Below are 247,168 nucleotides of genomic sequence, written 5' to 3'. Positions count from 1 at the left end.
GTTGAATCACAAAACTGAAGCCAATACAGCTGCTAGCTCTCACCACACAACCCAGTGATGTGCAGTTCAAGGTCACAGAAATCTAAATGATCAGTTTTATTCAGTCTGTTGCCGCCATGTCTCAAGAATAAGTGCTGCTTGCTTGTTTTTGATGCAATGGGAAATATATGTTTGAGATGTAGCTGTCAACATGCAATATTCTAAGGTTGTAGCTATTTAGTTTCCTGCTTTCTTCCAATTTCCGTGCTATGACATCAACATATTTTTGGAAAAATAGCTATGGGCTACGATGTCTTCTAGGACAAAGAGCCGCTGAATTAAGTCCACCAGGTGATCAGTTCAATCTCTGTGTTTAAACTTGTGCTGGAGTAGTCAGTTGTTGGATAACAAACTAAAGACTCTTGGCTGTCCCTGTCCTAAAGTTGTCTCTTCCTGGCTTTGATGAGACAGTTTGTGCGTGAGCTGGACCGGGCTCATGTGACGGATTGAGATGGATTAATGAGCAGGATGCTGGACTATTTGTCACCACAACACTTGACATATCACCAGTTATTTGCTGCATTTCTCTCTCTTCATCATCATTAAACTTCAGTGCAAACTTATGGCATCACCAGTTGGGCATCTAATTTATCACCAAGCAGAGTCTGTGTGACGTACACAAATAACTGGCACACCAGGTGTGCTTCCAATGCATATTTGCCTGTTTAGTTTTATTCCTCATATCAGACATAGAGTTTGTCTATATAAGGAAGCACACAAACCCTAAATTGGTTTTTGGGTTTGTTTAGGGGGCCATTGTTTGTTCTTCACACCTGGCGGCTGTAACTGGCAGTCAGATCATTGTGCCCCAAATCTCTAAATCTCTGAACCAGAGAGATCAATGCACACCAGAGAGGACAAACAGAGCATGATAGCAATGAAAGAGAGATGAGAAGGACAGGGAGACAAGAAACAGATAGGCAGAGGGAGAAGGAGGTACACTGTGGAGAGGGAGTTAACTGTCATGACAGCTGAGCTTTACATCAGTGGCGCTGGTTTGTTTGCTTGTTTGTTGAAACTTATAGGTAGAGATTTCACGAGTATCAGTGGTGTTAGAGTATAACTGCCAAGTTTTCAAACCCTGAATCACCGCATGGGATGCAGACAGACTTTTAAGATATGAGTTGCATTTGCTGTGATGCGAGATTTTCAGATCTTGTTAAATGTATTGCGTGGTGCATATTAAAAAAGTTCCTGTCCATCTGCAAAGGTTTATTTCTTCAGGCATTGTGCAGCCAGTACCCCTGCATGCTGGCCATACCTGCTGCAACAGTCCTTAGAAACACGCTACAAATTTAGAAACGATGCAAATTAAAAAATACTCAAGAAAATATGAAATATAGTGGCAACACAATGCAAATGAAAAACCATGTGCAAAAAGTCAACACAAATTTATAAATGATTCAAGGTTGGAAACACATTAACCTAAATAAAGAAATACAGGGCTGTTATGCCTATGTTGAAAGAATACAGTCTCAGCACTTGAAGAATCTAACCTCCTGATACTGCAAAACATCCCTATCTCTACACACTGTACCTTTAAGTATTGAATATGCTAAAGAACTGTGCTAACAAGGAACCACTATCTTAGAAAGACTACACCAGGGATATTTACTTATCATACAAGCTACCTAATGTGACATTGGCACCTGAAGAGGTGTAGGATAGGATCCAGCTAATATAGGAACCGGCTTAGCGGCGGAATATAGGCGATAGCTTCTCAGCCTGGCAAACAGCTTCAATGTACACCACTGCCTGTCAAATCAGCCACGCCCCAAATTATGCAGAATTATACATGTGTTTTGAGTATATAGCCTTAATATAAACAAAACATAAAAACTAATGTCAGCCCGATATAGCTGTTGTGATCATAGACTGTAAAAAAAAATGGACATCATTTTGCTCGGCTCGAAGTGAGGCCGACGCAAAGAGCTGCTCCCCCTGGTGGCTGGCTGCAGTATAGGTCAAAAACTCAGTCTCCCCCATTTATTTGAATGGGGCTGCGGTCAAACTTAAAAAAATAAATACACGTCATATGAATGTTTCTTACATCCGTATGCTGCGGTGATATGTAATTATTATTTGACTGTTCTCTGTTCAAGGCCTCTTTTTTCTAAAATGTTTCTTTTTCGTTAGTTATAAGAGGTTAAAAAACAGGGTTTTACTTCCGTATTTACTTTGATTGACAGCTGCCGTAGAGAGAAACTCCTCGTGATGGTACGCTGTGGGTCAGAGTTTGTTACTGTGGAAACACACAAATTCCCTACTGCGCAGACTCTGGCTGCAGAAAATGTGCAAGATGTCTGCGTTCTGGAATGGTATATTTTGGCCTCAAAACCGTTCAATGGGAAAAGGCGGAGCGACGCAGTCTATTATATACAGTCTATGGTTGTGAAGTGAATACAGGAGGCAAAGACACCAAAACCTTTTTGTACCACGCAGGCAGCAAATATGTTTATTATAGCTGTAAAAGTGACATATCAATATGTGTTCTAATCAGGTTTTCTGGGCTTTTGGAGTCAGCCTCAAGTAGACACTCAAGGTCCTGCAGTTTTTTGTAATTCTGCATTGGCCTCATCCTCAACACTGGTGTTTACCACTTGGAGGTAGTGGAAGAATCATGAAGTTGAATAGATTCTCTTTACTCTTAGTCTTTTATTCATTTTAATCCTATTGAAAATAATGCTTCACCCAATTCAGCCACTGAGTAGAACCTCTGTTAGAGTTGATTTCAAGTCTGTGTCAGAGAATGGTGGCCACACATTGAGTCTGAAAAACATCTTAAAGAGGAGTTTTTATTTTGGATTTCCTTGAACACTTATGTTAATTGCTATTAAAAGAGAGCTTGAGCAGGTTTTGTGCAGCACAGCAGACCGTTCAATGATAGAGAGAAAGCTTTTGAAGACACAATAAGTGAGCGGATGTAAGGACGAGGCAAAAACAGGAAACTGCAACCTTAGTGGCAGTGTGTCCAGGCATCCGCTGCATCCAAACACACCTCAAAGGCTTTAATCACTTTGTTGTTCTCCCTGGTTACAAAGAAAAGGGGAGGCAGAACAAATGTGTTTCACGATTTTCCAGAAGTGCACAAGGGAAAACCACAAAACATGAGAGAGTTGAAAAAAAGAAAGACTTTTATGGATTTTTTCTTTCCAAGAGGAAAGTTTAACAGGTCAAAGAAACAAAACAACAACACAAACACACCAGCAAACGCAGAAGAAGCCTCATCTCTCGTTGAGTTTGAGTCTCTGATTGCTTCCCTTGTGTTGCTCCTGGCCGAGACTTATCAAAGAGCTCCTTTCATAAGTGCCAGGATCAAGCCACTGCTGTGACTGCTTGGCACCCACCGAGGTGGTTTGGAGATGGGGAGGGGGGAGGAGGAAGATGAGGGTGGAGGGGGGGCTACAAAACAAAGAAAGCAAGGCAGAGGAAGTTAAAATTGAAGATGGTGAATGAGGAGGGAGATGGTGCATTTGTGCATTTAAAGGAAAATGGGAAAGGAAAACGGCTGAGTTCAGAGAGGAATTGCCCAGGGCTTCTGCAAAGTGTCTGTGGAAGAGGAGTGTGTGAGTGTGTAAGTGTGTGTTTTTTTTGTCCATGACAGAGCAAGGCAAAAGAGGGCAATCTTTGAGTCTGGGGAGGACTGAGTTTTTAAATATATATATGTGTGTGTGTGTGTGTGTGTGTGTGTGTGTGTGTGTGTGTGTGTGTGTGTGTGTGTGTGTGTGTGTGTGTGTGAGTGCTGAGAAAATTAATATGTATTTGCTTTAAGCCTCCCCTGCCTCAACAATTTCTTGCTGACGTGTACTAAAATGCACAGAATATCCAGGTGATGCAGAAACAGTGAAGGACATGACTCCAGAGAAAACACACACACACACACACAAGCACAAAACACCCTGAGGCCGTGTTTTTTTCCTCACTAAAGCAGCCATGCTTCTATCAAGCCTGATGTCTGCCGTGTTTACTAAAGCACGTGACAGCTTTGCATTCTTACAAGACATGATAAGTCTGACTTTACAGGCAGAGCTCATCCACTTATCTGTGACTCATCCCAGAGATCCTTCATGTTTCAGGGGTTTGTGTTTGCTCGGGAGATCCTGATGCAAAAGTGACTAAAACATGCTGTCATCATTTTGCATATGATGTCACATGTGCAAAGAAATCAGGCTTATTGCATGCCTTTTTTTAGTGCAGTGGGCTTTATACAGTTGCATGTTGTATGCAAGATTATTTACTAGCTGATTACACAGACATGCTCAGAGTAGGAGACCGTGCAAACAATTTAGTGAAGATGTGCAGAAAAGTCACCCATGAACTGGACTTGATCTTTACTTTCTGTTTACACAAAGTCTTTTTTTTCCTTGACTGAGCAGCAAAGCCTCAGGAAAATTGTTTAACTCTTTGTCGTCCAATCTGCAGAATATAGAGAAGTGAGAAATCGCATGCATGCTGCAAAAAACACTTACATTAAGAATGTTTTGCAAAATGCATATGTGTTTTTGTGTGTATGTGCAATTCATGTGTGCTTCCCTACAGCCTGCCTTGCCTGCAGCGAACTGGTTGTGGCTTCACTCTGTCTTGACTCTTCTCCCTCCATGCTCCCAAACGATGGGCTGACCTTTCCACCTCGGCCAGGACTGCAGCGTCACTCACAGCGTGAACTGAAAACTCATCTCCTCGCTAAACACTTCACATCGCTCTCCGCTCAGCCTTCCTTCTCCACTCGCATCTGATTTGAATCCTGCTTGACAAAAAGGTCAGAATTCTATATCCTTGAGATACATCCCGGTATTTTTAGAATTTATCACCTTCCATGCATCATTGTATCATGATCTTTGTCACTTGGAGGGAAATTTCATTTCCATCACATAGTTTTAAATACTAGGATACTACAAGAGCACAAAACAAAACCTCACTTTTCCTCTTAACCAGTTAAACACTGTAGTAAATAAAGAGTAACAGAATGAGTGATGAATTGATTTTCATTCTAAAAACACCCTTCATATTGCTTCAAGGTCGTTAAATTCAAATCATATGATTACTCTTATCAGTGGGTTGTTATTATCTCTGACTTTAATTTTAAAAGTAAGCTGTTTCACTAGCATGTGTGGGAAACTTCAACATAAAAACAATTAGATTTAGAGCTGCTTCTATTCATATTTTGTGACTCCAAACTCATCTGATAACACTTGGACAATGTATGGATAAACAAGATGTTAAATAATGTCAATGAATGTGCACACAACTTAACTGAATTCAAATGGAAAACTGATTCAAACAAGTATTTCTTTATGTCAGCAGTGTTTTGCTTTTAAAAAATGAGGAATTTTGTGCGATTGTTCTCCTCCATGTCTCAGTCCCTGGGTGGTTTTCTTCATTCAGGCATGAAGACACAAGCCTGTCGAAACCCCAGCTGGAGTCTGTCGAAGGCCCTGTGTGGCCTGGTCCTGCTCCCAGCATGGCAGGTCTGCAGCAGAGAAACCATATAGGAATATTCTGTTACCTGGGGGAAGACGATCAAGCTTCTGCGGAATCGACAAATGTCCCAGAGGTGAGATGAAGGGAAGTAGAGTGTCAGGAGTGAGGTGTTAAATCTCCCGTGTTTTACACATAAAAGAAGATAGCTATATCTTGATGTGTACATGAAAAGATCACATTACTCCTATCCCTACCATTTAAATATGGAGCTTAAAGAGGTAGAGACAGTTTGTTAAAAAACTAAAACCTTCAGTTTTCTATAATGTTAAGTGGTTTGTGTCTTTAGTATGGATTTATATTCCATTCTGACATCTGTGGATTGTCAATTTCCCTCTTAAAGGTTCACTGGCTTTAGTAGTAACCTTTCAAAATGAGATACAGTTTGTTATTATGACTATTGGGGCCAGGTTTTCTGATTCGCTCATATTTACAGTCTGTGCTGAGCAACATTTGCAAGCTGCTAGCTAATCCAGCTAGGAATAGCTACACGTAGTTGGCATATATATTTTAACAGTCCAGAACGTCAGATCAGTCTTTGTTTATTTCTCTATAACAGTCACTTTTCCTGTAAAATGATCTTTTGTAGATGCTTTACATTTTTCAAGCTGACCCTCATCCTCCCTGCAAGCTGGAGCCAAACATTTAGCAATCGCTGTTAAATGTTTGTTATTAAGGCGTCTCAGTTGCAATCTACCTTTTGCGAAGCACAGGAGGTCTCTCTGCACTATCTGTGTGCTTGGCCAGCAGGTGGGGCTTTACACTCGACATACTCTGGTGGTAACTCAATTCACAACACCAGTAAATGCAAATACTTTGGTCTTGTTGAGAGAACCATCTCACAGAGCTTTGAAGGTGAAATTAGGACCCGCTTCTTTAGAAATTTCTGCATTCTTACCTGACTGTCTGTATGCTAGAAAGAGAATTCAATACTCAGCTCTTAAGAATCATGCAAATTTGTTATTTTATCTCATTTGTTAAAGTTTTAACATATTTAACTTGATTTCCCCCACAAGTTCAGATCCTCATGCTTGAAGTTTTATTTATTCTTTGCTTGGTGCTGCTGCATAGCTCTTGTCCTCCATTTACGTCCTTAACTAAATCCCAGTGAGACTGAAATTGTTGTAAATTATGCATAATGATGAATGTATTACCTTGTACTGTCATTAATATTAAAGACAATAACTTATAAGGTAATAATTGCATCCCTCTTCTGCTCAGCAGCAGCAAAATTGCAGTAAAAGTACAGTAAAGGTCATGCTCTATATAGAGGAAAAAGATGCATAATGAAATCCCCACATATTTCACCAGAGTCTATCGAGTCTGCGGGAGGAAATCAGGAGGTGTGTGTGCCTCTGCTCATTTTCTCAGCAGCAAAGAAACAGAGTACAGTGAAGCAAACATACACTCATTCTAACAACTAAGTAAAGTGAAAAATGAACTGGGTGTGAATCCACAACACAGTTCTGCCATGTGAAACCTTCCAGTGCAATGTCACATGAAGTTACCCTCACTCCCCAACCCCCTTGCCCCCACATCCTTCCTCTCCCCTCAAGCTGTCAGTCACCCACGAGCCACCCCCGACCTCCAACCTCCAACCCGAGCCAGCTACACACCGCACCCTCCCGCTGCATGTCACGACTCAACCATTCACACACCATTAAGTATTATGCAAGAAGTATGTATTTATGTATATGAGGTCTTCCAGAAGAGGAGCGTGGAGGGAATCTCCGATGAACTCTGAAGTTACTGTCCCTTAAGATCTAGTGTCAGACCACAAACCTCAGTTATATATCATACAGCCACCAGGGAGCAGAGAGTACAGTACAAAGCATCATTAATATGAAAATCATTAATATTGATCTGAGAGCAGGGAGAGCACATCGTGAAATAATGAGAAAGTCATGATTAGTAATGCCGTATCTTCACGTTCATTATGAATCTCTTAAAAATAAGATAACAAAGGGATATTTAGGTAAAGAGATGTATTCATTTGAGGTTTAGAGCTCTAGCAGCACCTTCTGGAGACTGTATATGCTGATGAGACAGATCATCTTTAGCTCTATAACAGCTGATCTTGACCTTGGTGTCACTTTTTGACTCAGACTTCTGCCTTATTTTGTCTCCAAGAGAAATCATTTGGCCTGGTTTTCAGAGATCTCTGGATGTGCCGACCACCTGAAAACAAACACCTGGATCTGAAAAGGAGACAGCAAAAGCTCCAAATTTCCCCCTGGAGACTGAGGGAGAGAGTCAGAGACGGAGACAGAGGGAGGAAGAGAAAGTGAGGTGGAGTGCAAAGGGGAGCGACCCAAAAAGCGTCGGTACCCTCCCTCCTCACACCGTACAGTATGGCAGTTAATTTAAATTCTGCAAGGAGACAACTCATAAATCACCTCCATTCTGACTAATGGCTTCTGCAACTGAGGGAAAACTCTCTCCTCTCTACCTGGAGACATTCTGCACTGCAAAAAAATATAGGCTAGGATTGTGTGTACAGAGTGTGTATTGTACTCTATATACCATGCATACGAGTGTTTCACTCAGACAGACAGTTTTTGAAGCAGTCAGCAGCATGACTTGCCCCTTCACGGCGGCAGAAATTCCCCTGTGTTGCTCCATAATTAGCTCTCATAACTGCAACACACTGACGTCAGAAGTGTGTGACACTAAACTAACCTTGGACTGGATTCTAAAAAAAAATCACCCTGGGTTAGCGCTAAAGCTCAGCTCACCCAGATTTGGGACTTTATGACTGAGACATAAAATATTGTATGAATGTATTTTCTTACATCTACAAAATCACACCAGGGCATTTACTAAGTTTGTTCTTGAAAATTATTACTATTTCATTTTATTATCTGTTATTTATTAGTGCAGTCTTTTTTTTTTGTGTGATTGTTTATTGGTTGTTTTACAGTGGCTTTGACATTGCAAAACATAGCATGGTTCAGCCATGTCATTGACCCCCCACTCCCTGCATCATATGGCAGTGTACATAGGGTAGTAATAAAAGAGGACAGGGTCATATACACCTGAAGAAAAGAGAAATAAGAAAATTACCCTAACAGATAGTAAAATAATAACAATAATAATTAAAAAGTGCAGTCTTTTTAACTGCAAATCATTTTTCAACATTCTTTTTCAAGAAAAGCAAAGTTGAGGATTTCTATGAGGTATAGCACTATGTATACTTACTCACTTTCGCACAGATTTGCATTTGAAGATGACACAACATCACAGATTTAACTTGTAGCTCCAAATAAGAAAACTGAAAGTCTACTTTCTCATCAGAACATATTCTTAGAAGTCACTATAAAGATGATCATTTTAAAGAACTTTGAGCAATGGTATACAGAGACTCAGAGTGAATTGGCATTATATTGCATGAAGCATCAGCTTATGTTATCAGTGATTTGTTCCTACATTCAAACTTTATCATCAGGGAATACATCAAGGAGTAGCGAGACATCAGTGGATCTAATTATGGTTAATGCACAAGGCAGGAAATTGGAGTGGCAGGATTTAGAAAATACAGAAATGGGTAAAACAAAATAAAATAGGAAGTGACAAACTATGAAATAAATGAAAATAAAAACATGAGCTGTGTCAGAGCCTAAAATGCCTGATTATGTGGAACCTATTTGATGAAGTTGCCCTGCAGTTTCTGGTCTTCTGAGGTTGTTTTTCTTTGCTTAACACATTATGTACAACTGTGAAAAATGTTCACATAAAAGCCATCTCTTGGATAGCTAATTTCATAATACACCTGACAATATTAATGTCAAAGAACAATATACAAGTCATTCATTTGATTTAGGCTGTTCCACTTGGATTTGGGTTGCTGGGCTTGTTGGAGGACAGTTCTGAACACAGCCTTTGATTGGCCAATAGATAAATCATAAGGCTGCAGAAATGGATGAGTGGAAAATAAACAGTTTGGAACATTGAGACATTTAGCATTAAATGAATCGTTACAGATTCACTGTATGAAGTCTCCATACACACTGCAGTTTGAGAGATGTAGGTAGCTCACGAAGGAGAAACTATCACATGGGGCTGCCATTAGATTGGGACAGCTGTCTTCTGCACGTCTTCAGCAATAGAGAGGAAGTCTGTGGCATGCAGCTTTCCAGAGATATTAAAGACATAGTAAACATACCCTCAGATGTTTGAACAGCTTTACATACCAGAGGGAATCAATAATTTCAACACCAAAGACATGAGTTTTGGTGACATTCATGTCAACATTCAAGAGGGAGATAGGGTAATGGGTTAAAATAGTGGAGGTGTTGGTTGCAGTTCACCACTTCCTGAAAGGACTGATCGTTTTCCAATTCAGAACAGTTTTGGTTTTTCTACAAGACAGATTTGTGTATTTTTCAAAGTTCTCTTTGGCCCAGTTTTAAGTAGTGTGGGGCCCAGCCAAGAAAGAGTGATGTCACATACCAGACAGTTGATCCCAGAATCTGCTGAGGAAAACCACATCCCATGGTCCTGATGAAACACACAAGCTGGTTGTTTTTATAATCATTGAAACTTGATCAAATTATACCTAAGGATACTTTTTAACTTAGTTTATTGCTGATTTAGCCATGAATTATTTTTTTTCAAAAACATGGCAATGTTAAGAAAGGCAAGAGTTTTACAAGTGAAACATTAATCAGCCTTCAGACTGTGACTGAGTCTCTCCCTGAGATAAAACGGAGACAACCTTCCACTTTGTCCATTTTGACAAACCTGCACCATTAAAATCACTGAATTTGATATGTCTTTCTCTTGTTTGCCATTGATTGGTCTGAAAGCTATCACTGGATCAAATGGATACTGAAGAATCCTGAAACACACGATTTTCTGGTCATTTCTGCAGCTTTGAGGATCGTCTTTATGTGCATTTTGTTCAAGAGTTCCAGGGTCTTTTAGCCCCCAGAACTAAAAGTTTCCTCTGCCCCCATTGTTAGGCGTTTTTCAACTGCAGGAACTTTACCCCGGAACTAGAGACTTTACCCCTGAACTACATGTGTTTCAACCAGAAGAACCAGGGTCTAAATTTAGTTCAGGGGTAGGTAATCTCCCCCTGAAAAGCCCCTGTTTCAGGGGTAGTACTTTTCAAAGCTCCTGGGACTTTCGGCTGAACGTAACAGTGTTTGTGGAGTTTACACAGTTGTTGAAACACAGAGGGAGTTCCTGGGAATGCATACTAGTTTAGTTATTTATTAAGATTTCAAAATATTATTTAATATAATCTTTTTTTCTCCATATGTCACTGGCCTGATTTGTACAATCTACCAGGGACTTAAGCCCGCGGTCAAAACGCAGACAACAATGGGGGCAGAGGAACCTTTTAGTTCCGGGGAAAGTAGTTCTGGGGGCTAAAAGACCCCGGAACTCTTGGTCGAAATGCACCTTTTTTTCTATTATCTCTCAGCAGTTTTGGGACAATTGTGCAACATACAATTGCAATCTTATTGTTATTGTAAGGTTTGAGTCAGGATTAATCTAAAGTTGTCTGTGTGATATGATTTGACTGAGTTATAACTTAGAGAAGTCCAGTTTTGTCACACGTTGCTCTTAATATCACATCTTTCCATTTGTGCCACCCCACCCCAGCTCTGAAACTTCTGAAGTAGACCAAACATTTATTTATTTGTGTGTGCTTGTGTGTGTTTATTTTGTGTATGTGTAGAAGCATGTGCTGCACACAGTGATGTCCTGCAGTGATGTCGGGGATCCTGATGCGGCTGCAGCAGCAGATAGGGTGGGTTAGGGACAGTTTGTGGCTCCTTGCTGAGGGCGTCTGACTGCTTCTCTGTGTTTTTAGTTGCTCCACAGTTTCCTGTCAGTGACGCCCTTCTCTCTGTGCAGAGAGACATATTTCCTCCAGGCCCTGTTTTCTTCTTCATTGCCCCCTCATGACCTGTCACTACTCATTTGAAAACATCGGTATGACTGATATGAAACATGGAGCAAAGTCTCTAAAATAAATGTGTCCTGTGATCTGTCTGTGTACCTCATGCAGACAAAGAGAAAGCAATCTTGACTTGTGGAGTTCTTTTATGTGTGCGCATTAGTTTGTGAGAGATGTGTGTGTCCTTCTTCACTTTCCTACAGTATTAATTATTCACTAAATACACAAACTTGGGGATTTGATTTATTTATGACCTTTTTCTAGCAAATACTTGTCATTCCAGCCTGATAAACAGCTTTCATCCATGTGTTGTTTGGTATGGAGTGATACCTTTCTAGTTGCAACAAACAGCTGTTGTTCTGTGACCAAGTGTGTTGAAAGGCAGATTTACAGTCCTTGTGAAAAACACAGCAAACACCACAAATAGACCCCCAAACACTCAGATATGGGGGGACCAGAGGAAGATCAATTAACGTGCTTCTCCCTCTGTAATCTGCTACTCTCTTTGGACATTTGGTCCACACACTCCTCATGAAATGGGACCATCGTTGTGCATTGACCTGGAGTAACCGGCTACGGCTAGCTTCGCCTCCTATTCCCTCCTAGTGACATGGATGACCTCGGCTAGTGATTGGGGCCTCTGATCCCCTCCCCTGTGGGTCATACATGTGTTTTAAACTCAGAGACACACTTCTCCTGCAATCTCTCTACCTCCCACCTCCCCAGCCCTGAAGTGTAAGGAAGGATGCTCGTACAGGAGCAGTTTTCCATCAGGATCTGACTAAGCTTTGGAGGAGGTGTGAAGCTGTGGGGCGTGACACATATCACCAGGCTGAGGGAGAGTTCCAGTCCTTTGGACCACAAGAGTCATGGCTTTACCCTCTCGCTTCCATGTCCAGCTGTGGAGCACAGATATGAGTCTCTGACTTTAAGACCCCGCCCACTTTCACCACCATCTGAACACCATTGCTGCCCCAGCATCACCAGCTCTCTCTAGTCGGGGTGATGTGGGACGCCCAAAGGAATGTAGCAGCTGCAGTGGCTCACAGTAACCATCCCTTGCACTTTTCACCCGTCCCACTGACCAATAATGACTGTGATCAATCACACGCGAGGGCACACTGCATGAAACTCACATGAGATAAGCACTGAGCTATGAACCCCCACCAGCCAAGCAGGTGTTGAGTTTTCCTCTGAAAAAAAAAAAGGAAGGGTCACTCAAACCGCACACAGAGAGAAGTCACTTGTTTTTCCCATGTGACTCTTGGAGTTTCTCATCACTAAGCATTTGTTACTTCAATTTTATCCCATCAGACATGAGATTCCTCTTGAGAGTTTTCCCTCTCCTCTTTGAAGCCCCGCTCCTGTAATCCAATCTCATTAGCCCCTATGAATGGAAGTCTCTCTGTGTGAATCCATTAAGAAGGCTTCCCTGTGGCTCCCTCTCTGTAATCTCTCTAACCCTGTGGGATTAATCACCCACGGAGAACTGAAATCGATCCATTTAATCACTAAAAGATGTGACAAAAATGCTGCAACTTGGGGATGTAGTGGAAAATTATTGTCCAATTGATATTCATTGGATAGAGAAGGGAGAGAAACAGAAAAAGGAAAAAAAGACTTACAGAAAACAGTACTCTGTGGCACCATAATGAGACAATCATTCCACTTGTGCTACGAATCTGCTCCGAGAAGAGAGGCTTTTTATTTGTGCAGGAAACTAGTAGTGTAGAAAGTAATACAAAATAACAAATCAATGATTAGGAGTGAAAAAGATCAGAGAATGAGTTTGACCAAGACAATCCTGTCATTTATTACTAGCACACAAAGCCTCTTATTGAGTCTCCAAATATAGTGCCTCTCAGTGTTTGTGTTTGTGTATCTGCATGTGTATATCTGCATGTTAGGCAGAGGTGTGTGTGTGAGAAATGGGGCCAGTGTGAGCTGAGGAGTGCTGTAACGTTTAAGGTTTGATGATGCCTCCATAAGCCAATAATGAGAAGGAATGAGGGTCGGCGGGCGACGTTAACCCACTAATAAAATCTGCCTCCCTTGAAAGGGTGTGAGAAAACCACAATTACCCCCCTGACATTTTTTTACTGCATGATTTATGAACTGAATATTGGATCTCCCTCTCTAGCCCTTACTCTGGCTGCCTAGTAATAAAGGGAAGTTAAGGGGCAGTATCGATTGGCTAAAAAGTAGTCTTTGATTCGCCACAGACCGGCGGATGAATGGAGAGGAGAGGAAAAGAGAAGAGGAGAGGAGAGATATTGATGAGTTTTTCTATCCCACGGCCCTCCACCATGCAGCCCCCTGGCCGTCTGGACACCCGCCACGTGTGAACAAGCTTTCAGCTCACATCATCTTCTCCACTTCCACCTATAATTGGCCATATGTGTCACCAGCACCCTGCTGCCACTGCTGGAAGGAAGGAAAGGGAGATCACAGCTTTGACAAGGTGATTGTTGGAGGAGTCCAGTTTTGACATGTCTGGTGAGCCTCATCTTGGCGAACACTTCTGAACTCATCGGCTCCCTTTAACCACTTCACTTAGAAGCAGGCTGCTGGGTTACGGCAGCCTGCCTGATTATAACGGCTTTATAACCACCCCGGCTGTAAAGTATTTAGTTTGAATATAGCTGAGGGTTTTAACTTTAAGCACTTGTCCTTCACATACAGTCATAATGAGATATTTATACCATCTCAAGAGGATACGTCTCATAGCTCTACTGCGGACAGAAAAAGTACAGTAGATCACGAGCAGGCCAACCACTGAATAAGCTGAATACATAATGCCCCAAAGCGGTCCGTGGCATGTGGCATTCAATGAGCATTCATTAACCTTTACTGCTGCAGTAAGTTACCTGCATTAAGTAGGGAAGTTAGCTTCTATGTTCAGACAGGTTATCAGGTAAATATCATCGGATGGAGTTCAAACAAACACAAAACATGTATTTTACATATATGAAATAATGTTTTTGTCCGTGAGATTGATTGTCAGTATAGTTGGCAGAGAACGGGTCAACCACCAGAGAGAGAGAGAGGGGAGGGAAAGGTCAGAGATTGAATAAGGGTTCGTCCCTCTTCCCTAATCTAAATGGCAAATGTCACAGCAGCCGGTGGCGCGGATTGCAGTAAAAAGGTGACTGTAAGGGGCGGGTAAAGTGAGCAGGGAGAGCAAGGGGGAGGGCGAGGAGGGGAAGAGAAGGTGAATAAGTGGGGAGGGTGGCAAATGTTGCTGAGAGGCTGCAGGGCAGAAGTTAAGTGGCGAGTAATGATAGTGATCATGCCAAGCTGAGTAGCAGAGCAACTCGAGCAGGGCAGCCAGGGGTTTGAAGGCGAAAGTGCATGTATGCTTGATTTGCATTTTCTTAGCAGGACGACAAAGTGCATATGAACAACTTTTAAGCTTTAGTGCAGATTATAAAAGATGACAGTGTTAAGAAGATTGATTTGCCATAATTAGGCTTTGTACTGAAGTCAGTTTAAGTGATTATTTCCAAAGAGTTGAAAGTAGACACACACTTTTCATTAGTTAATTTTTTGTTTTTATAAATGATAACTGATGGAAAGTCACTGCAGATTTTTGTATTCTTGAATTATTTTTTCACTTCCTCCTCGTAACACAATTCACATTCTAAATATGTGTTTCTAAAAAAAGTATGATTGTGCAAAATCCTATGTGAAAAGACTACTTTTTGTCTTCATACTGTACTGTACTTCCAGGAATGTCTGACTGTAATTTAAGAGAGAGATCACTTTAAAAGTAAAAGGTACAAACCTATAGTGGGGAGGGTTACAAGTTCTGACAGTAAAAGGCGGAAAACAGTGAGGTAGATGGGCTGATTTGACACTTTGACATTGTTTATTTGTGTCTTTGATGGCATATAATCACAGAGAGCACAGAAAGTCTTCTCAGGTAGAAGGTGTATGTTTTTTTCAAAGCATCAAACCCCCCCCATGTGCCACATGAGAAAGGCTTGTGCTATTAGGGATGCAGTGATACCGTGTTTGCTCTCAGGCATCCTCTCCCTTGCCGCTTCTAATCTGCTGATTATCTAATAACAGGCTGCTGCAACGCATCGTGACTACCACACAAGTTAACAATGTTAATGAGACATTTCGCCAAAGGACATTCAGATTGTATCTTCACCTTCTGACACAGGATGTCAGCGACACACTGTGTGATGAGCTGGTGTGTACAGTGTATAACTGTGGAGATGCTGGAATCCTGAAGGCTCATATATTTGAAGAACACATCATGTAGCTTTGAACTCCACTTATCTTTTTCCTTCTCCTCGTTGTGTTTGCAGTCAAATATTTGCTTTCTGAAATGCATTATAGATGATGTGAAAGACATATTCTTTCAGTGGCCTTTGTTCAGCCCCATGCAGCCAAAATACACAAAACACACTTGTGATTGTTTTACCCGTAAACAAATGGAACAATCACACCTCAAACTGTCCTTTGTAGATCCATCTTTAGATAATTCTCACTTTGAAGAAGACAGTTTGTTTCCTCCATTGCTCTTGTTTCAATTTGTCCTGTCCTCTGAGTTGAGAGGAAATGATGCCTCACTGAAGTAGGAAAGTGCTTTGCTCAAATCTCTGAGATTTATAGATGAAGATTAAAAGTTGTACTTCTGAAGAATTACGGCACATTTTTCATCCAGGGACTAAATTGGTGACGTATTTGTTCATTCATCAGATCATCCCTCTGCCAGCAGTGTAAGCCTTCTTCAGCCCCTTAATAAGCAGCGAGTAAGTAAATGTCTAAAAATGACTCACTGAACAGGGATCAGTATTTCTGTTTTTGTTTTGCCTTTGAGACCATTGAACCTTGTGAGTTAAAGCTTTATTGTTTCTTTTTCTGACATGAAGATGGATGATATTGGTGAGTTACGCTGTGTTTTTTTTCCCCTGAACAGGAAGTAATATTTTGTTTTTCAAAACTGGACTCTCTGTGTCTCTGTCAGCACCTGAGAGCGTCCAGCAGCATCAGAAGTGGAACCAGGTCGAGACGTTAGGGAAACTGAACGAGGGGGCTTCATCCCCTTCTGAAGGAATGGCAGAGGAGGGCACTGGCACTGTGTCTGGCCTCATGACTAAGTGAGACACACAGCACCTCTGGAGACAGACCACCATCTGGTGTCTGTCATTGGGTTAGCATGACACCATGACGAGCATCACAGAGGTTTTGCAATGTATGCCCACCTCTCTTTCTGCCTGTCTTAGTCTCAGGGAGACTGGCAACTGCGGCCACTCCTCCCTCCTCCACCGCTCTACCTCCCTCGCTGTTCTCACTCCTCATCTCTCTCTATATATCTCAGTCTGGTCTGAAGATAGGCGAGAATCTGCTGTGGGATTATGTACTGTGAGCTGCTAATAATGTTGAAGAGCCTCCTGGGCTCCCACTCCCGAAGCAGCGGTGCAATAAAGCCAGGAGCTGGGAAATACATGGCTATTTAATGGAAACCGAAGCTCCTGAGCTGCTGTGCTATATTTACAGGTAGCCTTTCTGCCTCGGCTTTTTGCATCCTGTGCTTGTCTGCCTCGCCTCGCCCGCCCGTCAGCCACCTTGGAGGAGACCTGGCATCTGCTGTTCCCTGTGACTCCCCTACAGCCTCCCACGCTACTGCCACAAACACAAGCTCTGTATGTACAGGCAATAACGTGGGAACTATTGCAGGCACGGTCATGATGCTGGCAAAAATAAAAAAAAAGTGACATTTGGTTATGCAATTGAAAAACAAAGAATATGATGATGCTATTGACAAAGGGGCAGAAGAGAATCCTCTCTTCATCACAGTTAGTTGTTTGTTGTACTTAGTGCTTGTGCCCAGTTTCCCAACTATTCAAATCTCACCATTTAGTTAGTACCATCTGTCTTACACCCAAGTCAAAATGGGTTTGACACAACAGGGCCACTGTTTTGTTGTCTTGTTCTATTTATTCCTCGATAATGAGAAATCAGCAGAGGGACTGGCATGGTGCTCATTGCCTCACATATACACCCATGATACTCTTCCTGAGCCATATGGCCTGTCTACAGGGGGCTACTTGACTCTTCTGACTCTCATGCACCAGAAGCACACTTCTTGATCTCTCTTCTTCAGAGGCTTGTCATGGATCCACACTGCCATGCATCCTGGTTTAAACAGAATAACTTTTCGGCAGTGTCTCCACTGGATACTCTGTCATCTCCCTGCAAGTGTTTTCACAGTAATTGACAGGTGGCTAGATTGTCAAAAAGCACCAGCAGCAGCAGCAGGAGCAACAAAACTGGAGAGAAAACAGCCTGGAATGGTGACGCTGCCCACAGGGACATGCTTCGGGATTTAAGCTGTCATAATTGTCCTTCCTCTTTGTGGGACACTTTGTCCATATGCGGTAATCCTGTCTTTAGCCTTGTGAATTCAGTGTGTCACGTCTCCAAAAGAGAAGACAGCACTGTGTGACTAATTACTCAGTGTTGGAGTGTTTGAAGGAGTGCAGATTGAGGATGGCATGCATGCAAGGTTTATTTCAGCGTCTCGGCATGAAGACTTTTAAATCTTGTGTCGGCCCGACTCTGCAGCAGCAGGCTCTGGCAAAGACAAGGCTTACATGTACTCCCTAGTGTCATAAACAATAATGCATGCTCTCTCCCACAGTGCAATACAGTGGTGTGAAAGTTTTGTACTTAAAGCAGTGCACACTCCACTGTACTGTAGTTAATATACATTTCATTTAATTAAAAATTCAATAACACAGTTAGCAGCACAGCAGCCGTGAAATTAGCCTCGTTCAGCGAGGCATCTCTGTCATTGATCTTGTACGTTAATCTTTTTTGTTCAATTCAGCCATAACACCTGAGGGTGACAGAGGTTAGAAATTGGGAACTGTCATCATTACACAAATCTTTTGTAATGCTTGCTGCATCAATCCCCTGCGTCCATTCTCTGGTCTCTATTGCCTTTAGCACAGCGGCCTGTTTTTCCTGTTTAGTGACTACTGCTAGCATTTCTATGTATCAGTCGATCCTTTCCTTTCTTCCCTTTTCTGTGTCACATCACAGCATAGCGAAAACAATCAATCCAGGGAATGATGATCTTGAAGTTGCATCACTCCACATATAACTTTATAGTTGATGGAATTGGCTTTTTTTTACAATTTTTCTACAAATTAACACAAAGACATTGGCGATTTTGTCAAGACAGATTTTATTAAGTCTTTAGATCAACTTTGTCACATGAAACATTATTTTTGTGAATAGTAAGCAGGTCAGAGCAGTTAGAAGTGGTCTATGATTGTGTCTGGGAGCTCTGGCCTCCAAATTTCTGATTTCAGATAGTCATTTCAACAAAGACACACAATGTAGAAGTCAAATCCAGACCGGCAGAATTAAATCATCACTGCATTAACAGAACATCCTCCTCCTTTTTCCATGCCCGTGGCTTCTATTCACAGACTTTTTCTTGTACCTGTGAATTCTGCAACACAACTTGTCGGTGAGATTACTTACAGTGTGAAATGGCTGATCTTCATGCTCATTCTTCCTTCTATGTGTTAAAGCCACATAGTGTCACTGACACCTGTGTCAGCAGCACGTCAACAGTTGATGTCAGCCTAAGTTTTAATCTGATCACCTGCTAATAACCGAGTCCACAGTCATCCAGAAATCTGACTTTCCTGAAATCTTAATGGGCAGTTGTTAAACTTCTATGCTGCTCACATCTGAACATTTAATATCAGTTTATATTTTGGTTACTTCTTTCAGCTCTTTTAATTAATGGATTTCTGATTTTGTGTGCATCCCTTCTCGACACACCTGTTCAATTATTTTGGTCACATTAAGTTATCTAATTGCACCAGCTCTGCCTCAGAAGTGTGCATCAGGGTGCTTTAATTCCTGTAACCCTGATTGTACCAGCCCTAACGTCATGTTTGGGATATGATAATCACTGAGAAAAATTCTCAAGGTTAACAGTAGACTGATGAAACACTTCAGTTTAGTCATAAAAAAACTGGCTGTGTTGACCATGAATACTTCTACTGACACTGTAAGGGTCATGTATTTCAGCAGTCGACACACTGCCAGCTTTACACATATCAGAGCCAGGTTTGGATTGCGGCTGTTACAATGAAACAGCTTTGTTTTTGTTTTTTTTGCAACCCTGAGCCAATAAATGACAGTTGGGAGGAAAATAAAGGATTATTGAAAGAGTTAAGAGATTTTAAAGAATCAAATGCTTGAAAATGAGTGGAAAACAAAGTAAATTCCCTTACTCCCAAGTAAGGTTTTATCATGCATAACCAAGAACCAAACCTTACAGGGTGTTTTTCAGGTATATCTGCATGTTTGTTATATTTGTATTAAAGGAACATTATTCCCCAACTTTACATGAACTGTGCATCCATTCACATAGTATGTAGTAAATTCGAGTTTAAATGCAACAGCATCATGTAAACATGGCTAGACCATTGTTGTTTTTAGCTCGTCAAACCTATATTTCATTCCCCACATCTGGAAGAGTTCAAATCTCAGTTGGTGGCCACTTCAGGAACACACACACTGAGTTTCCTGGCCCAGCAAGACCACTACCATCACAAACAAAAAGCCTGGACCTGTGGAGCACCCATGTGGAGAGAAGGTTGTGGACCGTGTTGAACCAGCCAACACAAACAGCATCATCCTCTCAATCCGAAACCACGCCTCGTACAGCTGACCCTGGTTCAAATTCTGGATGCTCCCTGGTTGCTTCGTGCCTGTCAGGGTACATTAATGTCATCCCAAAACTCTGTGTCCTTATATTGACCCTTATGAAATCATACAGAGATGTTTAAGTCTTATGAAATCTCTTCTAGCAAAGCTGGAGAGGATTTGTCTGCATCACTTCCATACTTATGAGCCATGTTTGATTTGTTATGTTTTTATATCAGATGTTCTGGGGGGAAGATTCTTGGATTACAAAGCTTCTCAGACACGTCTCAAGGCTCGGCGACCTCAAGTACAGCTCAGTATCCTCGGGTATGGAACAAGCCTTTAGATGTTAACATTGAGTCATTAAAGCTCTGAGCCACAGAGAAAGCTTGAACTTTTGTTCCTTTTATATAATTGACACATGGCTAAAGTGGTGTTAGAAATTTTGACAAACTTTTTCTTTATTTTTCTTCCTATTAAATCTACATTTCATATATTTCTTTAAATGCTATCCGCAATCTCTCTACATAAAAGTGATATTGCAGATTGTTCAAAGCACTGTGGTACCCATGGGCTTTTTATTTCTATGGAAAAGAAGCCACTCAGAGGTACGAATTATAGAACTGCAGCGCACTATGAAGGCTGGGGACAAACAATTGAGGCCATGCAAGCCCTTGAAGCTCTGGAGTCTGTGGGAAACATAAGCATGACAGAACCCTAGACCCAAAGAATTACTGCTACCACTTTGCAACTTGTATGAACGTTTCAGTTTTGTATCCTATTCATGGCATATTCATTCCCCATGCAGGAGGAGCCGGCTCTATGAGTGTGCCAGCATACAAGCAAAGATATGTGTGTTGGATTCAGCACTCAGCACATCTAAGCAGGTGCTAGAGAAACATCAGAGATGTCGTGGGAATGCTCAGCCCACATGCACTCCTGATATTCTCCACAGGTTTGTCTTTCTGGCAAAGCGCAGACTTGACCAGTTGCCAGTTTGTTTTTTATCAAAAGAGGTTAAACTTAGAGGTCAGTTGTATTTTTCTCTTTGTTTAACGCAAATATGGAGGAAAAGCCGCTCTTGCTCAGAGGTGCAGGTGTATAACAGAGTGTCAGTCTGACAGCTAAGAGATGAATATCCCCTTCAAACATAAACCATGCTGATGTGTGAGTGTTATACACCCAATCAGCCGCCCCTCCTTCTCTCTTCAGCCCTGTGAGACAGCCACTGCTGGGACTGAGTGGCATTTTAAACCGAAACTCACCATTCTTACCTGCACCTGCATTGTGTCTCCTGAGCACCTGCTTTTCCATTTAGCGCCTGACAATATCCAAGCTTTCTATTCATTTCCCGTCTTTCAGGCAGGAGGAAATGAATCACAGGGCTGTCAAGGAGAGGCACAGGAGCAATAACGGGAGTGTGAGAGAAAAACGAAACTTTGATATGTGAGGTTTACTCACTCTTTATTCCTCACGGACCCTTGGGGTATGTTATGGGACATCACACTGCTAGACTCTGGCTGCTAAAGCTAACAGACCTGCAGGTGTAATTTCATCTGCCCATCTTTTTCATCCCTGCCTCCGCCTGCCTCCCACTTTCTCTCTCGCTTTCTGTTTTTTAGCATCCTCTAGTTTTTTCTAACACACAGACTGTCTGACTGTTTGTCCTGTGTCATTTTCATTTAAATCACAAACATGAAGCTGCTGACACTGGGTGAAGGTATTGAAGAAAATACTATAAAATGCACATGATCCAAATAAGCAACATAGTTTAACAACTGCACACATAAACCACGCCGTGCAGTCAACAGATATATGAAATAGTAATCACGTGTACACACATGACCGTGTAATGTCCAATTTTAAACTGATAAGCCTTTTTTTTTCCTTTCCTCAGTTCTCATGACTAAGGAAAAATTTTAGTAAAATAAAAAGACAGAAAAATAGAGCTATTAGATGGATAGAAAATGTGGAATACTTGGATGAAATGTGTATCCTACAGAGCACACAAGTGTTTGTTCACTGCAAATCTTAACCTGTTGGTATTATCTCAAGCTGAGATAATGGAGGATCTCTTCTCAAACAATATGATTCTTTCTCTAGCGACCATTAATGGATCCACCAAATTCTCATGGTAATTCATCCAGTAGTAATCAAGATAACTCACTGTGTACCAAAGTGTTAGCCTGTCAGACTGATGGAGACAGCAGCATGGCCTTCCCAAGACTTTTCTGTCTTTTCTAACATCACATGAACAAAGAGATGGAAGAAGTTTAAATCAGCACGTCACTATTGTGATTAATTAGCTGCCGATCAAGGGTGAATATTGTAGGGACAGCCAGATTTCCCATGAGACCTGAATAGAAAAAATCTGAGTCAGAGCCAAGGTGTCTGAAGCTGATGGTGGAGGACAGTTCACTCGAAGTATCTCTGTTGTCAAACACAGGCCAGTCCCCTCCTTTGATAACAGCTAAGGTCAGAGAAGGACTTCACTTACATTAAATATGCTCATTAAGTAAATACAGGGGCCAATGTAACTGTAAAGAATGGAATTGTTATTACATTTTGCAGTGTCTTATCAGCTAATCATTTCATAAGGATGTATTCAGAGCGTCTGCTAGTCTTTTAGCAACTCATCATTATCTTCTTAAGAGCACATGAGATCCATTTATTATCAGGCTGTTGGTAGCAACTACACATTATTATGTAAAACATGCACCATTATCCTAAAAGTTAGACTTTCTATATCACTTTGCACACTAGCTCTACCAGCAACATATCTCAGTATAGTGTTATACTGACCCAGGTGAGTTCTGGGTAAGAATCTGCACCAATCAGCAAACCACAACTACAGTAGAGCTGATAAAACATGAGGTTAATAACTGTTAATAAAATATTGTAATTGTAATTTAACTGTGCAGTTGGACTTAAAGGTGACATATCATGCAAAATGGACTTTTTAATGGTTCTCTACCTGAAATATGTGTCCCTGGCATGTCTACAAACCCCCCGAGAATGAAAAAAATCCATTCTGCCCCTGTTCTGATTTCTCCACCTTTCTGTAAATGTGTGTGAAACGAGCCGTTTCAGACTTCCGTGTTTTTGTTACGTAACAACAATATCCGGTCTGTCACGGAGTCAGAGCTCAGAGCTTGTTCAGCCCATAGACTGTATAAAATAATACTGAATCCCCCCTCCGTTTTTCATTACCTGCACAAATGTGTGCTAACAAGGAGCTTAGGAGGGAGGCATGCTAGTTGTAGGCTGTCTTAATAAACACAAAGGTCGGTTTTACTCCCCACGTCTGCAGATTTGAAGATCTAGTGGATGATTTTTATTTATTATGGATAAGTGCTAGCACTAGTTAGCATAGCTACATGTCGTAGCTGTGTACCAAGACACACGTCAACATACTGATAAATAAAACAACAAGAAACACAGAATCTGTGACCAATCCTTCAGAAAAGGTCCCGCTGCCTTTCTGGCAGAGGTTGGTTTTACTCCCCACGTCTGCAGATTTGAAGATCTAGTGGAGGATTTTTATTTGTCATGGATAAGTGCTAGCGCTAATTAGCATAGCCACATAGCTACATGTTCGTAGCTGTAGCTGTGTACCAAGACACACGTCGACATACTGGCAAATAAAACAACAAGAAACACTAAATCTGTGACCAATCCTTCAGAAAGGTCCTGCTGCCTTTCTGGCAGAGGTCGGTTTTACTCCCCAGGCCTGCAGATTTGAAGATCTAGTGGATGATTTTTACTTATCATGGATAAGTGCTAGCGCTAGTTAGCATAGCCACATAGCTTCATGTTCGTAGCTGTGTACCAAGACACACGTCGACATACTGACAAATAAAACAACAAGAAACACTAAATCTGTGACCAATCCTTCAGAAAGGTCCTGCTACAGGCGCCTCTCCGTCAGGATCAGATTCTGGATCCGATTCAGAGGGTTGAAGAAACGTGATCTCTGAGCAGCCGTGTATATTCAGCCAACATGTAAACATTAGATCAACGTGCTGGACAGCCGAGGCCCATCCACTTCCTGAGGGGGCGTGGTCAGAGAGAAAACAGAGTGTTCTGAGGAGGACTGAAGAAGAGGGCTTTTCAGGCATGCCAAAATCTGATATCAAAGTGTTTTCTTGAGCACAAACTTTAAAGACATGTTTTGGGGACCTCTTAGACCAATATATTGATGAAAAAAGCGTGATATGTCACCTTTGAATCAAAGAACAGACACCAGTAGGACCAGGCAGATCAGCAGACAGATATGAACAAGTATTCTTAAGTTATGAAGTAAGTGCAAAGTTACTCAACAAATCTGCCAAACTAGGGTGTGAAACAATCTCTCAGCTACATCAAAGTCACAGAGAGAGGACCATGTGGCAATCTTGGCCAAGACAAATGAAAAAGGCAGCCATGATGCCACAGGTGCCCTAAATATCCCCTCACCAGTTTAGGGACTGGGCCAGGGGAGGAGTTGACCCATTTTGTAGCAGTGTGCTAAGGTCCCCCCTCATCTCCCCCTCTTTGCCTCTTGCTATAGGTCAACTGAAATTTAGGATAAGTCAGCATTTCCAGTGTGGTGACCGTCATCTTTTGGCTTCAAAACTCTGCTTCAGAGAACAATGGGTAACGTTACCGAGACCCGGTCTATGTCTCATGCACATGCATGAGACTAGTCTACCAGTAATCAATCTATTCTTATTGCATAAAACATATAGTCAGTGAGAAATTCCTTGCTATAGAACACATTCTATCAAATATTACACCGTTTACACATTTTTGTCACAGCTCCAGTTTCCTTCAGAGCAGGTCTTTGGGTTATTACTTTGCTGTGTACACCTTTGTGTCTCTCTTTGTATTATTGCTACAACAGAGGCATATTTATATTTTTTGTGGTAGCTTAAACTTAAAGAAAGCACATGTGCATGTTTTTTTCTTCTTAAAGGAGGCCGCACAGGATCCGGTTTCTAGAATTAAAACATCAGAAGAGTGAAGTGTCCTTCAGAAAAGATCTTTAGTCAATTTTCATCAAATTTTCTCAAATATCTGAACAACAACAACAATGACCTTCCAGTAAACATCGGAGCTGTATGATTTCTATCAGGAAGATAAACTTGTTTTTCTCAAGAACATTTCTATATATACCTATAGCATCCAGCGCGTCATGTCTACAGTACTGGGCAGAACATTTTTCTCGCTCTCCTGACAGCATGTCGGTGTGAGTTTTATTAAGGAGCCTGCTGCTTCACTTTCTTGAGCTCTCACCTCTGTGTGCAAACTGATATTTTAAGGTCTGCCATCTGCACAGGTGCCAAAACAACCCAGGAGTTCTTTTGGATGTCTGTGGATCAATCTAAGATTATTCCCCAGGTTCTCGTGGCTGAAAGGATGGCCTGTTGTGCACACCTACTCGCAAACACACACTATCATACACACACACTTAATGATTTTTCCAGAGTGAACAAAACAATTAAGTAAAGCCAGCAGCATCAAAGTCCTTCAGTTAAAGCTCAGGAGCCTGCAGGGAGGTGTAGTGGAACACAAAACAATCAAAGGAATCAAACGGTAAACGAGTAAAAAGGCAACGCATATTTATTTTCTCGCCTGAGGCGATTGTGTCGAGGTTACCTCTGAGGGATATCCTCATGTTCTCTGCTAACACCTTTGTTCTCCAGCGCAAGCACAAACTGTGAGACTAAAGACCGGTGAAACGTTTCAATATAAATTATCAGTAAAAGTGAAGTTGTGCTCAGTTCATCCATCCCACAGATGCACAGATATTTAAGAAAATAGAGTTTCAAGATTCCTTTTTCATGTACAGCGAAGTCTTCTACATATTTGCCTGTGTAAATGTGTATTTCAATGAGAACCTATGCAAAAAAAGGATGAAATTATTTGAAGGTAGATGTTTCTGCCGTTTGTGTTTGTATGTATAGGAATTGTGCAAGCAGACCTACAGCCTCTACTGCCATCAATAGCCAATCAATCCTCACTAAACTGTTTTTGTTCTCTTCCTGGAAACACCTATAGCTGGAATATCTTGCAGCATTACTCAAGGCTGATCTGAAGGTGCCTATAGGTAGAGAAACTACTGCAGAGCGGCACACAGCCTGTGTGCTGGACTATATTCAAACATCTGCCCTTATCATACCTGCGACATCTTTGTCCTGCGGGTCTTGAGGAGTAATTCACTCATGTAACATTAATTGCCATTACAGTCCAAGCCAGGTCACTGAAAATATTAGAATAACACGTATCCAGTTCAAACATCCAATTAATATGTATGAATATTGCACCACTCTGATTTTTCTGTCCCAGCCATCTGTCTCCTTGCTAACTGACTCTGGGGTCTCTCTGGCAATTACAGTCATTTGTTGTTGACTAAGAAGGTGATTACTCTATCAGGGAGATCAAGCATGCAGAAATAGTCTGTCAGTTTTGGAGGGTTAATTAACTTTCTATTTTTGTTTTAGTTCTTGTACTTCAAGTATCCATATTATTACAGCATTCTGGGTGCAATCTAAAGTTATGTTTAAGTTATCAAATGGCAGAAAAGGAAATTCTCACACTTAAAAAAATGTGTTTTTAGGTTTTGCCTTGAAGAAGAGTCATCAGTGAGGAAAAACTGGAGAAACTGAGGTGCTGAAAACACGGACTGGCAAAAGCAGTAAAACTGGAAAACCTGAACACACGGGAAAACAAAGGTAAGCAAAAAAAACTCAGAAACACTGTGAAAAGTGGCAGCTTAAACACTACAAGTGTGCAGAGCTCTACTGAACAAGAGAGTTATCTGGCAGAGTGTTGGAGAGAGGACTAGGTTTTTATAGTCAGGTTGATGAGCTGAGAGGAAACAGGTGTGCCTCTGCCACACACACCCTGCAAGAGAAGGAGAACAGAAAGGGGAGAAGAAGAGAGAGAACACAAACACCTACAAACAAAACCAAAACAGAGTCATCACATTTAGAAAGACACGGGAAAATAATGCACATCTAGGAACAGAGAAAAAAAACACGTACATTTACAGGATTTGTTACACTCCGTATGACCATGGGAGAAAAAAAATGCATGTATTGATTTTGTGCTATATTGATTGTGCTAACCCAAAGCTAGCCTGAATGCTGCTAGCTGCAGCAGAATCTAAGCTCATATTTACTCAAGTCTGCCTCACCAGAAGATTTAAACGATAATCATTGTGAAAAGTTTCGATTTCCAGTCCTGCATATTTTGGATAATTTATGACAAGAAATGTTAACAATAAAAAGAAAAAATGTCTTGTGCACCTTCTTGCTCACTAAAAAAAACTTTAAAAGATTACACACTCAGAGGTAGAGTGTACAAATCATCCTTCCAAAATAAAGGTAGAGACACCAATATGTCACTCCTGTAATGGCAGAAACACATTTTACTGCAGTACAATAAAGCCAGGTTAAAACTGCTCACCAGCCATGAGTGAAATATCCTGTTGAGCTCTAAGTTCAGAGAAAATCTGTTCATTCAATTTATGTGCTGCTTCTCTTATGTTACATAAGGTTGTTTGGACAACTAACAACCTGAGCTAAACTTCAGTCAATATCAAAACAAACAAAATCATCTCACATGACACAATCATTCGTGTTTCTAATTATGCAATAATAGCAACTGCACATGTGTTTGTTGAATGAGGTTTGCTTTTCGCCAGCACTTATTGGACCAATCTTTGCATTTGTCAAAACATGTTTTTGTTATTGTTGTTGTTTCTCTGCCCATATGGAAATGAACTTGTGTTGTCCTCAGGTAGGGGGGCAGTGTTATTGGATCTGGTTATTGCTGACTGGGAGCACTGGTGGATCAATGTTCTGGATCGGTTTAGTTGGTGCCTGATGGATGGCTTGCCACATGTGATTTGTCCTGTAACTCAATAGACTGAATCTTATCTCGTGCATGTAACTTGCATTCTTTGTGTATTGTGTGCGTATAGACTTGGGGTGATACTTATACCTCTGTTTAATTGTGGATCTAGAAGCTTCCCCGGGCCAACAGTGTGTCAGGTCAGGTGTCAAACTGAAAATATCATCTCACCATGTGTGCACAGCACGCACCCTGGACTGCCGCTGACCCCATTTTTAGAGGAGAATGAGTCCGGCGGATCTCAGTGTTTACAACATGTTTTGAGTGTTTGTGACATTTCAAGAAGCAGAGAACCAAAGAAGAACAAGCAGCAAGAGTCAGGCTGAGGAGTCAGTATTGATGTCACCTTTTAACTGAACACTTTTCTTTACAGGTCATTGGTTCAAATAAGCCTTTGACCTTAGAGCCTCCGTTAGTTTTTTGGATTGTTCAAATCCATACTGCTGGCTAGATGTGGCCATGTTTGAGTGTGTTTCACTGTTGCTGGCTGGCATTGTGAAGTTTCCAGTACCTTACTATAGCTGTTTCTATTTTCTAACTGATTGCTGTAACATCTTTGTTTTGACTCATCATTGAAAAAAATGCCAAAAATGTTTACAGCAATTTTGAAATGTATTCAGTGTTATTGAAGAGTTAGCATGCAATTGAATGTGTGAGCTCTGAGAATTTTGATTTTCAAGGTGTGACTCTCTTTTAAGTCAATCTTCTCTCTGTCACTTAAAGATGACTCCTAAATGTTTCAGCTGTACGACTCTGGGCATGTAATAATACTCTAAGGACTTCTAATACTGGTGATGATCTAGCTCATTAGACTGACCACAAGAAGCCATTACTGACCTGCAGCTAGAGATGGCCCAGGAGAACACAAGTTCACTTAAGATGGAAGAGGTTGATCTGTTATTGTAGAACACAGAGACTGAAAATGAAACCTCTGACTTGTGAGATTGAAACAGCCCCAAACAATCCACAATTTACACCTCTCACAAATCAACCGGTGAAAAAAGCCTCCATGTGGAGCAAGAGTGTGCGCCTCACTCTCTCTGTAACAAATGACCTTGACACATAGGGAGTGTAAGTACAGATAGACCAGCTCACTTAATCAAAGACACAAAAGGGAAAGGGTTAAGAGAAAGAAAATAACCACGGACACACAGAGAAAAAAGCCATCCATTGCTCTGTGCCCTTTTAAACTGTCACGTAATGATTTAGGGTAAGCCGGGGTGTTGCACACTCCCTCACAGCTAGGCCCCGTCACCTCAGGGAGATGCAAAAATAAGACAGCGGGGAAGCGGTGTGGGAACATAAGGGGAAAAATAAATCTATATCCATGCCTGGATGCATCTGTCCAGCCTGTCACTCTGAATTAATCGTCAGTCAAAAGCAAAATGTCACACCTTTCATCTGTTCACTTTTAATTGCTCTGGTGGAGCCAAATTTTATCAAAGTGAGGCTGCAGCAGGGACGAGGGCGAGGTTTACTGGGAGCAGGAGGGCCGGGTGAGGGGCCATGGCAGCCTGCAATAAGACAAGAAAGCAATAAAACTGATAAATGATGCCAAGACTCACAGATACTCACACCCCCCCACAACCACCACCACCTTCTCTCCTAACATCAGCCCAACACCTTCCATTCCTCCGTCTCCTCTCCAAAGGACTGGACAGCTCTTATTGAGCCCTCGTCTGTTTACAGATCAGTGCTTCCCATCGGGTTTCGGATCAATGGGATTATATTTCTTATAAAGCAGGAGGGGAGCAGGGGTGTGTGAGTGCAAGGCAGCAAGAGAGCTGTTGGAGGATGTGATGACGGAGTGACGATTTGGGAAAGGGGAGGAGTGGGGTTAGGTGGAGGGGGGAGGGCTGTTTAACAGAAGAAAAGCCAATGCCTACAGATGGGATGAAGGGTAGGGAGCTTATTGATCTCCTGTCCGTCTCCTCTTCAGAAGATCCGAAGCAAACAGAGGCCCTGGTGTTTATCGTGTAGTCAATGCGAGGATGAGGACGTTCTGTCGGGGGAATATGGAAATGAACGGCAAACTCTGCAATACAGCATGTTTGTATGACTCAGATATTGTCCCAAAATGTCTTTGAAAAATAAAGTGGCCGCAAAGGGTAAAAGTCAAGTTGATTTTCAGAAAACAAAGCAAGCTGTTAGAGGACAAAAAAAGCATTATGCATTCACATTTCTTAATTAGCAGGATTGTGGCAGAATAAGCCCACAATGAGGAGAACAGATTTGTTTTCATTGCAGACTTTTGACATGCTGTTGAGAAAAAAAATATGCATTTGTCCGTCCCAGTGGTATGTCTGCTTGTGTTTGAAATGATAATCTCTTTGTGTCGCTCAGGATGTTAATTTTTCTGTGTGAAACTTTTGTTTACATGCATTCATAGTGCAGTTTATGTACTAAAAGTGTGCTGCAAACAATTTAGAATCAAGAAAAACTGTCCTTGTACTATTTCAGGGGTCAGATTGAATCGGTTGCATGGCAAAACTGAGATGGAAAGGGCTTACTTGAACTATAAATGATGAATATGGTGAATATATTTGCATATTTTAAAGGATCAAATGCTGAAGCTTCAAAAGTTAAAGATTACACAAGTGGGATCCTAGAAAAATATATTGAATTCTCATTGAGATATGGGATGGAGAGAAACAGAGAGATTGAGAGAGAGTCCTTAATTACTGGAATCTCTCCAGTCTGAGCTCTCCAAACCAGTTTAGTCCTTGGCTGGGGTTTTATCTCATTTTGATGCGCTTTGTCTAAACCTTCGTCTGAGTTGTGTTTTCGCTTCTTTGTCCCTGAGAGGTGACACAAATGTATTCCTATTGCACACAGTGCTATTGATTTTTCTTAGGTGGGAGAATTAATCCACACTGAGCACAAATCATCTTTGAAGCAGGCGTTTATTCCCACTCTCACCTCTGGTGCAACACCCCGGATGCATTTTATCGTGTGGTAATTTGAGCGGCTGGATGCACTGGCATGCTCTGTCAACTTAAAGCCCCCATCTTCAGTCCTTGCCCTCTTAAAAAACACACACCAGACAACATAAACACACACACACTTGCACGCTTGCTTGCACAGACACTCACACAGATTAATGTCAAGGACTTTCCTATTTAGAATTCTAAAACATTATACATGCAGATTAAAAGCACATTTCTCTCTGTGCACCTTCTCTGCTGTGGGATGTTCTGCAGGCTTGTCCCTTTTATCCCCCCCTTCCCCCTACCCCACTTCCAAGTGGCACCAAATGTAATCCTCCTTAATGGATGTGTAATATTTACACTTATACCATAATCGCTTAAACATTCATTTACGGAGCCACATTTGGTTGTTCGTGGCCCTGACAGCCTATTCATCAAAAAGTAAATGTGCAGAACCTCGCGCCCCCTGCAGCAATCAATCAATATGCTCCTCTCACGGCTACCATCAGTGCAGATATGTCTCAGGCCAAAATTAATCACAGTGAAGTTTGCATAATCCCCCCTCATCTCCCCCACCCTGCCATTAACCCACGTTTGAGAACCTTTACCTTTCAAGACCACTTTGATGACTGAAGGGATTCATCAGGATCGCCCATTCTCTAGGCCGATGAAAAGGTAAGAGTTTATGCAGCAGTGATATGATGTTTAGAAAAGGGTATTTATATCTCATGATTGGATCTCCAGCTTTACTGATTGTCTGGAGTTTTGCATTTCCACTAAGAAACTGTGCATGGCTCTACAAATTAAAGTCCAGAGGAAAGCTGTCATGAATCAGAAAAATGATTAAAGCGCTTAAAGGAACCTCCAGTTTGTGACAACTTTGGCTCCCCCTGTGGACAAAGCAGCACAACACTTTGCTATTTTTTTTTCCTTTGCATGTGTGAGTAGTTCTTTTTAATAGAAAAAATCTCATCCTGCTTTTAAGCCATCAATTTTATCACCTATTGAGAATCTTATCAAAGAAAAATGTATGAAACAAGAATGTCAGCTTTGGTAGCATGCAGTGAATCACTTTATCTGACACCTACCACCAAGCAGCTGTCGCAGATATTACAAATAGCTTCATTTAAATACTCAGTCACTGTACTAATGGTCTTGTTTGCCTCTTTGGAACATAAAAAGACATCAGCATTTATGTTGTGTCGTGTTGTGTCATGTTGTCTTGTGTCGTGTCTAAGCCGCAACCTCCGGTCTCAAAATATGAAGCCCATGCGGAAGTGTTATAAACTGCAATTCATCAAACATCCACTGAGGCTGGCTGCAGAAACATCGGGGGCCACATAGACACCAATTTTATAAAAAAAGACGGTCTTTACAGCAATAATAAACATGTTTACAGCCTGGTTCAAAAAACAGCTTGGCTCTACGTAGCTAATTTCTCCATCGGCACAAACTGTACAGGGGTGAATTTTTTTCTAACGCGACAGTTCAGAAGATATTAAGATCACGAGTTTTGCCCATTCAAGGGCATGACTGACTTGACTGACAGGCGGGAACACATAGCTGTTGGCTAGGAGGCTCAAACCCCGCCTCTTTACATCACAATAAGTTTGGTTGAGTTCAGCATTACCAATATGGCTCCTGCCAATGATTGGCTTCAAAATAGCGTTCAGGAACAGATGGGTGACGTCCTGGCCAGCGTGGCGTGGCGTGGCGTGGCGTGGCGTGGCGTGGCGTGGCGTGGCGTGGCCTGGCCTGGCCTGGCCTGGCCTGGCCTGGCCTGGCTGGGCGTGGCGTGGCCTGGCTGGGCGTGGCGTGGCATTGCGTGGCTTTTTGTTTCACTTGTGAGCATTGGCCACATAAGCAGCTTAGAAAAAGTAGAAATTGAACATACTGACAACATGCCTTAAAACCATACCTTTACATTTATATTCAATATTCATATTTAGATATTTCTCCCAGAAAGCCTAGTACACTTGTTTTTATCATAAATTTCATCAGAAGACATGAAACATTTTTATAATGGCACAGTACATTAGAACAGTTTGACCTTTAAATAAAAATTCTATTGTAACACAGCAAGCTTACAACAAACAGACCACAGTGCCCTTTTTATTTCTTCCCATCAGGTCTTGTATTTTTTAAGTTTGCATGCTTTGGAAGATAACAACACATGGTTTGTGTTCCCTAAGGTAAGATTTAAATAAAATAGTTATTTACGCGGTTATGCAAATGTATCGAAAATATCTTTGAGTCAGGTAAAAGTGTTCTCTGTGTTAGAGTTTGTGTCTTTTTTACATAACAGGTTTTCTGTGTTTTTATATGGAGCAAATTGTCAGGCTACATAAACATACACATTTTAAATGTATTTAGGATAAACTACAGCAAGAATAAGAGTTGTCTGATATTGGATATAACAGTACAAATAAAAAGAAAAATGAATAAAAGAGATTAGGAACCAAAGAGAGATGTCACTGATCTCATTAAATCTGCTTAATGATTCAGCATGTCTGCTGACTTTAAGTTTTCATGTCTGTAAATCATCATTAGACTGGTTATGTTTTCACTTTTAGAATCCTATATTTAAAAAATTATTTGAACATTAATACTTTATGTCTAGACAATCAAATAACACATCTGCTTAAGCTTGTGCCAGAGGAGCGATTTACCATCACGGTTGTTTTCACACGTCCTAAGTGGACAATTCTACACAGCAGAGTTCTATTATGTTGATGTCACAATTTTGTAGTAAAAGAGGGATTCTGGAAAAAGGTCAAAACAAAATTAGACATCAAGCATTGGATCACAAGGCTTTACAATGTGTCTGATAATGGACATGAGAGCGGGGAGGCATCCACACACACACACACACACACACACACACACACAAAAGCACATGTTGGAGACTACGCTCACGTACAAAACATAAATTCTTGAATAGTTAATTTGATCAAGCTGTAATTAAATTAACTTATTTCCAGTGTTTTAATACAACGTGAAATTGTATTGTGTAAATCAGACTGCTTCGTACTCTTTGATAATGAGGGTTTCTTTAGATGTGTGTACAGCTACACATCTGTGGTATGCATTCAAATCTGTTCAAGTGCAAATACCTAATAGGCTAAATTATATAAAATACTAATGCTCTTATACTCACCTGTTTTCAATTGTGTATTATGTATTATCAGACTCTTCTAAATAGAATAAGTGGAGGAGGTTGCTCTCCTGTACTGGTTGATGTGCTTCCCTCCGCGTATATCAATCATGAAAATATTTGACAATTGTGCCTGATCTGAGGATAAATATCATAAACCAGAATAGAAAGCTTGTGACAGTCTCATATTTCAACACGTGTTGTTTCATGCCATCAAAATTGTTTTTGAATGATTTAATGACATTGTCATGGCAACAGCTGCTCCATTCTCCTCATTCCGCAGCTCTGCATCTGAATCTATCGAGTGATTCATTTTGTTGTTTACCAACACGAAACTGCATATTTAGACCTGCAATTCCACACCTGCCCACTGGGTGTCTCAAGTGTATCAAATAAGATATGACCTGCCTGTATACCTGAGCTGAGCACACTTGGATGCATAATTTGGTATCATCTCATTACAAATCATGACTTTAGAATCACTTCTGCATGTCATTGTGTTATCCGCTGGATAAGGGTAGTAAAACCTAAATTGGCAAATGTAAGCCTAAGGGTTGAACCATTCCTTTTATATAAACCATTTCATGATTGTTATGTAGCTGTACAACTTTTCAATAGGTTTCCTGGATTTAATGTCCTGTGTGGGTTCTATTAAACACCTTGATAGCAGACTTGTTTTATTTTCCCTCTTCAATTAGACTTTAATGTAAGTAATTTTGTGCAAATCCCCTGAAAAGATAACCAAAGCAGTGAATTGAAATTAGACCAAAGCTTGAGCCACTGTGACTTAATGGCAAGCCCAGATAGCTAGCACATTCACAGTAAGCTCAATACATCAGTTCACTAACTAACCCTTTAAGAAGTGGCTTAGAGACAAATCAACCAAGGTCTCACCCAACTTTGTCATGTTTATTTATTGAGTAACTTTTCCAAACCACTCCCTGTGGTAAGTTGTGCTCCATGAGAAAGTAGATACTGTACCAGTCCTTTCTGCAAAGTGTGCTAAACCTGATGACACACAGAGGTGTGTTGTACTGATCACATTCAGTGGCTTTAAAGCAAGCATAACGTTGTGATGACATAAAGGTTTGATGCATTACCTTCGTTATTGTACAAATGATCCTGCAGTAAATGTCTCACCTTTTTTTCAGTATTACAATATTAGGTTACTTTTCTTTTCACCACTCACAGCTGGACATACAATGTAGTAAACAAGCAATCCAATGAAAACAGAAGCTCAGAAGTATTTATTAAATATGATATATGTTGTGCTTTATCTCAGTTGTGGATTAATGATGGCTGCTGTAATCTGTCATGTTTCAGACAAAAATGATTTTTTAAGTCATTTCTGATGAACCTTTAAACTGACATTCATATGAAATCACAGAGAAACGTTAGCAAAGGTGCCTCTCAGATTAAAAAGCAGTGTAAGATACATGAGGTTGAAATACTGATAATGCAGCATTATAATAAAAAATGGTTTCATCCTCCGCATAGATTTATCTTTGTCATCACGCCACTTTCAATGCCTTGGCAACGTCTGAACAGGGTTACTGACATTCTGTCTTTTTGTCACCTGCTTATTTGCCTCTTACAAAGTGCTCTAAGGAACTGAAAAGATAACTCGACAGCGTGATTAAATCTAACAGATCTGCTCGGTTTTGTTAGGGGAAAATTTTGACAAATTCTGACAGAAATCAATTGATTTTAAATCCTTTAATTATAGCTCAAAACACTTCTCAATATCTGGCTTGTAATGGTTTTACTTTGAGGGCAGCAAAAAGGTTGCTTTGAACAAAAAATGATCAAAAACTGACTACTATTTTTATGACTACATTGATTTATTTCAACACTTTTCTGCTTTGATTAAATAGGTCTTGATAAATGGTAGTTCACTATTGTCTGAATTTGAATGTACATTTGAATGCAGCCTTGCCCTTTTAACTGTATGTAATGAAGAGCATGCTGAATGTGTAATGTTTGTACAAGATTTACTGCCATGGACACTGGCTAACCATCAGAAGGCAAACACTGACTGACAAAGTCTGTGTAGTGTAAATTTATTTTTGCAAGTGCATGTTTGGTGCCATCTGGTGACTTCAAGCAATGGAGTTGAAGGATTTAAATCAAGTTCCAGGCGCATGATGTATAGAAAAGAACAGCTGCCACAACATGAGTTGAATTGGGTTGGTGCAGGAATGAACACATCCCAAAACACACAAAGTTTGCAAAAAAATACTTAATTAGGAAGAGCCTCGGAGCCTATTATCTTATAGATAAATATAACACTGCAGTGGATCTTTCTGGTTACATCATTTTTTGTTTTTATAAGATGCTCGTACAAGGGAGAAAGAGCCTCTCCTCTTCCACTCCACACTCTCCACGGCAGCAGAGTCGGCAGTAAAATCATTTGTGATATGATAGTCAGACAGTTTGTTTGAAATGTAAGACCAATGCAGGGAGGTTCCCACAGGAATCTGTCGCTATCACCTGTAACAACAGCAACAAGCAATCAGTTGAGCAACGCCTGAGAGGCTGTCATTCTAAGCAAGCCAGCACATGAAATGTTCCAAAGGGTCTTTATGAGATACAATGTGCAGACAGTCAGATGAGTTCAATGAAAATTATGAAGCATATGATCTTATACCATTTAACAAAACTGTGTTGTGTGAAGTTACACCAGTGAAGTGTCATACCTTTGAAGTTTGTGAGCATTCATTATCTTGATGTGTTACTATTACCTGCTGTGCCTTATGTGAAGCAAATTTGCTGAGACTGAAATGTTGTCTAATTAATAAAACTCTCTCAGAATGATTCACCTTAGGCTACTCTGTTGTGAATACTTCATATTGTGACTGTGGGATATTAGTTGGCCTGGATACTTCTAAACTTCTGTGGCAGGATTTTCCATAAGGGATATTGTATTCTCCTTTCCTGGTGGACACGCCCGTGCTTGTGTTGGAACAAGCACTGCAGAGGTGGAATCACACAAAGGAGTCTCTCTTCACCTCTGCAGGAGCTGAGAAAACCGAACCTGGCGCTGCCGTGTAGCTCGACTCCTGTGTTTTACTCTAAAAGGTGAATACCATTACTCCAACTTTTCTCAGCATTATAACTTTAGTGTGATCATGTCTTTCTTATCCTGTGGAAAATGCTTTCTAAGGTTAATTTATTTTCTACACACTTATTCTGAAACTATTTGTTTACTGTATTACATCAGCTGAATGACTTTGCTGCGCTTAGTTTTCTATCTCATTCCTCTCGTAGCCAAGATGCCAGAAACAGCAGAGGCTGTGTCAGCCACTCTCTCCACCAACAGAAACTGCACCATTGAAATAACCAATGTCACCAGTGGCTACTGTCTCACTAACCCCAGGTAAGTCCATCTGTCAAGAGCAAATAAACATATATGTTTATACCGTACATGCTCTGATAATGGGATAGACATTGATACTTTGACAGAACTTTAAAGGAATTGTAGGACAAATTCATTTTTATACTTAAAAAATTGCATCTCAAAATGGAAGTCATTTCAGATTTTTTGTCTCAGAGGACTAAGTTGCTGCAGAGCATCCTGTGTGTGTACCTACGTTTGATATGATCCATGGAGACATATTAATTTCAGGCTTAATGCAATGCTTTGGAGTGCTTATAGATTGCTATGCATGATAACATCTCCAAATCAGCATCTTGGTACCATTAGGACATGCACACTAAAATGTTTTCGGAACTTTATCTTCATGAAAACAAAGATTTCGCAAAGAAAGTATCTCCATTCAGTCAGATTTTACTGCACTTAGTTATAAGATTTTTTAACAATGCAGCTATTCTTTTTCTTAAGCCTCATCTTAAAAGTAAATGTCATTAATAGAAAACAACTAGATAAATGAAAGTGACTCATGCCTATTGAAAGTTCCACCATGTTCCTGAATTTATCAAGTAGTGGCAGGACAGACCATATCTTGGATGGGTGGTTTTCATGTGTGACATCACTTGCGGAGAACATCCACCACCTATCCATCAAGCGGTGACACACACTGCCTCATTGCACATCGTATGCAGGTACACTGTTGCTTAGAAGTCCACAGCAGTACTTGTACAGTCACACTCCATCCATCAGCATAAGGTATTTCAGACACCCCGGAAAGCCCAACTCTCAAAAAGTACCCTGACAATCTCCACTAAACTTACAAAACTCTCATTTTATCAAAAGTCTGGGAAGTGCAACAGAAAAGTTCTCATCTGATTGGTTGTTATAGTGATGATTTGTCTCTGCTGTCCTGAACAGGGTGTACATGGAAAGTGGCTTCAGTAATCATTCACCACAGCCCACCATCCAGGTAAACAAGACTGAAGTGTGCTCCTTCGTAAAAGATGACAACACCGCCACCGGAGCTGTTGGCCTTTTGACCTATGACCTCTTCCATATGCAGAGCCGGGTTTGCTCTGATCGCATGGTCATCATGTTCTCTGTACCCTTTGACCACAACCTGTACAACAACCGGCTGGCTGTGGGCATAGTGGAGCAGTCCCATGCCTGTGACAAAAATCTGTACAAGCAGATGTATGATGGGAAAGATCTCAGTAACCTTACCCGCTCTGATAAACCTGGTAGTGGGATAAGGTTTAAGGGGAAGTATATGGAGATGAGAGCTACAATGTCCAGTATCGGTCGAGCTATTGTTAAAGTGGATCTCTATGACACGATGAATACACTGTAAAAGATTCTTCTGATCTCTGCCTTATTGTACTTTTTTGGCAATTTTGGTACCCAACAGAATAAATAAACTCCATTTGATTTGACTGCTGTTGTATGCCTTTGTACTGAGACACATCGAGAAGACTGATTTTGCTGTCATCTGTATTTTGTGGCGCTGAAAGATATCAATATCTGACAGCCAGCTCATTGATTCTCCATTAGCTTACTTCTTGGCCTTATGTGTATTCTAAACCCCCTTTTTTTCTTTATTATGGTAATAAAACATTCCAACCCAAAGCTTGTTGCATTGTGTGATTTTTTTTCCCCCTCAGTGTGCTTTCATTATTACTGATGAACAGTAATCATTTTTTAATCTATCAGCTCAATCCATCCAATTCTAATGAGTAGCAACAGATGGAATATCTGCATAGATGTTTTTTTAATCACCATGATGACAATATTGTTCTTCGCTGGCTGTGGGACTCTACATCTTGCTCTGAAGCATGTATTTTTTCTGTGGTATCTGGAATGTAAGATATTCCCAAAATTCTGCAGACTACTCCCTCTGTCAATAAAAGGTTAAACATGTTCTTGTATCCTTGTGTTTTAATGCGAACAAAACTTAGAATATCTGAGGTCCAGTCATGCTTACACTACTCATTTAGGCAAAACAGTCATACAGTAAATTATACATCTCATGTCAAGTTTATGTTACAAAATCTTTCATAAAACAAATAAGACTCATAGCTCCTCAGATACCTGTCTTAACTTGTTCACTTTTTTTTCCCTATGTCGCTCAGTACAACAAACATGAAATTCCTAGTCCGCCCCAGTCATCTGGGTTGAAAACCAAAAATCCTGTAGGAGTGTGCTAATGAATGATGCCTTCTTACCCAACAATTTGGGATCTGTTGGAAACCTACTGTAAATTTTTCCACTCTACCACAGACTAGGTGTGGCAGTTTCATCCCACAGGGAGAAACAGGAACTGGAATATTTGCTCTCATTGTCTTTTTATGTTGGCGATGAATGTGTGTTCAGAGAGGGTGTGTGCGGTGCTGTGCTACCGGGGTCGTGTTGCAAGTGGGAGGTTCTCCTGTGTGATGGCACGCATCCAAAAAACAAAAACAACGGGCAACTCCCTTCCAGGTAACTTACCACTTTGGGACAGAGGAGCGCCGACAGAGGTTCTCAGCAGGTACGTCAATCTGAAAATGTGTTTAAAAGACTGTAATGGAATAATTTAGAAGTTATGAGCTCATTATCTGTAAACTCTATGATAATAGTAATTTGTAGATGCATTCAAAAGCCTGATTACGCATTTGTTTGATTTTTATATTGTATCTGTTGATAAAGTGCTAATCATTTCTCCAGTGTTTTCACTCTAACTTCATTATTGCATGCTACTTAGTGCTGTAATTGAAGAGGTGCACCCCTAATGAGTCACAGACAGTCTGCAGTCAGTCTCTGATTCTTCACAACTGTTCTGAGATCTCATTAGTCCCTGAAATGCATCATTCATACCCGGTTCCAGTCTACGTGCTTTTTGAAGGTCAATGTTAAGCCAATACAGCGTGTCAGCAGAGCAGAGGTCAGGAGGATATTTATATATCACAATAGTGTGATTCTCAGTTATTCCCGGAGTGTTTAAGAGAGAAGGCAGGTGTTCGTCCCAGCTGTTCTGATGTTTGCTTCAGCTGCTTAGCATCTCATTTACCTGTGTTTTCAGAGAAGATCTCAAAGACATTCCAACATTATGGAGTCAGCCGAAGTTGTAGCAGCTAATGTGGACAGCAAGAGAAGTGTTACCATTGAAATCTCAAATTTCACCAGCAACTACTGCCTCATCAACCCCAGGTAACCCTGACTTTGCTGAAAACTTGTTTTTAAAGGCTTGTTTGAAACCCACATCAGACAGCAGATATATATAATGTGTGTAATGCATGTGTTTCTTCTTGTAATGCTCAGGGTCTACCTTGACAATGGGGAGACATACAACTGTCCTCAGCCTACAGTGCGTCCTCTAAGGACAGAGGTATGCACCTTCTCTAAGTCCAGCGGCAAATCCACAGGAAGTGTTGGTGTGCTGACCTACGACCTTCTCGAGAAGTCTCGGGTTGACTTCATCGAGACTGTGGCCATCATGTTCTCAGTTCCCTGGGACTACAACCTGTACAAGAATTGGTTTGCAGTGGGCTTGTATGCAAAAGGCCGCGAGTGTGATGAGGCTCTGTTTAAAGAAATGTACTATGAGAAGAAGCAGAAAGAACATGGGTTTGTCAGGGAGGAAGCCACAGGGTCGAGTATTAATTATGTGAGTAAGTACATGGATATCAAGGCTACCATGGGGCCCCTGGGTAAAGCCATCATGAAGGTAGAGGTGTGGGATAAGCTTTTCACAGTTGGAGGCCAGCAGCCGTACTGAAGATACCCCTGCTGAATTCATCCCTCCGTCTCCAGCTTTTCCAATAGACTTATTATAAAACAGTCAGCACGCATGATTTCACAGATGTATTGTTGCTGACATGTGTCTGTATACCTGGGTATTACCCTTCAGTAAATCTGCTTAAGATCAGAGTTTAGTCTGTGTATAAATCCAGGCAGCAGTAACCCCTTTTCATAGCAGATGCCTCTGTCTGTTACAATAGCATCCGGTTTTAAAACGGCATCTTTAGAAATGAAAATCAAAGGATGACTCACTGGAGGATGCGGGCACATAGATTAATAAAACACATTGTGCACTTGTCTGTATTTACCTTATCACTGTAGTCTGAGGAATAAAATAAACCTTTTTTGCTGAAGCTATTTGTGTATGTCTTTTGATTGGGTTTGGAAAGGCGCTAAAGTGCTTAAAAGGAGACTTTGAAGTAAAATTTAGTTTTCAACAGAATCCAAGGTGGCAGATTTTCCCATATGGGGCTGTGTGAGAGCAGCAGGGACACACCCTCTCTCATATAACCCAGCATCAAAGAACATCTATACTGCTAGGGCATATTTACAGTACAGCAAAGATCATGTGAATACTGAACCACATTATAAGGAAAGTGGTTTAATATGCATGCAGCTGTATAGTAATTCAAGAAGTTGTCAACAGAGTTGTTATTATCAATTAAAAAAGAAAATCTTAATGCCCTACTTTTCTCTCTGTATGTTGTGGAGTTCTGTTATCATTTACTATATCATTAATTTATGGAACACAAGAGAGTAAAAACCCACAATGTCCCAGAGACATGAAAACAAATCAACTCCAAACAAAAGAGTTTTGGTCAAATCTGATCATAAGACACGTGGTTGAGGACAACTGAAGAGGTTTTCTTATTTCTTGGCAGAAGAAGGGGAGGAAGCTTCTTGAAAGACTTCTTCAGTTAAGCAGTTATTGTTTTTAAAAACACTAACTGATTAATTTAATGAGCCAGTGAACTCGAGAAGAAACTGAATGGACACATTTGCTACATTGGGATTTTGATCCTAGTTTCGACTTTGCTGTAGTGCAGAACGAGACAGGAACCATTATTAAAAGCTTTATTGTTGTTTAATTGTGGAGAAATGACAATCTTACTTTGTTACCCATTCATCAAAAAGTCTATTTGCTTTAATGGCACAACCAGTTTGGACGAGCTCCAGTCATTAACCTCCAGAAAATATGGGGCTCTGAGGCAGGAGGCGGTATATCAGTCCTTTATTTACATCCCATTTAGAGTTCATCAGATTCCTCTGCTTCTATTTACAATCTCAACACTGCAATCCTGATTCTGTTTTCCCGTCAGATTCATAAAGCCTCTGTTGCATTAACTGTTCCTACCACAAAGAAACCCAGATCAAAGGTTTCCTCTCACTGTCGCTGTTGCATTTGCATGAAAGCCACAGAGAATAAAGAGGAATAAACTGGGCCTGTTGAGTCTCAGTCACTGCAGCATTGTCTAGAACTGATTGAAGAAATGACACTTAGTCCCTCAAACAGATGGGGGACACTAAACACAAACTTTTGTTTGTCACAGCTCTGTAAGAAAGATAAGGTCCCACACATTCTTTTTATATTTTCCTTTTCAGTCTTTCCTCTATGTTTATTACGTCTACACATAAGTCTTCTTACCTGCTTTGTATTATATTGCTTTGTATTGTATTTGTTAACTCTGTGTGTGTGAGTGTGTGTGTGTGTGTGTGTGTGTGTGTGTGTGTGTGTGTGTGTGTGTGTGTGTGTGTGTGTGTGTGTGTGTGTGTGTGTGTGTGTGTGTGTGTGTGTGTGTGTGTGTGTGTGTGTGTGTGAGTGTGTGTGTGTGTGTGTGTGATTGAGTGCTTTTGTGTTTGGGTCTGCTGCTGTATGTACAGTAAATCTGAGTTTACAGATGCGCTTGCGTATGCATGGTAGATATTTTATATCTAATATATTCTTTTGTGCATTCTGTGGATTTGATTCAGAGAGTAAGAAGAAAAAAAATCTTAAAACCAGACAACGATTTTACTTCTTAAACTGGAGACAAAAGATACGTGAGAACGTGTATTTGCCAGGAGAAGTTAAGCTCAGCTTTTGCGTGTTAAAACTGATGCCTTTTAGCACAAAACAGGAGTGAATCTAGCACTTTGTCATGGTAAAAGCTTCTGTCAAAATCCTGCCTGGATGTTAAGTTGAAACGGAGGTGGGTGTGTGCAGAGGCCCCTCCAAAACTGACACATTGGCATGTCTTTTCACTGAACAAAAAGCAGCTGATCTCAGCTGAAACAACAGAAAGACTGATGTTAAACACACAGCAAGAAAATATGCAGAGCAACTTTTAACCAGTATTCCAGCTAAAAAAGAATACCCACAGATTTGTTTTCCAAATTTGATAATACAAACTAAAGGTGCTCTTAATAAATGTACAAAATTGGAACTATGGTTCTCTTGCTACCTGAAAAGGGACATAATCCCATGAGCATGCATCTCCTCTCACTGTATCATCCTCCCATCATAATGCTGTGTCTCTTCATGAAATAAAACACACAAACATTATGGACACACTGCAATATCTCCAACTATTAAAGCTGGACTGTCCCAGACTGCATCAACAAAGATGCTCAGACCATACCTATGATGAACGTTTCATCTTTAATGTTTGTTTGAGTGTCAGTTGGTCTATTTGTCTTCTGTACATGAGAACTGTGTTGTGTATTGATTCAGACTGGGAGTGTCCAAACAGAAGGACCAAATGATTTAATTTTAATAATTTGAAGATGGGGTGTGAACTGTTCCCTTTTGAAAAGCCTAAACCAATAAATGTGTATGATCGTGCAATCAGCAAATTAAAAATATGCCTTCTCATGCTGAAAGGTGGATTCTTAGAAGGTGCTTTTCAAGAGCTTTCAACATCCATATACCCTCTCAAACACTGCCATCTAGTGGTCATCACAGGTTCATTCATATCATTTGTACTTCATGATAAGAGCACACCAGTCAAGTAAAGGGAAGATTCTTTTTTTTAAGCAAATTTTTTTTATATAATATTTCAAAAACGTTATGGATTTCACAGTGATAGAAACAAACAAATCAGAATTTTAAAGAATCTGGACTCTTTTTGTCCTTAACAACCTAATTTATTTTGGCAGACTGAAATATGAGAATCATCCTCTCCTGTGCCCTCTCCTGCTATTCTTTGCTTCAAACCGGTCTTGACATCCAGCAGGGCCTGCTGCTCTTGAACGCTCACTCTGTGTCTTTTCTGATGTGTGTCAGGCTGGTTATAGACGCCAGCAGCCCTGCCATCACAGTTCACTTACATGCTTCGGTTTCATCCAGCCCCCCTTCGAAGTCTAATAGGGGAAAATAATAAAGTCATATGTTTTTCAAATAACCTTAAGTTGTATTTTTCTGCATGTTTGTTTTCAAAAATTCCTGCGGGGAACATTTCAAAGAGTATTCATCATTATTTTTAATGAGATATGAGAGTTGAAGGTCACAGTGTTCCTACCAGGGTATAGAAATTGTCTCATTGTATTACTTTTCATGTTTTACAGCTTCTCATTATGCATAGTGACAGATGTGTATAATATTACAACACAAATGACTCAAGGGATACTCAAAGAATGATCTTTATAGAACAGTAAACAATTAACTGGCTCATTGTGATACTGCTTACATAATTCCTGATGGTGAAAGATTCAAGCAGCGTGAGATAATGTATTTTAAAACGTTTGTTTGTAACACAGCGCAAACCTAATTTAATTCCTGTTCCTTTTGTGTTCTACCATCACAAAATGTGTTTCACTCCCATGAATATTAAACTGATGTTTAGCCAAAGGAGGCTACCAGAATGTTGTCATATTTTGTCACTGAGCTTAATCTGATCAGGCCTTGAAACTACAAAACATAAGCTTTAAACATCAATGATATTCAATGAAACAATAAACCTAGGAATAGGCGAGGTTTGTCATCTTTCTGCTTCTCCTGAGAGTGAAATATACAGTTAAGAACCTTGAAGCTACAATGTTATCTCTGATACATTACTAATAGGATGCACTTGGCCAACATGTGTGAGCCAAGTGCATGCTTGTTTTCTGTTTTCCCAAATGGCAGCTTAATTCACAGCTGCTGGGACTTCCAGTAGTGTTTCACAATGTAGGTTGCTGCAACGTTTAGACTTCCTGATTCTGATTATTCCAGCTATCTCATTACATGTTTTATTTTTGGCTATTTTAAGGGACATATCTTGTAGAATCCTCTTCAAAGCTCTGATGCTGACCTCTACTGGTTGCTGCAGGCTCTGCTCCTTTAGTATCATCTTCCAAGAACTGAAGAACATTTTGCGCCTCTTGTCACTCAGATGTTAAGTTGGCTGTGGAACACAGGTTTTCACACTTAAGTACTTCTCTGTTCATTCTGACTGATTGAGCAGCAGTTCTGATGTCAAACCTACTTGACTCTGAGTCTTCTGCTGCCAGCTCGCTGCCATCCAGCTGAAGGGTCAGCACAGACACAGCAGTGCCAGCTGCACAATAAAGTAATTACACTTGTCTCACTGAATGACTCGCATCAACGGGTGCAAGCTTTTAATTTTTAACAAGTTTGGCTTAACTCCAGTCTGTGCTTCAATATGCTGGTCAGCAATAAACATGATGCAGATTTGATATCAAAAGTCCTGTGAGATATCAAAAACTCATCCATAACCTGGCAAAGGCTCTAATGATTCTGCGAAATGCTCCCTCACATGAGCACTGAAGCTGACACTGTCAGATATCACCGTTATTTTAAAGCTGTGTCCCAAAGTACACCAGGAAAAGAACCTGCCAAAGGAAGCCGGGGTTGATGTTCAGATGCCCTCACCGGCTGTCTTTACAATCACACTGCCAGATCTGTGAGACATGACAGTCATCAGCTCCTTCAGTGTGAAGACTCCGAGGCCCGGCAGAGGCTCCACAGCCAAAAACCCAGCACCCTGCAACCCGAGTCACAGCTGTGGCTCGAGAGTGTGATCACAACTCCAGGGAGGAGAAAGTGAGGAGGGAAATCTTTGTCTGAGCCAATTAAATGAAGATTGTCTCCCTCACTGTTCAGAAAATAAGAGAAAATCTGAGAATTGGGGTTAAAAATATGCAGTACAATGAACCGGGCTGTCAGGAGCAATTATGCTTGTTAGTCATACTTTGCTTTTCTATATCAGTCATCTCCTCCTCTTTCTGCATATCATGCCTCTCCTGGCCTTATCTCTGCTGGATAAACATTTTGAGATTTTAGCGTGTTTTTTGCTCTTCTGCAACTGGTATCAAAAACTCTCCTTTTCTACTTCTTGGATACACACTACATTCAATTCTCAAGAATAGTGTAATGTATCAAGAAGACATTTTAAACTTTCCCAGATACATTTGATTTCCTTACAGAAAGTGATTAGTATAAAAACATGGTGTCTTTCTCATTCTGTAGATCTATGAATTCATTGGTGTGTCAGATAAATGTTGTTGTGAAGGATTAGAAAATGCATTGTGTTTGGCCTTCCTGAGAAGCAACCAAAGCAATACATGTACTCTTTATTTGTGACTCAACATTTCCACGGCAGCATTTGCATTTGTGGTAGTTATTTTATGTAACACCATGACCACAAAATTACTTTTCTGTTATTTTCATTTACATTATTCATCATTTATGACTGGTTGCTTGCAACAAAGAAAATAAAACCAGATGTTGTACAAAGGAAAAAATCAGAAAAATGTAAAGCTTCTTTGAGGAGTTCATAACTTCAAAAAGAATAAAACTTTTCTGTATTTAAAAAACTTGGTGATTGATTAATTTGGCCATAAAAATAGAGCAGTAGGAGACATTTAATCAGTAACACTTATTCCACATGCACAGGACAAAGTCAGCTAAGATCAAAATCAACACAAACTGAAAGTTCCTCACAGTAGCTTCAAGTTTCTCTGTCACTGTTTGTAGTATTTTTTTTATCGCGATTAATTAATGAGGGAAAAAATATTCCCTTCTCTTGATTTTATTACATTATTAATCAAAACTACACAACTTACATCACAAAACACATCTGGAGGAGTACAGATAAGGCCCCTCCCTCATCCCTTCAGAGAGCAAAACCAGCCCAACAGCAACAAGTCAACACACTCCAGTGTCAGCACAGTTTATTGAAAGTGAAGCCTCTGGGATTGTATTCAGATCAGATGATTTATACACAAGTTCAAACAGCTCTGCCTGTTATATAATGGTGTTGTGGCAAAGCTGACGGGCTTCAGAATAACCTCTTGGCCTTAGACTGGACTTACTGCTTTTAAAGACTTCTAGCTACTGTTGCAAAGAGATGCTCAGATCTATCAGAGACTGTTTTCTGTTGTAGTCTTTCCCAGTATCACTTTTTGATACTGTGTGATATGAGACATAGGTGCTATTTGGCCCTCTTACTAACAGTCAAAGGGTTCCTGCAGAACTACTGTTGGACCGACTGTTTTTAGTACATAAACACACTTTTTCAGACTTCCACCATTGAATTGGAATCACATTTTAAAAATTTCGTTATCATTTTCATATTCCAAAGGTAGTTGTCTGCACATCAACGGGCCCATAGCATTGAGAATAGCTATTCAAACTGGTATAATCTCCATATTAGGTTGTGAAGTTACCTTGATGGAGACCCACAGTGCAAGGCATGACAAAACTTTAGGCTATTTCAAAATCAGCGGTCATGGGCAACAAGAATCTGACATTAAAAATGATTTAATAAATCATAAGATATCTCTTTGTTCAGTAGTTTATAGTTAAGAATAGTTAACATTGCTCTTCGACTGTCAGACCATACTGTAATGTGAGGCTTCTGTCAAAGTATAAACTCATCGATACAGCTTCACTGTTTGCTTCCATAAGAAGACAAAAATCTCTGGGTCAGCTTGGTGTTAAGGTAAAACCAATGCTACTCAAGGAACCTTAAGTGAACTTTTTGTTGCAATTTTTGATCATAAAAGCCATTTTATTAAGATTAGTATATTGATGATTCCTAAAGCAGTTTGTCATGTCACGTGAAACCACTAGAGGGCAAAGTTTCTTGACTGAATACACCCTCCTGTAAAGGTCTGTTGATCATGGGTGCTTAAATTACACGCTGAACATGCACACATAAATATATTTCTGCAAAGCAATGGATGCAATGTGACCAAAAAGAGAAAAGATAAGACCAAGCTTATGCTGTTTATATTTTAATTTTGCATAACAACATCAAGAATATTGTTTTTTGTCCTAGTTTGCTTTAACAATAAGGAGTTACACAGAATGAGATCAGAGGGGGGTGTGGACGAGGATGACCCGATATCTAGAGAGGAAAAAGGTCACCAAACACACTTTCCCACCCATCCCTGCCAGACACACACACACACATGCACACATACACACACGCAAACTGAGGCCCACCCTGCAGAGTTGCATTTGCCAGATGAGGGTGTGATACATGACTGCTGTCACTGCTTCCTTCACTACATATCAGCACATGTGCAGCATAGCAACTGCAGGACAACATAATGTGCTGCTCATCCTGAGAAGACACACTGAAACTCTACCTGAGGCTCAAAGCAGAGCCATCTGTACGATCCTCAGGGGGACCGAGTGTTTCATCAAAGACTATCAGAGGTTAGAGGGCATTTTGACTGAATTATGCTTTAACTTTAAAATCTTGTGAACACGAGCTTAACTGAGTGCAGTCCACTTAAATTATGAATTAATGACTATGAATCTACAGTTTGCATTTACTCGGTGGTGTCAAAGGGGAAAGAGCAGCAGCCAATAATGTAACTGTCGATTTAATTGTATAAATATATCAAAAGTTTATCAAAATACATTCAGCAAATTGAGTGAGAGCGGGCAGACTGTTCTCCCTCAGATAGTACAGTAAGTCTTTAAAGTCCTGATAATGGCAGAAATATAACACAGTATATAAATACACATTTTGTTCCAGCTCTGAAAGCCCTCACAACGGCTTTATCGTCATTTAAAAGCGAACAATGCACAACCACATTAATCAGGCGATGGATAACATTTTTATCCTCTTGTCGTTGCAGTCTTCATCAGCACAGACTATTTTAAGTCTTTTTGTCTTTGTGGAGTTTATCGCTTATCGTGCAATCATGAGGATTGTTGTATTTGGGACAGAGGGAAAGTGCAGAAGGATTTGCTTCTTCTCAAATATAGACAATACCAGGAAGAGATCTCCTTCACTGGGCGTACCCTCTCATTGTGTCCCATGTGTGACCTTGGTGTTACACGCTACAACTAACATAACCAAATCCACGCATCAAACTATACTCATGTTCCTCGCCTCCCTTTGCACAGGATCAGACATGAGTGTATACTTTTAGGCAATTCAGACTTGTAATGTTGTACATATCCTCTGCATACATGTTGTACTTTGTCTAATAAGTGTCTCAGAGAAGAGTAAGAAGAGCTCAGAAGTTCAGTAATAAAAATTACCTTGTCTTTTATAGACGCAACTGCTGTCCAACGTTAAGGGAAGGGTCAGCACAAACATATTTGGCAAGCTTTAGAGCTTCTGTTATCATAACCCTGAATACTAAGATCTACATTAAAATCAAACTGTTTTCCCTCTGTGCAAATTGAATGTGACCCAAATATAAATGTTCAAATGTCAAGTCAGGAAGATAAATACAAACTTTTTCACAGTATGGTACAGAAATGTATAATAGTATAGATTTTATCAAAGTGAGTCTCTGTTAACACCAGGAGCCTTGTTCACTGTAAATACGTGTCATCCTTTCAGTAGGTTTCCTCTCTGGCTAAATCATGGAAGTTTCTGTAGTTGTAAACTTGTCAGAAAGAATTCTGTCCTCTGTACAGTTACTAGAGAAATAAAAGTCCGGCAGTGGTTTATGCATGATTGGACCGTGGTTCTGTGGTTGAGATACATCATATTCTTAGAATAATTATTTAGCGGAGCAGAGATTTGGGATTTTCAGGAGCTGCCGTCCCCATTCTTAGTCTTGAGCACCACAAGGCTAACCATGACAGGGATCAGGCAGATGGGAGTTATCACCAGGGCGAAGACGATAGCTGGTGGAGGGTCGCTTAGCTCCTCTGAGGGACAGTCCTTGAAAAATGTGGAGTGAATGTTCACAAAGGTCTGCTCCACCAGAGGGTTGGGCCATGGGATCAGGAGGCAGTCAGATATCTCCTCAGTGCAGTGGCTCATGTTACTATACATGCTGCAGACCAGACAGGGAGTGTTAGAGTGATCATTCAAACAATGGAGAAAAAACAACAGTATGTTTCACTGCACATACAAACACACACTACTTACCCTCTCACTTTACCCCAAATGCACCAGTCAGTGCTGTTTACTGATGCCATGGCTCCCTTAAAATTGTGGAGACATAGGTGTTCAAACAGTGTGGAAAGGCAATCCATTAATGATCCACCAAAAGCCATACAGATGTCGCAGTAGTCCTCACAACTGTGAGAATTATTCCCACAAGCTGTATGAGCTGTCCAGTTGGAAACAGAAAGAGAGAAATAGGACAGAAATTAAGATTTTAAAAAATGACATCAATTGTGAGTCAGACATCTTCAAAAATTCTTCCAATTGTTGCCTCACAAGAGGATTAAAGTGAATATTGAAACCTATGAAGCTAAAATAAAGATGTGTCACCTACCTAGTGGAATAGTTGACTCTCCATAAGTGGCATCTAAAATAGAGAAAAATGTATTTTAGACTATTTCAGTTCACATTTACTCTGTCCAAACCTGGAGTGAGGCACTTCTAATTCAGTCATCAAAGACATACATGAAATGCCCATCAAAACACAATATAAAGACTGTCTTGTCTACTGTTGCTCCATAAGATTCTTCACATGACTAGCACTGAGACAGGCATCTGCAGCTGTAGAAGAGAGACCACACACTCACCGGAGAGAAAGGAGAGGAATACCCCAATGAAACCAAGTGCTCCCTTCATGTCAGAAAAAAAACGAATAAAGGTGCGTTTTTCCCAACCGATCACCATGTATGATAAAGCAAAACTTCTCACACTGTGTACAGCAAGGCATAACAGGAAACCCGACAGGATGGAACAGACGCAGTGCAACCTTCGGTTACCAGATGTCCAAACAGTGTTACCCGCGGTTAGCAGATGTTCTCCGGAGATCTGTCTGACGGCCTTGCGCCTTGGCAGCAGCTCTTCCCCTCTCCAACACACGTTTCTTTTGGATTTTCTTTCTCTTTTAAAGGGGTGGAGGCAACAGAGATTGTCCTCTCCATTCTCCCAAATAAAAGGGAGCACACCCAAGCTGGGCTGGACTCACATCTGAAAACCCTTTACTCTTTAACTCTTGTTCTGCTTTTTAGTCTCAGTTTCTCACAGTCGAAGGCCTGGCCAGCTCACAGCATGTGATTTATTTGCCTTTTGGGCTGCCTCTGCCAAATAGGAAACATAAGTAAACATTTAGGGCTTAGCATTTTGGGGTATATGTAATCATGACTCGGCAGGGTGTGCAGTGCAGACAGCCATGATTTCATATCTAGACTAATTTGAACAAACCTGAAAGAAGTAATTAGTCCAAGCTGACCAGCTGTTTAAAAGGCCTACAAGTTTTAAACACATGCACTTGAAAGACAGCTGTTTTTTCACCACAAGTGTGGGAAACTCTTGTGTTTTTATGACATAAGGAGCTTGTGAGTGTGTTACATCTGAGTTACTTTCTCACTGTCAGCACTCAATGCTTTACAAAGCAGTGAGAGAGGTGGTTTATTAGATGAATGAAAAATGATGGTTTATGTTTTCTCACGACCAACTCATCAATTACGTCACTGGATCCACATGTTGGGCCCCTCACAACATCTGTTTGCAGAGCAGCATTTTGATTTAGTAATGACATCAGAAATGTGTCTCTTCAGAGGAGGAGGAGCTTGGAGATGGGGGGAGTTGGCAGAAGGAGGAGGGGGGACAGTCAGAGAAGTGGAAAAAAAAGGAAGGCACAGGATGAGGAACAGTGAAAGGGGCGCTGCTCCAAAGTTCCAGTTGTTTCACAACTCAGAGTTCATGCGTTGATCACAGACGTTGCATGGGGTGAATGACGAACAAATTCAGGGAGTTGAGCCAGGTGGGGGTGCTCATAATAAGGTTTAAGTTAACCTTTAACCCTAAGCCATTATGGGCCTTGTGTCTACTGCTGGTGACCCCTCACTGGTGGAGACCTCCCTGGGAGTTTGTCTTGGATTCTCATAATAAAACACAAGGAGAACTTGGCAGAAACCCAGGTCTCTGAGCTCTGCTTTCTGTGTTTGTCAGCTCCAGTCCAGCAAATGATTTAGAGAAACAAGTCCAAAACAATCCCCCAGTGGACATATAATCACTATTGTGATTACATTGTAATAAAACAACAATAAGATTCATATGTTTCTGCTCAATTAATACATTTTAGTCTAATTCTAAACTGTTGAGGTGACAATCATGTGGGTGAAAGTCTGTCATAATGAAGGAATGTAAACTTACTTTCAGCCATCATTTCTGTTGAGTGATACCCTGCAGAGGGAGGGCAGGTTAGTCAAAGGATTTGTCCTCATGCATGAAATATATGTACATTTTCCTACACACACACACACACACACACACACACACACACACACACACACACACACACGTACCTGTTGTTGTGGTGGGCTGTATCGCTAACTTTTCATCAACCAGACAAACCACAGTTGTGCATCCTGTCATAGGAGAAATAATTGATATGAGAGCTTTATGTTAAGTGTAAACACTCAAATGTGTTACAGAAATCATTAAAGAAAAGATTTGATGAGTGATGCTACAAATATTTGGAGCTCTTGAAAAGAGAGGGGGTAGAGGAAATTGCAAGGCACAAGCTTCAGGGAGTGAACAGGTCATTCTCCCTTTGTGTTCCTTCCTTAGAGAGATATGTCAAATGGACAACGCCAGGACATATAAAACCATAACACATTTCTTTCTCACAAGAATAGAAAATAAAATTTCATGAACAAACAGAAAAACATATAATAATTGCCTGATAAAGCAAGCTGTCATAATCCATATTCTCAACAACATCAAACTCTTAGGTCTAAAACAACTGTCCCCTCAAAATCACAGACTGACCTTTAAACCAAACAGTTTAAGTATAAAACTAAATCACGAGACTGGCTAAGCTCCTTTCCAAAAGCCTCTCAATCACTGAAAGCCTCCAAGCATTCCTCTTCAGAGGTGAGATGGAGGGCGAGCAAAGGAGTTATATCATAAGAGTGAAGAAATGGACAGTGTAAATCTTCTACTTACCCCAAAGGAGAAGAGTCACAAAACACCTAGAAAACATAGGTGAGAAAGTAGCTGCTGTCATTGTGCCTGACAATGCTCTGTTCGCCTCCTCTGCTGGGTAGGGATTACATATCTCAACCTTTTTGCAGGAAGGCTTTATAAAACAACAGGAAGCCCTCATTTCCTTGGATGGGCGGATTCATACAACTGGACAAAGAGCCCCTGATAAGGTTTGAACTACTGTGGTCCAACACCATTTCTGTCTCTCTCTTTCTGTCTCTCTCTCTCTCTCCCTTTCTCTCAGCCTGTTACTTTCTCTCATCCCACCCTCTGCTTACAAATAGAAAGAGGGGAGCTGAGGTGAGCCCCACCCTCTCTATTCATCTTTGACTAAAGCATTTATTTATTTATTTGAACATATGACTCGTCTGGAAGAAAAAACACTGAGCTTGAACTTCTGTGCTCAGACCATTTCACAGTTTGGAGCTGTTAGACCTTCTGCCTTTTAAAAATGCTTTAAAAAGCCTTTTCACAACATTTCAAAGGTTGTTTATTGACTTAGAAGTCACTGTTATTGAACTTAAAAACAAAATGAACTGTGACATTGACATTTTACCTGACCAATACAACATCACAATCTGATGCATATAATATTGTCCCACCCTTTACTAAGCATCCATATCAGACACAGATAATTTATACCACATATTTATTTCAATAACACAGTGTCTGCTTTAGCCACAATGCATTACAGTTGGTTCAGAGACTTTGGTGTGTATATAAGTAACGGCCCTCAGATTTTCAAACTTGTTGACAGAAGCCAATTACAATACACCAAAGAGCTTTACACAGAGTTATTCACATGTGCAGTTTTAGCCCCAGAGCCCTGTGGATATAATTTGATGTGTAAAATTGGAACAATTCCCTCCATAATTCCTTGCCATATGGGCCTACATTTTCCAGATTACGTGCCCCTGCTGTTGTTCCTGTACAGAATGATCTTAACTTTACTGTGTATAACTTGTACTGCGGACAAACTCTCAGTTTTATCAGTGCCGTGTTACAACATCAGAACATCAGTGCTGATGACAAACACCCTTTGCAACACCTCTGACGTCGCACTGAGCTTCTGTGGCAGCAGGGATTTCCAGCATGAAACTGATTCATGCTCCCACGTCACTGAAGAACGAGGGCTCTGTCTCAGCTGCTCGACTTGTGAGAGGGCCAGTTTGCTCAGGGACACAATTGCTTCCACATTTCATTTCAGATAAATGGGGCCTCTTTTTTCATGTACTGAACAATATTTTAAAACATCCCACATATGGGTGCTTAAATACATCTGTATCAAGCTTCATGTGGTTGAAGCTTAAAGGAAAATAGTTTGCATGTTAGGAGAAACTTTAAAAAATAGAAGAATAGACAGGCTATACTTGACAAGTATAAAAAAAATGTTTTGTATGTTAGGTTACCAAATGAAGTCCTTTTTTTTAGCTACTCTGATCTTTTCGCCTTTGGTAAGGTCGTTAGAGGTAAAGACTTCATTCCTGCAATGACAGGCGCCAGAAAAACACCCTGTTTATATTATGCAGAATTAAAAACCTCCAGCCGATAACATAGTTAGAATGTCCAATGTGTTTCTTCTGTTTGACAGTTCAGTATCAACATGGCAGGGGCTCCTTCAAATACCTCTGTAGACATGCCAAACATGCTGTATCATCTGATATACTTACACACTGAATGCATAAGTAGATACAAGGAATGCATATCATACACAGTTGAAACCAGGGTGCAGAAGAGATCCACAGCAGCACAGTGATGATAGAGAATCTCTGAGGCAGTCACGATGGTAAAACATGAATACAGATCAACTGTGCCAAGCCAGCTTTATTTATTCAATTAGTGGCTTGTAGAAGCACATTGTCTGCAAGTGTGTAGAAAATTGGCTAAAACAGTGCCATCTTGTGTGCAAGAAAGTAACATGTCATGTAGTCTTCTGCTATTTTAAAGTGATACCTCAGAAGACGACACAAAATGTTAGTTAATGTAATACCTTCCTTAGATGCAGCTATGAGGGAGCAGAAGTTACCCCAATGCTAACATTCTTATTAATGCAAGCTTTTTCACACAGTCCTCTCATTCTCTGTCCTTTTTTTTTATCACCATCACGACCTCCATTTATGCTCCATTAGCTGTCTGTGATCATTGCCACTCTCCCTTATTTGTCAAAAGCAACTAGCAACTCACTAGCATCTCAGGAAGGTATGCTTATTAAGGCTAAATTCATGTCTCCAAATACCTGAATATCTATTTGTCTGTTCCACAAATTGTATTCAAAAATGCTGCGTGTGTGAGTGGGTTGGGGGGATTTCTCTTTCAGTAGTCATGAAGAGAATTAGAGAATACTGTTAGTGTAATGATAAACTCTGTTGTGGAAAACAAACCATTTACAGTTCTGTTTGCTTTTGTTCTTCTCTGAATGCAAATAAAATGCTCATCTGTGAAGATTCAGATTCTGTGAGGATTCTTTCAAAGTCAGGGCAAGTATCATAGACCTCATTTGAGACCCATGGACCTCTGTGTGCTAGGTTAGCACTGAAATAACAGTGTAATGCTGTAATCATACATAGTAAAGGTGTTTCATGTGTCTCCCAATTTTACATGGGGAACGTGAATGCAACAGTGCCCCGAAGACCTTCTCACAATCCCCCTCTGCAAAATGTGTGGAGCGCTCCCTGGAGGAGGAATACGGAACAACAAGGAACTATTTTTCCATCCGACTCAACTTTAATTTATGAGTTTATCGATCCTTATAATTGTCGAATATAAGTTTTCTCTTGTTTATTTAATCCACAAAATCTGTGCGTAATCCTATTATGCGCAGGTATTTTGGTGTTTTTTATTATTTTTTATTTATTTTTTGAAAGGGGGGGATTCCTTTTTGTTGTTTCCAAAAATCAATAGTCCCGTGACGTTTTTGTGTGATATTGCTTCATTTATTTATTTTAAACTCAAGCATGCCATAGGGCGTATTTGCCCTCGCGCATTTAAATGGCAATCTAGCACTCTGGACAGTTGCATCAGTTCCTGTGTGTGCGTGTAAATGGCTGTGCCGTGGCTGCTTCACGCTACTTTAATTCCCAGGACGCAGGATAGTCATAAATCCTCCTCTGCTAGGGAAAGGCTGTGATCATAATAAAGACGTCACCCTCCTGCTTGGGTAGGCTCAACCAAGCCAAGTGCGAAGCTATTTGTAAGCTACAACAACAACATCCTCCTCCAGCACCATGCTCATGGATAACGTAGGGATTTCTCTGAGATCCCCTCGCCGTGCGAAGACGATGTCTGCGTCAGATCCATAGTAAAGACAGCCTTGATTGCTCCGGATCTCCTTACTATAAAAAAAACAAACTCAGACTCGATCGCGTTGCGGGCTTCTTGTCGCAACACATAGGACGCCAGCCGTGGATTTGAAGGTATTTAATAACTGCGACACTGGATGTAGAGGCAGTCGTGCACACGCGGCTGCGAGAATAACGTGCTGTCATTGTGGTGATCGATGCTCAAGTCCTGAAAGTATTCTTCCTTTAAATGGTTACTGTGCAGCTCTGCCTCAGCGGGGCTGCAGCTACAGGACGTACGCACTTCATAGCTGTGTTTGGAAAAGTGTGCACGACTCCATAGTGTAGAAAAATGCACCGCAGCAGCTTACCGAGCCCAGTTTTGGCTCCGTGCTGTATTTTGATTTCTGTTTGTGCTCAGGCAGGAAAGTTGGTGTTCACATTTTGGATGTAGGAGACAGAAAACAGTACTACGCAATTTTCTGTCCCCCTTCACATTGCTTTTCTGGAGAGGCACGCCCACTCCAGAAAAAAAGTGGTTGCACCGTTCTGTTAGAATATTACTTACTTGTGCACACATGGTGATAGTATTTTGGTAACTGCAATCTCTCTAAAAAAAAATGGCTTCTCGGTCTCAACGTAGGCAGTTTAAAGCACCAGTGTGGAAGGCTTTTTTTTATCATTAAGTGTCAATTTTGTTTTGCCAACCAAAAGGGGGCACTCTTTCAAATGGATTTTCATGAGGATGAATGGGAAGTTTGGTAACAGAGGTGTGAGCAGAGAGCAACTGTACGGACTCCTGATGTCATTCTAAATTATAGACAGACTGTAAGCACCAAAACTACCAATTATGAGAGCAGACCACAGGTTAGTTGGATTTTGTAGGTATTAAAACATGATACACAAATTTTGAGTCATACAAGCACTGGATGAGTACTTAGATTGTTTACCCCCAAAATGAAACATTTTCCTTTGCATCCCTAAAACCGCTTTTTGGAATTTTGAGAACAGAAGAATCCACTCACTTTAGAGCTGTGGATACATGGTGTACTCTACTGTTGTGGACTGCTTTTTTCTCATAGTATCTCTGTTTTTTCAAAGAGTCATGGAGGAAGCAGCTGCTGCAGCTCCAGCCCCTAGTACAGGTGCTGCCCCCTCAACCCCAAAACCTCAGCCTCCCTCCTTCGTACCTTCTCGCAGCCTGCTGGAGTGGAGACGGAGGGTCAAGTCTGAGTATATGCGCCTTCGCCAATTAAAACGCCTTAAAAAAGCAGAGGAGGTCAAGGTGGGTCAGATTAATCATTGATCATATATTTACAAATCTGTGTAGTGCATGCGTGGTTCTGGGGATTTGCAGCAGGCGTGTAAGCCTCTGTTTCTGTGCACATGTGTCATACATTGTGTGATATGCTTTGTGTTCTATTTTTTTTTTCCAGACCCTGTTCATGTCCAACAGGCAAAAGATTGAGCAGCACACAAACCTCCTGAATGCAGAGTGGTCCAGGCTCAGGATTCAGTCAATCCCTCTGTCGGCTGGTGGAGCGTTGGCCAGCAAGAAGGTGTGTTTGTGTGATAAATGTGTGCACGTGTGTGTGAGTGTGTTTTTGATGCCCTAAAGAGAGTAAGATAATAGCAATCACAAAAGCATCCCTTACATACCATCCTGAATGCACTGTGCAGCCCTGCCTTGTATTGCTTCCCAGGCTGCGGTGGCTTAACTAGTAATCCAATCTATTATATTGTGTGGATTTGTTTTAAGAAACGATCACCAGCTTCAGTGTGGTGCTCTGATTCCCACCTGGCTGTCAGATGTTATCTCAGGACAAGAGTGTGTGTTATAAAGGAGTTATATGGCAGCTATAAGTGCTCTCTTTGCCTTTGGAAGCTCATAATACAAACAGCCTGAGGCAGTGATATTTCATATTTCTCCTCTCATGTGCTGTCTCGGTCCCTTTTACTGTGTTGGAGGTTTAGCAGCTTGTATTTGATCATTAAAACCTTCTTTAATACGCTGGGGATTGTTCTATTGTCTGTTTACTCACCTCTGTTTCTCTTACAGATGTGTCGAGTGGAGTTTGGCTTCCCAGCATTCAAAGCTCAAGCCATTGCCATGAGACCTTTGTCAACAGTGGCAGGAATCCCCTTTCATGTACTCCTGGTCCACTCTGCAGCACAACTTCATGGTAGGAAATGAACCACAATCTGCTGTAAGTGATGCAATTACTGTTGTCACATATGCAGAGCAAAATGTAACATTTATTTCATCCCAAGTAGATTCAAAGCTTGATCCGAAAAGGCAACTGGGCTCGGTAGAAATTCTTGAAGACGTTTCACCACTCCTCTGAAAGCCTTGAAACGTCTTCAAGAATTTCCACCAAGTCCAGTTGCCCTTTTCGGATCAAGCTCTTGGATTACCATGACCTGGATGACTGAGAACCTTCACAGGCATATTCCAAGTAGACTTGTGTGCCTTTGTTTGAGTTCACACTGAAAAGGCAGGGTCATTAATTTTTTCAAGAGGTCAGTGTTGAAAGTTACTTGGGCATTTTTCTGTTGGTCCTTAAAGGTATCTTGGGTAATGGTGGTACGTGTAGCAGAAGTTGGTTCTGTGCCTGTCTTGACGTACATTTTCTATCCAAGGTGGAGGATGAGACGTTCCTTCATAACATCCCATACATGGGTGACGAGGCGCTGGAACAGGATGAGGCGTTCTTGGAGGAACTCATTGATAACTACGATGGTGTTCATGGTGACAGAGGTGTGTGTTTATGCTCCGTCAAACTGATGAACAGAATTCTTTTAAAGACTGCCATGCTATGTTCTAACATGAATTGTCTTAAAGAGGGGGGCTTCATCAGTGATGAAGTCTTTAAAGAGCTGGTGGAGGCCTTGAGCCAGTACTCTGACCACGAGGAGGAGGAAGAAGAGGAGGCAGCAGCCGCAGCAGCAGCGGCAGTGGAGGTGACGGGAAAGAAAGAGGATGAGAGAATGATGAGGAGGAGCTCGGCGGAGGGTTCAGAAGAGACCAAATCTGGTAGTGTGGCATTCATCAGGAGGAAGAGGAGGAGCACTACTGAGGGTGAGTGAGTCAGCTGCGCATTTGTGTGTTCAGACATTGTTGTGTGAGAGAACAAGGCTCGTACTGTTCTCCTCTTTGCACTGTACAGCTGCCACAAGGTCGCCCTGCCACAGCAGCTCTGGAACACGCCGTGTTTACTCTGAAGCTGCTCCTGCCCAGCTACTGTATGTGTGTGAGTGTGAGTGTGAGTGTGAGTTTGTGTGTGTGTGTGTGTGTGATAGAGAGAGAGAGAGTGAGAGATAGGGAACCTGTTGGTCCATGACACTGATACGGTCCAGCTTTAATTACACAACTTGATGACCTCTTGCAGAAGGCATTATGGGAAACTAGTCTGTATACATAGTGAAATCGACACACACCTGGCTACACAGGCAGTCAGCAACTGATACACACACGCACACACAGACACCTTCAAAGCTGGTCCATGAATAAAAAGTGCAAAAGAAGAAAAGAAAAGTACACTGTGTGTTTTTACATCATGCTCTGAAACTGTCTCTGCTGACCGGCCTTGAGCGCCAGGTAAACTTATCAAGCACTGCAAATGTTTAAAGGAACACGTTACATCAGCTCTGTTTGTAAATCTGTATCAAAACCTGGTGTGAGGACAAAACTGGGTCATCTGTTCACCTAACTCTGTTCTCTTTGTGTCTTTTTAAGTGAGGGACTCATCCAGCAGCAAGAAGGTCCCCAGCGATAAGATATTTACAGCCATCGCCTCGATGTTCCCTTACAAGGGCACTACAGAGGAGCTGAAGGAAAAGTAAGAAAACTGAAGTGAAATCGGGGATCTATGTGCACAATGCCGAACAGGCGGTTGCTTAGTGTTCACCATGGCGACGCAATGTAATAATGGTCGCTCCCTCTCAGGCTCTCCGACTCAAAAAGGAGCAGTTTCAACTTGCACAACTTGAAGTGAGCGTGCTGATGGTGTGGTACTCAGGTGATAAACGACCACTGAACATTTCTCTCTCACAGGTACAAAGACCTGTTGGAGCCCCAAAGCCCGGTGAAGCTGCCCCCTCTCTGCACCCCTAACCTGGATGGACCTTTTGCGAAATCAGTGCAGCGGGAGCAGTGCTTGCACTCGTTCCACACACTCTTCTGCAGACGATGCTTCAAATACGACTGTTTTCTCCACCGTAATGTCTCCCTTTATGTTTATTATCATCATCATTTCTCTTAGATGTTCTGTTTGATGGGGTTTGTTGTTTCCAGTGAGATCTCTGAGTGGATTTTCTGGTGTTATGATTGTTTGATATGAGGTGTTCAGTAGTTGCTACCTCTAATTGAGTGATGTCAAATTGGACTTACCATATGTTTGTTTGTTTTTCATAAGCTTTCCATGCAACACCCAATGTTTACAAGAGGAAGAGTAAGAGATCCGTATAGAGACTGACCCATGTGGTGGTGGGACTGCTTCCGTTACAGGTATGCAGAACTGAAGATCTCTGTAGCTGCATTACATGCCTTATCTTTGTGTTTAACCTCTGTTCCTTATTTTGTGCTACACTTCTCTCTTCTAAAGAAAGGGGCTAAGAGTTTGTGGATCAGAACATGTTGAGATCTCTGAGGTCTCGCAGGGGCCGAAGCAGCAGCGTCCCACCAGCCTCAGCTGTCCTGGACCGTCGGGGTCTACTGAGGAGGTCAAAGAGGGCGAGAGTGACCATGAAACTACCTCCTCCTCAGGTAAGAGTCAGCTATCACAGGAACTTGGTGTGAGCTGCTTTAGAAAGCATCAGGTGCTAGAGAACAAGGGGAGTAGTTTTTGTAGTTTTTAGTTTTACTTAATACTACATCGTGCCAAGAGTTCTGGTTAGGAGCTTAGATTCTGGTAATGACTGTTGCTTTTAGGCTTATAGACACTGAGTCACTGCATGACTGAGTGGATGCATCATTTTACCATAACCCTCTTGTAAATCCCTCCCTTTTGAATGGCTGTCTGCCTGACAGAGTAAAATCCTTTAGGAAAGTGAAATTTGGCTGAAGATGAGAGCTTTTAAGTCATATCCTGCTCTCTCCCTCGATTCCCCCTTCTTCCATCTCCTCTCAATGTCAGCTCTCTCTTGCCAAGCAAAATAAACCAGCCATTAGGTTTGCATGCTTCAGCCCCAACATAAACACTTTGTTCCCTCTCCCCCTCCTTCTTCTGTGGTTTCTCTTTCTTTTTTTCATCTCTGTTGATATCTTCATGTGGAGAGCAGCAGGAGGGAAATAGGAGCAATCTCCTCTGGCTCTACATTGTCCTCTCCTCCCCCTCCAGCTCTCGGGTTGTTGTTCATAGCCATCGATGCCTCGCTGGAAGTCTCTGTGGTTTTGGAAACTGTTTAAAGCTCAGCCAGTGACTCAGCAGAGTCTCTTACACGTGTTGAGATAATGTGGAAAAAACAGATTGTTAAGCAGATTAATAAAGATACTCAGTGCTGAAGCATGTGGCCACAGCAATGCTGCATTCAGCCTGTTGCCAAGCAACACTCAGCTCTCAGCCTGGAGCTGTGGGTGTAAGAGCATCAGTCCTGAATATCCAAAAGCTAAATCAAAGCCCATGGTCCCCTGTGTATGTGAGAGTGCAAATGCAAATACTCTAAAATGGTATCCACAAATAGCAATGTGTGTGGATCAGAGTTATTATTAAACCAGCACACCTCGTGTGTCAGAAACCTTGTGCATTAACTGAGGCATTAGTGCGTACAGCTGTATGAGTGTACTATCAAAGATATGAAACCTCCTGCCAAGAGTAATAGTCACTGATACTGAAGTGTGTTTGTGTGTGTGTGTGGAAACAGAGGGCAACTCACGGTGCCCAACTCCACCAAGCAGCATCCAGGGGATGATGACGGGAAGGAGGAGAAGTGCTGTGTGGTGGAGTGGAGCGGGGCAGAGGAGTCACTGTTCAGGGTGCTACATGGCACATACTTCAACAACTTCTGCTCCATCGCTCGCCTCATCGGTACAAAGAGCTGCAAGGAGGTGAAATGTTCACACACTTAGCACATTCACTGTCAGCAACAGATACTAAATTAGCTCTATCCATGAAACATGTTGAATTTCAAGTACTGCTAGCGACTGACAACAATTCTTATCACATTTTTTGATAAGTGTCAGAACTAAAGGGACTATTTGTTGGAATTTAATTATAAATGCCCCTCTTACAAAGATGAAACAAACATGGTGAAACAGAGTCAGCGTTTGCTTGATCGTACAAAACTTTTATTAGATTTATGTTAAGCTCAGAAAAATGAATTACTTAACATCAATTTCATGCGTCAATATTGTTTTTGATTGAACTGCTTTACATCTCAAGAAACAGGTCCTTATTAGGGGCACATGAATTCATCATTAGTTTAGGCTAATGTAGCAACAAGCTAGTAGCATTAAGCAAAGATTAGGTCTATTGAGGTCTGTTCTGTTCTTCTTTGTAACTCTGCATCCCGATATTTTTCACACTTTTAAACCTCTGGTCCCCTCAGTAATGTCACCTCTGAGGCCACAAAATGCTCCATACAACTCCAACAAAGCAGTACTATTCCACAAGAACCATAAACAGGTCCTCTTAATTAGTGAGATGCTGTAGACAGTCCATGAAAGGGATGGTGACAAGACGAAGTAGATTTACTAGAAATGAGGTCCTAGTGGGAGGGAAACAGCGCTAACAATAAAAGGAAAGCAGTTATGAGTTGTTAAATGTCTCATCTGTTTTTACTCACAATGTTTACATTCTCTAACATGTGAACTAATTATCTCTGACGAATGCTTTCGGAAACTGGTGATGTTTTGAAGTAAATTGAACATGATGTTCAAGCTTGCATCACTTTGTGAGCGTTGGATTTGCGTCAGTGGGAGTGTGACACATGCATCCTGTGTCTGTAGTTTTATGGTGTGCATAATTGGGTTGAATACAGAGAGAATGGCATGTGGCACCATAAACAGGGATGCTCACCAGATGTAACGTCTCATATTCTCTCATGATTTAGTCATCCAGCCGTAGACATTCCCTTAATGATTCCAACTTCTAAATACATTCTTTAACTTCTGAGCATAAAAACATGCACAGAAGAAAGAGGTTAACAAATCATGAAGTATTCTGCACACGATGAAGCAGCCTTGCAGGTTTAAATCCAACCCTCATAGTGCCTCTTGTCCCCCTGCCAAAGCAGTCCAGAGACTGTTCTGGAGTGTCTGTCCTGGCTCTGCTGGCATCCAGAAGGCCCCGCCCACTGCTTAACTGAGTGAAATGCTGAAACCAGCTGCATAGTTATGTATGTCTGTGTCCCAGGGAGGAGGCCAAATCTGGGTTTTGGCAACCAGGAGTGCTTGAGTGTGTGTGGTTGTGCACATGCATGTGTATGTTTTGCCTCTGCAGCACTACGATTTTGAAAGCAGACGAGGGAGAGGAGCAGGATGTTCTGTGGCGTAATCACTGCAATGTGCTTTTCAGCTCGAGCGGCAGTACATCACACAACATATTAGGATGAAGAGAAGAAAAAAGTCCTCAAAGTGTGTGTGATTAAAAGCAGGATGTGCTGTTGTTGATGGGGTAATTTTGTATTATTCTGCAGGTGTACGAGTTTGCGGTGAAGGAAGTCCTGATCCATCGTGTTCCTTTGGTTGATGGAGGCATCTCACCCCAGAAGAAGAAAAGGAAGCACAGGCAGGATATCATCAGTTATTCTTTCCTTTCCGCCCCTGCTGGAACATAATAATACCAGTATGTCTTAGAAAAGGGAGCTTGTTAAAACTTCCCTGAATAGAAACAGGTTAAAAGAAATGAATCAGGTCATGCAGAGATGAGTTAATTTTGCACCATTGCCAATAGTAATTGTATATTTTAATTGAGTATATTTGGTCCTCTTTAATTATTTGTTTTCTTTGCTAAGATATGAAAGAAAAGTGCATCAAAGGGGCAGGTGCAGAATAAGTTCAACAAGTTTTAACCCATGCTCAATAAAACCCTTCATTGTGTTTGTTCAATGTGTCAGGTTATGGGCAAAGATTCAACTAAAGAAAGGTATGTTCATCACAAAATGACTGTTACATAAATATTACTACACTGTGCCCTCTGAAATACAACACAGCTTAATGTGCCACTCAGAGGGCTTTGTCCTCTGTTGCTCCAGATAACTCGTCCAATCAGGTGTACAACTACCAGCCATGTGATCACCCCGACCATCCGTGTGACAGCTCCTGCCCGTGTGTGATGACCCAGAATTTCTGTGAGAAGTTTTGCCAGTGCGAAAACGAATGTGAGTGTCACCTTACTTGTTCACCTGTGCGAACACACTCTCTTGTTCCTACATTCTCGCTCAATTAATAAAACATATGGAACCTAATCTACCTGATGCTAAAGAATATTTGTTATGATAACCACACTTTCCTCTGAAAGCTCCCTGTAGAATCAAATCCCTTTTGCTAGGCCATAATAGATCAGGTAGAATGTAAATTGATTCTGCGGTAATCTGGCTGCGGTCAGAGGAGAAACTGTCCTCTAGCGGAGGAGGTGGGTGTGTGTTTATTACAGAACTGTGAACACAATGAGGCATTGCTGCAGCAGCAATGACCCAGAACTGTGTTTTCTGAAATGGCCACATGGTGGAGGAAAGGATTTGTTGTTTGCCCTCTGGAGAATTTACAACAAAGAAGAGGATGAAGAAGATGAAGTGAACTGTTTGTTAAGGATGAAAAAGATGGTTTTGCCTCATTTGTGCATCTGATGTGGTCCCAATCACTGCCTCCTCCCTCTCACCCGACTTTTACCTCGCCTTTTCCCGTAGCAGAGCAAACCCGTGGCCAAACAGGAAGCAGCATGCAGTTGCACATGTGTGCTCACCAAAAAGTTGGAGAGATATCAAAGGGACTTGACAGGCTCTGTGCCTGATATCCAGCATCAACTGCAACATCAGTATGAGTCAGACAGCTCAGGCTAAACAAAGCTTGATGATATAGACGCATTTAAACCCACACAGGCGGAGAAGGGCAAGACAGAGGAGAGAAAAAAGCCTGGAGCTCTTGTTATGGACAGTTTTCCCCCAAGCAGAGGCTGCATGAGAGATATTTCAGTAAATCTTGCCTGATCCTTCCGTTCATCTGCCTGGGGTGTTACGTTACACCCTGCAAAATTGTATTTCAGCATATCTGCCAGCAGGGGTCCCTGACTGATGAGCCTAGAAGCATTTCTCAGCCATTACAGCCACTCTGTGCTGCAACTACATTTAGAGACCGAATCATTTAGCACACTTATGCCCTGCCAGGTCATATAGTGTTTTATTTTTCTGTATTGCTGCATGCACTTCATTTTTTAAGACACTCTGCACGCCATTGCTTGTTTTCCAGGCCAGAACCGCTTCCCAGGCTGCAGGTGTAAGACACAGTGCAACACTAAACAGTGTCCCTGCTACCTTGCTGTGAGGGAGTGTGATCCAGATCTGTGCATGACCTGCGGTGCTGCAGACCACTGGGACACCAAAGGGGTTTCCTGCAAGAACTGCAGCATCCAAAGAGGCCTGAAAAAGGTAACAATGGACAAATGTTTAAAAGCAGATATTCATTGATTTATAACCGATACAAGACGACTCATGTAATGTGGGGTCGTAATTTGCATCTCACTTTTTCTCAGCACCTGCTGTTGGCTCCATCTGATGTTGCAGGATGGGGAACCTTCATCAAAGAGGCAGTTCAAAAGAATGAGTTCATCTCTGAATACTGTGGGGAGGCAAGTCTGTGTGGTTTAGTCCAATTTATTTATAACTGCATTCATCGTCTCCTAGCTTAATTGAAGTTTGTGATGTTTTATTCTTGCGTGCATGAGCAGCTTATCTCTCAGGATGAGGCTGACAGACGTGGGAGAATCTATGACAAATACATGTCTAGCTTCCTCTTCAACCTGAACAATGGCAAGTATTTCCCACTTCCCCTTCGTCCACAGACAGTAATATTATAGTGTGCCCAGTAATTCTTAAAGTACTCTGTCTTTAGACTTTGTAGTGGATGCCACAAGAAAAGGGAACAAAATCCGCTTTGCAAATCATTCAGTTAATCCCAACTGCTACGCTAAAGGTGAGTGACGTTGTTTTGAAGTGGAATAAGAATTTAGAGGATGCTGTTGTGGGATGAAAGCTGTCTCTTGTTGACTCATGTTGTGTTTGCTGTCACTGCAGTGGTGATGGTGAATGGAGACCACCGCATTGGAATCTTTGCCAAGCGAGCAATCGTGCAGGGAGAGGAGCTCTTCTTTGATTACAGGTAGGGTCACCACCAGGCTTTTTAAAAACTTCAGTCAGCCTCAGAGTTAAATAAAAACAAGGCCACATTTTGACTTAATTAGTGACTTCTCAAGATACTGTATACAAACTCCCGCTCATTCGTGTTTTTCTCTTCCACAGATACAGCCAAGCTGACGCCCTAAAATATGTGGGGATAGAGAGGGAGACGGAAATTACTTAGCAACCTGCTGCTTTCATCCATGACCTGTCCCAAAGTCCTCAGCCACCCACTCATGCTTCTGCCCCTTTGTGCAGCATCACATCCAGCTGACGAATCTCTATGAACAGTCTCCACCCTCTCTGCTGCACTTCCAAAAATAGAAAGTCCCTGCTGTTTGCAGGTGCTCCCGCTCGGTAGAGTCAGTGTCAGCTAGCTGCTTTCTCCCTACGCTGCCCGAATCCACCCACCCACCCACCCACCTGCAGGACTGTATACGCCAAGCTTATAAAACTAATCTATTCAAGGTGAAAATACTATTAATCCATATTGTTTACCGAACAAGAGGATCAGAGGGTTTTTTTGTTAAATCTTGTTTTAGCAAAGAGGTCACGGTTACCCATCATTCTGTGCTACTCTTTTGTTACTGTACTTAAAGACTGGCTTTTCTTTGACCTCTCTATATGTAATGCAAGCTTTTGCATCGTACCTAATGATGATCAGTGAAATGCATGTGCTTACTCTTGGATAAACAAACCATTAAACATGTTAGCTTCAGCGTTAGCTTCAGTCAGATGCTGCTCTGTGCAAGTGGCAAAATATGTTTTTTGTGCATTTATAATTCATTGTTCAGCAAAAAAAGGCAACCAGACAAGAACCGACTGACTGAATGTAACATGTAGACGATGGAGAAGAGATCTCATCCTTTTTTCGTTTTACACATTAAACACATTGGTACTCTAAGTAACGTACATGCAAATGCACATGAAGAATAGATGACCATGTTTACGTGATCTTAAGATCTTTTGTGAGAAAAATAATGAATAAGCTAAGTAGCCACACAGTAAATGTCTTCCTTTAAAATAATTCAAGTGCCAAATGATCCCACACAGAAAAAGGCTGAAACCGTGTGGTTGTGTTACATAATTAACAGAGGCAAGTTAAAGGTTATGACAATTTAAAATAAGCAAAATAATCTGTATTTGACCAAATATTCAAGTCCCCCACATGTGAATGTAAAATACCATGTATCATCTTTTCATGTGTTGTATTGTCCTGATTTGTTATTCTGCCTTTCAGTTAAAAAACATTAAAGCCCACTTTGACATGAGATCTTTCTCAGTAGAGATGAACAAAATGGAGTTTACTGCTATGTACAGTGTATGCCTATAAAAATAAAAGTTTAACTTTATACATTATAACATGCCGTGTGTGTGTGTGTGTGTGTGTGTGTGTGTGTGTGTGTGTGTGTGTGAGTGTGAGTGTGAGTGTATGTGTGTGTGTGTGTGTTGGCTGTCACTTCGTAAAAAGACACCCCACCTTTAAATAACACCAAACAAGTTCCTTCAAGCTTCTTTTATTGAGGTGACAATTTGGCTTTGCCTTCATTTACACAGTAATGGTCATTTACAGTGAACATTTGACTAAATTAAACTGAGCATACTTGAGAACAAATAGAAAAATCTAAGTTTCAGAGTGATCACAAACAACTGTAATGATCATTTCCGGTACCTGTTGCAGAAGGATTCAGTTAAGTTGGTGCAGAGAAGTCTAAGCTACCTGCTGACTCCTCACTCTGGTGCTTTATCGTCTGATTTCATACATGATGTCAGTGTTGACAGGGTATCTATAGATTCATGTAGAGTGTTAAAGTGTCTGCCTTTTTAAAGTATTAGCTCTCACTATTCCCTGAACTGAGACCAGAGTTACATTCAAATCATTCATTTTCTCTGACTGTAACCCTTCTTTTTGCTTCTTTAGTTCTAGTTATTACATTTCACAGAGTGTAACAGCCAGAAGAATTTAAAAGCACTTAAACATTGCATTTGTGAATTTAGTAGATACCCTGTTTCAACCAACATCCTCCTCACCTACTCCCCCTAGTGGCCATTCATCTTTATCCCCCTGATGCAGTGGGGATTCTAGGATTTGCACAGCTTTAACACTCATGTAACTTCCAGATCTTGAGTGGTCTCTCTGAGCTACACCCGGGTCTTGTTCCTGTGTCACTGTACTACTATGCACTACAATAAGTGAGTTGGATAGTTGGCATCAGTGCTCGTTTGTTTGAATTTTTTTTAAATGCGAGTCATTATATTTACCTCAGCAGGTTGTAACTTTGTGGGCAAACTATGAATACACAAACACCTAAACATCCAGTCAGTCACACATACACACGCTCCAGGGACCACGCATGATTAACTAGTAAGTGGCAATGAAGTGACACTGCTAGGCTGAATTTTTGTGGTCTGTTAACCAATGCATACAATGATATGAATAGGTTATATAACACATAAGTCGACACTTTCCTACTTGGCAAACAAAGCATACTGGACTCAAGTTTGTTTGCTTGCGCCTAACATAAACTTTGCATGGTGATTGTCCTTTGAACAAAAAACACAAACAACTCTTCGTGTAGCATACAAACCAACAGTTACACTCTGTTCGCTCATCAATTTTCATTATCACTCATCTCATTGCAGCAATCTCAAAAATATAGCCTGTAAATGCCATTTTTGGCCGAAGCTGTACATTTTCATACATTGTTAGCAAATCGTGCCTTTAATAGCAGTTTTTACATCAGCTGTACATTCTTTGACTGTACAACTTTGCACAGTTCTGCCCATCTGTAACAGGAGTAACCAACAACGTAGAGCTAGTGAGGTTTGTGAGTGCTGCAGAGAACAAGCACTGTACTTTCTTTATCCTGAGCATCCTAAAAAGCTACCATAAGTGATTTTACTTTCAGTGCTGAGCACAGCCTACAATGAAAACATGTAGTGACTGCTCATACATTACAGAGTCAGAGGATTTACATTCAAAGTACTCCATATGTAACTCTTTTCACCTATCCCATGGTAATTAAAAGGTCGCTTCACACATTATACATATATTCACATGTACACATAGTACAACCTATTTGCTATTGTGCATCAGCAAAGTAAACTGAGACATTAACATCATTGGTGGCTGGAAGAAGCTTGTATTATTGCATGTTACTGCAAAGTGCGCTCATGCTCTACATATGCATAGCTAATATGTTACAAGTGTTTTTTTCTCACATACACAATAGTGCTTTTTCATATCAAGTAGAGCCGCAGTGAGTGATGGAAGCTCTAAGCTTTGGTTGCAACACATCAAATGAAATTTCATCTCACCAAAAGCAGAAATTTCATCGGACTGAAGGTATGATTTTCAACTTTTCACTGAAAGCAGCTAAACAAGCAGCAGCAAAGACAGTGTGCTCAGCTACTGTCCTACAGCGTGATGCAAAATTATTCTAGCAGTGTGAGTTGGAAGTTAAAGATTAGCATTTACACTCTTGTGGTCCTCTGTACATATGTTGGTGTGTGTGTGTGTGTGCATGTGTGTTCAGTTTGGCGGTTCTCCACATGGCTATGGAGAGCACCTCATCCTGATAGATGCTTATCATTGTGTATGAAAGTACTGTAAGAACCCTGATCTTTTTTGAGACCGTTGTTACAGTTGTTTGCCGAGTCAAACAATCCGTAGCACCGAGTTTTTGATATCTTGACCATAATAAAAGCAACCAGAAGTAAGACAGAAGGATTGAGAAGATTTAAAGTTATGTCACCCTGTCCCTAGCGAGCTTTATCATCACTCCTACTTTGATTATTCAGTTCAGCAACAGTCTGCTAGCTCTCACACCAAAAGCTACAAATCATCACACTCCCTTTTTTCCTTTTTTTTTAAAGCCCCAGAGTTGAGAATGTGTTCTGAGCATACTGTGATCGGCAAAGCTGCTATCTACTGACACTTAGGCAATTCTGAAATCACTTATGTGTGCCATTCTGTATAGGTAATGCACTGATATAGGCTGCAATACAACAAATAGAAGCGTATATACCTTTAACAATCTGTATATGTGTCATCTCAAAGTTTAACATCTCAAAGCTCCATGCTTGTCTGTATGATCTCTCTTGGGTTTGTTGTTTTTGTTTCAGCAATTTTGTTGCTCTGGTTCAGTTTTCAGATGTGCTCATGAATCACGAGCTTTGTTGTCAAAAATGGCTCAATGAGAGATTGTCATTAAAAAGTAGCCTATATTTAAGATGTTATTTAATCTATACAGTAAGATATTGTTCGCTTTAATTGGCCTCAAAAATGGCTCAGGAAAAAAATCTGTTAATGAAAGCTTGAATAAATTCAACTGATGTTCTGAAATTAAATGTCTCTTAAAATCCTGTTCCCACAGTGTCAATCTAAACCCTATCTGAATAAGCTATAATGGTTAATTCAGATCAAGCTTGCTTAGATGAGGCACTTCAGTATTTCACCCTGCATTACAGTGTGAGACTTGTTGGCTTCTCACGCAACATGGGGCTTGATGTGAACTTTTAACCATTACCAAAATACATACAATGTAGAGCACCAGGCATCAGATCCCATTCAACTGGAGAAAGGAACACAAAGCAACATATAAAAAAAGAACAAAGAATTAGAAAACATAAAACAGGTATTTGTGGTTTTTGTTAGTGCTATTTCCCCTCTTCCACACCCCTTTCCCAAAGGTCCTGTGACGCTAGTCGCTCCCGAACTCCTCTTCGATTTCTGGAAGGTTCTTTTTTTCCCTCCTTAGAGTCTCGGTCAGCGGCCTGGCACTGCTCGGGGACTCCAGGTTCTTGGGTTCATTGGTGCGGTAGCTGCCCTTTTGCTGATACGCATAGACATAGATGCTGTACAGGCCTCCAAAGAGCAGCAGCAAAGCCAGGATGACAATGACTGTGGGATAAAAATAGCACAGTCAGAGTTAATCTGTTACACAATGAAGGGAGAGGCACTTCTAGAATACTAATGAGGAGCAGGCACTTCAATTTTTAATGCTTTATTATTAACTTTTATCAGTCAAACTGATGGTTTGGGAGGATTTGGGAGTGATATTTTCCTCAACCTAAGTAAGATAGTTTCTAAGATTGTCGGTCCAAACTGCACGCTGCAATTTGCCTGCTGTGCCTTCATTGCAGTGTATTTTGGATTCCGGTTGTAAATGTTGTTAAGAACCTTTTAATACAAATGCTTTACACAGGCACAGGAAGTGAGGGGGTGTATAAATGTATAAATCACAAGATAAATGAAAAGAAAAAGAAAAACAGAGAATGATGTAATGCTAAACAGAGTCGAACCATCAGATTATATATTTAATAACAGACATAAAGCAGAGGAGGCTCTCTGGACATGATACAGATAGTCCTTTCTGGGTTTGTAAATTACGATCCTTATCTGTATGTATAATCTATATGGGCCAGACAAAGATGCAATATCAGATGTTAAGAATTAAAGCCAATACAGCATTGCAAACACTGAAGTAGCCACTCCTTACTCCTCCTTCAGCTCCACATTATAAAGCCTCATTTTACATCTGAATTGAGCTCCTTTGCAGCTCGGTATTAAAAAGCTAACTAAATTTTGATGACAAAAGTTTGCAGGCTTAATTGTTATATTTCTCAGATTATAAAAAGGCAGGAAATGATGTATAAATTGAGTACTGCTAGCTCTCTTGTAAGCAGCACCTCAGCTAACTCATTCAATGGATATTGGAGGTGGATATTACATTTTGATGATTGGGTTGGAGCTCTGGTCTTTTTCTGTTTGATATGACTCATGTTGCTGCATTTTGATTTGACTGCAGATAAGAGTCTCATAAACAGAGAACTGCAGTATTCCAGCCTGCTCATGACAAAGTCATGTATGAGCTTTTAACATCAGAGATGAACCAGGACTAATGTTAGAGGACTGTTCCTGATGGGAAAAGACAGTCCTGGGGATGCCACTAATGTTACTTTTAAAAGTCAAGGCTGCATCCCAAATGACTCTACAGTGACTTTAAGTATTCACAGTCCAGCTTCCTCAGAGCACTTACAACCAGAATTATTGTTCAGTAGTTCAAGCCATTGCCTTACAAGACTTCAGGCCTTTCTCAGTTTCGTTTTAATGTTCCCCCTGCTTCTGCTTTGGTTTGCTGTCACAATGCATAAATGTGCAGGTCAGAGGCGAACTGGGGACATTAAAGTGCCTGTAGGTGTGTGTTGGTTTGTCAGTCAGTGTTTTTATTGTGTAACTGTCTGGCAGGTGTTTCCCAGCCAACTGCTAATGATGGGAGCAGCCTAGCCCCCTCAGGCTTATATACATTATAAATTGATATAGAGGATGGACCATCCCTATTGATGCCGTTTATAGTATTTAGTATACCTTATACATGCTCAGGGCAGAAAACTCTGTGTGTGTGGGGGCAGCCTGTTTGATGTACCCCTCTTTAATAACAGTGATGTTCTGAAATGGCACAACACCCCTGAACCAGATTGATACACAGATAGACAAGACTAAAATGACTGATCTGGTCAAGGTCTCAGATGGATCAGACAGTCTCTGTGCTGCAGTTTAATCCCGGCTCTCCAGCCTCTCCTGCTCGTCAGTGGGACCTGCTCTAATTTGTTCTGTCATCTGTGGTTCTGGCTTCTGTTCTTCTCCCCTCAACACTCAGTACGTCCACTCGTATAAAGTTAACAGACATGTAACAGGTTAAACGAATAATGTAAAATATTGATCTTCTTTTTAATAGACAAACACACATTTGCCTCATTTCATTACTGTGCCATGTTTTTGCTTTTATTTACTTATTTCTGTTCTGGTTTTATTTGTTCCCATCTGTATTAACTGTGGTATGATCGCCATTTCAAAATAATGAGTAACACATTGTTTATACTCATTGTAAAGCATCTGTTTCCGGGACAGTATTGTGTATGTATCTTTAGGTCTGAAAACAAATTAGACATTAAAAAATGACAAATATCAGTTCAAATGTGTCTTACAAAGACGAATAACTCTATTTCACTCACATTAAACCCACTCATGAGTACAAGTAGATTAAAATAATAACCAGATTTGAGCTGAATGGAATTAAATATAATCCTCAGTGTGATAATAATGCATTAAGAATGTCTGGTTTGTTTTTCTACAATGTATATTTATATGGTGAGAGGTGTGTGTGTGTGTGTATGTGTGTGTGTTGGGGGAGCTCGGTTTTGTCTCTTAATAAATTTGAGTCCTCAGTTGGAAGCTTGAATAACACTCAAAATCCCACATTGGAATCTGACAACCCTGCTCTAATTTAGGATTAAAGGATTTTAGGAGAAAAGTAAAGAGAATTTCAAAGGACTGATTTGTGTTATCTAGGACAGGAGGGAAACAGTGAGTGGAGCTGCAGTGAAGAGGAGCCGTGCTTCAAAATAAACTGAAGAAAAAGATTAATGTCACATTCATGGTCTAATTTTTAAGAAAAAACTGTGCCCTATTCGTGTAATAAAAATAACACAAACTGAAAAATTCAAAGAAGAGAGGGAAGTTATAAATAGAGGAAAGAGGGTGTCATCTTACCTGTTATCCAAAACAGTCCTAAGTCATCATGGATGTAAATATACTCTGAGGGAGAGACATACACAAATAAGTGAAGGAACACAAAATATGACTCTCTTTTTTCAGTAATGCATTAAGGGAAAAACAAACTCACCTATTCCAGTAAACCAGGGGTCTACCTCCCACGGTACATAACCCAGAACAGGAGGGAAGGCGCCACAGATAGACTCAGAGACGTAGCCTTGTGTCGTCACCGGCGGGTCTGTTTCATTTGGCCGGAAGAAGGCCTTTAGAGGGGCGTAGACGTTATATCTCACTCCTGATATGCAGCCAATGAAGCCGGGAGCATTATGCCTCTGGATCTCATAGTCAATGTCACCAACCTCTGAAAGAGAAAATGGAAACAATACAACGTCACTGCTCACTTTCACATGAAGGAGTTACCAGTAATGGCAGAAATAGAGTTTTTTTTACATGTTTGCTTCATAAAGTGAAAAACAGAACACTTACCCATCACTCTGCCGAGGAACATAGACTTTGGAGAATCAAACCTGGCATCCTCCACTAGGGTTATCTTTTCAACTATGGGCTCCATGTAATCCACCTGTGAGCAGTGCAAGGTAACTCATTACTGTTACAGAAAGGAAATGCCTCAATGAAAAGAAAGCACATGAACTCAATCCAACTGAAATCATGTGTACACAGATAGCTTTTTTTTCAGTAAATTAGGTTCTTCTTCATTGCATATGCTTGGAAGGTTGCACAATAGTGTGGCACTTTCCAGAAAGAATAAATTACTTCACTTAAACATATAGAACATGGACTCCAGGGTTTGAACAGTGACAGCAGAGAGGGCAAGAACCTGTGTTTTGATGGTTCTGTTGTGTCTGGTTATGTTGACATAGTGGGGGTATCCGTCTGCCAGGTTTCTATGAGTCAGCTGGTATTTGTGTGTTATCAGCCCCAACTTATATCTCAGATCTACACTACCTGTAGAGGAAGAGGGAAAAAAGGACATCAGTAGCATGCACTGCTGTATAACATCAACTACAGGAGCAGTTTTTGTGAGTCTGCAATTTAAAATAAAATGAACCCCCCACCGCACAATCTGCTCACAAACCTCCAGTTTTCACAATCTCATGCAAAATGGTTTAAAATGTTCTACCCACCATCAGTCTTGAGGATGATCGCAATGTAGTCTTGGACAAAGGAGCTGATGTATAGCAACACAGCTGGTGTGTGAACAGTGCTGAAACTGAACTCTATGTCATCCGATGTGTCGTTGTAGCCCAGGCTGAAGTTATCATAGTGAGGGTCGATCCAGTTGGCCCACGCCGCTTCGTCTGTTATAGGCTTCTTTCGTATGTTGTATTTCAGCCATGAACCGATTTCAAAGTAGGCTCCGATATCTTTGAATAAATTATCGTTACATTAGATATCTACATCTGCTCCGAAGTATTACTGACATCAGTTATTATGAAGGCCTGGTTTGAACTCACCTTTATGGCAGTAGAAACCATCGTATGCTGTGTTGTTACAGTCACAGGTGTAGGCAGCATAGCCCTCAATACATTGACCGCTGTTTCGACATGGTATGGTAGCATTTAGACACTGTCCCGTACAGTTCCTTCGTATACCCTGCTCTTCATTTACTTTGCCCTCTAGATCAAGAGGAACACCATTCATGCGCAATCCTCGCAGACACCCCAAGAAAGGTCTCAGAGTACGGTTTGCAGCACCTAAGAAAGGAAACACTTGTGTCAGTGGTTATTTATCACCATTCACAGATTAGAGAAGATGCATTAAGTGTGTCTTAAGGTCATTTTGAAATCCAGTTTCCCACATACCTACTACCACAGGATGTGTAAAATCCATGACGACGAAAGTCTGACCTGGGAAGCGAGTAACAGCCCAAGGCTGATAATCAACCTTGATCCGAGCCAGCTTCACATTAATTTCAGCCTGAACAAAGTGCCACTCATTGTCATTTAGTGGCACAGGTGAGCGTAATGTCACATTGACGATGCCATCACCAACCATGAATACAAACAGAAGGTTGTGAGTTGCTGGAAATTGAAAGAAGACAAAGCAAGACAGAAGTGAAAAGAAGTTTCTCGGATGAGTATTTCAGAAGTATGAGGAGAAAAGATCCATCCAAGCAGCTGAGCTAACTCACTGTTCAGCTCTATTCGTATGAAGTTTCGAAGTTGGTCATCTGAGTTCTCCAGGAAGACGCCGTGATCACGATAGGTTTTGAAATGGAAGGAGATGTCAGCGCTGGAGCCAGGCCTGAAGGTGGGGAAGGTGATGTAGGTAGGTTTGGTGAAAGCGATGGTGTTCCAGATATTCCCTGTAGAGAACATTGAAATACATAAATGTTAAAACAAAATGAACCTTTAACTCATCATTGGACGAGCAAAATTCATAATAGTTTAGCTCACTGTCGCCATGGCAGCGAAGGGGCCCGACGGTGAATTGCGCCTCTGAACCAGTCCTGTTGGTGTCCCCAACTACGATTTTCCGCACAGGCAAATGATCTCTGAAGTCCAGGTAGCCTTTATCTGAGTACCTGGAATCCACACAGGAGATGAATTTGACCTCATCTTTAGTTTCACAGATACAAACTAAACCTGCTTAGTGAATTCCTCCTCACCATTGTCGGTAGTCAGCATCACAGTTACATTGAAACTTGGGATCGGTGCAGGTTTGGTTGATGGCGCAGCCGCACATCTTGACCTCTCTGTATGTTCCCCCCCAGTAGTAGTGACTCTCATTGTTACGACCAATCCAGTAACCAAATGGTCTTCCATCTGTTTCAACAAAGCCATTAAGGTTAATTTAAGTTTCCTATTTCTTTATCTTTTCTATGACTTAACCAAATGAATAAACAAACAAATGCCTCTTACTAGGGGTGTTAAGGAGACGGGACTTGTAGCAGGAGTAGTCGATCCACTGCTCACAGTACAAGGAGGTGTTGGCTAGAGCGGTGACTTCATCCCAGGAGGCGTTCCAGTAGTTGACATTTCCAATATAAGGCTGATCTATTGAACTTCCAGTCACTTTGGTACCATCCACTCGATCATTTAAAATCACTGTCCAAGCTTTATATGCTGTGAAGAGGCATGACAAGTAGGCAACAATACCCAATGTTAATTCAAACTGTGATGTAATGAAAATATTAATATGAAAGTGAAATGCTGTCTTCTAAAATTTCTAATAGAAAAGGTAAAACAGAGTGATATATGCAAGGTTTCCAAAGCACTAACACACACACACACAGAGACAGCTGGACCTATCTTGTTTTATAAAGCTTTTTATTCTCCATGAAACTCCAGCACACATTTCTCATTAAAGGAACACGATAGGCCTCCTTTGCTTTTCATTAACTACCCACGGAGGATCATGCAAACACGGAACACACTGCTGATGAAGCTGCACTTACTCAGTGACAATGATTACTCACACTTCATTTTGCAGTACACCTCAAATGGTTTCAGTGGCCCACTGAGATCAGGATCGATGGTGTAGTTACCGGACCAGTACTTGCCACTGAGTCTGTAGGCCTCGCATGATTCTTTATAAACAGCTGATCAAGAAATCAAGGTTTTATGATTAAAATACAACACAGACCAAGTGTAATTACCTGTTGAGAAAACAGCAAAAATATTGCTCAATGGTACTTACACATGTGACACACTTCTCCTTTGTAGCCTGTGTTCTCACACAGACAGATGAAGTCATCCCAGGACTGGATGCATCTGCCCTCATGCTCACATGGATTTGGAGTACACCTGTAAGCAAAATATAACACTTTGAAAGAGCAACACTAAGACTTCTCACATTTCCAATTTTTCATATTTCTCCATGGTATTTGTGTTCCTGTTGAAAGCCTGAAGGAAAAGGGTTGATGAGGTGATACATTAGGTGGTATCTCTTACCTGTCAGTGATGCCACAGGTCCCCAACAACAGCTCAGCGTAGCGGCCCCATTGTCGTTGCAGAATAATGTCGATATCAAGCTGTTCATTGTCTATATAAATTTGCTGCATGCAGCCATGAAAACGGTTCAGCTTCGTCTCACATTTCCGTATTGTGTTGTTGGTCTTTGGACAACCTGAATGCAGGAAATTAATGCATTAATTGAACCGTACTAAACTGTAAGTAAATGAGCTTTTAGAAAATGACCTCACCTCCAAAAAAGTAGCGGTCCCCTGTTCGAATTGTGAAAGGGTTAGTGATCTTCAGCGGAGACCCCTCCTCCTCATCGATCGTGAGGGTTAGCAGGTTGTCTCTTGCTGCCAAATCCACCGTATGCCAGTAACCATCATTCAGCCTGTATCCTACAGATTGAAAGGAATTCTTGTCATGCAATGTTTCTGAAATAATATTCAGTTTAGAGGTCATGCACACAACATGTATTCAAAATTAACAACAGCTAAATCCTACTGACAAACAAGGATTTTCAGATCATAGCTTAGGAGCTATGACTAAGCATTGCAGCTCTGCCAGGCTCCGTGAACAGGACTATGAAAAGAGCTCTGAAGCTAAATTTGGTCTCTGAACATTCTGGAGGTTTATCTCTTTCTTTTCTGCCTCTGCCAGACCAAAAACAGAAGAGCGAATGTTTAAGAAATGACTACACGATGATTTGATCAGCTCTTACATAAGCTGCAAACACTAGCATGTCCTGCTAACAAGTTAGGTACCAGTGTTTTAGAATGATACCACGAGAGGTAGCATTCAAGCAGGATTTAAATTGAAGATCCTTTTCTGTGGGTTATCACATCAGCAGGAAACTAAGCTTTTATCCATCTCACAAATTTTAAACATCAAAAATAAAATAACTAGATAGCTCAGAAGAAAAATAACTCAGTCGTCATTTCAGCCAACAAAATCCACAGCAACCAGAAATGAAAAGTAACCTTTGTCTTGGGAATAGCCCATTTTATCAGTCAAGACAGCTACTTTGTGCCCACAGAAAGACAGCTTTAAAGCATAGAAACGGTAACTTATGGTCAGAGCCACTTGGGATGTCAATCGCACGTTTCTAATTGCATCAAGAGACTACAGGTACTACTCAGAAAATTAGAAAATCCTGAAAAGGTGCATGCATTTCTGTAACTCAACTTTAAAAGTGAAATGTACATATTATATAGACAAACAGTATGTGGATCAATATATTTCAAGCTTTTATTTGTTTTGATTTTGCTGATTAGGACTTGCAGCTTCAGAAAAACCTCAAATTCAAAAACTCAGAAAAATAGAATGTTGCTTGAAATCAATAAAAAAAAAGGATTTTAAATACAAAAATGTCAGGCCTCTGAAAGTGAAATCTTGCATCTGTACTTAGTACTTGGTAGGGGCCCCTTTTGCACGAATGACTGCCTTAATCCGGCATGGCATGGATGCTACCAGCTTGTGGCATATCTCAGGTGTTATGGAAGACCAACATGCTTCAATCGCGGCCTTAAGCTCTTCTTTATTGTTTGGTCTCTTCCCGTTCAGCTTTCTATTAGCAATGCCCCACAGATTTTCTATGGGGTTCAGGTCAGGTGAGCTTGCAGGCCAATCAAGCACAGAAACCCCATGGTTGTTGAACCAGGATTTTGTAATTTTGGTAGTGTGGGCAGGTGCCAAGTCCTGCTGGAAGATGAAGTCTGCATCCCCATAAAACTGGTCCGCTGAAGCAAGCATGAAGTGCTCTAAAGTGTCCTGGTAGACCGCTGCGTTTATGCTGGACTTGATGAAGCACAGAGGACCAACACCAGCAGCTGACATGGATCCCCAAGTCATTACAGACTGGGGAAACTTAACACTGGACTTCATGCATCTTCTATTGTGCGCCTCTCCGGTCTTCCTCCAGACTCTGGGACCTTTGTTGCCAAATGGGATGCAAAACTTGCACTCAACAGAAAAGAGGACTTTGGATCACTGGGGAACAGTCCAGTCTTTCTTTTCTCTAGCGCCTCTGGCGTTGCTTGCTCGTGAGGAGCGGCTTGACAAGAGGAATTTGACATTTGAAGCCCATGTCCAGCATCCGCCTGCGTGTCGTTTCTCTTGAAGCAGCAACTCCAGCCTGAGTCCACTCCTTATGAAGTTCCCCCACACTTTTGAATGGCCCTTTCCTGACCATCTTCTGCAGGCTGCAGTCATCCCTCCGGCTTGTACACCGTTTTCTTCCACACTTCTGCCTTCCACTTAACTGTCCATTAATGTGCTTTGAGACAGCACTCTGAGAACACCCAGCTTCTTTTGCTATCACTTTTTGTGTCTTACCCACCTTGTGCAGGGAGTCAATGATGGTTTTCTGCACAACTGTCAGATCAGCAGTCTTCCCAATGATTGTGAATTCTTCTAAACCAAACAAGACACAGACGTTTTAAAGGCTCAGGACCCTTTTGCAGGTGTTTTGGATTACTTACCTGATTAGTGTGTGACACTTTGAGCCTACAATACTGAAGCTTTTCACGGTATTCTAATTTTCTGAGTTTTTGGGTTTGAGGTTTTAATAAGCTGTAAACCATAATCAGCAAAATTACAACAAAGAAATGCTTGAGATATCTCACTTTGCATGTAATGAGTCTATAAAATGTATTGGTTTCACCTTTTATGTTGAATTGCCTGAATAAAACAACTTTTACACGATATTCTAATTTTCTGAGTAGCACCTGTATATCATTCATACATACGTAGTCTATGTGTCATTGCATATGCCTACCTGCAGCGAACTGGAGTTTCTTCTTTCCAGGCTGGAATATAGTGACGTTGATCTGTCCTTCACTTAATCCCAGTTCAAGAGCACCAAGGTCATCAGCAAAGCGCGTGAACATTAGCAGCCCAGTGTAATCCCAAGAGCGGAACTTGAATTTGACAAACATACGAGGCCTCCTGAAGAAGCCCGGCACCTGCAGGTAGTTGTTGGGTCCAGCAAAAGTCATTGGTTTGAGCAGAATGTCCCTGCAGGCATAATGCATCTTTTTCTGAGGGGAAAAAAAGCAAAACGTTTTTGTCAGTCAGAATAATAATATTTCTGGTTTAAGTGTTGCTATTACAACCACTGCAGGCATGATCTACAACATAAATGATAGCATTAATGTGCTAAGTAATGGTTCTACCTTTCGGGGGATGCGGATGTCTTCTTCTTCTCTCTTGGCCTTGTAGATGATGTTGACATCATTAAAGTAAACGTTCTCCAAGCAGCCGCGGAAATTTGGTGTTGTGGGTAGGTGAGGCAAATTTTTCTCTATGACACCTCCTACATATAGCTAGAGAAGAGTATAAGGGCATTCAGTCATTACCATAAACAGGAGGCTTGATTAACATTTTAAATGAATGCAAGAAGATAATATTCAAAGAAGCTAATTTCCTGGCATGTTAGTAATGTTTGAATAAGAGTTCCTATCATACTTTATTTAATGGTACCTGTGTATCCAGATCCAGGTGTGTAAACTCTCCATTAGAGATGGCTGTCACCATATGGCTGTCTACAGTGAAGTTCACCTGGCGACCGTAGCGCTTGATGGTGACATAGTGCCAGTGTAGATCGTCAAGAAGGCTGCCAGCAGTCAGTGTAGTCCGCCCATCAACTTTGTGTATTATACTGCTTCCTGAATGATGGAGGGTAAGATACGATGAAGATGCTCAGACCAGCTTTAAGAAATTAGAGAATAGCTGAAATGATATGAAAAAAACAAAAGAAAGTACCTAGACTAATATGCAGGTGAACACGGCCTCTTTTGAGCTCCAGGGTGAAGAGGTCTCCTTGAATCCCCTCACTGTGTAACAGCAGACCATCCTGCTCCAAAGTCTTAAAGTTTATGGTAATGTAGTCTTCAAGTGAACGGGACCTTTTTTCAGGGTACATGTAGACCACTGAGTCATCTCCATTATACTGTAGCACATGGGAATCTGTGGACAAAATCTCAGAAGTGATTCACCATTTCCAAAACAAACCCAGCGATTTTAGAAGACAACCCTCACTTTTTATGTAACTTGCATATTAGGTTACAGAATCTGAGCCTTATGTAGCATTTATTGAGGGATTAAGGATTATCTGAGTAAGCTCTACACGTCAAATTTCCTGGAGTTCTCAGATGAGTGAGCATTTCGTTAGTGAGTGATGTTCCTGAGCCTGGTCATTTATTAACTAGGAATGTAGTGTAGCATATCTGACACTTGGATTCAGTGGCATATTGTCAAATATGATTGAAGATTGGGATTGTAGAATGTCCCTGGATGTGAATCAGAGGCAGTAAATCCCTGTCAGGGGTTTTTACCGTAAGAGCAGCCGTAGAGCTCCAGTCTAACTCCAATCTTTCCTCCATTCTCTGTGTTCCAGGCCAGAGGCAGCAGGCGTATGTGTTTAGCAGTAAAGGTGTAATGGAAGACATTCCTCTTCACCTGATAATAATTCCAGTTTGCAGGCATTGTCTGCAAACAGATGAGAGCAGGGAGGAGGGGAGAGAGTTATTGAGTCACTGCAATGCTGTTAACGCCTTATTAGAGGACTGGAGATGAACTGATCCTGAGATTAGCTCTGTCACTGTGGAGAGAGACAATATGCTGTGCTGACTTTATTACAGTGCAAGTGACAATGAATATAATGGGACACCCTCTGACTGGAGAATCAGCTGTGAAGATTACATTTGAATAGTTAATCCTCATCTAAGCCTCATCACAGTTATTGTTTTTATCCCACCCAAACCATCCTGGCTCAATGACACCTACAGAGTTTCCTCCTTTCATAATGTACGGCGTCCAGGAGTCTGGTCGATCTCCGTACAGCAGGGTGTACTTGGTAACCCAGTCGTATGAGTTGAAGGTCCCCTGGGTGGCGATGGCCTGCAGCCGATACTTCCTGCCCAGGTCCACCTGCAGCCATGGCTGTCTGTCTCTGGGGGACGGGGACCAGCCACTGCTGCCTGAAAGGGAAAGAGATATGTTTGTTTGTGGGGGTGGAAAATTACAGGGATGAATTCACGACCTGCGCTTTTATGACAGTTACATAACCAGTCATTTTTGGCAGACATCATTAACTTCAGTCATATGTAGGTTGGAGGTTAAAAATTCTAATTAGCAGAGAGAGTTAAGCCAATGTTTTTTGGGGACAGGGAAATCATTTATCACTTTGCAGATTACTCATTACACTTATCCAAAATGATTGTACCAATCCTGCTTGTGCTGACTGTATGTTGTAGTCTTATCTTTCAGCAAACTAACAATGAAATTACCAAGCTTTCTTAAAAAACAGTAGAACCATCCCTGCTATTGCTAGATTATGTCACATGAATTCCCAGTTTTTGCAAGAAATCCAAGTGAGAATTTATATATTTTGTGTTTTACTATCATCAAACAGTTCACTGAGACACAAACTCTGATAGAGGGGCAGCTGTGACTCAGTGACAGAGTGGGTTGTGCGCCAGTTGGAACGTTGGTGGTTTCATTTCCAGCTTCTGCAGAGTACATGTCTAGCAGAGGAGGACTGAGATGCTGCATGGGCCACCCTTGAAATCTGATTGGCCATCGAAAAAACCTAAACTATAATTGGCTTTTGATTTACCACTTGCATTGTAATCAACTATTTGAACAGTGTTGAACATGCTGCTAGTAGCTTTCTTTTCCATTTAAAACACTTCCTTTGGTGGTACTGAAATCTATTGCACATCTAATTCATAAGACAGGCGTGTAGGGGAGCAATCAGTCAGTCAGATATTGCAATCTCCTGCACACCCTCTTGACTTTCAAAAATAAATTAAGTGATAACTTCATGTCACCCCTACATGACTCAGTGCTCAGTTGGGCCACCCCAATCAAGAATGTCTGGACACACCCCTGATGTCAAAATGACCTTCAGCAAGTCATTGTGAACTCTGAATTGCTTCTGGTGTCGCAGCTATAGCACCATATGAAGGTGTTTGAATGGGATTAGTTAATGCCAACAGGCATTTATTATAGCAGCTTCCACATCAGAGTGTGAATATGAGTGAATGGGGGAATGAGACAAGTAGTGAGAACACATTTTGAGTAGTCTCAGGACCAGAACAGTTAATTCACCATTTATGATACTGTAGTAGCTGTGAATCCATTTAATCATATTTTTTTGCTATGATGAGAGCAGCCCTTTGTCGTAAGCATTTTAACATGTAAACCACAAGGATTAACTATTAAATAAAGTCTGTCTGTACAGTTACATTCAAATGAAAGGGTTCATAAGACTGCTTTTAGGTCCACTTTGCTGTTTCTGCCGAAATAGGCCAAAGCACAGAAAGGTCTGGGGTCATTGTTGTGAAATCATGGAGGAACTCATATTACATCTGGGAACTTACCATACAATTTGGCAAAGTTGGCAGAGTAGAGGAAGTTATATCTGGAAGAAGCCAGGAAGGAGGAGGCATAGAGCCCGGAGATCAGCGGATCAACACATTCCTCTGCAGTGACGACAGAAAAGACACCAAGGTCAGGAGTTATTCAGGACTTACATCAATGCAGCACTTTCAATATGACTCAGACGTGGGCAGCTAAAACTAACACAATGCACAGCTTAAGAGGGGAACATTTGAGCTTAACTAGAGGCTAAGTACAAGCTCCCTGGGAGATACAAATTTGCCAAAATCAATATGGGAAACATAAACAAGAGACGTGTTTTTGAGGGTAAATGTTTCCAGTTATTAGGATCACAGATTCATACAACACAGTGAAGCATGTAAGTATATTAAACTGTGAGGACATTGACTCTGAGAGGGCAGGATCATGGTTACTATACAGAATGAATGGTTCCAGCAGGAAACAGTGGGACTAAGAGCTACTGGGTGTGCCTCATCCTCTGAGTTGAACTATTGCTATTATGATGCTGTTGCACAACAGCCCCATCCTCTTTCAAAAGAAGACAGAAATGGATCTAGTCAGGTGTTTGTCAGTGTTTCAGTCAGAGAATAAAAATGTTGCGACATCTTGCAGCATCTTTATGACTGGCATGCCTGTCGGTGCCTGCATGGTCATAAAGATACATCTGTGTGTCTGCTCATATTCTTGAAAAAGTCCTCAGGTTTCATGAGCAGGAGAAACAAAGTCACATCGGGTCTATTGTGAATGTAGCTATAAGACTGATAGGACCATCACCCATCTGCTCAGGCTCGCTCCCCAGCCCACGGCTAATAAAAATGACCATAATTCTCTCTAATCTCGCCTGTCACTGCTGAGGATAAATGCTCGATGCCCTCACCCCGAGCTGCAAGAGAAACACTGTCTCATTTTAAGTGACAAAGTATGCTCTTTAATTCACCCAGAAGATTTCATATTGATCGGCCTAAAAATAAAAATGTATGGGGTTTTCTTTGTATATTAAATCAGACAGGAGCATAAATAAGAATGATTTAGATTGATTGTGCTAAAGACTAACTAAATAAGGATATAGTAAATGAAAGCTGCTCCAATCTGACCTCCTCGTTCTCCTCTCTTATCGGTGTAATCCTCCTTAACATTTGGAGTTGTTTACTAGTAAACAGTAGTTCTGCCATTGTAATCCCTGTTCTTACAATCACAGGGGTCATGGAGCACTAGAGAAAGGCAGTAGACATTAGTATGCAGGCTGCAGATCGAGCAGGATGAGGATGAGTACTGCATGTACTCAAATCGTAAATAACTTTTTTACAGGGAGCAAAAGAATGAGTGATCGCAGCAAACCCCACAGAAGTGACAGCATACAGAGCTTTTATCTCTTGCCTTGCACTACCTTAACATGTCAGGCATACAGTATGAATGCACTGTTTTCTATCTCATCTGGTATGAATAAGTTGCTCACATTAGCGTCAGTTCTGTTACCTTTGGTGCAAGGACACTGCACATTCAAGCGGAGGTAACATGCTGAGCAAGGGAAATGTGACCTTGACTTTCTGCTTTTGCCCACCGTCTCTAAGAGGCTCACCACCTCTTTCATACAGAATTCCCTGCTGTACTGCAGAGGGTTGATAATAGATCTCTGGTGCATTTCTCTGAGGCATGTGAAGTGAACCAGGGCTCGAATGGCTCTTGAAACAAAAATATTTGGAATCTTTGTGCTGCAGTTACACAGGCAAAGTTAATTTGCTGCAAATGGCTTACTGTGTATTGATTTGTTTTAATTCCTCAATTAGAAGTTCAAGGCAATGAGTTTGACTTTAAATGAAGTAAGAGATACTGCAGCAGGTTAACCCAGGCCACTCCGCTCCTCAGCTCCTCCTTTCAGGAAGGCTGTCACGCACTCCACACCCCCCAAATTCATTGTCATGCTTCCATTCCCCCAACCTGACTCCATCCCCGAAATTCATCCACTCTTTTCGTCTCTCGCTGTGTCCCATGACATCAGAGTCTGGCTAATTATCATCTTGCTATTTTCTGCTTCCCTCTCTTCCTCTCTTCCTCGCTCTCTCCCCATGTGGGCGTTGTCATGTTGCAGTAGCTAAAGTGTACCTGAAGGCTGTGCAGAGCATCCAGTCACCAGGTTTTCAGCCCTCTTCTTGTGCTCCTGCATACCCCCCTCCCACCCTTCTCTGCACCACACAGAGTACACTCTTTCTCCATTTATCATTAAGAGTCTGTGGCGAGCAGCGTGGCTGTGTGAAGCTCTAGCACCACTCCTGCTGAATCATCAGTCTGCTGTAAGTGTAGGCTGCTCTGGCTGGGCTGACACACCATTACTGCAGGTTGCATACAGTATGGAGGGAGGCTCCTCCTCTGGCTGTCACTGACATATGATGCATGCAAGCTGGCAATTCTGACAGCAAGCCTGTTTGTGTGCATATGTCAGCTAAATGCACATGTCCACTAAAATTGTGTGAAAATATAGCGACAAACAGCACATAAAGGTTGTAAATATAGCATGTTCTGTAGAAGGGGGTTTAATAAATCATTCATGTCCAGGCAGGCATCACAGCAGGTGGTGTCTGACTTCTCCCTCGGATAAACACAAACTGTGCAGAACAGCAGAATGACAATCAGACTCTGATTCTGACCTCAAACAGCTCCATCCCTCAGTCTAAACGAACAAAACTATCAAGTTTAAAACCCAAGCAGACCCCCTCTTCCTCTCCACATAACAATTCCCCTCACACAGACCAGTCAGTCTGCTGTCTCCAGGCAGCTAACCATGACAGAATGCACAAAGCATATAACTTGAGATTTATGCATATGCAATCACACAAACACACCCTCTGCTCCACCCAAGCCTGGGCCATGGTGCTCTGGGATCCGAGGCTCTATTTTAATCTGGTATAGCTCCACTGTGTGCATCCACAGAGCAGACATAATGCTGGCCTAGCCTGCAGTAAAGCAACAACAGGATGTGAAATAAGCCTAACTTACAGGCCTCTGCTAATGGATTATCATTCAGATGTCCGGTCAGGTTTACAAACTATTATTCACAAGCAATGCCATTGCCTGATGTATCCGCTCACTTTTTAGATGCCTTAACACTCCAGCAATAGAGCGCTGCTCACTTTCAGGTAGACCATGTGACAGTGTCCTGTCATTAGAAGCAGCAGAGCATCATACAAACAAGCTTTTATCAACACCTGGCACATGTGTTTCCCTATAATAACTGACCAGGAAGAGCTGTGAAAGGTTAGAACAACTTTGTAAAGAAGATCAACTTTCTATTTAAATCCAGTGCTAAAACTGTACACTTGTTCATGCTTCTGTTTCACCAAATTACAGGGCAGGTATACAGAATATGTCTCTAAAATGTAGCTGTATTTTGCACAATTCTCAAACTTTTGTTCAGAATACTGGTGACTGTAACTCATTCCTTAATTTAACTTTAATAAAAACTAGAATGAAAAGCATCGATCTCCCCTGATCTTCCTCTGATATCCAAACGTATGAGTCAGAACTGATTTTTCAGAATTTTTAAAAACATTTTTCCAAATACTGTTTGATCCTCAAAACATCTGAACAATCTTAAAATATACACACCTGAAAAGAAAAAACTCATGTCATTTAATGTCCAAACTGAAGCCATGCATAAGCCTTGACAGGGGCTCACAGGTAGCTCACAAATCTGCTTCATTGAGGGGTCAAATGCTAAAGAAACACAGAAAACTACTGCTCTGAGAAAATTCAGAAAAATGCTTCTTTCTATAATTAAGCAATTTCTGTTTTGCTCCACCAGCTATGACTTTGGCTTTTTTTTTTCTTTTCCTTGCAGGATTAGGAATAATTTTCCTCACTTTGAGAGGCAGCACTGTGCAGAGAGTTAATTACCAATGAAGACCCTCTGAGGTCATCAAGTCACTGACATCACGCAGAAAGCTTATTAGTATGCATGCAAGCTCTGTGATGGATGCGGGGATGGAACTTCACCCTAAATCCAATATTAACCCCAAACACAGCCCCTCCTTTGCGCAAACAAATCCTCAACAAACGACTTCATGGACCATGCAGTACGTAATGATCTCCCCGCCAGGTAGACCAACGCGCGTCGCCCGCACTGGTGAGGGCTGAGCGGACAGGTAGCCTAATGGGAAAACAGGCTTCCCAAAAAAAGTGCTGCAGTGGGCTGGTCCCGGTCAGGACGCTGAGCCGTGCTCTCTCAAGCACCACTTAGAAAATGCGCTCAGCGGATTTTCGGCAACAGCAATATACACTCCTAAAGCGATTTGGAGATTATTGTTTAAGAAACAAGAAATTACTCTCGTGCAGCATCGTGCTTTAGGGAGAAGTCGAGAGTTAAAGGCACACGCTGCAGAAACTTGCGTGCTGGCTGAGGGAAGCACCGCAATGCAGACAGTTCTGTGCGATGGGGATCAGCGTGCGCACCTTCTGCAGGGCCGATGCGGTCTTCATCCATACTTTTTTTTGGATATTACAAAACAATGCTATGATGAAATCACATAAGCCAAGAAAGCAGTAAAATGTAACCATCTAGGTTTTAATGCAGTCTTGTTTTTTCGATACGTGTTGCCCTTCAAAGATCCAAACACCTTAGGATACATTTTGCCCTCCGGTGGTATTTTCCACTTATTGTCCTATATCAAATGTTATCTTGCAACTTTATCAAAAATATGATCAAATCCTGAACAATAAGCATATATGGCATGTATAAACACTTTCAAATATTTGGATAACATTCTAACAGCCGATAATAGATGAACAATTGCTGTTTCACAAGACTTACGTGATGAGCAATGTTGAAAACCCAAAAATATGAGGCATATGCTCAGTATTTTGCAAGTCATCCTTCACTTAGGACACGTTTCTCCGCATAGGCTATTTAATTAGATCGTGGATTGTTCCGCAGCATCCTCTCACCCCCCTTTAGCCCAACTTTAACTCGCGCAGCTCCAACTCCTCTTCCCGGGATGTCGGGCAGCCTCTACCGGGGCGGGGACGCGCATTGGATGCTGCTGCTGATGCTGCGCTTCGCCGAGAGCGCGCACTTCTTCTTCTTTTATATCCTTTAAATTGTTTTGTTCACATGACCGTCATGTAATGGTGTGGCTTCTTCACGATGTCCCTCAACATATTAGTACAGATGCTGCACTAGCAGAAAGCCAGTGGGCCAGGTTGAGGTCGTCCCGGAAGAGACTGGATGCAGGAGAGTCTGGAAGGGAGGGAGGCAGAAAAAAACTTTTTTTTTCAGTCCGCTGTAGATTGAGAATGGTACCAGATTATTATTCTCCTCAGGCTCCAATGAGTCTTGTGAAAATACTCAAAAAACAGTTTTCCATCCAGGCTGTGGATCACATCAACAACGTCCAAAACACATAATCCTCTTCTCTTGTGTACTGGAATCTCATATCATCCCTTGGCACACTTTTCAAGACTGCAAACTGGCCAATAATGTGCTAGTGAAGAAGTGGTTAAGAAGTCTTTCTCTCCAGGAATGCAGAACTGGACCAAAATAGGATGTAAGTCCCTTAATATCCTGTATCAGCGGCAGAGATCCAGAGGATGAGAGCCGTAGCAGAACAGCAGCTGCACAGTTCTGCGTAATGTCTCTCTGACCTTGTCCAGGTACTCAGTTCATGTAAGTGCAATCATAAATAAGCCCAGAAGTGAACAGGTTACAGCATGATGATGCCAGCTGTGCCTGAACTCAGACTCATCCCAATACACAACCACACACACGTACGCATACACACAAACAAGAGGGATGGGGGCGGGATGAGACTGAGGCAGTGGGGGATTTGTGGAGATGGGTGGCACATTGACCAGAAATAAAAAAGGCTTTAGGATTAAAAAGTGGGTTTATGGGACGGCAGTGTGTCACTGATGATGTGAGATTGAATGCTTGGGCCAGCGTAGGATTTACCGTGTTTTCAATCAAATCAGATTGTCAGTGTGTAAGCTCCCTGCCAGCCACTAGTTTCCCCCCCCTGAAATACTATAAGAGTATAGATTTATATCAAGAGGGAAGACAATGGCAAGCGACAAGGGAGAGCAAAGTAGGACAACAAATCAGCAGGGGGAACCGGCAACAGATGCGGCCCACTGGCACTGCAAAGGTAGACACAAGTAGTGACAAAAGACAGGTATGAAATGAACTGGTGCTGACATATTTCTGAACAGTTATCTAATTAATCTAAATCAAAGTGGAAACATGTTTTGATTAAGCACTCTGGAAAATGAAGACATGTTTTCTTACAGACAGTACTCTTATACATGTTATTTTGTAGATAATTTAAACAAGATAACTCAAACAGACTGCCATGCTAACAGTCCTCAAACAATCACAGCTTCTAAATTATTTTCATTGAATAGTTTCACCTAAAAATCAAGATTAAGATTGTTTTTTTTATTGAAGTTTCTCACTTAAATCATAATGAGAGTGAAATTATTTTAAAACCACATGATGTCTTCTATAAACATCTACAAACCTCCGCCCCTCACATCTGCACCTAGCTTACACTGTACTTCTGTGGGCTTTGGTCAGGCTGCGCTGCCATCTGTTTCCCTGTTGACCTTTTACATTTGACCTCATGGTAACCATAGAGACTGCTTCATAGGAGTTATAATACAGCCCAGCTGGGGTTAAACTACTCATCTGGGAAAAAACAACAACACCAGACTCAAACCATAAACTGATTAACACGAGCCGTCACAGGCAGAATTTTCAGCAAATATAATTCCAGCTTAAACTTTAAATCTCAAGGTTACTGTGATTTTGGCACACTGTTTTCTGCAAAATGTGCCTGAAATAGATCAAATCCTCACGATTTTCTTGGGTTAACATTTGTGCAAATTGAGTGAATTAATTCCAGTTATAATGACAGGTAATAGTGACGATTAGGGTAACGAATACATGTTTTTAAATACAACATGATGAAAAATAAAACATTTTATATTTAACTTTTACATCAGGGTATAAAAATAACTGACCACTTTAATTGTCATAACAACTCTCTAATTTTTTAGAACGAATGTTTCCATGCGTCAAAGATGAAATCTTTAGTCCCACACATTTAGTTTAAATGTAGAACATAAAGTGGATTAGAGGTAATAAAGAGGAGGTATTAATCATGAGTGTGATGACAGTGTGTGCAAAATATGACTCACACCATTTACATGCATTTGAATTTAATTTACATTTTGCAGGTGCAGTAACAGTTTCAGAGTCAGAACTCAACCGACCACTAGATGTCAGATAAAGCTCAGACTTGGATCTGGGTGTCTCACACATGATGTCAGCTTGGACAGTTTGACTGATAAACTAGCTGCCCCACTCCCTCACGCTATCTACTCATCACTGAAAAAAATGTTCTGCACCTCCTGAAGGAAGTTTAATAATCCTGCTATCTGTTCATTGATTACACATACATGAGGTCATAGTGTTTGGGTTAATAAAAATGAGCCTGACATGACACTATGCAAGATCATATGTCAGCACAAAACTGAGAAAATGCCAGTGAATCTGAGTTTTAGAATTTAACACTGAAACACAAAATGCGCTCACTACTGAAGGTCATGTTCAGTATCCCTTCTTTCTGACACACACACATGAATCATCAAACTGTTAGGTGGAGACTCTCGCTGACTTTGTTTCTCACAGGGATTTTTTTTTAGAATCAGGTTGTACTACGTTCACCCCCATTAGCATTGTGTGTATTTTCCATAAGGGTGCCACTGTACATGAATGCACTGAGAGCACTGGGTATAGACACACACACACATGCTCACAGTCATTCTCACACACACAGACACATTTTCTTACAAACAGCAGTGAAGTCATGACTCAGGCAAATATATTTGGCATTGCTTTTTCTGTTGTCATGGCTCAGTGCTACCTGTCATGAAGATGGATGTAGGATTCAGTAAAGTTATGAGTGATGAGAGCTTTCTTTATTTACATGTAGATGATTTGTCAAACACAAAACAGAAGCGTGTAATGCTGACAGTGGTTGCTTTCACAATGTGTGTCAGAAGCTGGATAATTCTTAAGATTGCATTCTACTTAGCCTCTGAGACATGGTGTTTATTAATTATTTTTAAGTTATATTTTTGGGCTTTTGTCTTTATTTGATAGGACAGCTGAAGAGAGACAGGAAATTTGGGGAGTAGAGAGTGGGGGAAGACATGCAGGAAACGGTCGCGGCCGGGAATCGAACCAGCGGCGAGGACTGTAGCCTCTGTATGTGGGGCGCTTAGACCACTAGGCCACCAGCGCCCCAGACAGGTGTTTATTTTGACCAGCACCTATGGGAACCCGATGTCCCCACATAGGCTACTGGAGAGTGAGCAGCTGTAAACGGGGCTATTAAAGCAGCCCGCTCTCAGGTGTCCATACACCGGTATGACCTCCTGCTGGTGAGGGCCAATCCAGGCTGAAAATAAGCTCAACAGGAGATGCACAGACCGGGAACCCACCTCCGAAGACCCCCTCCAGTGTTAGCTCAACTGGTGTGCCTGAGACAGCTGCTACAACCTGTTCGACCCCTGACACAAAAGAGTGGACACACCAACAAACTCAGTTTACGATTGTTGTGGCTTCTGCTGAGACCCAGGAAAAGTGTGATAAAATTAGCAAACTATGTTGATCACTGTTTTACTAGAGGCTTTGTTACCTTTGGTTTCCACTGTCTGCCTTGCAAGTGGTCCCAGCTAGTAAATGATACGGCATAGAAACCCATAGCAAATTCACAATCAAACAAACAAAGTCGAGTATATCGATCAGTGCTTCAGAAAAGCTGATTGCTTGAATGTGTTACTTGTGGACTGAGCCATGCTAGCATTCTAAAGGCTCATGATGTTGGTTGGAACATCATGATTACTACACAGGCAAAAGTGTGCATATAAATATATACTGTATGTATACGACCAAGCAATCTAATGCTGTGATCTTCTTCTTTTGTACTGATATATTTATATAAACCTTGCCTGCAAACTTAGCTCACTCTGGAACACAATCCACATCCCTTTGCACTGGAACTTTTTCCCTTAGCATAACAATCCATCATCAGTCTCAGAAGTCCTATCCTGGTTAATGTGAAGGGGAAAAAAGGTGACAACATATAAACATTTGGTTATGTTCCCATTCTAGTCCATGTCCCCCTTCTGTGGTTATTTTTTGTATCCGCCTGGTCAACAACAGACGATTACAAAGCCATCCAAGCTCTCATCAGATTCCACTTTACTCCATTTAAACAATCAAGTGATGCTTGTGTGTTGAAGTAAAAATCCATGACAGCTACGCTTATCTCTGCCTCATCTTTCCACACATAAATATATTTTTAAAGATGATTTATACACAGAAGCACAACGACAGCTCCACAAAGACACCAGCACTGACACCTGCATTAAGTTTAAACACCCGCAACAGCTGCGACCTAGTGGATATACTCAAACACTTTTGTTTCTCACGTTTGCTGCCAACACTAGCACACACACAGAAACACATACAGAGGTTCACGCACACACAGGGCCCAAGCTCGTTACACACACACACACACACACACACACACACACACACTCACCACTGGGTTGAGTTTCCCTCACACAGCAGACAAGCCACAGTTATTTAGTCTGCCTCCCAGTTTGTTTGCCCACTGTCTTCTCTCCTTTGTTGCTGTGCCTTAGGCTTTGTTTGATGGTAACTGCTGACTGTAACAAATGACATTTGCAGCTGGGGGGACGATGAGTGAGGAAAAAAAGGGTAACGCCAAATGACAAATTATGAAGGTGGTCATGTTTGATGAACAGAAATATTTCTGTTAGTGTGTAAAAAGCAACAACAGAGTGTTTTTTCTTATGTTCAGACAGAGGAGAATACTGGAACGTAATCCAATCTCACAGAGGATAAGATCTGAAGCAGTTCTTAAGATCAGTAGTTCTCCTGGCCCATTTCTACTGGGCTGTGTTATGCACGCACACACACAAACACACAAGCACACGCACACTGAGATATCTCGCCAGACATTCAAACTGTCCCTCCCCTCCCCAACTCAGTTCCTTGGACTCGAGCTCCAGTAAAGTACCTTTGGCAGCGAGGCTACAGAACGGCTTGTCCTCTCAATGCAGGGCCCCACTCCACTCACAGCCTGCAGGAGGGGTGGGGGTTGGGGCATCTGGAGGGCAGCAATCAGTGCAGCTAATGGAAGGGGGGGCCTATTTTTAAGTGTTTAAACCCAGTTTGCAATGATTTCATACTGACACTCTTAGTCATGGGGGGAAGTACTGAGATATCTTAGCTCTTTAAACTGGAAGAACCTCTGCTTCATCTGATCAGAAAAGAGAGAGATCATTAGTTGTTATAAAAGTGGAAGTTCTGCCAGTCGTACCATTAGTAAACATGCCAGGCCACAGGCCAAACTAATATAGTGTTTGCTGTATACAGACTGAGTGAGGGAGTGAAGGAGTGAGGGGGTTTGTTTGGAGTAGGGGGAGGTTGCAGAAATAAAATACAGCCGTACTTCTTGCAGGGTTCACTTTCTGCATCCATGAACGTTGCTCGTGGAGGTCACGGCACCTAGCAACAGCCTGGATTGAGTCCAGAAGGAAACACAAGACAACACGCATGCAAACACATACATGCATACAGTCTACATATACATTTTACTAAACAGATCCAGATTACATGAACTTTGTAGGGAGGTTTTATTTCAAGTCTTGCATGTTGAATGGAGATTTACTGTGCATGTGTTTGCATGACTGGCTTGGTTATATGAGAACAAACCCCTGACTTATCTAGAGGGTAGAGATTTTTCTATTCAGGGAATTGAATAAACTGACCGTGAAGAGGTTCTTCATCATCTTGATGCAGAGATCATTCAAAAACTATTCTACAAAGGCCTTAAACTGCTCTATAAATCAGTTGTTGTGCTCAATATTTCCTGGACCTCAGCTCGTCTGTCTCTCTCTCTCTCTCTCTCTCTCTCTTTGTCCATCCTGTCTCTCTATACTTTGAACTGTTTGATAAAGATGAAAAGCACTGCATCTCCTTTATAGTCTTTGAAGCCAACCTTTACACTATAAATAGCTGCATTCCATTGTGGCGAGTGTCACATTATGTTTGATGATTTCCTGAAGATATAAATGCCGGATCTTTTTCTGAACTTCTGAACTCATATCATGCAAGAGCAAAACATTTAAAAAAAACAACTCAACAAGATTAGCAAATATTTGGAAGATTAGCTTTCTATTCAGTAACACTGCAGCCTCAGTTTCTTCATTCTTTCTTGAGTTCTTTCTGATTACAGTCATGTTTAAAGTGAAGGAGATCACAGAAGCGTGTTAATTTTGTTTTAGGGTGGGTTTCTTTGTATACACTCGCAAATTGGACCAAAGGGGAGAAGTTTGCTCAGTTGCTCTTTGAAGGGCTTCGAGCCAGTCTGAGGTAAAGCAGTGGGCACTTTTTCCATATTCAGTAATTATACAGCTTGTACTGCTAAGAGCCACTCTCAAGGCTGATATCTAAACACAGGAAATTAGAGTGTGACTGAGCACAGACACACAGGGCCAGACTCCATACACAGCAGACCATCTCCAATGACTCGATTAATCCTTCTGACATGTTCACCTTTAAGTAGTTGTCCACGTATAAATAAGTTATGAACACAAAGAAACAAACATCAGTCATGCAGTCTTTGCAGTGTACATATGCATTTATGTGCCTCTCTGCAAAAGAACCCTCCTGCACAAGCACATGTACAAATGCAAGTGCACACAGACACCTCTAATACAGCACAGGTTCAGATTTTGGCAATGTGTCATTGATTCTGTATTGAGCACACTTTCACACAGTCAGCATCCTAAAAATAGCAGAGGGACTTTGGCACGCTGCCCTGAATGCTTAACTGTCAATAAGTTATCTGCTCCTTCCCACAAACTTTCAAACCTACAGAGCCACAACCGTTAACTGCTCTGCCTCACAAACACCACAAGTCTGTTGTAAATCACTCTAATGTGGACTGACTCAAGTAAGGGATCAGACAGAAAGAACTAACTTGACTTGTCTGTGTCTTTAAGCTCATAGAGGGATGTAATGAATTAGTATCTGCTGGGGCACAATCTGTTTTTCATGTCCTCTTTCATGTAAAATACCAGACAGCATATGCAGGGCACACATATCTCTGCTGTTTGTTTGCACTGCAAGTTGTTTTGTCTTCTCTTCAGGGTTTTATCTCAGTTTCCCATCTCTTTATCTCCTCTGGTTTACAATTCATCCCTATCAATCCCCATCTTCCCCTCTGCCTCACTGATTCCAGCACAACGCCTCCTCACTTGACTTCTGATGACAGTAGCAGATAAGTGACTCCTTGTATTGTGACACCCCTTACTTTTATTTTGCCCAATTGTGAGGAATGTTACTTTCCAGAGGTATGAAAAACTGACCTGGCATATCTAAATGCTTGCAGGCACCACTGTTTTTAAGAGTGGTAAAGTTTCTTTAACAGAAAGTTGGTGCATGGTGCCCTGGTAAGAGAGTCCATTTGCTCAATAATTCATGCAAAGTCTCATTGTACCAAAAAAGGAGAAGCCTTTTTTGCAACAAAATAGATCTTAGTTTTTTTTTGCTGGCAGGCTGAGCTATGTGGACAAGAGCATGGAGCGTTAAGGGTTACTGTAATGAAGACAGGCAAGGAGGGAGAAGATGGAATGTGAGGGGTTAACTGGGGCAAGAGGGTCAGAAGCTGAAGCTGGGAAGGTTTTCCCCAGCCGGGCCTTCCATTGACACAAGGCCGTGTGCCACATAGTCCCCAGGAACAGATGTACCCACAGCCAGGGTTAGAAACACCTCCTTCCCTCCCTGTGGTGTCCCTGATACTGGTAAACACAGTTCCTGAAGCACGTTACAGGACAGGAAGACAGAAGGTAGCAGATGTTTATTTGTCACACGCATGTATAGACCATCTGTGAGAGGGGTGTGTGTTAAAAGCAGATCTGGATTTCTTAATCATTCATTACATTAACTCTCTTCTTTCACCATTTCCCTTGCATAAAGCATTTCTGTCGTAAACAATCCTCATGCACAGCTGGATATTTCACAGTGGGGACTTCAGGTCAAGTGCTGCAGTAGTTAAGGCCTCCACAGCAGCCCTATCCCATTACATGGGCCAACAGCCGTCAAACAGCAGTCCTCTGTTCACAAACCCATACACTGAACCTCTGCTGGACCCAAACACACTGGGCCCGTGGTAGAGGGGGAGGTGGCACTGCAGGATGAGGGTTAAGTTCAATGCTGGACACAGTAGGGAGGAAATCCTGTCTGAGTCAAAGGTGAGGGGTCACTGAGGGTCAGTTCCCATCCTAAATCCTTAGTTTGGGGTTGTCAGATAAACTTGTGGAGCAGATTTTTGAGGAGAAACTCAAACACAGAGCAGGTATCTTTTACACTCTTGTGAATCATTTCTATGTGTGGCTGCTCAGTTTCAGATACAACCTCAACTGCAGAAATCCCACTATGTTCCTCAAAACGTATCAAAAGATTTCCCACAAAGGGAAAGCTCAGAGGAAAACATAACATACAGCCACCGCACTGTAAACCATGCAGGGAGCTCCTTGGCAGACAAGATTTCACATCCCCTTCTGTTGACAATCAATCTGGTTCCCCAACATAAAAGTCTGGCTGTGATGCGGGCTGCAGTGAAACAAGATCCTGCAGACAAACTCAAAGAGGGAGACAGGGAGAGAGAAAAGAGAGACAGAGAGAGAGAGAGACAGGGAGAATGGAGGGGAACAGTGCATTGCCCTGCTCTGTCTCTGATCAACTTGACATGTGCGACTTGCGTCTACTCTACGTCTTTGTTGGAAACCCCACACGCCAATTTCAACAAACCCTGCAGTGGGGAGTGGGAGGCAGGAAGTGGGTGGGTCCAGCCAGAAGTGAAAAGGGAGAGGATGAAAGAAAGGTTTATTAACACCACAGTTAAGATACAGTCTAACCAAAGAAATGATTACTGCCAACTGGGATATAACCTTATTGAAGAAAATACTTTTTAAAGCATGATCACGTCCCGCATAAATCTCCCATCATATCACAAGTTCTATTCTTACTCTCCTCTGGCTCGAGGCGATCCGGGCTGGCTGGTGTTCATCCTGGGAGCCCAACCAAATCATATGCCCTTCTCCTGATCTGATGCCACAACCTGACACACTGTATCAGGTTGTCTTGCGTGCATCCAAATGTGTGTGTATGCTCCTGTATGTTAATGGAGAGTCATGTGTCATCTCCTGGAAAGAGGGGAGGAGGGCAACAGAGGAAGGGGCAGAGCGGGACAGGGGAGGAGGATGAAAGCGATTGCAAGAGAAACTAGAATAAGGTGGTTGTCTTTTTCTCCAGCTGATTCTTTGTCACTAAACAACACATATACCAGCAGCTGGTATTCAGGTGATCCGCTCCTTCTGCTTTTAGAGAATCATCCAGATGTGTTTCTGCTTTTTGACTCCAGCTCTTTCAGAATCCATATTTGGAGGGAGGGCTTTTCTCTTTTTTCATTTTGCGAGCGTGGGCCGAGGGAGTGAGCTCTAAAAATAAAACATATGTTCCTCCAGGTCTGCGGGATGAAGGGGCCCCCGGCGTATTGTTTTGGGATATGGGGGAGGACAGGGAGGATCTGGCCTGGAGAGAGATACTGCAGAGTGGATACAGACGGGGGGAGAGCAGGGGGCAGGGCTGCTGTGCTTTCAAGAAGTAGTTGAGGAAATATTCTCTTGCAAAGCAGTATGTGCAAGCTCTTTTGTAAAGCACACTTACATGTTCAAAGAATGTGAAATAAAGTACATTTTGCTCAGTTGTGCAAGTAGCCTTCTCTTCTTTCCAGTTACCACTGTAGGTTCATGTGTGGGGCAGTATGTATCTGTGCGTCACTTGAAATTGTGTGTGTGTGTGTGTAAGATGGGGTGAGGGGTGGTTGGGATTACTGTCAATAATGGTGAGCTGAAAAGGTGCATCCATGAGCCTTTCATTGATCCACAAAGCCTTCAGGGAATTACAATGAACAAGGGTTAAAAGTATCTGAGGGGCAGTGTGCACACTGAAACAGTGTATTGTGTGACTGATTCGAAAGGAGTGTGTCCATCAAGCTAAAGTGAGCAGACCAGCAGCCGAAAGCTCTGCTTGGTGAGGAATGAGTTAAAGCCAGCTGACTGAGATGTGTGGGGGAAGTTTGCACAGAGTAGAGAGAAGGGGAAATGAAGGGATATTAAGGGAGAAATAAGCATGAGTGCAGAGGGGGCTGGATATATCACGTGTCTGGATTTAGCACCAGTCCTCCTACCTCCTACTGCTGTATCTTTGTAGACTGTTCAGCAAAGTGGAAGAGAAAAGAGTGGGGGATGAGTGTGTGTGTGTGTGTGTGTGTGTGTGTGTGTGTGTGTGTGTGTGTGTGTGTGTGCGCTTGTGTGTGTGTGTGTGTGTGTGTGTGTGTGTGTGTGTGTGCAAGAAAAGAAAGAAAAAGAAAGCAAAGTCAAAGACATAAAAAAGGTTACCTAATACAAAGCATGATTAGAGGTATCATGACCCTTTCAAATCGAATCACCCTGTCAAATGAAGTCAGTCAGTCATGCACTAATTCCCACACACTGACTGCTGAGACTGCCTTAGACTTGATAAAAGTGAGCTAAGTATAGTGCAACAAAGAAGTAGAGTCTAAATATGAATATCAAGGCAAACTCACAAAAGTGAAGATCCTGGAGAAATACTATTTATGGCCTAGTGATTCTCAGTGGTGGACAGTGGCTATACAACTTGGAGGAAAATGTCCCTCCTTTGCTTCAATACTGTACTACTCAGAGAGGGTACATATTGACACTTTTACTCCCTTGCATCAATTTAAACATCCACAGTTATGTTGTGGGTACTTTTCCTGATGAAGAGGTGCATACATTTTAAATTTAAGTGCCTACTGCTGCAAACATGAACTAATAGATAATCAATTAAATTGACTGGAGGCATTCTGAAAAATAAATAGGCTGATTTCGTTACTATAAGCACTTCCTCAAATTAGATTGGAGTTCAGTATTTTCCCCTACATACATAATTTCAGTTCAGGACTTGATCATTTATACTTGATTAGCCTACTCTGTGCCTTTTAACTTAAAAAAGAACCTACTGCTTTGATAGGCCTATGATAAAGTCAAGACAGTTACTTTAAATCTGCATTAAGTAGGCCAGCCCTATTCAATTAGTGGTCCACGGGCCACATGGGGCCCGAAAGCAACTGTAATGTAAAATTTAAAGAAGCAGTATTTCAGCATAGGTTTAGTTTAAGTGCTGCTCTTTTATTGTGTTTATGCCCTTTTGGATGTGGCAATATGTAATAAAGATCCAGTGTGTTTATTATCTTATCTATTTGTTTTTCTTTTATATGGTTAACTTTGCTCGCTGTCTGCTAAACATGTCTGGCCCAGCTCATGTCCTTAGTCTGAAAATCTGGCCCAACCAAATATTTAATTGAATAGTCCTGCCCTACACACATAATTTCAGTTCAAGACTTGATCATTTATACTTGATTGGTCTACTCTGTGCCTTTTAACTTAAAATAGGCCTACTGCTTTGATAGCCCTATGATAAAGTAAAGACAGTTACTTTAGATTTAGATTTTCAAGGCACTATGACTCTTAATTGTGCATGAAAAGCATCTAATGTGTGTGACCGTATGTAGACTAGGCATGTTGCAGCTTCATTTGCATGACTCAGTCAGTACAGTCAGTTTAGATCTATTCTACAGTGTGATGTAGACATACCTTTTCCAATGAGCAGGCCTGAACAGCAGACAGTAGGCTCAAAGAGGAGTAGACCTTGGACAGCGTGGTGTCTCGGATTACTTGATTACTTGATTATCATCCACATTACAGGATGTACGCTGCTTTGTCAGTGTAGATGGGCGTATCCAGTGGGCGCGTCATTCCGGGGAGTGTCTGTGTTCAGCCAATCAAACTGTAGTATACGCTCGATGGGTGGAGCCGCCCCGCCCACACCCTCCTGTCCCAGCTGCAGCACGCTTTTGTTCAAACTCAGATGTCAGACAGTCGCTCCTGTACAGAGGTGCACTATGATGTGTCGTACCAAATGAACTTCCAAAACGCTGACATTGCCAGTGTCGCTCTTTTGCATGTACTTCCAGCCCACTGTGCCAGTTTTGGAAACTCTAATAGCTTTTGACTCACTTTGATCGTGTGAAGTTGCTCTGGGACAGCAAAGGTTTCTCGAACACAGCAACTGGAGTCTTGGAAGAGGGGAGGATTTTCCTGGAACCGGTTTCCTTGACGGTTTTTGTTGGGAGTATGACTGCTGATATGAACAGTTAGATATTTTATTCATTTTTCACAGACAGGAGAAAGTAAGCTTATGCTTCCCTTCATCCTCCTCGCTGGATATCCATGGAGAGGAGGACCTGTACGCTCTCACGCAGCTCTTGGAGTTACTTGCAGCCGAGGCAACATCGTGTGTGTTGAATTTAACCAACCTGAGAAGCAGAATAGGACACACTCCAGCTCATTTGAATGCCTTTGCTAGGAGTTTGCTGGTTTCTGTGCTGCAGGCAGGGCTTCAGTTTGCTCGGACGGGACTATGGGGAGAAAGAGGAGGAAGAGTCTTTTGAATTGCGCAACAAGGAGGACCTGACTCCCAATGGACGGGTAAAGACTCTCCACCTGCACTACACAAAGCTATCGTGCATACCACTTTAAATACGCAGTTTACAGTAAAGCACAATCTTTAAAAGTAGGCTACATGGTTAATGCAAGGTATCGACTTTAGGAAGTGTGCAGTAGCCACTTTAAATACGCAGTTTACAGTAAAGCACAATCTTTAAAAGTAGGCTACATGGTTAATGCAAAGTATCGACTTTAGGAAGTGTGCAGTAGCCGATATGTTATTGCAGCAAAGCAGGGTTCATTTCAGACAGAATTTTAACATTAAAAAGTACAACCTGTGCCCACAGGATCTGCTCATATTCCTAAAGTAGAAACCACACAGGTCACTTATTGGTTGGGTGCAGGAATCAATGCCACTCTCTTATTCTTATGCAGCACACAGAATAGTACACTGTCCAGTTTTGAATCACGCAACATTGAGTAACCCCCCCTCCTACACACATACACACATACAAACTCTGATGCAAGCTCAGTGTGTTGAACTGGTCCTGTGTGTTTGGCCTCCGTCCGCTCCATTGCAAATAAGACTGTGGCCTTGTCTTCTCTGTAATGTTAGTCATCTGATCAGGCACAGAGAGTTCAGCATTGTCCACCCACTTGTGAGGGGGCATTGTTGTCTTGAATTGAGGTAGGCTCTATCTGTTATGACCCAGCGCACAACTCTTTTCAAGTACAGTCTCTTAGAAAATTCCACTTCAAATATGTATTGGAATTGTGTGGCTGTCCTCCCATCCTACTCACTTTTTTATTGCACAGTGTTCTCATACAAACTTTAATATCTGAATTCTGTTACAGCCATTTCTTCTTGGGGGTTATTTTGTGTTATGCATTCTGTGCTGCTAAGTCATCGCATGACCTTGTAGATGAAAGTAATGCTGCTGCTGATGCCACTGCTTATCTATTTATTTGCCCCTTTTGTGTGCTTGCAACCAACCAGTGCCGCGCCACAGCGCTTTGCATGAAAACGGTGGGAGCAGATAAGTTTACACAGTTATTGCCTCAACAGAAGTCTAACAGCACCAGTAGCCTTCAGATAAGAGCAACATCTGTTGCTCAGTGGCATCAAGAGAGGTGTTGGTGTGTAGCACTCTTCTTCTTGGCAAACGTCCCTGTCATACTCATAATGTACCATCTGGCTGTTCAGTGGTGGTCAAAGGAACCCAAGTGTGCTCCATATTCATGATCAATACAAGATCACAGCAACATGTCCCATTGGGATTCCTTGATGGTCTTTGAAAGTGATACTCAGAGGTCTCCTTTTCCTGTAACTGTCCAGTGTCCATAATTAAAATGCAACCAAAGCTTCATGTGCAGAATTGTGCTCCTTCTGGTGGCTTGGGTTCAATGCTGGTTTATTGAATCGTAGATGGATGGTTTGGAAAAGAACTGGGCTCCATGAGATAATAGAATTAGTCGAAGGATTTCTTTTTGGCCTACTTTTAGTCCCTCTAAAAATGATCTGTGGAGATTCTGCTGCATTTTTACTGATGTGATTTTCACACAATAGTAATTCCTTGACTAAAGGCGTCTCTAAAAGATATGCATGGCACTGCAAAATAGACTAATTTGCTGTTTATAACTCTTCTCTGTCTTCACAGCAGCTATCTATCTTACTGCGGTGTTACATCACTAGGAAGATTCTTGGTTGATTTGATTTCTTGCAAGGAAATATTTATAAATGATGGTGTGTGTATGACTTGTTCTGGGCCATAAAAATAACAGCATTACTCTTTATGAAAGTTGCGTCTTAGTCTATCATCTTGTTTGGCCTACTTAGTTTATCACATTACTATTTAGTAGGGGGAATCACTTTATGACTGATGTAACTGTTTTATTTATTATCTAAAGGCATGTAACAGCTCTTCTGGACCTTATGTGTCTTATTCTATGATAAAGCCACCCAGGTATTGTGCTGTCATTGATTATTGGATTCCTTATCCAGTCCACTTTCACAAATCCAGTTCCTCTTGATCTGTGTGTATTGTAACCCTGTGTCAATAGTTCACGCAGCACAAATAATTAGGACCACAGTTGAACCCCTCCAAAGGCCAATACTATCAGCTGACCCACTCTTAGCCAACACAATTCGTTAAACTCTGCAGAGCCCCTCCTCTCTGAATGTACACATGTAACTTGTAGTGTTTGGCTTTCTATGGTGTCAACAGAAGAGGTGGGACATGGGGGCTGAAGATGGTCTTAGATGATTCCCAAGGAAAACCCCCTCAGGGCGACATGCCATCGTTTACTCAGAGTGCTCCAAGCCACATGTACAGACAGCAGGTCAGACCTCCCTGGGAGTGCGTGTGTCTTTTGGGCTTCAGAATACCAAAATGCTCCATTTAGTATAGGCTTCTGTCCAGCGCCTGCCAGGGATTAAAACCCACAGGTCTGGTGGAGTCTTCGTCACTCAAGACATCCAAAATCTCCTCCATGATCTCCAGTGTTGTTTTCTAATACGCTGCCAGAGGATCCCGCCATGTGTAGCATGCGCAGCGCCAAAGCCATAGACAACACACTGTTCCTCTTCTCTCTGAGGTTGGAATCGTGAGTCAGTGCTGACGCTTGTGAAGGCTTGGTCCTTGAGAGCATAGGGCCATGTCAGAACCTTTCTTCATGTTTACAGTCCTCATTCAAAGAAACTGCTCTCCAACAGCTGCCCAAACAGTCACATGGAGCTGAATGCCTCCAGTGTTGGTACAGCAAGGCACTAATTTTAGGACAGGACATCCGTCATTCTGCTTCTTTCCCTGTTTCCACTCAAACTTTATCCAGTTTTTATGTAACATTAAGTCACATTTACCAATGAACTACCACCGCGGAGTGTTTGAGCCTGCACAGTTGTAAGTGTGGGCTGGAGGAGCACCGTGGTTCATTCTGCTGCTTTGAACAAACGCGCACAGTTGGACTGGGGTGAGAGCAGGTCCCATTCACCGTCACTGCTGCCCTCTGTCTTCAGAGGTGTCACGGTACGCTGGTTTATATTTGGTTTCCGTTGCGTCTCTGCCTCACCACCTCCAGGCCACACATCTGGTCTTCAGGCCGACACCGGCTGAGCCCAAGCATTTCCTCCTGGTTACTCAGCCTCCCAGGAGAGATGGAGAGAGGGAGAGTAGACGGGGGGAAAGCAAGAGCGGAAGTCAGCCTCGGAACGAACACATCACTGCATCGTTCCCTCCATGCTCTGCTCTAGTCTGGAGTGATTCATCCCCTGCCCGTCCAAAGAGAGAGCTTTTGCCAGCTCTGCATCGCACGCTATCCGTGTTCCTCATCCCACAGCCCATTAACTCTATTGGAAAGCTATATTTTTCTGAATTGTCACGTATTGTGGAGAATTACTCCAAACATTTCAGCTTGATCTACCTGACTCGTTAGTGTATTGATTCCCTGATTAGTTTATATCACGGAATTAGAGCCTTGTAGCCACTGAAGTGATCATTATTGATTTGTCATGTTCAGACATTGCTGTCTGCCTGAATTTTCTCCTCCAGAGCTGTTGGCTTGGTTAAGTCATTTCTGGTTTACAGACAGGGAATGGGGAATTACCCAAACACGCTCTCTTCCATTCAAAAGTGACTTTCTGACACTGTTCAGTTATTCCTGTCTGGCTTTACTTTTACAGCACCGCTCCCTGAGTTAAACATGAATCAAATCTCATTATCCCAACCCTCATCTTTTCCTTATTTCCCTCAGAGCCCATCTGTCTTGTAAATATAACACAGATTCCATAGGAGTCTAAAAATTTAGATTTCATGTTTTTCTTGTTATTTATAAGCCATCCAAAAAGAAGCAGTAGACTTTTTCTGCAGTGCAAAGGCTATACTTAGGCTAGTTTGCCCAGTAGTAAAGTGTGGTGTGTGTGATCTGTGAGGGGCCCAGAATTGACCTGGATAGGGTTTCAGGTAGGCCAACACCCCTGAGCCGAGCCAGGGCGGCCACGGGAGCTGGCTCAAGGCCGTGGCTCACAGAGACAACAAGTCAGGCCATGGGGACACGCGCTGCTGCCCTGCACGCCAGTGAATCAGTCCAAATGTGCACAGGCAAGCTCTCGTGTCTGATGGGGTTTTCCAAGGTCATGTTGGGAATCCAGGGGCCTGTACACAGTGAAAGGAAACATCCTTTCCCATCTTCTTCTTAACTGGGGAGTCCTGGAATGAAAAGTTCATTGTTCCACCCGTGAAATCTGATTTTACGTGCCTGCCAGTGGCAGCCCCGTTTACAGTCAGCAGAAGCACTAACCCGAGTTTCCATACAGAACTGACATCCAAGAAAGAGGGAGTGCAATTTGATATGGGAAGATGGCCTGCAGTCCAGTTAACTGTGTAACATTTAGCAAGTAATCTGAGCGAGATTTGTTTCTGTGTTTAACCGGTGATCAACACTGCACCATTACTTTACTACAGCACTGTTTTTCTACTCCTCATAAGTCTCTCTCTCTTTCTCTCTTGTTTTTATCAAGATAACTTTGACCACCAACCTGTGACTCTGAAAGTGTAGAAGGAAAAGTTAGAAGCACAATCTCAGAGCAGGGTTACAGTTAGGTTAACAATCTTCTTAGAGAAGTGATTGATCTGAATATAGACATCCCTGGTTTTCTGGTCAGGGTGCATGCAGCTTTTGCACAAAAGATACCTCTGTTCCCCACTCCTATATTAAATAAGCTTGTTTTGCATGCCATATTTCTCTCCACCAGCTCAACCCCTTGCAAGTGAAAGCCAAGCATTACAGGAACAGAGCAGCTATGTGCTGGGACTGCCAGGGGCGGCTGCATGCTTCACTGTAACATAGCCACTAAAGACAAACTGTTGAGGGATTACTCCAACCTGTGGACCAGTTCTGAGGACTGACTACTGTTTGTGTTCCATTATCATCTATTTACACTGTTCTCTCTCTTCTGTTGACAGAGTCCAGCTGAGGTGACTGTTTCTCAACCAACTCGCACAGCCAACGGAACGAACGGGTGAGACAGAGTCAGAAACAGATTTTTGAAAACCTTAATTATAGGAAGTGATAGTTCCGTGTATTTATCGTATACTTCCTCTGAGTGCTGGGGAGTTCTGCATTATTTCTCAGGAACAAACATTAAAGCACAGGGCAGTCACTTGATTTGAATTTCCTCTGCTCTGTATTTGGTGTCATGGGGCCTTTTCAGGTGCCAAGCCATGACACGTGTCTAACCTCATGCACTCACATGTGTATGTCCACAAAGCGGGATAGATGCACATGTTAATTTACAGATGACCTGACATTGCCCAGCTGCAGCAGTGAATTGATTAGAAATGGATTATGCTGCTGTTAGTTTTGAATATTTAACCTCTTGACTATTTGTGTTTTGTCACTTTGGTCAATATTATGTTGATCTTGAATCTAGGTTACTGTAATCAATTGCAGTGTAAATGACAGGCTAACTATACAGCTTTCATATTTACACTTTATTCTATACTGCCTCCAGGTAAACCTCTCTAATGGCTGGTTAACTTTATCCAGCTTACAGATCAATGGTTACAATGTCAGGTAAAGTCAATCAAGGGCTCAATATCAGCTGTTTTTGAGTCGTATAAACTTTTTCCAGGTTCTGTTTGAAATGTTTGAATGTCTGGATTACACTTCCAAACCTCTAGATTAACTGCAGTAATGTCCGGTTAATTTAATCCATCTTCTACTTGACCAAATTCAAACCCTTTGGTACTTTCAACACTGTACACCCCTAACCTTTTGGTCACAAGGAACCTCAGCCTGCCTCACAAGTGATGCATTTCAAACGTTCATGTGGTTGACAAGTGAACGCCAGTGTCAGTGAAAAGGAGTAATTCATGGACGGTCTGATCCTGACTATTAGTGCTCGGCTGTGATCTCAGACAGTGATGCAGCCAGGCTCTACTCCATTCTGTCTCTGGCATCCTGCCCTTATCATCCCCTGCCCCCCTCCCCTCATCAGCAATCTCTGCCGTACATCTGCCGACTCACAGGCAATCAGTCACACACATCAACTCATAGGACGATCACGCACCGTGATGAATAAATGGGGGTCTGCGACAACTTTCAACAAGACCTGAGTTGCCACAGGAAGTGGGCAGGGGAGCTGAGGTTGAGACATTTTGCTGCAGTCTCTCGTTATCTCCTAAAGAAAAGGAGGAAGTGAAGACATGAGGACTGAGCCAGGCTAACTGGATTGGGTGACTCAGTCCCACCTCAGCAGCACTCCCAGAAGAGGTGTGGCTCAGATGTGTGTGTGTGCGTGTGTGTGTGTCACTTCTACAGTATAGTGGAGGTGGCCTCAGGCCACATGTCATAATTAACTACTGGTTTTTGAAGGGAGTGTGTTAAGAGCCCGGCTGTAATCATCACACTGAGTGCAGAGATTAGAGAGCGTAGTGCTTGGTTATTACCTGGCCAGTGACCGAACACGCCCAAAAGTTCAGCCATAGAGGGAAAACCAAGACAGGCTGTGATAAGTCAGGGCAAGGTGATGTAACAAATGGTGCCTTAGCCATTACTCTTGAGTCTGTGGTATCAGGCAGGACTGCTCTGGTTTTTGTACTTTCAAGGAGCTTTTGAATTGGACTGTCTAGAGGGAGACATTAATCTCCTCTGTTACATTGAGTAATGCCCAGATGTGATGGCAATGAAGTAGAGAGATATGTATTTGTTCTGTCAAACTACGACCATGTAAAACACTAAAATATATATATTTTATGTCAGTGGGAATAGTTACTGAATGCTCAGACAAAATCTGATCCAAGCAGCTCGCGTTTATTTGAAAAAATTGTCAAAATACGAGGTAGTGTACAGGTTTTCACTGTGTGTTGTAGTAAAGAGACATTTGATTGATTTTGTATGTATTTTTCAAGGAAACATACTCATCTGTGAAGAACTAAAGCAGCTCTGTACGGATGTGTTACTGTAGTGACTGATCTGAAGAGGCTGGAACAAAGTTTTTATGTAATAATAATCATTTCTCCTGGGTCAGGAGCCCTCTAATTGATTTGTTCTATATTTGCACTGCCCTCCTTCAGTCAGACAGTTTACTTAGGTTCAGAGAGATGAACGTTATCTCTGCAGGAAGACAGTGCGAGGTCTCCCCTCTTTGTCTTGCAGTCAGAGCCGCTTTGTTCCCTCCTGCTGTGCTCAAACTCAAATCTGTCTCACATCATCACTAATTTTTTCACTCTCACTCTCTGACTCTTGAAAGTTCCTTCTCATGGCTGGGTCAGAGCAGAGTACAAACTGTACCAGAAGGAAAGTGGACACTCAAGAGCTGCTCCAACTCCTTTTTATCACCATTTTGTTCCGTCTGCTTTCTCTATAGCCCCCTTTCTTCTTTAACAGCCTCTGAAAGACAAAAAGTTGACATTTTCTGGTGTGGGCTGCCAGGCTGTAATGGCTGAAAGGGACCAATGTTTCTGAGATTATTTTGTGTGTGTGGAATTATGTGTGTCTCCGAGAGAGAATTGTGTGTGTATGCATGAAACATGTGGGAGTTTGCATAAAAGGCTTAGAAGCAGGCCCCATTATAATTTCCTGTCTGAGTGTCTGTTGGTCTGTCTATCCACTACCATCCCAAACCGGCCTGGCTTACATCTAAACAGGAAGTCACATCACCAAGAGCCACCACAACAGAAACTCCATGTAAACCCAGAAGTCAATCACTCTCCATCATAAAAGACCTTGCTGATCATCCCCCTCTCTCCTTCAGTCACAAACTCAGACTTCCTGTTACACACGCCCCCACCCCCTCCTTTCTCAAAACATGACTTTTTTTTCCTCTACCCTCTGCCTAGTCCAGAGTTTCTTGGCAGTGGTCTTGAGTAAACAGCGTATTTTTAGCTGGGAGGTCATATAGGCCTAGTCTTAATCACCACATTCCCATTTTCCCACCAGCCCAGCTCCAGCCAGAGGCCCATGCTGCTCTGTGGGGGAGGGGATTGAGTCTAAAGGGAGAGGGATGGCTTCCTCCAAAGAAAAACTGATTATTTGGAGCTCAAGTATGACCCTCAGTATTTTAGGTTGTCTCAGACAGTGTTATTCATCTTCTGATGTTTAATAAACTGTGTAACTGGATGTATAACCGTCACTTGTAAACAGTACACGATCCTAAACATCAAACAAACTCTAAGCTGCTGCTTGGAGGTCGTTTGTTTGAATGCCTTTTTGGTTACATCCATCCATAAATTTTTCCGATTTCTGCTACACATCCGCACAAGGGTCATTTTTCGTAACCGTGTATGTACTTGTGGCGACAAGGCCCCGCTTTGTATGCTGGAACATGTCTCCACTGTTTCCACTGCGGTCATCCAAGCCCAAGAGCAAGGACGCTTCTTCTCTAACTTTAATTAGCATCTCGCCATTTTGATTAGACCATGGACTGAAATCAATTACTCATCGCTCAGGCAGCTCTAAACAAACACACAGTAGCAAACTAATCAACTGATTGTGCTGCTCATACTTGGTGGTTTGAAGTCTATGACCTCCTCTACCACTGATATATATAATGTGTATGATGCTCATCGGTTATGTTTCAGTATTTCCAACCAATTTGATTGCCCAAAGTGATGCTTTTTTAAAATGTACTGTACGTTTTACTTCAAGCACTAACTCAGGGTTCCAATGCGTCCTGGAAAACATTGAAAACCTGGAAAACAGTTAACCAGTTTTCCAGTACTGGAAAACACCTGGAAAATGGGAGAAAAGTAAAATGTTCTGGAAAATCACAGATTGTCCAGGAAAATTATTCCAACATTACTGCGTGCGACCTGACAACGTTAAAAAAAACACATCCCCATTCAACATTTGTGGCCATTTTTGTCATTCAGTTCTATTTAGGTCAATTTATGCACTGATCCTCTGATTATTATTATTATTATTATTATTTATTTATTTCAGTAAGGCAGCTTCCAGAGTCCTTTGCTGGCTCTTAGCTAATTCAATATTTTTTGAGAAAAGAGAAAGCTGAGATGAGAGTTGCCCATAAAAGGAATCTCTTATCTTATTGTTACTTGGTTGCACTAATAAAGTGCTGTACATCTGTGGTTGCATTGTTCTATAATTAATTTGCCATAATTTTTAAGCATGTAAGAGATGATTTCATTGATAGCCATAGACTACACATCTTTCAATGTAGATTTCCACTGAGAGGAACATATTAGACTATTTAGGAACTAAATTAGGAACTCAATTTAGACTGTCATACCAGCTTGATCATCACTGAAAATGTCCTGGAAAATGATCTCTGGAAAAGAGTGGGAACCCTGCTAACTGCTTCTGTGATACATTAGATAACCATGTTAGAAGATGGAACAAAATCAGTGCAGGGTTGATGGGCAAGATCTGTCTGGTGAAGTCGTGCTGAACTGATGAGCTCAGTGTCATGAACAGTAATACGTCTGATGCTAAAAACCTCACAATGTAACCTCAGAGCCTCCACACGTGCTTTCATACATGCGGCGCATCAGAACTCTTGCCTCTTGACTCTATGGGCGTGTTCATACAACATGACTGACATTTCATTGACCCTCATTACAGATTTGTCGCACCTGTTTGGGCGGGACAATGAACACCTTTATCACTCGTGTAAGTGCGGGGAATTTTATTTAGAGACGTCATACTAACCATACTAACAGAGCGCTACTGTTTCGTATGGTGTCACTGACATCGTAAGAAATTGTTATAAAAATGTTTAATTTCTTGTTTTAAGTGATGTAAAAAAGTGATTCTGATTGATGATTTTTAGATATAGTTTGTCAGATCTATGTTTTCTTTTGTTGTGCTCTGTCTTTACACCACCTAGTGACATAGTTGGTTCCTTGTAGTCCTATAGACATCACACCTCTACATTGTCATTGTGTTGTTGAGGTAAAAAAGTGAAAGTAGTGCACACACAAACTACAACTGGGGAAAGTTGGATAGTATTGAACATCTCATCTCATTATCGGACACATGTCACACTTTGTATCAGCGCCTTATTGACTTCACATCATGCAGTCCCTCACCGCTGTATAGCAGCCTCAGGACATTCACACTCACATGAATGCATACACCAATATGGTGTCTGGATTTTTTTGCTCTAGAGTCAAATGTGGTTGGATGTATTAATAGGGAAAATATCCATTTGTGATAACAAACCCCTCCCATTGGCAGCCAGCAATGTATTCCCTTGGGTAAGATGACCTGTGTATAATGGCCTGCCAACATTTTCCTTTGTAAAGCTCTTAAAAAATTCTTGAGCTGTTTCCATGCTTCAAATGATTCCCTTTGACTCCAGATACTGACTCGTCTGTGCTTCCAAAGACAAAATATGAAAACCCTAAAAACACTGATATTCATAAGATGATCCCTCTTTGGTAGTGGCTGATGTTGAGTCCTCGAGGTGCTGTCTGTGCCCCCCCCCCATTCTTCGAGCTGTCTAATCCCCATGTCAAATTGTTTCCTGCTCTCCACAGGAAGTTACCCACTGAAGGCCCCACCGTCACGGCCTCTGCCGGGGCTTCTGGGAATGTGGGGGCGGTAGAAATGGAGGGCTAGGGGTTGAGTGAAGGTGGGGGTTTGAGGGCTGCTGGACAGCTGTGGAGAGCTGAAGCCCCCACATCGCTCAACAGGACTCAAACATCTGCCCCAAGCAGTGAAACATTTGATAGTTTCTATCTGCCATCTTTAATTTTGTTATTCCATGTAATGTTTTTAGACAAAGTATGGCTGAATCATGTCATGCAGAAGTGCATGGACATAGTTTGAAGGAAGACGGGGGACCTGTGCGATGGTGGTCATGTGTGGAATCATGTTAATGTGATTTTCTGCAACAATTCTTCGAACCCTTGGAATAGTCAGTGAAACATTTGAGACCAGAACAAAACAAATCCAGTTCACTTCCTGTTTCCTATGACCTGAACTGAGGTAGCACTTCATGGAGACAGTTCTCCTAATCATGAATAGTCTAGATGTTGTCAGTAAGATCCCATAGGCCTCACTGTATTTCATTCTAAAAACAGGGAACCTTTTTACAAAATGTTAGTTCTTAGGCATGGGCAATAACGTTTATTACCAAAGGTCAGAGGTCAGGTGTTTTCAATTTACTCCCAAACTGGAAACTACTATGTCTGAGAATATCTTTAACTTCTTTCTTTGAAAGTGTAACTCATTTTAATGACATTTTTGTGGAATAAGAAAAACATTTGGTGAAAGAAAAGAAGAGAATGAATCAAAGGAGATGGTTTTCATTTAGAGACTCGTTGCAGACTTTGTACAGACTTTTTACAACTTCATGGTCACGAGTCAGGGAGTTTTCTTGAACATAGCTTTGGTATTTTGGACACAATGGTCAGACGGAATCTGCAAATGCAATTGAAGGTCAGGCTAAAGGTTAAAACCTGGGTTTGGACCTGCAAGCCTGTCCACTATTAAACCATTTCTGCACGGCCGAGGACAGCATAACGCTAACTTAAAAAGTATGTCAGATTGAAACGGGGGCAGATGGTTTTAGTAACATAAATTAGATTGTGATTTTTATGGCAATGGGAAAATATCAGGATTTCTTGGAAATCTGCAGACAGACGTGAGAAATGTAATGCTTTATTCCCCGAAAAATGTCCAAGAGATGATGTATCACCATGTGTACTTCATAATCTCCAGTAGACAACATAAGGGTTGACATTGTTTTTTTATTGCTCGTGACGTTTTGGTTGCAGACCCACCATGGACAATAGCATGCAATAATCCAAAGCATTGAACATAACCCCCCTGCTGTGCACTACAGGCTTTACTCTTCAGTCAAGGCATAGTTTTTCTGTGAATCTAATCCCGTTCCCATTTGAGCGACATACAGACTATCTCTGCCTGTCTGCGTGCATGTCTGCGTTATGTAGAAGGGGTCATTAACAAGCTCGAATAAGAGACGTCGTCACATTTCTGTGTTTATTTTAATGCCTATAAGTGGGGTCCTGGGATGCACAGACTGTCAGAGGTCCCCAAAGAGCCAGACTGAGTATAATGTGACACCATACTGACTCTGTCCTTCTCACTTCTGCCTGCGAGTTATGTCGCTGACCACTCCACATACACACAAAAAAACCTGGTCAACAATATAGAGTTTCACTGAGTCTGAATATCAGCTTAAATTAGAGACTGATGCCAACGGTTGAATCTACAACTGTAAATACTTATGAAGGCACCGCATTGTGTGGATTTAAAGCTCTGTTTAAGAGTGATGCATCAAAGGCTGACATGATAAATAATTGTATAGACAGGATCAGGTCAGTGCACACTCAGACAAAGGAAATGGCTTTTGCAGACATGTAAGATGAGTCTAAGCAGATAATGCTATATTCAGCGTCATTGACTACTGCTGCTTCCCGTTAGGAGGAACCCTCAGGAATCATCAGATCAATACAGACATAAATCAGCTGGTGAAGGAGTAGGTGACTAGAGGGCAAATAACCCTAGGAGGGAGGGAGGTAGGGCTCGATTCATTTCCTGAGCAGTAATCCCGGGAGGAGAGGGAGGACAGGAAGAAAGGAGGGGCTTGCTTATACCTCACATGCTGGTTTGACCCACGGAAAATAGAAAATAAATGAGTAATTAGATAAATAAATGAGGAGATATGAAACCTCTAAACAAGCAAATAGACTGGAAATGAACCCTGACCCTGAAATACAAAGCTTGAGTTTGTCCTCACTACTTGATCAAAATTTGCAGCATCCTTGTGAGTGAAGTTTTCAGCAAACGTGAGCAGCAGTTCAGCTGATTTACAGATGTTTTTGATGCTTCTGGTTTCAACTATCTGAGGCTGTGACCTCTTGAACCCTCTGCCTTCCTCTGACCAGCGTGAGCTGGCTGGCTGAGCGTCAGGCCGGCGTTGCTCTGTCACGTTTATTTTCAGTCTGCCTGCTCAGCTCGCCGGCCAAAGTGATAAAAGAGAGACAAGCTGTCCACAGTGGCGTGGTATGCATCAGTGTGTTTGTGTGCCTGAGTGCTGCTAGGGAGGGAGAGTGGAGGAACGCTGGAGGACAGATATTCGTGGCACTTCTTCCAGTCCCCCCTGTGTGACCCCCTCAACAGAGTGTCAGGGCGGCTTGTAGCTGGCACAGTGTCACGTGGTGAGGGGGGTTCACAGCCAACTGAGTGTCTCTGGGCCAATTAGCCATCCAATAGGAGGGAGACGCTCAGGGTAGACCTGAGTTGAGAGGGAGGCCGAGTTATTTACATTCTCTCTCTGTTCCTCCACACAGACACGCTGTCTCAGAAGGGTCTGAGGAGATGAAGAGTCTGATCATTGAGAAGAATAAGATGGGCCTGGAGGAAGAGTCAGAGCTGCTGGTCAAAGGTAAGTCTGACGTGGCTCATTACACCTTCACCGTCATTTAAAGGGATCCACCTGCTGTGTTTGGTTGTGCTGAACATACAGCTCAGAGTCATTAATGAAATTATTGCACCAAGATTTCCCACACACTCACACGCTTCAGCTGGTTTCATTGAAAAAGTTGATTCTAATTATGAATTGATTTTGAATACCTTTGCAGTTTGGACTGTGGGCTATGCAACATTAGCATTATAAAGACAACCCTCAGGCTTTGGAAAACTATAACGGGTATTATTTTTACTTTTTAATAGAAACTGAGAACTTCTTAAGGCACTGCTGATAGATCAATCATATTAATATCCATGGATTAATCAATTCTCAAGTTTAGGCCGTAGCCGAAGCTCTACTTTGTTCTTCCATTCATAAATGAGGTCTTTGCAGAGCTACGTTTGCACTGTTCATTTCATTAACAAAGCATATATAATATTACCCTAATTGCCTCCTAATAACTACTGTCCCGGCTCCATGCTGAGCTGTCGCCCAGTAGCGAATGCCTCTCTGACCACATGTGGCCCACAACTACTCCAACACTCTCCCCACACACGCATCCCTACCCCTACCCCCACCCACAACCCCCCACCCCTCCCTGTGTGTTCATGTTAGGATAGCTACAGGCACACTGAGGCGCCACCTTGGGTGTCTGATGCTTTTGAGGAATGATCTCATAAGATATTTCTGTGTGATTTTTTTTCTCTCTCTTGGCCTGCTACTTATGGGGGAGCAGTAAAATGCCAGCACTTGGATAAGTTACGTCCTGTTTGGAATGGCGGCAGTCAGATTGCCTAATTCTGACAGCAGTTACTATGCACCGATGGCTAGTGCCCCTCCCTCAGTGCTGTGCTCTCTCTGTCCAGGCTGCACTGTTGGAAGGAAAGAGTTCCCCTCCAAAACAGAGAACTGTATTTTTTCTTCTGGGCTATTGATTACATTTTCACTTTGGACTGCAGCGTTGACTCATCCCCCATCCTTTGACAGAGCAGACTACAACTGCAGAACAGTAGAACACCTCAGGGCTTTAGATAATCCCTCTCACTTCTCTTTGTGTGTTGCACAAGGATGAGCTCTCTAAAGTTCCTCCATTATGGCCTTTCTCCTGGTTTGGTATTGATGTTTTTTTTTCAGTAGGACATCCTGAGGCTATGTCGGGTTAACATCGCTTCAGTTTCTAAAATAGGCCACCGACATAGTAGATATGGACTGATGATGGAGGATGGATTGTAAAACCCATGGAGCGTTGACAGACAGAAATGTTAGGATATTTTTCTATTGTTGATTTACAGCCGGAGTGAGCGACTACTCACATGATGCTGCTCATGTTCCAAGGATCCAAAAGAGGTGTACGAGTATGGTTCTTGTATAGAAATGTGACGTTCGCACATCCTCTAAACATCCGTTTAACTTTAACAATCCTGTTTACGGTTCATTGTTAGATGTTCAATATTCAGGAAAATCATAAAAAGCTAGCATTCTTTGATCATCATGTTTGGTGCCGTTTTATTTGTGATTTAATTTCTCACAATAATAAAAAAAACTGCTGATACAAACATTCAGAGGCTTGCAATAAAACGACGGAAATGCACAGAGAGAGTTTGTTTGCCTGATCTGCGTAAGAGGGGGCAGGGCGTCAGGGGTTAGGGGGTCACAAACGAAACAAATTAAGGGCGAGCCGTGGCCCCCAGGGGAGACATTAGCAGGCCGCAGAGATGGGATCCAGATGGGGGACCATGAGAGAGGTGTACAGGGGGTCCCAGTGCTGCTCTTTCTCTTTCTGTCTCTCTCCTTTTTAGCTTTTTGTTATCACTCTGGTTGTAGCTCCCAAAAATCAGCATCTGTGGGACGTCACATGTCTGTCACAGAGGCATCCCAGTAGCAGGAATGCCCTTCTCACCATGTCTCTCACCCAGCCAGCTTGTCTGCTTCCCTGGTCTCACATCTGTCTGTCAGCAAGCTCCGCCTGACTTATCTCATGGTTTTTATTTATCCCTTTCACATTGGGTTTTGATGCTGTCCCCTTCTGAAGTGGTGTTAAGTACCTAAAGGGTTTTGGGCTATATTGGGTGGGATCATGGTGGGTTCAGGCCTGCTGCTTTTATCATATAGAGGTATTCTTAAACAGGAAACATAGCCTGAGAGGCTGATCCTTCGCCCCTGTCCTCTCTTTTGATTTTATTTAAAGTAGCAGTGAAGCAGTGGAAGCTTTGCACTGCTCAAGAAAGACAACATGAAACGGGAGAGAGGAAATATGGGAGAAATAAAAGTAAATCAGAGGAGAGTGAGAACAGAGGGAAGAAAAAAATGCGGCCCAAATGAGCGTTGGCTAACAGGTGGCATGCAGCTTTCTAACCGCGGAGGAAGTTGTGATGCTTGTGTGGCGTCACAGCCATTTTCACAGGGTAGGAAGCTGTAGATACATTGCCCAATTGTTCTCTTTAAAACCACTCTCAAATATTCATTTACAAGCCATTCCATCAACATATACAGAGCCAACTCACAACTGTCAAACTGCTGGAATACAGCAGATTTCAGATGGGCTCCGTCAGCTCTGTGGATGACCTTTGACTTCTTATCAGGGCTCATCAATGCTAATTGGTCCCTCCCTGCATCTGGACAAGCATCTGCCAAACTACCTTTTTCATCTACTCTGAAATTAAATATTTAGTAGGGACAATTTGCACATATTTCTGAGGGGGGAGTGGAAGTTTATTGCTGTTTGGGAAAAGTGGATCTGGGCTGTTGCAGTCTTTCCAATCCCTCAGGACTTTGGGAACACAGCAGTCCTGCAGAGTAGAGCCAGGCCTGGCAAGGCCAAAGAGCGTGCCTATGAGCTGGCTGACGGCTTGCCAGCCTCCCCTCCCCTTCACTCACACTGTTCCAGTACACCTCTCTTTCTCTCTTTCTCTCTCTCTCTACCCTTTTCTCACTCAGTCAACCTCTAAAGTGGTAATTATGTTTGCTACACGCAGGCTTTAATGCCCATGCCATTAGCTGGCTGTATTTTTATCCCCTAGTACTTACCCCAACAAGGCAGACTCATACAGATTGCAACTTTATGGACAATTACATGCCTTGGGGATTATTCTTAGTGAAAACAGGGTGCAGCAGTTCTGGTTTAGGAGCTCATTGACTAGCCAACCTCCCACTCAGACCTTTCAAGGGCAATGCTTGTCTTAATGTAATGTATTTGACACAAACAAACTTTTTCTTATATCAAAATAAAAGGATAAAGGTACACCTTAAAATCAGTGACATCTAATTTGATTCTGGTAAGGTTTTCTCCAGGATCTATGTAGGAAACATTGTTACATTGGCCGTTACATACTCTCACTTTTGAGGCTTTTGAGTATACCTCTCCTTACAAACATGGTGTATTTGTTTATAGAGCAAACAATCCAAACCCCAAGGTTTTTGGTTTATTCTGAAGTAGGATGACACGTAGGACCAATGCATAATTTTCCAGTTTTACAAGAATGCATGATAGTCATTTTGTTATTTTATTTCAAACTTCAGTTTTCACATTTGTTGACACATTTCTTTCTCTTATTTTTAAGGATGGCTGCTGCGGGAGGTTCGAGGTAATTGGATAAAGCAGCGTCGGTACTGGTTCGTGCTGAGCCAGGACTCCCTCGACTACTACAGTGGACCAGAGAAAGGGGCACGCAGACTGGGAACCCTCGTCCTCACCAGCCTCTGCTCTGTCATCTGGCCGGACAAGCAGACATACAAGGAGACGGGTGAGGGGCACACAGACGGGGATGATGCATAGATGACTCGCAGCCAATAATCTCTGTAGAATCCACAGACTCCTTTGTTAATTCACTATATGATTGTGGTCACACACATTTTGAAAAACTCCTGGGAAACTGGTTCTGGGGTTTTTTTGATATGGAAGTGACGCTTTGTGGTTCCTTTCCTTTCCCTTGAGTTTTGTATATGTGAGTAAGTTTGGGAAGCCCCAGCTGAGTTTGGTCCATAACGTGGCTCAAGGCCGGTCAGAAAAACCCTCACATTTCAGTAATAGGTGCGGGCATCTCCCTTCTGCCTCTGGAATGAAAGAAAACAAAAGAAATGCAGAATAAAGAGGAAAGTCTTGGGAAGAGACAGAGGGATGACTTGTCCTTCTTGGGTCAGCATTACTGAAAGATGACGGCCGTTTCCTACGCCTGTCTGACTATCCCTTAGCTGAGGCGATTAAGTCCTGGTGGCTTCACCACACCACTCAAAATGTCCAAAGCCAAACAAAGTGCACAATCTGAATGTACTAGGGGACAGGGCAGAATAATTGTGCTTCTTTGTCACAAGCTCTATTACCTGTTTCACATCGGAACAACCTTATGTTACTGCTAAGGCACTGTGAAATGTGTCACAGAAGAGTTGCACGAAACATTAACTTCCTCTATTTACTTTAAGGTTGTCAGTTCTCTTTTAGGGTTCCATCTTCGCATCATCAACCAATTACACACAGTTAATATTGGGTAACATGGGTAGACAATATCAGTACAAACATGTCGTAATCTCAGTTGTAACCCTCCCATGTTTTAGGTTTGTACTTTACTGAGAACCTAAACAAAGAAGGATGTGGTGCCAAGTCACGTAGCAGGAAAGCCTGATAACATGGGGCTGCAGCTCAGGACAGAAAGCAATGTCTAATACTTCCTCTGTGCAAGGGGAAGCATGCCTCTTTTCACCTTAGCGCAGGATGATCACTGACGCTTTAACACTTGTGTCCTAACTCATATGTAGAATGACCGCCTTGTTTGATTTTGGTGTGGTCTGAGGTTCCTCTGAGGCTGACCTTTTGTCCTCAGTGAAACCGAGAGAGGAAGTCAGAGAGAGGGAGTCATACTTGATATGCATGGTGTCTGAGTCTGGGAAAATTTCTATGTTCTCTTCCCCTCTTATATAAAATGAAACAGTGCAGTGTCAGGTGTAGAGGTGGAGTTTGAATCTCATAAATAACCAACATTTTGTTCTTTCTTTGAAGGCCACTGGAGCATTACAGTGTATGGGAGGAAGCACTGCTACAGGTTGTACACTAAGCACTTCAACGAGGCGGTGCACTGGGCGTGTGCCATCCAGAAAATCATCGACACTAAAGCACCAGTGGAAACACCAACACAGCTCCTGATTCGAGACATCGAGGTGGGTCACAAAACACACACACAAAGTAGCATTTACACACTCCCTCCCACTGTTACCATGGAAACTAGAAGAGCCTCATTTGGCCATGAGAGTCTTAAGTTTCTGTTTCTTGACTTTCTGTTTTCAATGACTTCATCGTATTCCACCACACGTGGACAGGACGTAATAACAGACCTGAAGTGGAGAGGTAGTTTTAAAAAAAGGATTACTTCTAGAGAACGAGTGATCAGAGAAATCAGATTTAAATGATGTTTTTGGTTTACCCTCTCACGTTAAAGGAAAGTGAAGTATTTTTAGACCCAGAGGACTCAGCATGTTGGAATCTTACTGAGCTCAGGATGACTCGTCTTGCATCACCCTATTCCTGCAGTGAAAAGAGGAGCGTTTCTTTGCAGAGGAGGTGGAGGAGGGCTTGGCGTGAAGCAGCAGAGCTAGATAAGCAGTCCTGTGCCTGGCCTCTTCTCTGGTCTCCGTAATCTCTCCCACCGAGAGTCTCTAATCTGAAAGAAAGTGGTTAATCTGCTTGCGTCCGTCTGCTTTGGCAGGTGGGGCCAAGTTTATATGCTGAAGGAACAGAGGAGGGGTGGGGGGGGCTTTTCAACTTCTCCTTATTCATTGTTTGGCTTTTTTGGTCCTACAAGCACGTCCTCAGTGTTTCTCTAGCACTCCTTCTCACTGTTTCACTCTATCCCTCACCTTTGAACACAGGCACACTTTCTCAAATAGGTGTGGTATTTTCCCTCTCAGACGTGAGATTAGAACTGCTGCAGCAGAAATCAAAGAGAGAATGTACAGAGGGGGCATTGTGTGAACAGGCCTGTTTGCTTATCTTAAAAGCATAGATTCATGTTCCAGCAGCAGACAAATGAGAGGGCAGAGATTGCAGTTTTAGCTGCGGTTCTAAAACTAGACTCAAAGAGAACATTAAACATCTTAAGAGTGGATTTGAAGTTGTACATTTCTGTATTTCATTAAAAGTGACATCACAATACATTTATTAGACTGTGGTTTATAACACCTCAGGTTTGCTTTTTTTGTAGCACTAGAAAGTGTTCACAAAACAATGTGTAAGACAGCAATTTAACAAAGTAAGCTAAAAAAGAAGTGAGAAACACAAGTAGTCAGATGATCTTGGAGGTTAGCCGAGCTTGTATGGAGGAGAAAATGACAGCAGACGACAAAGTTCTGACCTCAGCTGCCCATTTTAAATATTCATTACAGAAAACTCAGCTCAGACCTAATGTACGACGTTTTAGGTGCACTCAGTTTTGGTGTTACCTCAAAACAAAGTGGTTTCGAAAATCTAGCCAAGCCCTTGGGTTTATTTCTGACCGCCTGTGAGTAATGCCTCCACTGAAGTTGTTGTAATGTTGGCAGTGTCACTGACTGACCCGATATTTGCCTGTAGTTTGAAGAGGACATTTTTATAAATGACAGACAGAAGTGAAAGAGGAAAACCTAAACCGTAAGATTTAACCATAAAAAAGAAGTTCAGTTTATTTTAGGGAATATAATCGTTTGCTTGCAATGATGTGAACACTTAAAGGAGATTGATGCCATTCCCAGCCTTGTAAATATTTACTGTCACTAGCAATTTCTTAAACTAGCTTAGAAAGATAATGGGTAACAATGAAAACAGGATTGATGGATTGATGGATTGATGATTGATTGATTGATTGATTGATTGATTGATTGATTGATTGATTGATTGATTGATTGATTGATTGATTGATTGATTGATTGATTGATTGATTGATTGATTGATTGATTGATTGGAAACTAAGCTCAACAGCACCCCTAACATTAGTATTTGTGTAAAAGACATGATGTTATGTACACTACTATTATTTCCCTTGATGCTGGTAAGCAGAGTTTGTTGTTTTTTTTACCTTGAGCTAAAGCCAGGCTAGCTAGTCTATTTCCCTTAATGGGCTAGCATTAAGCTCAGTTATTTAGCAGCTTCATATCTGTTGCACTGCTTAAAAAAATGTAAATCTTCTCTAGCTTTTGTCAAAAAGGAAAACACATCTCTGATCATTTTGAGCTGCTACATGTTTGTGCCAAAATGAAGTGTGGACCAACATGAATAGGAAGCAGGCTGTAGGTCTAATCATATATTTACAGTGTATGGATATCATCTGGGATGTTGTGCTGTATCTTGCAGCATGTGGGCCACAGGGCAGCATCTCCTTCCCACATTTCAAACACACAAGCCTGTCACCAGTTTGCACCAAACACTTCAGAAGAATGTGTCAACTTTGCCCCACTGAGGAGGGGTGAAAGCAGGCTTGTCTTGCAGCCAGAGAGAAAGAGCTGCTGATTTGGGGGGTTTCATGGAGCAGGAGAGAGCCGGAGCAGTCGTAACGTTACTAATGAGCAACAGGTGCTGGAGGGCAGTAGCATGGAAGCCATCTGTACTGGAAGGCATCTATCCCCATAGGCAGGGAAAGACACAAGCACACGCACACTAAACTCATTGACACCAGGAGATAAAATATAACGTGTCAGTCATGCTGGTGTGGTGTGCTGGGTCATCTCTTGACCTTCCTGCTGCTTTGAAAGTTGCCAGAGCTGAATAGTGACCCTGGTCAAATCGACCTCAGTCACCCCTGACAGACCCACTCAATCACCCACTCACTGACCTGCTTTTAGGTTGGCTACAGGAAAATGAAGGCATTCGAAAGTTTGCTCTGCACTGTGTTTACACATGTTTTAACCAACTTTTTTTTCACTTGTGTTCTGTAGGAGAACAAGTTCAACCCTGAGATAGTGGAGCATATCTATCAGCACAATCCTATCCTGAAGTACACCCAGGGCCCCCTTTACGCTCCTCTGCTGCCCTTCCCCTACGGCAGCCTGGAGCACACATGTAAGTAGTTTACATCCACACGTCATACATTATCATAGCAACTGTGTTTGAAACTGCAGATGAAAATTATAACAATGGTAAATATGATGTCCACAGACCTCAGAGTGCTTGCAAAATTAATTTATAACATTTTGAACTCAATATTCAACATGTAGGTTCACATCTTCATGCTGATGGTTAAATCTTTCTTACAACTGTGAAATAACAAATCTGGAATATAATGATCCAGACAATTTAAACAACTTTTTATGCCCTCTAACAGCTGTGGAACATGTCCAACAGAGGCACAACAGAAAGATTAACATGTGTCACAAATTGTTATATTACAGCTTGAATGTTTACTGCAAGTTAAGGAATGCACAAAATAATAATTTGGGTTTTTTTCAGAGATCCTGAAGAGTTAAAAAAAAAAAAGATAAGACAACATCCTAATACCCTGCTTGTCTTCCTTCAGACCACAGCGGCAAAGGCTACGGCTCAGTGCGTGAGGAAGCTGTGAAGCTCTTCAACTGCCTGCAGCAGCTAGAGTCAGCACGAGAGCCGGTTCCCATCATCCAGGGCGTGCTGCAGACTTGCTTGGACCTGCGGCCTCTCAGAGACGAGGTCTACTGCCAGCTAGTGAAGCAGACCAGCTACACGCCTGCCCCGTACACTGCAGCACACCTCCGCTACTGGCAGCTGTTAACCTGCATGAGCTGCACCTTCCTGCCTGGGCCAGTCGTGCTCAAGTATCTGCGATTCCACCTCAAGAGGTGAGCTGCACATTAAGTAGACTGCTGAATGGCTGAATGTGTTTATTTGGAGAATGAGTTTACATAAGTAGGAACAGAGTGAAATGTAAACACAAGTTGTAGCAACTCGTTACTCTCCCAGTCCTGTAAAATGAGAGCTTTGACTCAAAGGCAGAAGTTTGCAAAGAAGCGCTTGAGTATGAACAAGTTGAATGATGGGTGATAAAGGTGAACTAGAGGTGTGTTTAAAGAGGGAATAGCAGGATCTAGCAGGCGCCAGCACCATTACATCTAGCTTAGATATAGAAGCATGGTATGCCTTCACATTGTTAACATGTTCCCCCAGTGAGATCCAATGTTTTAGAGCTGGATTTGCAGGTCTGAATTAGCCCCTCTGCCAAGCACGCTGCTCCTAGCTATTAGAAGTGATAATCTCCTGCTCTAGATTTTCTGTCAAACGACATATCATTGAACCGCTGCAGTATTCTATCTTTAAGTCCGTGCTGGGAATCACCATCTAACTAATGGAGCGCTTGCATGCAATACAGATTCATAATAACGCTGTGGAACTCGCTACCAGTGTGTTTTGATATGTCTTGCTCTCGCTCTCACGCACTTTCTCACTCTGTGGATCAGTGGCGAGGCTGCAGCTGGGCAGAGCTAAGACTGGAGCTGGGCAGTGGGCCCAGAATCCCTCTTCCATTCCCCCGGTGCCCTGAGAAACCCCCAGGGAATGTCTGCTGTCAGAGAGAACAGGCCAAGAGAAAGAAAGCAGAGGAGGAGGAAGGGGCAATAGAGGAGGAAAGAGCAGAGAGGGGTGAAGAGAAGAGTATAGGAAGGATCACACAGACTCAGTGGAACATTCCTAATTATGTTTCAGCGGGACAAATCCCACCCTGTGGCCATAAAGTTATGAGCGAGCAAGAAATCTGAGGGAATTAGGGGGCCTCTCTCTGTCTGGCAGAATCTTTTGAGGCCCTCATTTGTCTTTTTTCTCTCCTTTGCTATGTATATTTTGGGACAGGCATTGCAGTATAATTGCTTCCTTCCCATTTTTCCTTCTATTTACTCAAAGCTGAGCTCATATCTCCATCAGTTTGTATTTCACACCCTTCACACTCTGCAAAGTGTGAGACCTCAGACTCCAGATGAAGTGTGTCGTCTGCTGCCTTTTCGTCCCCTCTTTTAAAACAACAGCACACACACTCTCACCTAACACTCTTGGATGCTCCACTGGGAGGAAGTGCCAGGTCGTTCTGGTTCGCAGGAGCGGAAACACCTTTTCCTGTTTCGTATGCTACCCAAAGTCAAACATGTTTTCTTTTGTCGTTTTCCTCTTCTTTGAAGGATTGAGGGATGTTGAGCCTTTTAGGTCCCTAATAGCCGATGTGAGAGCATTTGTCATTCTTCGCCTCATTGACTCGAGCTTTGCCAGCCCAAAGAAAATAAAGAACATGGTTCAATCACAAAACACGACACGAAAACCATAACCATAGCATAACACCTTTCAGTCTTTGAGTTGCTGTTAACACCTGCAGCATAAAAAGTTAGTCATTATAAGTGTTGGAGCTTTTTTATTTCAGTGGCAAAATGTACAATTCTAAATGTGTTTGACACACACACACACACACACACACACACACACACACACACACACACACACACACACACACACACACACACACACACACACACACACACACACACACACTCACACACATGGTACCTATCTAAATGTCTCTCTCACTTTCTTGTGCAGGATCCAGAGCCACAGTCCTGAGTCTGAGATGGATAACTATGCGTCATTCATCAGCGAGGCTCTGGAGAAGACAAAGTGTCGGGAGTGTGTGCCATCCTGGGAGGAAATCCAGATGCTGATGAGCCGACAGGAGATGCTCTGCACTGTGCACTATCCTGGCCCTGGATCCTGCCAGCTCTACATTAGTTCACACACAACTGCCAATGAGGTGCTGCCACATTTGTCTATATTCCACTTTTTAGATCAGCTTTTTTTCAAATGTTCAGCTTCCTAGACTTCTGTAACCTAATCTGGAGTCTGATAACATTAATAACCCATGATAGTAACAGATATACATTTTAAAATCTTGTTTCAAGCTCTTTAAGTTTGACCCTTTCTGTCTCTCTTTTCCTCACTCCATCACCAGGTGGTTCGGAGGATGCAGGAGAAGCTCAGCCTGCAAGAGAGCAAGAACACTTTTGCACTGTACAAGCAGAATTCACTGTGGGAGCAGCCGATTGCGGGCGGCACTCTGATCGCAGACATCCTGACCAGGTTAGAAAAAGCAAACGTCGGTCTTCAGCTTGTAAAATAGAACAGACAGACTCTTGGCGGAAGTGAGAAACCATAAAACCCAGTGGGCAGACATACTATCAAAACACTTTGTCTGGCAGGAATCTGAGCTATTTGTCACTTGTTAGATGAATGCGAACAGAGCAGGGGATTGTGTACTTATCTCTGCTCGTCCAAATCCCATGCTGAACGTTATCTATAATCCTTGATAACTGCTGACCTTGTCTGGTGTTGTTGGTCAAACATGAATCCCTGCTGGGAAACTGGACTTGCTGCACTATTTCTGTCTGCAGAGGCTGCCAGACATCGGAAGGTGAAGCCCAGTATCATTTTAGAGCAAGGTCAAGGGTCAAATAAAATGATAAGGCAGACTGATAAAATGTAGGAGTTCTGGAGCTTTTTTTTTTTTACTGATGTGGGCGTGTATGTCCTCACAGTGCTGAGTGATGAAGTTAACATGAAATCACTCACCACTATCATCTATCTCTCTTTATCCCTCTTTTCAACCCCAATTCAGAAGAGGCAGATGTCTGTCTAACATGAGTCTGGTTCTGCTTGAGGTTTCTGCCTGTTAAAGGAAGTTTTTCCTCACCGCTGTAACTTGCTAAATTCTGCAAAATGCCGTTGATGTTGGGTCTTCCTTAATAATTAAACATAGAGTACGGTCTAGACCTGCTCTGTTTGTAAAGAGTCTTGAGATAACGTTTGTTGTGATTTGGCGCAATATAAATACAGATAGATTGATTGAAACTGAGTTAGCCATAAAGTTACTAAACAACAAAATTAGTCTTTGTGTAGCAGTTATGTCATACCACTATATTAACTCCATGTCTGAGTTGGTTTTTTTTCAACATTTCTCTCCCTCTTCTGTGCAGCCTCTCCACCAAAGAGTCAGAGAATAAGTCCCAATGGAAATTGTGCTTCAAGCTCTACTGCCTGTTGGATTCTGACAGCATATCAGTGGACAGCATTGAGTATCTCCTCCTCTTTGAGCAGGTAATGGAGCAGAAAACAACTCCACAAAGGGCAGAGTCCTCCTCTCTGTGTGTTTTTGTTATGAGTGACCATTTCAGTGAAGAAAATGCGACATAAATGTACTGTCCCGCTGCGAATCATTCCTTGAATTTCATTGTATTATTAGGTTTTTACTTAGCATTCATTTCTGTCTAATGGGCTGTAATTGCAATAAAACAGTGCATAAAAAAGCATGACTAAGAGCATTGGCTGTAGTGCAGAGAGGGCAAAGTGGCAGCCAGCACTGGCTTCATTTAACATTTTTCCTGAGGGCTCTCATAAAAGAGTTATGGTACAAAATATAAAGAAGGGTGGGGTAGGAAGGATTAATGACACTGACGCAGTTACTCAGAAACCTAATTCTCTCCTTGTTTGATTTCTTCCTGCTTGTGTCCGTTGTGGCCTTCATGGTGCAGTGTCACGAGATGGTGGTGCGAGGCCAGCTGCCTGCCTGTGAAGAGGACCTTCAAGTTTTGGCTTCCTTGCGGCTACAGTATCTGAGCGGTGACTTCAGCACTCACTCGCCGTGCCCGACTCTGGACGAGCTTTTCCCAGGTCACATGCTGGAGGCCAGAGTCCTCATGTCTCTTTCCGCACCCCAAGCCCTGCCTCCATTCCAGGTGGCGCCGCAGGGTTGTCCTGCCACGCAGCGCTTCCTGCCCGGTGCACTGTGGAGCCACACAGCTACGGCAGCGCACAAGCAGAAGGTGGAGCTGGACATGCGACTGCGGAGCCGGCTGAAGGAGGAGGCAGCGGCCGTTATGGGATCCATCTTGGAGAGGTGGAAAGGATTGGCTGGCTACAGTCGCAGGGACAGTATGGCTGCCTACCTCACTATTGCACGCCAGTGGTCGGGCTTTGGATGCACTCTTTATGAAGTGGACTTTTATATTGTGAGTATTGTGATGTCACTCTTTTCTTAAGAAAAAAAAAGCTTTGCTTCCCTCTGAGTTTGAGTTGCTGAGACACTTGAGGTAAATTCAATACTCTGAGCTGCTCTGACATCTGCTTACCTCTCCCTCTCTCCAGAGTTCGACAGGGAGCTTTTCCCAGAAGCTGTGGTTGGGTGTAGCTGCTACATCCGTGTCTCTGTATCGACAGGGAGAGGCAGAGGCCCTGGAGTCCTTCCCTTATGGACAGATCTGTTCCTATGGGGTGTCGGATAGCAATACTTTCAAGATCACAGCAGGGGATCGAGATCTTCTCTTTGAAACCAACAAGGTACAGCGGCTCATGCTCAAAGTGTGCATACACAGGCTGAGAGTGAAAGGATGTTTTAGGACTTATGTTTCTGCACCTAGCTTAGACAAAGTCTATCTCTGCCGTAGTCAATAGTCAGTTTGTGTACAGTTGCAGGTCAAGTGGCCTTATCACTATGCAGCGCTCACAGAGCAAGTGAAAGAAGCATGCTGTCTGCTCATGATACTCTCCTCCCTCTTGCTCTCTGACCCACTTTGAAAACACTCATTAATTTGGTCTAAAAAGAGAGCACACAACCTGCCCCTGCTCTCCAACCGATGCTAACCACCAAAAGTCTGACTTCCTGGTATTTAATGGCAACTGGGGGTGAATTTTATTGCAGTGGTAAGATTAAAATATTAGGCAACATTTCTCAGAAACATGGACGTCTTTCCAACAGATTTTTTTCAGTGGAGAAACAAATCATGCCTTTCACGGGGCAGATTTGCCCGCATCTTCCCACAAGGAAACAAAAAATCCCTCTGTGATCTCTCATGGGGTACAAAGGTGGCTTTTACTTATTTATTGGACGCACTTGTAAATTTAAGTACAACCAAGAAAGGCTCATACTTTCAGGAAATGAAAGCCTTGTAGTGCTCTGACATGAATTTGCAAGGTTGAGCTTTCAGGCAGGAAACAGGAGAGAGCAGATCTACAGGGGGTGATTATGGTTAGGGCCTGGAGTTATGGGTGAGTGCAAGATTAGCTGCTGATTCAAGGGTTACAGTTAAAGTTGAAGGGTGGATGAGGGTTGAAGATCTGAGACTTTGGTTGATGTTCTAACATGTCATGTTTAGTCGAGCACAAGCAGGAAGAGAGTCGTGAAAAAGGCCGAGCTGGCTTCTGATGGCGTAGTGGTCACGTCCAGAAAGGTCTGCAACAGCTGTGGCACAAATTATGTCAAAGTGATGAAATATTGACACACTTGTAAGGCCTCTTTCTCTGATTAGGGGGTGTGTGTGTGTTCTCTAAAATCTGACAAATAGCATCATCCTCAGCTTCTGGATGATCCAGTTTTTCTAGCAGCTGAATGACATCATCCCTCTCCACCCTCCTGTGACAGTGCCAGACAGACACTAAGATTGCCAGATTCACCCCTGTCTCTCTCTCTCTCTCTCTCTCTCTCTCTCTCTCTCTCTCTCTCTCTCTCTCTCTCTCTCTCTCTCTCTCTCTCTCTCTCCCTCTCTTTCTCTCCCTCTTTCTCTGTGTCACAGCTGACTGAGATCATGCAGCTGATGAATGCGTACTTCAGTGCCATCCGTCGCCAGCGAGGGAAAGGGGAAGACGCTGACATCACCATGGCGCCCACGCCGACACCCACCCTCCTGGAGCTGCCCTCTCACCCCGTCTGAGAAGGAACCGTACCCCGGACACCAACAACCCCCCCCAACCACCGTCCTCCTCCACGTGGCCCCCGAGAGGCCAAGCCCCGGTCCTCAGGACACCACGCCTCCTCCACTGGGAACGGCACGGCAGCCAAAACAAAGAGAGGGCTGTTTTCGCTCCACGTCCGTGAAAATAAACCCTCACTGAGCTTTCCAGCTGAAGGAGCTGGCCGATAGAGGAGGGTGGGGGGGTCAGGGAGGGTCAGGGAGGGGAGGGGGCGGAAAAGCAAGGCAAGGGGGTTCTGTTTTGCGAGTGAGGCCAGAAACCCACAGAAACCAGTGTGGTTGCTGATGAGCTGTCACACACCCTCCACACCATCCTGTCACGCAACCATCTCTGTTACTCTACATGGCAACACCCCCCATCACACCCCAACCTCACCCTCACCCTCACCCACCTATCAACAATGTGAGACACACTCTCTCAGGGAGAGATAGCATCAAAAAAGTCAGGACTTATAGAAACAATAAGCTGTGGTACTCTCCTCATGAAGGTATGGCTTAGAGTGAAACACCTCTCTCTCTCTCTCTCTCCCTCTCTCTCTCTCTCTCTCTCTCTGTCTCTCTCTCTCTCTCTGTCTCTCTCTCTGTCTCTCTCTCTCTCTCTCTCTCTCTCTCTCTGTCTCTCTCTCTCTCTCTCTCTCTCTCTCTCTCTCTCTCTCTCTCTCTCTCTCTCTCTCTCTCTCTCTCTCTCTCTCTCCCATTGTGCCATACTTGCTCTGCCTTTCCTAGAAGGCAGCCATCTCTCACGCACTGCTGGAATAGTGTTGAGAGCATTCAGTGACACACACACATACCCTCCCTTGTCCTTGGCGCCCGCTCTCTGTTTCACACACACGCATACACACACGCATACACACACACTGACACACTCTCTTTCACACATGCCCTTATGTTGACATGTTAATCAGAGACGGTCAGTTTTCATAAGGTCCCTGCCAGGCTTGCATTACCTGGAACTGTTGATGCAGTGAGCCATGTGAACTTGGAACTGGAAACAGATGTTGAACTCTGTAGCAAAGTCACTCTGGCTGCCGTGTCCATATAGACTCCTATCTATGGGATTATCATTGTGTGTGTGTGTGTGGGTGTGTGTCTGTCTGTCTGTCTGTCTGTCTGTGTGTGTGTGTGTGTGTGTGTTTGTCTATTTGATCCAGAGAACAATTTCCTCGATGACACACTCAGGATCTGAGTTGATTAAGTTTCACATAAACCAAAGGATCCTAAAAGAATTTTGCTTCCTCGTTTCCACCAAACGCTCTCGTGTGTCTCTTTGTCGTGCTGCTTCTTGTCTTGGCTGTAATCCTCGACACGAGACGTGGTTAACACTTGACTGATTAGACTTTTTTTCAGTTACTGTCCTAATGCAGCTCTACTTGCTGAAAGTAACAGGTGCTTCTCTGTTTGTTATTGTTATTTTCAGACTGTGTATATATCGTAAAAAGTACTCAAATTAAAGTCAACATAAAACCCTAAAGTAGATATTTGGTATTTTAGAAGAGTCACTATATTCACCACACAGTCCCCTGTTGGCCCCCTGCTATTTAAACAGACCTTTTTAATCAGGCCGTGGATGCTTTGGTAGAATTATTTTGCAAATGTAGCTTTTTTTTTTTTTTTTACTGTTCTTAATGTCTTAAATCCAGACCCAGATGTGTTTTGACATCATTGAACTAAAAGCTAAGAAGGCTTTTGGTTTCGCTCCCTTCAGCTGTTTGTAAATCCTGTGTAGCTCCTTCTCTGTGTTCACTGTCTGAGTATTCTTGTGAAGCCAAAGTTTTGCCAAGTCATGGATTTGAGCATGGACCAAAGATGTATTTCTTTTTAATAAGCTTTCATTACAAGAATTATCCCAAAGCAGACAGACCCCTGATATAAATTAGGCTGTTCTCACATTTTATTGTTTGTGTAAACTTGAATGTCAGGCAAATATGAAGACATCCTGTTGTATATGTAGCACACATTATTTCAATGTCGTAGATAACCTTTTAGGAATCTGAGACCATGAATAGGTTTTGTAATATAATTTTAGATTGCTGTCAGCTACACAACCCCATGCAATAACCAGCATCGAGACTTAACTCTTCACACCATGAAAGGCCTTGATGAGTGGTTGCACAGTTGGCCTTGTCCCCTGCTCAGAGGCAGGTTTTTGCTTTTTGTACTGCAGCTGCAGGCAGCTCCAAGCTACATGTATGAAAAAAAATCAAACTGCGGATGTTTTTTTGCTTTGTATTAAGCTTGTTTGTATGCTGCATGGTACTTTTTTATGCAATGTGTGTATAGTTAATTGCACTATTGTTCGTTTTTGACTAACTTGGAAGTGCAATAAAGACTATAAATACTGTATGTAATTAATAAAACAGCACCATTTTACCATATGCTATCGTTTTTAACGTCTGTGCCTTCATTTCCTCAGTTTCATTTTTAGAAAATATGCTCTCTTGTGCTCTGACGAGTGAAGCAATGTAAGGCTATTGTTTTCAACCAGGCACTTTTTCTAGAAGGCTGCAGTTTGGCGCCAGGGGCAGAGCCCAGAGCGGAGAGCTACCTCCCCCAAAGCCTGTCTGGTTAAAAACAATAGCTGGTAGAGCAGGCGTTTCTAAGTGCCTTTACGTTCCCCTGTGGTAATGAGCCTTAACTGAGTTAGATGAACAGCCACCTCTTTACAGCAGCTCCAGGTGAGAGGGGGTAGTGAGATTCTAAAAATAACCTTGGTATAAGAACTACAAAATGAGCCTTAGGCTAACATCAGAAAAAAATCAAACATCAGAATAAAGAATAATAGAAAACATGTTTATTCATCATTTAAACAGGTCCAACAAGAAAAGCACTGTATGACTGTATATTCATTTAACAATACAGACAACGCCATTGAACCGGCTGTTTTAAGTCTATTTACAGGCATAAAGAAGAAGTGATAGAAGTAAATCTATCCTTCTTCATCTGTGAAAACTGTTACTTTCTCTACTGTAGGTGACAAAAGCTGTCATGTCAAAGCAGTTTATACAGTATGATTGCTGTTTGAATGTCGTTTTTGGCTCAAGCCCAACTACAACTTGACATTCTTGTTAGTCATGTACAGTGGAAACTGAAGAGCAAAGTGTGTCAGCAGCAGACAGAACAAAGCACCATGTCAGGAAGGTTTGGAGTGCAGGAACCTGCACTGAACACCATGCAACATACTCTGTCGAACCTGCTCCCATTATTCAAGGCGATCACTTAGGATTTGGTTGATGTTTCTTACTGTAACACAACAGACAAAAACTCAAGTACTGTACTGAATATAAAAATAAACCAGGGCAAGGCAACAGGTTGTTTTGCGTCAGTGAAAAAATAAGCTACAAGAAGGGAAGATGGGTGTAGGAGCAAAGAATGAAACAGGTATAGATGTTGTCTGTACAAGGCTTCTTTTCAAAAAGGCTTACAGGGAAGAAGATCTCTTGTTCTGACTTTACTTCAGAAAAGAATTAGGTAAGGATTGTTTCATTTCAAATATCTTCAAGATGTCACATGAAACGATTATATGCCATAACACGCCAATAAATAGTTTTTTCAAAGAAGCAGCTATAGCCAGATACCGGTCTATTTGGGACACTTGTAAGGAAGAGGGGATACTTTGCAGGAGATATAAACTGTGTTAAAATACACTACCTAAGCATGTACGTAGACAGGGTTTTATTAGAGATGCACGATATAAAGTCAGTTCATTGTTCCTGCGTTCCCCAGGAGATGTAGTCAGGCCGCGTGGCTGCGCTGTACTCGTCCACCAGCTGCTGCACCACCTCGCGAGAGTTGTCCAGCTCATCAAAGTTGTCCTTGAATATGTCCTCTTTGCGGAACTGCTCCAGGAAGGCTTCGCGCTTACGCAGTTTATCGTACTGCCGGCACGTCCGCTCGAACAGCTGTGGGGCAGACGGGGAAGAGTGAAAATGAATTTCTGATGGTGAACGCAGATTATTTCTCGTTCTTGTTTTGTTTCTTAGAACTCTTGTTCTTTCGGTTTTTCTTTTTATCTATGACTTCACTGAAACTTCCTCAGATGACCCCTTACTTTCACATAAGACCTAAAATTATGAGGAAACTGACAAATATAGATATTGTTATGTAGCAGCCTGTAAACGCTCGCTCAAACAGATTAATGGCAGGATTTCAGGCTACGTTTTGAAACGGTGAGGGGTGAAAAATGTTTGTAGCTTGGATCACAGTCCAAAGCCTGTTTTGTGGAATTCCCCTTAAACTGCTGCTGTCACGTCTCCACTTTCAGACAATGAACATCCTCAAGTTCTGACTCAGAACAAACACAGACACAGGCCTTTACTGTAAAAACACACACTGGGGGAGAATGTCACTGAACACACAGAACTCTGAGACGAGCACTTACAGAAGAGATGCTGGTGTGGTTGGCCATCATTAAGCCGCTGACTCTGTGTGCTGAGGACAGGTATGGAGACCTCCTGGACAGAGCCACCTGGATGCTGGCCGGACCCCAGGGAATGAAGCTGGCGAGTTTACGCTCCCGGATTCTTTGAAGGCTTTTGTGCACCTACAGCAGAATCAGAAAAGATTAGTGTGATTACTCTTCAAACATACTGAGTTATAGGAACAAGGTTAGTGAGCACTCGTACCTGTGTGGGGTCAACCTCTCCTTGAATGATGTTAAGAATGGCGATGTAGCAGTGGCTCGGCTGCCTCTCTCTCCCTGTCGACACCATCACATTCTTAGGTTGCAGGAGCCTCCTCATCACGTCCAGTACTGTGGTTTTCCTCACACTAGCAACCTGAAACAGAGTGATTCACAGGTCAACATTAAAGGCTCAGACAGTATATTCAACATTAGCTACTAGAACAAGAATCCAGAGCAGATTTCAATGTTTCTCAATCTGACACCACTTCCACTCTGAACTTACCGCCTGGTCAGTAGTGAGTGGTGTGTACCCAGTCATGAGGAAGTGGAGGCGAGGTGTAGGGATGAGGGATGCAATCAGGCCGATGAGGTCGTTGTTCATGTAGCCCGGGTAGCGCAGGGTTGTTGTGCTTGCAGACATGATGGTCGAAACCTGAGTGGTTATAAAACACAAAGATGTAGAACAGCGGCCAAATGAGTATGTAAAAATGAGCTGTGCACAGGTGAATTATTTAGGTTTATATGATCAACTGGAAGGTCTATATTGTGGGGATAGCTGGAAAAAACATGAACACAATAAATGGTGGTGAGTTCAAGATTAGAGATCCAGGTCTTAGCTCTCGATTATGTGTTTGTTGACAAACTATAATCTGGTAACAAGAGGTGTAGCAGCAGGAGATCACCAAAGAGTTTATAATTGCACTTTGTTCAGTCTGCTGGGTTCCAACTGTAGCCAACCAGCTGTTAAGCTCAAAACAAGATTACATTCGACACCTGTTCTCTATTTAGTGTCCATTATCTGCTCGGCCTCAGAGATAAAGCATCAATTTAAAGTCTGTTGGTGCGGGTCTTGTCATGTAAGCCGACATACCAGCGCAACCTCGTACCACCAATTTCTAAGAAGGCAGAAATCCAGTCTGACGTTAAACTGACTCACCAAACTAGTTTGTGAATGTTGAAATTTTTGTATGGAGCCAGCGGTGTTGAGTACAGTCTAGACATTTGACGATGTTCAAACAGAGGAGTACAATTTAAACCTGCTGACTGACGAGCTGAGAAAACAGTCAGTAACTCACCAGCTGATTGATCTGAGAGAACGAGGGGTTCTGGATATGCAGCCGGTCTGTGGCTATGCGATTTAGAGCCGTGTTATCCAACACCACCTGAAACACAATCATTAGACAAATGAGAAACAGAAAAGATTCCTTAAAACAGAGAAAAAAACAATACAATGACTCAATGAGTGCTTCAATGTTACAGCGCGAGGGCATCAGGGTAATGACACAGTTATAGAAGGTCCTCAGGAGCAGCACAGTGTGCTGTTGTTAGGAGAGCTCAACATAAAAGACACACTGTACAGTTGCAACAGGGGGACCGATTCTTAGGCAGATTCTGTTAGCCCTGCAGCTAATTTAATCAAGATGAGGGCCTCACGCAAGCCCCTGGAGGAAGTAGGTATTAGAGAGGAAACACCATTACACTGTCAGAGCATCTCAGACTAATACAATCACCAGTTTAAGTCCGCCTTTTATTAAGTTTGATTGCTAATGCCTCGCTGCAGGCACTGCAGTTTTCTTCTTTATTAGTCTGCAACACAAGCACTGCAGCACAGTGAGAGGTTCAGCCGAGGATCACTAACTAATATTATATCAATCAACTGCGTATATGGAGTGGTTTCACAAACAATGCTGTTGGACTTTGAACAGTCCAGAGGTAGACTTTGAAGGGTTTGCTAAACACACGCTGTAGGAGCCATGAAGGATTCAAGTGTTTATTGTATCTTATTTTGAGGTTTAGGGTAGGTTATTGTTTATCTATTTTCTGTGGTGTTTTTTTTGTTGTTTGTTTACAATATGGTTTATTGTGGGGTCAGTTAATTAAGTTATTTATGGGTCATGTGTTAGGGGCAGAGATATTCAGTTCATTCAGGCCGCCTGTTTTCTTTTGTTTGCAGGTAAAGAGAGGGGGTGAGTTGGGTCTCCATACTTTTTGTTGACCACTTATTTTTTGCTTATTTTTTTCACTATTTTCTTTTGTGCACTTTATTATGAGTTGATTATCCTTTTTTGTTAATAGAAGGTTAAACCTAATTTTTGTGCATTAGGGATTTTTGCTTTTAGCGCATCTGACACTTAACTAGGCCCAACCTCAGCCTCTCAGCGGCTTTTGGCTTTTCGTAGTTGCTACACACGCATAGAAGGGGAAATAACAATCCATGTTGTAATTTGTAGAGGTGTGAAAAAATATCGGTACAGCAATATATCGTCATACTTTTACCTCCAATATGATATCGATATTTCAACTCTTAAAGGACATATCACGCTTTTTTAATCAATATATATTGGTCTAAGAGGTCCCCAAAACATGTCTTTAAAGTTTATGCTCAAAAAAACACTTTGAAATCAGATTTTGGCATGCCTGAAAATCCCTCTTCTTCAGCCCTCCTCAGAACAGTCTGTTTTCCCTCTGACCACACCCCCTCAGGAAGTGGATGTGCCTCGGCTCTCCAGCATGTTGATCTAATGTTTACATGTTGGCTGAATATACACGGCTGCTCACAGACCCGCGTTACTTCAACCCTCTGAATCTGATCCAGAATCTGATCCTGACGGAGAGGCGCCTGCAGCAGGACCTTTCTGAAGGATTGGTCACAGATTTAGTGTTTCTTGTTGTTTTATTTGTCAGTATGTCGACGTGTGTCTTGGTACACAGCTACGAACATGAAGCTATGTGGCTGTGCTAACTAGCGCTAGCACTTATCCATGATAAATAAAAATCATCCACTAGATCCTCAAATCTGCAGACGTGGGGAGTAAAACCAACCTCTGCCAGAAAGGCAGCAGGACCTTTCTGAATGATTGGTCACAGATTTAGTGTTTCTTGTTGTTTTATTTGTCAGTATGTCTACAGCTACAGCTACAGCTACTACATGTAGCTATGTAGCTATGCTAACTAGCACTAGCATTTTTCGATGACAAATAAAAATCATCCACTAGATCTTCAAATCTGCAGACATGGGGAGTATAACCGACCTTTGTGTTTATTAAGACAGCCTACAACTAGCATGCCTCCCTCCTAAGCTCCTTGTTAGCACACATGTGTGCAGGGAATGAAAAACAGAGGAGGGGTTGAGTTGTATTTTATACAGTCTATGAGCTGAACAAGCTCCGAGCTCTGACTCCGTGACAGACCAGATATTGTTGTGACGTAACAAAAAAAACGGAAGTCTGAAACGGCTCGTTTCACACACATTTATAGAAAGGTGGAGAAATCAAAACAGGGGCAGAATAGATTTTTTTCATTCTCGGGGGGTTTGTAGACATGCCAGGGACACATATTTCAGGTAGAGAACCATTAAAAAGTTGATTTTGCATGATATGTCACCTTTAATATTGATATTTGTGTAATAATAAAAGAAATCACATTTTAGCCCAGTTGGAACTAAAATACGACTTCAGTATTTCAAAAACAAGAAAATGGAAAAGTTGTTTTCAATCAAATAGTTTTGACTTAATTTGTCTTTTCAATTTTGAGTAATATTGTGTGATTTACATAAACACCATCCCTATTTTTTCTTAGTTTACTGTGTAGAATATCACAATATATCACAATATTGTGATACTATCGTGATATATGGTGATGCGTATCGTATCGTGAGGTTCTTGGCAATACTCACCCCTAGTAATTTGCAATAAGAATTGTTAATATTTTCTAGGGAGGTTATTCCTTTAGTGTCTTAACAACTACCTCATACGATCCAAGCAAAAACTAGTTCCTTGCAGAGAGGATTCTGGGCAGTACAATGCTGTTTTTCTGGCATTCTGTCTGTGAGACCTAATCAAACTTCATCCTTTCAATACTTTCCTGTCTTTGATGTTCAGTTTGTTTTCTTTCTTAACCCCAGCCTTACATCACTTCATCGTTTTATTGGCCACTGGACTGCTTATTTTGTAAGATTGTTTCTGTTTCGGCTCGTTGGCACTGGAACACTTTCACTACCTTGTTGTATCGTGACTTCTCTGAGTGGCATAATTACAAGTGAACCAGGGCTTGTAAGAAGGCGGTTATTTTTATGCCATGTTGTGAGGTAACTAGTGAAGCAAAGACAGCTCACCACGCAGTCTGCATTTTGTGTGAGCCTCTTCAGAGTGAGCAGCGAGTTGTACGGCTGAACGACCACGTCACTCATCTCATCCTGGTTTGGGAAAACGGAGTAAGTCTGCACCAGTTTCTTTGGGTACCTGGAGATTAGAAAATACGTTTAATCACAAGAAGAATGACTGGCGTAAGATGAGCAGGATTTCTTTTTTTATTTGAGTGTTTGTGGACCTGTCATTGAGTTTCTCCAGCAGATAGGATCCAAGTCCAGAGCCCGTCCCCCCAGCAATGGAGTGACACAGGACAAATCCCTGCAAAGACAAAGACTTAGTGATTACTCACAGTTCAAATTTGCAGCTACAGCATGTGCCACGTGTGTAAAGCTTACTGTAAACTCAACTGATGCAGAGGGCAGAATGTGTGTGGGTGAGCAAATGTCTCTCCTCCTCTGCAGTTATATAAATGGGAGTGCAGCCCCACCTTGCAAATAGGCTCCCTCACCCCAAAAGACATCCCTGTAATACCTGCCTTCTACACTCGCCCGGCTATTATCACCAGACTTTCTTCACGCCACACCCTGCCAACATACACACGCTCACGGCTGCGCGGCCCACCTTCCATTCCAACGCACACATGAGTGCACACATTAAATAATAATGTGGGGTCATAATGTGAATGGCTTACAGAATTGCAGGCCTTAGAGGGGAAATGCGAGTGTTATTTTATGGGAGGCTGGCTGCTAAAGAAAGTTCACCAGAAAAAAAAAAAAAGAGTCTAGGAATAATAGTGAGGCATGGCTGGAGCTCTGCTGGTCTTCAGATGACAGGCACTGCTTCAGCAGAGGGTCAATCAAGTCTTTTATTTATGGAAGCTGCTCACCACAACAAAGTCACAAGAAACTTTTTGTTGTGGTTTAGAGTTATTTAGCACATCAACTACTTTTTGATGCTATTCAAACCATGGAGGGATTATTCAACAGGCCAACAAGGCACTTGGTTTTAACGGCCAATTGAGCTTCACCTACTAGATGGCACTGAAAGACATAGAATGACCCTAAAATGACCCCAAAAAAAAGGTAAAACAACCACAGAGGGATACAAAACAGCCACAAAGAGACACAGGATGACAACAACGTAACAGTAAGATGCAGCTGCAGATTAGTAGACGATGTCTTGCTCCAAATAAAGAGCAAAGGCCTTCATCATGTCAGTTTCCTGAGACTAGGGATGGCAGGATTAACTGGTTTCACTATTAACCGTGCTTAAAAGTGTCATGATTAATCTAACTGAAGGCTCCACTACACCAAGTTTTTCTATTGTCTCTGTCAAAAAGGGACAGGTACATTGTGCCTGGCAAAACTTGTAAAAGAAAAATGAGTGACACCAGACTCAATGCTCTAGTGTCTCGTTTTAGTTCTATGTCTTATATCCATATTCATATTCACTCTGTCGCTCTCTCTCTCTCTCTCTCTCTCTCTCTCTCTCTCTCTCTCTTTCTCTCTCTCTCTTTCTCTCTCTTTCTCTCTCTCTCTTTCTCTCTCTTTCTCTCTCTCTCTCTCTCTCTCTCTTTCTCTCTCCCGCACATCAGTGTAAACACGGTCGGTTTAATTATTAATTTAATATTTAGCGTGAACACGTGGTTACAGTGCGTCAGCATGTTATCAAAAAGCTTTGACATGTTGTAAACATATAGAGACATTTTCTTTGCCGTGTGGTTGTTGGGTCTCTGAACTGAATGCAGGAGGTGTGGCGATGGTGTGGGGATGGGAAGCAGTGTGAGCACGGTTAAATGGACATTGATTAAATATCTATATGTGAAGTATGGGTAGAGGTCATCTGACAGTGGTACGATGGACATCTTGTTAACTCGCCAAAAATGTCTTGTTAATACTGGTATTTTGATATTCTCATTATTTGTGCATTATTTGTTTTATTTTTTTTATTTTCTGATACAGTATTCTTCTTTGTTTGTTGTTTTGTCTATCTGTTTGTTTTTTATTATTTTTCATGCCGGTCAAACTCACACATTTTATAGTTTTTTTTTTGTTTTTTTTCACTCTTCGGCCTGGCACTATTTGGTCCTGTATGTTGTGGATATGTGCTGTTGAAATTTTAAAATCCAATAAAACTTAAGTCATAAAAAAAAAAGCTTTGACATGCACGAGTATTGTAGAGGATAAAATATTGATGATAAAATAATCAAAATCAAATTTTTTGTTATGACCTAAATACTGACTGAGGCAGAGAGACACAGAGGTGAGAGCTCATAATAACCTCACAGGCTTCAGTCAGATCATGTAAACAGCTTGTCATATTAATAACTGTTTCCAGACCTGTGAATGGTATTGAAAGAGACAAAGGTCTGTGATGAATAAAATCATCAAATATTAGACTATTATGTTGAAATCTGATAATTCATAATACTGTAAAATGAGAGGACAGTTTAGCTGAACTTCAAACTTCAGACTAACATGTGAGTGATGACACTTTAAATCTTTTAGGATGTAAAATTTGAAATTCATCCAGGAAGTAGCAGACATTAATCTTTTAAATGAAATAATTCCCACTTTAGACAGTTTCATGACAAATTGGTACATAAGAATATAGAACACAAATAACTTCTTTGTCACTCTAAATGGACCTTCAAAAACTGTAAATTAAACGCATAATAATTGGGATAATCGTGAAACCGTGATTATTTCTCTCACAATAATCGTACCACCAAAATCTCTAATCATTGCATCCCTTCCTGAGACCTGTTGTTTTCTAATCCATGAGTGATTACCAGTAACAAATGATCCTGCTGTGTTTTTTATGTTTGAGATTTAGTCTTATGTTGCAAGATGTTCCTCCTTTTGAAAATACGCTTTACTTGGTAATGCATCTACATACAGCCATATCATATTACTTTTAATCTGTGTTTAAAATTCCACACAGCCACTGCCCCACACAGTCACTCTGAGCTCAAGGAAAGCCATTATGTGATACATTTTAGACTTGCCTCCAGACTGTCACTGCCATCTGCCTCCCGGTCAATGATGTCAAAAATGTCTTCTTGGATTTTTTTGCCCTTGAGGGAAAGAAAAAAATGCATCAACACAACTTGCAGTATATAACATTTATATTTATTCTACCAGGATTCCCAGTGTGGGATAAAAAAAGAGAACCTATTTCCAGTCATCACCTGTGAATATCCACTAGCCCAGTTATTCCCAGCACCTCCACCATGCTCAGACAGGTAGATGTTCTCTGGGTTGTACAGGTTTGCGTAAGGTGAGTTCAGGATGGAGTGGATCACTCTTGGTTCAAGATCCAGGAGGACTGCTCGGGGGATGTAGTGCTCATCATCAGCCTGCAAAGATTCATGAATAACCAGATGTTGAACATCCTGAACATTGTCTGCTGAACACTGCGTCCTTGCAGGGTCAGAGTTACAACAGTTTACGTTACAACTACTCCATCTGGTGGCATATCATGTTGATGCACTCCAGCGGGTCCCCAGCATAAACTGATGCATTATATTACGTTGCATATGTACTTATAATATTGAACTTTGTGTAAAAAAAAAAAAGAGGTGTAACAGTCAGGGATTGAGCCTCTTTTTTTTTTTTATGTCTCAGCAGGATTTGGAAAAACTTGTCCATGCATTTATCTTCAGTAGACTCGATTACTGTAATGGTGTCTTTACAGGTCTCCCTAAGAAATCAATCAGACAGCTGCAGCTCATTCAGAATGCTGCTGCTCGAGTCCTAACAAGGACCAAAAAAGTAGACTACATCACTCCAGTTCTGAGGTCTTTACACTGGCTACCGGTCTGTCAGAGAATTGATTTTAAAATGTTACAGTTTTGGGCCAAAATACATTAGTGACCTTTTGACACACTATGAAACATCTAGACCTCTGAGGTCATCTGGGACAGGTCTGCTTATTGTCCCAAGAGTTAGGACCAAACGCGGCAAGGCATCCTTTAGTTTTTATGCACCAAATATCTGGAACAAATTACCAGAGAACTGCAGGTCCGCTGCAACTCTCAGCTCCTTTAAATCAAAGCTGAAGACTTTTCTGTTTGCTGCTGCCTTTAATTAAATCAAATAATTAATTATTTATTTCCTAAACTGTAACTTTTCATTCTTTTTATTCTTGACAATCTAATATGTTTTTACGATTTCTAATGACTATTTTTAATTTCATTTAAATGTGTTTTTTTTAATGTTCAACTGATTTTTAACTGTATTGATCATTTTATGTAACGCACTTGGAATTGCCTTGTAGCTGAAATGCTGAAATTTGCCTTGCCTTGCTTTGCCTTGCCTCTTACCTGATAAAAGAACACGTCTTTTCTGTCGGTCCCCTCTGTTGCAAACTCCTCAACAATCCCCTCTGGACTGATGCCATGCTCTGCACACAACTGCTTCCAAAACTCAAATCCGACTGTAAATAAAAGAGGAGAGGGTTAGCAAAACGGTCACGTTTATGCAAAGTTATTAAGCAGATTTTGTCCCTTCATGCTCATCAGGCAGCTAGACCCTGCGTTACTAGAATGACAATGTGCATGAAGCCAGTGCTCCCTTGTATTGAGTTGCATCATCTATGCAGGGGCAGTATAAGCCACATTTCAGCTTACTAACTCACACTATGAATGTTGTTGTATTGTTCTTTTAAGATTAGCTAGACTTGATGCTAGCACTTAGCGTCGTTACACAGCAGTAACCTGACAGATCTGCCTCCGCTAGCTAACTTCAATGCTGAGCGTTGGTTGACTGGCGTCATGCAAACAGAGAAATAACGTTATCAATGTTGCATCCTCTTCGTCTGTCACCTACTTTGATTTCCACACTGTCCCAGTTGAAGCGTTATGATTTCCCGCGGCATGTTTAGTCTTCGGTTGCTCCTTATTTGGCTAGCCCGCTAGCTGTTTGCTAGCTGAATAATACATGAAAGTCTGCTGCTCATCAAACCGCTGCACCAACAAGCCCGCTGCTTCCCGCTTCGGCTGTGACGTATATTTCCTGCGACGTCACGTTGGCCAAGGAGCCAACGCTGAGTGAAATTACAATGTGTAAACCCAACTGTTTGTATTGAGTTATTAATATTTATTCAAAATCAGTTGTGCTAACTTTTATGTCAATTCAATTATGAGAGACTCATTGAAGGCTTTAGACCTGCATTAGACATGAGTGCGTCACTGTTTCAAAATGCGAATTGACGCACTTAGACCATCCCCTGGAGGTGGCTAAACATAAACATAACGGTGTGTGTCGCAAACACTTATGAGTAATTCTATAATTAGGGGTACATTTCAGACCAACCAAAAAGTGAAAAAATCAGTATGCTTTTTGGCTTAATATTCTATTTGTTTCCACAGTATACCCCTAGATTGTGGTAAATCCATTAATTGGCAAGCTTTAGCTCTAATGATTTCTTAAATATTCAAATCAAAATAAACACCAGGTTCATTATTTTGTCAACTGTGTTACGGACAAAAGTTGCGTCATAGAAGACATGAATGAGACATGAATGAAGTGCTACGCATTTGATAAAACAATTGTTTGCAGCGTCTTGGGTCTATTCATCCATGGTTAATTTGTTGTTTGTCTAACTGCTTTGAAAATGAGATTTTTGAGCTGACAATTGATATTCTGTGGGATACAACACAGTTGACAACAAAATAACACAGTTGACAGGTGTAACACAGTTCACAGGGCACATTAGGAAAAGAAGAGAAACCTTTCTTTGCAACAAAAAAAAAATTTGATTGATTTTATTTTCAATATATATAATATACATATATATATATATAATGTAATTATATTTATTTTTTGATGGGTAACACAGTTGACATGTAACACAGTTGACATTTCCTCCATTTTTAGCCTTTGTGCAAGCTACAGACATTGAAGATGTCACCACATGACCATGATCAACTCATATTTCTGTGTGCTTTCTTTACATTTTTGTCATTAAAACACCTAAAGTAAGTACACAAGAAAATGTTGATAACACAGTTGATGAACAATTAATCCACTCCATGTGTAGACAATCATTTTGATGAAATATTGACAAGGAGGAGTTGAAACTTACCACACTGTCTTCAAGGTTCCCACCAAAAAGGATGTGCCCTCCAGCAATGTGAGTCATATGACTTTGGAGCAAACCATTGCTGATTTATAGGGCTTTTATCAGTGGGTAACACAGATGACAATGATTTCTATGACACACATAAAGTGAATAATTTAATGTATATTAATGTTTTAAATAGATTTGAAAACAGCTGTATCATGTTTAAATGATTATTTTTGAACAATTAATGCTGAAATAATATATAAATACATGTATTCTATTGTTAAGCTTTAAGAGCAAACTTGACATTATAGAAATCGGACAGCACAAAAACTTTAAATTCCAATATATAATCTGCATTTTTTGCAAAATAAATCATGGAACCTGTTGACTTTTTGTATTAAATGAAAGAGAAATATCATCCAATATTAAATTGGACATTTTTTAAAATAATGACCATTAATATTTGGTAAAATTGACAAATACACCCCGTGGACTTGAAATGTACCCCTAATTATAGAATCACTCAACGGTGTGTGTCTCAAACACTTATATTAATATGATCATAGAAATAATGAGCATATTTACCTGTATTTTGTGGATTCCTATCATATGGTTAAAATACTCAAAAAGTTTAAACTGTGAATTACTTTTCAATTGTTGTTATTTCCATTAAGTTCTTGTATCTGCTGTGTAGGGGTTGCCAACTTTCTCACTACTAAATAAGGGACAGGTGCACGGTGCCATGGTGGTGTGAGCATGATGTGTGAATTCAGCATATATTCATATTCTGATTCAACTGGAAATGCAGAGAGTGTGTTTATTCTCTTTAATCCTTCCTGTATCACTATGTAACCTAATATGAATAAACCTCACAGAAACCACAATTTGGCACTTGAGAAAAATTAAGTGCAAAAGAGGAGTATGACTCACCAAATTAACTTTTTCCATGAATACTTTTTGCTGCTCTTGACTGACTCGAGCAGTTTTTTTGTGCTTTTGCACAGCCAGAGAGAAGTCCATATTTGAAGTTCATTTTTGATCAGCTCTGTGCTGCATCTGTTTCTTGAGTCTGACCATTTTATTGCCATCAGAGAGAAAATCCTCTGTGATTGGATGACAGGCAGTGTGAATGGCACATGATGTGCCACTACCATTTTATCTGATGTAGGATCTGTAGAGTGCAGTCTGCTGTATTTACAAGAGTTAATAGTCAATATACGGGACAATTGAGGTCCCATATGAAACAAACCAATTTATCCCAATATCCAGGATATCCCAGCTAATATGGGACAGTTGGCAGCCCTAGAATTGATGTACTTAGACCATCCACTGGAGGTAAGATAAGATAAGTTAAACTTTATTGTTCCGGTGGGAGAAATTTGTCGTGGACAGAAGTGTAGTACTGCTCACAATCAATGCATTCATGTTTTGTGGATTTCTATCATATGGTGAAGTTACTCATAAAGTTTAAACAGTGAATTCACTTTGGATTGTTGTTATTTCCATAAAGTTCTTGTATCTGGTGTGTGACAGTAGTGTATGCAGTGCAGTCATGCAGTGATCTGTATCCTCTGTCTCTTCAAGCAGGAGATGAGACATGTAGCCGTGCAGTGAAAAGGTTTGACAGCTGGAGCTTTGTCTGCTGTCTCAGTTGAAGAGCCGCTGCTGCTGTCATTCCTGCAGTAACACTAGAGCCCTGGATATGTAAGTGTGGCTATTGGCAACCTGGATTGGCAGGGGAGACGCTTGGAAATATGCACCAGTGGGTGTAATCTGCTATCCTCAAAGGTATTCTGTGTTATGATGGGTTTGTGTTTAAGAGGTCTGAGAGGAGAGACGGTACTGTAAATGAATTGCCTCAGTTTTTCTTTTATTAAAACGTAAGTACATACCCACACCTTTCTCACTCTTTTAAAATAAACTCAGATTCATTTTAACTTTGATTAAAATACACTTGTGGTTTCATAATGGGAAGTAAAACAGGCACTGGTGACTAATACAACATTAAAGACTGGGCCCGTTGTAAAGAAATATTTTTCCACCTTCCTCCACTTATTGTCCAAACAGGGTTCACAATGCAGGTTAATTTACTCTACAGGTACAAACCAGAATATGTTTTATATTTTAGATTCTGTAAAGTAGCCCCCTTTTTCCTTCATGACAGCTTTGCACACTCTTGGTATTCTCTCAATCTATTTCATGGGGTCGTCTCCTGGAATGGTTTCTAATTAACATGTCAAGATTTAATTTGTAGAATGACTTGCCTTCTTAATGTGTTTGAGACCATCAGTTGTGTTGTTAAGAGGTAGGGTTAGTACACAATGGATAGCCCTTGTAATCCAGATTATGGCAAAACCATATTATTTCATAGTTTCAATGTCTTCAGTATCAAGTGTGCCATTGAGTGTGCCATTTATATATGGGATGAGTGGGCACATTTTGAACAGAATATAGTGTCAATAAAATTAAATTCCTCGGCACTACAACCCAAATTAAGTAATAACCATGAATGTAGCAGTCCTCCACTGAGTTAGCATACATTCCATCAACTGTTTTATTTTTTCTTTACAGGAAGTACTAGTATGCCTTTGGTTCTAAGATACATTTACCACGAGTCTTTGGCGCCATCTGGTGGCCTTGTTTCACATCTACGTTTCTATGGTTGGAAAACTTGAATAAATAACATTAGGTTAAGGCAACGTTAAAAAAATGTATTTGCATTTATTTATACATGGTGCTTTAAATGTAGAAAATAAAACAGTTCAAGCACGTACTGTTATATGTAATAACTACAGAAAAGGCACATTGTTTATTTATTATATTGCTTAATCTGTCATAACCAAACCATAATCTCACAATGTTAACCTGTCACTACTGAATCATTTTTAATACTGCCTGCATGTATTTTACTTATTCTTAGTCTTTTATAATACCCTTGTGCTGCTATGGACCTAGGAGTCTGAAATAAAGTATATCTATCTATCTTCCCCGCTTATATGAAGCATCACAATATGAAGTCGGATTTAATTAGCAATAGAAAAACATAGTTAAACTCTTTTTAATTTACTTAAAAACAGAATTCTGACTTTATTCTCAGAATTCTGACTTTAATCTCAGAATTCTGACTTTGATCTCAGAATTCTGACTTTTTTCTCAGAATGATAATTTTTTTAAAAAAATGGTTTTTTTCAGTTGCCCTAATCCTCTTCCGTACAGAACTCTGAGATTAATTGATCTCGGAATTCTGACTTTAATCTCAGAATAGTAATTTAAAAAAAAAATGTTGACCTTAATTTTCTTTTTTTTTTCCAGTGGCCCTAATCCTCTTCCGTAGTTCTGACTTTAATCTCAGAATTCTGACTTTTTTCACAGAATTCTGACTTTAATCTCAGAATTCTGACTTTAATCTCAGAGTTCTGACTTTAATCTCAGAATTCTGACTTTAATCTCAGAGTTCTGACTTTAATCTCAGAATTCTGACTTTTTTCTCAAAAAATAATTAAAGAAAATGTTTTTTTCAGTTGCCTTAATCCTCTTCCGTACAGAATTCTGAGAGAAAAATCAGAATTCTGAGATTAAAGTCAGAATTCTGACTTTAATTCTGACTTTATTCTCAGAATTCTGACTTTAATCTCAGAATAATAATTAAAAAAAAAAATTTGACCTTAATTTTCTTTTTTTTTCAGTGGCCCTAATCCTCTTCCGTATAAAGGTGTTGTATGTGTTTTATTTTATTTTTTTTACAAAATGGGTATTTGAACGGTTTATTCTATATTCTGTCAGTTTTTCTTTATGAACCCCCAAAAATCCCATTCTCCCTGAATGCAGCATGACACAGGCGCTCAGGCGGATTGTGATTGGTCAGCTGACAGAAAAACAGGTTACGCCATATTGTCAGCTTCCGAAGACAGCGCTAGATTACTGCAAAAATGAAAAAATAGTGAGTGTCATTCTGCTTTCAAACAATGTCACGTTATCTTTGATAAGACATCAACTTCACATGAGTTCAGTTGTTTAATGTTTGACGCCAACACGATGATTCAGTTGGCGTTGCTAGCTGCTAGCTTAAAAGCGCAGTAGCACAGAGCTGTTAGCCGATGCTGTGAGTGGAGCTGCTCCGTGGCGCTCCTTATCAAGCAGTTTACCTGTTTACACTTCTGTCTTTACTGCACAGGCTTTCTCGACCGCAAAGATGGATCATACTGGGGCACTGGAAGGCGCACCCGTGATGGATTGTTCGACTAAGCAGGGATCCGGTGTCTGCCTGCGAAGTCGACCATGCTCCACCGAAAGAGACGGCCAGGTGCGGGCTGTCAAAGCTGCTCTCCAGTCCAGGTTGGGGCCCTATGAGCCAGTCCTGACCTACCTTCAGTCCGTCCTTCTCTGGGAGAGGCCTTTTCAATGTGTGCTTCTCTACATTGTGGTCAACGTTGTGTTTTGGTGAGTTTCACTTGATGATTTTGTACATGTTAATGTTAACTTGTTCTGTTTCCTGTGCCGGTGTGTGCCGGTGTGTGTGTCGGTGTTATCGCAGCCTACATCCGGACAATGCAGGGACTGTTTCTCGGTTGGGTGAACGCCAACGTGACTGAGAGCGGCTGGGGTTTTCACACAATGCAAATGTTTCACCTGTCAATTGAAGACAGCACAGATGGCTGGAGAGTGGATCTATTTATAGACACACGCTTCACAGGGTTCTACTTAAACTCTGATGCTGCTGCCCAAACACATCTTTTTCTTCATCTTAAAAACAGTATGATGTCCAGGATTATCTGCACCAACAGCTTAGTTGTTGTTTGTGAGTGTAGGAGGCTGTAAATGAGGTCGAATCTGCATTTTGCACGCCCACGTGTTTTTGAACATATGTAGAGGTAAAATCATTTCTAGTTTCACTTTGGTGCAGCCTGTTTCAAAGGCCTGGGAAGTAGAGATGGGATTTATGGCTCTTTGAAGGGAACTGGATCTCGAGGAGCTGATCCTTACAAAGAGCCGTTCAGAAGACTGGCTCTTTGGCTCACTGTTATATTTATTTATTTTTTAGAAGTCAACCAGGGGTAACTCGTTTTTATCAAGGTAAAAAATCACTGGTAGCAGTTATAAGATAAGATTTGGATCAGAATAATTCAAACACATCCCACCAATATATATACTCTATTGGTGGGAATTATTCTGAAATATTGATTATAACTTCATTTGGCATTGTTAACATTCCATAAGCTGGTGCTATATCCCCATGCTTCAACAGTGAGATCACTATTTTGAATTTTCCCTCACCTAAAAATTTTTTGTGGCACTATAAAAACTACACAGGCTTCAGATAACTTCAACGCAAAACGACTTTACTGTAAAACAATTCCACACAAGAACATTTTAACAATAAAGAAAAAAATATCAAAATAATAAATAAGAATAAACATATATGTATAAAAAAATATAAATACAACTAGAATAAAAATTAGGACATTATAAAAATGTGAATGCAAAATTGTACTACCTGAAATACTTTACAAACAGGAGCTCAGGTCCTTGACTCGAATCCACATCAAAACAATGTAAACAATAACAAAGTGTGACAATAAGTGTGAACAAAAGACTCATGGGGCACGCAGGTGACGCATGAAGGCAGCGTGGGCAATCTGCATATAAAAACGGCTCCCAAATGAACGGCTCGCAACTGCGAATCGGTTCTCATCGTTCACTTAAAAGAGACGTTTAAAAGACTGACTCGTTCCTGAACGTCACATCTTTAGCTCAAACACATCTTTTTCTTCCTCTTAAAAACAGTATGATGTCCGGGATTATCTACCACAACAGCTTAGTTGTTGTTTGTGAGAGTAGGAGGCTGTAAATTAGGTCGAATCTGCATTTTGTACATCCACTTGTTTTTGAAATATATGTAGAAGAAATTAATTTTTAGTAACACTTTGGTACAGCCTGTTTCAAAGGCCTGGGAAGCACATGTCAGCCACACCAGTCCGTTTATAGTCATCCCTTTTTTTACCAAGTGTGATTGCATTTCACAGACCAAAACATCAAGCCTTCAAATGGACCTAAAATAAAATGATTGAAGAGTGGAGGAAGGAAATAGAGACGTACATCATTGGAAGAACTGGGAACAAGTTCTGGTTGAATGAGGGGGCCTTCATGTGATAGTCTTGTAAGAATCACTGACCTGGGACATGGATAGAGTGAGGGCCGGTCGACTGGCCCGCTTATGGAGCTCAGGCATCCAGCCTTTATTCGATCAGACCACTGGGCACATTGGACTGCCTGTCCTGTCTCCATGTTAACGTGCTTCAGCGCACACTCCGGCGACATTTGGCCCCAAGATATGCATTCATTAACGCATTTTTGCATGAAGCCACTGATGACTGAGTGTCACAGAGGTCTGAAATTAGGTATAGAAATAGGTTACAAATAAATACCACCCAACACCACCACGAAAGTACCTTCTAATTACACTCCTAACCCAAATACTGAAACACCTCGCTCTATCAACAAATTCTTTGTTGGGTTAATCTCTTACTCCTGATTGGCTGGAACCTGAACCACTGTGGCAGTAAACACATTTTTAGTCTTGTGATCTGAAAGTGGAGCCACACTGGGGTCTTGAGTTTGTTTATGTGGTGAAAGCAGTCTGTGGGAATAGTAGGGGTCACACAAGTCTTCAAAGATGTAAGCTTCATGAGAAATAGACCTGAGCTGTGATACGGCCACATCTATAGCTTCTATCTTTACTTATAGTCTGTTTTTCTATATATAAAAGCAGTGCTGTTGGTTTTATCACTCATATTTGTGGTTTTACTAAATGGTAGAACTGTCTCTCTCTTTATTGTTTCATCCCGGGTTATCAGACACCAGGAGTTCTCTCTGTTAATGTGTTTTCATTCCCCTTCAGGTTCTTCGCCCTGACCTCACTGCGCCTGCTCTTCCTGCTGGCCTCTGGTCTGGCTGTGGTTGTCTGTGTTGATACCTGGAGGAATAAGATCTGGCCTGAGATTAAAGGTGCTACATGTTTCCTATACGTGGAGGTTGTTCTATATCTTATTTCAAACTCGGACAGAATGAGCCAATTCTGTAACATTCCCGATGTGACGTCTTTTTCATCTGTCTCATAATCTCACACAAGTACTCAGTGTGCCGTGATAGTGTCAGATGTACTTTGTCAGAATAGATATGACGCCTGTGAGCAGACACACACTCTGAAGTGTGTGGAGTCATCAGCAAAGTCCAGAGTCCAGCTGAACAGAAGCTGATTTTGAACTAATGACCTATGTTACACGCCAAGAGTTAAAAACTGAAGTCTACAACTAGGACTACTTCTTATGTCTGATAGTCTCCGTACAGTTTAGCCTGATGTGCAAAATGTTATATTCCTTCAAGTGATCTGTGTGTTCTCTCTCTCTCTCTATCTCTCTCTCTCTCTCTCTCTCTCTCTCCAGTCAGAACCCAGCAGGATGAGTCAGAAAACGAGAGGTGTGTTGCTGTAAAAATAAGATACAAAACCATTAAAGAGAATGTAAACATTAATAACAGTGTACATACACAGCTGATGAAGATGTTGATCTTTTCTCTGTTTGTCTAGCTGGGGTCTGGTGCAGCCCGACATCATCAGCGTGCCTGAGCTGTGCCATCACATAGCTGAGGCCTGGGTCAGTGCAGCAGTGCTCGCATCCACTGTGACGCAGTACAAACGACAGAACCCTGGCATGGTGAGCACATTATTCTGAAACCTAAGTTTCTCCTCCATTCTGATTATAGTGATATAGTGGTTTCTTTGTTCTGTAATGACACACTGCAGCTTGTGACTTTATTCTCTGTGTGTTTTTGCTCCTCATCAGTTCTGCATCCTGACCTGCAGTGTGTTTGCCTGCTTCGCTGTCTTTGGACGCTACATTCCTGGACTGGTGCTCTCCTACTCTGCTGGTGAGTCTATGAAGCTTGAACCACTACTAACTACAAATCCAGGATCCTCCACAGTAGCATGTTGGTAGGGAAGCTCATCCTCATCGGTTCTATTAAAAATTCAGAGGTGTGAAACCAGATCTGTGGCACCAGTCTGTGAAGTGATTAAAGCTAGGATGACACACAAGGACGGAGTGAAGGGTGGGAAGGTAACAGACAGAGAGCTCAGGAGGTCAGGCTGAGACCGGGCTAATCTCTTGACCTTAGACCAGTGCAGGCTGCAGGGCTGAGAGGCGAGAGCTGCCAAAGTCCACTGCTGTGACGTCTGAAACAATCCACAGCAGCTTGTACTCTACTTGTGACCCCCCCCCCCTCTGCTGCCCCAGTGTGTAGTGAAGCTGAGACAAACTTGTGTGTACTTGTTTGGTGAGATTCAGAACACAACTTAACCCAGCCTATGTCTAATCATGGTTTTAATCAGCTCCAACAGACATTCATACCTCTTTATAACTACTGCTAATGTCTTCCTCTCTCGTAGTGTGGGCGACTCTACTGGCTCCTCTGGGAGCGTACCACAGGATCTTTCAGCATGTGTGTGTGAAGCTGGAGCCGGCCCTGCAGCGGCTGGACTTCAGTGTTCGTGGATACATGATGTCAAAGCCTATTGATAATCAGTGTAAGTGTAGGACCAAGTTTTTGTCTTCCATCTGAAACAAATGGACCATTAAGACTTCTTCCCCGGGACTTTATTGGCAATAGATCTTTTATTTCCTATGAGTGTAAATGTCGTTCAAGTTGGACTTCAACCAGGACTTCATTTTCACAGTGTTATATATAGATGACATCATCATGCTGCTGACTTTTAGCCACTAGGCCTCAGTTTTATCTGATAGCACATGTTTTCTGTAGTTTGATTGCTTCTGAGCAGAGATTATTTTGATGTTTTCCATATCATGGACTGTCTCTCACCTAAACCATCCATCCTGTACACTTGACAGTTATAGTGAATAAGTGGCAACTTTATTTTCTCCGTCTACACTTCTCCTCTTTTTGTTGTTTTTATCTGTTGTTTGTGTTTTCCTTTCAGTCCTGCGGAGGCCGATACATGGTGCAGCCTCAGGTGACGCCAGCGACAGTGAGGAGGAGCTGGCTGCTTTCTGCCCAACAGTAAGTCTGCGGAGCTACCGAAGTCTGTCAGTATTTGAAACTAATCTATGTGAACAGAGTGAAGCCTGCAGAAGGTTTAAGAGTAGAGTGTGAAGGTTTAAAAATAGAAGAAGACTAATATTTAAAATCACTGAATACATCTTGATGATAGTTAACCTTTTCCGTCTGCTGTCTTTCGTAGTTCGATGATGCTGTAGTCGCCAAAGAGCTCGCCCTGACTGACTCTGAGCACTCTGACGCTGAGGTGTCCTACACTGATAATGGGACATTTAACCTATCACGTGGCCAGACGCCGCTCACAGAGGGCTCAGAGGGTAAGCACAGAGGTTTTGTAGATGTTGACTTCCTGTATCTTCTGATGTGGTTTGGTTTCTCACGGTCTCCTTGTCTGTATTTTGGTCAGATCTCGACAGACACAGTGACGCTGAAGAATCCTTTGCTCAAGACCTCCCTGACTTCCCCTCCATAAACCCTGATGCCACTCTAATGGATGATGATGACGATACGAGTATAGGACTACCCAGCCTGGGTCCGTCTGGGCTAGCTAGTCACCGGGCCTCAGTGCTGGATGTAGATTCTCATCTGGACTCAGACCAGGAGGATCTGGATACAGAACTTTCCCTCAGTGGCCTACCCCCTGCCTCTGATTTTGCAGGAGACCTCGCTGGAGTCATCGCCAGTAATATGATCCAAGCAGCGCTGGCCGGAGCTTTGCAACCCAGGCGTCCTGCCCATCGCAGAGAGGGCCCTCCAAGAGCTGGGGCACACCGGAGCTATCGCAAGCAGTCCAGCTCTGAGCTGGACACAGACTTGGACGTAGAGGACTTTGAAATGCTGGATCAGTCTGAACTGAACCAGATGGATCCTATTGGAGGAGGGGGTAGTAGACGGGGAGAGGGCCAGGGGTCTAACTTCTTGTCCAGCTTGCTGGGTAAACCACAGTGAGGTGTGTGAGTGTGGGTATGTGTGCAGGTGTGTGTATGTATGTGTGTGGACATGTCGGTCAGCTGTGAGTGTGTGTGCTGTGAGAAATGGTTCTAGGTTCCAGCAGCCCTGCTTCTGATTGGCATCAGTTTATCACTGTGAAGTACTTTTATTTTTTCTCTCTTTTCAGTCTCTCTTCTCCTGGACTTTGAAACCCTGATCATTTAGAGAACTCTTCTCTGTAGGCTAAGCAATAGGAAACAACCACAGTAAGACATCCACACATCAGAGAAACCAGCATTATTAACCCTCATTGCAGTCTTGTAATCTCGTGCATACAGAGGTTACAAGGGGACGTGTTAGATTAACATTGGTGCCCATACAATCTTTTCTACCTGGAGGTCTACACATACAGGGCTACTTAACATGGGACCAAATATCACATTCCTATTGGTAGAGCTGAGCCATGTCGCTGTGAAATGACATCATGACACACACCTTTAAATGAATTATGGCCATCAGTTCACGCTGCTGTTAATATTACTGCTCTGCTGTCATTTAAGTAACATGTGGCTGTGATCTGTTAGAAGATGACTCATTCAATATTACAGGTTTACATGGAGGATGTTATCAGCTGCTGTAGGTTTGGACAGCCAGAGATGATAGAGGTGGAATATATTTGGCTGAAGGTTTCAGTAGCTTCTCTCTGGTTTCTGTTCTTCTCCTCTTTCCTTCACCTTTCCGTATGAAGACATTTTTTTGGAAGCTTTTATTGTTTTTATTGACAAATGTCACATTACAGTCTTAGCAGGCGTGCAGAGTAACACAGGACGTTATGTTTGTTGTATTTATAAACTTGTGTTGCTGGTTGAGATTGGCTTCATCTTCTGAGTGAACAAGCTCAATATATTTTTCATTTTTCTGCCCTTTTAACTGAAGAGAAAAAAATGCATTTTCCATTCATACCTTGGATTAGCCCAGAGCTTGTTTGTATGTGTGTTTCTTTTTTCAGAAATGTTTAAACAAATTTCATTTTATCTTTTACCATCTTTGTATTTCATGTAGCGAACAGCCATGCTGAACTTTCTAGAAAAAACTTAAATATTCCTCAATTCACGGATCATTTGCTATTTTAATGGGGAAATATGTTTACATGAAAACTAGGCTAAGTTCTCATAATCTTTTTTTTTAAATGTTAAGTTTATAAAGGTTTAAAGTGGATTTTGTGTCCAGGTCAGTCTGACCTTACTTCAATGGTCAAACCATGTCAGTATGTCAAAACATAACAGTGGAAATGGCACTTATAACTTAAAAAAGCCACATCATGGATTTATTGAAACAGCTTCACCAGAGTCTAAAAACAGGAAAATACATGACTCTCCTTTTAATTGTGTTATTTTAATTAGAAATCATAGCTGCAAATATTAAACTCTATAGAAAACTGCTGGATCCACATTTATGGAGATGAAGAAAAAAGTGTGCACTGATAGGATATTGCTGGGATTTGGAAGTCTCAGTTGAGACTTGGTTTTATCTCCTCAGTTAACCAGAATGTTGCTCATTGCTGCGCCATGAAGAGTCTGCGTGATCTGTAGTCGGTTGGATAATGTAACGTGGATAGTAGTGTTTTTTCTTCCCTGTATCTGGTTTTGATATGTTTTGATGTGCAAATCGTATTGAATAAAATATTTGCTATTAAGTCTGTCTGATGTTTTTTTGTGTCAAAGGTGGAATATGAATAACGTATGACAGGATAGGTTCTCAAGACTATTCTTAAATCTTGGTCTTAAGACAAACAATAAGCAAAATAAGCCTAACACTTTACAAAAAACTTAGTAAAACTTAAGGATATGAATGACACATTTAGTGTTATCATTTTAGTACTTTAGTACTTCCTCCTTTGTGGGATGAATGATGCCAATCATTACGATATTTTCTGGAATTGCCCATTCATAACTCCATTTTGGAAGGACATTCACAGGCACATCAATAATATTTTTAGAATTAACATCCCTCTTGGTTGTGACAGTCTATATCGATGACTTTTTCTGCGATGGATGGAATATAAGTGATAAGAAATTAGCACAAATTCTTTTGGCAGCAAGCAAAAAAAGCTGTCACAAGGAAATGGTTGAAACCTGATCCCCCTACTATTGATGACTGGATTGAAATAATATATCAAATGTATATTCTGGAAAGGCTTTCATTCTCCCTCAATGTTCAAAAGGAAAGATTTTACAGAATCTGGTCCAAATGGACAGAAAATGTTAAACCTGTAAGGCCAGATTTCATCTGACTGAATGTAGTGAAGGAGAGAAGATATGGTTAATTTCATTTATTTTTGGCTTGCTCTTTATTTGATTTTTGCGATCCCTTCCATTTATATCCTTAACATGTAATCTTCCCATGTTCTGTTGTATGTCTTAAGTTCCCTAAAAAAATAATTGAAGAGCTAAATTGCTGTAGAACTATCAAGTATGTTTTGCCTACTATACATGTTAAATTCTGCTGTAGAATAACTACTGACTGTAAAGTGGTTGCTCTTCCTCAATATAGAAAGGATTTTAAAAAAGAAAGCAAATGACTTCCTCCTGGATTATTTAAGACCCTTTCCTCTATCTAGGACAATCTACTCTATCTTCATGTTTCTTTTTGCTGCAGACAAAACATGCAGGACTCATAACACCTGTCTGTCCTTTTAGAATATTTATTATTGATTTGCCAATGATATAATTTGTGTAATCACCACAAAAAAACTGAATTTAAAGGCACATGGTTGGCATTTGGCTTGAGAAACAGCCTTTTTTGGCTGTTTTCATGGAAAATAATCACATTGAGTGATAAATCTGGCTGTTAAAATACAGTAGGGTGAGGTTTTTGTTGAAAACACTAATTATGCATGGACAGAACAAGAGATAAGAGGTATCACTTTGTCCACAATGGGGAGCCAAAATTCATATAAATCAAAAGTTCCTCACAGCAGCTTTAAACAATGTAATTTTTGACATCTAATTAATCGTCCCTGAGATGAACCAAAACTACAGAGCTCTCACTCAGCTCCCACATTTGGATATCGAAATCTTTATTTGATGAAATGATGAGCCACAGTTACTATTATTATCAGAAAATGTACACCGAACAGCGTTGTATTTACAAGCGTTATATATAAAGATGTTAAATGTTGTCCTGTCCAGATAAATAGCTCAATCACGATTGTAGTCCACACTGATATCGCAGAGCAGGCGAGTGGATGCAGCTTCTCAAATAGACGATCTTTGCTGTGACGCATTTTTCGCGCGAAGCTTGGTTTAGGAAGCTAAACTGAAGGAGGCAGAATGAGTAAAAAGGATAACGGTGAGTTTAAGATAAGAGACAAGATGTTTTTACTGCATTTAGTCAGTTCGTGTGTCAGACAGTTTAATGAAGCGAGTGACGCATGTTTGATTTCACGGATCAGAGTTTGAAAGTTAGCCGATGTCAGCTAATTTTGCTTAGCTTACATGCACAACAAACACAGTAAGCTAGCTTCACGGATCTCTGTTTTCAAACCTTTATATACAATGTGACACCAAATAGGCCCACATGTAATACATGTTACTTCTGTGCTCATGTGTCATTATGCAATATATGTAGGAAGTTGGTCATTGTTGACTCATGTTAAAGGTTTCTCAAAACCATCAAGACTTGATATTTAACCCTCCTGTTATGTTCGTTACTCTGAAACAGCAATACTGTTCCTGGGTCAATTTATCGCGGGGCATATTTAATTATCCAAAAGTGTCAGAACACAGAAACATCCCTATAAACATTTTTTAAATCTCATTATTAGCTCCATTACTAACCACTTAAATCAGTGGTGTCCTAACTTTTTTCAAAGAGGGCCACATATGATGTTGTCAGAATACTTCAGGGCCAGTGACTCCTACTGAGACTTAGGAATCATGAAAGTTAAATATGAAATCTCTATTTAATAACAATTATTTTATTTTTTTTTCTCAATAAATCAGTAACTAGGTAGTCCTCAGTTCTCCACAAGCCATGTAAACATTAGCAAACTTCATATTCTTCTGGAGGAAAATGTTTTTCACAAGGGTCGGCCAATGTGGGAAAAATATTGTATCATTATTTTTCTATGGCAGGATCAGGATCTGGATTTCATCACACTTCTATTTCATGTTGTTTTTAAGACTTTTCTGACCAGCAGACAACATTTTAAGAACTAAATAATTCTTGTCCTGCATTCTGAACAATTTTTATTCATCAAATTTTGCCTTTCTGTCTGATTTTATAGTTTTGATCTTGTCTTGTGTCCTCTTTTGTGTCTTCTGAACTTTTAATGTTCATCAACAACATTTTCAAATTATGCTGAAAACATTATGCTGAAAAACCTGTCCGCTTTAAGAGTTCTTGTGTTTCTTCTTTACTGCTGTATTGCAGAATTCCCAGTGCTTTGGCTTTATAAAAGTAGTCCATATGAAGCTTTTTGAGACGTTTCTGGATTGACTTTAGTGTTGGTTGTGCGCTTGAAAGAAACTGCAAATGTTCAGATGATTCATAAGGTGATTAATATCTTTGCTATAAATAACACATTTTAAGATGGAAGCTTGGGGCCATAAATAAATGGACCTTCGGCCGCGATTGGCCCCCGGGCTGTACTATGGACATGCCTGACTTAAATCAATATTTAGTGCAATGGTGTTCTTTAATTCTCACAGATCATGGTTTAATGAGGATAGCTCACTTGTTTTTAATGAAAATGTATGTTAAAAGGGTGTGTGTGTGTGCGTGTGTATGAGAGGGGTAAAATATGTCACACAGTTGCAAAGAAACAACCAGTATTTGACACTTTTTTTGTTAATAATAATAATAATAATAATAATAATAATAATAATACATTTTATTTTGGGTGCCTTTCAAATCACCCAAGGTCACCTTACAGATAATAAAAACATTCATCATTAAAACATCATAAAAACAAACAAACAAACAAACAAAAAGAAAAAGTCATCAATAAAAACTAAAAACTAGTGAAGTGCAGAGAGTCCAGTTAGAGGGAATAGGCCAGTTGGAAAAGGTGAGTTTTGAGTTGGGATTTGAATGATGTTATGGAGTCCGACTGTCTTATGTGTGGGGGGAGGGAGTTCCAGAGTCTGGGTGCTGAGCAGCTGAAGGCTCGGGCACCCATGGTAATGAGGCGTGACGGTGGAATGGTTAGTAGTCCAGCAGAGGTTGATTGGAGGGAGTGGAAGGGAGTGTATTCATGAAGGAGGTCGTGGAGGTAAGTGGGGGCAAGGTTGTGAAGAGCTTTGTTTGTTGAACTTATTAAAAAAGGATCAATTTGACCCGCAACATAACAGGAGGGTTAAGCACCATAAGAGGACGACATAAGACATTTGTACTCTACACTACTAGTGGTTAAGAGAGACTATTTTAAAAGACGGAGGCATCTGGTTGTCGTTAATAGTTCTGTTTGAGGTTGATCAAGTTAAGTTCTGATGTTTTTTTCTACCTTTTGGCCTTTTTTCCCCTCATACGACCTGACCCCCCTGCTGTCAACCACAGGAGCGTCTCTCATCCTCTCCTATATTAATGAGAAAAACCGTCCCTACAGTGCTCAAGATGTCTTCTGTAATTTACAAAAGCAGCATGGGCTGGGCAAAACGGTGAGATGAACACTTGTAATGAAATATGCATGGGTACTGCTGCCTGCGTTTAATAATTTATCACGTATTTGTGATTCACTAGGCTGTGGTCAAGGCCATGGAGCTGCTGGCGCTGGAGGGCAAGATAAAGGAGAAAACATATGGAAAGCAAAAGATTTATTTTGCAGATCAGGTTAGTCTGTTCATCTTAAATTCTGTACTGCTGAATACAGACGGAGCAGAGGAGTGACATGCACAAACACTGTCATTCATAATAATCACCTGATCTCTCCATCAGGCTCAATTTGAGGATGTGAACGATGCAGACCTGCAGGCCATGGACGGTCAGACCTCTAAGCTCAGTGCAGAAGTGCAGTCCCTCACCCAGACCTGCAGACAACTAGATGCAGGTAGAGCTTACCTCTGATCTCTAAAACGTTTCATTGCAGCAAGATCAATTAATTTCGCACCATTGAAGGCCGCAGGGTGTCATTGTTTTGAGTAAGATATCAGTGGAGTGAAGGGGCTGTTCTTTTTCAGAGCAGAAGGAGCTCAACAGCGCTCTGACAACAGAGGAAATCAAGTCAGAGATCCAAAAGCTGAAAGCTGAGTGTGCGGGGTACAGAGCTCGAATGGAGAAGATAAAGTCAGCCACAAATCACGTCACACCTGCAGAGAAAGAGAAGGTTGGGATTGACTCTAAAGTCATGGCCAAAAGTTTTGAGAATGACACAAATATTACATTTTCACAAAGTCTGCTGCTTCAGGGTTTTTAGGTGTTTTTGTCAGATGTTTCTATGGTATAATGAAATACAATTAGAAGCATTTCATAAGTATCAAAAGCTTTTATTGAGAATTACACTGAATTCATGCAATAAGTCAATATTTGCAGTGTTGACCCTTCTTTTTCAAGACCTCTGCAATTCTCCCTGGCATGCTGTCAATCAACTTCTGGACCAAATCCTGACTGATGGCAGTCCATTCTTGCATAATCAATGCTTGGAGTTTGTCAGAATTTGTGGGTTTTTGATTGTCCACCCGCCTCTTGAGGATTGACCACAAGTTCTCAATGGGATTAAGATCTGGGGAGTTTCCTGGCCAAGGGCCCAAAATCTTAATGTTTTGTTCCCCGAGCCATTTTGTTATGACTTTTGCTTTATGGCAAGGTGCTCCATCATGCTGGAAAAGGCATTCTTCATCACCAAACTGCCCTTGGATGGTTGGGAGAAGTTGCTCTGGGAGGACGTTCTGGTACCATTCTTTATTCATGGCTGCGTTTTTAGGCAAGATTGTGAGAGAGCCCACTCCCATGACCGAAAAGCAACCCCACACATGAATGGTCTCAGGATGCTTCACTGTTGGCAAGAGACAGGACTGATGGTAGCGCTCACCTCGTCTTCTCCGAACAAGCCTTCCTCCAGATGCCCCAAACAATGGGAAAGGGGATTCATCAGAGAAAATGACTTTACCCCAGTCCTCAGCAGTCCAGTCCCTGTACCTTCTGCAGAATATCAGTCTGTCCCTGATGTTTTTACTGGAGAGAAGTGGCTTCTTTGCTGCCCTCCTTGACACCAGGCCTTCCTCCAAAAGTCTTCGCCTCACTGTGCGTGCAGATGCACTCACACCTGCCTGCTGCCATTCCTGAGCAAGCTCTGCACTGCTGGTGGCCCGATCCCGCAGCTGTAACACCTTCAGGAGACGGTCCTGGCGCTTGCTGGACTTTCTTGGGCGCCCTGGAGCCTGTTTGGCAACAATTGAACCTCTCTCCTTGAAGTTCTTGGTAATTCGATAGACGGTTGACTGAGGTGCAATCTTACTCGCTGCTATAAACTTCCCTGTTAGGCCCTTTTTGGGCAATGCAATGATGGCTGCACGTGTTTCCTTGCAGGTAACCATGGCTAACAGATGAGGAACAATGGTGTCATACACCATCTTCCTTTTAAAGTGTCCAGTCACTCATTCATGACAGATTGATCGCCAGCCTTGTCCTCATCAACACCCACACCTGTGTTAATGTGTGTGACACCTGTGTGTCATTGAAATGATGTTAGCTGGTCCTTTTGTGGCAGGGCTGAAATGCAGTGGAAATGTGTTTTTGGTGATAAAGTTCATTTTCAAGGCAAAGAGGGACTTTGCAATTAATTGCTGTTGAGCTGATCACTCCTCATAACATTCTGGAGTATATGCAAATTGCCATTATAAAAACTGAAACAGCAGACTTTGTGAAAATTAATAGCTGTGTCATTCTCAAAACTTTTGGCCATGACTGTACACCATGTTCCAAATTATTATGCAAGTTGCATTTTTGTGAATATTTTAAAAACTATGTTAACAGTCGTTTTCAAATTAGTTAGGAAGTCAGATAGTGAATATATTATTTTAAGTGTTTCTCAAATGTCCAATATAACCTCCTTTTCTTTCAGTGAGGGTCAGAGGTCTCTGGTAAACAGATTCAGTGAGGTTTCTGATGACTTCTCTGACAGTCAGCAGAGAAGTCATCAGAAACCTCACTAAATTTGAAATGTTTCAAAGACTTTAACAGTTTTATTTTGTATACAAATGTAAAGAAAACTGTCTTTATTGTTGACGTTTGAATACAGTTGTAGTAAATATTATTTTCAATCAATAGAACATTAAAAATGGTGCCTAGTTTTTCCTTTTCATGAGTTATATGCTCTTATCACCAGCTTGCATAATAATTTGGCACACTCATTTCTGCAGATTCTGCATTTATTTGAAAATACAGCCAACGTACTTTGAAAGCATCATTTTAACCACAACAGTGGAAGAAATATATTCACGATCTGACTTCTTGACAAATTTGAAAACGACTGATGACATAGTTTTTAAAATATTCACAAAACTGCAACTTGCATAATAATTTGGAACACGGTGTATGCTTTCTAGTTTCAGTTGCTCATCCAAAAAAAAATATTATGACTATTGGCTTTGTCATACATTGTTTATTTTTTAAAATTGCAGGTTTACAAAGAGCGTGATGTCTATGTGAAAGAGTGGAAAAAGAGGAAGAGAATGGTAAGGTATAAATAGCTGGAACTGTCTCTGTAATGCATGCATTGGTTGTCTGTTCTGGTTTCTGCTTCTCAAATGTGACAATTTGTCCATCTTTGTAATTTCTCTATCCTGGGATTTTTTTTCACTGTTAGTCAAACAGAACACGCTGGATGAAAACGTCAATTTGGCCCCTGTTAAATAAATAGTTGATTTTATTCTGTGAGGAGTATCTAGTTGAAACATACTGACATCAGCACTATACTAAACTGTTATATTTTGTCATAGGACTTCAGATTAAAAAAAAAGACTTCAATTGTTTTTCAAGTTATTGCAATCGTGTTGCGTTATTGTTTCTCTAAGGCTTCTGACATGATGAACCAAATCCTGGAGGGGTATCCAAAGAGCAAGAAAGAGTTCCTGGTGAGTTAGAGCTCATTAAACTCTGTCACCAGCTGTGCTGTTTGTCTGTGTGTTGTTGTTGTTGTGCAGCATTAATGAATAACACAACTGTTGTCCCCCTCACAGGCTGAAGTTGGAGTGGAGACCGATGAGGACTGTAAGGTGGTTGTTCCGAGCACTTGAATGAAAGAGGAAACGTCTGTTCATTGACTTCATCAATGTCAGCCTGTACAGTGCCAAGCTGAGAATATAGTTTACATCAGAGCAGCCTGAGTGGCTGCACGTTTTCATTTACAGCCTTACTTTTCAACATAAACATACACCTTTAATGAAGCTACATGTGAAAGAATGTTTTTTTACTGATAGTATGTTGTTATAAAAATAGCTCCGTCATGTGACTGACACACTGCATCACATGATTGGACAGCAACACTGGTGTATTTATTTCCTTAAAGTCCAAAAGACATTCATTTTAGTGTATGAATCTGTACATTCTTTGTTATTCTACATGTTTCATCCATTCCTTTGCCTTTGTTTTAAACTGTACATAAAAAAACAATGTAAATTTAAATGTGTCCCAAACCTTTAAGTATTGTTTCCTGTTTTGTTAACTGTTCCTTTAATCAGTTTTGCTGCCAAGTTATTAAATGTTGATGAAAGGAATGTGTGGTGTATCTCTCAACACTGTAGAGATTGTACAGCTTGAGTAGTTGTAGATATCAGCACCAGCTCCCAGCTGTATGTTCTGTCCTCATCTCAGACTTTTTTTTTATTTCACAACGGACAAATTAAACAACATATTTCTTTACACAGCTGAGTGGTGATGTACAGTGCGTGATAATCATAAAAGAACTATCAAAACAAAAAGATGGGAAGCAACAACAGGCTCAAAAAATCTGTATTTCACTGTGATTAAAACCAGAGCAAAGCTGCTCTTCGTCATATGACAGTTGTTTTTTATGTGTATGACTGTATACACAAATACACAAGTACAGTACAGCAGCTCTAAATCCCTGTGCAAGGCCCATACTTGGTTCTAACAAGAAAGCAGTGACTGGTGAAGGGTAGAGATTCAAACATTCACTTCAAAAGTCACACTAATGCACAGTTTGGAATGAACTGATACTGATCATGAAAGCAACTGATCAAAGTAAAAACATTTTCATGTGTGCATTAAAATCACAAAAAGCTTCTGAACTCTTAAAGGGACATTTCAGTAATCTTAAACCCAAACTCTATCTTCACTGATTTTGAAGTCTAAAAAAACAAATCTTTCTCAAGAAGTCTGAAAACATCACGAGGAGAGATATTGCAGGGGTTCTACACTGGAAATCTTGAGTTAAAGGGGAGACATGATTCCGTTTAATAAGCTAATGATTGAACCCAAGACCCCAGGATCTGTAGAAAAATAAAATAAGGCCTATGATAAAAACATCCCTTTAGAATCTGCTCCAGCCACTGTGCATTTTCATTTCTTCCTGTAGTACGGTTTGAGGTAATCCAATCTCAGCCAGGGAGTCACTGATGAGTTAAAGTGAGTGTAAATACTGCGGCGTGGCTTGAAGCTGATTGGAGTTTTTACTCCACCCTGAGAGGCAAGAGTAAGCCCAAAGTCAATATCTGGGAGTTCAGCCCAGAGGTGCACTCAGTCAATACAGCTGACTGTTGAGCTGCTGGAGCACACCAACAACAAAATCCCTTAGCGTCTAGGAGAAAACAGAGGAAGACAAACTATTATTATTATTATTCCAGCATTAAAAAAGCAAAGCAGGCAGTTTTCTCTGTGTCTGATCTGCGGTCCACAAAGCTTTCAAAAACATTCCTCACCTGTGGCTTGCAGTGCTCCTCGATCCAGCTGAAAACACAAGCAGAGAGTTCTTGAAAGCTGCTCACTGAGACAGAGTTACTGAACGACTGGAACAGGGAGTCCATGATGCTCTGAAAGATGTTGAACTTGACTTGGTCAGACACCTGATCCTCTCCTTGCTCTGGGTTGTTCTGGTGTGCCTTCACTATGTGCTCATAGTTCCTATAAAGACAGATGTTCAGTCAAAAAATGGAATGGCCAGAACGTATTGCCTTGAATCATTCTTTCCATGACTTGCATTTATTTGTTCTCAAAAAATGTGTAAGACAGCATTCAAAGCTTTATTTTTAAGCACACTTGGTCCCATATATGAACTTCAGATCTAGTACACTCATACTGTGTCTATTCTGAAACCAAAGCATTTGTATTTCAAGTTTTCTCTGTAAAAGATATAAAACAAGTAGTTACAAGTCACAGCGAGATCGAAACACACCAGGAGCATTTTGGAACGACATGCATGTATAGAGAGCGACAGGTAGTTTTGGAATGACATGCCGGTATAGAGAGCGACAGGTAGTTTTGACATGCAGGTATAGAGAGCGACAGCTAGTTTTGGGAACGACATGCAGGTATAGAGAGCGACAGGTAGTTTTGGAATGACATGCAGGTATAGAGAGCGACAGGTAGTTTTGACATGCAGGTATAGAGAGCGACAGGTAGTTTTGGGAACGACATGCAGGTATAGAGAGCGACAGCTAGTTTTGGAACGACATGCAGGTATAGAGAGCGACAGGTAGTTTTGGAACGACATGCAGGTATAGAGAGTGACAGGTAGTTTTGGAACGACATGTAGGTATAGAGAGTGACAGCTAGTTTTGGGAACGACATGCAGGTATAGAGAGTGACAGCTAGTTTTGGGAACGACATGCAGGTATAGAGAGTGACAGCTAGTTTTGGAACGACATGCAGGTATAGAGCGTGACAGCTAGTTTTGGAAAACATGCAGGTATAGAGAGTGACAGCTAGTTTTGGGAACGACATGCAGGTATAGAGACAACAGGTAGTTTTGGAACGACATGCAGGTATAGAGAGCGACAGGTAGTTTTGGAACGACATGCAGGTATAGAGAGTGACAGGTAGTTTTGGGAACGACATGCAGGTATAGAGAGTGACAGGTAGTTTTGGAACGACATGCAGGTATAGAGAGCGACAGGTAGTTTTGGGAACGACATGCAGGTATAGAGAGCGACAGCTAGTTTTGGAAAGATATACAGGTATAGAAAGCGACAGGTAGTTTTGGAACGACATGCAGGTATAGAGAGCGACAGGTAGTTTTGGAACGATATACAGGTATAGAAAGCGACAGGTAGTTTTGGAACGACATGCAGGTATAGAAAGCAACAGCTAGTTTTGGAACGACATGCAGGTATAGAGAGCGACAGGTAGTTTTGGAACGACATGCAGGTATAGAAAGCAACAGCTAGTTTTGGAACAACATGCAGGTATAGAGAGCGACAGCTAGTTTTGGAACGACATGCAGGTATAGAAAGCAACAGCTAGTTTTGGAACGACATGCAGGTATAGAGAGCGACAGGTAGTTTTGGAACGACATGCAGGTATAGAAAGCAACAGCTAGTTTTGGAACAACATGCAGGTATAGAGAGCGACAGCTAGTTTTGGGAACGACATGCAGGTATAGAGACAACAGGTAGTTTTGGAACGACATGCAGCTATAGAAAGCGACAGCTAGTTTTGGGAACGACATGCAGGTATAGAGAGCGACAGCTAGTTTTGGGAACGACATGCAGGTATAGAAAGCGACAGGTAGTTTTGGGAACGACATGCAGGTATAGAGAGTGACAGCTAGTTTTGGGAACGACATGCAGGTATAGAGAGTGACAGGTAGTTTTGGGAACGACATGCAGGTATAGAGAGCGACAGGTAGTTTTGGGAACGACATGCAGGTATAGAGAGCGACAGCTAGTTTTGGAACGACACACAGGTATAGAAAGCGACAGGTAGTTTTGGAACGACATGCAGGTATAGAGAGCGACAGCTAGTTTTGGGAACGACATGCAGGTATAGAGAGCGACAGGTAGTTTTGGGAACGACATGCAGGTATAGAGAGCGACAGGTAGTTTTGGAACGACATGCAGGTATAGAGAGCGACAGGTAGTTTTGGAACGACATGCAGGTATAGAGAGCGACAGGTAGTTTTGGAACGACATGCAGGTATAGAGAGCGACAGGTAGTTTTGGAATGACATGCAGGTATAGAGAGCGACAGCTAGTTTTGGAACGACATGCGGGTATAGAGAGCGACAGCTAGTTTTAGGAACGACATGCAGGTATAGAGACAACAGGTAGTTTTGGAACGACATGCAGGTATAGAGAGCGACAGGTAGTTTTGGAACGACATGCAAGTATAGAAAGCAACAGGTAGTTTTGGAACGACATGCAGGTATAGAAAGCGACAGCTAGTTTTGGAAAGACATGCAGGTATAGAGAGCGACAGGTAGTTTTGGGAACGACATGCAGGTATAGAGAGCGACAGGTGGTTTTGGGAACGACATGCAGATATAGAGAGCGACAGCTAGTTTTGGGAACGACATGCAGGTATAGAGAGCGACAGCTAGTTTTGGGAACGACATGCAGGTATAGAGACAACAGGTAGTTTTGGAACGACATGCGGGTATAGAGAGCGACAGGTAGTTTTGGAACGACATGCAAGTATAGAGAGCGACAGGTAGTTTTGGGAACGACATGCAGGTATAGAGAGCGACAGGTAGTTTTGGGAACGACATGCAGGTATAGAGAGCGACAGGTAGTTTTGGGAACGACATGCAGGTATAGAGAGCGACAGGTAGTTTTGGGAACGACATGCAGGTATAGAGAGCGACAGCTAGTTTTGGGAACGACATATCATACATGGCCGAAATATAGGACCTAGTAGTAAGTCTAATAGGAATTGATTTCAGAATTATAAAAGGAAAAAATAAAAAAATACACAGACTATAGACCATCTGCTCAGGTGACATGAGCTTTTCTATGAGCTCAAAGATAAGTTCAGCAAGGATATCTCTATGTAATCATTTTATGTGTCATCACAGCGGTGCTGGATAACCATTATAAGACGCGTGACAATCATACCAAAAAGACCATTGGTTTGTTTACATCACGGTGTTTCACTTACTGTCAATAAGTGTTTTTTATTTATATGTACTTGCGGCAGTAAGTGACGTAAAGCAAAACCTCTGGTGCATATTTTAATATTCATCATAGGGGTGGAGCATGGTTGGTGCTGGTATCCCTTTTGAGGCACCTAGATGACTGGCAAGCCACTGAGTACTGGCATGTGATGGCAACCAGCCCCGGCATATGACGCGACATAGGCGTGGCATTCCACTCTGTAGCTAATGGCATGCCATCTGGCGTGTTTCGATCTTGGCGCTACTGTAATTATCTGTGGAGATGCAGACCGGCGTAGGGATGCCTTGGTTTGCATACAAACACAAGTTGAATTAAGTTAGAGATTCACTCGCTTACGTTTTCATGATCTTCAGCGCCATCACTTCTTTCCTTAGCAAACTAACTTCCTCCTCTTGCTTCTTCTTTTCTTTATGAAGAAAATGGATGTAGTCAATCGCTGCAAAACAAGAAAAATGCATCAGTGAGGAATTCCTTGACTCCACAGATTTAAGTTTCCATTTCCTTAAGTTTGGTCTCCTAGAAACACAAAAAATACTGCTGACTTTTCACTTTCCTCTTATTAATAAACCAAAGTAAGCTCAGATTTCTATGTGCAGCAGGATATCATCTTTGTCTTTAACTCAGGTGATCTGAACATACTTATTCATCTCTACATGCCCTTTGTTCACTTCATTATTGTCTCTTTTCACTCGTTCTGTTATGTTGAGTATGTGAGACTGGATAAGTTGGAGCTGTCAGCGACTACATGAAGCGATGTGACTTGAGTGAGAATAAGAAAAGAGACATGGAGCTGTATCAGAAAGCTGTGAGATTATAATGCAATGTTTACTACCTTAACCTGAAATAGAGAAAACAAGATGTCAAACTCTGCACATTGACTCGAATCCATCTTCTAAACAGATCACATCTTACTTTTCTGCAGCACAGTAGCCTTGCTGATCTTCTGTGCTCCTACTGCAAATTCAGACTGCTGCTGGCAGGTCGGCACGATGGACTGAAGGTCTTCGTATCCTTTCTGAAGTTTGAGAAAACAAAGAAGTCACTTAAATAGAGTCGGGAATTAAATTCACAAATCACAGAAAACCTGCATCTGCAGACGTACCTTGATTGCATCCCTGCGCTTCTGCTCAGCCTGTGTGTGCGCTTGCCTCCGTCGATCTTTATACGAGTCTTTGTATGTCTCCTGTCTGTAGTCGCTGTCTTCATCATCTATTCAAGGATATGATAACAGGTCAGATGAATAAAAGGATGTTTATTTGGTGTAAATCACACCAAGGACCCTGGTTTTAAGTTTAAACTACACAAGATGAATTTACAGATTTGCTCAGAATGCAAAACCCAGGAATCTGTTTTCTTCCATCACACCACTTATGCTGGCTTAACACCTTTTTTTTTCATCCCAGGAGAATCGTATTATCTCAGGAGTAAATCAAGTTCTATTTATGACAGTGCACTTTAGACTAGCCTATAAAAGATAACATTCAGCAGCAGCGACTCAAATAAAAGTCTGCTGATAGAGACAAAAAAAAAAGCCATAGTGATGAAATCATGCAATATAGTTCTGCATGTAGCGCCTTTTATTACACATTCAGAATACATGAGTAATCAGTACTACTTGAATCAATATGCAAAAAAAGAGGAACAAAGTGAATGACATCAGGCTATGTTTGGTTTAACTAATTCAATAACATTAGGTGCTGTTAATTACTATTTTTTTTACATGTATTATAGATTAAGACTTCAGGTACAAGGCAAACAGTGTATAGTAAATATTGTCAGAACACAATACCTGTATTTGGTACTGAAGAGGCACTTGTCGAGCCAATGCTGTTGGCTCTGGACACAACTGAACCCTTTTTTGCACTTTCAGCAAAGAAACCTGCAGACAAGATGCAGATGAGTTATCAGTAACACACAGTCACCGTCACATAATCCAACAACTACTTTATGACATGACAAACAACAAGACATGAACTGAAAGGATACTCACTGTGGTCAAAGCCGCTGTCGCTGAACGCACCATCCGTCTGCCGAGCCATCACCACACCACAGAGGATGGAGAAGGGAGAAAATAGAGATGGGAATAATGATGGGAGAAATTGTGCTGCCTAAAATACATCCACAATAGACCAATAGCAGGCGTGCCTTATGGACAGTCAAAGCCCCCACTGAGGAATGCCCTGAATAGTCCAATTCTAGTACTCAGTCTCACATGGGCAAAAAGCTGCTGTGAACAAGTACATCACTCACAAACACACTGTTTAATCTAGGGCACCACACATTGTGTGCTTTAATGTGTGATTTAAGAGTCTTGTCAGAAGAGTATATTCAAACCTTGAATGTCACTTAACCCTCCTGTTATGTTCGTTTCTCTGGAACAGCAATCAATCAAGCTTTATTTATATAGCACCTTTCATACAAATCAAATGCAACCCAAAGTGCTTTACAGCTATTGAAAAACCAGAAAGAAGCAGAAATAAAACAATGGCAAGACATATTAGGGGAAGATAATAATAATGATAAAAAATAATAATAATACATTTAAAATTAAAATAACATAACACACAATAAAATAGAAACTAATACACAGCAAAAATAAAATGTGTAATTAAAATAAGTTAAAGCATCAAAATTAAGAATACAAATAGTTAAAATAAATAGATTTTTAAAAGGGTAAAGATAAGAGTTGAAAATAAAACCGAGGCTAAATATATCAATATAAAATAAATAAATGAATGAATAAATACATAAAAATAGAATAAGATAACAGTTAAAATTAATAAAATAGTAAAGCAACATTTAAATCAATATTACACTAAAAGGTAAGTAATACAATTGTTAAACCCTACATAAAAGCTAGACTGAATAAATACTTTTTTAGTTTACACAATAATGTTCCTGGGTCAGTTTGACCCGGGGCATATTCAATTATCCAAAAGTGTCAGAACCCCAAAAAATCCAAATACCCATTTTTTGAATATAATTTTTAACTCCGTTGCTAACCATTTAAATCAAGATTTATTGGAATGGTGTTCTTTAATTCTCACAGATCATGGTTCAAAGAGGATAACTCACTCGTTTTTCATTAAAATTAATGTTAAAACTTTTTTTAATGCACATTGGAAAGCCCTAAATATAAATACAATAGTTTTACATGACATATATTTTTGTTTATTTTATTGTACATTGTTATTTTTTATTTTTTTGTATGAAGTGATGTTGATAAATTTACAAGACACCTCTGCAGTCACATGCTGATTTTTATGCTGCATGTAGCTGGTTTGGAAGGCATATATTGCCTAAAATAGACTTTAAAAAGGGTCAATTTGACCCACAACATAAACAGGAGGGTTAAAGCAGAATCACTGAATGAGGATGGAATACATTTGCAAGTTTACAATTGTGCAGATTGGCTGTATTGTTCTAACACTCTCTTCAGTAAATCTGCACAGAACTTTCACATGAAGTCATGAAAGGACGACGTATGGAGTGTCATGTTATTTTAGGTAATTGCACATGTATTTGGGGAACACATGAATTCTAGTTGTGCAACGTGAGCTCTCTTCAGGGCGTTTTGTTTGCTTAACGAGCTAACTGCCTTAGCTTCTGACGTTAGCAAACATCACGGAGAAACATTAGCTGTGGAGCTAACAATGCCCTGCTCCTCCTCCTCCTCAGAGAGCGACACTTTAACTTTTACACACATCAGTTTGAGTCACTTGTCACTGCTGATTTAAGGTAAATGGGTCAAGTTAACAGAAAAGTTGGAGTGAGCGACCAATGACTTACTTTCCAGTGATCCTCCGGGTCCGTCATTTTAGAATGTCAAAATAACTACTACCCCCTGGTGCGTTCAGGTGCTACTCGTTAATTCTGACTTCCTTCTTTAAAAAGATGCAGAAAAGTTAAATCTTTTTAACATACATTTAAAAATAATTTGTTTTACGCACAGATCTATACTTGAAGAGTTCATTTGCAAAAAAAGTTAACTGACTTTCGAAAAATTAAAAAAATGTTTCAAAAAACATTTTTTTCCAATACTAGTTTTTTGTATGATCAATCATCTGAGGTTGGGTGGCTTTGACTAAGTCAGAATGACTTTACTAATCAGAAATATCTTGAAAATGTAACTTTATTAGGAATCTTTATCAAAAAGATTTTTTTTTGAAAATGTATAAAAACGGAGTTATATTTTATTTTATTTTATTTTATTTTATTTTATTTTATTTTATTCTATTTCATTCTATTTTATTTTATTCTATTTCTATTTTTACCTTTGTCATTGTTATTATGATTGTTATTATATTTTTTAACTATGTTAGTACATTGCTGTATTCCCCTTTCCCGTGTTGTAAGCATAGACTGTTGTAAGCTGCTGTAACAAAATAATTTCCCCCATTGGTGGACCAATAAAGTATATCTTATCTTATCTTATCTTATCTGTTTTTGCAAATGAACTCTTCATTTGGAGATACGAATGCAACAATATCTGTAATTCGATTGTTCTTCATTTCGTATCCTGCTACACTACCAGACAAAAGTTTGGACACACCTTCTCATTCAATGCTTTGTATTTATTTTAATTATTTTAAACATAGTTCATTAACAATGAAGACATCAAAACTAAATAATCTGGTTTTGCCATAATCTGGATTACACCAGTGCAGTAACAGTCAAATACAGCTATCAATTGTGTACTAACCCTACCTCTGAACAACACAACTGATGGTCTCAAACACATTAAGAAGGCAAGTCATTCTACAAATGAACTCTTGACAAGGCTCATGTTAATTAGAAACCATTCCAGGAGACCACTTCATGAAGCAGACTGAGAGAATACCAAGAGTGTGCAAAGCTGTCATGAAGGAAAAAGGGGGCTACTTTACAGAATCTAAAATATAAAACATATTCTGCTTTGCTTCACACTTTTTTGATATTAAATAATTCCATATATGTTCTTTCATAGTTTTGATGTCTGATATTAATCTACAGTGTTTCAAATAATTAAAATAAATAAAAACCCTTGAATGAGAAAGTGTTTCAAAACTTTTGGCTGGTAGTGTATATCAGTAATTCTTGCTCCAAACGCCACAGAGTTCAACTTATAACAATTGACTATAAAAAAAAGTTATGATTTGGAAGTATAAATCTGACCATTCATTTTAACATTTTCAACGAGCTAATTGAATACATCACGAATGTTATATGAAGCTGTGTTCTTATTTCCGATAAACCACGAACGCAGCAACCTCAGCTGCAGTACCATGCTTCAAACAGAGAGGGGAGCTGTTGTGCAGTCCTCTCTTACCATTCAGGCCATACCTGACAGCCAAAACAGCGTGACCTCACGTGAAGGGAAATTACCCCAGCAAATGTAACCCCTTTATGCAAGCTGAGCAGGCTTAAAGAGAATGAATGGCTCCAATGTAGTGAAAGTGGATATGTCAGAAGTTGGAGATTACTTATTTGACTACTTGGTTCAACTTGCAAATACACCTGCTTGGTTTGCATGTGTCTTAAATCCTGCAAGCTTTTTATGCCATCTGTAATAACTGTACTGCCTTATCTGACCTCACCTACCTACTGTTTGCATGGTATGTGTAACAGTTATCCTCCACCCTGTCCTCCACACGGGTTCTGTTGCTGTCATGCACAGGAAGTTAGTCTTCTGCTTTTGTGCTTCTGTGGTTTCTATCTGTGTTGAAGTGTGTGTCACACTCCCCTCTCCTTCCTCTTGCACGCAGACCTCAGCGTTAACTCTACAGAGTGTTTTCGGTAAGGTAGTATAGAAAATAGTGAGCGATACTTAGGTGGGTCTTATCATGGAGCCAAACAGGCCCCATTAAGGCTTGATATTCTCAAGAAGCAACAGGTTGATGAGAGGACAGACATGAGAACAATCCACTTTCTTTTTTTAGCCATCCTGTCTTCAGGACCAATGCGGATTCAGTAGACTTAATGCTCCTCTCACTGCTGGCCCAAAGACTCTGATTCAGGCCTGCTTGTTTTTGTCTTTTGGTGTGGTCAACTTTTGCCACCTTGTTTTGGGTTTGACTGGTTTCTTGGTAGAAAAGGTTTGTACACAGCTTTCCTCCTGGATTACTTCTGGAGATTAGTGATGGGGAATGCGGCTGCAGGGGGCTTGGAGCAGGAACCGGCTGAGGGACGAGAGGCAAGGAACTCAGTCGGTGCAGCTCCAGGCATGAGTGACCCAGCCCATACCTTGCAGAAGAAGCAACCGGCTCCCCCCAAACTGCCCATGCCCTCAGAGGAGGAGCTGGAGGAGCGCTTCAATGTGGTGCTGGTGAGTGACTGGACTTCAGATTTTAAATTTGGTGTATTACTAAGGCTAGCTGGTGTTGTGGTAGAGGCTTTGTGTTATGGTTGGGATTATTAAGCAAGTACACATGATTTTGTTTTGTTTGTCACAGTGTAAGATTGCACTGTTTTGAAACCCATAAACTGTGACTGATACACAGGTAAACCCATTTTGATGTACACTCAGGCCGTGTATGATGTCAGCCTTAAAATATAGTCATTCCCTTTGCCCTGTGTGTACAGACACACTTTGCAAAGTAGGCCCTTGAAATGCAATACCGCACATAATTGACACAAAATAACTTTTCATTTCCAAATAGGAGTATCACAGTAAAAGCAATGTTATCAGCAAGTTGTCAGATTTATGAGCAGAGTCTTTCCTGGACTGTTAAATTTGGCTCCTGGCTGAAACATGGTGATTAGCGCCTGTCCGGGGAGCTGGCCCAAAGAGGAAGTTGAGCAATACATGTACATGAACAAGAGCAGAAGGCCTGAAACCAACTGTTTCATCACTATTTCAACAGACTACCAACAAGTTAGAAACATAAAACCTTCTAATGAACACTTGTGAGACATGTTGAAGAGAAACACATGAAAAGCTTTGTGTTTGGTATTGAGGATACTTAATCACTCAAATATGTGGTTATTTTTAATATTTATTTAAAAAGAATAAGCAATAGAAACATCAAATATCCCATTAAGAGCCAAGAAAAGGAACAATACTTTATTAAAGGTTTGTCAAAATCATGTTAATTAGCATACTAAACTCTGCAGGGGAATTTAAGTCACAAATCTGCAGAGGCTCCACTAACATTAACAGAAACTCTCTCAGCCACATTTTGTCTTAAATTTAACACTTAAATATGTTTCATGTATCTCAAACCACAGTTTTTCTCTCTCTACCTACAGGTGAAGAAAATCACATCTTGTATATATACGTATTTATTTATATGATTCTAAAACAAGAGTGATAAATGGCAGTTGTCGTTGTCTCTACAGAGCCAGCGTGGTCCACCATATTTTTGTGGGTGTTTTAGTGAAGATCAAACAGACATTGTAACATTAACTAAGACTCATCTGTTCATGAGAAGATTAAACATCTCTCTCTAACTTTAAAGATGTGCATTCCCCTTAAGTGTGTCCTTTTAGATGTTAAGCTATTTATGTCAGAGCTGCCATTGAGCAAATAAATCCTTGTGGTGTATTTTTCCCAAATGTATTTTTAAAAAAGTACATTTCATGGGTAGAGATGGTTTCAAGTTTTAAATTAGCCCTGAACCTTGCAGGACCAAAGCTGTATTATGTCACCTAATGTATCTTCAGATATGTAAATAATATTAACGCCTTTTTTTCATTTTCACCAAGCATCTCATGCCTCACACACACCCTTACTTTTTCCATGCCCACTGTTTTGCATTTTTCAAAAATGTCGTTGTGGGTGGGTTTCATCTGAGACGTTGGGGTGGAGTGACAAATTTAAACACTTGCATGTTTTTTTTCAGTTATTTGACAAAAACACTTCTGAGAATGAAAATGTCACTATACAAGACAACATGAAAGTGGGGCTTTCGAGTTTCATAATATCCAAGACACATCCTCACTCAGACACAGTGGTAGTCTGTGCCATTTTGTGTCAACAACACCCTCTCAGGCACTGACAGTATGACATCACTTCCTCTTTTTCGGAAATTACTTCTACCATAAACTCTAGATATTGGTCATTCTGTATCTTACTTTTCAGGTCATAATGTTTGCGTAATGCTCTTCAAAAAGAAAGGAGAAGTGCACCTTCTTCCTCACCATACTGGTTATTTACTTTAGGAGTAATATTGCTCTTAGTAATTCATTCAACAGAACACGAACACTAATGTTTACATGAGTCTTTCTCATTATTGGGGTTAGTGTTGTACCACAAAACCCTCAATGTAACCCCTCCCATACCCCACCAAGACTGAAGCTCCAACTCCCTGCAAGCTAAGCAACAGTTTGTTTCCGTTCCTGCTTCTCTTTTTTTTTTTGAAGTGTGAAAAGAAACAAAAGCCGCTGCTTAGAAGAATACATGGTGGGACTTAAGATCAACGCCCTGTGTCAACTGAAATAGTGATCCATTTCAGTTGAACATAAACAATAATGAAACGATTAACTCAATCAGCAAAGAAAGACAACACATTAACTGTGATTACAGATCCTGTGAGGAAGTGTTTGTGTCCATTTTGGCATCCCCTGTGGACAACGCACAACCTCTTTCCTCTAAGCAGATTTTGTCCTTTATTTATAACTCGTGTTTTCTGATAAAAAAGCTCTCCTGCTGACTTTTAACAGTCAAATTTTACAATCACAGTGAGCTTCTGTGGAAAAACATTTTCAAAAGGCAGTTTCTTTAGCATGCTTTCATTCATCTGGTCTGACACCTTCACCCTTGCAGCAGTGTTATATAATATATATAAATATATAAATAACTATAGACAAATCATCAGTCTAGTTGCTGATGGTCTTGTTTGCTTTTGTAACTCATAAAAAGGCATCACTGTTAATTTTAACATGTTTCATAACCAGCTGAAAACTCCCTACAGGAGCTTTAAGGAGTCTATTTGAATGGTTGTGATTGAGGAGCATTCCTGCGTGCACGCAATACGTTTTATGTTTTAGATATTACATTTCTGAAATCAAATTAAAAAACTCATTACTTTCTGAAAAAAAGAAAATCTAAATATGCTTCATAAGGGCTCTTGAAATCCATTAGAAGGTAAAGAATAACCTTTACAAAGAGAGTCAAATGTGTGACTCTGTGCAGATAGTGACAGCTCAAACTGAAACATCCTTTCTGTGGCATAACTGTGTCAACTCCAAACATGGCTGAGTCGACCTAAGGCATCAGGTGTGGAGGAGGGGGTTCTTGTTTTGAGTAAAAGTTCTCCACACAGTTGAAAGGACAGTAGAAATACAGAAGTAGGAACAGTCTGTCTTTGATAGCTGTGTAATAAAGTTAATCCAAAGATGTAATCTTATAGGAAAGTCTTTTGTGGACAGTCTGATATATTTAAACTTTATTTAATTGTATACAATGACAGAAACAAACACAAAACCAAATTTAGCTGAGTATGTTTATTTTGTTTCAGAGAGACATCTTTGCTTCCGGCAGATGGTTAACACCCTTGTGCCATATAACAACGTGGATCTGTGGTTTTGAATATTTGAATATTTAAGTCGAAGCAGGAACCCTGAAGAAATTACAGCATTCAATGTTTTTTTGAGTATTGGCTGAGGGTGGCAAGGAGAACTGTAAAAAGAAGCACCTCCACATGTGACTCAGAGCTCTTCAAAATGAGATTTAGTGAACACTTAAGATGCTTTTAACCAAAGCAGCCTCTCTGTTTTTCTTTTTCAGAGCTACATGAACCTACCTCCAGATAAACTGAAGCTGTTGAGTCAGTACGACAATGAAAAGAAGTGGGAATTAGTCTGTGATCAGGTAAGACTCTACAGGCAGACGCTGATAAATGTCTTTGAACTGAAAATGATCCTTGCAGTGCTGCTCACATTGGACCAGAGTTGACACAAAAAGCACAAACAACCAAAATGGTGGTGTGGTAAAGAGCAGAGTGCAGTGTGGAAACCTTGCAGTACATTTTCTGTGGTGGTAAATGATAGAGGCGTCGTCTTGGAAACAGAGAGCGGTTTGTCTGATGTGTTTACTAGCACCGACAATAATAGCTACAGATGCTGTGCGCCAGTAAATGTGTCTCAGATGCAGTCATATCTCTATTGATCAGATGAACTCAGTCAAAAAGCCTCTTGTGACTGATGTCTCTGAATTTTGCATCCCCAGGAGCGTTTCCAGGTGAAGAGCCCCCCATCCACTTATCTGAATAAGATCAAAAGCTTATACCAGGATCAAGGAGGGGTGTCTCGCAGGGTTAGTGTAAACATAACCTTCTTTTTATATTTTATACATGGTTAATTTACTATCTGTCTGATGATGTCTCTATACATTCATTTGCTGCTTATCCAGCATAAGAAACGGATCCAGGATGCCACGCAGGTCCTCAAAGATTTGGAGATTTCCCTCCGCACCAATCACATTGGGTGAGCCTGCAAAGTTAGGGTGGGGCTGACATGACGTTACTGAAGTTATTTGTTGTGTAATGTGTTTTTTATTGTTGTGCACTCTAGAAACTATTATTTCAATTTAAGAGATATTTTCAATTTTATAAAGAGTTATTAAGACTTTATGTTGTCAAGCTTCCAAATGGGGCATTCACACTTCTTCTCCCCTGCCAGCTGGCAGTCTATTAAAAGGTTGTGAGACCAATGGCAGGAATCAGTTTTGCATGGCCCATGGGCTCAGTCTGCATGTACATCTTTACACCTTCTTGTAAAAGCATTGCCTCAGAGAGAACAACAGATGACACCTTCACCAATTAAATAAAGTTTGAATCTGTTGTTGTCAATAAACTTTAAACACTTTTCACAAACTACATTTTAGGAGGAATGTCAGAGTTAAAATGGTGTGTTAGACGATCCAATTAAATAGTGTTCGTGACATTTGTTGTTGGTCACAGTGGACCAAGCTGAAACAGATAAACAGTGTATGTTGAATAGAAGCAAGAGGATGTTTTTTTTGTTTATGAATCAAAATTGAATTTTAAGAGATTGGATAATTCTTCTTCAGAAGTAACAGTCACTGTTTTTATCCACATCCTTTACATTTTGTAGATGGGCAGAGGAGTTTCTCAGTGATCCAAACAAAGGCTTGGATGTTCTTGTGGAGTACCTGTCTCATGCACAAAGTGACGCCTCGTGAGTATCAGCAACTATCTTTGAAACTGATGATGCCACTTCATTGAAATACTCATCATCATGGATGTTCATTTTTTTATGAACTCTTCAGGTTTGATTCGGAGAGTGTGGAAAACGGTGGCACTCTGCCAGAAAGAGGAAAACCTGCAGAGAGGTCAATGGAAGACTTGACAAAAAACCCCAGCAGCTCCCAGTCACATGGGGTGACCAGAGCTGCTCGAGCACTGACTGTCAGGTGAGAGGAACTTTAAGATATGGATGAAGAAATAGAGTATGGGAGAGATGGTGTGATGGTGAAATATTGTAAGGCCACAGAGGTCACCAGCAATCATGCAATATCCCCTTGGTTTGCTTTATAAAATTTAACTGAACCTCATGCATAAGATTTGTTGAATTTGTAGAAATGAAATTAATGTCTTTTTGACTTAATCTATGTGCATTTTACATCTGCTGACGAGCACTCTGTCTCTGCTGCTTTCTTGATTTTATGGTCATATTTTTCTACACAGACAGTTCCTCCCAAAACTGAGACATCCCAACTGTGACAAATACCTTGATTTCTCACATCCCATTCATTCATCTCCTTTACTCTTTACAGAGTATTTCTTTTTTTTTTCTCCCTGTCTCACCACATTGTAGCTGTCAAACAGACACACAGTGTATGTCCAAAACAAGCTGTAAATGGTATAAGCTAACAGCTGACGTTTAATCTGTGTCTTAGAAGTTCAGGGCCTCAACTACAAACCACCACAACAACCACATCTAATTGGCTCCTGCATTTGTTCATGTGTGTGTACACTTGATATCCTTTTACAGAATAAGCTCCACTCTTGGGAACAAGATCCACAAGAAGTCCCATACATCCTACCAGAGAGATGATGTACATGTGTGCATAATGTGCCTGCGAGCTATCATGAACTACCAGGTAAAGCCTTAACAGACTGCTTCCTTTGTTGTGTCTGTCCTAGAAACGCGTTTATAAGCAAGGAGGCAGTTTCCTTCCAATGAGTTCACATAATGTCACTGTTGTTTCCCTTTTATGAGTTTTTGCCCCTCTGTGTTGATTTAAAGTCTTTTAACAGGATTATATTTTCACTTATCTACAGCCAAACATAATTTTCCTACATTTTGGTATCCATCAGTCACATTTGGGGCACATGTTTATGTGTTTTTTTCCTTCTCCTTTTTTTACAGTCTGGTTTTAACCTAGTGATGACTCATCCTCGCTGTGTCAATGAGATCACCCTCAGTCTCAACAGCAGGAATCCCAGGTTAGTGCACATATGTGTGAGACAAAGTGACTGTATTATCTATCTGTCTATTCATCCGTCCCCTTGTCTGTCTGTATCCATATCTAACCTATCTTACTCTGACACAGGACCAAAGCTCTTGTCCTGGAGCTGCTGGCTGCTGTGTGTCTGGTCAGAGGAGGACATGACATCATTCTCTCTGCTTTTGATAATTTCAAAGAGGTGAAATATTTTAATCAGTATTTTTTTGTCATGTTGCAGCCATCACATTTGATTTTGTCTGTTGCTAGTCTAGTCAAGTAATTGTTCCGGACTTCCCCCCTTTGATTACTCATCTTTTGACTGACACAAAGCAGCCCTCACATGCACATGTGCTCATAACTGTTGCACATGGAAAGCAGTATTACACGTGTGGGAAGTTAAATTGCAAGGACAGTGCACAGGTTGAAAAAAAAACCCTATTTGTGTAATGTGACTGAGGCCTGGCACTTCTTTGTCATGGAAAAAGACTTATTTCTCATAAATGCCTCTTTTATGCGGCCATTTGTTCAGGAGTTACAATGACTTTCTGAGAATATCCATTAAATCCATTAAATTCAAATAAATTGCCTTTTTCTAGGTAAGCAGAGAAAAGAACCGCTTTGAGAAGCTGATGGAGTACTTCATTAATGATGACAGCAACATTGACTTCATGGTGGGTCCACATGTGTTTGTGCTTTATTCCTACTGATTGTTTAACACTAAAAGGGAATTTAAATTCAGAATTTTCTTGAGATTCAACATCCATTATGCCTGTGTCTAGGTGGCCTGCATGCAGTTCATAAACATTGTGGTCCACTCAGTGGAGAACATGAACTTCCGTGTTCATCTACAGTACGAGTTCACTCACCTCGGGTTAGACAAGTATCTGGAGGTGAGTTTGCTTTAATATGTCAGATTGATGTGTGTGTTTCTGCAGGTTTGTCTTCATGAAGGGTTAAAAGGCTAAAGCTGCCACAGTTTATATTCTTAAAATAGCAACTGATTAAATGGACTTTTACAACAGTACTCTGAGCTGTATCCTGGACACTCACATGTTTGTAAAAGCAAGGACAGTCACCCTCTCGTGCTCCGTCCCCTGGTTCACCAGAAGCTGGGAAAATTGAAAACTGCAGGACGTGTCCTTGAACCGCATTTAAAGCTGCAGACTGGCCTACCGTGGCGGGAGCACCAAACAGCTCTAAGGGCCTCAAAGATGCAAGGTCTGAGTTCAACTCCAACATCATTAACAATAGCCTTGGCAACTCCAAGCAGCTCCTCACAACTATAAATCACGTCCTCAGACCACAAACTCCCTCAACATTAGTCATAAATCACTCCCTCCAAGCCGGCCATGTTCCATCTGCTGTAAAAACTGCTGCTATCATCAGACCCCATCTCTAAAAACCCACCTCAGAACCAGAAATCCTTGTCTTCTCCAGGACCATATCCAACCTCCCATTCCTGTCCAAGGTTCTAGAAAAAGCTGTTTCTGCTCAGATTCAGGACCATCCAGAATTCAAGTGCCTCTTTGAGAAATTCCAGTTTGCTGAGCCCACATTCCATCTCTTCTCATCCTCCTTGATCTGACTGCTGTCACCTGTGGGGTCCCTCAAGGGTTGGTCCCCCTTGGCCATGTCAACAGCAGGCATGGAGTTTCATTCCATGATGCTGCTATGCTGATTACACCAAAACTCTACCTGAAAACTGAACCTGCCACTACTGCAGCTACACCATCTTCCTCCACACTCATGATCTAAGGAGGACATGAAATATGAATATAATGTATTATTATTATTATTCTGTTCAGTGAAAACCTCTTTAAAAACACTGCACAGCATTTGTTTAGCAAGAAAAGATAAATAATGAAAATATATAAAAATTACAACCATCTATAAAAGACAATCAACCTCTAAGCTGTGTAAGTGATGATTGGAAACCTGCAACTATTACAATATCATGCCTGATTATTAGATTCAATTTTTTTAATAATACATCATTACTGTATGTCTTGGTCTGTTAGGGTCTGAAGGTAACAGAGAGCGAGAAGCTGCAGGTGCAGATCCAGGCCTACCTGGACAATGTGCTGGATGTGGGAGCCCTGCTGGAGGACGCTGAGAACAGAGGAGGGGTGCTGGAGCATGTGGATGAGCTGCAGGAGCACAACTCACAGGTCAGATACATATTCAAACATAATTTCCCTGAACATAAAGACATTCTGAGGATCTGTGATGTTGAAGGAGTGTTGTCTGTGTCTTAGCTGAGCATCCGGCTTCAGGAGATTGAGAATGGGACCGCAGAGCGAATGTCTGAACTTGAGACTCAGCTCATGCAGGCCACCAAGGAGACGGAGCTGCTCAAAGTAAGTGCTGCTCTGTGACATGAGGACATGAGCTAGGTTTAATTGGATTAATTAGCCAAAAAGTGCTCATTCTCATAATTAGTTTTAATGAGTTTAAAGAAGAAGCAATTCACATTCTTTAATCATCTTAATATAAAACTGAAGTCTAATGACTTTCTATATGAAATAAAAAAGAGGAGAGTATTTGCACTTGCACAGTTAATCTGTGGACAATCAGCACAGACAGTAGTGTCTGTCTCTCAGTTGGTCCTCAGTGGAGGATCGAGACAATGCCATTACATATTGTTCAAACAAACTTTAATTAAAAAAGCAGTGTGATGACATGAGGGACCTCGTCTGTTTGTAGTGCCACCATCAGCTTAAAGTCTCTGCTCTGGAGTGAGTTTCATTATGGTAAAATAACATTTTGCTCACATTCATATTTGTTTTTGTTCAATGTTTTATTTACCCTTATCAGCAAAGGTTAGCAAGCTAACACAATGAACATTACTTATTAATCATTAGCATGTGAGCGCTGCAGAGCTCCTGGCAGGGATACAGATACACCTCAGAATATATCTGCAAATGTAAAAAATAAAATGTTGTGCTATTTGTGTTTATATGTATATTTGTGTCTTACAGGAAAGTCTGCGGGAGTCCTGCTCTCAGGTCAGCTCCTTGCAGCAGAGAGAGCGAGAGAAGGAGCTGGACAGGGAGCGGGAAAAGGACAGGGAGCGTGTGATCACCACCACCCCTCAGATGTCCTCAGAGCTGGAGCAGAAGATCCAGGAGCTGCAGGACAAAGGGCTGATCCGACTGGGCCGCAGCGCCTCTGGAGGTCTGGACATCCAGGTGCTGCCTGTGACGGTGGTCGAGTACATCCAAGTCCCGGGCTCAGCAGAACCGCCCACTCCTCCTCAATCCGTCACTGATTCTGCTTCTCCACCATCCGGCCATTCTGCCGCTCAACCTCCACCACCTCCTCCACCTCCCCCACCACCTCCTCCTGGTGGTCCTGGAGGGGCTGTCGGCTCGCCTCCTCCTCCTCCTCCTCCACCCCCACCTCCACCAGGAGCTCCCCAAGCTCCAGGAGGAGGTCCTCCACCACCGCCCCCCTCCTCCTCCTTTACCTGGAGGTGGACCCCCACCTCCACCTCCCCCACCTGGTTCTGGACCCCCTCCTCCGCCTCCCCCACCTGGTGGTGGTGGACCCCCACCTCCTCCTGGAGCACCGAACACTCAGCCTGGTAAGTTTTTCAGATGAATAAAAGAACTAAAAACCCTCATGAGTAAGAATCTCTGGTTTGTTTATCTCTCTTCTTCTTGTGTCTCCTCAGGGCTCAAGACGAAGAAGCCCATTCAGACCAAGTTCAGGATGCCGTTGTTAAACTGGCAGGCCTTGAAACCAAACCAGGTGACAGGCACCGTCTTCAATGAACTGGATGACGACCAGGTCTTAGGGGTAAGAAGATGCAACTCTTTTTTCCCCCCTCACTGTACAGTATATTATTTCAGATATCATTCTTTATCATCCCTCTTCTCTGTTTACATCAGGAGCTGAACATGGAGATGTTTGAGGAACAGTTCAAGACTCGGGCCCAGGGTACTACAAAAGATGTGTCCACTATCAGCAAGAAGGTGGTCCAGAAGGCTCCCAGCAAGACCACCTTAATCGATACCAACAAGGCCAAGAATCTGGCCATCACTTTACGCAAGGGAGGGATGAAACCATCTGGAATCTGCACCGCCATAGAGACGTATGTGCTACATCGAGTTATCCTCCCCCTTTTTTTTCTTTCACTCACACACTTTCTCTGATCTGCCTCTTCTAACTATTTTTTTTACAGGTATGACCAGCAGTCTTTGTCTGTAGACTTCCTGGAGTTACTCGAGCACTTCATACCATCAGATTTTGAGATGAAGCTGCTGGTGAACTACGAGAAAGATGGTCGTCCGCTCGAGGAGCTCGCCGACGAGGATCAGTTTGTGCTACGTTTTGGAAAGATTCCTCGCCTGAAGCAGCGCATAAGCACTCTTACCTTCATGGGCAACTTCCCGGAAACTGTCAAACGCCTGCAGCCGGTCAGTTTGACACATGTAATAAAGCTGACACTAAAAAAAGAAAAAAGAAAATGAGATTCAAGTTCTCATTTTGTTTTGATCTCCTTCACAGCAACTGAACTCCATCATTGCTGCATCCATGTCCATTAAGTCTTCAGCCAAACTGAAAAAGATTTTAGAAGTAAGTTAAAAAAAAAATGACATGCTTACATGACATTCAAATCTGTGCTTATTTTCACAAGTCATCCTTTTTGTTCCCTTTCAGATTGTTCTCGCCTTCGGCAACTACATGAACAGCAGTAAGAGGGGTGCAGTTTATGGTTTTCGGCTGCAGAGCCTGGATCTGGTAAGAAGCTTCGTTTTTACATTTGCTCTCTCACTTTAGAAAAGGTCACAGATCACTTAGACTTTTACAACCAATAACAAAATATAAGCTAATTCTAGCAAACCTTCCATATATATCACCTTGTAATTGATAATTGCATATCTTTGGTAACTTCAGAGATCATCTTATTGAAGAATCTAACCCTATGACCTTCACTTCTCAGCTGTTGGAGACCAAATCAACTGACCGCTCACAGACGTTGCTACATTTCATCACCAGCATCGTCCAGGAAAAATATCCCGAATTGGCCAACTTCCACACTGAGCTACACTTTGTAGACAAGCAGCCCTAGGTATGTTAACCCAAGGAATCAAGCTGTTCTGTAACCTGTGATTTAAAATTGAGATTTGATTAAAAACTCAATTCTCTTCATTTGGCAGTATCGCTGGATGGAATCTTCAGGACATCCGCTCATTAGAACGAGGAATGGAAATGGCCAAAAAGGAATTCCTGGTGCAGGATGACAGCCCTGTGCTGAAGGAATTCATCAAACCAACAGTGAGCAGCTGGAGTCTTTCATCAAAGACAGCAAGACAGCACAGGTTAGCCTTTCACACAAAACCTGCTTGCTTTGAGATGGATTCTTTAAAGGTGCTGTTGTCTGACTCTGCCTTTCCCCCACCAGGAGGCATACTTCGCTGTGGTGGAGTATTTCGGAGAGAACCCCAAAACCACACAGCCTTCCATGTTTTTCCCACTGTTTGGACGCTTGATAAAGGCCTATAAGGTGAGAGTGTAGGGAGGCTTTATGATATTTATCCAAAACAAATGTTGCATTCAATGTTAATTGTTTTGTCCCTGATTAAACACAGGCAGCACAGCAGGAGATTGAGCTGAAAAAGAAAATGGAGAAAGAGAGCAAAGAGACGAAGGGGCCGCTGTCTCCAAACAAGCCTGGGTCACAAAAGGTCAATTATTTCAAAAACTGAACATCTAGTATTTTAATTATCTTGAATCATATTCAGCTCAATGAAGGTTCAGTTTCTTAGTTAATATTCATCCAGTGGAAAACCATCATGACACTTAAACTCTGACATGATAAGAGGCTTACTTTGCATTTTCACCTGTTAGGGGCCGATGATGCCCAAGATGCCTCAGATGGACCTCATAGCCGAGTTGAAGAAGAGGCAGGTGAAACCGCAGGTTCGCGAAGGGAAGGATGGCGCCTTGGAGGACATCATCACAGGTACAATAACATGATTCTTTTGGGATGACTGGCATGGCAATGTTTTAGCATTTGTCCTGCATGTTTGATGCTAGCCAGCTGCTAAAATGTGTTTCTTTTTGGTCCGACTCAGATTTGAGGAACACACCGTACAGGCGGACGGATGTTCGTCGGCCCGCACAGCGCCAGGACACTTGAGCTATTTCTGTTCCAGTTCTTTTTTACAAAACATACTGGAATCCTTTAAGCATACAAATAAAAGCACAGGTTTAAAATGATATGTACAGTTTTATAAAAATGTATTATCAGCTCACAGTTTGTATTTTTGAAAAAACATGTAGGGTGAATCTTCTGTGTAAATAGAATTTTATGACTGAAGTATTTGATATTTTACTGTAATTATCCATACATTAAATCCAGAATCTGTAAAAAAATTTAACATTGAAATATTTCTCAGTCACGTGATGGCTTTGTATGCTCTTAATTTGTAGTATTGCCATTGATGAAGTAACAAACTAAACTGTATTTTAAATAACACATTTTTTAACCAATTTTTTTTATATGTATTTTCTTTACAAATTGGAGCTCAGAACTCCCACAGTTTGTGTCTGCATTTCAGTCAGACAACTCACGTTTACTTAATAAGTTTATTGCAGCATACAGTATTGTGTTTGCCGTGTGGGCTCCGAATTTCATTACTCCTCGTAGATATTTAAATGCAGACATTAGGAGCAATGAGAGAGGACTAACCCCCCCGGAGCCCGCAGGTGGAAGCCGGGGAGGAGGTGGGGACAAACTTCACACAGCACTGAGCAGAACAGCAGGAGCACTGCAAGCAGAGGCAGAGACAGGAGGCTTGCCGTTTAAATAGACCGCCGAATGAGGATGTTGAGATCAGCTGATGGAGAGGTGGTGACGTGTCAGTATGATTAGCGCGGCTCGAGTTGTCTGCCTGAACTAGCTTGCAGGCAGCGCTCCATTTCCCAACGAGACATAATCATCAATGTATTGATACAATTCTCAATTATTATCAAGCAAGATGAGACGCCACCATTGTACAAGAGAGCTGCACTTTATTGGACACACAATCACAGCAAATTATGTACAAAAGAAGGCAGAGTCAACTGCCGACTATCTTCTCACAGGGAAAAACACACACATTTCTCACAGAATATCATGGCATCCACACTGATAAATTAGTATCTCCAGTATCAGTAGGCTTTAAATTATATATCATTATATCATAGATCTATTTTCTGTATTATTTTTGTTCTTATATCACACTACTCTACAAGTGGGAGAATCACTCAGTGGAAAGAGGACACCATCACTGGTGACGTCTCTGGTTGGGGTGCGTTCAAGCATTCTGAATCCTTCTAGACATTCAACACTCTTGGCCACTATCATCATCTCCATCGTCACATAACATCACAGTAAGACTGAACATGCCTGTGTCACAGATACCAAAATAATGTCTCATTCTTCAGTGTTTGGAAACCACTTCTCTCTTCTCTCTTTCTCATTTTCTGCAGAAAACATGTAGACAACATTTTTTTCGACTGCACCGTGCGATTGCTTGAGACTATTCATGCATTGTTTTGTATATACCTTTGTACCCATCGCCATAGTTTAGTATTAAAACATCTTTTGGACATAACAATTTGTTGAACTCGCTAGGAATGACTCGGCATATTTACAATTCAATTTTGTTTTTCTACTTTTGATGCCAAGATTTTTGAACATCCACACATTCATGTAAAAATCTCATATACATACTATAGAATGTAGGTTCATTATAAAAAAAGATAAAATGGCAAAGAGGAGATACATCTTTAAATTCATACACCTCTACATAATTCCCTCACTGATCCATCTTAGTGGTTTGAACGTCTTCTGTGTTTAGCTTAAAATGCTACTTAGAGCCCCATGATCCAACAGCTGGAGCTGAGTAAGCAACAAATGTACTTTCCACCTGTCGTGAAGATTAAGAGGCTGTTGTCTCTGAATATGTCACATTGCTACCACAGGTCCCATGCAAACATGACACAGAGGAATATTAAGCCATATACTTCTTTTGCCAAAGCAGCACGGCTCAATGTAAAGCCTTTAAGCACAACCTGACCTTTCACAGTAGTACCCACATTACGTCTTGTTCTATCCATCCCCTGCTCACTAATACCAGCTGAATCACAAACACAGGATTGGGGTGAAACGATACAAACAGACCACAGGTACAGAAAACAAACCCCCAAAACAAAAAGAAACACAGTAGCAAAATAAGCCCCTTAGCACAGGCACTGGTCCAGGCTCTCACACCGCAGTAGTGATCCTTCACATAAGGAGGCAAAGGTGTAGACGAGCCGGACAAGCGTTTTCAGGGACAAGCTTTTCATAAATCAAAATTACATTAAATTCAAATCAGTGTTCATAAAGAAAATCCTAGAATTAAAAAAAGAACTTCAGTTTATATTACAGAGGGTAACTGTATCTATACAGATATTTTTTAAACAAATATAAAATGTTCTGTGTATGAATAAATAATCTTAGTGTGAAATGTAATTTCTCTGTCAATGAATTAAAAAAGAAAAATCTGTACAAAATGGTCACTAATATATAAAAACTGAAGAGATGATGACATTTTACAGTATATAATTTAATCTAGGCCTATATATATATCACACTTTTCTTCACAATTATTATATCATACACAAACATCTCACTTAGATATATTTATAGTTATATTTCTTCTATTTTTGATTTCAAGTTTGCACAAGTTTTTCTGATTGCCAGGGGCATCCACTGTGAGTGTCTTAACATGCCCTCTAAGCCTCCAGCCATGTTGAAAATCTCAGCCCACTAACACTTGTCTTGAAAATATTATTCCAGAGAGCACTGTCACGCATTTCTCTGAGGTTTCATCTCAGACTTAACTTGGGGAAAGCAGCCAAGCGTGAACACTTCCTCCCAACGCTCACCAGACGCAATTGCAGCAAATTTAACTCCGAGAGTTATGGATTGAGTGTGGAACAGCATGAGTAAGTGAATTTCTTTCATTTGACTTCACTCAATATGAAACCCAGGGCTTGAACCTGCCTGGCAGAGCTACAGAGCGCCCACAGTGAGGCTTAACCGCTGTGCTGTGAGCTTGCAGTTTTGCACATTGTAAGAGCTCAGGGAGTGTTTAGTCAAATGCCGCCGTTGCAACTTGACACACTCTGCATTTCAAGTGTGCTTTTCTTTTTCTGTGAAAAATGGAAACAATCCATTCCCGCAGACTCTTCTTTGGGTAAAAGTGTAATTCTGTCATTGCTGCTGATCTAATACTGTAATACAAGATCAACTGGGGATTTCTGGCAAGAACAAAGTCTTCGAGGCACTGGGAAAAACATGGTAACAGGTCCTTGCAAACAAACAGGCCTTTCACAAAGGCAAAGAGCACTACCTTGGTTAAATGCATGAGTGCTAATTACATATTGCACAATGCTACTGTTCATGAATCGAGGCCCATTAAACTTTATCCAAGGATAACCTCGACTGAGTGGTTTTCATTTCACAGACCAAAGACAAAGCAAAGTGAAAGGGGCAGGGAAAGAACATCCACTTATTGGCTCTATGACTGTCAGACACTTCCTCTCATCTCTTTGGGTCTTTATATCACAAGCCCCTCTATGGAAGGAAGGGAGGCAAGTCAAAGCTAGTCTTATTAGAGTAGCCTTCAAACACATGTCCCAAAACTAATCCCCTCTCCTCAAGCTGCCTGCACTTTGACACAAGCTCCTTTGCACATGTTTTAATCTCGATGCCACAAAGAATTGATTTCACACAGTCTTCTGGTGAATGACTGAGAAAAATATCACTTTGTCTGTGACTGTCTGTTCAACCTCGTCACCTCCCCCAGTGGGCAGCCTTAAGGCGACTACACAGGAAAGTGAGCTTCAAAAGGGTTCCTTGTGCAGAGTAAACACTTAGGGAATCACTGGTAGGCTTTTGATGTGCTTTTAAATAATGATAACTTCAACTACTGTTCTGAAGGCCAACTACAGAGCCAACATTCAGAAGGTTTTATGTTTCAACAGGAAGGTAACAAACAGCAATGCTGCTCATCTAATGGTAACAAATGTGTAGGGATGTACCTTCCTTCCTCTAAGAACACATTTGAAGCTTTGTGCTTGTCATGGTTAACCAGATTTAAGAGGTGACAAAAGAGTGCCTATTTAACAGGAATCTGTACTATATTATTCTCCTCTCAGGCCATTCAAGAGCGAAGCTCAAAAGTAAAAATGGCATCAGAGATGTTCGAGTGCGATCGTTCCACTTCTGTAAAAGATGTATTTTTGCTCTTGTTCAAAGAAGTTACAGTGTTTTAAAACAAGACCAGCAAATTGCTGAAACTTAAGGAGCGGCATCCCAGAAGAGAACCTTTGAAGTTCAAAAGAAACGAACATCCTGAAAGAAACTCCTGGATCTGTCACTGCAGATCAGACACGTTAAAGGGTGAAATCCTGTCCTGGTTGATGCAGCAAATTTATCCGGAGTGCTCTGTATCAGAGGTGCGACAGCTGTGACTAGAACATGAATCATAACACGAGGTGTGCTGAAACAAAAGTTGTAGAGTGTGTGCTTTTGCCAACAGATTTACAAGTGCATATGTGATTGATAAAATGTGTGTATATTTATCACCGTGTGTGCTTGAGTCTTTGGGAGGAGTGTTTTAAGTCAGGTGCTAATATGCTGGAGCAACTCGTAAGATGCGAATACAGAAACATACTGATTGTCAAGAGAAATCAACATTGATAACGTATATAGACAATTGTATACATTTTTTTCCCATCTGTTGTGCAACTATATCTCCTGGGTGTACTTTAAATACAAGTGTGCTGTTATGAGACTTCACCCTACAATGTGCTTTTCTGACAACAATGTAAATATCATTGTAAAATAAATTTTAAATCAAATATCCTCAATATTCTTCATTTTTGGTGCAAGATTTTTTTTGTAGGGATGATTCTAAATTTCCAAACATAGACAAAAACCAAAGCAGGCTCTCAGATAAAGGAATGTACACTTGCAACAGAGCACAGGTCAGAGATCAGGGACTGGAGACCGCCAAGTAAACTCTTTACACAAGGTGTACAAACAGAGGGGAAAATATAGCACCAGGTCAGAGTACCAAACACAGGCGATGCAAGAAAGAAGATGTTATATATGCCCTTTTACAGTAAAACAGCCTTTACACTAAACTAACCTTCATCTACTTTTGTTTTTCAGTTCACATTCTGCAGGTAAGTGAGAGCAACACACACATAACTACAGGACTCACTTGGTGATTATTGCAGCTCCACGCTCTATGATAGATGTCACAGAAATGATTTCTACTCTGTATACATCCCATAGAGTGAGTACACGTGTACACGTGACGGCTACTGTCAGTAAACCATCCTGACCATCTCACTTTAAGCAGGCAGCTGACAGGAAGGGAGGCCCATTTGTGTGCTCTCTTTCTTGTAGATTGGCAGCATAACTGTGTGGGAGAACAGCAGAGGAACAATGGAGCCAGATCAGAGTGGGTAACTTATCCAAGAAGAAGAAGAAGAAGGAGAGGAAGAAAAAGGAGGAGAATAATGTGACTTCATTTACAGTCTGATAGTGCTGTTCGTGGAAATATGAAGACTGATACCAGGATGAGTAGAGGGAAAGAAAATGAAATACTCCCAAAACAAAACAAAACATGGTTCAAAGAGTGAAGTGAGTTTCCATATTGTAGTGAGTTTTTGTTTTCATGGTTCAAGATGTGATCTGATGTGCTTGTGTTCTCTAATGTCCTCATCCTGCTCATCATGGAGAGTGTCCAGGGGTCAGATCCTTCTTCACAGACTCGCTGCCACCCTCCTTGCAGCTGTCAAGGCTATAACCACTGCGCTTTAGAACCGCAGATGAGAGGCTGAGGGGACTCAAAGGGGTGGGAGAGGAGGGAGAAAGCGAGGGAGTCGGAGTGGTAGGGGATGAGGACAAAGGAGAGGGAGTAGTGGGGGGAGTCGGGGAGGAGGACCGGCTACTCTGCAAGGGCAAAGAGGAGGCTCGCTGCTCGCGTAGAAGGCGGTGATGACGGATGGCCGAGGAGAGGAGCAGGGCTTCAGCACTAAGGCCAGCAGCTGACAGGCTTGCCAGCAGGGCCTTCGCTTGGCTCGGGGAGGCTGTCAAGGAGGGAAATGACCCATCCTGAGGGTATTTCCTCAGGCCGGGGGCAAATCCAGCTGCAGGGGAGGGCACTCGGCCTGAGAAAATGCCCGTTTTGATACCAGAGAGGTAAGACTCCACACTGCCACTGGTGCTGTTGGTCCCCAAAGCCTTCAAGTAGAGCAGGGCCACAGGAGACAGGGAGAGGGAGGGGAGGTTTTCAGGGATCAAAGGGGAAATCATGAGAGTTAAAAAGTCTGAAAATTGACTGGGCACTGTCCCCTGCCGCACCTTCCCTTCCCATCATAGTCAAACATGCCCGTGCATGCATGCTTGCACACACACACACACGCACACATACACACAAACTCACTCTTCCACTAACGTACACAGACTGGGGTTCAGTGTAGAATTTGGAGGGGGACAGTAAAAGGGGAAGATGGATGTGTGTAGCTCTCCATTCAGGTTAACAGGAGGAGGAGGAGGTCGAAGAGGCCGGACACGCAAGGGTCGCTCACTGCTGCAGGGTCACACGAACAGTAGGTGGGGTGAGGTTGGCCGCAGGCACAGGTGTCAGAAGAAACATGTAGTGGAGGGGGAGGGGGGTGAGGGAGAGGAAAACAGAACAAGAGACAAACACAGGAGATCATTATTCAGGTTGATTTCAGCATGTGTGATGCAAGCCACGAGACCGGCTGCCATCTACACATGAAGACCAAACCAGTGATGAACACAGCTTCTACCACAGGGGGCAACACTAAGAGATGATACAGATTACACAGTTGTTAAACACCTTTATTTTGCATTTTTAAAAGATGTTTACTCATTAAAAATGCAAAATATTCGGATTGACCGACAGCATCACACGTTGGGTCTCTTCGTGTAATGCTGGAATGAGTCAGCAGATGGCACTGTTCCAACAAAATCAAATTTGCGTCCCATTCACAACATGTATATATGGCTCCTCTGCAGGCAGGGTGACAGTGAATGCATCTGTCAGTAACAGTTTAGTGTATTTCACTCCATCTGTCCTTTGGATCTAAAACTTTACCTCTACTTTGTGCTACTCCTCACTACAGGAAAGCTTGTCTATATGTTTGTTTAGTAAGAAGAGAAAGGAGTAAAGTTTTCTTTAAAGCTCCAAAGTCTTGAAATGTGTTTGTTTAGGGATTATGGGGATTAGTTCTGAATAAAAAGAGAGCAGGTGTACTCGTCTGGACTGTGCTGCTGGGAAGCTTTCACCTGCTCTGTTCAAGTTCCACAGCCTGTGCTGCCAAGCGTCCCTGGAGAGCACGGCTGTTCCTTCTGCTCGAGGAACTCCTCTCAAGCCTGGCCGACACATTTATTCAGGGCTGTGAGTGCTGCAGAGCAGCCACCCTTCATCTTTTGAACTCGGAGCTGCCTGCCAAACGACAGCCCCCCAGGAAAGGCCTTCACAACCCTCAGATTAAGCCTGGTACCTTAACTAGCCTGTTTTACTGCCAGAAGTAATAAGAGGCCAAATGGGAAATGGAAATAGGGTTTTGCAGCGTGAAAGTGATTCACATTGTCATGCCATCCTTGATCTGTGCCAAAGCAAACGGACAGAAATTGCGTCTTTGAACTGTCTGTTTTTATCCAGCACTCTGATTTGAAGGATCCTCATGCCTAGAATGCTTTCATACCTCAGAGTTAGGCTTTAGTGAGCAGACAGACAGAGCATAGCAGCACACACCACCATCAGAACGGCTGTGTTAAATGTATCACCCACAATTAACACAGACAGATTACATCAGACCACAGACTGACAAAGGAACCTGATGCTTTGCAAAGAAAAAATGAAAAAATGAAAATAAATATTTCCTTCCTGCTCCAATGATCAGACTTAGTTGGAATACATTATTTGCAGGAGCCAAGGGTAGCAACACCTGAAATCTGCCACCTCAGGTGCTACCACAAAATCACAAATTAGCTGAAAGGCACTTGAACACTGAGCTGCCGATTTTTTTGTTGTTGATGGAAAAAGAGAATAAGTAATGAAATTAATAATTCCAAACACAGGACCCTCATAAAAACAAAACACAGTGATGTCTTAATGTTTAACTGTTTCTCCAGCTGGTGTTCATGAAATGTTAATGTTAACCAGCTGCTTCTTACTGAAACTGATAGGAAATGTTATCATGACTGAATTATTAGTACCACTGAGGCAATAGGTTAATACTAGTAGATATTCCAATCTATTACTGTAGTGGGCAGGGATGGGAGGCAGTGGGTCAGTTAAAGACTCATAAATTGCGTCATCATTCTGTGATTGTGTGCCCCAGGGAAAAAAGCAAAAACAACAATGGGTACAGCAAGGAGGGAAGAGCTCTGGGGTGATGTTGCCATGATCAGGGTATTATGTTGAGGAAAGGAGACACCATTACCCGTCAACTACTGGCTGAGCAAGGGTGGGCATGTCTGATTAGCGGAACAATAATATCAGTCAGAAATGGGAGCAGCAGGTGTTTGCTTGAGGGTACAGTCAAAGTGAGATGAGTGCTGTGGTGACTCACTCAAATAGTGATCATTTTAAGTTACAGCTTTATAAGTAAACATAATCCTACATAGTGATCATTTTAAGTTACAGCTTTATAATTAAACATAATCCTACATGTCAGATCCTGGGAGGCTGTGACTGTTTAATTATATTCTTCAAAGACAACATGCCAACTTTTTTGTCATAAATGTTGTGAACATTTAGTTTATGTGGCAGCAGGAAGCTTGATTAGATTTTTAAGTGGTCTAAGAAAGATGATGAGCATACTGTCAGGGATGGGTTAAAAACACATTGGTTGAAGTGAGCGTAGAGTTGGTGAAAGTTCTCAATCAACTTCTAAAGGCTGTTTGCAAGAGAGCCAGCCGCCTCCATAATTTGATGAAATGAACTGCAGATAATCAGCGTGTTTTTCTAGCATACTTCATGCTCAGCTGTTTCATTATTCTGAATTGAAATGATTTTCCTCCTTCCATCTGTAAGCTAAGTTGTCATGGTCTGTGCAGCTTTCTTGCTTTGACATCAAAGACATCAGGAATCTGACCAAGAAGGAGCTATTTCAGATGTAACAGCTTGAGGAAGCCATTAAGACAGCACCAGATAATCTGAATCGTGCCTCATTAAGGTTTGAAAAAACGTGTGTGCTTTTTTTTTTTTACAAAGCTCATGCTACCATGCACGAGCAATTATAGAACCAAAGTTATTCCATCTGATTGCCTGCCTGGACTCAGTTTCTATAATTATATTCCTATACACAACAACAAACTCTGTGCACACTATATGTAGAGATCTTATGAGAGTTTCAGGAGTCTAATTGTGAATGATTGTTATTGCATAAGCTAACAAGAGCTAACTAGCTATGGGATTGGCTTAAAAGCCTAACTGTTCTCTTGGCCCCTTACTCGCTGCTCTTACGTTAAAAAGCCACAAGATGGAGTTATAAGCAACTGTTAAGTCTGTGATGGCAGACTTATTCTCTTACATCATATCGTTTTTTTTGCTTTGTTTCTTTTGTTATTCCCCATGAAGTTGTAGATTTTTTGCCACCCTAAACAGCTCAGTGCCATCCTCCCACACTGACAATTAGTTGTGATTTTGCACTGCCCCTCTGAGGACGGCACTTTCTCACACGCAGCTTCTTTTCACAATCACTGCTTTCAACTGTTTGTGGACAAAGAGAGGATGCCATGTGTGTCTTACTGAAATAAAGGCATTAGTCTTACTTCAGTAAACAAGAGTAGGAATCGACTCTCCTAAATCAAAGGGAGTGACAGGGACAGAATGAAAAGGAAAAAAGGGACGGCATAGGAACATCACAGAGAACAGGAAGCGGAAGAAGTATAGAGACATAAAGAAGAGGAAACATGAAAGACTGAAGGGTTTGGAAAGAGAGCTAGCCTCTTCATATTGAATAACCACTGATTGCTAGTGACTCAAGAGGGCGATTATTACATGGCACTGCAGATATTACTCCCAATCTTCATAGTCTGAGGCAACCCAAGCGTCATAACTCCCCCCATCTCAGCAGTTTTCCCCTCCATGCGCAACACATCCGTTTCTCTTCAATTTCCAAGAACGAATTTGTGTCTGAATTCTATGTGAAATTCTGTGTATGAAATATGAAGGTCGGGGTTCACTTTCCCGCTCCTGTTAGTTTTTGAGGTTACATTGACATTACGTTTTTTTTTCACCTGTGCAGAGGCAAAACTTCCTCCTGCCTTTCCTGGACCGACATGCTTCACTAGTTCAATTTTCTCTCCTGAGAGGCCATCTCGCATCCTAATGTCCAGCTGTATAACTCACTAGGAAAACAAAAATGTCGGCAAATCACGAACAAAGAAAAGGTGTTGAGCCTTCAAGTATAAAAAAATGTATAGACAGAAGTTGTAGCCTGAAGTTTACTACTTTTTTGCAAATAAACTGCAGTTTTATAGAGTTGTTAACAGAATTAAATAAAAGGCTCTAGACTTTAATCATAGTTTTGTGGGTCCATACTACCAGGGTGATTTCTTAATGGAAAAAAAACAGTTTATTACTTAAACAGGCCTGTTATGGTCATGTATAATGCAAAGTTATGACGTTTTACTTTATAATGAACTAAGACTTTATATATAGAGATACTAGTTTAAAATCAAGCTCAGTTAACAATAGAGGTGAGCTAATCCTCCACTCTCAATCTGATATTCAGACTTTTACACAAATCCGTCAATGCCGTGACGTTACAATCATTACATAAAAAATGAGCTGATATTTAAAGACATTCTGCGCTGAGGAGAGGAGCATAGTGGGGACATGCAGAGGTTCTGTGGGACAAGCAGAGGACTGAGTGAAGGTGAGGAGTGACAGTAATGACTGATTCATGCTGCATCTTGAGAGTTAAATGGAGAGGGGCTGAAGGTGCCAAGTCCTTTATCACGGATTAACTTTTTTATGTTAGGAACAAGGACGACAAATTTGTTGCTATAATGTGAGAGAAAAGGCTCTTCCAAAGGCACGGATCATTACACCTCTTTGTCCTCATTTCAGACAGAGAGAGCTATATAAATTAATGTCTTTTATAATTACCACAGTCATCTTCACTTGGATGATTGTTACACTCCTATTCTGTTTAATAATCCGTTAAGGCCTTGGCTTTATGATCCAAAAAAGTGACTAGTTCTGAAATCATAGAAGAAAGTTCTGTACAGTCTGTTTGTACAGGCACTGCAAGATCAAGCATGACTGGTCTTAAGGGTGCTGAGTAAGACCATACCTGCTGCTGGCCCTGAACCTTCATGAAGTCCTCTCTTTTGCTGCTTTTGCTCTTGTCTGTGCTGTTCTGCTGCAGGTGCTTCAGTTTGGAGGCAGCAGAGGAGTGTTGAATCTCCCCAATACCGGAGCTGTTCCCTCCCTGGGAAAAGAAGAGAAGTGTGAATCAGACCGTGGTAACAAACATGGTTGTACATTTTATTTTCCTCTTCAGTGCTTTTAGTTAAGGCCTCTAACACACATCAAACTATGGCGTTTATTTCAGTAGGCTACTCTGTCTCCTGAGATCAATGAGGTTTTAAGACCAGAGCTTGTAGCTTATAAAACCTAACAATCCCATTCACTGAGTTTCACCATCCATCAGTAGAAAGTGACAAAGACCAGAATACAGAAACAGCTTCAAAACTGGCGTTGCCTCAACTTACTGCAGGATCCATGCGGCAATGTGCTTAATGATCTCTCCTGCTGAGTTGTTCTGTCTCTAACCCGCAAAAAACAAATACATGCTAGGTCCAATTCTATCTTACTGTGCCTCTTGAGCAAACAGAGATTAGCTGAGGGAAAAACTAATGTAGGATTAACTGTTGTGGTGTCAAAACGCCAATGTTTCACAGCTTCGTTAAAGCAACTGGATGCTATCCCTTCTAAGCCCTTTCTGCTTTGATGTGAAGATGAACTGTGCAATGCAGGCAGAAAATATACGGTATATTTGAAGCCTGATGGATATGTCTTCATTCTAACGTGCTAATTAAAACTGAACTGCAAGGGTGCTTGAAAGTAGATCGCTTGTCAGTGCAAATTTGAAGTGTAAACGAGCGAGTGTTGGACACGAGTAGGTAGAAGGGTCATGTTGAAAAGATGAACATGGTTGAAGTTGAAATGATGAAATAATGCGTGAAGACTCTGTAATCCTGAGCCGTGCTCATGGGAAAGCTCCCTGGCTCTACATCAGAGGGCTGAAACTCACCATGACACTGGGACTGTCAAGGATTGCAGCCCTGCCCCGAGTGGGCGGCTACAATCAGAGCAACAGGGAATACTATCGAGCTGTCAAGACACCTTTCTGGAGCCGCAGCTGACCCAGGATCAGAACAATGCGTCTGATGATGGCTTGTGTTGTGTTATGGAGAACTGGAGGTGAGTTGAAAGCAAGCTGCTGTCTACATTGGGCAATAGAGTTCTACACGTCATCTTAGATATTAACAAGAAGTGTATTAGGAGTGATGTCAGCTTTTGTACCCACTATTGTTTTTTCTTGATTAAAGTAATGAGCCGAATATTTTTCCTCCTGTTTTCTGGAAATACAAAATATGATGATACAATATCTTGGAGTGTAATATTAAAATGTGAAACAGCCCATAAAATATGCCTTTCAGCTTTTTTAGATGCAGCGTAAAGGCTGATGTACCTTGACACGTCATTATTTCCTTTAAACAATTTCTGAAAGACAATGGATTCAAAGATGGAGCAAAGATGAGAAGACAGATTCAGTTCCATGGAGCTGACAAAGACAAAGAAAAAAAAGAGGAAATGAGATGTGTTTGTTTTATCTAAACATTAATTTTTATTGCCTGTTTGATGTAACAAACAGGGTAAGCTGGCAAGATTTACAGACAGAAGCAGATGACAAAGCAGAATCGATAAAGAAACAATTAACTGTGGGCTCAGCAGGGAAGCAGCTCAGACACTAATCACAGAACAGACAGGAAAGGAGGAGGTCTGTTGTCTGTCCCCTATTATAGATTTCGATTCCTCAAACAATTAGTGGATGATTTAGTTAGGGTGCAGACATCAGAGGTTTGAGAAATGAAGTTCCAACAGTCACCCAGAGAGAAGCGGTGAAGAAAGACAATAGGGCATGCTGCTTCAGAGCAGGAATCTGCACAACAGGTGGAAGAAATGAACCTGGATGGATGATGGGCTCATGGAGGACGGTTTGGGTGGGACTGGTGGCTTCCTGGTCTCTGAGGTCAGGCAGGCTGTCGTCAGTACAGGAGTGCTTCTGGATGTCTCAGTGTAGAGCTGCTCTGCGGTTGGATGCCCGCTCATCTCTATCAAGGTTTTCTCCAGCTCCCGTATAGTTTCCTCCAAGCTGTCAAGCCTCTTGTAGGTGCTGCGTCGGACATCTCCCTTTGTTTTCCTCTGGCTCTGGTTGGAAAAATTGTCCACAGAGCTGCCTGATCCAGTAGACTTAAGACAAGTGGTGTCTGAACTGTTCTGTACATCAGGGACTGCCTCATTTTCAGTGGTGTGCTTAAGTGTCAGCACCCTTTCTCCTGTCTCTATCCCTCTCTTTAGAGCCTTAATCAGGAAGCTCTGCAGGCCTGAGTGGGTAGAGGATTTTAACCTGGGTTTGGGCACAGGTTTAGATGACTCCAAAAGAGAATGCAGCAGCTTGTAGGCCTCTCTTACAGTTTTTCCCTCTCTGAGGAGCAGTAGGAGAGGCCGGTAACTTAGCTGAACCTCAGAGACTTCCGTAGTCTGTGCTGAGATGGTCAGAGTCTGCAGAGCTTTGCCTGTAGCCCTGCTGAGCTCCTGGACCTCACTCGGAGACACCGCCCTTACTTCCAGCTCTGTCAACAGCAGGGAAACTTTCTGCTTTAAATCCTCTTCAATATGACACATCTCTCGCTCTGCCTGAGGAGAGCTTAAAAATGAACCCCTTTCTTTTGTAATTTGAGTCTGGGAGGCGGTGTAATGACAGTCTGATTTTGTGATGGACTCTCTTGTACTGGGTCATTTGCTACATCTCTGACAGGCTCCTCTGAGGCCATGGAGAGGCCGGCAAACACTCTGTCAGTACAATATGGGGGACCAGAGACAAGCGCCTTTCCTATAAATGTGGAGAGCACTTTAGAGTTTAATTCAAACACACTACTTACTAGTTGTGAACACAGCATATCAAGACAACCTAGAACATGATTGGAAAAAGGGAGTGTCATCATTAACCAGATCCCTCTAGAGTCTTAAGCGGTCGAGTGAGGCAGACAGTGGGATGTTTTTGCTGCTGGTCTGACAAACTAAAGAACAACTTCAAACCTAACTAACTCAATCATTGTATTTTGAAAGTCTGATGCCTTTACAGTAGCACAGAAACTAATCATGCATATCGCTTTTCAGTCCAAAGTGCGCCAAGAATGATTGAAGGTAATAAAACAGTGTTTTTTTGTGTATTGTTAAACATGCGTTGATCAATACACTTAGTTTTCACTCTAAGTCAAATAAAATAAGATGCTTTAAGTTAGAAAGGATGCCAAGTTCTTAAAGTGTATTAGCTCCCCCCAGTGAGCACCAGACGTTGGCGGGTGGCTCTTGACTTACTATGTTGGCTGATATTACATAGAATATACTCTGTTGATGTTCACTGTATAGCCATAAAGAAGAAAAAAATTACAAAAGGAAGAAAATGAATAATGTGCTAGGCTCCTCTCCTCTAGTTATAAATAATACCAACACAATCTATTGACCCTGTTGTTGTTCCACAGATCTGTAATTTTGTTTGTCTGTGCCTTGTTTTCAAATAATTGTAAAATTCAATAAATAAAATGAAAATAAAAAAAAGAAAGGATGCCAAAATTTCAGGAAATTACCGCAAACTTCTTGCAAAGACAAGTGTTGATTTTTAGCTTATTTTAGCAAACTGTGTTGGTGCTATGAGGTAACTGCATGATGTTTGACTCACAAAGCTATTATCAACACAAGGAGCTATATTTCCAGGGGAGAAGACGTCATGAAACTCTGTATACAACTGGCCAGTCAACAAACGACAGAAAATAAACAGCAATTATCTCATGAAGTGAGCTTCACATGTAGAAAACTCAAGGCCAAAATAATTTTCTCATGCATTAAGGATAATAGAGAAGATGAAACCTGAGATACAGGGAAGCATATTCTGATCAAACACTAAACAGGTGGCTAAAGGAATGTCTCCAACAGAATGCTTTAGCTATCATTTCTGTTTAAGGTAAACATCGATGTATGTCAGCTAACATGTTAATATTTAGAACATCTTACGACTTTATAAGCCAGTGATGTGATGATGTCCGTATATGTGGTTTTATTTTTTCTACCCCTTGTGGTGAATGAATAAATAATTTATTTAGACTTCAAAAATGGATTATAAGAGGACTTGAGTAACTAGTTTCGGGCATTCTGTGACTTGTTATGGGATTCATTGGACAAAGCATAAGAACATCACCAATCACTGAGCAAGTATCTGCTGTATCTGCTATATGAATTCATGTGTTGGAAGGATAAGCAGTATATGGGTGTTTTTTGTGAGTGAGGTAAAGAGGTTAGGAGGAAAAAAGACAAAAGTTTAAGAGGGCAACAATCCACAGCACTCAGGGTCAGCCAGACCATTACCTCAGTTCCTGAGGCCTCAGAGGACCAAAGGTCCAATCTACAGAGGGATACACTTTTCCTGCTGTGTGGGCTAACAGGCTGAGAAAAGTGAGAGGGCAGGGAGATCCTGAGTGGGACTCTTTCAAACAGCTGGGGAAGGAAAAGGAGGTTCAAAAATGATCATACATTGAGGACAAAAAACACCACAGTGGCTGAATCATCAAATTCAGTCCCTGTTGACTCTACGTTCATCACATTTCAGGCAGGCATTCTCAAACACAGTCCAAGCAGCCATAAAGGTCCATCTGTCTGGCTGTGATCAGTGAGCCCTGGGTGATGATGTGTGTGACCTGAGCAGTATGTGATCTTTGAGCTCTCCCAGTGCCACGGGCAGGGGGACATATGGCACCTGCTGCTTGAACATGTGGTAATGATGGTGAGTATTCGAGTATGTACACGCAAAAAAAACAGTGGCAGATTGTGGGCGTTACAATAAATGATAAAACAAGAGCAGTTTTCCCCCTCATTGAACAACAGCCTATTGAGGATATAATCACCATATTCACAAGCCGTCTCTACGTTACCCTCCAATTCAGCAGCAATTTTGTCCTCCTCTCGTTCCTCCTTTTCCCCAGAGGCGACTGTGGGGGGTGTTGACGCTGGGCGAGGGTTTTCAGAGACAGCCCTCCTCAGCTTCACGTGAGGTTTCTGGAAGTCAGTCTCTTCAGATTCAGACTTCTATGATCACAAACACAAATATAGTTGAAATTAATAAAAATCTGATGAAACAATAATTGAATTCTGGTTTCCTTCTTTAAAAGGCAGACTAATCTGAGTGTGATTATTGTGTTATTAAAACATTTTGACTGCATAATCCCTCATTTTATATTATGCTAAGTACTGTAAAAATCAAAACTGTGTTCTTGTGAATTCTCTCATTCTCACCTTTATACTTTTGCCAGGAATGAGGGGCTCCCCACTGCGGCTGGTTATGCCTGGAGAGGACGGGAAACTGCGTCTTGGTGGTGGGGAGGAGGGGACTTGGAGGGTTTCTCTGTGCGATACCGTGGTACTAACAGCTCATCTGAAAAGAGATGTTATTCAGGCATCTGGAGGACGGAGTTGCACTTAGGAAATACAGTCAAACTGATTTTCACACATGCTGAGAGCAATTCAAAAGCGTAATGTTATGTGTCATGCAACTTGTCGACTCAAATATTGAAAGCTTGTGAAGCCACTTCTGCTTTATAAAAAAAAAAAAACTTTTTTACTTAAACTGTATCACAAGACAACATGCTTTTCATCATTTATTATTATGTTCTTGAGAGTGTCTGATCACCCTCAGGGTTTGAAAATGGTTTTAACTATTTGGATAAAATGTAAAAATGCATGACAGTCGTTAATCTTGGCTCCTTGAAATGTTGGAAGTTTCACAAGACGTTAGTTCCTTTGACGAAGATGTGTGTGTGACAGTGGTGCAGACTAAAATGCTGTACTCTTCATCTTACCAGAGCCACGCCTGTATCCTCCCTCTTTCCCAGAAAGCTTGTGCTGAGGCTTGCTGACGCGGTGCTCTGGGGTTCCAGCCCAGACGGGGGATTCTGGGAGGTTGGTGTGTTGGAGGAGGTCTTGATCTGCTTGGCAGCAAAGTCTAAGTCAGGAATAGCTTCATTAACTCAGCCTGAGTTTCCTCCAGCAACCTGTTGATGTCCTGGGCACTGTACTGGGTCAGACTGGCACGCTTCTCCTCCCAGTCCGTTCTGCTGCCTGTGAGGTGGAGAGATGGATCTCAACGAGAGTTGCAGCACTGTTGTGGTTTTCTCCAGCAATGATTCTTCATACAGACTATGTGAGAAGATAAAGGTTAACAAAGAGCAGAAATATTCCTACCAGTCGGACTTCCACGGATAAAGCTTTGTCAGCAGCAGTGCGACGCTCCAGCTCCTCCAGTGCTTTGCCCTTGTGGGGGACAGGAGGGTGATTGTCCTTGTGATGGCCAGACGGGTTCCCATGGCCACGGCTGAGGCTTGCGTGTGGGCTCCAGTTGGACAGACTGTTGCCTCCAAGGTCGTTGATAGTGAGTGGCGAGCTGGTAGGGATGTCAAAGTCTGACAATTTTCGCAATTCGTCGTTGTGCTTTGATGAAGGATTAGAGAAATCCTCCTGCTTCTTCCACACCCCTTCGTTTGCTTGTCTGGTAAAACATGGAGGTAGAGTTCATTCATCATCTCTCTGAAATATAACATTGCTTGTAAACCTCTCTCCTTTGTGGGTAAACATGTCGACTTCTTTGCATGTTTACCCACAAAGGATAGAGGAAGAGGAGCTGCATTTGATGAGCTCTTATCTGTGAGGTTAATTACACCAGAAGGTGAGGTGCTTTTAGGACACAAGGCTGATTAGAAGACAAAAACACTGGAGGGCATGTTTTAGAAATCTACACATCACGTAAAATGAATATCAATATTTTTGGGACACCTTTTTGTGAGCTCAAAGAATACATTTTAACACGGCTGAATCTCTGATCGGAAAAAATAACAATTTCCCACAGTCGAAAGCCCGTCTGTCCACCACACTTTACAAAAATCCATAATTTTCACATGAAAAAGGTGTGAAAACAAAATCTCCTCTGCAAAAGAAAGCCTTCCTCAAATGACACATTATTTTTGCTTCAGCTAATGTAGTGAGCGGCTGTGGCTCAGTGGTGTAGTGGGTTGTCTCTCAATCGAGAAACCTTCAAACACGGTCCATTTTACAATTAATGTGGAGCGTATTTCACTGTGAGTGTCCATATGTAAGAATTTATCAAACAATGTGTTCAATCCTCAGTAAGAGGGTTAAACTTTGAACATTTCCACCTTCAGTCGATACAGGGAAACTTTATGTTAGTTTTGCTCAGCTTCTTTACGATCTTTTGTAACTTTGATCTAAACTAAAAAAACAAAAAAGGTGTTGATGTGCTGTAGCTCTCAGCTGGTGTCAGCGGTTCATACTTGCGCATGGTGGCCAGGGTGTCCGTTATACTCTTGCAGCGTTTTAAAAGAGCGTCCAGCCTGTGTGGCTCTTCTTTCAGGATTTCACCGCCTCCACCTCTACCCTGAGCACCACCCGCATCTTACTCTGCAGGCCCGGGAACTGATCTACAGGAGACAAAGAGGAGGGGGGGTCAACACATATTCCCTCACATGAATCAGCCCAACTTGTCAAAGATGAAACCTTTTTGTGTTAATTAGTAAAAACGTTTTTGAACCTGTTCATGGTCACAGAGTTCATTAAGACAATGAACGATCTGAGCAATCTTATGGTGATTAAACGTTTTGACAGACTGGCTGTGGGTGACTAAAGATAATCATTGCCTTGGTGAGTAATTAGTGCATTATAAACTGTCTGCTTGAGTAGAAGACTGTTTTCTGTTTTGTTCCTGTGCACAGAATGTGAAATGTGCCAGCATGACTCACTTTTCAGCTCTGTGAGTGTTTCTCCCAGCTTTCTCAGAACAGCCGACTTCTCCTCCAGCTCCTGCACTGTCACCAGCTTGGGTTGACAGACGACTCCTTCTGGATCTCCTCCACCGACTTCTCCAGGTCGCTGGAGAGATGGAACAGACAGAAGGCAAAACACCACTGATTCCTTTGCTACACTTTAATTTGACTTAATATTTATTTCAGAGCGACGCCTTTTGAGTTTCAGGACAATCCCTGCCAATAAACTGTCTCTCAATCAACTGGCAGCGAGATCACTGTGATCACTGTTCTAGACAGCTGAACTGGAGAGTAGTAACAAGTATAAAAAGTTTCAGGCAACAAATGAGGTGAAAAGTGGAAAAGATAATCCATAAAATTTAGAGTTTGTTCATTTTTAATGAGATCAGACTTATTTCATGTCATATAAATCTGCCTGAAGTTATGCAATAAAGGAAAGTTTCATGCATAATTAACAGAAATAAATTAGCCATTAGCCAGGCTGAATAATACACATTGATTAGCTGAGATCATCTAACGGTTTCAACCAATTAGTCCCCAATCAAAATGTCCCTCAGAGTGATTCAGGAACTCTCGAGCAGCTAACAGAGAAATCCAGGAGTCATTACAGCAACGAACATTTCCACATTCAAGACGGAGCAGTTATCAGATTATTAAATCACAAGGTAGCTCTCTGTTCTTGGATTTGCAAGTCACTTCAATTAGACGCTGGACTGTCTCACAACCGCGATCTTAATAAGCATCTTGCTCCATGCTGGGCTTAATACAGTTACATTTCATCCTATCACTGCTTCAACCTGAGAGTCATCTAATTAAAACCAGATGTGAAGTTCATCATGTTACAAGCAGTTTATAAATATGTGGTTAAAAATCATTTAAAACACATTACTGACAACATATATCAACACACACTGACCAACATATAACCCTAGTGGGTAGCATAGAAAATCACTAATGCTCATATTGTTCCTTTCATTGGTTATTTGGGGGATTTACTGAGTGAAACACTTCTACTATGGTGAAGACTGGTAATTACAACACCTATTACTGTTCTACAATCACTGTCTGGAGTGAATACTGACTGAAGCTGCTGGATGATGAGCTCCTCCTCGTTCAGATACTTGAGTCTCTCCTCCTCCACCAGGAGGCGCTGTCTCTGCAGAGGATCCTCCTGCTTCCTCAGGGCGTCAGCCACGCGCACGTTCAGCTCTGCCTCTGTCCTTTTCAGCAAAGTCCGCACTGAATCCTGGTTCTCCAGCTACACACACACACACGCAAACGCACACGCACACGCACACACACACACACACACAACACACAACCACACACACACACACACACACACACACCATGTTAGAGATAACACTTCTTGGCCTCTCACTTCAGGTGGGCACATTGTACACTCAGCGAGGAATTTGGTTATGAATTTTATCAGAGTTAGCCCCGCTAGCCTCATGAGAATGGCTAGTTTGAAGTTGTGAAAACTGCTATCGCTGGCACTGCAGCATAATAATGGGGCAAGGAGGACAAGAATTGCAGCCGACTGACGATTTTCAAAGCAGATTCCTAGTGATTTACAGCAACTGCAGTTTTTGTCCCATCCCTGAGAGGGCAGGGTGTATGGCCTCTTTTTTCCCCATACATTCTTATTCCTAAAGAACATTTTGCTCTTCTTCTTTTCAGTCAAAGCTTGTAAGTTTCTAACCTGCTTAAGGCAGCAAGCAGTTTCCTCAACGTTGAGGAAGGTGTGGCTGTGTGTATCAGCTATCATTACAACATTTCCCCTAACACAGAAAAGTGGGAGCCCTGAGGAAAGCCAAAGATGTCATGACAGAGGCACTGAGTGTGAACTCAGCTACTCTCATTGTTATGAATGGAATATTCAACAGGAGTTACTGCATGTAATACAACTCCCTGAGATGAAAGCACCTGGTAAGCAAGAAAAATATAATTATTGATAAGCTTATGTTCCAGCAAGTGTAACGATGGCGAGGTATTTCTAACATTTGAAATTACTTCAGATGCTTATTACACTGCCAATAATGATGATAGGGATGTGAAAACATTTTAAAAAGTTATATAAATTCATGTTGGAACTACATTTCTAGACTTAAAAAAATATCTTTCAGCACTGTGCTCCCCCTCTCCCCGCTGCCTGTTTCCCCTGCATGCTCGGCTCTGTATAATTCATGAACCACATGTAAAATTTAAGCAGCCAGGCACCGCCCTGGGTAACAATATGGGTCCAGGGTTTCAGAGGTCACAGTTGGGCAAACTTGCAGGTAAATAGAAAAGTGTCCTCAGTGGGTACAGCCCCAGGCTCGGATGTTTGGATCTCTGTCTCTCTGTTTTAGCCAGTTCAAGGAGCTCTTGTGGATGCTGTCAGGGAACAAACACAAGCACTACATGCCTATCATCTGTCACTCCAATTACTCTTCCTTCTCTTTCCCCCGGCTAGAGACTTGAATCACTCCTCCTGCAACTGAAGCATTTATCTCATCATCTTCTTCTGGCACCTCCCACAGTACCAATGGCATCATCTGCATATCAGAGATACATGGAATAAATCAGGAGCTCCTCTTCACATTTCTGTTAACCTTCCTTGTGGCATTTTTTTCTCTTTTTTATATCAAACATGCACGCGGTATCTCAGTAAATACGATGCTATGTGCACTGAGCTTTCATCTTTACAACCTTCCATGTTCATTATTAATCTCTGTAAGATACAATGCCCTTAATGTGTCAGGCAGGACAAGTTATGTGAGCCTGTTGGTGTTATTTATAGTGTTGAAGTCAAGATCAAATAAGATCAAAGCCACTGTTCCTGCATGCATTGAGTAGAAATACTGTAAGCATAAATTTCTGCATCATACAAATAATGGCGGTGTGCGTTACATATTTAGTTTTTTCAAAAGATTTGAAAGTTGTTTTTTCTCTTCTATTTTAAGCACATTAAGGGGAACCTCTGGCCCTCAGCACCTGGAGCTAACTGAATGTGCAGTGCATGATATCAGATTCTGTGTGACTGTATGCAGTGAAATAGGAGGGACTCTGCAAACCACTACTCTTAGAGTATAATCCAGACAAATCAAATGACGCCATTCATTTACTGAAATGGCTGAGTTCACTTTAACTCGAAAGGGGGGTTGGTAGTCAGATTAAGATACACTTTTGTTTTAAAATTATCTTTATGTCCCGATGGCAATCAATACATAAAGTGTTCTTCAAAAAGACGGAAAAAAGACGCTATCTACAGCTGGAGTAAACCTGGGAAAACACCAACCATCCCTGCCATCAGGAGCCAAATTATGAGACCAATCAAATCCCATCTTGCCGTTCTGCCCGCCTCCTGCCCGTACATTTCATGTTTGTTTGTGATGTTAACTTTCACTATGATAATGTTTTGGTGTTTTCTTACCACTTAGTGAGACATGAGTTGACGTAGTGCAAAACACAAATGATGTGCTGAGGATCGGTTTTAAATCAGTCAAGATCGTATGGTCGCAAATCAGCAGCGCTCATGCATGTGAGCAGGGGCAGTGTTTTGGAGGAGCTCCAAGGGGAGGGGTTAGACAGAGTCCTGAGGAAATGCTACACTCAATTTCATGCTAGTTTTCTGTGACTACCAACCCTAGCTTTAAGGTTCCTGTGAGGACCTTTAGGTTTGTGACGATTATTGCGCCCCCTGTGGAGAAAGTTGTTACTCTTATCTCTTTGCTTGCCGTGTTAGCAGTGCTTTTGAGCAATAAATCTCCCCTTTCAAAATGTCAATCGATCGCTCTTAGAGATTCTTTGTTGTGGACAACGCAAAATACATAAGCCTGTTTCTGCAGTGTGCTGTCAGAGATTGTCCGACACCTACCCGCAGCTGCAGGTACAAGCAGTAAAAATGAAAGTACAGATAAAGCCTATCTTTACACTGATGGTCCCTCTTGCTTTATAGCTCATAAATACATATCAAAATTAATTTCATAACCAGCTAAAACTCCTCACAGGGGCTTTAAAAGCAAACAGGCCAGGTACTTTGTTAAAACCAATGAACACACTGTAAATTGTTTTCATTGTACAAGGGAGGGTAGAAGTATCGACGTATAGTTACATGCTACAAGGTCTGGATTAAACAAGGTGTATAACACATCTGAAAAAGCAGTTCAGTTTTAGAAATGTACACTGATTTACACATATGTTAATCTAGCTGCATAACATCTGTTAGTGGTATAAAGTTGGTTCAATTAGCAGTTTGAAGTTTGTTTATGTACCTTAGCACAATGACCCTCAGGCCCCTTTCCTCTTTCTGATAATATTTGATTTTAAAAAACACAGAATGATTCAGTATGACTTTTTATATCCACTCTAATAACTTTAGCGATTGATGATACAGGTTATGTAGGAAACATTAGATAAATGGATAAATGTATTTTCTCATTGAACTCCATACCTGTGTCTTGCGTAGCTGAGAGAGCTGTTTGCGCAGGTCCGTAGCGTTTTGCTGCAGGCCGTGCAGGTTGAGCTGCATCTGCAAGCGGCCGACGCTGTTAGAAGGCGGGGTGGCGGCATCAGAGCTAGCGGTTGCTGATGGTGTATGAGCTGCCAATCACAGAGCAGGACAGGGGGGGGGGGGGGGGGGGGGGGGGTCACCAGGAGGTCATTGGGAAACAAATTGGTTAGTTTGCTGGGCTGTGCTCTGGTGGGATTTGCGGTCAGCCAGCATGAAACGCAGTACAAACAGTTCACACACGCACACACACACACACAAACACACACACACACACACACCACACAGCAGAGAGGCCCAAAGTAATACACATACAGAAAATCTGGGCAAAGAAACATACACACACTGGAACAATACAGTGTGTGAATGCAAAAAAAGCGCCATATTCACAAAACTCTGAAAGCCCACTGGGAGTAATGTGAGCTCATGCTATTAGTAACCCATACAGAAGTGCAATTAGTCTATTAAGAAGTGACACACAGGGGGAGAACCATGCTCTTATCTTAACACAGGGCTTTGTGAGTATGGCCAGTTACAGCTAGCTATTCTCACAGACACATCTGCGTCCTGAACACACGTACACTCTTACACATTTACAAAGGAGTGCATTGTGTGTGACAGAACAACCCTCTGGAATTCCCAAAGGAAAAACCAAGCAGAAATTCAAAAGGTAGAAACAGAGACGAGACGAGAGAGGGGGTGGTCTGCTCCCTGGGAAACCAGCCAGGAGGAAAACGTGAGGATAGACACCGCCAGCTACCCAGCAACAACCCACACTCATACAGAGAGCGGAGAGCCATGAGGGATGTCTGATAGAGAAATAAAAAGGGTGATAGAGTAGGAGATGGCAACTACCTTTCTTCTTCAGCCGTCCAGCTGGAATGTAGAAAGAGTGAGCCCGTTACCGAGGAATTAATGAGAGGATGAGAGAGAGAGAGAGAAGAGAGAGAGAGAGAGGAGAGAGAGAAGAGAGAGAGAGAGAGAGAGAGAGAAAGAAAGAGACAACCGGCTAGACGTCTTAAAAGTTTAATTTACAGATGATGACCCTGGACGGAATTTTTATGGACTACAATGGAGAAAATGACTGATGTGATGCCTTTTTCTTTTGGCAAAGTATCAAGTTGTGAGAAGCTTGCAATTGCCCTGTGAAGGTCTGGCAATGAAAAGCTTTGTATGTTGGTAGAAAAAAAAGGTCTGAAAATTATGTACAGAGGAGGAAAAAAGAACAAAGAGGGATGAGAGGAATGAAAACATCAGGAAGATGAAAGGGTTTTATTCAGAAATACTTATTCTTCTTGACTAGGTTAATCCCCTTGAGAAAATGATCCCTGTCAGTATCTTATAAATTCACAGCTGATAAATGTTTGTTTGTGAGAACACAAAAACACAAAATCCTTCTCTGTGGATCCAGCAAAGCGTAAATCTTAAGTTTAAAGAAGCCTTCAAAATACTCCAAAGCTGTCTCATTACCATGCCAAGGGGTTATGTTTACAGTCATGTATGTTTGGAGCTGTTGAAAGGTGTTAAAGAAACAAACAAACTGTAAGAGGGTACAGGTTGATTTTTGATAGAGCTTGGGCAGCATTTTTCACTGCCTGATAACATAGTGTTTGGTGATGATTCTAGAAATATCTCCATACTGGTTTAATTGATGAGTTTAGTATTCTCTCATCTGACTGAAGAGAAGAAAACTCATGAGTCTTTCCAGGAATGAGAGTGTGTGTTTCTCTAAAGTCTGACAATGGTTTAAACTTTTAGCAAGTTTAAAAAATTGAGTCCATGTTTTTTAGTCTTCAAGAGGTGAAAGAATCATTGGGAATTAAACTTTCAAGTTCAGTAGCTGGAAAAAGACACAAAGAGTGACAGAGAAGGAGAGATGAAAGAGGCAGATGTCTCGCCTGACTTCTTGGTGAGTTTTTAAGGATTTCTTTTTCTGCTCTTTAAGGCGAGTTAAAACAAAGTGTCTTGTCTTGTTTGTTTAGCTGAGATTATCTGGGCTGATTTCAAAGCCGTCAGTCAAACTTAAGGGCTAAAGGTGTGTCTCGGTCTGCTCCCAGGCAAACACTGCTGATAAAACAAACCGCCCACTGTAAATGCTTTACTGTGTCAGTGTGATTTCAGCGTGACTTCAGGAGTTGAGCTGCTGATTCTGAACTCATCAGGAAGTCATCTTCAAATAAAAAAATCTTTAGTGTATCGTTAATTTAGGCTGCATGTTCTGGCAAATCACTTGGCAACCATGGTAACACACATGTGCACCAGCGGGTATTCCAATAAAAATAAAAGTTGTGATGTGTTTTTTCTCTGTGTTCTTTGAGCTCTGTCGGTTCATAACGTGGGTGGAACAACAATCCAACTGTTTACTTTGAAGAATACAAGATTCTTCTTTTCGCCCCTTATCTTCACCTTATTGTTATTATTCAGTACATGGCTGATAATAATAGTACCCATAATTTTAATGTGTCTTTGTTAGCATTATTTGACAACAGGAAACATAAATACAGGACTAGAGGGATTCAATCACCAACTTATGAGTTTTCAAGTTGAGGTAAGTGTATATGAAACCAGCAGGTCTCCATCATTGCTTGTTTGAGTGCAATACCCTCTTTTCTGTTATCAGGAAAAGGAAACAATAAAAGGAAAATTTAAACGGCACAATTTCATCAGGACAGCAGGGTAAGTGACACAAAGGTTTACTAGACGGTTCACAGATAAGCTGCTGTACTCACGTCCAGTGGCCGAGCCGTCGCTGTTGGTTTCGGTCTTCTCGCTGGAAGAGAAAGGTAATGGCCGTGAGAACTCCGTCCCTTGGTCCGGAGGGCAGCCGGCCATCATGCAGAGACGCAGCAGGCCGCATCTGAGGATCAACGGCCACAGGGCAAGGCAATTACAGTGCTTACGCTAACAGCACTACTACTGGCACTATCAGACTGATTACATTAACAAGTGCTCCCCTTGTTAATGAGCCCCTGTTGGTGCTTAAAGGTGCAGAGATAACGATGTTCAATGTAATGAGGAACTCTACTGCAAAGCTATCTCACATATCTCTATGTATCGGTGCATAAATCAATAGCACTGTGCCCCACAGTTACGCTTAGTGGTCTGTGCCTTTGCTGTGCTCACACTAAATAGTGAACCACTTCACTGCTATGGTGCTGATAATGGCTCGGATAATAGCCCGCTGCTGTTCCTGTCGATAATGCTGCTGATGTGTCTGAGCTGAAGCTGTATCTGGGACTTTTAGAGGGTTAATGGGGTATAATGGAGATTCTTACGTGCTGTCACTGTCTGGTGCTCTGGTCAGTACACTCTGGACGAGGCCAGTAAGGCTGGCTATCTGCTTCTCCATTGCCTCCATGCGCTCCAGACGTTGATCTCTGCAGAAGTAAATGCCACAGATGTGATACCAAACGAAGAGGAGTCACACAGAAGATTTTGAAAAATAATTGCCTTATAGATTTGTAATTCATTGTTGCATAGTTATTGATAGAGATTTAAATGTGCCTGTAAACTTTGTCAAGCTATGGATTTGATATTAAGTTAGTCACAATCAAAGAAAAACATCCAACTTTTTAAAGTTTAAGACATAATATTCTGCTGATCATCCTCATTAAAATTGAGAGAGTGGTTTAATCAAATTTCATTCTTGGTGGAAAATTGTGTTCCGGTAGATCTAAGAAGCTGAATTAGAAGACAAAGATCCTTTTTTACACCAGACAACACTGACTCATACTCACCTGCTGGTGTCCGGGTCTTGTCCAGACATCGAGGAACTAAAGCCAGGCGTAGCCCTGCCGCCTTCCCCAGGTCCAGCTGTCAGACACAGAGGCTCTGAACCAGAGCTGGGCCTTGACTTCGGACTGTCTACAAACACAGAGGAGGAGGCGGAGTCCTTTCGGAAGGACTGCCGGACAGGTGAGGCTCTGCTGGGTGAGTTGGAGTACGAGTCCCTGTCCCTCAGCTGCATGTCCGGGATTTTCTGCGGGGATGAGGGTGGCATGCGGAAACCCATGCCCAGTGTTGCTGAGGAGTATGTATCAGAGTAGAGTGAACCTCCAGGCTTGTAGAGGGAGTCCTCTAGGTCCCCTTGAAGAGCTGCAGCTGAGTAGGTGCTGAGTGAGCGCACAGAGCCTCGGCGGTACAGGCCACCGGAAACAGGGAAGCTAAAGGGGTCTCCGAGTGTGGCTAACGACTGGGTGGAAGCGATGCTGAGGCGGCCCTCATGCATCAGGCTGTAGGGATCTGCATATAATCCTTCATTCTTCATCAGGGCCATATTTTTTGCAGAAACTTCCTCATCAGGCTTGACGTCCCGGCGCTCCAGGATGGCACTGGGTGAGGGAGTCAGGCCTACGTTGGCACCATGGCCAGCTGAGGGATGGTGGGGATGTCGTTGCTGTTCATGGGGGGAATGTGACCCGGCGAAAGATGGAGGACGGCCACCGCTGTAGGAAAGGCGCGAGCGGGACGGGGAGCCAGAGGATGCTGAGGATGTGGAGGATGGGAGGGTGTTGAGGCGCCGAGTTGGGGAGGAGTCCCGAGAGGAGTACACCATGTCTCTCTGAAAAAGATCAAGCAGGGGTGATGGTAACCATGGAGACATATGGATGACAGCGCCGTGTTTCCTGTGCGTCAGTTTGACGAGAAGACGAGAAGATCTGACTGACAGTAGGCAGGCTGTCATAGTCTACAGACGCCAAAAAAGATGAAGTTTCAAAAGAACAATTATTCTTGCCATTGCAGATTTGTTCTCAGAAATGTTCTTGATTGTTTCTAGTTTTATTCAATCAGCTACTGAAAGAATAACTTACTGTTTCTAAACGGAGTGTGAAGATTTAAGGAGTTTATACCTCTAATTCTAACAAAGTTATCTTGTATTCCTTCACTTGTTTTCTCATGTATTTATAGATTAATATTACAATACTGTGTTCATTCAATTCGACAGGATGCAGAAGACAAAACAATAAATCATTCTAAAGAAAACCAGATTTCTAACATTGCTGTTTTCTTCTACTTTTTATTGCTGAGCATCATAAACTGTCTTAAGTGTTTCTTTGAACAATCCTTGTCTTTATTTTTCTGCTGTAGCAATGTTTCTAATTTATCTGGCTCTGAAATGCATACTCTGCTCATAATTTGTTTTTATGCTCATTAAAGTCTTTCTTCTGTTTATTCGCTTCTGAGCATTTGAGCTATCCTTGTCATGTAGCACAACATCAAGCACATACACAAAACAGAGCAAGACAAGTTTTATGGATTTGTCCATGGACATTTTATGCCCATGGACAAATGCATATACACTATGCAGACACTACTACATGAGGTCTCTTGTTTGCACAAGCTATTTGAGCACATGAACACGCAACAAAGCAGCTAAAAGCAAAGCTAAACGTTCTCCACAAACCAGTATTAGTGCAAAACATGCAGAGAAGTCCATTACTACATGTCTTTTTCTGCAGACTTTGTCTCCATTAAAGACAGGCAGAGATGGATTTCACACTAAATGAGCTGATGGATAATTGGTGGGTGATTCTTGGTTTTGTGCAGCGAAATGTAGTTTGGAATGATGCCTTTAAAAGGTCTTGGTATCAAACTCAATTTGAGTACAGACTGTAAGTGTGGATCTGCAGTTCATAGGTGTTGAAAAGCTCTCTTTCTTTAACTCTTCAACTTTTTCTGTGCTTTCGATGTGCAGGCACACTCAAGCATTCAAGCAAGTCATACATTCAGCAAAGTACATGCAAACACAATGTGCACAGCAATAATTGTGGTTTTTCACGGCCTGTTTGTACGGTTAATAGCAGTCGTCTTCTCTGTATTGTGTGAATAATGCAGATGGTAAGCAGGGTTTTGTGTAAAATAATTAAAAAAATGTCTCCCCCAGGCTTCCTTGATCATCAGTGAAGCAGAAATAGCTTCGGATGTTAAAATATGCTCATTTCACAGAGGAACATTCTTCTCTGGTGTCTGCACAGCAACAGATGGCCTACTTGAAGATAAGAAACTACATTTCCAGGAGGAATACCTGTTAAATTGCAAACCCATATACGTCGAAACAGCCTGTCAAAGTTACAATGAAGTACAAAACACACTATTAACTCGCTAAAGAAGCACACTAATCCTCTTTATATGTAGAGGCGCGGAAATGTTGCTGTACTCACTGACAGCTCAGTTGTCAAACATCGGACTAAGAGACAGGGAGATCAGACAGGATTCTCCTCTCTCTAAAATAACACTGTTTTCTCTTTGACTTCCCCAATCCCCCGCTCTCTGCTCACCCTCAGGTCTCCGTTAGCCAGGTGTGCAGCAGCAGGGTAGGAAGCGTAGATGGGCTCTTTGCGGTATATCTTGATGATGCTGCGGTCCTGGATGTCCCGAACGTCCTCCAGCTCGTAGAAAACATTGCGTGCCTCATCTTTGATCAAGATGGCCGTGTTGGGCGACTTCAGCATACCTGCTGTTAGCTTCTGAGGGAACATGTGTACGATGAGAGCGTGCAGTGTGTCCAGGCTGCTCAGCTCGTGGGTGATGTGCACGCGGCGTGTCTCATCTCCATACTGCAGGAACAGTACACCTGGAGAATAAGACAAGAGACAATTAAGCAGACGGTGAAAGACGGGCGAAGATCCTTGGCCTTGTTGGCCATGTGGTGAAAATGTGTTGTCATTTGTCCATGTAATTCGTTTTTCATCAGTCATTACCATGAATTATCATCATCCACAGAGTAAAAACCAGTTTTCCTTTCTTGATGTGAGAAAAGACTGTGGTAGCTGTGTGAGAATTCACAGCTAAGGTGCAATGATTCGTGCCTAAGGGAGGTGGAATTTTTCCACTACTATTTCATGAATAAAACTTTTTCCTCCCATCAATAATCAAAAAGTCATCATGAATATTTAGTTTACAGAAAAATGTTTCACTTCATTGAAAACTTTGCCAGATGCTGAGACCCTTGATTTTGTAGGTAAAGGTGAGTCTGATGCCTGACTAACCTGAAAACTCATCTTCATACACGGCGGGACAAACAAAACAACAGAGAAAGCAAAGAAAAGCCAGTGATTAAAAGTCAAGTAAAAGAAGTGCGATATCACAGACGAGTTGGGGAGAGAAGAAAACAGAGTGGTTAGTATGGAGACATGGAGAGAAGAGACTGGCGGCTTTGCTGCTCTACTTCTGTCTGGATACATCAGTCACTGCCACTTCAGCTTCACAGCCATTGTCTCATCTCACTGCAGGTGATGCAACGCCACACCTTCGTCTTTATGAGTTTGGGCTAGCTCCACCCTAATCCTCTCTACACCCTAGAGGTCTCTTTGTAGTAAAGCTGACCTCCACTCTGTTATTTACTCTCAGGGTTGCACAAACACATCCCCTCTGATATTGTTGTGGTATTACAGTAAACATTGCATGCTGAAATAAGTATGTAAAATAGCTGTGCTCCCAAACTTTGCATGGCTGTATCATGACTGTGTTTTGTCTCGACTATAATGACATGAAGTTGTTTATGTTTTCAACTATTTCAAAAAGTTTTGTCATCTTTGAACTCACAGCTCTAGAGTTCTCTACAGCCCCGAACCTCACAGTTTGAAAACTGTTACTGAAAATGAGGTGAGAGTGTTACTCTTCTTCCTTCCCTCTTTAAGTACAGCTCTTCATTCTCGCAGCTACATGACTTAAAGTGACAACTGCAAATCTGCCTTAAGTCCCAGCAGCGTGTTGTGACAGAGCCTGCCAGCAGAGCATCAAATCTTAACCTGGAGATCGCAGCTTATTCTGGCTGGCGGAGCGGGACAGCGGCAGGCTCTGGCGAAAACGGTTCATCCGGTTGAACCCAATGGGCATGTCGGCTTCCGACATGGTCTCCAGGGATTCAGCGGAGGCGAAGGAGAGCTTGGCGGCCTGGTCAGCAAGCCCAGACTGGGTAGACTGGGAATGCCGGGGACTGCGGCTCTGCTGGAAAAGAGAACATGTATTAGAGAGGAAATCAAGGCGGAGAGAATGGATTGGATGGGGCCTATGAAATAAAGACCAACTAGAAAAGGGACAGTGAGCACTCAATGAGACATCACACAATGAACCACATAACAAGATTAAAAGACCGTGACAATAGTTTAGTCATCAGCCATTCACTAAGATTAACTAGCGCCACAGTATCTAACTTCAGTTGAATACTGCAGCAGGAAAACACAAAAACGTTGTTCCCAAATCATGCAGGACTCCAGGGGGCCGGCTTTCATGAATCACCTATGGTCGGTAAGAAGCAAATGAAGCTTAAAATTGTGCTCCAGCTTAGCATAAGTTATGTCATGTTTGCTCGGCTCTGCACACCTCCCACAAACGCTCATCCAAACTCTTGTCCCTGTGCGGCAACAAACTTTAAACAAGTGCTCGTGGGGTGGGAAGAGAAGCTCATGCAAATCCTGGGCTGTCACTGTGGGTTTATCCTGCTGGCCTGTGCCCAGGCGTCTCCCGCTGAGAGACAGTTAGTGCAGCTGGGACTGAGCTCACTGAACTGGCTCCCTGATCCCCCCATCGCTGTAGCTTCTCCTACAGCTCGCAGGCTGCTGTAATGAGCTCCCAGAATGCTATCTGCTGGTTGTTTGGATGACAGAGGCAGACACACCCTCAGTACAGTAACTGTCTCCTCCTTCTCACACCATGAGCACAACACATTTCTTACCAGATTTTTTCTTTTCATTCTGCCCGAGTTAAACTGCAGCACAGAGCTAATGTATATAAGATCGCTGTTACAAGAGAGGGGCAGGCAATAAAGTTACTCTCCTGAAAGCTCTTTTCACTTATGGATTGTGTTAATCGGGCAGTGTTTATGTTGTGAATTGTATTTATATGCGCCTTTTATTACTATGAGTGAACAAATAAACATAGTCGGATGTAATTAATGTAGGAGCGACAGAGGCAATGAGCACAGAGGGCCATCTCTGCACTCATCGACCCCCTGCAGAACTTTAAAGAACACACTCATTCAACCATTGATGACTTTGTTAATTAAGACAAGAGCAAATTTTGCTCATTAAACTAGAACTGCAACAAAAGATGACATATACCTAGATGTTTTTGTTCTGTAAACTTCTCAGCAATTTACTAATTAATATGTAAAAACAGGGGAACATATCTCAACTGTAAGATGGCTGAAAAGTGTTGAAAGTGATGAAATTGGATATGGACATTTTTTGTTCAACCTGTTAAATATTGTAGTTCATGACCGAAGATCTACAAAGATAATGAACTGATCACAGTCAGCCTCAGCTCTACTTCACAAAGCTTATGCTTATTTGCTTGTTAAAAATGAGTGAACAGGATAAACACCACACTAGTTTGAGATACGCATGATGTCACTGTGAGCATGTTAGCATCCTGACAGTTGAATTTAGAGCCCTGATGGGTCTAAGTAAAGCCTCTCAGAGCTGTCAGCATGATTTCTTGTTGCTTATTAATAGGTTAAGTAATTAATCATGTCCATTAATCACTAATTTAAACGAGTGTCAAGGATTAATTTTCTGCCAATCAATTAAACAACTTATTTTTCTACTCCTGCGGTTAACTAGCCAAATGGGCTGTAGCAACATTTCACTTCCAGTGTCATTGGTGATTTGCTTTATAAATTCCCTGCTACTTTATCAGATGTGTTTACAAGGAAAGTTACAAACATCAGAACTGAGAGGCAGAACAATCCCTTTTATAATGCACACTTCTTCTCCCACTATCATACATAATTCAGTCAAATAAACGCCTACACACAGATAACAGTGGTGGTGTTCAGTGGTAGAGGTAGAAGACGGTGTCTGGATACACCAAGGGATAGTGATGCTGACAGATAACCCCCAGCATGTCTTCTAATAGGGTCATTTATCTAAACTGTGACCACTCTGAACAAAAACACAGGCAGCAGAAACTCCAACAGAGACACACGTATTGCTGTGTCCTTTTTCTGGGGCAGCTACAATTAGGTTTGAAAAACACAAGGGCATTAAATGCTGTATGGAAACAACAACACTTTTTAAAACACTTCTAAATACCAATATTAAAGGTAGAAAATAAGCCTGACAAGTAATTGACCAACTTTGAATCTTGAGCCTTACCCCATGACTCAGCAAAAGTAAAGCCCAGAATAAAACACGGCACAGGAATGCACTGAGTGTTTAGTATGAAATATAATCTCTGAAATGACTGTTTCAATATTATTAACATTTCAAGGGGATTCTTCTGAAAGTAATTGTTCAGTTTTTACTGCATGGTTGTTCAAGAAACCTTCATTTGTCCTCGTCCTTTATATCATGTGAGGATATTACTTCAAAGCTAAGTAAGCTGTTGGAGTTTTCTATGAAGAGCTAAAAGAAATGTGAATATGTTGCTGCTTGAATAAGGGTTATTTAGTCAAGGGAAGACCCAGAACTGATGCGGTGTGCAGATCTGTAATGTGCAGAGCCATCTATACCAGTTATCATAGTTGAAGCACCCAGCAAGGCCAGTTTTAAAAGACTTCTAAAAGGAACATTAACATAACCCTAACATTAATGAACTTCAGTGAACACTTCATTTTCGTCTGATGTGATGTTATGTAATGTTTCGTGATATTGATTCATGGGAACGTTTACATTACATCCATTATGTGTATTCTTTGAGATGTTTGTTGTATTTTATGTTTTTGTATTTTATTTATATCTTTTATGTTGTGTTTGTTGTGTGTGGACCCCAGGAGGAGTAACTGCTGCGTTAGTGGCAGCTAATGGGGATCTGAATAAAGGGATAAAGGAATAAAGGAATGATCTTGCATCACACGATGTCTTCATGAGTCTAATTTTACATTTCTGATCCAGCTGCAAAAAGACCTGTTCAGACAAAGTGAGTCATGCTCCATTCATTCTGCAACTTCTATGAATGCGCTGCTGAACACAACAATTAAACCCCGGATGTATAAATCTGAGCAACTCCCCCAGATGTCAGCATATATATTCTTTGTCATCTTGCCTTGCTGCAACAGGCTCCAAACACTGAGTTCCATATTGAGGGTTTATGTGAAATGAAAACTGAAAATATCCCTGTGCAGTAATTTTGCATTGTAAATATTATATGTGAATGCACCATCTGGTCGTGCATCTGGTCCTGCCAGACTGCCTAGGTTATACATGATTGTGTTCATCGCCTCTTTTGAGGGGAAACTGACTCTACCTCCTTCTAATGTTCTTTTCCACAGTCTTCCCTCTACACCTCCCTCCTGCCCTCTCTCCACCTAAACCTTTTCTTTTAGAGTGATCTAGACTTTTTCAACGGCACTCAATTACTGTCGAAAACGCTACCCCGGTTATACGGGCACTGTGAGAGAAAGAGAGAACAAGTAGGGAACAGGATGATCTTACAAGGAACAGAAACAAATGTGGTGAAAAGCCGGATACGGCAGCCTGACAACAGACCTGAGGCTACAAGCTGCATTAAACTCGATTGCAACCTCCTACCATGTCTTTTCTTGTCTTGTGTGCTGGTACACTCACACTAACAAACACTGGAAGGCTCCGTTTAGAATTTTTTTAAGGTCAAGTGATAGTGTTTCTGGGATTTGTTTTTATCATGTTTTGGGGGATGCATCAAAGTCGATCCACATTCTACTTCACTTCTCTGCAATCCTCTTGAAGCCCTTAGAAACAGTCAAAAGAGGATTTCTCTGTGTCTGGTCGATAAAAAATTGAATTGCAGTTTAACTACAGAGAGTTCTGTGAGAGATGCAAAGGACTAACAGGACAAGTTCTCAACATGGAGTTCATAGTGTAATGAAATAAATTGAAAGGTCTTAGTCGGTTATTTGTGTATTTATCCATGATCTATTTAAAATAATTGTAAGTTCACAAAGCTCTGAACATGATCCAGCTCTGGGACAGATTTCTAATACGGCCAAAAAAAAAATCGAATTTCGATAAGGAGCCATGTGGTAAAATTTCCCACATGGCTGCTGTGAAATAATCTGTACTCCAGGGAGCTAGTTAAAATATTTATATCTAATACTGCTGTTGTATAAAACTAAACACTGGCGCAAAACACAGAGGCGCACAGTACTAAACTTGATGATTAAATCCTAAAACCAGGGGTAAGCAGACCGTTCAAAAGGTGCTGGGATCCTTTGAATTTCTAATTTCCCTGTAAAGTGACCGATATTAATTTGGACTTGAGTAAAGACAAATATTCCAGAAATGTCAAAGACAGCTTGATCTGTGTAAAATGTCAATGAAGTGTTTTCCCCCTTGGTATTATCTGAGAGAGCCCGCCATTCAAATTTTAATAGCACACCCCTCCTGCCTTCTCCCCATCTCATCTGGGGTTTTTCTTGCAGCCTTTTTGTTCCTCATTCTTATGATCCTTTTGTCAAAAGCTTGTGTCTGTCTTTGTCAGCAGGTGTCTGTCTTCCTCTCCTTGCTTTTCATCCACTGTCACTCATTTCTTCCCTCCAATCTCTCCTAGAGCTCACTCCTCATTGTCGCTGAGCTGCTTTCAATCAACACATCTCCATACACCTCTGTCTCTCAAGGCTCAGGACAAAGTTGCATTCAGGTGTCATGCTCGTGCTCCTGCCATCTACTCTCTAGGATTTTGAGACTATATTTCATCCCTTCACCACTAACCTAGCTCTTTTTCACGCAACAAAAGGTTCACAGCTCTTACTCTTAGAAAATAGAGTGAGAAAACGGCTCAGTACATCAATCCGTTCCTCACATCAGTTTGTCTCGTCTTGCACTTCCCCTTCTGTCATTATTTCTCTCCATCTTTTCTAATCTTCTGCCCGGACACATTATCCCCAGCCCTCAACACCCCTAGAGTCCTGTCTCCTTATAATAACAGGAGTCCTCAATGTGCGAAACCAATTGTCTTGCCAAATTGCTGTGAAGTGTGCGTCAGTGCAAGCGTTTTGCTCAGAAGGATTAAAGGCAAAAGCAGGTCTTTCAGATTGCAGATGGTGGTGAAGATTGCTGGTAGTGATGCTCTTGTCTGATAGGAAAATAGAAACATTAGCCTGGAGACATAACAGGAGCCTGCATGTTCCAGATGGTTTCTTTGAAGTACGTTTTTTAGTACCCTACTCTCTAATAATATCCTCAATATACATATTCTTTTCCACAGGTAAAAAAAACAATAAATAGTGAGGTGCAATCATAATAGTTTCTTTCAATGGTTATTCTCAGCCAGCAGGTGAATCCAGAGAGAGACTGGGGCTTAGATCAGAGCTGATGGGATGAGGGAGCACGATGGGGCTTTCAGAAACCTTTATCCAAAATGAAAGAAATTGAGCTGGATGAGGTGTCAGATATAGAGTGTGTGTTGAAAGCAAATAGCTTTAGATCCGTTACCACACGGAGCATTTAGGTTTTTCATACCATATTTATTACCCCTGTAGCTCTGTGTGGGGCCAATAAATACAGTCAGTCTCTCTTTTTTGTGATTGAACTTCACTTGATGCTTTTCTATGTTGCTGCAGAGCAACTGGAGTGATTAACACAACTTGGTGTACTGGAAAGTACAAAGAGAGATAAGACTGTTTTTAGAGCAGCTACATGAGGCAATTGATCGAGTCTCAGAAAAATCTAAACCAATTAGCAAAAATAACAATTGTTTAAGCCAATTTGTCATTAGAAAAAAAAGAGTAAAAACGTCCACTTTTATAAAAGTTTTGAATTATTAGTCAGACAATGGAAGTTATCCAGAGTGTCCACTTAGCAGTAATGAACAATGATGACAGTCTCACAAATTTTTCTTTCTTTTTTACATTTTATGGAGCTACTAATCACCCAAAAATAAATCTGCAGATCAATTAAGCACTAAAGTACCTGACAAATTTACCTAAGGGGCAATAAAATGTATTTGATGGTATTGTACCATATTGCATCGTATTACATCGTATCATATCTTACTGCATTCTAGCCTAGCTTATCTCATCCTATCAAGTCATGGCCTAGCATATTGTTTCAGATCACATCCAAACGTATCACAGCATTTGTATTGTAATGTAATGAATCTTATTGTGTAGTATTATAATGAATCATATTGTATGGGGTCGTGTCACATTGAATTTTATTGGCATCGTACCATATCATATTAGCTCGTTCTGTACCGTTCTCTAAGATACATTTATTCTATACCCTTAAGATCTTTCCTGTCACCTGGAAGTCCTGCAGATCCAAATAGTTCTGTTAGGAACCAGATTTATGTGACAGGCAGCGCTCTGAATTCTATTTCATATCACTGTTGTTGGAGGCTAAAGTCCTTGTAGGGGTGAGGGATAAATTGCTTAGCCTTCCCCATGGGTCAGGGTAAACGGCTATTGATATTCAGTGACATTTCCAACCCATCCAAATGTGAGCAGGGGTTCAGAGTCGACTACAACGCAGATAAGCCCTGGGCACATCCCCTCATACACACACACTTACACACATCAACACATTCTTTAGCTTTGTTTTGATAGTACATTTACCATGAGGGATAATGCCACAACAAAGTTATACAAAATACAGTGCAGAGCTTACAAAAAGGCTCAACACTTTAAAAAAGTAACATATCAAATACACCTCTAATATCTCTGAATGCTAGCCTTCCCGGGTAAATACAACCCTTCGTCCTCCCTGCAACCTGTGGGTAAAAACACATTTAGCCGCCTGGCCATGACTCAAGCCTCTCTGTTAATGTCAAAGCATTATTTCAGTTATGCCTCAGCAGCATGTCTGAAATGTCTTCTTAATGTCTCAGTCAGTCTGAGTCACACTTCAACAGGGTCACATGGCTTTTTGCCATTAATGCTAGCTGACTGAGGTATCATAAATCCAGAGAATCGTCTTCTGCAGATTAAATGGAGCTGGAGAAGTTTAAGCTGTCGCCAAACCCCGACACCTCTGCCATTGCAACCCACACACTAATACACAGACACACACACACACTGCCCCAAGAGCTGAGTGATGCCAAGTGAGCTGGGTGTCGCATGAGTGAGAGGACCAAGGAGATTGGGTAGTGATGCCCAAGGAGTCTGACGTGAAGCACAAACACACACATGCACACACAAACACACACAATGGATACAGAGACACACAATACTGACCTTAAAGCTCCAGTAGTTGGGCTGTTGCTGTGGAGTTCATAAAGGACACAATTGGAAAAGAGAGGAAAACAGAAAAAGAAAAGTTAGATACATACTTCTCTCATTACAGCTGAAGTTCACAGACAAAAACAAAGCATTTTTTAAACGAATGGTGCAGAGAAAAAGCTAGACAGGAGAGGACATAGAGTCTGACTGCAGGCCTTTGTCTCCAAACAATGCATTTTTCGCCTAAACGCATTATCGGTTGCATTTCCTAAACTGTTTCCTTGTAAATTGTTCCTTTTCTGACAGGCTAGTTATGAAACTCATTTATACTGCTGACAGCTTCATCTAATGCGACCATCTAAACCACAATCATTAAGTTTGATTGGTGTTAATGCAGAGGGAGGCTGTGTTTTGCAGGCGCTTGTTTACAGCGCACCTGAAACAAGATTACACTGCTGGCTGTGAGGGGAGGAAATGAAAAGGGGAGAATCAAATCAAACAAGAGCCCACTCTGGGTTTCCAGACTTGGCCTCTCTCCCAGACTTCTCCACCACAAGCAAGCACTAGATGTGGATTTTTCCTCCCCCTGAATCTTTTATCCGAACCTTCCACCTCACCTGTGTGTTTTCACCAGCCTGTATATTTCATGTGTCCATTTACCCTCTATGCTGCTCTGACATGTATGAAAAAGGTGCTCATATGATGGCTGCTGCTTTAGGATTTGAGCTTTCCATTTAATCATAATTACCCTAAAGTTTAAACTGGGCCAGGGCACTGATGGCCCAGAAATACCTCAAAATGACACGAAATGAAAATTAAAAACGTTTGTGCAGAGTTCATGAATTTTAATTCTAATCCAACTCCACTCTTATTCTAGGTCTCATTCTTATCTACAGGCAATATTCAGCCCATTCAGCCTCTCTGCAAGACCCGCATTACTCTCCTGGAACAGGGGTGAAAAAAAGAGACAGCAAAGTTTTGATTTATGATAGCTGATGATTTTTCATTATCAGCCTTCTTTTTTAATACTGTCGCAACAAAGGCCAGGATCATTTCAGTAAACATAAGCATCAGAGGATGCATTTTCATCTGATGATTACCTTATTGTAATCTAATCTGTCACTTAATGTTCCTCATTTGGCTCTGATGCCTTTTCTCAGACAGCCTCTTTTACTCTGCTCTTCTCCTGCCTGCCAGATAGTGCAACTTCTTGCTTGATTGTATTGCAAGATAAAGTATAATTATCGGTAAATACACAGCTTGGTTTTTACTTGACTGTGGTTGGTCAATTGCAGTATTAAATGGTCTGATATATCTGTATATTAGACCTTGGCTTGATTAATAATGCTGTAGTTTAAAGTAAGTTTATTAAAAAAATCCATCCTCCAGCTGTGGGAACATTTCCTTTGTGCATTGCAAAATGCGAATTCAGCAAAATGTACTGCAGCAGAACACTCCAAATAATGTAATTGTTTTTGGTACACTTTGTCACTTTCAGAGTGAACACACCGAAACAGAATACCTACCCAGTGTTAGTTTAGATTTCGGTGGGGTTATACGCCCACTTAAAGGGACAGGAAGTACTTCAGTTATTTTTTTCTTTTCATCCCCAAGTTAAAGTACACTTCACTTTGTCAACTTTCCTCTTTGTACACACTACACCGATCAGCTTTAACATTATGACCGCCTGCCAAATATCGAAATAATTATAAACTATTTATTTTTGAATTTTTCTTAATAAAGTAACAAAGTTCTTCTCAACAAAAAGCAGCAAAGTAAAAAGAAAGCTGATAAAAACACAGCTGATCAAAAGACAAAAAAGAAGAAGATAATTTAAGGATTTAGAAAAACCCTCCTGTATAAGACGGTTTAAAGAGAAGATTAAAAGGAAGCTAAGTCTGTGGACTGTCTTATTGTTAATGGCAGAGATAACTCTAGTCCTGTGGCTCTAATGCCCAGGCAGATAGGGGTTCAAAAGATCTCTTAATATTTTGGGGCTGGACCGTTTCAAACATTAGTAATCAATAAAATCTTAAAATCCCAAAATGGGCAGCCAATGTCAGCTGGCAAGGACAGGAGTGATGTGTTGGTAATGAGTGGAGCTCTTTGCAGCATTTTGCACCAGCTGGAGTCTGTGGAGGGAGCTCTGACTGATACCAGTTAAAAGTGCATCAAAATAGACTGAATGAGAAAAAATAAAAGCATGAGTGTCTTTGTACAATTAGACGGAGAAAGAGGAGATCTTATTTTGAGGTGTTCCTTATTTTGGTGCAAGTCCTGCTCTTGTGAGAAAAGGTTCAAAACAGCTCTGACCTAATGAGACATGGACTCCAGCAGACCTCTGAAGGTGTGCTTTGGTATCTGACACCAATATTTTAGCAGCAGATCTTTAAAGCTTTGTAAGCTAGCTGTGAGGTGGGGCCTCCATGGATTGGATTTGTTTGTCCAGCACATCGAACTCTGATGCTAGTAGTTGCTTTCATTGGTGGACAGGAGTGAGCATGGGCACCCTTACTGGTCTACATCTACACAGTCCCACACACAATAAACCGTGGTTGTGCCACCTTTCCACCAGATTTAGCTTTAACGTCTTCAGCTATTTAGGTTTGACCCTGCGGGCTAGCCCTTGCTCTACATGCACCAGTTGAGCCATGGCTTCAACCACTTTTTGTTGGTATTGACCACTGCAGACTGGGAACACCCCACAAGAGCTGCAGTATTAGAAAAGCTCTGACCCAGTCGTCTGGCCATCACAATTCTGCCCTTGTCAAGGACGCCCACCATCCTTAAGCTCACCAATTATACCTGCTTCAAACACATCAACTCTGAAGACAAAATGTTCACTTGCTACCTAACATATCCCTTTCACTGACAGGCATCATTATAAAGAGATAATCAATGTTATTCACCTCATCTGTAAGTGGTCATAATGTTATGACTGATATGACATAATGCAAACCGTTTCAACTCTACAGACTTTAACGTTAAACCTGAGGTGAACTCTCTGAGACAAATAATGGCCACTACATTATAACCGGCATATTGAAAAACAGCAGCTACTCCGAGGCATTTTATTGTGTTTTATTCTGTGCACACCACAGAATATTTGGCTGGTGAAGAGGGGACTGTGTGCTTTTTATGATTTAAAATGTAAAGACAATAAAAAAGGGAAACATTTATCTGAGAGAGCCTCGCCACACTGGCACCGGGACAAGTGGGACTCTGAAAATGATACGGAGCCTAATCTCAGCCCATGCTTACTTTTCCCCACAGCATATAAATTTCTACCAACGTATGTCAAAGCAATTATTATTGAAGACAACTCTTTGATGTGTCACTGAGGAGAAATTATGTCTCTTGGCTAGTTGTTCCTTTTTTTTTTCTTTTTTACTTTTCTCTTTTTTTCATTATTTGCAAATCTCGTATTATGTTCTGTTCAGGGAACACCCTGCATGTCTGTGTGAAGTCTGAATGATAAACTCTCCATAGGGGTTAATATAAAATCATTTACACAACTTAAAAATAATTAATTTCCAGTTAGTGCATTATTATTTAGTCTCAAACCAGCTTGTTTACTTGGGAACGGTCCATGTTTTTTGCCAGACTGTGAGAGTACTGAATCTAATAAAACCTCAGCTGCTGAAGGGGGGTGCTCAAGTAGCTTGTTGTGAGTCAGGCTCAGAGGTGAGAGGTCATAGGTAAAGTGGGCCACTTTCAAGGATAACATGACACATACGGTGTTTCAGACCAGACTCGTGTTGTACAACAACACATCATGTGTCAGTCATTATTCTGTGCTGTCAGCCAGTTAAGCTTTGTCCTTGTACTTTGTTGAACTGAGGGGCAACACTGATCCACCATGAATAATTGTTCACTTATTCCGACAGTGTAAACGATTTTATTTCCCCACAAAGCTAAATGACTGTGAGGTCTGGCTTTAATGGTGCAGAAGTGATTTGTGGTCTTGTGTGTCTGTCTCTGCCAGAGTTTCTCTGATTGTTGCTTTAATGAGGCTTACTCACAGTTTTCAGGTAGAGTAAACACATTCGCTCTTGACCACCGCACGTTGTTGCAACCGTTGCTCTGCTGACAGCGGAAGATCTACTGAGCTTGGACTTAAGAGTTGCAATTGCAGCTCTGAGAGAGTGTGAGAGAAAACTCAAGTGGGCTTATTCAAATGTTATTATCCCCTTACAGTTCTACATCCTGGCGATCATCAGTACATCCGATGCATTTGTCCTGTGCAGAAATTATATTCAAGACATTATTTCATGCTGTCAAGCATTATCCAGCTAACTCATTGAGCTGTAATCCCAAATGACAGATCAAACTCTTGACTGAGCTTGGATCAAATTTAAATCTTGTAGTTTTTAACCTGCTGTTAAATTAAATGTGCTGTGAGCCCCAAAGAGACAATGTTAGCGCTGCATGTTTGAGACACCAGATTAATCTCAGGGCTGAAGGGCTTAATGCCTTTCTGACTGCTAAGTAAAGACACAGATGTATACATTTTAACCCACAGTCGTGTATGTGCGCTCACTGGAGTTGCCGACAGAAGGACGTAGCCTCGCGGAGAGGAGCTGCATTACCTGACCTGCATGTAAAGCAGCCTGCACTCACATCACCCCTCCTCCAGCGCCCGTCTCTTTCTCATGTCGTCATCCTCTCTGCACCCCCACCCTCCCCTGTTCTCAATCATTCTTACTCTTTCCCTCTCAATCCTCCAGGTCTACTTGTGTCTTAACGTTACCGCATCCTCTCTTCCCTCTCTCACTCTGCTTTTTAAAAACACCTCCACTATTCTGCACAACAACTCAACATCCACCCAAACCGACAACAATAAGCTCTGTGTACAGTTTGCAGAATCGTCCACTCAGCCTTCGTCTAGCCTGCTGAGCATATGCACACCGTCACCACAACAACCACAACAAACACAACACGGCGTGGAATCTAATCCCAGCTGGAAAATCCCTGTCCTCCCCCACACACACCTCTACAAAACAGTCTCCCGCTTCCAGTTTCCAGCTTTCATTCTCCTCTCACCTGCAAGTGTACCTGTGCCTGTCCAACACTCCTGTCATTCCCGGCTGTCCGTCAGGTGCAGCGAGTCCTCATCGTGTTTTTGCCTGTCTCTCCCTCCCTCAGCTTCACTTACCCTCCCTCCCCCTCTCTCTCCTCACTCCCGTCTTGCTCTCCAGTAGCACATGCGGCGGATACTCTTTATTTAATTCATTACAACACCAGCCGATTAACTCCTTCGCAGATGGGTGGCTGGTTCCTGCTGGTGCTGGCTAATTGAGCGGAGGGCTGCTTGACTAGCTGCTGCGCTCCTCTCCAGCTCCTCCTCCTCCCCCTCCCAGCCCTCCCCTCCTTCCTCTCAGTCCACGCTCTGCACAATCCACGGGATGACAAGGAATCCTGGGCTCTGCTTCCTCCCTCTGTGCAGTGAAAATGCCCTGTCACTTCAGGATCCGTCCACTCGCTGCTTCTTATATTTTTTGAAACTGTCTGCCATCCACGCGTTGCTCCACTCTCTGCTCCACTCCTCATACAATTCCTCCTTTCTTTACACAACCTGACCTTTGCAATGCGATAGCCCTACTTGTCATTTATGGGGAACGTTGCCACGGCACAATGGACTCCACCTGTGTTTCACCCTCCCACTATTGCTCGCACGCTCTCTCTTTTTCATTCTCTCTCCTTTTCCCTAATGTGCTTTTGTCTCATCATTACACTGAATTTACCCTTTTGTTAAATACACATAGCAGGAGGGCTCACAACAACAGTGATTGTTTGTTTGTCTGTTTGTCTAAGGTACAGTCTGTGTTTGTGTTTGTGTGTAAGTAATATAGGAAACAGCAATAGAAAGCTGCTGAGGCTGTGAACACGGTCAGAGTGTAAACTCTACTCTGGGAGAATAATTTTTTAAAACAGACTACAGATGAATATTGCTCACAGTACTGTTGTGTGTACATTCAATAAGTTTAATTCTGACTTTATATTTACGTCTACCCTCACACCTCAACTGTCATGCTCTTACGTAAAGTTCTACAGGTCCTGGCAGCAGGGAACAAAGACAGCTTGCTGGTGTCAAGTTGATGAAGCTTTTAATAACTCAGACACACTGAAAACTTGGCAGCATGGCTACGACAAGTGGGGGTGAGTATCTGATTATACAGGCCGCTGCAGCAGCCACTAAAATCAAATATTATGAAAATATCCAGATATGAAAAGTCAAGTCTGGCTCCGCTCAGGGTTTCTGTCTGTTTAAGAAGTAACTGTTGCTTGCTAATGCTGCACAATGATTTGCTCAGGTGGATTAATGTTGGGTCTTTGTAAAAACTACAAAGAGTTTGGTCAGACCTGCTTTTAAGATTGATTCGTTGAAAATGTTTCCATTTGTGGTTTCATATTTTGAACTAGGAACATGGATATAGATCCTGGTACATGTTTTTTTTTCTTGTTACTCTAAATACCTGTAAACAGTTGATAATGCTTACATGTCAAATGATGCAACATGTAGCAAGGAACATTTCCTCTGCTTGCAAGACACAGAGGTATAAAAATGACTGGATCGTCTCTGCTCTGCACTTCATAAACTATGATACACATGTCAAGACTGCATCTCTTACGGTTGTATCATTACCTCCATGCATGATCATCTCTGTGCAGGTTTCATGACTGACATCAGTGTTGTTTTGCTGTGGTGCTTTGAGATCTCAGTGCTAAACTGTGTTTCTGTATATAATTATAAGCAGGGACACTTCAATTAACGTTAAAACTACAATATTGTGTGGTAAGTTATGACGTCACCATAGACTCATTTGAAAAACTACACTTCCCATTACATTCAATGTCCAAAAATGTATCAGCCCCCAACTTAAGAGTTTAGAATAATGACATTATAATATTAATCAAATTTCAACCTAATTCTTAGTCAGAGACCATTTAAAGGATGAAATCCCTTCAGAGGTGTTGAACTGCATACCTGTTCCCGTGCAGGCTCGCTCTGAAGAGCCCTCATGCTGGCGTGGGAGGGTGAGGGTGATGGCGGGTTGTGATGAGGGCTGTGGTGCGGATGCTGCAGCTGCTGCTGCTGCTGCTGGTACTTGCTCTTCAGGTGATCCATGAAGGCATCCCTCTTGCGCTCCATATCCGCCTTGTGCAGGTTTGTAAGGGCCTCCAGACTCTGGGCGGCACTGACTCCATGGCGGTGCTCGATGTATGCACCAGGCCCACATTGGAGAAGCGACGAGCATTGTTCCCAAGCGTCCGGTACTCCCGTGGATATTCCAAGTCATCTGTTGATATCATGTGACTGCCACCACGCTCCCGGCATCTGAGGGACGAGGAACAAAAAAGGGAGGAGGAAAACAAAGGACAGTAAGAAAAAAGGGAAGGGAGGAGAAAGCAAGGAAGGAAAGAAGGGTAGGAGAGAATGCATGAAAGAGGTGAATCACCACCACACAAGCATGCAGAAGATTCAGGGTGGAGATGCACAAACACGCAGAGCAGGCACACACAGGTGGAAACAAATGGAGCAGAAAGAAGGAGAATAGCAAAAATAAGGCACAGAAAGGACAGAAGAGAGAGGAAGAGAGGGAGAGAGGGACTAGAGAAGAAATGGAATGGGATGTTAAACCATTTGCCACCAGGACAGAGCGGTTCCTGCAGAATTATTGATTTCAAGTTCTGAAGGGAAGAAAAATGAGAAAAGTAAAATGCTTCTGCTACAGATCAAAGGAAGTGGCTCCAGCTGAATTTGCTTTGCTGGATATTCCTTTGTGATATGTCTGCTTGTCATCTAAGTGGCTTTCATGTTTTCTTAGGAAACAGAGAAAAACAGGATCCGGAAAATTGAGGTGATTGAAAGTCCGGTTGGAACATGACGAAACACTTCTTTCATATCTGTCCTTGTTCCGGCTGTTTCATACCAGCTCCTGTCCATCTATCTGAGCTTTCCCTCCCATCCCCTGACACCATCTGCTTCTGCCTCACATATTCTCACTGTCACTTGTCTGGAGGTTTCTGATTCTGCTGTCCAGTTTTAAGGAGGCGCATCACTCTGACAGCCCCTGGCCTTTCGTCCGAGCTCTAACTGACAGACAACACAGCCCAAGGTGGAAGGCAGACAGGAAGGGAAGGGAGACAGCCGGGAGGAGACGGCATGGTTACATGAAAAATATGTGACTGGAAAAATGAATGAACTCAAAGGATGATAAAAAAAAAAAGCAGGTTGCCATTTGCCGGGTGAGTTACCTTGTTTAGGAAAACAGGCCCTGGCGTTGGCTGGAAGACAAACATGCCGAGGGTTAATTTATGTGTTTGTGCACAGATGTGCGAGCAAACACAGGAGAACACTGAAACATGACTATCAGAAAGAGCTATCGTGAAATGATGGCTCTTTCTCTGAATTGCAAGTAGTCAATGCATTATGTATGCAATATAATGTATTCAATAGGGTTAACATATAGGGAAATGGTGGGCTATGTATAATAATGACTTACTAAAACCTTAAGAACGGTATAGATTATTGCATTTCATGAATCTCACAGAAACATTCTTAAATAATGTTGATTCTAAAATATTAAGAGAGAAATATTCACATTTGACCATTAAGCACATTCAATCTGTCTTAACTTTAACTTGAGGCAGGTACAAAAATGTGATAAAGATGAATTAGAAAAAAAAATAGTTCAACTAAAAGCTTAAAGGGTGCTGGGACATATTAGGTTGAGTGAAGTGGACCATCTGTATATTAAGACTCATCAGCAGCACAAGGATGAGCTGAGTAAGGAAAGACTTAAAGAGGAGCTCCTCGGGGCAGCAGCAGTAACAAATTGACTGTTAATGAAAGCAGAGAAAAATACAGAAAGCCAGCCTGACTGAGGCCCAAAAGAACTGTGACGCTCTCCAGTGGATGACCGTTTACACAGAGGAAGCATGCTGGGGGCAGGAGGTCTGGGATCACTCAAAGCCAGCTGCAGTGAAACTCGTTGTAAACCCATTTCTCTCTCTATTCATTCTTGGAGAGTTATCACACTCAAGTTTGATCTGCTGTGTCAACACCATGCCCTTACATCCACTACATTATGAAGTGCTGATAAACTGAGCAGGGGCAAGGCGAAATGGACTGACCTCCTGGCTAATAGCATTAGCATTGAGCTCTCTGCTGCGCACTGACGCTGCCGGCCATATTCATGTATGCCCCTTGCAGCCTCCCAGATCTCTGGTTTACACTTCATTAGGCTGGAGCTTATTGTGCATCAGCTAACAAGGACCTGACTCAAGGGCCCCGTTACAATAGATGGCAAAGCTGGGCCTATGTACTATGGCTTATTATTGTGACTGAGCAGTCAAAATGGTAGTGAAAAGCTGATTCAGCCTCTGGACAAACATAAAGCTGCAAAGAGAGTGAAACACAGCATCAGAAATGCATTACTATCGTTTATAGGTATCAATTTAAGAGAGTCCTAGCAGAAGGTCCAATGCTGAACAAGTAAATGGCTTTTAGACTAGTGCCAAAAGACATGAACTCTTTGAATCTTTAGTAAAACTTGCTTGGAGGAGACCCCAAAAACTTTCCAAACTGTAGTTTGTGGATGTATTTTTCAAAGCTGTACACAAAAACCTCATCTTGAAAACAGCAGGAGCAAAAGTTGTGTGGGCAGGAGAGTAAGAATAGAAAATAGGAACAGGTTATTCAGCTTTACTTCCGTCATTCACAGCCAATATATTTTTCTGCATAAGCTTGCAGACAATAACCCTGACAGCCAAAACAATCTGTGCAAGCCCACGCAATGCCAGCGCCATTTAAACCTACATAAAAGAGCCTTGATGGGGTGGGTTTCTGGCGAGCGCTTTATCGCAAGAAAGCACTGTCTGTCAGCAATCCTGGGTCTGCAGCAGGCTGAATTGCAACTACAAAGACCCAGAGCTTCGAGGAAAAGGTGCAGCAGGTTGGTCCAAGAAATAATGGAGTGCATGAATGACAACTGCGGCCTGCAATCAGGGGCGATACGATCTAAGAGTTGAGCCAATGAGGCCTGGGCTGCATTGTCAAGATAGAGAGCACAGTCAAGAGCATTAACCTGATGGAATAAAATGAGCCTCTGCGGTAGGCACTGAGAGATAAGACAAGACAAACAGACAAGGAGAAATCACCTGCACAGAGAAAAAGATACTACAAGGCAGAGCAAACTAACAAAAACAAGTGCTGCCTGATTCAGCAGTCCAACTCCATTTGAAAATACTTCCAGCTCCATTTGGCTGTTTGTGTAACGGATCAACATAAACCTTCTCACTTCAGGGGAGGCTGGCTGCTCCACAGATTGAATAGATCCAGGAGTGAGATAGGAAAGTGTTTTTGCATTTTTTAAATGCATTTGTTTTCCTTGCAGTGTAAATATAAATATATTTTCTTACAATCACTCAGATCTGTTGTGCATTTCAATGAGCAATACTCTCAACTTTTTACTTTTTGAGTCACCAGTCTCCACCGCCTTCTGCAGGTTATTTATATTTGTAGGGAAATTCAGCCCGTGACATGAAGCCTTTGCCAACCCACCCACAACAACTATAAACACAAGGAAATAATAATATCCTGTACCACCTCAGCCAAATCCCCAGCCACATACTCCAAAAGATGAATGTGTGTTTCTGTTCCTCTGTAGTCACAGGCTGGACCTTAATATGCACTCAGCATATGCATGGATATACAATATGTTATGGAAACTCAAGAGGTGACAAGTAAAAGCAGATTGGTTTTGCTGTGGTGCATGCAGCTGTATATTTTAGGCATGCTTAACAAGTGGGTCAGAAGGAGTTGAGGGTGCAAGAGGAAAAACTTGCAGACTGCAGGTATGCAAAAAGAGCTCAGGTTTCTTCAATGGAAAAATCAGAAAGAAAAGGTATTTCAAAGATTTCAAAGACCAACATTATGTCCATTATTGGTTCATGTTCAGAAAGATCATATATCTACATTTGAGAAGGTATAATATTTCATCTCCAGTATCAATACACTATTAAAGTATTCAGAAAAGTAAAACTAGATGATTAGTTTTCCAGACACTCCACGGACTGTTTTTGATGCTTTGAGGATGTGAAATGTTAATTTCTGTTATGCACTATTCAAAATATACTGTAGTTCTTCTAATTACTGTCTGTCTCACCTTTACAAATACAAGGTCGTCTCTAGCTGTGGACTGAATAGTCTCGACTGTGCTTTGATACATCAAGGAAAAAAGTCAAGGAGGTAATGTGAAAATAATGAAGCCAGGTTAAAGTGAGTTTGCACTTCAGATATGCTCATTTAAATGATCGATATAATGCAGTACATTCTGTATATTTCCTCTACTTTCTGTTGAAGAATCTGTCGAAGCTCGCAAGAAAATTCAGAGATATAACTTTCAGGTTTTTTTTATGTATCTGTGTTTGCTTTCTCTTATAGTACAGTCCTCCCTGGGTCTGTCGTTATGCAGATGGTTTGGGGAAGGCAGAGTGAGCTCTTCCCTCTGATACACAGCTAATTTAGTTGCAAGCATGGCAGGGCTCCCGGTGGTGGAATACTGGCTGTGACAGCACAGGGCAGTAAGACCGCTGAATATTAACCAGAGAAAGAGGGGAGGACGGCAAATCCAGTAGAAATAGGTGAAAACAGCAAATACAATGTCTCTTAGGGCAATGGAAATTATATAAATAAGAAAGGCCACAGTTTTTTGTATAGGATAATATAAACCTCTGACCATGAACACAGAGTGCCTCCAAACATCTTAAAGTTCCAGCTCCGGATTCCACAAAGCTAGTCCATGCAGTTTAACATTTTAAACCATTCCACAATCAGTTAAGTTAGCACAGTTCAATGCGCTGTAGGATAACACAGCTAAAACCAGCTCACATTGGCTGCTCACATAAGGCACAGAGGATGACTTCCCTGCTACACGTGAGTGACTGGAGTCAATACACAGACCTTGAAAATTCCTACCACAGGACACATGAAGGCAGAACAGAAAAGACACTCAAGACTTGAAAGGAAACTTTTGTTTCCATCACATGTATCTGGCTCTTTCAGCGTTCTCACTGCTTAGGCTTGCTCTTTACTTAAAAATGAAGTGGCTCTCCATAAAGACACATCACACAGTAGGCATGTGCACTTCACTTTTTTTTAAATCTCCATTAAGGTAATCTCTGAAAGCTCAGAGCCACTACTGTGCCAAGAGGAGAGAGTTAAAAGGGTTGAAATTGACGCCTGGGTGGCGAGAGCTGGCCACATGAAGAAGGGTCGACCCAGCATGAGTGTACGGCTGGACGCTGTAACCAAGCTGAGACAATTAAAGACAACTGCCAATCTGCTGCTCCGCTCAAGTGATGGAATCATCCTCTTCATCATTAAAAACACACGGTAAGAAGTAAACACACCCATCTTTTCACCTTTGCTCCCCTCTGGCTGTCCATTAGCTGCTTCTCATCCACACACCAACTCTGCTACGTGCAAACTTAGTTTCCCTGGGCAACGGTTGAGGAAGCTGTCGAGGCATTTAAGTTTAAACTGCAGCAGTATTATGGATCCAGCTATTAACACAAAATTGCACACACTCAGATAATCAGAGCATGCACTGGCTCCACAGAAACATTTTTGGAGCTGTCAGCAGCTGAAAACTATAAGTGGGGTATTCAACTGGAAGATGAATGCAAGGGGCCGGCTACAAATGTGACACAGGAGGGGAGGTTGGAGGTAGCAGGCATAATGCACCTCTTTGTTTCACCTGTCATCCTGGCAAGAGCTGTCTTTTTTTGAACAGCAGGTGAGAGAGCCTCTTAATACAATGTGTTGTCAACACACTACTGCGAGTTGGTGTGAGAAAGAAGACATTCAAGCCACACCTTGTTACATCAATGCTGCTCGGTTTACAAACACCGGGGAGCGCATGCCACCTGGAATAAGATGGTGGATGGAGTAAGCGGAGGTAAAGCGATGGTACATCATAGAGACTAAGATGTTTGAGGAGTGTGTCGACTCCATGCCTGCCTGCATGCAGAGTGGCTTCAAAGAGCTGCATCTCCTACCGACTGGGGTGCACAGACCTCTGATCTCCACAGGGCGCAGCTCTGGCTGGTAGTCACAGGTGGAGGATGCAGCAGTCGAAGACCTTAACAGCACAGCAGGAAGGGGATGCAGAACAGCATTAATCACCCTTCAGTTGTTTCAGTCAGTAGTGAAAGCACCAGACCAGTGTCTTCCCGGGTTTGGATTATTTTAATAATAAACACTTATTTTGCAGTCACTGGTGTTGCCATTTCATGAAGTTTCATCACGGTAAGGTAAGAATATGTTTTCAGTTAGTTTGATTTAAAGTCTAGGCTACATTTCATCATGTTACCACTATACTAGAATGACAGGGGACCAGCTGTGTGTATGACACAAGTCTTTTAAAAAACAACAGTATGGTTTGAAGGCCACAAAACAGAATAAGAAAATATAGAAAGAGTGGATTGCCGAAGAAGGGCTTCAGTTTGTCTTTAATCTTCTTAAAGTTTTCCTCCCTTTAACAGCCCATGGACCAGATGTTGCTAACAGTGAAGCTCATAAGCTAAAATTAGATTGTTAACTACTGAGTACAGATTGCAGGCTTGAGTCACCACACACGTCACAAGGCTGTTGCTAAAAGGACAAACATATTTGTAGATGGCCTGTTGTCATGTACCATCCACACACACATGCACACACATTCAAACTGACCATCCATTTAATTATAACTGTTAGTCTGACACTTTGTCAATCACTACCAGACATCCGCGTCCTGTCTGACACTGCCAAGCTGAAGGTCAGTGTACAGTGTTGTTTACAGTCCAGCTTGTGGTGTTAAGCATTAAATTGGAGGAGGCTAAATAGACTCGAAATTAGATCCCAAAATCTGGGATCAATCCCCCTCAACAGTCAGACTGTCATTTTGTCACACAGAATGGCTGTAACCACAGTGAAGATCTGTACACAGAGTGAAACGAATCACTCCTGAAGAAAAGGTAACAGAACAGTGACTCTGCAGACCACACCTTGTTTGAAAGTGTGTAGGTGAATACAGCATCTCATCCATCAAATAAAGGCTGCTTAGAGCCAAACTACACCCTTTGTCCTCAAAGAAAATCTGTGGTAAAGTACACATAAACAGTAATCTGTGGGCACAAAGGCAGCAAAACACACCGAAACATTCATCTGTAAATGTAAATTCATCCTGCAGCTGCAAAGATGGAGGCACTCCTTCAGTGTGAGGGAAGTGCCCAGTGTGCTTTCATGCTAATCTCAATGGATTCATCAGAGCAGCACGATGCAGCGCACTGCTGAGCCACTGAGCCAAGTGATGAAAGCAGCAACAAAACAAAGCACAGAAGACTGATTCTGCAGTTGGGGAACACCATCACCTGTGGTACCATCCAAGTGTTTGCTTTTTAGTCCTGGCAAAACATACACATTGGGCTCAGACACCCATGGACTGTTTTCATATTAGAGTTTTTTTGGAAAATATTATGGCTTCATTTTGTCTGTTAACTATTAACATTGCAGGAGGTTTTTTAACCACCCATTTTCTTCTCCAGAGGAACTTATTAGTCCCTTTATCTGAAATATAATTTTACTCCAAGCAAACAAAACCACAAAAAAGGCCTGAAGAGCAAATTTGTATTCCAGAAAAGTATTAAAACACGCTAGTATGATTACGGCACACAGACTCTTCTGGAGAAAGAGAGAGAGAGGGGGGGAAGAAGTAGACCAAGGATGAAAAAGTCAGACTTTCCTGAGGGGCTGACCGAGACTGTTTATCATGCAAACAGGCCAACTGTGGCTGAGTCGGGTGGATGAAAACGCTCGTCCAATCAGAATCTGCCAGCTGTACTTTTATCTCGCTCACATGTCACCACATATCTCCCTCACGACACACTTCGCCCAAGTGGAGAGCATCAACACTTGAAGTGAAAAGAGCACACATTTAAAGCACTCTACTGTACTGCACCCAACTCACAGACAGGGGGAGCTCCAGCTGACAGGAATACGAGGGCAGAAAAACAATCAGATGGAAGTCACAGGAAATACACACACTCGTGATGTCTGCCAAGGACTCCACACTTAATCGCTCCGGTTTAATAGGTCATTATCTGTCCCTTAGGTCCTCTAACATTAAGAGCACACAGGCATGCAGCAACTTACAGTCACATGGACGTTGGTGCATTACATGCAGCACAGCTCCCACTTAATGAAATATGACCGATGAGATGAAATTTAGGCGAACAGATTAAGCAGCAATGAAATCTAAGGACATAAACGGAAGATTTAAGACCCCCTCTCTGTCTGAGCTGATACACAGAACGTCTGCATATTCATGAGATGAGCAGGGTTATTATGAAGGAGGGGGCACAGCAGACGAGGAAGGCTGTAAGGGACTCATAAATCTTTCCACAATTGTGTTTCGGCCTTGTGTGTGTGTGTGTGTGTGTGTGTGTGTGTGTGTGTGTGTGTGTGTGTGTGTGTGTGTGTGTGTGTGTGTGTGTGTGTGTACAGTAGAACAGTGTCACACTGTGGCCCACCCGCAGTGCATACTGTAGTGTTGGTGTGGAAGTGGTTTAAAGTAATTAAAGTGCAAAGTTTATAGCTCAACTTGTGTATACATTTCATATTAACACTGAGTCAAATAGGTTCATGTTATGTTAAAGAGGTTGCTGGCAGATATAAACCCACTGAGTATTATCATACAACTTTGCAGCTCTGCTGAGCTTTTCAGATGTTTTCTGTTAATAGTTTTATTTTTACAGCCCATCAATTCCCTGTACTGGCTCAATCTGACCGTTTTTTGGAACATGCTCTAAATGAATGCAGCTATTTGTCCCCCCTTTCCCAAATGTGAAAATATTCTAATGTTCAGTTACGCTTTTCTTCACACAGATAGACATTTAGTCCATCGAGCAGTTTTGAGAAATCTATCATTTGCTTAGGCAGCAGAGTTCAGCCGCTCTCACACAATGACTGTGGGAACAGGGCCGGTGTATGTGCTGAAAGTGGGGAATGAAAGCGATGAGCTCAACTTCATGGCAAATCTGAAATTACAGCATTTTCTTGTCCATAAAAAGGAAAAAAGTGTTCAAAATGTGCAAAAAATGACTTCTTGTGGTGACATTGTTCTAATAGATAAGCCCCAGTTCAATTTGTGCACACAAACATATTCCTGCAGTGTTTTTTCACATTATTCAATTTATTTATCTACTGCGGTTAGGCACCAAGAACAACAATAAAACGCAGGAAAGAAAATGCTGCAAACAAATAAGCAAAGATGAGAGCATGCCAATTTCAAAATGTGTACAAAATGTTGATTTCCAAAAGTCAAGTAAAAAAAAGAAGGGTTGTTCATTTTTTGGGGAGGCGGGTAAGAGATTACACACTAGCAAGACATAAAGGAAATAGGGATACAGGGATGTGTATTATTACAGAAAAGTGCTTCATCTCAGGATAATGTTCTTGTTTCTTGTTCCATGGAGGCTGAAGTTTTATTGGGTCAGCTCTGGACAGGTCAGAACCTTTAACTGTTTCCGCCTCCAGAGGCCAACACACTGACAGCATCAAGCCGATACACAACAGCTTTCTACGGGAATATTGCCAAGCCTGTTTGTTAAGAAAACCAAGTGTCAAAACTTCCACACTGTGAGTAATAGAGAGAGAGAAGAGGGAGAACTGGGGTTTGCTCTTTCAGAGGTGGTTGCAGCAACTAACTTTCCTCTTCTAAATACAGTAAAAAGCTCCCCTGGGCAAAACCAGCAGGTACGTAATGAGAAGTGGTGTGAAGAAAGAAAGATGTAAACATGAAACACCAAGGCTTGTGCACAGAAGGGAACCTTAAGTGTTTTATCTTCTAGTGAGGAAAACCATATTATTTAGCTGCAATGATGCGACAGCGTGGATAAAACATGAAATAAACGAGGGAGTACGTAGAGCTGCTAAAAAGTGACTGTGACTATCAAACTAAAGGCATAACAAGACGGCAGAATCAGCGTTGACTAACAGTTGTGTTACTTCTAAAATACCCAAGTGCGCTCGACTAATTTTGCGAGAACAAACAATGATGGCAACTGATCTTAATGTGAATAGACAGTCACTAAAGGCCACAACACAATGTTAGCTTTTTAAACAGCTGGGTTAAACACGCTGAGTTAACCCCTGAAGTGTCAGGTTGCACTGTTAGACACATGCGTTTCTGTAGAAATGTAACAGCATCTACTGTTTGTGTTCTTGTGTCTCATAAACAGTAAAGCACTAAAACAAGATATTATTATTAAAATATTTTCAGCAGGTGAACGCCTCTAAACCCGATTTGTGCTGCTCAGATTGGGAGCCTTCAGGTTTCCTAATGATCGTGTAATGATGTGTAATCTGCAGTAATCTTGTCATTGCGCTGGTTAAATAAGGAGCTGCTGCCGGTGGAGCAGCACCGTTAGGTTACTCTTATACGGGGGCAGGATTACTGAGCCGACTCTGACATGTAGTTTGTTGCCTTTCTTTCCCAGCAGACCTGCTGCCAAGCATCACGTAGTATTAACGGGCTGCCGTGCTTACTTCAGACAGAGCCAAACAGGCTAACCTAACAAGCACTCTCCCACAGGAACACATCTGTTGTCAGATTAGCTCAGCTCTGGCCATGGGTTATCAATCAAGTGCTGAATTACATTACATACTGAATTCATTCATCACTCACATCTGCTGATTAAAAGAATTACTAGAGCAGATGTAGACAGAGAGACAAGGGGAATTTCAAAGAGAGGACGTATTCAGTAACATGAGCCAAACAGAAACGACTGTGGGCACAGAAAGTGAGAGAAATGAGTTTGGAGTTCATCTGCTGCTCCAACTGAAGCAATGCTTGCACAACATTTGGCTACATTTCACTCGGCAGCATTATAATTTAACGAGATTGTAACATTCATATTCATTGTACCATTGTACTCATTTAATCTACACCTAGCCTCATTTGACTTTTAAAAAAACCCAAACGCACAGGAGCTGGTGGTGATGACTTTTGTAGAGAGACCACAAACTGTACAAAGTGATACATGACATGATAGCTCCCCAAGAACGGGTCCAAAACTTTTGGAGGTTCCCCCTACAGTCAGGCTGCAGGAAAAGTCATAAATAAATATCGGCATATATTTTCGTTATTTCTTATCATGGGAATTATTCAATACTTTGAAACGGGGTATACAACCATGATTGGCAGCGCTGTCTGCATAATGCAGATCTTGTGTGCACATGACGAGCAGAGAAGAAAAAGAACAGGACTGGGGTTAACGTAACAATCTGTTACTCTGTGGTCTGTGCCAACCTGCTGTTTTTATCTTTATGTTAAAGGTGTGTTTGGTGGCAGAAGGCGCAGGACGTCAACACTGCAGTTCTGCGACTGCGCAGATTCTCTTTTCAAAATGCACAATATGTCAGCACTATTGCAAAGGGGTAATTTGGCTTCACTTTTGAACAATGGAAGGAGGTGGATACATGGAATCCATATTTGAATACAATTAATGAGAAGAGACAAAAGGGGAAAAGAGTATTTGGAAGGTGTATTTTAACAGGTGTGCACAGGTAGCTGAGCTCCAGGTATTAACTCCACAGGAGCAGATGAGACAGTACAAACAAGGCCAAACATAAGACCTTTAGGGAGAGTGGCAATGTTTGAGCTGAAGCTTGGCAAAGACACAGACAATGAATGACCTCAAAAGCTTCAGAACACCCTGATACTGCTGCAGGCAAAACAAACTCCTTTAACAAAGTAACTCTCACCAAAGCAGGGGTTTTTGACCCTTGTAAAAGAACCACACGACTTCTCTCTCTTGTCTGCTACCTGGAGGCCAATTTTTTCTCCTCATCCAGGATAACACTGACACTTTAATTGGAGTGCTTCTGCAAGATTTTCTCTCATTTAAAGAGCAAAAGGGGGAAAAATTACCTTCAAGAAACTGAAAAATAAAAATAAAAGGAATCAATCAAAACAGGCATCCATTAGCAGAAAGGAATATGAGAGCAGCTGTCACTGCAGGGTAAGATCGCCCTTGGCAACAGGTCAGTTGTTTTATAAAGCTGTCTGCAGTTAGCTAGCCCCAAACCATCCACCACACATACACACACACACACACACACACACACACACACACACACACACACACCACACAACACACACACACACACACACACACACACACTCAAACAGGACACATTTGTCCACAGGCAGACAGTGTAAGGTCGGCTGGTGAGAGACACAGTAGTGACAGATGCGGCACACGCAGGGCGGCACAGATTACAAGTTGTCGAGTCAACATGGCACGGATCTGTGTTATGATGCTGATAGTCATGTGTCACAGTACAAACTGCTCGCTGTCAACTGGCATCAGAGGAAAGACAAATGCAGAATGAGAGGGTACGAGGAAGGTGGTAGATTTCCCCTCAAGGCTGCATCACAGGGAACAGCTTTTAATGCAGAGCGCTGTGAATTCAACCGAATAATATAAAGCTACAGTCTTTATCATCAATTATGTTTTTAAATCCATTTTAAATGTTAAGTTTTTTAAGTGGACAGATCGATCAGAAAACACACATGTTGAGGCAGTATCAGAAATGCAAGCAGGCCGTGTGTATTTAAAGGAATCTTCGAGCTGTGTCACAGTTTTCTATTAAGATCACATTATCAGAGATGCAAGCCTGTTCAGGAGTGTTTTTGTCACGCCTCTTTATGATCCCAGAATGAGCGGGGAGATGAGCGGCACACAGCAGTCCCTAGTGGGGTGTTAGAGTAATTGCTTGTTTCACCAGTCCCCAGAGGATATCACAAAGTGGGCTACAGAAGAGCTTGTCTAAACACCACAGAACAGCAGCCCCCGCCCTCCGTCTCACAGCTCCCGTCATCCTCTGCTGCCTGCCTGTTTGTCTCCGTCACAGAGGACAGAGTGAGAAAATAACACCTGAAAGACATGATGTAACCTTTGACTTTAACAGAGAGCCAGGTAGACAGGCAATGAAAGAAAGTTATTATCTAAGATTCTGTCATCATGATAGGGCAAAATATACAAAATAAAAGATTGCATTGTACTTCATCTATTTATTTATATGGGGATTTCACATATGAGGAACACACTATAAGGATTCAGAATCTGAGTTTGTCCATTTAGAAGCAAGTGTCTGTTTTTGCAGCATCAGACACGCGTCCTAACAGTTTGCATGTATGGGTTGGCATGTGTAAGTGAATGACAATATAAATATAGAAATTTTCATTGAAGTGTTCGAGTGAC

General features: G+C 41.6%; 12 protein-coding genes across 18 annotated transcripts; 7 read left to right on the top strand and 5 right to left on the bottom strand.

Annotated features, from left to right (window-relative positions):
• The first annotated feature begins 4,645 nt into the window (after positions 1-4,645).
• On the top strand, positions 4,646-39,072 carry LOC117832532 (bryoporin). Of its 4 annotated transcripts, XM_034711702.1 has the most exons (6): positions 4,646-4,798; positions 5,425-5,593; positions 26,709-26,823; positions 37,056-37,165; positions 37,355-37,463; positions 38,376-39,072. In XM_034711702.1, exons 5-6 carry the CDS (start codon positions 37,360-37,362, stop codon positions 38,806-38,808), a joined length of 537 nt encoding a protein of 178 aa, XP_034567593.1. In that variant the 5' UTR covers positions 4,646-4,798; positions 5,425-5,593; positions 26,709-26,823; positions 37,056-37,165; positions 37,355-37,359; the 3' UTR covers positions 38,809-39,072. The 4 variants fall into 4 exon arrangements, with proteins under 4 accessions (XP_034567593.1, XP_034567595.1, XP_034567594.1 ...); XM_034711704.1 differs by lacking the exons at positions 4,646-4,798; positions 5,425-5,593; positions 26,709-26,823 and adding an exon at positions 31,416-31,608; XM_034711703.1 differs by lacking the exons at positions 4,646-4,798; positions 5,425-5,593; positions 26,709-26,823 and adding an exon at positions 31,416-31,608 and having other exon boundaries at positions 36,989-37,165.
• An 804-nt stretch (positions 39,073-39,876) lies between these two features.
• Positions 39,877-41,587, top strand: apnl (actinoporin-like protein). 3 transcript variants are annotated; one of them, XM_034711765.1, is made up of 3 exons: positions 39,877-39,984; positions 40,516-40,643; positions 40,755-41,587. In XM_034711765.1, exons 2-3 carry the CDS (start codon positions 40,543-40,545, stop codon positions 41,209-41,211), a joined length of 558 nt encoding a protein of 185 aa, XP_034567656.1. In that variant the 5' UTR covers positions 39,877-39,984; positions 40,516-40,542; the 3' UTR covers positions 41,212-41,587. The 3 variants fall into 3 exon arrangements, with proteins under 3 accessions (XP_034567656.1, XP_034567657.1, XP_034567655.1); XM_034711766.1 differs by lacking the exon at positions 39,877-39,984 and adding an exon at positions 40,233-40,338; XM_034711764.1 differs by lacking the exon at positions 39,877-39,984 and adding an exon at positions 40,285-40,377.
• A 6,816-nt stretch (positions 41,588-48,403) lies between these two features.
• ramp2 (receptor (G protein-coupled) activity modifying protein 2) lies at positions 48,404-53,723 on the bottom strand. Of its 2 annotated transcripts, none has more exons than XM_034672931.1 (6): positions 53,543-53,723; positions 52,900-52,962; positions 52,748-52,762; positions 50,910-50,942; positions 50,558-50,741; positions 48,404-50,462 (listed from the first exon to the last, which is right to left on the bottom strand). In XM_034672931.1, the coding sequence occupies exons 1-6, from the start codon at positions 53,700-53,702 to the stop codon at positions 50,213-50,215; spliced, it is 705 nt and encodes a 234-aa protein (XP_034528822.1). In that variant the 5' UTR covers positions 53,703-53,723; the 3' UTR covers positions 48,404-50,212. The 2 variants fall into 2 exon arrangements, with proteins under 2 accessions (XP_034528822.1, XP_034528821.1); XM_034672930.1 differs by having other exon boundaries at positions 52,748-52,777; positions 53,543-53,722.
• Positions 53,724-57,122: 3,399 nt separating this feature from the next.
• ezh1 (enhancer of zeste 1 polycomb repressive complex 2 subunit) lies at positions 57,123-68,553 on the top strand. The gene is given in 24 exon segments (XM_034711538.1): positions 57,123-57,249; positions 57,961-58,144; positions 58,296-58,418; positions 58,919-58,999; positions 59,001-59,042; positions 59,500-59,617; positions 59,702-59,938; positions 60,596-60,698; positions 60,914-61,077; positions 61,275-61,310; positions 61,313-61,366; positions 61,464-61,523; positions 61,526-61,624; positions 62,722-62,745; positions 62,748-62,905; positions 64,495-64,586; positions 64,915-64,943; positions 65,053-65,178; positions 66,266-66,444; positions 66,549-66,644; positions 66,744-66,825; positions 66,908-66,988; positions 67,090-67,174; positions 67,315-68,553. Coding segments are annotated over 24 exon segments (2,352 nt in total). The 5' UTR covers positions 57,123-57,211; the 3' UTR covers positions 67,376-68,553.
• Positions 68,554-68,692: 139 nt separating this feature from the next.
• On the bottom strand, positions 68,693-102,026 carry cntnap1 (contactin associated protein 1). The gene is made up of 25 exons (XM_034711689.1): positions 101,878-102,026; positions 89,873-90,298; positions 85,050-85,151; positions 83,452-83,645; positions 83,001-83,154; positions 82,429-82,632; positions 82,147-82,331; positions 81,840-81,989; positions 81,443-81,704; positions 78,915-79,064; positions 78,664-78,838; positions 78,410-78,516; positions 78,189-78,311; positions 77,632-77,835; positions 77,379-77,535; positions 77,167-77,294; positions 76,902-77,075; positions 76,573-76,791; positions 76,225-76,464; positions 75,895-76,134; positions 75,588-75,715; positions 75,236-75,329; positions 74,880-75,110; positions 74,747-74,791; positions 68,693-72,094 (listed from the first exon to the last, which is right to left on the bottom strand). The coding sequence occupies exons 2-25, from the start codon at positions 89,931-89,933 to the stop codon at positions 71,895-71,897; spliced, it is 3,927 nt and encodes a 1,308-aa protein (XP_034567580.1). The 5' UTR covers positions 89,934-90,298; positions 101,878-102,026; the 3' UTR covers positions 68,693-71,894.
• A 122-nt stretch (positions 102,027-102,148) lies between these two features.
• plekhh3 (pleckstrin homology, MyTH4 and FERM domain containing H3) lies at positions 102,149-133,206 on the top strand. The gene is made up of 13 exons (XM_034711690.1): positions 102,149-102,771; positions 107,691-107,746; positions 116,007-116,101; positions 119,686-119,868; positions 121,119-121,276; positions 124,022-124,145; positions 124,600-124,897; positions 126,636-126,843; positions 127,042-127,169; positions 128,063-128,183; positions 128,618-129,094; positions 129,231-129,422; positions 130,655-133,206. Exons 1-13 carry the CDS (start codon positions 102,637-102,639, stop codon positions 130,790-130,792), a joined length of 2,313 nt encoding a protein of 770 aa, XP_034567581.1. The 5' UTR covers positions 102,149-102,636; the 3' UTR covers positions 130,793-133,206.
• Positions 133,207-133,602: 396 nt separating this feature from the next.
• Positions 133,603-144,791, bottom strand: tubg1 (tubulin, gamma 1). Its single transcript, XM_034711466.1, has 11 exons — positions 144,373-144,791; positions 143,868-143,980; positions 142,734-142,901; positions 142,551-142,619; positions 139,782-139,861; positions 139,567-139,693; positions 136,529-136,615; positions 135,736-135,885; positions 135,454-135,606; positions 135,210-135,371; positions 133,603-134,730 (listed from the first exon to the last, which is right to left on the bottom strand). Exons 1-11 carry the CDS (start codon positions 144,419-144,421, stop codon positions 134,533-134,535), a joined length of 1,356 nt encoding a protein of 451 aa, XP_034567357.1. The 5' UTR covers positions 144,422-144,791; the 3' UTR covers positions 133,603-134,532.
• Positions 144,792-149,419: 4,628 nt separating this feature from the next.
• On the top strand, positions 149,420-157,307 carry retreg3 (reticulophagy regulator family member 3). Its single transcript, XM_034711143.1, has 10 exons — positions 149,420-149,552; positions 149,787-150,052; positions 152,511-152,617; positions 153,055-153,088; positions 153,198-153,324; positions 153,454-153,538; positions 154,056-154,193; positions 154,605-154,684; positions 154,866-154,998; positions 155,088-157,307. The coding sequence occupies exons 1-10, from the start codon at positions 149,442-149,444 to the stop codon at positions 155,627-155,629; spliced, it is 1,623 nt and encodes a 540-aa protein (XP_034567034.1). The 5' UTR covers positions 149,420-149,441; the 3' UTR covers positions 155,630-157,307.
• Positions 157,308-158,831: 1,524 nt separating this feature from the next.
• Positions 158,832-165,474, top strand: psmc3ip (PSMC3 interacting protein). The gene is made up of 8 exons (XM_034711461.1): positions 158,832-158,962; positions 161,171-161,271; positions 161,354-161,443; positions 161,549-161,660; positions 161,791-161,936; positions 164,233-164,286; positions 164,626-164,685; positions 164,791-165,474. Exons 1-8 carry the CDS (start codon positions 158,944-158,946, stop codon positions 164,845-164,847), a joined length of 639 nt encoding a protein of 212 aa, XP_034567352.1. The 5' UTR covers positions 158,832-158,943; the 3' UTR covers positions 164,848-165,474.
• mlx (MAX dimerization protein MLX) lies at positions 165,402-173,554 on the bottom strand. The gene is made up of 8 exons (XM_034711460.1): positions 173,470-173,554; positions 171,671-171,707; positions 171,470-171,559; positions 170,783-170,889; positions 170,593-170,695; positions 170,017-170,116; positions 166,492-166,693; positions 165,402-166,370 (listed from the first exon to the last, which is right to left on the bottom strand). The coding sequence occupies exons 1-8, from the start codon at positions 173,494-173,496 to the stop codon at positions 166,314-166,316; spliced, it is 723 nt and encodes a 240-aa protein (XP_034567351.1). The 5' UTR covers positions 173,497-173,554; the 3' UTR covers positions 165,402-166,313.
• Positions 173,555-175,081: 1,527 nt separating this feature from the next.
• Positions 175,082-188,569, top strand: fmnl1a (formin-like 1a). The gene is given in 27 exon segments (XM_034712344.1): positions 175,082-175,984; positions 179,387-179,470; positions 179,828-179,914; positions 180,011-180,084; positions 180,715-180,798; positions 180,890-181,033; positions 181,615-181,723; positions 181,993-182,069; positions 182,177-182,270; positions 182,668-182,742; positions 182,851-182,961; positions 184,090-184,239; positions 184,327-184,428; positions 185,050-185,517; positions 185,519-185,654; positions 185,745-185,869; positions 185,962-186,164; positions 186,255-186,489; positions 186,581-186,649; positions 186,734-186,814; positions 187,017-187,175; positions 187,256-187,340; positions 187,343-187,395; positions 187,479-187,580; positions 187,666-187,761; positions 187,925-188,039; positions 188,152-188,569. Coding segments are annotated over 27 exon segments (3,369 nt in total). The 5' UTR covers positions 175,082-175,798; the 3' UTR covers positions 188,217-188,569.
• Positions 188,570-189,074: 505 nt separating this feature from the next.
• On the bottom strand, positions 189,075-234,008 carry si:ch211-278a6.1 (SRC kinase signaling inhibitor 1). The gene is given in 27 exon segments (XM_034711492.1): positions 189,075-194,715; positions 199,463-199,600; positions 201,364-202,166; positions 202,169-202,231; positions 202,234-202,291; positions 203,824-203,952; positions 204,382-204,540; positions 204,748-204,833; positions 204,836-204,886; positions 205,311-205,391; positions 205,394-205,468; positions 205,471-205,560; positions 205,563-205,569; positions 205,693-205,996; positions 206,796-206,877; positions 206,880-206,942; positions 207,261-207,341; positions 207,344-207,390; positions 208,367-208,542; positions 211,723-211,871; positions 212,635-212,655; positions 214,509-214,636; positions 215,055-215,156; positions 215,517-216,340; positions 218,058-218,353; positions 219,531-219,726; positions 233,844-234,008. Coding segments are annotated over 27 exon segments (4,380 nt in total). The 3' UTR covers positions 189,075-194,709.
• Positions 234,009-247,168: the final 13,160 nt, after the last annotated feature.

This window comes from Notolabrus celidotus, chromosome 20 (genome assembly GCF_009762535.1).
Source record: "Notolabrus celidotus isolate fNotCel1 chromosome 20, fNotCel1.pri, whole genome shotgun sequence".
Lineage (NCBI taxonomy): Eukaryota > Metazoa > Chordata > Actinopteri > Labriformes > Labridae > Notolabrus > Notolabrus celidotus.
The sequence above is the reverse complement of the archived record's forward strand: the minus strand, read 5'-3'. Positions and strand labels throughout refer to the sequence as shown.

Coding starts and splice junctions, on each gene's coding strand:
- retreg3 (XM_034711143.1), top strand. CDS start 149,442: ATGACACAGGCGCTCAGGCGGATTGTGATTGGTCAGCTGACAGAAAAA. Junction 152,618..153,054: donor GATCTGGCCTGAGATTAAAG/GTGCTACATGTT, acceptor CTCTCTCTCCAG/TCAGAACCCAGCAGGATGAG. Junction 154,194..154,604: donor AAAGCCTATTGATAATCAGT/GTAAGTGTAGGA, acceptor TTTTCCTTTCAG/TCCTGCGGAGGCCGATACAT.
- LOC117832532 (XM_034711702.1), top strand. CDS start 37,360: ATGCCAGAAACAGCAGAGGCTGTGTCAGCCACTCTCTCCACCAACAGA. Junction 37,464..38,375: donor TACTGTCTCACTAACCCCAG/GTAAGTCCATCT, acceptor TGTCCTGAACAG/GGTGTACATGGAAAGTGGCT.
- apnl (XM_034711765.1), top strand. CDS start 40,543: ATGGAGTCAGCCGAAGTTGTAGCAGCTAATGTGGACAGCAAGAGAAGT. Junction 40,644..40,754: donor TACTGCCTCATCAACCCCAG/GTAACCCTGACT, acceptor TGTAATGCTCAG/GGTCTACCTTGACAATGGGG.
- plekhh3 (XM_034711690.1), top strand. CDS start 102,637: ATGCCTTTGCTAGGAGTTTGCTGGTTTCTGTGCTGCAGGCAGGGCTTC. Junction 116,102..119,685: donor GTCAGAGCTGCTGGTCAAAG/GTAAGTCTGACG, acceptor CTTATTTTTAAG/GATGGCTGCTGCGGGAGGTT. Junction 124,898..126,635: donor CTGCGATTCCACCTCAAGAG/GTGAGCTGCACA, acceptor TTTCTTGTGCAG/GATCCAGAGCCACAGTCCTG.
- ramp2 (XM_034672930.1), bottom strand. CDS start 53,702: ATGAGGGCTTCCTGTTGTTTTATAAAGCCTTCCTGCAAAAAGGTTGAG. Junction 52,963..53,542: donor TGTGACTCTTCTCCTTTGGG/GTAAGTAGAAGA, acceptor CTCCTATGACAG/GATGCACAACTGTGGTTTGT. Junction 50,943..52,747: donor AACAGAAATGATGGCTGAAA/GTAAGTTTACAT, acceptor TCTCTATTTTAG/ATGCCACTTATGGAGAGTCA.
- mlx (XM_034711460.1), bottom strand. CDS start 173,496: ATGACGGACCCGGAGGATCACTGGAAA. Junction 171,708..173,469: donor ACCCGGAGGATCACTGGAAA/GTAAGTCATTGG, acceptor ATGGCTCGGCAG/ACGGATGGTGCGTTCAGCGA. Junction 170,696..170,782: donor AGCGCAGGGATGCAATCAAG/GTACGTCTGCAG, acceptor CTCAAACTTCAG/AAAGGATACGAAGACCTTCA.
- tubg1 (XM_034711466.1), bottom strand. CDS start 144,421: ATGCCGCGGGAAATCATAACGCTTCAACTGGGACAGTGTGGAAATCAA. Junction 139,694..139,781: donor CTGGAGAAACTCAATGACAG/GTCCACAAACAC, acceptor TCTAATCTCCAG/GTACCCAAAGAAACTGGTGC. Junction 136,616..139,566: donor CACAAAATGCAGACTGCGTG/GTGAGCTGTCTT, acceptor ATTGTGTTTCAG/GTGGTGTTGGATAACACGGC.
- cntnap1 (XM_034711689.1), bottom strand. CDS start 89,933: ATGACTTGCAAAATACTGAGCATATGCCTCATATTTTTGGGTTTTCAA. Junction 79,065..81,442: donor GAAACTCCAGTTCGCTGCAG/GTAGGCATATGC, acceptor TTCAATCTGTAG/GATACAGGCTGAATGATGGT. Junction 78,517..78,663: donor ACCTGTGGCATCACTGACAG/GTAAGAGATACC, acceptor TTTTGCTTACAG/GTGTACTCCAAATCCATGTG.
- psmc3ip (XM_034711461.1), top strand. Junction 161,661..161,790: donor CTGCAGACAACTAGATGCAG/GTAGAGCTTACC, acceptor GTTCTTTTTCAG/AGCAGAAGGAGCTCAACAGC. Junction 164,287..164,625: donor GGAAAAAGAGGAAGAGAATG/GTAAGGTATAAA, acceptor TGTTTCTCTAAG/GCTTCTGACATGATGAACCA.